At 43.2% G+C, this 218,155-nt stretch overlaps 10 protein-coding genes across 34 annotated transcripts in view; 3 read left to right on the top strand and 7 right to left on the bottom strand.

Annotated features, from left to right (window-relative positions):
- Positions 1–425: 425 nt before the first annotated feature.
- dst (dystonin) lies at positions 426–136,777 on the bottom strand. 19 transcript variants are annotated; one of them, XM_048269229.1, is made up of 105 exons: positions 136,484–136,777; positions 136,103–136,134; positions 135,580–135,768; positions 133,496–133,709; positions 112,042–112,103; positions 107,424–107,513; positions 103,085–103,120; positions 100,654–100,731; positions 98,791–98,883; positions 91,026–91,192; positions 88,838–88,950; positions 88,602–88,708; positions 86,709–86,828; positions 86,082–86,177; positions 85,798–85,925; positions 83,878–83,971; positions 83,550–83,704; positions 82,836–83,307; positions 82,269–82,397; positions 82,106–82,183; positions 81,703–81,864; positions 81,267–81,371; positions 80,543–80,638; positions 80,278–80,403; positions 79,849–80,001; positions 79,399–79,553; positions 79,097–79,223; positions 78,452–78,635; positions 77,557–77,714; positions 77,205–77,377; positions 76,696–76,834; positions 76,404–76,597; positions 75,897–76,059; positions 75,577–75,660; positions 75,265–75,372; positions 74,992–75,090; positions 68,137–68,277; positions 65,996–66,084; positions 65,425–65,542; positions 58,272–64,541; positions 57,984–58,130; positions 57,418–57,633; positions 57,057–57,206; positions 56,613–56,849; positions 55,608–55,769; positions 54,429–54,662; positions 53,693–53,959; positions 52,011–52,559; positions 51,515–51,691; positions 50,232–50,355; positions 49,668–49,876; positions 48,969–49,286; positions 48,591–48,757; positions 48,117–48,273; positions 46,943–47,069; positions 46,665–46,721; positions 45,914–46,152; positions 45,389–45,518; positions 44,714–44,913; positions 43,818–44,313; positions 41,729–43,197; positions 34,355–34,516; positions 33,877–34,047; positions 33,481–33,647; positions 32,221–32,380; positions 31,617–31,943; positions 31,337–31,421; positions 30,970–31,211; positions 30,351–30,557; positions 29,567–29,686; positions 29,183–29,290; positions 28,366–28,584; positions 27,657–27,860; positions 24,918–25,149; positions 24,295–24,521; positions 23,539–23,661; positions 23,185–23,286; positions 22,238–22,339; positions 21,514–21,687; positions 21,112–21,267; positions 20,586–20,783; positions 19,518–19,646; positions 18,689–18,859; positions 17,740–17,895; positions 17,086–17,292; positions 16,559–16,678; positions 15,463–15,632; positions 14,664–14,823; positions 13,291–13,485; positions 12,702–12,830; positions 11,571–11,714; positions 10,892–11,080; positions 10,474–10,606; positions 10,099–10,262; positions 9,508–9,670; positions 9,165–9,319; positions 8,980–9,054; positions 8,021–8,038; positions 6,699–6,815; positions 5,287–5,404; positions 4,763–4,870; positions 3,292–3,482; positions 2,915–3,022; positions 1,854–1,977; positions 426–1,573 (listed from the first exon to the last, which is right to left on the bottom strand). In XM_048269229.1, the coding sequence occupies exons 1-105, from the start codon at positions 136,662–136,664 to the stop codon at positions 1,314–1,316; spliced, it is 24,300 nt and encodes an 8,099-aa protein (XP_048125186.1). In that variant the 5' UTR covers positions 136,665–136,777; the 3' UTR covers positions 426–1,313. The 19 variants fall into 19 exon arrangements, with proteins under 19 accessions (XP_048125186.1, XP_048125188.1, XP_048125191.1 ...); XM_048269231.1 differs by having other exon boundaries at positions 4,805–4,870; XM_048269234.1 differs by lacking the exon at positions 2,915–3,022.
- On the bottom strand, positions 68,273–72,742 carry LOC125311319 (plectin-like). Of its 2 annotated transcripts, XM_048269249.1 has the most exons (2): positions 70,936–72,741; positions 68,273–70,688 (listed from the first exon to the last, which is right to left on the bottom strand). In XM_048269249.1, the coding sequence occupies exons 1-2, from the start codon at positions 72,595–72,597 to the stop codon at positions 68,640–68,642; spliced, it is 3,711 nt and encodes a 1,236-aa protein (XP_048125206.1). In that variant the 5' UTR covers positions 72,598–72,741; the 3' UTR covers positions 68,273–68,639. The 2 variants fall into 2 exon arrangements, with proteins under 2 accessions (XP_048125206.1, XP_048125207.1); XM_048269250.1 differs by having other exon boundaries at positions 70,597–72,742.
- Positions 136,778–140,630: 3,853 nt separating the features above from the next.
- Positions 140,631–148,721, top strand: pcgf6 (polycomb group ring finger 6). Its single transcript, XM_048270574.1, has 10 exons — positions 140,631–140,951; positions 141,462–141,561; positions 141,754–141,850; positions 142,026–142,081; positions 142,190–142,249; positions 142,351–142,468; positions 143,507–143,534; positions 143,761–143,859; positions 146,170–146,256; positions 147,822–148,721. Exons 1-10 carry the CDS (start codon positions 140,850–140,852, stop codon positions 147,864–147,866), a joined length of 792 nt encoding a protein of 263 aa, XP_048126531.1. The 5' UTR covers positions 140,631–140,849; the 3' UTR covers positions 147,867–148,721.
- Positions 148,722–149,943: 1,222 nt separating this feature from the next.
- On the bottom strand, positions 149,944–153,191 carry inaa (internexin neuronal intermediate filament protein, alpha a). The gene is made up of 3 exons (XM_048270625.1): positions 151,910–153,191; positions 151,206–151,330; positions 149,944–150,714 (listed from the first exon to the last, which is right to left on the bottom strand). The coding sequence occupies exons 1-3, from the start codon at positions 152,939–152,941 to the stop codon at positions 150,450–150,452; spliced, it is 1,422 nt and encodes a 473-aa protein (XP_048126582.1). The 5' UTR covers positions 152,942–153,191; the 3' UTR covers positions 149,944–150,449.
- A 1,042-nt stretch (positions 153,192–154,233) lies between these two features.
- nt5c2a (5'-nucleotidase, cytosolic IIa) lies at positions 154,234–175,274 on the top strand. 3 transcript variants are annotated; one of them, XM_048269471.1, is made up of 19 exons: positions 154,234–154,298; positions 156,135–156,271; positions 157,927–157,965; positions 160,067–160,140; positions 162,366–162,483; positions 163,041–163,136; positions 163,286–163,377; positions 163,501–163,558; positions 163,691–163,784; positions 164,270–164,323; positions 164,474–164,557; positions 164,671–164,712; positions 167,408–167,515; positions 168,522–168,588; positions 169,251–169,421; positions 170,764–170,815; positions 171,269–171,329; positions 171,682–171,858; positions 172,672–175,274. In XM_048269471.1, the coding sequence occupies exons 2-19, from the start codon at positions 156,171–156,173 to the stop codon at positions 172,906–172,908; spliced, it is 1,725 nt and encodes a 574-aa protein (XP_048125428.1). In that variant the 5' UTR covers positions 154,234–154,298; positions 156,135–156,170; the 3' UTR covers positions 172,909–175,274. The 3 variants fall into 3 exon arrangements, with proteins under 3 accessions (XP_048125428.1, XP_048125430.1, XP_048125429.1); XM_048269472.1 differs by lacking the exon at positions 154,234–154,298 and adding an exon at positions 155,068–155,108; XM_048269473.1 differs by lacking the exon at positions 157,927–157,965 and having other exon boundaries at positions 154,235–154,298.
- LOC125311427 (microfibril-associated glycoprotein 4-like) lies at positions 161,139–162,333 on the bottom strand. The gene has a single exon (XM_048269480.1). The coding sequence runs from the start codon at positions 162,056–162,058 to the stop codon at positions 161,237–161,239; it is 822 nt and encodes a 273-aa protein (XP_048125437.1). The 5' UTR covers positions 162,059–162,333; the 3' UTR covers positions 161,139–161,236.
- A 750-nt stretch (positions 175,275–176,024) lies between the features above and the next one.
- On the bottom strand, positions 176,025–200,759 carry cnnm2a (cyclin and CBS domain divalent metal cation transport mediator 2a). Its single transcript, XM_048269470.1, has 8 exons — positions 198,982–200,759; positions 189,379–189,522; positions 188,968–189,105; positions 183,209–183,378; positions 181,973–182,066; positions 181,657–181,719; positions 179,840–180,018; positions 176,025–179,646 (listed from the first exon to the last, which is right to left on the bottom strand). Exons 1-8 carry the CDS (start codon positions 200,480–200,482, stop codon positions 179,389–179,391), a joined length of 2,547 nt encoding a protein of 848 aa, XP_048125427.1. The 5' UTR covers positions 200,483–200,759; the 3' UTR covers positions 176,025–179,388.
- On the top strand, positions 197,539–208,466 carry LOC125311425 (steroid 17-alpha-hydroxylase/17,20 lyase). Of its 3 annotated transcripts, none has more exons than XM_048269477.1 (9): positions 197,539–197,642; positions 205,365–205,610; positions 205,705–205,843; positions 206,001–206,230; positions 206,439–206,525; positions 206,701–206,910; positions 207,177–207,346; positions 207,684–207,787; positions 207,954–208,464. In XM_048269477.1, exons 2-9 carry the CDS (start codon positions 205,512–205,514, stop codon positions 208,235–208,237), a joined length of 1,323 nt encoding a protein of 440 aa, XP_048125434.1. In that variant the 5' UTR covers positions 197,539–197,642; positions 205,365–205,511; the 3' UTR covers positions 208,238–208,464. The 3 variants fall into 3 exon arrangements, with proteins under 3 accessions (XP_048125434.1, XP_048125432.1, XP_048125431.1); XM_048269475.1 differs by lacking the exon at positions 197,539–197,642 and adding an exon at positions 200,891–200,944 and having other exon boundaries at positions 207,954–208,466; XM_048269474.1 differs by lacking the exon at positions 197,539–197,642 and having other exon boundaries at positions 205,190–205,610; positions 207,954–208,465.
- Positions 203,094–204,812, bottom strand: borcs7 (BLOC-1 related complex subunit 7). Its single transcript, XM_048269481.1, has 5 exons — positions 204,658–204,812; positions 204,162–204,224; positions 203,910–203,953; positions 203,751–203,771; positions 203,094–203,637 (listed from the first exon to the last, which is right to left on the bottom strand). The coding sequence occupies exons 1-5, from the start codon at positions 204,787–204,789 to the stop codon at positions 203,586–203,588; spliced, it is 312 nt and encodes a 103-aa protein (XP_048125438.1). The 5' UTR covers positions 204,790–204,812; the 3' UTR covers positions 203,094–203,585.
- A 1,574-nt stretch (positions 208,467–210,040) lies between the features above and the next one.
- wbp1la (WW domain binding protein 1-like a) overlaps positions 210,041–218,155 on the bottom strand; it is a 13,081-nt gene continuing 4,966 nt past the window's right edge. The window contains exons 1-4 of one of the 2 annotated variants that reach the window (XM_048269479.1): positions 217,039–217,281; positions 216,687–216,786; positions 212,875–213,036; positions 210,041–212,530 (exon numbers count right to left, since the gene is read on the bottom strand). In XM_048269479.1, coding sequence (XP_048125436.1) covers positions 211,596–212,530; positions 212,875–213,036; positions 216,687–216,786; positions 217,039–217,065 — 1,224 coding nt within the window. In that variant the 5' untranslated portion in view covers positions 217,066–217,281 and the 3' untranslated portion in view covers positions 210,041–211,595. Of the gene's footprint in view, positions 212,531–212,874; positions 213,037–216,686; positions 216,787–217,038; positions 217,282–218,155 lie in introns of those variants that run through there. The other variant, XM_048269478.1, reaches the window with a different exon arrangement.

The following is a 218,155-nucleotide window of genomic DNA, read 5'->3' as shown; positions in this document are numbered from 1 at the left end:
TCATTCTCTGACATTAATCCATAAGGCAGTAAATCCCATCTGTCCCCTCCCTCTAATGCGCCATGCCTGCAGCGCTGTGGAATGCACTTCTCGTCACACCCCACAAACCCTCTCCTTTAATGCAAGGCTGTCACGTACGTACACGATTCCATACTCATCCCTTTAAATATACAACTACCAGATCTGACTTATTCGGGAATGTCTCAAACCGCATACTTCCGCCATTAGCCTGCTAGTGTGGACTGAGCGCTTACTTGCGTTGTGCCCACTTTCTGATGGTTAGTAGTATCCCAATTATCTGCACTATATTAAAGTAAGTATTTGAGGTGTGCAAGTAGGCAGCATAGTGGTCCCACAGAAATGCTTGGTGTGGATCTGTGCTGTGTGAATGAATGGAAAGGGACATTGGGCAGTTGACCCTCATATACCACTTTGGCTTTCTCCAAGCAGATTTATTTATTACAAAAACAAGGTTTAAGGGTAATCCTTTCCACTCAGGCAAAATGAACCACAGTACACCAACATGAATGCACTTATGAATGTCTACTTTCCAGAGTCTCAGGAGACCCCTGTCCAGAGGTTCATAGCACACACACACACACACACATACACACTGCGGTAAGTTAATCAAAACAAAATGTTAACTGCAGGTGCACAGAGTGAGTATGACAGAGAGTAAAGGCCATAAGTTCAGGGTTACTGCTGTGTTTAGTAGCTTGCAGTTTGCATTATTTTTTTTTTTACGTTTTCAGAGTGTATTTGCTGTGGTTATGATTTTTTTTGTACATTACATTAAGTATTGCCCTTTATATGTGTATCGGCAGCACTTCATTGCACTTTTAAATAGATGAATAAATAATAGTGTTGCCTTAGCAGAGTACAGTGACACACTGTCTGTCCCGCGCATGTCAGCTTGAAAAAAAAATTACAGTACATTCAGCATCTCTTTCAGAGCACAACTCGTGTAAAATTGTTAGTTTAACTCACAATGTACAGTTTTTCTGTTCATTTTTTGCCCCACCTTTACAGGAAAAGCATCAATAAAATAATAACAATCAACATAATAACACAATAATCTGACAGGACATTATTCACATGAAATAAAATACAGTCAAATACACAAGGCCATAGGCATTCCATTCACGCTCGACATGAAACCACATTCTTTTCTCCCATTGGAATATTTTACATCTTGCTACACTTTTTTTAAGTTACTAACTAGTACAGAGTCCTTTTTAAGTGTCAGTCTATGTGTCTCCAGTCTTGATGCTGAGTGAGTGTGTGTGGGGATTTGGGGGGCACTCAGCTCCTGACTATCTCTTGGAGGTCTTGGCCAGTTTGCTCGTGGTGGGGGTGGACCTCCGTGGCGTGGGGATTTTGGAGGGCTTGCCCCCGTGCGCTCGGGGGGCTGACCGTGGCGTGGCCTGCCGGCTGGAGTCTGGCACGGATTCGGACGCGTCCGAGCACACCGACTGGATGTCGGAGATGTCGAAGTCCGATGCGTCGCTCCCTCGGCGGCTGCTGCCACGGCTACCGGCTTTACTTCCGGGTCGGCTGAAGACCTTTTTGGAATCTGAAGAGACGACATAAGTTACAAATGCTATAAACACATATAATAGAATTACTTACTACAAAGGAGTTATAGACAATGCTACAAATAAAAATTACACGTTACAGAGAAATTACATTACACACAAGAGATTACATTTCCAAGTAAATCACATACAGTAGTATACAGTAAGCATTATTCTCACTTTCTCAAAAGTCTAATTCTACACGAACAAGAGAGTCGTGTGAATAAGAGCAGTGTCAGTGGATTGTGATTTAATGGTCACTGACTACTGTACACTCACCAAATCCCTGACCCCTTGCTTTCAGTACTGCAGCAGATATCAGGGTGCCTTCCTCTCCGGACTGAAAGCCCTTTCCTGAAAGGTACCCTGGGAGTCGGAGTTTGCTGCCCTGGATGGGAGTACCCTGTAGAAGTGATAAGTACATGTATGAACAAAGAGCATTTTTGAAAGCGCACACAGAAAAAGATACAAGTGAGATCAGGCTCAACATTGAGACAATTCCTGTATACTTTATTACAAAGACTTCCACCGGGTACAAGGGTTCAGGATGAATGTCAAAAGGAGCTGATAATATATGACTATACATTATAGCTTGATGTTTATTATAGTATGTTAATTGTGAGTGGAAAAATTATTTTTATATCATATAGTGACGTGCACCAGTTGATGCCATAATTAATTCAAAACCTAGAGTCCTGAGAGCAGATTTGATTGAACAAGATAAAATATTTGTTAGTGAAAGGACATATTAGGAAAGAAAGGAGAGCTGGCTGTAATCACCGTCTAGTTGTTTAAAAGTAGACTGGAACATTGAAAGAGGGCAGTATGGCTTAGAGTTGTTAGTTTTCCACAAAGATACTGTCACACACACACACACACACACACACACACACACACACACACACACACACAACACACACAAACATACACAAACCATGTGGTTAGTGTGTAGTATTCTGAGGCTCAATACCCAACTGAAATCAGGGAACACAGTCTGGGACTGCATTGTGTAAGCAGTAATCTTCTGTATAGACCCTTTCAAGAGAGTTCCATTATCAGCATCATAGTTGGCCCCACAAGACTTCCTTTTTAACATTCCATATGTTATCTTAATGCAGAGAAAGTAGATTGGGAACCAAATAGAATGTTCAAGCATTGTTTTTGTTTTTATTGTTGAAAGGGTCTATATGTGAAGTATACACAGTAACATCAACAGTGACAACTACCGATAGGGCATTTAAGAGTGTGACAACAGCACTGATTTCAGTTGGAGAGCATTCAGCTGGTTAGTTTGGCGTCACTAAATCAGGCTCTTCCCCACGCTTGCTTATGCACTATACCTCTGAGGACGACCCCTGGCTTTCAAAGGAGTCGGATGATTTAAGAGGGGTGGAGGGTTTGCTGTTTGTCAGCCAGGGTTTATCATAATTGCGGGTTATGTGTTGGGTCTGTGAGGAACAATGGCAAATCAAAAGAAGACACAGGCATGGAGAGATCAAAGATACTATGGGGTGACACAGGAACACAAAAAACATAAACTGAAGTAAGGCTACTTGAGGAACAGCAGGAACAGGTAACAAAATGACAAAAAAAACTACAGAAATGGCATAAATAAAGAAGACCGTTTCATGTCATGATGCACTTGGTTGGAATGGGTAGAGGAGACAGACAGTACCAGAGAGAAGCCTGCTTAACAAACATGGCCACGGTCACTCACCTTAGGGGTACTGGTCTGCGGTGGGTTGTGCTGTGCAGGACAACTGTGGCTGGAGTTGGACCGGTTAGGGGACGCAGCCCTGGACGACGGCCGTGATCTCCGGCCCCGGTAGCGGAAGCTGGCCATCACCTGAGTGGTGCCCTCTGGGAGGATGAACTTCTCCCGAAGCTCCACGTTCGTCCTGCCTTTCGCTACGGGACGAGATGCAGAAAATGAGCCCAGAGCAGGAGGAGAACAGAGGGAAATCAAATGAAATATTTTGGGAATATATAATGGAATTCATTTCTAGTGATTGAAAAATGAATTCAATTCAGGTCAATAATACCAATGAAATCAAGTCAAACACAGTGATGGGTGGTGTGGTAATGTGTGGTTCACATGAATAACATGCAGATGGTTCACATAACTGGTGCACAGCTGGCTTAAAAATGCACACGACAAACCAGCAAATAAATATAATTAATTCACAGAATGTAAACTAAGATTTGCAAAAATCACCTTTAATACGTCATGGTGGAAACTATGAACACTGATGCCACTGCAAGCTAAATGCAATTCATGATTGTAATGCATTTTGACTGCTTTGGAACATTGACTTTGACAGAAGCTTGGCATTATGATGCAATAGAAAAAAACATGGTTGATACTGGGGAAAAAGGTTGTAAATTCTGCCCCTATCCACCCATTTCACTATACTACAAGTCTTGTGTCTGTGCCGATCCCAAAAGTGTACCTGATTATAGCTAGTGTCATTATAAAGCTGTCCATTTGCCCAATCAGATGTGTCGAGCTCAGCTTCATCAAGAGGGGTGCTGATGAGGTAGCTGAGGTACAGTAGGTAGACTTAAAGGGAAACTCAATTTCCACAATCACATAGATCTCTGTTTCTCTAGAAGCTAGAGCAGTGCTGCCTAGCTGTTGGCAGAAGCGACTCAAGCTAGGTAGCACCGATTTTTTTAGCTTCGTTTTTTTCTTTCCCTATCAACAATACTCGGTGACCTGGAGAAACAGACATCTATGTGAGTTCTCCTTTAAGTAGATACTGTACAGGTGAAAGATACTGAGGGTGTCCCTTTGATTGTAGTTATGTAGTTACACTTTCTAGCCCCCCTAACTACTGATATCTGCATATCTAAAGAGATTGTCAAGCAACACTTCACTGCACTGTAAGAGTAACAAAGAGGCGCTCTAGCTCCATGGTTTAAGAGAACCTGAGAGACCCTGGCCTATAGCACACAGAAAGGTAAGCTGGCAGCAGAAAGTGAAGAGAAAACGGCATGCCAACAAAAGAAAAAAAGACCAGATACTGAGAGTGAGAATGCCAACATGACAGGAGGGGGTGATATGTTTGGTTAGGAGGGTACCATTCAGCATTGACACTCCAGTGCAGGTCCACCACACACACACACAGACACACACGCATACACACATGTGCACGCGCAAGCACACGGAGATGCAGACTCACACATACCACTGGGATGGACCAAGGAGAGAAATTGTGAGAGGTGCCAACCTATAGGAGACTGAGTAATTGACGAGTTTGATTCCGAGCGCAACATTTTACTCCCGTGGTGATGAACTAGAAGAAACGACAGAGGGGGTCAGGTGACAGAGGAAGCAGGAGGAAATATTAAGCAGGAGACAGCGCCGAAAAAACAAGGAAGAGAGAGACACACGCACACACACAGAGCTGTCCAGGGTAGTACAGGAATACAAGCACTCAGAAACAGCCAATAGAAAGTGCAGAGAAGAACATTACGCTTATGACAGCAGAGACAGAACCAGACATTCATCTAATCGAAGTTTCTATTTCATATCTGTTGCCTCTAAATGTAGGACTGACCAAAGGCTAGAAGTTCTAATACATCTAGCAAGAAAAGAAAAATAATGGAAAAAGAAGTCATATTTACAATGAAGCAGTTTAAGAAAGACAGCTTTAGACCAACAGCAACAATTGAAAAAGGGAATAGGCAAGTTTGTTGACCGAGTTTGTACCTCGACAAGGGTCGTTCTTGACCAGGAACTCGTCCAGCGCCATCCAGCCGCCTCCCACCCGGACCATGACAGTGCTGCGGAGGATTCGGACCAGTCGGAGCTGCTGGGAATCCCCAAACTGAGTGGAGGGGGGAGGGGGGAGAGAGAGACCATGAGGATTCCAGGGTGTAAGACAGGACATCAGAATCAGAACAGCAACCAGCCCAAGGCCAAAAACTGAGCTACCCGAGAATCCAGAATTCTTAGAACTGCAAGTATTACTGCAGTCTGTGAAATTAGACTATAACTAAGTTGTATATATAATTATAACCTATTTAAATAAGTTTTTTTGTTTTGCCAATTTCAGCCAGATTGAGTGAGGAAATGTGTCTGTCACATGTATTATGTTCAAGTCTGGATATTGGATGTATAATTTGAGTGTTGACATTTTCTGGTTTCTCTTTCCTGGCACTCAGCTAAGACCACTGACTAAGGCAGAGCGACAATGCATTCAGCGAATGCTTCATTCCCATGAACACAAGCAAAGTGAATGGTCAATCCAACTGGTTGAACCACATGTGAGCAAGTGTTTTCATTTGAGTTAAGTGCCTAGCAAAAGTGATTTCACTTATCTCATTGCTCTGATTAAGCGTGTGATTAATCAGTTGTGAGAGGTAATCAAAAACATCTGTTGAAGATTTTTTGCTTCTACATTGTAACTTATAATTAGACAGTGTCAGACCACTAGAGTGTGCTACAACATAGCCTGGTCCAATGCAGAGCCAGGCTGTAGGCTACCACTACATAGAAGTGTACCACTACACATTAGTAAAGCTGGTGTCCACTAATTGTGTGAGACTATGGCTTGCCAGTTGGATATGGCCATGTGGCACTAAGTTCACGAAACAACATTTAAGGCCTCATGCTCACTGTAATAATAAAAAATAAAAATGGGTCAATAAAAACAACAGAAAGAAAAAGCAGACACACACATATAATATGCCACAAACCAACAATACAGAAAACAGTCGCACTCCTCTAGATCTACGGTCAAAGTGCACGCCACCAGATTTACAGAAGGATGTGTGGACACTGATGCAAACCAATGCAGCTACAGCTCACAGCTCATTTGCACACACTAGGGGCAAGGGCAGGAGCAGGGGTACACGTGGGCTGGGGGTGGGGTGGGGGAATGATTGGTATCCACTCTCAAGATGACCAGAAGACTAAGAGTCCTCTGAATAGACATCTTTTCTTTTTTTTTTTTTAAGTGTAGCTCATCCATTCAAACATAGCTCTGAATGATATCCCATATAATGATTCAATGCCACTGGTGAATTTGGTGATCAGGTACAGTTAAAAAACAGACATGATTTTTGAAGAATGATCAGGATAAAAAAGTGACAACAAATGGCTTAAGAATGACCATTTACCAGGATACAGCTTTCCAACACTGCAACGTGTAGTTGGGAGTTTAGATTTTGATAGTCCCTGTTTGTTAAAGTCTCATCGGCGGAATAGGTGTCATGTAAGCATTGAACCAGACCAAACTGTTAAAAGAAGTGTTTCAGTTGATGTGTAATAGCAAGCTGAGCACAGACTGACGCACAGGACAAAAGAAGCTTGAGTTAATAAAGAAATAAAAAAGAAAGGAAGGAAGAATTTAAAAAAATAAAATAAAAAAAAACCTTTTTAAACATGGATTTCTTTACAAACTCAGTCAGGCATGAGCGAATTGTACATTTTTTATGAACAAAAAAAAATGAGCATCAGAAATCATCTCACAGCCCATGAGATCATGTGACTTAATGACACCTGAAATGTGACTCATACGTTTCATTTCAAGCCAGACACAAAAAAGATCAAATAAAAAAAGCTCATCCCACTGTCACAGCCAACCAAAACGAACTGAAAGGAAGAAGAAGATAAACACATTCAACAGAAACCTTTAGCCGCGTTTAAGCGAGGGGCTAACTGAGAAAGGGGATGGGTCGAGGGTGCACAAGCCGTAGTTAAGTCATTCCAAGATAAGTTAGGGAGAGTCAAAAAAAGGGGGAGCACATAAATCAGCATGGTGTGCACAAAAGCTGAGCCCACACCACTATATGGAAATGCTATCATTAGGGAGGGGAAAGGTAAAGGAACTCAAAAGCAGATACGCCATTCCTGCACTAATGGCGTGTTGCTGTAGATCTCCTCCTGATCAACTCCTTCTACCACTGCATTTAACTAAAGTATCCCGTGACAGTTATCTAACCACATTCCCCGGAATTCAATATATCTCCCTTCTTTCCAACCCCCTTCATGTTGCAGCCACATAGGGACCCTATTAGCCTATAGCACATACAGTAAGTGCTTGAAAACTGGGGGAAATGCCAGTATAATGACTAATGTGGCTGTATTCACAATGAACACTTTCTCCACTACATGAAAGAGAAGACTGTGGACCGGAGAGGGTGACAGTCATCCATAACACATTCCCCCACCATAGTCTCTCTGCCCTGCCCTGAGCACTTTCCCACACCATTCAGACTGAGGCTGCTCTTTCCTGCATGGTGCGTACAAGGTTAGAACTCTAGTCCCCAAGTACTGACTGACTCTGCCTGTCCCAGTGTTACTACGGATCTTTCCTCTAGCCAATCCGCTTCTGAGCTCGAGATCAGGGTTAACTATTAGAGGATCTGAAAAACGGGATTAAGTTAAAAGGCATAAACAGAAAATCACAGAGTGCAGTGTTGAGAGAGTGTGTATATACCTGATTTCCAAGGTAGAACTGATGAGGGGAACAAAAAGAAAAAAAAAGAAAATTAGTCATTTGCTATAATAGGCACTCAAGACAGCACTTGACATTTCAAGCTATGTACAATAGGCCTGGAGAACAACAAACATGCAAACATGTTTAAACAATAATATGTTCACAGTGAATTCAATAAACTCATATATCATGATCACTAAATCCAATTGTATGGCAACAATATTAAAGTGCTCAATGGCTTGTTTGGAGTTCACCACATGTTGTACTGTATTGTTAACTTTCCTCTGGAACTACTGATACCAGTAAGAATGGCCTCTAGGATGAACTCAAAACAGCGTAGTAAAAAAAAATGTACTTTTTAATCACGATTAAGGTTTAATGCCAGAATTGAAGAGCAAATAACTCGGTTAAAGTTCATGTATTTCATTTTTCAGAGGCTATACAAGGTCCTCTTCTGACAAATCTCCCCTATCCTATTTCTAAAAGGATGAAAAAAAAATCAAAGCCCACATTCAGTTGTGCTGAAGTCACTGTTTTGGCAGCCTTTTCCGTGTGGGGGCATACAGGTCCTGCTTCGTGAGATGGTTAACAGGGGTCAGTGGAAAAGCGCCAATTTTCCACACTTAGGGTTTGCCTTCCCGCTTTCACTAAAAAACAACCCTCTTTTCATCACCGTACGAGTCCGCGTGAGACACTGCATGGTGTTTGTGCTAGCCTCCCCCTGACACCCTGAATAAGGCAGGCACCGCATCCACCCCACGGGATTATGGCACTTCTCTTTGTAAAAAAAAAAAAAAAAGAGCTGCAAGATCTCATTTTGTGCTTTGCTGTTTGGCACTGACTTGTCTCTATTCTGGTAAACTCAGGTTGCAGAGGTTGAAAGCATTGTTGCTACGAGATCAAAACATAACTGAAATGCGAACCATGAGGTCATGACAGGTGTTTAGCAAGACACGTACCCGGTACTTGTTCGCTCCGATTTGCTCCACTTGGAATCGTTTAGGGCATTTACATTTCGCCACTTGGCGAGTCACCTGCGCAAATTGAAGAGCAGAAACCACAGTGAAAAACAAATTCACTTGAAACAGGTAAATGACGAGTCACTCAATTTTGGCACTTGGCTGTGAAAGAAATCAGAACATACTTCGTCTTCTATTTTATCTGCGTCTGTGAGGGGTTTGTAGGCATCTTTATTTGGATGAAGGGCAGCCACAAACTCATAATAGTCAATGTAGCCATCGCCGTCCCGGTCAAAGATGTCTGCAACGGCACTCATCTCCAAGCGGCTGGTAGGAAATTCTGAAAGATTTGGAAAGCAGTTTTAGTCATTCAGTGGCTTTAGGAAAACCTACTCGTTTGATTAACCTCTGCTGGCAACACCCTTAGCAAGGGATTTTCAGCTGAAAGCTGCTGTGTTGGAACCATTTTTACAGAAAGGGTCAGGGAGTTCACCTTCCACTGCGTGCAGTGAGGCTTCACAGACTTACTGGAGGAGAGGATGCCTTCGATGAACTCCTGCCGGGTGACTTTGCCGTCCTGGTCTTTGTCGATGCGGCGGAAGAAATCCATCACCCGCGACTTCTTGTGGTTCATCCACCTCATGTAGCGTTTCCGCCACACATCAAAGTCAAAGTTGGCAAACTCCTTCAGCTGAATGGAAAGCAGGAGAGAAATAGTCAGCTTTACAGACCATACATCACTAAGGCCTTACTCACGACTACTCACCCCTTACACACTGTTAGCCACCACAATAAGAACTTTAGAACTTGTATATAACGTGCAAATACAGAAAATATTGTGTAGACAACAACACCCAGTTTACATAGTTAAAGCCTAACCTAAGCACCCAATATGCACATGACATGTATACTATTATACAATATTAGGTCCTGTCAAACTATTTATTCATTTCTGATCGGACAAGAGGCATTCCATGAGTGGCAATACAGCATCTCCAGACATGGCCACAGCCATGCTGATACCTACTACGACAGCCACTGTCACTCCTGCATTACTGCTTAAATAGTGTACTCTAAGTTGCAGAGGATGAAAAGGTCCGATTGATGAGGCTCACTGACCTCCTCCAGCCGGTCCAGAGCATCATTGAGTTTCCTCCTCCTGTCCAGGGCCAGGAGCCACACCTGCTGCCACTTGCTGACCAGCAGGTTGACCCGTGGGTTCTTGGTCTCCACCTGCGTCTGGGTCACCGCAGTGTACATGGTTTGGGTGGGAGAGCGTTTCCCTAGAGAGAGAGAAAAAAACAATAAACATCAAATCCCCATCAACATACAACGTACAGTATCCACAGTAGAAATAAAACCTCCAAAGGACTTTCTCTCTGAAGCATACAGTAGCTAATATGGATAGGTCAGTGAATCACTTATATATGCTGCGGACATTGTGTACTAAATCTACATGCAGAAGTATCAGGATAGTACGAAGGGTAAACTTACTTCCTGGAGTGCGCCCTTTCTCCAGGACAGGTATGTGGGACTGTATGGCTGTCTCCGCTGTTGGCTTTCTCTTGTGGGTTTTGGTGACTTTATCCACATCAGGTTGCTTCCTGGTCATTTCCTCCATGAAGGCCTAAACATGGGGCAACATTGGAGTTTTTACTTCATGTATTCTCTTGATAACAACCTTCCAGATAGCAAGTGTTACTGTCAGAACTCAGATCAGTGCCAAAACTCAGGGTTAATCCCAGATCTGAATTAGTTGCAGTCTGAAGAACCAGTCAGTGTGAAGAACCGTACTCTGCATATTCTGCAGGTTTCACAACTAATGCAATCAACACCAACTGATGCAGTTTTCATTGTGGACCCCATCTGAAAGGTTCTTTGGCTCCACCAACGGAGAACCGTCCCAGTGTACCTGATGTTCGGCGATGAGAGCTTTGACCTCCTCGATCTCCTGGGGCATGGGCTCCTTGTCCTTGGTGTTGAGGGTGGTCTCGGCCCACTGGAGCCAACCCAGCAAGTTCTCCACCAGCTCCTGGGTGCTCTGCAGCTCGCTGAGGGCCGCCGCCAGCCTCTGCTGGTGCTGCCGTGCCCAGGCCTGCACCTGGAGCACGAGGCAGAGCAACAGAACAGGTCAACATTGACACACGCTGACACAACCGAAAACTGAAAGGGCTAAAGAGACTTAATCGCGCAAACCAACCAACCAGTCAACCATCACAGTGATTTTGCATTCACAGAATGCACCTCTGTTGGCTGAACTCTATGCACTTGAACAGACTTGAAAATGAAAATGAAAATGAACAAATTTACTGTGGGGATCTCAACACAGTCTACTGTAGCTGATCAGCTAGGTGCAACAATATTTCTACTTTCATCCAGGTGAACAGTGAATAGATTAAAAGCCATGACAAATACATATTTTTGTCTCGCATCATATTTTTGGACGTGAGACAAAAGTGGGCAGCAGTTCCAGCAAACTATGGCTACGCGCAAATCCGCGAACTGATCTGACCGCTACAGGTGCGGCCGCACCGGAAACCATATGCCCAGCAGACAGCATCACGGGCACGAGTCCCCGAGCGTGCACTGACCTCCTCGAACCGGGCTTTTATGATGGTGTTCCAGTGTTTGATGGTGGTGATGGAGTCTGGATGGCAGATGGACAGGATGGCCTCCCCCATAGTCGTGGCTTTGGTCAGGGCGACACGCTTCTCCTCTTGCTTCTTCATGAACTCCTGCAGGGGAAAGGAAAAGAAACAAAGAGGGGAATGGTCTCCATTAGTCCTCTGGCAATACATACGGTGGAGAGGAGGGGAGGGGGGGGGGGGGGTTGAGTTACGCTCATCAGCCAGCAGGCTTTACTTCTGTCCGGCCCAATTACCCACACAGAGCAAAAACATACAATGTGCGATGACTAGTATGTGCAAAGCCGTGGCCGACTGGTTTTGATTCAAAATATGAGATCGTGCTTTGTGGAATGTAACATCTCGAAGTCCTGCTTTTGGCAGGCAATAGTTAATAAGCCTCGAGTCGGAGAGCCATGTATGGCATTTCAACTCGACTGGCAGGCAGGAGAGAAAGAAAGAGAGAGAGAAAGAGATGGAGGCTGTCAGAATGTCTGCAGTTCATTCTGCATGGTTCTAATCTCAAAAGAATGACACTCAGGGTAAACCATACACACATATTCTCTACACGCACTATTTATGTGAAGGAAAAGAATTGCATGGTACAAAAAGATACCTACTTTTATCATACTTGTGTCTTGGACAATGATGCAATAACAGTAAAATATATTATGCAGTACAAGATAAATGAAAGCTAAACATAGTCTTAACAGCATATAAATTATCATGACAGGAGCAGCAAACATAAGGTTAAATATACTATCTTGATTGCTTGTGATAGACTACATTTCCCCAAAGGGAGCATATCGTTTTTTTAAATAGAAAAAAATATAGAAGCTGACACCAGCTCATGAGTGCATGTCATCAGAAAGATAGCACGGGATCAGCTTGGCTTCACAACCCACTGACCGCTAAGTTCACTGAGGTTGCACCCTCACTCTGTTAGCCTCGCTGAAGGCCTCTCCCTGAGGAGAGCGCTTTTCTGGAATCTTCTCCTGGCTGCTGCAACTACAGTGTTTCCCCAGCACCCCCCCTTGTCTCCAGCCTATTCTCTCCCTCCCTCTCTAGCCGTGGAGAGTCATGGACGATTGCCCTTGCCTTGTGCTGCTCGATGAGAGCTTGCAGAGCCTCCTCGTCGTCGGGCAGGCTGCCATGGAAACGCAGACTCTGCTCGGCCTCGGCCAGCCACTCCAGCAGGATGTGGACACTGGAGTGGAACTCCTCGGCCTGTGGGGGAGGCGCGCGCACACACACACACACACACACACACACACACACACACACACACACACACACACACACACACACACACACGCATTACTACACACACACACACACACACACACACACACACACACACACACACAGACGCAAATGTTTGAGATGAAAAAGGGTCGACTTCAACAGAAGAAATGAACTATCTTGGCTAAACAAGAAAGTTTGAATAAATACACAGAAATTGTGTATACAATAATACAGAAATTGTGAATAGATCAAAGACAACAGTAAACCAGGACAGTACTACTAAACACACTGCATATGCAAGCACACACACACACACACACACACCAGCTGACATACTCGTACTTATACTTATATATTTATATAATATATATAAAACTCTGAAGTGACCCATCTTTTGTTGCCATGTCTGGCCAGTATTGATGTTGAGGGAGAAGGGTTTTACCTGACAGAGAGCCTGCTCCAGGCGGGTCTGTTTAGACACGGAGAGGGCGCACACCGTGTCCCAGCGCGTGCCCAGCTCCTGCATTTGAACTTTGACCCAGGACGAGTCATCAGTGCTGCTCTCGATGAGATCCCGGGCCGAGCGCTTCAGGGCCTGCACACTGCCCGTCCTTTTGCCCAGCTCCTTCTGAAAGACCTGCACACACGTGTGGACACACATGATATTACAAATGAGCTCACAAGATCTCACAAGCTGGCTCACAAGATATTCACTCACAATGATTCCTGTTATAGTCCTGGACAGTTTATGAGTCTGTGATAATAGCTGAGGCCAGAAAGTTCCTTGTAAAAGAACTGCAGACAATTGATGTCATTACTGCAGTTGTGCAGTTAATCAAATGGCGACGAAGCGAGAAAGCCCTCCAAGAATCACATTCAGCTAGTTTCAGTACCGAGGACTATATTCTGGCACGGGAGTAGAAAAATGGCCTAAATCAACATTGATAGTAAAGAATTTGCATTAATAAGCTCAGACAGGCTGGAACATGTTCCCCCTGAACCTCCAGCACAAAGCCCAACCCCCCCCCCCATCCCTGGGGGGGATGAGTTATGATCCAACATGAAGTCATCCTCACAGCTCAGCGAGGCTCAAGTGCCGGGTGACTAAAACGAGGTCTGGTTTCGGCCGGTGACTAAGACATCCTGCCAGCTCGACAAACACCTCTCCTCTCTCCTCTCCCCCCTCTAATTGAAACCAGCATGTTTGTCACACTATCCACTTTCTATCTCTCTAACAGCCGGGGGGGAGCAAATGACCAATCTGGACGATCTGTTTTTAGACCCAGTCACTTACAGTAGCGACTGTTTTTCATGTTTGCTTTCCTCTTGCCTACGGACATGTATGGCAGAACACAATGAAACTACATGGCTAGCAGTATAGGTCTGTTGGTGTGTATGGGGAAGTGTTGCAAGGGGAAAATGCTTCCTGAGAGGGGCTGACCGGAACAGACATGAGCCTGATCTGGCGTTAGGTGGCCCTGAAGTGGCCCTGAAGCGGCCTTGACCTGCTCCGTGGACAGCTGCTATCTGGCCATCCTGTCTGTCCATCCTGTGTCCTGTCTGCTTTGTATGGCAGTTGTCATGGAAACGCACACGATGTTCTATTTTATAGTCAGGATGGGATTGTTTGCGCAGGAAGTCACATCAACATAAACAGTATTCTCAGAGGTACTGGGCTCCATCAGTGCGGTCAGCTGTGCTCTGCGCTGTGTTCAACTGGACCACAGAGACCTGAGCTGCCAAGTCCAACCATCAGTCCACTATACAAGCTAATGTGACTGGAGATTCTGGATTCCTGGCCTTGCCCCACTGTACCTTGTGGCTGTCGATGAGATTCAGGACCAGGTCTATGTCTCCGTGCACTGGCTGGTCTTCAGCAAGCTGGGGCTCCACTTTGTAGAGCCAGTCGATTAGAGCCTGCAGGGCATCCGTGAACTGACCAGAAAACAGCAATGCCTCCTCCAGCTTGTTTTGTCTGGAAGACAAGGGAACACAGCATTAAGCCAATGGGGCTCCCACAGCAGTAATGAGATTTGAGAGAATGTCTTCTAGCGCCACCACACTTGAATCTCATCTCAAGACAAAATACATTCATATGTAGATTTGTTAATCTGGGATCAGATTGACCATACAGCCTGTGGTGAATTAGGTTAGGGAGAGTAATGAGAGATGCCTGAACAACACCCTGCAGATCAGCACTCGGGCTGCGAGCTCATGTATTAATGTGGGTCAAATCACACTCGTGTGCAGGGTGCAGCTCAGTTTGGTCTGGTAAACAATGCCAAGTGTCAACTGGCAATCCTGATGAAGGCCATCAGTGTACACATTGGTGTGTATGTAGTTTAAAGAGAAAGGAATGTGCAACTCTTCATTAGTAAACAGTGGCAAGACACCAGAGCAAAGCTGCTGTGGAGCACAACTGCATCATGTGTAATTGTAATTTACTACTGAGTAAGGCCTACATATGCAAGAGATGGTAGGGGGGGAGTTATTTCACTCAGGTCCGTAGTGATTCATTAAGATTCACAAACAGGAACAAATGTAGCCAGGATCTGAGACAGGTCTGCCAAACGCGGTAAATGGACCAGATCCGCTCCAACAGCCGCCTCCTCACCTCTCCACGGATTTGCCGCACACAGTGTCCCATTTGTCCCGGAGCTCGCTCAGCATGTCGTCCAGTTTGGTGAGGTCGTCCTGCTGGGTCGTCTTGTCCTTGAGGGCACGGCCCGTGCGGGTGGTGGTATCATACACAGAGTGCTTGCTGCCCAGGGCTTTCTGGAACTCCTGTGGAAAAAGCAAGATGGTCAGTCAGTTCACATAGAAGATGGTCATTTTATCTTTTCAATGCAAGTGACAACAGAGACGCAAACCACATTTTGTAACTGCACAGGGGAAACAAGAAATCCATGCGTGTCATTAAAAGTTCATGTCAGTTTCCTGCTGCCCTTGGATTCATATTCTAATTTCTGGGATAGCTCTATTCCTTTGTGTTAGAGGAGAACATTCCAGAGGACAAAAGCAGAGATACATTTCAGAGATTTGTTGATGGAGTCACGAGTGAAAACCGTGGGGGGTATAACGTTTCACCATCATCTCTAATCTGCCCGGATTAGAGGTATCCGAAATCGGAAACGTCCATTACTCACTCTATACATGCAAGGGATTACAATAAGGATTAGTGAAAGCGCCTTGCCAAGTGCTGAGACATCATTAGAGAAACACACTCACTGCAGTCTTAAACATCACAAACACTGAACAGAGTGTTGCAGGCCCTAGCGGCCGTCCCAGCAGAGTAGGGATATAACCGAGGGCACCTGCTTTATAAATCAAACGCCAGCGAAAAAATCCCGAACGGCGTGCTCTCAGACAGCTGCTGCAGTCGTGATTCACAGCTCTGACAAATGATGGTGCTACGCGCAGCTGTCTTTCACATGCTCGCAAGGAGCTGCTGAGTCCTGCACATGAGCCAGCTTTCATCAGGACCTCAGGAGTCTGGATTTTATTTATCACCTTGGATGGGTTGTGTGTATGTGTGTGTGTGTGTACATGTAAGCATGTGTGTGTGTGTGTGTGTGTGTGTGTGTGTGTAAGCATGTGTGTGTGTGTGTGTGTGTGTGTGTGTGTAACCGTGTGTGTGTGTGCATATTTATATAAGCGCGTGTGTGTGTGTATTTTGGGGGATACGGATCTAATTGGGTGGCTTGGGTCACCTTGTGTTGGGCCAACTGCGTCTTGATCTTATCGGGATCATTGGCGATCTCTAGTTCCGAGTCCAGATTCTTCTCCGACTCCTCCAGCCACTCCGTCAGTTTGTTCCAGTTTTCATGGAACTAGAAGGGAAAAGGAAATGAGACTGTCAGTTTTATTTATTAACCGCTGCATTACGTGGTATTCTGCTCTTTTTTGGCATATATACCGAGCTCCATGAAAGCTTCTTTTATTTTCTCTTTTTTTTAAATAACCCACAAGACTCAGCCTCCACGATTCTGATGAAATACCTTTAGCAAATCCCTGTCACTCAACACAACAAATAACAGCTGAGAAAAATATTTCAGATTTTTACTGGCAATGAACTGGGTGTAACACAAAACCCACAGCTAGCGGAGGACACAGTCTCCACGGTCCATTTGAGAAGATTTGTAGATCGATGGTGACCTTTGACCCCCCTCCCCTAAACTGCCCTGACGTCCCAATGCGCCCCACGTTGCCAATTCCACCACTATGCCCTCTACTCCACCTGTTTGGCGCGCTTCCTGGCATCGTCCAGCAGGCGTCCGCGCTCCACGGAACGCTGGACCACCTTCTCCCAGCGGCCCTGGACGCTTAGCAGAAGGTTCTTGATCAGCACCACGTCCTGCTTCTGGCTGAAGTACTTCAGGTGTGTGCCTGTCTTGTCCAGCTCGATGATCTGCTCGCGGTGGGAGTTCACCTCAGTCACAAACACCTGATGGAAGACACGGGTGTGGTTGGCTATTGAGCAGCCCACAGTGCAATTTGCCATTTAATCTAAATAAATCCCTGACCAATTAGTTTAATACACAACAAACTAAGAAATGGTCGTCATGGCGGCCAATTGATGTGGCAGAGATGGACAGCAAGCAAATGGTGCGTGAGTGCTACTCATCAGGAATGGAAAAAACTAATTCAATACTAAATGCCTCTGGAATATGATGAGGTCATTTACAGTTGCAGATTGCAAACCAAATTACCTTACATAATGCAATCAAACAAGATAAACTGCTAAGGGAACAAATCTGTCCAACCCTGCAGTGCTTGCAGGATTGTATGATTAACACTGGTGCTGTATAGTTCTTATATATCTCTTTTTTTCCAGTTTTTCCTTCTTAGCTCCTACATATGATGCATGTGCATGTCAGAGGCATATAAATACTTTGTGCTCGTCGATCTGGAACATGATGGTCTCCAGGATGAGGGAGGCGGGGGAGGCCATGGTGAGGGTCTGCTCGGCCTGCGTCAGCCAGTTGATGAAGTCCTGCAGGGAGTTATGGAAGTCCGTGGCCATGACCAGAGCCTCCTCCAGTTTCATCTGCAATGAGAGAGAGGGATAGAGAGAAAGAGAGAGAGAGACAGAGTCAAAGAAGAGGGAGAGAAGAGAGAGAGAGAACCATCATCGTCTGGGCAAGGCTTGCCGCCACACGCTAGTGCTAACGTCTGCCCGTCTGCTGACCCCGTGGCTCTGGCAGGGAGCGGCGCGTCTGCTCCGTCCAGGCCCAACGCATCCGTGGACGGGAACGAGGGGGAGTGATGCGTTGCAAGGGCACATCCCGTGCAGCTGCCATAATTGGATCTCGGTGCTTTGATTCAATATGTGAAACTGTAACTCATTCTCGTTTCGCGGGCCGTTGTCGGGGTAACAACGCAGGGTTCGCTTGGAGCGCGAACCGAAAAGAAGGGGATTGCGTAGTAATCCCATCATTTTTAACTGACAAGGAAGGGAAAAAAAGTCTCGGTGAAAGATGCAATCCAACATAAGCACTGTGCTGATGTATTTAGCCGACTCTAGGATTAGGTTTGGAGTGGGTCCCAAACCTCGGTAAGTACATGTTTTCCTTTACGTGCGGCGTCAAGTTCTCCTTCTAGGCCGGCCTGCTGTGGCGGACTCCAGGGTGGCCATTCGAAAGCGCACTGATTCACATTCCAGCACCCCCCCCAGTCCCAGGCCTTCAACTGAGCACTAATCCCCAGGGTAAACACGTAAGTGACATCACCCCCTCAGAGAGAGGCTGCATTAATAGCACTGTGAATGTGAAGTGACTGTGAAGTCACTTTTCCTTTTGGACCTACACAGGCGTGACCCACACCCTCTGGCCACTCCTCACCTTTTTCTCGGCCACTTTGGCCTGCACGGACTCCCACTTGTCCTGCAGGTTGCGGAGGTCCTGTTCCGTGTTGCTGTCTTGGCCCTCGGGCGCCATGGCGACCAGCTGTTTGCCTTTCAGCATGAGCTGCTGATAGACGTCTTCTTTGCCCTCCAAAGTGCTGCAGAGCTCCTATGATAAGATGATAAGAGCAAAACCCTGATTAGGTCGGACCGGCCTTTGTGTAAACCAAACATTTTCATCTCAGTCAAATCAGCGCTTGTAAACATGGGCACTGGACGTTGGACAGAATCGCTGTCCAACACTGATGCTGCAATTTAAACAGTGATATCAGCACTAAAATAAATAATTTCTGCTCTGTGGCTGGACCTTGATGTATTGTGTTTCAGCACATAACACAAGAGAGGACGTGCCCGGAGTACTAACACAGGCAGGCTTGTCCACCCACACACACGCAAACTGGGACTGTGAGACTTCCAATTCTGAGATAGCTGCTGCACTTTGTCCATAATTGGTGTTAAAATGGAATCTACCCATGACTGTCTTATATTACTGAGACTATAGCGTGGGTGGAGGTGTAAACACTGCAGTGTGCCAAGAAAATTTAACACCGAAAAGTTTAGCTCTAATCATCCATATCCGTGACATTTTTTTTTACTTGTTTATTTTTTTTTACTCCTGACAGACTCATTAACGGGACCTGCTTTTTGTTTGTGTGGTCAGTCATCACCACCCACAAACACAAACACAAACATAAACACAAACACGGAGAGGCGGCGGCTGCGTCTGCCATCTGCATGCCATCTTTCATATTCCTTAAAACCCGCACCAGATGGGCAGTAAGCTGCTCCCGCGCCGTGTCTGGTAAGCCTCCCACCGCCTTTGATGCTAACAGCTGACGTTCTGTGTCTTTCAGCCACTGCTGCATGTCTTCAATCTCTCCATGGAAACCCTGGGCCTGTAACACAGAGGGGGAGGGGGGTGTCAGTGAGGATGGGGGTGGTGAGTCACAACAATGGGCTTCGGTCTCTCGTTGTGCAGCCATGAGGGATGATGAAAAGACTCCGCTCTTAAAAAAATGATGTATGTCTGAGGTGTTGGCTCTGCAAGTCGAAGTTAAGGCCTAAAAAGGTTGGATATGTCTGAGTGGTGTTACATTAAACAATAAAGTCTGCTTGAGACTGTTTTCAATCAGAAAATGCACTCAAATTGCAAATGCTATATGGCAGCATGCATGACAATGTTCTATTTTAACCTGGGCTGGTTGTATTATTGAATTATTGTTTTCATTGAGAAACTATTTATGTTGCAACATTCTCCATCAAATGCACTACAGGACATTTAAAAATGTGTCTGCAACTTGTAAATCATCTTCTGACTCAGTAATTATATATTTTTGGCAAACTCGCCAGATAGATCAACATCCCAACAAGGTTTTGATACTTCGATTTGGACTCTTATATGCTGTCAAGCTGTCTTGTTTTTCTGGCCATAAAAAATAATAGCAGCACATTCTTGATAACAATCCCCTTTTAAGTTTTTTTTTTTTCAAACAGAAAGTGTGAAAAAATAGCTAATATCGCTCATCAAGTTTACATCAAAAGCATTCCATTTATTGTCAAGGTAGTGAATCAACAGTAAGGATGAGGTGTCGGGGTACTGAGGAGAAAAAATAGCCTGAGGCAAACTCCTCTTTTCCCCCTAAGTATTCTTCATCATTTTGAGACACCCAAATTCTTTCACTCCTGTGGTGAACAGCATCAATCACAGCTCGGTGAGTGTAAGTAAAAGCCATGCTGTCAGATTCCTCATGGTTTGCCAGCAATGTGTACAGTGTGTGTGTGTGTGTGTATAAGTGCAAGATGGATGCCTGTGGGCTCATGGGAAGTTCACTGACCTGAAGTAGGGCACTGTCCAAGAGGTGCCTCCTCTGCTCTGTCTTTTCTAGAATGTTCTTCCAACGCTGGTCGAGGTTATCCAGTTTGCTCTGCAGTCCGCGGGCTTCCTCACCTTCGCTGGAGGCCACGAGGTCGTTGCCAGCTTTGTTGACCGCCTCCACCGTGCTCTGGTGGGCCAGGACATCATTCTGCAACACCTGGGAGCAAGTATGACAAAGGCGTCAATACAAACATCCACAATGCCACAACCTCCATGACTTTAGCACTGTACATTAAAGTCATATGCAGTAATTGGACACTTTTTTACAAAGTAATGACTGAAGATGATGACAGAAGCCATACATAATTGGTCTCAATTCATCCCTCCGGGAGATCGTGCTATTAGCTGCTAAATTAAAGCCAACCACTCGGAGCCCAAACCCCAACTGTCTGTGAGCAGTAACAACATAATTGCCCGAGCGACATGAGGACAGATAAGCTGAAGGTGATGGATGAGTGGTTGTGATGGCAGAGACGGCTGCTTACGTGGTGCTTGGCGAGCTCGATCTCGATGGCCTTGGGGTCTCCGCTAGCCTGCCGCTGCTCATTCAGCAGGCCCTCGGTCTGTGTCATCCAGGCCAACAGCTCGTCCAGTGCATGCTGGAACTGCCCCAGCGCCAACAGCGCCCCCTCCAGTTTGTGCTGCAGAACAGAAAAGGGACCAATAAACGTACGCTTTAAATCATAGGGTTTGGTTTGATTTATCTAAAACTATTTGAAAAACTAGTTAATGTTATGCTATGTTTTATACGTAAATATAATAACAACATGTAAAATGCATTAAGCACAGTGATAGCTAAGACATGTGATCTTCATCTATAACTATCATTTTTTTAAAAACAAGACATGTTTCTGGGACATATTTGGTTTGAGGGACTGGGTGCTGACCTGGCGGTTGATGGCCTTTTTGTCCAGGTTCTCCCAGAGCATCTTGAGCTCGCCCATGGGCTCCTGGATGGCACTGCGATCTGCCTCCTCCACCACCTTCTTCAGGAGCAGACCCGCCTGGTGGTTCAGCCGCTCCATCTCAATCTGGAGCTGGTACGTTTCTGATTTGAACTCCTGCGACACACACACACACACACACACACACACACACACACACACACACACACACACACACACACACACAGCACAGAGAAACACCCACACAGATGTACATACACAGATCAATTGTCATGCCAACATAATGATTGCAGACCACAAGGCTACGACCAGGTGGTAATGTGTTCCGTGCAACCTGCACACTGTTGGTAAGAGGCTCTTTTAAGCGACGCACAATAGCCTTCCCTCTACAGACATCAAAGGGCACAATATAAATGCATCTGCCTTTTATCGTTTTCCAAAAGGGTTCTGACACAGCCGCCCTGTTACGAGACCTTTCTGATATTCATCAGGTGGAGAACATGAATTGGTTCTCCTTCATATAAACACAGCCCACTTTTCATAACCAAACTGTGCATTTAAGCTCACTCAATCTATGTCCTGTCATACTGGACCAAATAACTCCAAAGTCCTCATGACATACTGGTCAAGAATTACTGTGCAAAGGCATAGGTTCATCATGTATTCAGTAAACACACACAATGACACAAGAATGATAATGATGTACCTTGAGCTCATCAATCTGCTGTTTCACCGTCTCCAGGTCAGTGCCCACTGGTGACATACTGTCCAGTTTGTTCTCCAGGATGTCCACCCAGTCAAACATGCCCTGTGGAGGAAGTCAGAGGGGGGAGAGGAGATGAGGAAAATAGAACACCGACTTTAAAAACACAGACTTGTGCTCTTTATGACCCCCAGTGCACACCTGTATGGCTAACAATGGAGGACACACAGAACTGAGACACACCTTACGCTGTTTACACAATCAAATTGGTACTGGTGTTCCAATGGAGCCTTATAGTATTTACTTTAGGCTTTTGTATGAATATGGTCAGCAAACAGAAGGCGATAAAAAAGAACTGAGCATGAGGGGAAAAGCCTGACTAAGTAATAGGAAGCATTCACTTGCAGTATATATATATATATATATATATATATATAAAAGCATCACATCACATAACAACCACATTTGGGAGTGCCAGTCTAACAGGGTGCGCCCTCTCTCCGATCAAAAGGCCCATTCTGAATTCTGACGACGTGTCTGTGACATTACAATATGAATGACATCAGTAGCCCAGTGGGGGGTTAAAGCTTACAAAGAGACACACGTGCGTCCTGTCCCTAAAGGCCCCCATTTGTTCACATTATAAAAATGCAGACAAATTAGTAGCCATTTCCCTTTTCCGGTGACTAAGCCTGAGTCAGGACACTCTGACTAGGAGAAGTCAGCCAACATTACACCGTGGAACGTAAATATCACTGTCATATAACACCATGAGTGCTGACACAAACACACACACACACACACACACACACACACACACACACACACACACACACACACACACACACACACACACAGTAGCACTAATGGTGAAGAAACACCCCTCATCATGTCTGCTAATGGGATCTAAATGTCTTCTGGATGACTGTGGGCAGGGGGGTGGGCCGTACCTGAAGACCGTCCTGGAACTGCACTGCAGCCTGCATGGCCTCCTCCAGCCGCTCCATATGCTCTCTCCACGTCTTATTTAGAGTCTCCCACGCAGAGTTGACCTAGCACAAACGCACACTCGTTAACTGATTCACTGATAATTGACTAGAGAGCTTTCAGTGACATACGACTGAACGCTTGCATTGACTCGAAAATGATTAGAAAATGTGATATACCAGTGACGTTTCAAATACAATAGATACAAATACAAATACAAACCTTCTGCATAATGGTATGATTATAAGAATATCTGGGTTCTATTTTAAAGTCATTTTCTTATGTCCTTTCCCAATTTCATTCCCAAAGATCATTACCTCATCAATGCTCTTCTTGATCACAGGCTTGTCCGGTTCCCCACAAGCAGACATAAGTTCTGCCCCGAGGTTCCGAACAACATCAAGTTCTTCCTGCAGTGCATCAATTTCCTCTCTGAAACCCTGTGCACGCACACACACACACACACACACACACACACACACACACACACACACACACACACACACACACACACACACACACACACACACAATACCATGAATGTAAGAAATAACAGTATCATATCATATCAGTAAGTACAGATTTTTATATTGTATACAACTGTATTGTTACATTCTGTACTTTAAAGTAAGAACATATTATGAGCCTATTAACTAGTCACTAGGAACTATGGACTTGTCATCTAATCCATTTTTTGATTACACAAATATTGCATAAAACATGCATATGGTTGGAAATAAACATCTGCAAGATAAGTGGCACTGCTCAACAGTGGGAAAAAAATACTACAAAGAGTGACCAGGTGTGACTGAACACTGAGTAAGTGAGGTGTAACCAGCCGTGGCCTACTGGGTTTCGGACTTGTAACCGGAGGGTTGCCGGTTTGAACCCCGACCAGTAGCAACAGCTGAAGTGCCCTTGAGCAAAGCTCACTGCGTGTGGTGCAGCTCACACAGTGAGGTGAAACACATTAGTGTGTGCTTCACCTCACTCTGTGTTCACTGTGTGCTGAGTGTGTTTCACTAATTCACGGATTGGGATCAAAAGAGTATATATACTTATTCTTTTCCTACCTCCACTGACTCCTGTTGCTGTTTGACGATGGAAGGGTCGACCCCTGGCTCCTCCTGCTCCCGCAGCAGGTCCTGGGTGTCCTTGATGGTGACGATGAGGGCGCAGTGGTCACACCAGAACTTCTCGGCCAAGTCCATGACATCCAGGAGCTTGGCCTCCCTCTCCTCCACCAGGGCTTGGATGTCGTTCCAAAGGAACACCATCTGGTCCAGCTTGTCTTGCACGGCTTCAAAAGGCGACCACAAAACCACAAGCATTTCACTCCCGAGCTCACGTTTGGGGACACATAATCGGTGAAATTGAATTTAGTCCCTTCTCCTATTACATATCATTTGATCTGGGTCTGTGATTAGGCCAGAGCCAAGACACCGAATGAATGAAAGGAACCCAAATTACGTTTACAGACTAATATCAATGAACACTAGCTGCCGAGTTAAGGTGATTTTATCCAGAAGGGAGTATACTGTACATTTCATCAGCTCTACCGTTCCCTAAGAATCAAAGCCAAGGCCCCAGCACTTTCTACAAATGATCTCAATAAGCCGGCCAGACAGAATCCACACACACAGAGTAAGTTGTTGTGACACATTTTGTACGGGGCAGCAAACACGCTCGGACGTACCTTTGGCGGAGATGTCCTTGTCGGCTCCCTCAGAGCGAGCGATCATCTCCTCGCCGCGCTCCTTGAGAGTGTCGTAGGACGGCTGCAACTTCTCCAGGTCCACCGTCAGCGCCTTGTTCTCGCCGATCTGCTCGCGGATCTTCTCCACCTCCACCGAGATGGACGGCGGTTGGCGGAGGCGCTCGGCGATGCGCTGCAGTGACTCCAGCATGGGGTCGATCTTGTCGTGGAACTGGGGGACAAGCAAGGACAACACGTCGCAGGTCAGCAGACGGCAAGAAACAGGAAAGTGGATGGGAGATAACGCAGTCAGTTTCACATGCATTTTTACATTTTATATTTTATATTTTTATATTTTATATGCATTATGTTAACAGGCAACATGTCTCTACAGGCTAAGGTTTGTCTTTCATAACAAGGCAGATATCTGCATGTATTTAACATGCTTTCACAAACACAAAATAGCAAAGGGCAATTCCATGCAAAGGTCATCCTTACCATGGAAAAAAAAAGTTGTGCATACGCAAATAGAACTGTTGTTAAAATCTTCATTTAGGTCTATATTTTATTGTTTGTAACTGATCTGATTGAATTTGATGGAGAATTACACTCTTTTTACATCATAAATACGGTGTGCAACCATACAGAAACAACATTTTTCACATGGTAATATTATACATATTTAAAAAGTGGATTATTGGACCCAATGTTCAAACAAATTGTGTCATTTGACAAATTCCAGATTGACAAGGGAATGGTAGAGCAATGTCTATGCTCAGCTTGCCTTTAAGAGCACAACTTACATTTGTAAGGCTTTTGTTTTTAAGTCAGCAAGTTCCATGGCCATGTCACATCCATAACGTTTTATAGGAAAAGTTTATGCTACACATACAGTGTTGATGCGACAATGTCCATAGTGCCTGTACAAAGCTGATTTATATCAATGTAAAGTGTGATGACCAAATTGTGCCCCTTTCTTACTTTTAAAACCTTTAATGGTGCGTTATGGATGTGACGTTATGGATGTTACATAATGTGAATTTACAAGACTGGAGACTTTATTATACCTCAAAGCTGATAAAATGTCTGTTCTGGTGGCATGTCAGTTTGAACACATTTCACCTTAGTGTTTACAATTGACATTTCAAAGATTATTAGGTTGATCAAAACCACAGGGAGGCCTTGCCTAACCATTAGCAAAACAAACATAATTTTAAAATACCTCCAGTGATTAGCCTAGCCATAGCCTATTTTCAAGTGGCCTAATAACGAAAATCTGAGCGATTATCTTCCTGTAACTGTCATACTGTTGTTGTACAGTAACTGGATTATCGTGTTAGCTGGTGAAGATGGCTGACTTTGCAGCTGGAGTTAACATAGCAACCTCCTTCTGTTGCAGATCTGTTCAGCCTGCCGTTCACGTCTGCTTAACACAGTTTAATTTTAAATGTGACGCATTTATATGCCAGCATTTGAAGTGTCAGGTCCTCTGTAGCTAATACCCACAGAGTAACATAAGTAAAGGCAGCAATCAACTAGATGTACCGCATAGCGGTGCAAAATATGACCGTTCAGTCCTGCATATTCTCTTCGCAAAAATAAATCACGCTTGTCAATTTGTCTCCATTTCCTACTCCTGCAACTCATGTGCATGTAAATGAGTGTGTGCATATGTGAGTTTGCTTTTGTTTATAAGTCATACTGTATATAAGTATAATCTCTCACAAAAGTGTGTCCATTTCATGTCACATCCATAACGCTGATAAAATGCCTTGTATTCTTAGGATGAAATTGATTATATGAAATTTGAGGATTTCTCAGTATTCAGAGGACAGAGGTTGCATTAAAAGTATATATATATAATTCACTGATACTAATTTTGCCCCCACTCTAAGGCATTTTGTTTACCAATATGAGTCCAATTGTCACATCCATAACGCTGGAACTGCCCCAAAGCAAGCACTAAACAATCACCTAATTTGTACAATTCATTCAAACACACCATGACCATAAAGATTTAACTGATCATATTATGTAGACAGGAAATATAAATCATTTTTCGGTGTGAGTCTATAGTCTACAGACTATAAAGCTTCACTGCTCTACTGGGTTAGGCTATTTTTCAGAACCCAAGAGCAACTTGGAGCGAAACCTACAAAGTTGGCATGCACTGCAGAAGTCTAGGGTTTTTCTTCACTCTTTTCAAAGGAAGGATATGACAGATATTTCCTTTTTGCACTCAAGCAAGAATCTGAGAGTCAATGGTCTATGATAAGGACACTCCATCAGGGTTTTTTTTGGCAGCGGTTATCACAAGGTGTTGTCATTATGTTGGGTGGTCATCAAACAATCCCACAAAAAACTTGAATGGAAACTTTTTAACTTCACTCAGCTGTCCTACGATAAAGCACATGGCCCTTGATAAGAATCCATGAACACACCGCATGCCAGAGACAAGACTAAACAGCTCTCTAGCCAAATGCCCAATCTCACCTGTTTGGTCTTACGTTGGACATTAATCCCAAACAAATTTACAGAAGATAGACAAAAAAAGAATAATAGTCAGATGACAAAAGCCAAATATATAGCCAAATAAAACATATGTAATGAGAAAAGATCACTCCATCAACAATCACTCCTACAATGAACTCAAAAGTAAAATGGATGTGACCGCAGTTAAGTTAAAGTTAAAGTTACGTTAAGGATCATTTAAGGACAGGTTGGCAGAAGTGTGGTCACCTGTGTGGACTTGGAGATGGCCTCGTCCAAGGCTCCGGCCCTGTGCTTGACGTCGGCCTTCAGCTGGGCGTACAGCTTGTCGGTGGCCGTGTACTTCTCCCTGATTGGCACGCCCTCCACTGGGCTGAGCTCCAACAGCTGAGGCCCTGTCTTGTTCATCTTGTCGATGTGAGGCTTGTGCTCAGCGATCAGCTCACGCATTTGCTGAGGAGGAGGTGACCATCATTATCATCTTCATTACCGTCATCACCATAACCACTCACATTGTCATCAACATTATCACAAACACTGGCTTTTCACCCACACACCCTAAACATTCAAACACACAATGGCACACAAATTACTGTACCACACAACCATTACCTGCAATAACATTAATTATTCCTGTCTTCTTATTTTTCCTTTATACCTCTATAATGCTCAGTGTACACACTATAATTGTTCTGTCCATACTGACAAATAGAAAAACATTTATCTGTATGTAGATCTGATGTTCATCAAAAAAAGTCTGTTTGCTCATGAGTGCCCTGAGTTTCTTTCACTCCCAGCACCACTTGTTCACTATCCTGTACCGTATCATTAAATTCAAGTGTTACCCTAGTGTCTAATGTCCACCTTCATATACAGTCTGCATGCTATTCTCAACCCTGGCTTGCTTCCCTCTGTGTTTAAGCCTGAGGCTCTTGACCCCTCTGGCGAGTTCTCTTACCCTCAGCTCCTCCTGCTGCTGCCGCAGGGCCTCGTACTCGATGGCCGGCACGGGCAACTGGGTGAAGCTGGCGCGGGTCTCCTGGAGCCATGGCCACAGCTCCTCGTAGGTCTCCCAGAACTGGCTGGCCAGCGACTGGGCACGCTCCAGCTGTAGACACCTCTCCGAGTTCAGCTGGCTCACCGCGCTGTACTTGTCCAGCAGCGTCTGGATTTTGGCCTGTCGGGACAGCGGACAGGAAGACCATGGCTGGACCAGCATAATTTTTCACATTTTTTATGCTCTTCGTAAAGAGCCGAGGCAGGAAATGGAGCGCAGTGCAGACCTCATAAAAGCCCCCAGACTACTGTTATACTGTACACTCTGAAACCTTAAGCATCTGTTTGGATCCATAGGTTAAACGGTGGACAAAGGAGCTTTGTCTACACATAATTGAGTTGGTGAATAAAATACACAATAGAAACTGCAGACCTGGGAGGGGTGTGTATGTATTGTATGTTTTTGAGTTTCATCCTTAGTGTACTACAAACACACCTTCCTTGTGGAACCTTTCATGTGCAGTCTTTGTAAAAAGTTCCCAGACAACTGTCTGTATGTGTATGAATATGCATATGAACAGTTTTTATGTTCTGGAACCTTTTCTGTCTGACCGGATCTACTCTCACTTTGTCTTTATATAACCAAGCAGGTGAATATGTGAGGTATAATCTGTGAAGCCTAAAGTCTAAACTGAAACAGCTCTCTACAGGCTGTTAGCTGAGAAGAGTAGACTTTTATTCTCAGACTTTCTCTGTTTATGTGACAGGGTGAAGCATACCTCCAGGGCTTGCTTTTCCATCTCATCTTTGCTGCTCATAATGGCCTCTCCTGTTTTGACAATGTCGTCCACGGAATCTTTGTGTCTCATGATATCCATGGAAAAACCCTGGAGAATTGGAGAAGGGAGATCAGACGAGTGAGTGAAAAGTGGATCGGGGGGAAAAGAGAGAGAGAGAGAGAGAGAGAGAGAGAGAGAGAAAAGAAGATGGAGAGACTGTGTTTCAGATCCATCAGCCGCGCGCAGACCACACACATCTGCGGCTCACGCTTATTTACTGCCTGCTTGTTTGTGCTTGCAGCAGAGCTGGTGACATGTCAGAGAAGACGCACAGAGCCCGTGTGGGGTACTGCAGGGCAACGCGGCGCGGCGCGGCGGACTGACCTTCTGTGCCTGCAGCTGCGCTGTGGTCTGGTCCTGTTCCAGCCGGATCTCGCCCAGAGACAGCAGCTTCTTCTCCGCCTCGCTCAGCCAGGTGAGCTCACTCTCCGCAGCCTGCTCAAACTACAACCCAGGTAACCCGTCAGGGAAGGGAGGGAGGAATATGATACTTACACACAGCTAAATTAAATAGGCTTGACAGCCTGAGTAGAATTTGCGTAACAACATCCAAACAGCAAATGAAAAAAAAGAATAGGGGCCTTGCAAAGACTTCTATAGTTCTCTTATTTTATATAGCAAACCGCTAATCTGAACTTTCAACCTTAACCCAAATTCTACACTGTGCCATTTATACACTTTGTCACTGTGTGCAAACACTGTTTCTGTATATGCACATACATTAACTCATACACAAAGGCTGCTTCACAAAGGACCCAAATTAAGCCCTAGAGAGTGAATAATGCCATGCAAATTCAGTTTCGCTTTGCACTGAACTGTGTCCCATACGCAAACTCACTAGAGAAAGCTCTCAGACACTGCACTCCCCCACCCTGTGTGTCATTAACAGCTAAACTACAGCTAGCTCCCAGGGGGGCTAACCAGGCACAGCACTCCTCAAAAGCAGATGAAATTATCATCATAATAGCTCCTATTACCCACAACAGCAATTAGCATGTTGCTCCGAGGACCCCCTTTGTTTGGTGCTTGTGAATGAATGCTGGTGCCATTTTGTTTGGGAAGCCTATGTTTATATCAGTGGCCAAATAGGGGCTACATGAGAACTTACCTGCTGGGACTTCAATATGGCGGCACCAATGGCCTCAACATGCTGAGTGATAGTGTCGCCGGCCGACTTGTAGCGCTCGTTGACCTCAGTGACCATCTTGTCCAGGCCCTCGCGAGCGCGCCAGGGCACAAGCTCCAGCAGCGAGCTGCTCACCTCATTCAAGCTCTCCAGCTGGGGCTTGTGGTCTAGGATCTCCTTCAGCAGACCCTGGGAGAAGAGAGGGGGAGAGAGAGAAAGGGAAGTCATTAGGTTCTGGCAGCTTTCAACATCATTGTTTATGATGAGACAATTTCCTCAGCTCGCTGTAGATTGTTGTTGGTGATTACTGATTGCACTATCTCTGCTAATTGAGTATAGCTTTCAGTTATTGTCATGTAATGACTGCGTTGCTTTATCATGAAAAGCGATTTCACAGAAGTTGTTTTTGGCGTAGATATGGACTAAATGAGAAGTTTAGGCCACAGGATGTGATGCACATGTGTGAACAATCCCCTTGCGAAATGTTTTAGACCTTCTAGTCACACCCGCCTGTGCAAGTCACATATATCTGATGGATGCGACATGAAAAAGCTTGCTGTGTTGTGGTCTAAATCAAATGACAGGGTCACTGCAGACTTACTTTTCTGATCTCTTGAACCTGAGTCAGCTGCTCTCCTACTGGCTCCTGGGTCCCAAAGACCTCCAGTTCTGCCTCCACCTTATCCAGCCAGTTTGTGAGATCCTCGTGAGTGTGTTCCAGTTTGGAGGCCAGAGAGAGAGCCTGCTCCAGAGTTTTCGTCACGTTGTTACTCATGGTGTTAATCTCTGCGTATCTTGTTTTAATTCCATCCAGCTTGCCTTGGATGACAACCACCTCATCCCCTGTAGCAAAAATATTTATCTCTGTTAAGACTTCTCGAGTGATGATTCATTCAGTTGACGCAACTGTAATGTGTTTGCATACATACCCCATAAATAGATTCTAGATTTTTCATTGGATGCCTTACCTGTGGTCTGTTTCAGAAGTTCCATGCCATTGGAAATTGCCTGATCAACATTCTGCTTCCTAAGTTGGATGTCTTCATGAAGAGCCTAATGATGAAGCGAATCTCAGTACAAGCATTTGAAAACAGCTCCAACAACTGTCCATTATCAGTACAGATCTCAAAGATGAACAAACAAACCAACGGATAAATAGACAATGAAATAAGATGTGTAAGCAAACTCAAGTTCAAATGGAATAACTGAATGGGGGTGGGGATAGGGGAGCGGTAGCAGCCACTCTACCAGCTGTTCGTCGTGCTGAGTCTGGAGCACTTCTGCGCTGCTGTCCTGCACGGCGACCTCGCTTAGCCGGCCGTGCACCTCGCTCAGCCAGTTCATGAGCGCCACCTCGTCCTCGCCGAAGAGCTGCGCGTTGGCCAGGGCCTGCTGCAGGAGCTGGGCCTTTCGCCGGCAGCGTTCCTGCAGCTCGATGAAGCCCGTCTGCGTGGCGTCCAGCCGCGCCTGCACCAGCTCCTTGTCGTCCATGCTGCTGACCGCACGCAGGCTCTGGCCTAGGCTGATGGCCTGGTATAGGTCTTTACTATGACCCATGACGTCCTCCTCCAGGGTCTGAGTGCCCAGGGTGGACAGGGGAGGGTCCAGAAACAAGGAGGAGTGGAGAGGTGGTGGTGGGGGGGGAGTATCAAATAAAAACAACAACAAAAATAAACGTAAACTAAAAATGAATGATGATCAAGGCATGAATCGAAATAATATGAAATCATAAGAAGGCAACAACACAAGGAGACGTAACTTACTAAAATTCAACATAAAAAAACGAGTGAAAGACAATATCACATGATGGGGTTGAGGGGAGAGTGAGTGGTGTTCTCCTGTACCCCTGTACCTTATGCTGGGAGATCTGCTCCTCCAGTTTGGTTGTCTGGGTACCAATGGGCTCGGAGTTGGCCAGGCGCTTCTCTGTGGCGGTCAGCCACTCAGACAAGGGCTCCAGCGTCTCGTGGAATTGTTGAGCCACCACCAGGATGCTCTCCAGCTGCTTGTGTCTGTATGGGGGGAAAAGAAAAACAGAACAACAAAACAAACAACGTTTACCTGTAGCATATGTAACAAACATACTTGTATAGCAGGGTTGTGCAAAATTCAGAATTGAATTGAGAATGACTCCTGAATTCCAATTGAATTTTTGAATTTGAATTTGAATTGAGGTCAAAAACAGGATCTAGAATTACAATCCAAATTTGAATTAAATTCAATGAAATTAAAAGAAATTCACATACTGTACTGTATAATTTAAGTGTAGTGTTTAACAATGAAGCTTTAAAGTATATGTCAGATATGATTTTTACACATTTATAAAGGGTAACATATAACAGTTACTAATTACATTTCCAAAATTACCCTCCACAACACTGAATGTATGAGATTCAACAAATTCTCTCTGTTGTGTGACTGTGTGGAATTTCCATGAATTTAAATCCACTTCCTGTCATTCCAACTCAAATTCAAATTCAACTTCCTGTAGGGCGGAGCCAATTAAATTAAAATTCCAATTCTAGAATTGAATGGAGGCCAATTCTAAAATTTTGAATTTTGCTTGATGTATAGCCAATGTGTGGTTCTAAGTCATTTCATTAATGATTTACATCTGTCAATAAATAAATAATGTAAAGTATCTATATGTGTTCAACTTTCTGTTTCTCTATGAGAAATGTAAATAACCTTCATATACGTATGTATGTATATGTAAGTGATAATGGATGCCACCACGTTCAGGTATCAGAAGACAATGCATGTTCGAAGTGGTAATGCGGCCACCACACAAAGTGGAATAATTGACGTTCTAAACAGCGTATCACAACAGATAATTCAACCAAGTAGTGGTAAAAATACATGCATATATTGTATATTTATCATATGTACATTTATTAGTGATAGTGTACAGTAACTTCCTGTGTATTAGCCGCATTGTGTATAAGCCGCAGGACAGTGTTTTATGCAAGTTAAAAAACAAAACCATATTAATACCATATTAACTGTCCCCGTGTATTAACCTCATAGCTGAAGAAAATCAGCAAAATCAATGTATAAGCCTATATCTGTATAAAACGTCTGTTTCTGAAGACCAGAGTGAGTGTATTGTTACCTGCTCTCGGCCTTCCTCAGGAGGCTGTCCCACCTCTGCCCCAGGCCCTCCACCTCCCGGCTGACCTTCTCCTTGTCCTCCGTCTCAGCCAGCTCCGTCACCTTCCCCGCCTCCTTCTTAATCAATTCCACCGTGGGCCTACGATCGTCCAGCAGCCTCTGCAAGAGCTGACCCGGGAAAAAAATCACACAGATATTCAGCGATGTTGCCCAATGCACATTTCATACACTGTCATGTCAACTGTATGTGAGTTAAAATAAACAATCACGCAATGTAAACAGGTTGTCAACAGTTCGAGGACAAAAAAACAGATGTCTATACAATTCACAACTATACAAATTAATGGGCTTATGTTGTATGTACTGTACACTTTGAAAACAACATTTAAACACTCACTTTCTGCTCTTGTATTTGGGCCTTGACAACTTTGAATTCGGCAGATGGAGGCTTCTGGTTGGCCACCAGCTCCTCAGTGTCTGTCAGCCAGCTGAGAAGAGACTCCAGGGCATCCTGGAACCTCCCACAGTGCAACAGAGCCTCGTGCAGCTGGGCCGAGCGCTCCGCCACCTGAAAACCAGTTTGTACGCTCAGATTTTTTCCTTTCACTAACACGACTAATACTTCACTGACCAAAAAGCTGCAGCAACACCTGTCTCAATTGTGCTTCAGGTAGAACGGCTGCTCAAGATAGAATGAGACAATTCAATGACCAGAGGTAAGAAAAATGTAGTTGAATATAAAAGTTGAATATAAATCAAAAAGCGATGAAAATTGCAATGAAAATTGTCTTGACAAGTCGTTCCAAAAACCTTAATCTGTATTTGGACTGTGATGTCCATCCAAGTAATCAGTGGAAAGGTTAATCATATCTCACCTTCTTGTTAAGCGAGTTCCATCTGGTGTTGACATCCTCTAGGTCATGCTCCAAGGCCTTAGTACTGGTCCCTTTGGCAGTGTTTTGAATAAGTCCCTGGCCAATCCAGTTCAGGTCTTGTAACTGGGCCTGTAATGTCTCAATTGCATCTTTCTGGAATACCTGCAATTAACAAACATCACTTTCATTCATATATGCAGATAAACAAAAGAATAACTGGCTTAGGACTGAATGTTCAGATCAGCTTGAAGTAATGCCTATGGGCCAACTGTCTGGTTTTATGTTTAAAAAAGGAATAATTTGCCTTCAACCAATATTTTCCCTACACCCACATCCACGCCAAGAAGTATCATGTAATAAATAATACGCAAAGTAGAACAAAACAGAAATGCCATTTCATAAACAACTCGCCCACTTCCCTTCCATTAGATAAGGCTTTCCTTGTTGGTTATGGAACTGTTTGTATTTGCCAGTATGTCTCCTGCTTATAAAACATGTTAAGATCTTCATACCCTTTTAACCATTCAAATGGCATATCTCATCAAAAATGACTCCCTTGTCTAGTATTACAAATGGTCCCTATACTACTCCCTGTTTAAAAGACTATGTGGCCACTGCTGGTCTACAGTCCTCTGTTATTTTCACCCTTGCCTAAATATAGCCCATTGTCATTACACCATGTTAGTGTGTGGCCATAACAAGCGGTATATCACAGGTCAGCAGAATCCAGGCGGAGAAACAGAACACAGCTGCACAGGATCACTGAGTCAGAGACCGGCAAGTGGCCCAAACCCAATTCAGCCATCTGATAATCTGATCTAGGCGGGCCACCGGAGCCCCCTCTCCCAGGAAGCACTAATCAGAAGTGCCACATCTATCCAGAGAAATGTGTTATTGGTGCTGTCAGGGGCGGCTGTCCTCCCGATGCTATTTATGGATACCTGTGGGGGACAGAGGCTTGTGAGGTCCAACTGGGACGTATCCATGGCAGCAATGGCAGCCAGCATGCTGCCGATCTCCTCCTCCCCCATGCATTTGTAAATGGGGTGGACACCATTGGCCAATGCCAACAGGAAGTCCTCGATGTCGGCGATGTTGTACTCCAGTGAACTTTGTTCAATGTCACACGAATTCTCATCTGGTTCTGTAAGCCCACCGTCCGTACACATCTCCGGTTGTGTCACAAGGACACTGGTCAACTCGCACTCGTCCTGAGGTGAAGTGTCCTCCAGTAGTTCTGCGGTGGGTAACTCCTCATAACCCGCAAACGTCCGCGAGCGCCTCTCCTTACGCATCCTTCTGGACGACCCAGATCCCGACCCGGACCCTGAGGGCAGCGAAGGTATGGAAGGTATTGATCCCTTTGAGTCTGTGCGGTCCCCATTGGTTAGCCCATGCTCCACTCCACTAAGATCAACAACACACGAATCCCTGGCCTGGGCGTCCGGCAGTGGACTGTTGCTATAGAGGCGCGACGCTGGCAATGGCTCCTTGATGGGCGAGAAGGGGAACTCCTCTTGGCCAGAGCTGAGGGACCTCCCTGGTCTGAGGTCGCTGGACACATGCACGGCCTCCGTGGAGGAGAGGCTGCGGGTCCCGGGGCCGGCCCTACGCTGGGCGCGCTGCCTCCGCTTCTCCCTCTCAACCGTCGGGCTGCACAGGCCCGAGTCGTCCTCGGAGGTCAGCGAGTTGGCCATGCTGCGGCCCCTGCCGTCGTGGTTCTGCAGGCAGCGGGGGTCGCGCCGGTCACCGCTCCCGCCGCCATCGGTGGACAGCGTGCCGCTGCGGCTGGCGTACTCGTTCAGGTGCGTGGGCGCGAACGTCCTCCAGGAGCGCCGGTGTTGCGGCTGCTCCTTGCCCCCGCGCTCGCCCGACGCACGGCTCTTGGGCACCATGGTGCCCGCTCCCCGGATCACATCACCGTTCAGCTTCAGCCCGTCAAACACCGCACGCTCGTCGAAACGGCCCGCCTCCCTGGCCCGGAGCTCGAAGGCGCTGGACGATGCCAGGACGCCATTCCCACACAGAGTGCTCAGATCCAGCGTCCGGTGGGTGTAGGGCAAGGTGCCCACAAAGTGCCTCGAACTCAAGCTGCCCTTGGAGCCTGAGTCTATCTGCTCGTTCAGTCGCACAGTGTCATAAATTGACCTCTGAGGGACGTAGCAGTCGTCGATGTTTAGATCTTCCTCGTCGCCCTTGCCCACGCAGGATGGGTTCTGGCGCAAACAGTCCGGTCTGCTCAGAGGCTTGCCCATCCTAACAAGTCCAATCTAACTCAACTAAACGCTAAGGTTTAAATCTGATCAATTATTTGTACAAAAATAAGTACATGAGGTATCAATTTTCAGTGCATACTTATTCAGTAATACTCAGTAAAAAGAAAAAAAGAATAACTTTAAGGTGCTTATAAGAATTTAGTATTTAGACATTTATTATAACATGCTATGCTTTTGATAACTTATTCAAAACAAAAAGTAACAGTATGAAAATAAATACAGCAAAAATACTTTATAACACTTAGTCACAAAAATGGTTTAACACTTAAGAAAATATACTCAGTAGAAAAAATAAGCTAGACCACAAAAACAATATTTCCATATATAGCAAAAGCACAGCTGACTTATTCTCTTACTGCCACTATGCTTGTGAACAACAGCATGATATTCCTCTGAGCAGCACGTCCACATGGAGAGCCAGACTTAGTCCATTCCCATTTGGTCCCATTGTCACAACTTGCTCATTGTTGCTTGTTCCGCCGGCAGCAGGTCCCACATTTCCAACATCCCGTAGACAGAAAAATAACAGCAATAAAAAAAGTGCTTCGGTCTTCCAAATCCCTGAATCCTCACAGAGGCCGACAAACTCCTTCAGTGCAAAAGAGGCATATCCTGAAACAAATCCACTGATCCACCAAAAACAAAAGGCAATCAAAGAGAGAGTCGGCGCTCCTAGATGAACAAAAAGCCTCTGCTGCCTCTCTCTCTTTCTCTCTCTCTCTGTCTCTCTTTCACGCTCTCCTCTCTCTCTCTCTCTCTCTCTCTTGTGGCAATGACAGACACCCTCCTGGCAGTGGACTAATGGCCCCGCCCCCCTCTGCTCATTATTCAGGCAACATCTGCCACGGCTCTGTGTGCGTGGAGCCGCTCCAGCACATGTTGATTGGTGGACGCTTGACCCTTTTCTCTCTCTCTCTCTCTCTCTCTAATTCTCCCCTTCTGTCTCTATGGGCCACATGACTTAACTTCTTAGTCATCCATTGCGATCCAGCACTATTAGTTCTCCCTAACTAGGGGCAAGTACCCCCAAAAAAAAGAGAAAAACACACACACACGCACACACACGCATTTCCAAAAGCTCCAAATGTTATGACATCACATAGGGCAGAAATAGATTCTCTCTCTTCATCTCTCTCACTCTCCCTTTCTCTCTCTCCCTCATTCTCTCTCTCTCTCACACTTCTTTCTCTGTCCGCTGTTTTGAGTACTAGGTTGTTGCGGACCCTGCTGATCTTCCTAATTGGAGAGGAATTCTGAGGGAGGCACGGGTCCCAGGAAATTCAACACCGGCAACTCTGCCACTATTATGCAGGGACTTTTTTTTCTCCCCTTCCTTTTGTTCACCCTTTTTGATGATATCAAGAGAAACAGCAGGAGAAGAATGGCGTAGGGGAGAGACATGATGAAAAAAAAAAGTAATCTGTGCTCTGTAACAGTTCGCGTTGTGATAACACAGAGAGAGTTCAGACACGCACTGGCATCCTTCTCACCCCCTCAGTTGAGAGACAGGGCAGAAGCAAGCAAAGAGGAATACGCAGTTAAAGAGATCTCTTGGATTTATTTCAGATATTTTATATCTGAGTCTCTCTGACTTTCTGGCATAATCCAGGCATTGCATTAAAGAGAAGTTGGATATTTGTCTACTTTCACCCCAGGACACAGGCTCCCAGTTCAAGATGTCTTATGACTTAAGAATTAACTCATTTGTTATACAACATTTGTTGGACAAAACAGGCATAAACAAGTTCAAACACTACAAACAACTAATGAACTCCAACGAAAAACAACTTAGTGTTTAGTGAAATGAAGACTGCAATAACTCAGAAAGTCTTTTCAAACTACAAGGGTGTGTCGTGGTTAGGCCACCAACTAAATGCCTGCTTGAGGCTCACACATACACTCACACACAGATGACACCACTTGGTTTCAATTGAGAGAAAAGAAATCTCCTCATTGTAATGCACCAGGGGCTTTCACAGCTCTGGGTCATTCACCTAGGCTCTCCGCTTCACCCTGAGATCGCACGCAACCTGAGCAGTGGTGAAATGTTAACTGCGTCACCACACAATACCGCGTCAGCTCAGAAGTTTTAGGGCCGGTGGTTTCACGTGTCCCTTTTCTTTGCGGTGTGAACAGCTCGGAGAGGAGACCGTGAGTAAGCGCCACTCTGGGGCCTACCTATAAAATGCAGACTGTTTTCCAACCCCCCCACCCCAATCATCAGAGGACAGGACTCACACTGACTCACGGAGCGGAAATGTCGTAAGCATCATGGGAGGCATTGATGTAAGGTCGCACTACGCCCCCTACACACACACACACACACACACACACAAAATGACTGCACCACCCATATCTCCATCCACCCAGAGGTCCCTGCTTCTTATGTGGCCTATAATGCCAGCCGCTGTGTTAGCAAGAGCCCTCAGAAGTGGCAAAGGCGTGACTGCCAGAATGAAGACAGTGTGGCAGAAGCATGGCAGAACCCAAGACAGGAGCGGGGGCACTTCAAAGGGGGAGTTCATTTTCACCACACCGAGCCGACGCCACTCTGCCAGGGCTGTAATGAACCTCGCTGCGGCAAGACAATGAGAAGCTGTAAATGTGATTAGCGATGCTGGCTTCATGAGCTCCACTGATAAGCACTTAAGAATCATGGGACTGAACCAAAAATCCATTTCAACAAAACCAAAAAAAAAAAAAAAAAAGAGACATTCTCGGTCTGACGCCTTAAACACACACACAAAAAAAATTCCCTTGGCACAAAAGGGGAAGAAAAATCCAATGCCACAAAATCAAGAGGCACAAAAGGCTCTTTTTAATGGGTAAATGATCAGGGTGATTCTCTTGAGGAGAATAGAGTCCCCCACGAGAACAATGGTGATCTGTTTCACTGCAGCTGAGGTAGGAACAAGGGCCCTGCCTATCTGGCCCTCGTGGGGCCCAGAGACAATGACAGCAAGACGAGCCAGTATGGGGGCCCAGCGCTCAGTCACAGATGAGGCCTTTCAACACCAGAGATGAATGCCTTTCAATCCCCCTCTCTGACAAGACTGGCACCGATAAAAAAAACAGAAGAAATAAATGTTGAAACAGCACTGATTCCATTTGTAGGAATTTGAAATCTGTTGTTGAGTCCCTTTTATCGGCTCATTGTGACTGAATAGGCTCTGCCCTTTGTTGTGCGAGTGGCATAAATAAAGCATTTTAATATCCCAAAACCAGAAATAGGTTAAGCCTCTTTCATCAACTCCAAAGGCATTTAAAGGCTTTTAAAGCATTTTTTATCCCAGTATATTGTAAGTCTTGATCATGGTTATCCTCCTTTTATCTGGTAATGATATAGTAAACAATAGATTTAGTCTCTGCTGTACCCCATTTTATAGCAAGCATAGTGCACAGTGCTGTCCGAACAAGCATAGTGTTTGTCTTTTAAGAGTTCCTTCAGTGAGACTGGAGGTGTTATACAAGAGGCTGTGCTCAAATCACACAGCCAGATCAACTCTGAGAACACTTACATGATTCAATATCAGCCTAACATGACTTCATGACAAGGGATTTAGAGTTCAGAGGGCCAGAGGCAGATGTGCCTGTCTCTGTCCTTTAGTAGAGCAGAGAGCTATGCTGCATCAACTTTTCCACACAGGCAGAGTGGGAGGGGCCAGGCTTCTCACTGCTGACCGCAGCACCCTCTCGCCCTGAAGGCCCTACACGGGCAGCAGTGTGGGCATGGACAGGTGGTTGTGCTGTTTACTGATGTGAAGGGAATTAAAGCAACCATAACCCCGCTGTGACCAGCAATATGGCAATAAGGCAGCCGGTGGCAGAGTGGCGTTCTGACGTTCACTGTGGCTCGTTCATTTTGCCGGTTCTCTCATTTTAGATAATTTAGTTTTGGCTGATTCAGTTACAGCCAAATTAAAATGCTGCACAAAAGGTGTGGCCCTGTGCAATTAAGGATGCAAGATGTGATGTTTGAGGCTAGTTTTTCTACAATTGCTTAACTATAAGAGGCTTTCTTAACATGCTTATTCATATTTTATCTCTTACTTTTAGAACATGTATTGCATTTAAGCTTTTTCTTCACAAATGCACAAACAAAACAGAAATAACTCTGTGAAGAGCTTTGCTTAACTTTTGACTTTTCATTTGTCTATGAACATTATAGCTGTTGGTCTAGGAGTATTTTTATTTTTTAACAACACAAACTATATATTGTATCTCAAAAAACAAAACAAAAAACAATAACACTTTGGCAGTTTATATAAACAACACCAAAAATAACTGACTTTCATTGGCTTTCAATAAGCAAAAATGCTATTAAAACTTTCTCTTTAAAAGCACTGGGGTTGAAAGAAGCTCTCAAGGAGATAACAAGAACAGATGCTTTGGGCAGCCACCAAATTAGCTGGTGGGTTAAATAATGAAACAGTCAGCTTTTTCACCCCTCAGAGCACTGCGGGCAGACGGACTGCCATACCCCAGTGGCCTTCAACACAGGGCCAGGCAGGAACCCTGCCCCTCCCCAGCACCCCCAACCTTTCACAGGGGTGGGCGGGCGGAACACACGACACCCCGCTGGCCCCCAGCTGGCTTCTTGGTCACCCACAACAAAGGGCTCATGGGCCGGCCCTCTTTTCTTAACACCAGCTGCTCTCCAAAGCAACACGCCCAACATGCAATCCCCCAACCACACACACACACACATACTGGGCAATATTCTGCTGAGTAATTTTAGAGGGGTCAAAGTGACATAATCACAGAAAAAAGGAAATATGGGGTGTGGAAACACATTACTTTTTGAAAGCAAAACATGTGAAGCTGAGACTTATAAGGAATTCATTATACTTGTACACTTATAAGGAATGAAAAAAACTTTTTACTTTTTTACTATAAATATACACTACTGTCTGTATTTAAAGACTCAATAAAAGCCAAAACTTTTGAGAGTTTGAGAGTGCATATTTTCCCATCCATTTCATAATGGCAGCTTGCCTATTATACTTTATCCCCTTAATAACACAACACTGAACTTTCCCAGTAGTCTGGCATGCCCATGCTCTTTCACCAGAAGACCTTGTACTCTTAGCCATCTTACCTTGAATGACTCCAGCTGCTGGTTAATGACGTCCATTTCCATGCCAACGGGCCCCTGGGACTCGTCCTGCTCCTCCGCCTTCTTGAGGCCAGCAGTGAAGTCCTGCAGCTTCTGGTAGAGTTCCTCCATGCGGCCCAAGGTGCCGTCCACCTGCTCCTGCCTGCTACGGGCGCGGTCCATCAGCTTGCCACTCTGCTTGGCCAGTGCCTCCAGGTCCCTCTTGGCTCCCAGCAGGTCCGGCGAGGCCTCGGTCTCCAGCATCTTCCTGCAGGTCTCCTTGGCGTTGGCCGCGTTGGCCGTTAGCTCAGTCAGTCTGTCCACGAAGCCCCGGATGGCGTCTTTCTGGGCTCGGATCGCCTCCGTGTCACGGGCCACCGGCGGCATGCCGTCCAGCTCGTCGTCCAGGTCAGCGAAGCTGGCAAACATCTCGCGGATGCTGCTCTGGAACTGACCGATGCCCTGCAGCTTGCCCTCGAGGGCCGAGCAGACGCCCTCCACCTCCTTTCTGACAGCGCCGTGCTCTTTCTCCAGGCTGTCGGCTTGGAGCAGGAGGTCGGTGACGCCGTCTGCCTCTGGCATGTCCACCACCAGGCCCTGGGCGAGGCTGGTCAGCTGCTGGACCTGCTGCTCCACCTCGGCCAGTGTCTTCTGCTGGGCCTTCATGCCGCTCAGGTTCTTGTTGCTGTAGGCCTGGATGCCCAGAGCCGAGTGGCTGTCCAGCTGTTTCCTGGCCCCGTCCAGCTTGTCCTTGGCTTGTTTCTGGGTGTCGCTGAACTCCTTCAGCTTCTGCGCCAGCTTCTCCAGCGACTCCTTCTTGCTCTGCAGCCCCTCGCCCAGCTTCTCCATGCCCTTCTCGATGGCTGCCCGCTCCTCCCTGACCGCCTCGCCGTCTGCCGTGCTTGCCTCTAGGAGGCTGTCGGCGGCCGTCTTGAGCAGCTCCACCTGCCCGCGGTGCTTGTCCACGTCCTTCTGGATGGCCTTGACCTGTGCCAGGGAGCTCTCCACCTCCACTGGACTCGCGCTGACCTTCACGCCGCCGCTGCAGACCTCGCTCTCCTGCAGCCAGGCGGTCAGCTTGTCCGCCTGCTCGCCGTAGCGCTGCGCCAGATGCAGCGCCCCCTGGAGCTTCTCGCCGCGCTCAGCCGCCGCCCGCTTCACGTCCTCCCAGTTGGACTTGAGGGCGGACAGCTGACCCTGTAGGGCCACCTTCTCCGCGCCCTCGGTGCGCTGCAGCAGAGCCTCGCCCTCACGTACGATGGTGCCGTAGGACTCCTCCTGCTCGGTCAGCGCCTTCTGCACGGTGCCGTGCTCGCTGAGGCTCTGCCGCAAGACTTCGGCCTTGGCCGAGACAGGCTGTGGCCCCGACTGTTCCAGAAGCTTCTCGTCCAGCCAGTCCTGGAAGTCTTTGGATGTCTGGTGGAACTGCTGCGAGCTGGCAAAGGCCGAGTTGAGCTGCTGAATACGTTTCCCTAGACAAAATAAGTTGAGAATAATAAAAAAAAATTGCCATTGTTAGTTTAACTCAAATAAAACTGCTACAATTAAAGTATCAGTTTGGAAGTTATGAGATTACAGTATACGTATACAGCTTTGAGACATACATAGACAGCTTTGAGAAGAGAACCATTCATAAAGGAACACAAATTTAGACAAAGGCATATACAACTGATATACAAAAAGCTACTACATAGTACAGCATTTGGAAGCTTTCAAGCCACGTGCATAACATGTCAATCTAAACTTACTAGACATGGAAAATCATTCAGACGTGCACAGACAATGAAGCATATGCTTCTGTGCGCTTAAAAGCAAATGTCATTACTATCATAACAATTATGGCATTAACCACTGACAGTGAGGTAAAAAAGCATACACTGTGACAGAATATTAATGACTATTTGACCTGGGGGCTTTTTAACATAACTGAGCTCTATTGTTTACATGTCTGGAATCTATCAGTGAAAACTAAATAATGTTTTGATCACTCCAAAACGAGGGTGTCTAGTCACTAACACTTCCTTGGAAGAAGTCCAAAAAAATGTGTGGGGATAAGCTCGGCAGAGTTGAGATGAGGTGAGTGTAGACTCACCTGCGTTGTCCTCCAACACCTTGAACGGCTTGGTGACGGCGTCCAGCTGCTTGGTGAGGTCAGCGCGGAGGTACTCCTCGGTCACGAGGGCCGACAGCTCGCCGCAGATTGCCTCCGCCTCCTTGAGCCTCTTCCTCTCGTCCCTCAGTTGGGCCAGGATGGCGTTGGTGGCCTCCAGCTGTTTCTTGACAGCGTCGGGCTGTGAACTCAAGGCCTGCTGACCCTCCAGCTGGGCCTCCAGGGCGGCCGAGCTCTCTGCGAGGCCGTGCAGCAACTCCTGGAACTGGGCCGTCTTGCCCGCTGCCTGGTCGATGAGGCCGGCCCGCTGGCCCAGCTGCCCAGTCAGGTCCTGCCATTTCTGGGTGATGGACACCAGCTGCTCCTTCGCTGCCCCGGCCGATGGGTCCTGTGCACCCGACGAACTCAAGATGGCCGTCGCAGCCTCGTTCAGCTGGTCATACTGGGGTTTGCGGCTATCAAACTCCTTAAGGAGAATCTAAAGCAACACAGAATGGAATATTCAGAACCTTGCATGCTTGATCACAAAAGTGAGGCACACCAGAACAACATCTTTGATTTTGACAGAAAGCTTAAAAGTATGAACATGCTAAGCTTCAATTTTTCATACAATTATTATACATCATGTTTATTATATAATGGCTTCTGATTTTAACTTTGAAATTAGGACTGGTATCAAGAAGCCTTTGCGTCAGACTCATACTCATTGCTTAAAAAGCTTAGCATAGATTCTGTGGCATTAATATTAAGGGTTATGGCATAAATGGCATTAATATTAAGGGTTATGGTGGATATTTGTAACCAACAAAGTAGCTATGCTGGTATCCCATTTCTATCTAAATTCTTTACATCCATCGGTCATCTCAGCCGATCATCACCTGGACTTGCTGCTTCTGCATCTTGAGCATGTTGGGATCCACAGACAGGGGCCCCAGCACGCCGGCCATCAGCTCCTTCTCCTGCAGCCACTGGCGCAGCTGCGGCTCGGCCGTCTGGAAGAGCTCCAGCATGCGGGACGACGCCTCCAGGTGCTGCTTCCTGTCCTCCACCGAGCCGTTCACCTCTTCCCACGCTGCATCTGGAGTGTCGGAAACACAATAAACACCTCTCAGTAACACTCTCTCTCTCTCTCTCTCTCTCTCTCTCAGCACAATCAGCGGGGTGGGAGAGTGGGGGAGAGAGCTAACCTCAAAAATAACAATACTGAAACACTCATATAACACCTCAGTATATCAAAACAGCGTCAGTGGTGCACTGTGCCAAAACACCAATAAGGATGTGTTGTGGAGTTTTGCTTGTGGCTGAGCCTAGTAAATGTCTTCATTTGTAACACCCACCATTTTCCCATGAGTGCTTAGATAAGACTGACACTTAGGAAGACGCACAGCATCAGACAGGCCTGGAGGAGGGTTGACCCCTTAGACACTCCGGTCAATCTTGCCATGTCGTGTCCTCCCGATTTCCTCGGGAGTTCAGCACCGACGGCGGAGGGATATCTATGAGCTGGTAGTGCCTGACAGCTGATGAGGGAGTGGGAGATGAGCAGCACATACCTATCTCAGCCAGCATCTGTTTCCACTTGGCCACTTCGGGTGAGTCGGGGTTCTGCTCGATCAGCTGACGAAGCTTCTCTCTCAGCTGCTGGAGCTCGGCATGCTTTTGTTTCAAGCTGTCTTCAAAGGCCTGAAGGATGAGAAGCGCACTCCAAAAATCAGGGATGCGTAGCGCAGTAGTGTTTGTCTCTTTTTGAGTTGTTTTCAACTTTGATTGAATTGGGTCATATAGGGGACACTGACTGCACACTCGCTCAAGGAGCAATAATTATTGTATATGGATAATTAACCTTTCTATTAATCACCTTAAGGGCAATGGACATGCATAAACAGCACTATTAATTTAGCTGTGGGCTTACTTATTAGGGAGGCTTATATAATCTACTTGGACAGTATGTTTGAGAGCTGATGTGCTACAGTATGTAGGTGTATATTACTGTCGAGTTACAGTAGGAGTGTGTACATCCTGTGTGTGTTCTCCATATCTGTAAATTTATACTGTATCTGCCTATATTGCGTGTGTACCTTCTGTTGTTCCATCTGTGCTTTGACAGAGTCTTTCCCAGCAGCCCCGGCGGCGCTCCAAGACGCCGCCGTCTTCTTCATGTCTGCCAGCCACGTCTTCATGGCTCCGCCCTGCTCGCGTGCCTCCTTCATGTCTCCGCGCCGGCGGCTCAGCTCGGCCTCCCGAGCCCTCAGCAGCTCCCCCAGGGTCCCGTAGCCCTCGTCCACCTGGGCCATGCTCTGTTGCACCACCATCAGCTCTGTGGGTGGTTTCAGTCAGACACCAGACAGGAGCCCATCAAACATCTCCAAACCTTAAACTCACACCCGCAGCCACTGTGGAGATCTCTGCTGTAAACAGCTGGCCCAGCCGGTGGTGGTGGGGTCCAAACACTCTGTATGTAAACCTCCTGCTGGTTTACATCTCACTGAGGCTTACAGAGAGTGGGGGGATGGCTACAGCGGGGCAGAGACAGAGAGGAAAGCCACAGAACCCCCACACATCTATGCACCATGCTGACAACACTTCAGGATGGTGAGTAGATCTTATCAGCAGCATACCAAAAAACGTTGTGCATTAGCTATAATCATTTAGCTCACTAAATGATTTATCAATTTATCTTATTTTAAAGAAACCTACTTCACAGCAAACCACCAAAACATGGACTCCATGGGTGTGTGTGTGATCCCCGAGAATGGAGCCCATGATCTTGGTGGTGTTGCTTTGCCAGCTGTGAGAGCCGAATGTGTCGCTCCAAAAGAATGCATTTACCTTTATTGGTTAAATAAGCATGCGATCCCGGTCCGGAGCCATTAGTAACAGCTGACCCTAGAGAGGACAAAACAAAACCAGAGCAGCCCAGGCCTCCACCATGAGAAGAGAAGCAGACACGTCAACACCAAAAAGCTGTATTAGACATCTACACACTCCCCAAGGTGCTGGCAACCCACAAAAAGCTCTAGGAGACCACTGCAGACCAGGTCATAAAAGCATGTACAAGACTGCTATTCAAAAGCATTCAAGCTATTTCAAATACACGTTGGCAGTACCTGATTTGGGATGGATTTTGGCCTTGGCAGGGGATGTCAAAACACTGATTAGGCTACACAGAGCAGAGCCTTTGCTATTTATATCCTGGACCATGGGAGATTTGGAAGTCCATTCTTCTAGCAGTGCCTGAGAAGGGAATAATGAGTGTTATAAAACACTTTACACAAAAAAAACCTATGTCTGAAATATGTGTGCTACGTTGATAACTGAGAAGCGGTTCAACAGAGAGGGCTTGGATGGCAGTGTGTAAGAGTAATAGCCAACAACAGCTCAGCGTGCGTAGAACAGAATTCTTGGAGATCAGACTCTGGCCCGGAAAAAAAAAATTAGAGCAATTTCAGATTCTTTTGAAAGCACTATTTAAATAACTTACAGTATGATTCCAACAGGGTACTGAAAGCAATCACAAATATTTTTTGCATATTTCTCAATATGCCAATTGGCCTCTAGAGAGAGCGAGAGCAAGAGAGAGAGAGAGCGAGAGAGAGAGTGAGAGAGAGAGAGAGAGAGAGGGAGGCTCTTCCGCCTATCTTTGATATACGACCTAGATATTTTTGGTTCATTACTACAATGCCTTTAATCTTCTTGCGTTTTGGGGTCATGTAACAGTTCATCATCGTGTGGGGAATTCTGAAGGTTGGGAGTAGCTGCTATTTTGTCCTCCCCCCTCCCCCCTCCCCGATGGAAAACACCTTTTCTCATTTTGTTGGCACGAGACCTCTAAACAACCACAACCATAAGGTTACCTACTGTATGTCTCTAGACTATCTGCTGAGGTAGACATACAGAGATTATTCCAGAAAATCCAACATCAAACACATCAGTTAAAAAAATGGCTAGGCCAAAATGTATGCTGGGCTGTCTTTTCTAATGAATGAGTGAGCGAGTGAGTGAGTGAGTGAGTGAGTGAGTGAGGAAGCGAGTGAATGAATGGATGAATGAATGCAAATGTGTATCTATATATTACTACATTATCTGTTTTTTTTATACTTTGAATAAAAAATACTATATGTGATTGTGTATACTTTGCTTTGCATGAATTGCATGAATCTCTCTCTCTCTCTCTCTCTATCTCTATCTCTCTGTCTCTCTCTCTTGAGAGGGACTAGCAACTCTGGCGTGTCCGAAAGGCCCTGTGTGCAGACTGGACATAAGTCTCCCTGCTCCACTCACATTGACCGTATGCAGGGCCTTTCCCAGGCTCTTCTCGCCGCAGTTGGCCTGTACCACTGGCACTTTCCTTGTCATCTCCTCCAGCCACTTCATCAGGGCCCCTGCTGCTGCTTTGAACTCTCCCAGCTGGTCTTGGCATGACGTAACCTCCTCCCTCCTGCACATAGAAATGGTATTTACTGCCACATACAGTATAGTACACACACAGACACACACACACACACACACACACACACACACACACACACACACACACACACATAATGGCATGGTCTGCGCCTCAGACTCCAAACAAACCAACACTTTTCAACCCAAAGGGCTATCTGAGGTCAGCAGGCAGACGTCTGAAATTACACACTGCTGTCCTTTACGACAGAAATTCAGTCAAAAAGAGAACATTTTGGCAACACTGAAGTTTGTTTTTCACCCGTTTCAACTGTACATCAACTTGCACTCCATACTCTTGCCACTTACTTTTCTCTCACTGTGTCTTTGAAGGCGTTAAAGGTGTTAGACAGAGTGTCCATCTTGCCCTGGATCTGGGCTTTACTGGCCTCTGGGCTCAGCTGGGACAGTTCCTTTGAGAGTCTCTGTAAAGTCTCCACATCCTTGGCATGTTCTGCTAACTCCTCATTGGTGTCCTGACAGACAATATAATATAATATAATATAATATAATATAATATAATATAATATAATATAATATAATATAATATAATTGCAGCAATCACTATGAAAAGTTCTGATTCAATCAAACTTAAAAAAAAATACTACTTGAAATATGATATTTATCAAATATGAAATTGTAAATGATAACATATTAAAAAGACATTGCTGTTGCAGTCTATCGCACCTGCACCAGCTGGGAGAGCTCGTTGACGTTCTTGCCCGGCCCATCCGTCTCTGACAGCTCCTGAGACCTCTTCAGCACAAACTGCTGCACCTTCTCAGACGTCTTCTCAAACTCCTCCACCTTGTCCTTCAGCTGCTCCAGATCAGACACTTTCTGCTTGTGCTTGTTGCAGGCATCGCTGAAGCGCTGTGAGAGGGCGGCCATTTTGGACTGCAGCTGGGTGGCAGCGGCCGGCTCAGCGGTCTCTGCAAACTTCTTCACTTTGGCCTGCATCGCTGAGATGCTGCTCTGACGACCTGACATGTCCTGCTCCAAAGCCTTCAGACCAAGATAAAACAATGTACAGTTAATCAATACTGCATTAATCAATAAGTCACAGTTAATCAATTAATGTCATTATAAAAACTAATGTTTTTTTAATTTAAGAAATATATTTATCACACAAGTCAATTATCATTTTAAACACTAATCAATGTCTTCCAAAACTCTTCAATCAATCCAGCAGCTTGACCCAAGATACAATTAAGACATTGTGTTGTTTAGAACATGGATTAAACTTTTTCCATCACTAGTGAACAAACTACTAGCCTAGCTAAGCTGAACAACCCATCTACAATAACACATTCACTAAAAGCAAACAGCTCTGCAATACTATGCAGTGGGCCTTGTATAAATGGTCCATGTAGAATGGTGACGTACTGCCTCTTTGCTGAGGGCGTCTCCGATGCTGGCCGAGTCCAGGGACACTTGATCTTTCTTCCCCAGGGTCTCTTCCACCCGCCCCATCCAGCCCACCATCTCCTCCAGGCCGTCCTGCACACTGAGCGAGCGCGTCAGCGTCACCTGGAGCTTCTCGTTGCGGTCACTGACCGACTTGGACAGGTTGTCATATCTCTCCACGATGTCATCTGAGGGGGGTGACAAGGATACATGGAAAGGGAGGGAGACAAGGAAAGGACATGGTTAATTACAAGCCTGTCCAGATTTAGTCATGATTTCAGGAGGGAATTGATTCTAGATTTATACTGAGTATTCCACTTCAGAAATGAAAAAGCTGAAAAAAACATTATGGCCTGGGACACATTATTGAGTAGCAAAGAATCATTTGACTTGTTTGTGTCAATTACGATTCAGTTAAGCTTCAGCAACATTCTATATAGACACTAGTTTACGATATAGTTGAGTTTCATTTCATTTCAGCATTTTGGCTTTTCTGGGATTCAGTAGTTGGCTCCTGACTGGAAAGGTGACTGTCCCACTCACCCACTGTTTCTTGGATCTCATCCTGATTCGTCAGCAGGTCTCCCTCGGCTGTGATAAGGGCATCAGCTGTTTTGCGCAGCGTTTCCACGGCAGCCTGTCGCCCGGTCGTCTGACCTTGCAGAGCCTGTGGAATTACAAAGACCAATGACATCACCGTCTCTGGGGTGACCCGACTTACCAAAGCCTGTTAGCTTTATAGAATATCAGGGACTTTTGAAACTTCAATTTATTCACAATCAATCCAATTCAGTCCAGAAGGAGTACAGATAAACAGATTATGTTTATATTATTTATGTTGGAAAACAAATTACAAAATGTCACATTTTTGTAACAGTAAAGACAACATGACAAGACACAGAAAGAATGTAAACTCGTATGTATGTTTACAATAGGACTAAATGAGAATGCAGCTACTGTACACTCTTGCTTCACCAAGCTGCCAAGGGAATTTCTGTGGGTCCGAGGCGCCCCTAATCTTTCAGTATCTGAAAGCCCTCAGTGTAGCCAGCAGCCTCCACACACGTAAGACACCATGAATGCATTTACCCCCTTGGGGGGCAAAACCGAGAGACAAGTGGGGCCAAACCGAACTGCGATATATCACAGAGATGTAATCTATTTAGGGCAGAACAGAGGCGGGTGTTGCGCCTCTGACAGAATTTGCCTCTCCCTCTCTCAGCCACACAGCAAATGTCATTAAATCTCCACAAAGCTATTTGTGCCTTGGAACGGCGGCGTGTTTTGAAACGAGGAGCTATAAATAGCTGTGTTGTTTTAAACTGAGTGGAAACTCTGTATATGGAGAAGGCTGAGATCGGGCTTGATGACCTCTCAACTTGTTCGGTGCCAAGAGAGGCATGAACGCGCTGGAAAATGGCATCTCGTTATAGCCTCTCAAGCACCTAGAATGAGCAGACACTTCTGTTAAGTGTGTAATTTCATGTTTTCCCAGAGATGAGAAAGTTGTTTAAGATTTGCTCATGGTACTTGTTTATCTCTATTAAACTGTATACATTCCCATTCCACTCAGTACCAGGCAATTGAACATAGTCAGGTCACCATTATCGGTGCCAGCTGACAGGTCTCAATTAAACATGTTATCAATTTATTTCTACAAATTCAGCCAATGAATGACCGATAAAGGTGAAATGATAGTGTTGAACCATGGGGCGGCCAAATGTCTATCATTACTGAAAGGACAAAGTATTTGCTATGTGCTGGCCTTTATGACAAGTTTCTGTCACTGTGGGGTGTGTTTCATTTGTGTTAGTAGTGACCGGCACCTTGGTGTCTTCCAGCTGTTTCTGTAGGGTCTGTGGGTCAGCAGCTATGGGCTCCGACTGCTGCTTGCGAGCCTCCTCCTCTGAGGTGTCCAGCCACTTCTGCAGCCCACCGCTGGCCTCCTCGTACTTCTTAAACTTCTCCACCACGTCTTTGAGGTTGCTGCCCAACTGATTGCACTGGAATGCATAAATATACATGCACTCAACTACTTTCATAGTGTTCAACTTACTGGGGACAATTCATGTTATTGTGATTTTGATAAACTCAATGTTTTTGTATGTATGTTTTTTTGTTAAATATGGGCGACATATTTCATGTGAAAATGCTGTATATATTTTCTTCAAGAATTACTGCGATAAACTAAACCTACAGTGTGCAGTCCCATTTTCAAGCAGAGAGCTGATTTTGAAATAGAAATGGCCCCACCATGTGGTAGAAATCAGGCATCACAGGCTTTACTAATCCGTTTCTTCCCCTCATTGAGTGTGCACATACCTGAGAGTGCAGAGCCTTGTAGTCACTAGCGGCAGCATCCAGCTTCTCCTGCACTTCTGCACAGGTTCCCGACATGTCCACCTCCGGAGGCGCGTTCTTGTTTCCATGGTCGCTGTGGCTGCAGGCCTTGGCCGCGTCCAGCACCTTCTGCCCGGAGATGGTGATGAAGCGCAGGTCCCCTTTACGCGAGATGACGTCCTCGGCAAAGCCGCACTGCCTCTGGAGCTTGTCATCCAGCACGTCCAGTTGGCCAGCCGGCTCCCCCAGTTCCTCGACCTCCCCCTGGGCCTGCCCCAGCCAGGCCTGGAAGTCGGCGCAGTCGCCCTGGAACTTGGCCAGCTCCTCCTGGACGGCCTGCACCTGCTTCATCTGCTGCTCGGCCTGCGTCAGCGAGGCCTCGTAACGGCCACGCAACTCCTGAATGTCCTGCTGGAGCTTGTCCTTCTCGGCCGCCGACAGCACGTGGGCCTGCTTGTCCAGCAGCGCCTGAGCAGACTGGGTGGCGATGATCAGGTCCTGCTGCTGGGATAGGATCTCTTGATGATGGGCCTAGGGCACAAACGAATGGCCTTTCATTCTATTCATGTCATAATAATATGTCTATAAAATTACTGCTCACCTGCTCACCACCATCTAACATTCATTTTATCATTCATTTGTATCATTGTTTTATCTTTCTATCCATCTGCGCATTATATTATGTATTCTTTCATCGTATCGTGTTTGCCCCCGTCTGCTCTATTTCATTATGTCCGTGTGAAGTATTCTGTTTGGTACAAATCAAAGGGGCTATTGAAAAAGATGTTTCATCCTCATTCCTTCATTATACAGTAATATAAGCAGGAGCAATGAAAACAAACGAACAATGCAGAGGTATCAGAGCAACCCAGATTCTATTCATTGTTCTGTTGAAACATACCAGGCCTCATTAGTGCATTCCATTGTTTTGTTCATTTGTTTGCTTGTGGACGAAACTCATTCATTCATGACAAGACACTTTTAGTTCACTTGTGATATGCAGTGTTGGGTGGGTAGACTGGCCAGGGTGAATGCTGCAGTCATTTGCTACAGGAGCTGAGGACTAACACTAGCGTGGGACATTGGGGGTCACAGATGGCTCTGGGCTACTAGGGTGCATACCACAACTGAGTGTTTTTACCGGGAAGAAGGACATATCTCTAAACAGAACTTTTACAAATGCTACAGAGGGCGCTGTTTCTACATAGTCAATGGCCTTTACAACAGCCACCTACTTTAATACAACAACTTTGGGAGAAATCAGCTGTCTACCCTTAAGTTAGAGAAGAGGATACATACCTTTCTCTTCCCTGTGCATGCAATAACCCAGTCTAACAATGTTAGCATAGTATAATTCACAGGAAGTGGGTTACACCAGCTAGCCTATAGCTAGCCTATGGCTAAAAGGGAGCTAAAAGGAAGGAAAGGGATAAAGCTAAAAGGAATCCCTAAAAGATTTAACTTTTTCTCTTCTGATATTGAGGAACACATACAGTATATACCTGACCAACTGATTCCTGCTGGTACGAACCTCATGGTTCAGTTACAAGATAAAAGACAGCGATTATTAAAACACAGAGTTGGGGTAAAAACTTGTGATTCTACAAGTTTAAATATAAAAAATACACTTAAACTGTTTTTGTCATGTCCTTTGCCTTATTTACCTTCACTTTGTCAAACTGCCTGTCCAAATCTGAACTACTGGGGTCCCTCTCTTTGCTGGAGATAATGGGCAGGCTGTCAGTTGTGTCTACTGCATTTCCATTGGCATCGTCCGCTGCGGTTTCCATGGGCATGTTGCCATTCTCTGTGCTGGTCTGCTCCTTCTGTGTGCTGTCCCCAGCCCCCTTCTCCTTCCCTACATGTGAGATCCAGTCCAGCAGGCCCTCGATTTTGGTTTTGCTCTCCTCAAGTTGCTCCACAGCAGCAACCTACCCATGAGCGCGCACACACACACACACACACACACACACACACACACACACACACACACACAGAGAGAGAGAGAGAGAGAGAGAGAGAGGTGATATAATACAAATATACAAATATATACAAATAAATACATAGAGAGAGGAGATATAATACAAACATATATAATTTTTATGAGAAAATAACAATAGATAAAAATCACTTTTACAAAAACTAACAAAGAGCACAGATAATCATTTACAGTTTTAATATTACGAGCAGAACTAAAAAGCGTTTTGAAACATTCTATAAACAATGAACTCATGATAAGAAAGAAATTATCTATTTCAACAAAACCTATTATATACTATCTCTTCTTATGAAAGAACGCAGACCAGCTCTGCAGTCAGTCAATATCAGGGAGAAAATATTTACAACCGTTTAATACCACTTTTATCAGTCCCAAATGGCTTTTACAGAATGTGCTCCAACCTTTTCTGTTTCCTGTTTGATTGCTGTGGTCACAACCTTTTCCAGGTCTTTCCTGGACTCCTCGGCTTTTTCGTTGAGCATGTTGGCCTTGCTCTTGGCCTCCTCCAGTTTGTTCTCAACATCAGCTATCTGCTCTGGCGAGAGTTTGCTGCGATTTTCCTCTAGGAACTTCTTAGAACTGCTTATGACTTCATTTAACGCTCTGGCATTTGTCTGAATCTCTTTTTGCAGCGCCTGTTGGATTAAGACACCAAGAGAGAAAAGACAATTACACTTTTTATTGATTTGCCTTTAATCTACACACAAAAACAACCCTAAATCACTGCATGCAAAAAAAACTTGATCTCTTTCATAATCTGGTTGGAATGGGAAGCATAACACACTGATCCTTACTTGAACCAAACAGCTATGCACAATCTTCTACTCTGCTTGTGATCATGTATACAAACTGTGACAGCCTATTTCACCAAAATTGTACAAATCAATGTCATAGTTCTCTGATTCACAGCTCTACTTATTCTTATAAGCCCACTCTATAGCCAACAAGTCAATGTATAGCCACTTTACATTGAATGCTGGCTACTATCTCCATGTAACCACTAACAATCTTGTGAGTGCCCTCCTTCTCGCTCCTTCCTTCCTTCCCTTCTGCCTCTACTTTTTATCCTCCATCTGCTCTGGAGAGCCATGTAGACTGACTATTTCAATTCTTTTTTTTATATATATATTATATATATTTTGGGGCTTTTTATGCCTTTAATGAGACAGGACAGTGGAGAATGACAGGAAGCGAGTGGGACAGAGAGTCGGGGATGGGCTCCGGAAAAGACCAAGGGGCGGGAATCGAACCAGGGTCGCCGGTGTACGGTACAGGTGCCCCAGCCAGTTGTGCCACGGCTGGGGCCAACTATTTCAATTCTTGAAGTTTTCACACATATATTCACATTACACCTTTCTAATTGATCAATATGCATATTTTGCACCCCAGACACAAGAAGTGGAGTTCTTTGCCTCTGCCTCATGCATTAATTCTGTATATTATCAGGACACCTTGCTGACCGTTGTTGCTTATTATAGAGAGGAGGCATTTGATTATTATTTTCCTAGGAATTCATTCCTTAAAAAATAAAGAAGCTGTGAAACAAACTTTTTTATAGTTAAAAAAATAAATAACTCGACCTGCTGTTCTTGTCGGTACTGCTGCAGGTCCACCATGTTGTTGGTGGCAATAGTCTGCGTCTGCTGATGGTGCCCGATGAGCCGGTTCTCTGTCTGGGTGAGGTTATCACAAAGATCCTGCAGCTTCCCCGAAAACTCCATCTGCTTGTCCACCACATCCTTCTAGAGAGTTCAAAGGACAGTCATATGTACAATGTTCTATGGACAACACAGGTCAAGAACACACACATCCAAGCACACAATGCAACTAGTTCCTTCCTACTCTGAACTTCTACAACGGTTGAGTATGCCGTAAACATGCCAGCCATTGAAAGGATTTCAGGGTTTGAACATTTCGACGGAGGAAGTTTGATGGTTAGTTAGGTACATTCAGGACTTTTAGTGTTGACATTTGTGTGGCATAAAAAGTCAAAGGTGGAGAAGTCATTGGTCTACCAGAGGTTACTGCAGTGCAGTAGACGAGTGCTGTCTTGAAACCTGTAATAGGACCATGAGAGATGTTAGTTGATTGCCAGTGAACAAGCCATGGACTCTCTACAGGTGGTGATGTTATAGACATGCCATGCTTTCATGTTTGATCATTTCAGTGCTTTTCAGGTAAAAAATACACTCTGTTGCACCTCAAAAACACTTGCACATGTCAACAAAAACAATTCAGCAGAAGTGGTAGAACGAGCCACCCACTGTTGTTATGAGATGTGCTACTTTATAAAAAACAAAGCAGTGTGTGTACATTTCACAACAACACAGGGATGGAAATTAGCACCGGCCACCAGACAAATGCTGGTAAAATATGAAAATGGCTGGTGAATTTAGCCACTTATTTGCCAGTGGCTGGTAGATGTTCACAAATGCTGGTAAAATATGAAAATGGCTGGTGAATTTAGCCACTTATTTGCCAGTGGCTGGTAGATGTTCACATTTTAATTCACAAGATAATTTCCACCCCTGTAAGTAAAACTGGCATGGTGAAAACGCAAGCTGTCCACGTCCATCCTCCCGAACCTCCTGCTGCTGACTCTCGTCCTCTCGGACCTCCAGCTGAAGGTCCAGCGTGCGTCGCTGGGCGGCGAGCTTGTCCTGCAGCTCTCGGTACGCCCTCTGAGCAACGCTGAGGCTCTTCAGCAGCCTCCTGCTCTGCGCCGGGCTCAGGAACTGAGCGTGTTCGGAGATAAAGTGATGAGTGCTAAAAGTGGCCTCCTCCAGCTCCCGCTGAGTGGCTGCCAAGCTCTGCTCCATATTCTGGGAGATGAAGGATAGATGTTTGATCAACCACTCGTATTACTAGCTGCAATAATGATGTAAGATTTCTTTTAGAAAGTTTAAGATAAAAAAAAAATCTTTCTCACTGAACTAATAAGGTCTGCATATTATTGCTGTATTGCATCACCATACAAATCTTAAATGTTTCTTCAAGACATGATTGCAGGAATGGAAATAGATAAATACCTTATTTTGCTGAATACTGTTTTTTATTGCCTCCAAGTTATCTATATCCATGATGTCTAGTTCGCAGATGACCTCACAGTTGTCATGAATACTCCCTGATAGCTTTTCCAGGGATGAAAGGAGGTCCTTGTAAGATGTGGCTAATTGGGACTGCAGAGAAGGGGAGTGAAGGGTTATCTTAGGGTCCAATTTCAATAGGAAGAGTACAAATAGCAAATGTTTTATTTAAGATGAATACTATTCACTGAGACATTTAAATTATCAATAAATCAAAATGTATTATCTTTGTTCCCTTAGGGTTTTTTTGTTGACAAAAACCGCAATGGCCCTCCACACTAAATCACACACAAACTTTACTGACCTTCTCTGTCTCAATTGCTTGCAATATAAGACTACTCCTTTCTGCAGATATTTGGCAGATGTCTGCGAAAGCAGGCTGTAAATATGTGAAGGCCGAAGCCAAATCTTGTTGGAATTGTGTGGGAACGTGTCCGTTAGCAGAATTGAGCAGCTGTGCAGCTATCTCCAGGTCTGCTGTTAGAATGCCAGCGAGAGCAGCAAGCTGCGACTCCAGAGACTAGAGAGAGAGAGGGTGGGCTGAATTAAGGGAGCTGAGGGGACCAGTGGGATCAAGAAAGATCTAGACATGCTGACAGATTCCCATCATGCAAAGGGTGAGGCTTTGAGGGAAAGGGTGCATATAACATGTGTGGGCTAGATTTCAGAGACAGAAAAAAGGGAAGAAATTAATTAATAAGGTGTTGCTCAGAAAGTGAAAAGAGAAATGTGGAAAGTGGTGATTAAAAGAAATTGGACTGATAATAGAAGGTGAACTAGTTTAAAAACAGACGGGGTTGAAGATCACTGTGGGCTTCCCGTAGCCTGCCTTTATTCATGTGTACGGAATGCAGAGTAGTGCAAACCCACCTGAGACTCTTCCAGCTGGGAGTGCAAGCCATCAATGGTGCCGCTGAGAGGCCCTTGTGCCTCAAAGTCACTTTTAATGTCCTCCAGGACATCAACGTGGTCCTGAAGTCTTCCAATAGACTCCAAGTAACTCTGAATTGAGTATCTCTGTAGTGCCCAAAAAAAAAAACGTTTGGTCACTCTCAAATCAAAAATCAAATCGATAAAAAGCAAACAAGGTGGTGTTTTTAGCCGTTGGCTCTATCAGTTGAGATACATCAACAATGAAATCTGCAAACTGCAACTCACCCTACATTTGATCTGTTCATCCAAGTCTGCGCCTTGGTCAACTTTTGCCCATGAATGAGAGCCAAGATCATCTGAGTGTGGAGTCATATCAGTCTCGGCCTTACTCTCATCTATGGAGCAAGCTGGTGGCTTTTCCCTACTGGTACCAGCATTTTGGCTCTGCTTCTCCTCAGCACTGTTTCCCACAAGCATGTGTAAATCTCCTCGGACATCCTCCAGTGTAGTGGCTTCTTTGTTCGATGACACATCTTTAACAATCTGCCACGGCTGGCTTTCAAGCTTCGCAACATCAAGAGGAAGCTGCTCTGCACTCTCACCACCACCCTCTTCCCTCTCCAGGTCTTTGCCCTTAGACAACTCCGGACGGCGATCAGGGATGGCAGCCTGTCTCTCAGTATCCTGAAGGTCGCCTGGGGTCAGTTTCTGAATTATCTCAAGGATATCATTAACGGTTTGGCTTTCAGCCTTCTCTGACTCATCAGCATCCACACCCTCCGCCCGCTGTTTGACGAGCTCATTCAAAGACGACCTCAGGGCACTAAGGAGGCCTGACTGAGGAGGCATGACCGTCCCTGTGGACACAGGGTGTGGTTGGGCAGCAGATGCCCGCTGTTCACTCTCCTCAGGCAACATGCCAGGAGGCAGAGAACATTCAGTACGACTGTCCGCTGTGGCAGGTGGCGATTTCTCAGTCAGCAACATGGATTGTGAACAATACCTGTCATCGTTGTTGCTGTCTAGCTCAACATTGGCAGGCATTGGTGCAATTGTAGAATCTGTTTTAACAGAGGAATGTGTAGCACCATCTGCCTGTACTGTCTCTTGCCCTGAGTGTTTGACAGCAACTGATTCATGTTGATTGATATCACTGATTGTATGACTGTCTGGCCTTTGTTCAAATGTCTGTGAGGCATCTGCAGATGTCTCTGCAGTGGATCCTGGCAATGCATTTCCAAACAGACTATTGGTACTTGTTGACATGTTTTGAGAATCACATTCCGGTGCCGACTGAGATCCTGAGGCACTTGAGGCCTTCTGGGCCGTGTGCTCCAGGGGACCTTCATTTCCACCACCATAAAGGAGCGCCTGCATTTCTCCTGCACAGCGTTCTGAGTCACTTTCATGTTTATCTTCTGTTGAACCTCTGACACTCCCTGATTGTTGCTTCAGGGATTGCATTATTTTGGAGTCAACAGACTTTACCGCCTCTACACACATGTCTCCAGGTTTTCCACTTGATTTGTCAAACATAGATGAGGGCAAGACAGACTGATCCTTTTTACCTTTCTGACCATCACTTTGCACATGACACTGACTTGTCTGAAAAGGCAAAGATCTGTTGGCATAATCTGTTTTCATTTGCAAACCAGTTGGGTCTGTGGTTTTATGTAATTTGGCATTTTCCTCAGAGGTCATGGCTGCTGATTCTGAATGATTGGACAGCCCTTTAGGTGAAGATGAGCTCAGCTCAGTGTCTTGACACTGACGTTTGTGAAAAGGCAAAGACCTGTTGGCATCATCAGTATTTTTCTCCACATCAGTTGAGTTTGTGTTTTTATGTGATTTGCCATTTTCCTGAGAGGTCATGGCTGCTAATTCTGAATAATTGGACAGCCCTTTAGGTGAGGATGAGCTCAAATCAGCATCTTGCAACCCCTTCACTGACTCTGAATGATCAGATAGCCCTTTAGGTGAAGTTGAGATTAGCTCAGCGTCTTGACACTGACGTGTCTGAAAAGGCCTGTTGTCATCATCTGTATTTATTCCAACATCAGTCGGGTCTGTGGTTTTATGTGATTTGGCATTATCCTGAGCTGTCATGACCCCTGATTGTGAATGATAGGACAGCCCTTTAGGTGAAGATGAGCTAAGATCAGCATCTTCCGACCCCTTCACTAATTCTGAATCATTGGACAGCCCTTTAGGTGAAGATAAGCTCAGCTCAGTGTCTTGACACTGACGTGTCTGAAACGGCAAAGGCCTGTTGGCATTATCAGTATTTATTTCCACTTCAGTCGGGTCTGTGGCTTTATTTAATTTGCCATTTTCCTGTGGTGTCATGACCGCTGATTGTGAATGATCTGCCAGCCCTTTAGGTGAAGATGAGATTAGCTCAGCGTCTTGACACTGACGAGTCTGAAACAGCAAATGCCTGTTGGCATTATCAGTATTTATTTCCACATCAGTCGAGTCTGTAGTTTTATGTGATTTGACATTTTCCTGAGGAGTCATAGCTGCTGACTGTGAATGATAGCACAGCCCTTTAGGTGAAGATGACCTAAGATCAGCATCTTGCAACCCTTTGGCTGATTCTGAATGATCGGACAGCCCTTTAGGTGAAGATGAGCTCAGCTCAGCGTCTTGCGACTCCTCTCTGACAGTACTGCACTGCTGGTCAGCACTCTGAAGGCTGTCTGTCTTCTTGTCATCCACACAGACATCACTCTGGGATGAACACGATATGCCTGAATCGCTCTGAACGGGACTCACTGTCAGATTCATTGCAATTTCATGGTATTGCAGCTGCCTTGCACTTGTAATCAAGTGGACCGCTTCAGAAGGCTGATCAGCATTGTTGTTCTGTGGGCCTCTGTCATCTTCTGCAGCATCATTCTCTACCTCAAATGAATCCCTGTCACTCTTGTTCTGACTACGTAACATGCTTTGAGGGCAGCTGTTATTTCTGGAGAAGCATGGAAATCCAGTCTCCTCAGAAAGATTGTGTGGTAAATCGTCTTTCTTTGAAACATGATTTTGGGGGCTTTGACAGAGTGGATATTTCTCTATTGTCTGAGTTACAGGAAGAGGTGAGTTTCTGAGATGTGATATAACAGTAATCTTAGCCCTGTCTTTGGGAAGTAAAGCCTCACAAGGAGGACTTCTCTTTCCAGAGCGTTGAACAGATTCCTCCATTCTGCTGTTCATTTTTTCAGGACCTACATCATGACAGTGCTCATCGGAAAGGTCTAACATCAAAATGGCCACATTCTTCTTCTCATCTTTTTGGTCTAACTTATTTTCTGCTTCCTCCTCATCTCGCATACCCATAGCCTGTGCATCAGAAACACTGTGGAGACAGCTGCCATCTGGATCAATGATGGCTTTCTGGATAGGTTGTGAGTGAAGTATTTTATGGGCCATGTCATCCGTTATCATGTCATTTTCAAGAGCCTCACATATACTGATGGTGTGATGGGATTCCGAGTCGTAGAAACCTCCCAGAAGGTTCTGTTGCTCCATGATCTGCAGAGACACTTGGGAGGATATGAGGCCCTGTGAAACAGCCTCTTGTAAGGTCGACATGGTTCCTGACGGATTCCCGGCAACCCTGCCTTTACAAAACTGCAAAGCCAGGACTTCCAGAACAGTCTCCTCATCAACAATGCCCTTGTCTAGAGCAGCATCCAGGTCATACCGCTTGCCTGATGTGACATCTAAAATGCCTCCTTCCTCCACCTGAGCTCTCAGAAGATGGACCGCAAACTCCCTCTCATTCTTTTCATCCCAGGCAAGATCTGTGTAAGGGCACTCCGTGATCATGTCCATTGATTTGGTCAACTCACTGGTAAACGCAGGGCTATCTGAGGCATCATCCTCTTGTATTTGCAAAATGGATGTTTCTGTGATGTGCAACACATCTTTGTCAGTATCGATGTCAGTCTTAGAACAGGAAATCCCCTTTGAAGAATTGGATGCATGAATGCTAGTGTGAGTAGTTGCACTAGATAATTCTCTAACTTCACAAAGATCATCTTCATCATCTTCCATTTCATCTCCTTCCTCTAGTGATTCTGATTCACCACTCTCTTCAATTATCCTGTCTAAAGTTCTGTTGATGAATGACCCATCTGAAATCTCTGAATATGAAAATAGTTGTGTAGTCAAGCGTGCACCATCATTGTCTTTTGTTTGGCTTTCTTCACCTTCATATGCAGATTTGGACACCATTTTGATGGACATCTGGGCAGTTTGAGAGGTCTCTTTGAATTGTTTGCATATACCATCCATCTTTTCCTCAGCCTCACCTGAGTCAAAGCCTATGTTTGCTAAAACTTTTGAATCCATATTGCATGGTCCCTTTGAAATTTCTGGGATAGTACCACTTGAGCTTTTGGAATCTGTACACTGCATTTTATCTTCATCATTCAAAGTGATATCAATACATTTTGATGATCCCCAAGATCCAGCAGAATTTTCCATGAACACTTTGGCCATTTTGTTCAGTTGCCCATCAAACACTAGTAGCGTCTGCCCTGTTTTGGGGTCCATGTAGCTATTCATCATTAGATAGGAGATGAATAACTGGCGGGCCTCTGCAGGAGACGGCATATTCATGTTCTTCTCATCCACTCCTGAATCCTGAGAAGATCCATGAACTCCTTCCAGCTGCAGCTTACGCCAAACCAACCAAGATGAGAACCTCTTGTTGAGGTCATCGATGTCAAGAAACGAGTCTGGTAGCTCCACTGTTTTTAATATCTCTGCAGTGTACTCATCAATAAGGCCATGTTTGGTGGCAGAGTCAATGTCAACTACCTCAGAACTCTCTGGTATGTAAAAAGCAGCAATTTTTTCTCGGTTGCAGAGCAGTTTGGCTGCTAGGTGATCGTTAATAATTTCATGCTCTAGGGATGTTGTAACAGTCAGGATTTCACCAGAGTCTGAGTCAAAGCCTTTGTCTGCTAAAACTTTTGAATTCCTATCGTATGGTCTCTTTGAAATTTCTGGGAACGCACCACGTGAGCTGTTTGCATCTGTACACTGCATCTCATCTTCATCATCCAAGACAATGTCAGTAAATTTTGATGATGACACGTGGATCTTCTTCTCAGATCTCCCAGATCCAGCAGAATTTTCCATGAACACTTTGGCCATTTTGTTCAGTTGCCCATCAAACACTAGTAGCCTCTGCCCTGTTTTGGGGTCCATGTAGCTATTCATCATTAGATAGGAGATGAATAACTGGCATGCCTCTGCAGGAGACGGCGTATTCATGTTCTTCTCATCCACTCCTGAATCCTGAGAAGATCCATGAACTCCTTCCAGCTGCAGCTTACGCCAAACCAGCCAAGATGAGAACCTCTTGTTGAGGTCATCGATGTCAGGAAACGAGTCTGGTAGCTCCACTGTTTTTAATATCTCTGCAGTGTACTCATCAATAAGGCCATGTTTAGTGGCAGAGTCAATGTCAACTACCTCAGAACTCTCTGGTATGTAAAAAGCAGCAATTTTTTCTCGGTTGCAGAGCAGTTTGGATGCTAGGTGATCGTTAATAATTTCATGCTCTAGGGATGTTGTAACAGTCAGGATTTCACCAGAGTGAGGCCACAGAAGGCCCATAAAACCCTTTTGTTTCTCCAATACTAAAAGTGCACTTGTAGAGCTCATTAAATTGCACTGGACAGCCTCATCGACTGTTAGTTTTTTACCATTATGAGGGTCAACAATGCCACCATTTTGGACCTGAAGGTTAAGCACTGCACTAGCAGTCTCTTGATCAATTAGGCCTTCTGATAAAGCTTCTTCTACTGTGAGTTTAGACCCTGTTTTGGGATCCACAATGCCCCCAGCACACAACTGAGACCCCAATAGGCGAATCATGGTCTCTTGATCGATGGCCCCCTCATGGACAGCCCTCAGAATACCAAATTCTTTTCCTGATTTAAGCCAGATGTTTCCATCTGTTCTGGGTTTCACTGGTAACAGACGCAGGCCAGTCTTTTCATGAACAACACTCCTCTGCATGAGCTGATTGAGAGAGACTTTCTCAGATGTGTTAGGGTCAATCAGGAGCTTTGAGATGCTTTGATCTTCACCAAGTTTGCTGAGGAGATCTGCAGGGATCAAGCCATGCTGGACTGCTCTATCAAGATTGAAGACCTCCCTAGAGGAGGTTGTTCTGAGCCCCCCAGTAGCCAGTTGAATCTCCAAAATCTTTATTGCAAGGTTCTCAGAGACAGCTCCCTCCTTCAGTGCAGCTATAACAGGGAGGGGTTCAGAGGTGTAACTGGGCCTTGATAGGCGCTTGTTAGCTTCGTTCAAATCTTGCAGTTGCCTGTGGGTGGATTCGTTGATAAGTTCTTGCTTAAGAGCGTTCTCCAAGTCCAGGCACATCCTGACGTCAGGAGAAATGAGTCCAGATGTTATCAGCTGTGCCTCCAGGAGACTCAGCCCAGTGGTGTGGTCAATCAGGCCCCTCTGCATGGAGCAGCAGACGGACAACACCGCCCCACTTCCCATCACCAGAATCCCTCCAATGGTCTGAATCCTCTGTAATAAAAAAAAGAAACAATTGCAGTTCAATAGGTTGCTTTTTTTACTTAAGATGCCAAATGGGGTCTGTGTTGTTTATATCAAAAAAGGATATTTTTTGTGCTATTATAGAAAAAAAGTGTCTGTGCGTGTAAGAAAAAAGCCATGAAGACATCTACTCACCCGTAACATGTCTATGAATGCTATCAGTGCATGTGCAACAGTGAAAGTCAGTATTTCAACAGCAAGAGGAGGCACACTGAAACACACTGAAAGCTGGCATGCATCTGTGGATAGAATATTTGGTATCTTGCACAACAAGAGAGTTGGTTAGAGACAACACAGAGGTGGATACCTGTATGGAGGGAAAGAGAGGTCTCCTGGGTTGGCTGTGAAAAGAAGCTGTGAAGCTGGGTGACATTAAACACTTCATGCTGGGGCATGTTTACAGGATACTCACTCCACACTCTTAGCGTGGTGACACATCAGGCATTTTGGGCAGCACCTTGGGGAATTTGCCAACAGAACTTCACAAAGGGCATCTAGAATTACTCACTAATATCTGAATACATTTGGATGGTTAAATGATGTTGTTCGGTTCTCTGTGTCCAAATGGTGTTGCCCAAAATATTACCCTGTATGTCAGTACACTTAGGTGTCAACTGTTTGAACTAACACCTGTCTACAACCCTATCCAAGCACACTCACACAGCATTGGATCTTTTAATCGCAAGGGATGTGATTTAGAAAATTTAGCAAAGTGGTGACACCTAAAGATGCCATTACCATGCTGTGGATATGGTGAATAGAAACAATGGTTAGTCATGCAGTCTGGGACAGCAGTGCATTTTCACATAGGGGAACTGATCTTCCTCTGTAAAGGTTGCAGAGGATCCAGTACCTTTGCCTTGTCAGTAGAGGGCGCCTGTGCGCCAGTGCACTGCTGGGAGAGATCATTGTAGGCCTGCTGCAGAGCCTTCAGTTGCTCCTCAGTCTCCTGCTTCTCCTCTTCAGTCATCCTAAAGGGAGGAGTGCAGTAAAGTTAAACACATGATTATCGTTATGGGCACAGATAGATCGGTACAGCCCTATTTATTTGAACGGGCTTGTTTCATACCCTCAATAAAATGTCCACGCATTATACAACATACGAGGACGGATAATGTGACAGAAATAGTAGCAAACCACTCCACAGATAGACAACAGACTTGAAAATAGCAGTACTGGTTAATTCAAACATAGTATTGGGCAGCTCATAAAACCTGTGATCATAACAGCAGATTTCATTTTGGATTCCTCTGAGCATGAATTCACTTCAATTCAAATGTTTTTATACGTTACGTTAATAGTTCTTAACAGCTGCTTTTGTCCAAAGTGACTTACAATGAATGATATCAATAAGCATTACATCAACATTAAAATGAATAGTTTAAAGTAAAGTCATATACAGCACAAAATGTATCAAGGCGTACTTGTCACTGTGTTTGGTGAGCATCAGCTGTGTCATCCTCAGTGCTTCTGCAATCTGTTCCTTCTTTGTCACCATTTCCTCCATAGACGCCTATAAATATCACAGAATGGAGACCAGTGAACACACATCATTTTCTGGACATATTGTGTCAAACACCAAAATGTACAGAAGGGTGAAAACTATGTTCATGAAAGAGAACATTTTTTAAAGACGATAAAGTGACTCATTTCAAACAACAGGGGTCCAAAAAGGACTTCCCGTAGACCTTTTCTTTCATTTTATAAATGTAACCTCTATTCTCTATCTTTTTCATTATTTTTGACAGCACTTATTTCATGTCAAGATACAGTGATGGGAGAAAGAGCAACATTTCATCAATGACTGAACTATTAATTATGTACTGTGCCAAGACATTCTGCATCTGAATGTCAGATTATCTATTACATCTAGCAGCACAGAATATATTCTAAATAGTATTTATATCTACAAATGTGTTTAAGGACCTGCTATATTATAAAATGTATATGTGATGACGTTCCTATTGGAAGTTTGGTGGGGACATAGCAGTGTTAGCATACAGCAGTGGCATGGTTTACTACTGGCACAAGCTGTGGCATGTTGTGGACAATAATGGGACAGGTGTTTAGTGAATGGATGTCACGTGTATGTGGGTGTTACAGAGATCCACGGCTGTAAAATTAAAGCTACTGGTAACTTTTATGGATGTGAAGATTATATACAGTATTTTATTTGAGGGTTATATACGACTTTGAATCTAAACAAACAAATATGTGAGCTCAATCTGCGATACTTAATGTTATGTTATGTTCCGATGGGACACCATGATGATAGTGCCATTTTAATTAGATTCCGGTATTCTAAATTATCATTTGACTTTATAAACCAAAACAACCTATATCTGCCCTGCCACCAAGGACTGACAATCCAAGTAGAACCGTGCTCATAATATGTAGTGTATGTGAGTGAAGAGCTCATTTGCAAAAGAGATTTCCTCCATTTTCATGAATTTTCACAGATCTTTTTTTAAATTGTGAATTCCACATACCGGTAATACAAATCAAAATAAAGTTGTGTAGATGTTTTTACTTATTTAATCTTGTTATTTAATCAAAACAACCCAACTGCAGTTTGACTAATAGGACCTGGAATGCATAATAAAATGTCATGTTTTATAATAATAATAATGTAATAATAGATATATCTGTTTTTGCAAATGATTATTTGTGTACTTATTTAGACCTTTGCAGTGTTCATTCAGTCATTGTGTGTGTGTGTGTGGGGGGGGGGGGAGGAGGAGGATGGATAATGTCTTTATGGGGAATGGGGGTTTAGGGGTTTTCTTGTGCTTGTGTACTTATTGCAGCCCTACCGAAAAAGAACCATAGGAATCTTACAGTATTTTGGGACAAAATATTACAGTTATCTTATAGAAATACTACAGATATTATAGGAATCTTATTATATTATGGGGCATATTATAGAAGTACTATGACTGTACTATAGGAACACTATAGAGGACAAGTATACTATAGAGAATATAATAGAAATATTATACACTATGATAGAAATACTATAGATATCTTATAGTAATACTATAGTTCTTTTTCATAAGGGAGTGCATAAATCCCCCCATGAACTCCACATATAAAATATGTGTCTCCAAACTTCATCCCTATAATGAGAAACGTATGGTGTGTAAAGCTTTATACTAGATTATTACCTTAAATAGTCTTTCTGTCAAATGTATTGTGTGAAATGTCTAGGGCTGGGTTTTAAATGACTGACTTACAGACTTACTTATGTGATTACAGATTGTGATTACATGTTTATAGACAGAGTATGGCAAAAGGGAAAGAAAGCAAAGTGTGGTCTCATTTTTATTGAGAACAAAATGTATAAAATACACCATTATCCTATATAAAACAGTCATGCTGTGTCACATTATTTACTCGGCAATTAACCATCATAATAACTGTGCTACGACATCAAGGTGATTCATTATCTGCCTTATTAATTCCGTGTAACCAGCACAGTTGGCAATCTTGAGTGCAACCTATAAAAACAATTCAAAGGTCAGCAATTAATGAAGAAGACGTTTACGATGCTTATTACAGTATTTACCTTGGGCATACTAGAGCTCTCTGAGATGGCTTTACCATCTTTTCCAACTTTCTCATCTTTGCTCGAGTTCACACTGGACACCCAGTTTAAAAGTTTGCTAACTTTATCACCATGCTCTTTTTTCTCCACCTCAACAGTTTTCTGGAATTCAGGGACAGAAATGAACAAGAGTGATTAAGCAACAATACAACTGGTTACTAGACATTCATGGTTCATGATAAAGGTTCATGGTATAATTTTACGGTAAATAAAATAGAGGTACTGTTTCTTTATATTAAGTAATTCAAGAATAGCATAATAGCATAATCTACCCATTGAAAACCAATGAGATTTATAAAATATTTACATAACATGAAAAAACACATTGCTTATATGAAAAGACACAGGTTGAACAGGAAGGTTAATAAAGAAGGCACAACACATTCTGAATGACAAAGTTGAAGATGTTTTGATAATAAAAGCAGAAGATGGCTGTTATGTTCTTTGTGGCACTAAAAAATAAGTTACATATGTCGATAGGTCCAGATGTACTGGAATGTCCCTGTGGCCCCCATGCTTTGAGGTTTGGTAGCTTCAAGTAGCATGAAACCGGTGTGGCCATCAAAGACACCTTTTTCCAGGGATTCACTGAAAGAAATCCTCTTCTTGGTCTTTGGGCAGGTAAGGGATTTGGAAAAGGACCTTTCATCTTTGAGCTGGGAAGCTGTAGCCTTGTCTATCAAGCAGCCCAGGAGAGCCTCATCCACCGTCATCCTCTCATGGGTTTCTGGGTTGATCAGTCCTCCAGTAAAGAGTTGGTATTCCAAACATCTCATCCCAACGTCTTTCAATAACAGGTTTTCTTGCATGGCTTGGGCCACTGAAAGGGTCTTTCCTGTTTGGGGATGTGCGAGACCATTGTAAGCTTGTTCAAACTGCTTGAGTAGATGTTCAAAACTGTCATTTAGTAGACCTTTTTGAGTTGCCTCAGCAATCCCAACACGCTCCCCCAGTGCTGGGTCACAGATGCCTCCAGTGCAAGCTTGAGCTTCTAAGAGCCGAAGGGCGGTCAATCTGTCCACAAGGTTCAGTTGGTGACCTTTAAAGACAGAAAGTCTCTTCCTGGAAGCAACGTCCCACAGTCCAGCAACGGGGCAATGCGTGATTCTGAAAACAACCTTTCTGGAGTTCAAGAGATCTGCGAGCTCGTATATACTAAGGAGGCCACTCCGGTATTTGGCAAGTTCGGACGATTCGAGGATTCGAAGTCTAAGAGCCGTTTCAATGCAAAGCTGTCGACCACTTCTAAGGTCTGTTAGTATGTGCATGAGGCTTCCGTTAGAGTCTGTGACAGTTTCCTGCCATTCAGTTTCTTGCTGAGACAGGAAGAGGTATGTTTTCTTATCAATATGGTTGCCTTTGAAGGCTTCATATGCTGGCATCTCAACTCCATTTGAGGTGTTGATAACAGACTTTCTGCCTTGCACACTGTCAGGGGTAGGGTTAGCTTCCTGCTTACCACCTATTGGCAAAAGATACACACCACTCACCGTGTCAAAAACACACATTTTCAACAGCTCACAATAATAATCTCTCTGGCCAGTCTCAGGGTTGTAAAAGCCCTTGGGATTGCTGACTGGATCATAGATGGTCTGATAGGTGAACTGGTTCAAGAGGCCATTTTCAAGAGCAAAGCTAAGAGGCACCCTGACACCAATCACTGGATGAATGAGGCCACCTGTAGCTATCTGAACTTCGATCGTCTTCTTTCCCCTGTGTCTGTCAAGTATTCTTTCTTCCATGGCCTGAAAGACCGAAAGTATTTTCCCTGCATGAGCATAACCACACACTGCTTTTTCAGCTTCTACAAGCTTCTCCTTGAGGTCCTCTCTTATGATTCCATTTTCAAACGCATCCTCTGCAGAGTAGGTTTCCCCTGTTGATGGATCAATAATACACCCAGTAGCCGCTTGTGCTTCAAGGAAGTCAACAGCGTAAGTCTTTGTAATGATCCCTTTCTCTGAGGCCTCAGTGAAGGACATCTTCTTCTTGCTAGACTGATCGTAAACTCCAGCGATTGATGGTGGCTTGCTAACAAACTGAGCGATGCATGCTTGTACTTCTTCCATAGACATCTGCCCTGTCTCTAACTTCAGGGCAGTGTCATTATCCAGCAATTTCACTTTGATCAATTTCTTGATACTGATACGTCCTCTAAGGCCTTGAACTTTGCGTGATAGAATAGAGGGGGAACCTGTGACTTTGCTAGTGACTCCAGATGCATCTGAGTTGGAGATGTTAAATGTAACAGACTGCCCTTTGCCAGACTTGCCTTTCTCAGACAGAGAGCTTTTGCGCATGGTGGCTGTCTGCTCTGTTGTGATATTTTGGCTGTTAACGTTAGACTCTGTCTCTTTTGTATGTGTCTGTAACACAGTTGAATTATACAGTGAAACTGAATTGGTCATTGTCTTCATGATATTTTCCTGAGATTTGTTTTGATAAACTTCCATTTTTTCTTGTTTCATTATTCTCAGCTCCGCCAGAACTTTATCCTTCTCCAGAGTTGCTATCTGTTGACATGAGATTATTGATACTATTAAATGAAATATTTTGATATAAAAATAAAATTTGTTCATTAAAAATGTATTATTGTCTCTGTATAAATACATACTCATACAAGTTAACCAAGAAAAATAATCATCAATAGCAAATTGCAGATATGAATACTAATAGTGTTCATTATACAAGACTATTACATTCATTCAAAATAAATTAAATATTAAATTAGTATCTACAGAAATATGTAGTCATTTGTACCTCTGAGGAAACTTTCATCTTCTTGAGCTCGTCCTCCAAACTTCGCTTTGCCTCCTCATATGATGATACAATATTCTTTGTTAATCGCAGCTCTGTCTGTAGCTTTGCAATTTCATGGTCTTTGAGACACTGATGATTTGACATTGATGGTTTATCTGATTCCAGTTCCTTAACTCTCTTGTTCTCAGAGTTGACTTCCACCTCAAGCTTCAAGACCTTTTCTTGAAGGTTTTTCACTTCCTCCATGTAGGTAACAACTTTTTGTTTGAGGGACTTTACCTCCCTCTCTGAAGCCTGTAGCTTCCGTTCTGATTCGCCCAATGTCTGCTTGAGCCGTGGAACCTCTTTAGAATTTTCTTTGCGAAGGTTGTCCAGTTGACTTATGCTGGACGCCAGCTTGATTTTTTCATTGTCCAGATCAGATATCTTGGATTTTGCTTTAAGCACTTCGACTTCCATGGCTCCTTTGTCCTTCACTGCTTGCTCCAGTTCAATACGAAGAGAGTCTAGCTGTTGTTGAGTCTCTTGCTTTGAAATCTGGGAGTTGTGAAGCAACACTCTGAGCTTTTCAATCTCTTGTTGGAGATGTTTGTGGTCCCTTTCGGCTGCCTCTATGTTCTGGGAGCGCTCTGTGGATTTTTTCTCCAACTCCACCTTCATGCGAGATTCTCTCACAATGAATTTCTGCTCCATCTCGGTATGGACTAACTGCAGTTGTTTTTCATAGCCAGACTTCTGTTTCTCCAGTTTATCCTTCAATTGATCCAACATGCCTTTGCAGCTTTCAAGTTGGGCTTCCAGAAGTTTGGACCTCACCTGGGCATCAGAAGCTTCTTTTTGCTTCTTTGTAATGTCCTGTTGGGCTTGCTCTAACTGTATTTTCAATTGAGAGAGCTCCAAACTCAGAGCCTGGGCACTGAATGATTGTGTCTGACTCTTCTTGATGCTTTCTTGGGCTTGCTCCAGCTGCATTTTCACTTGAGAGAGCTCCACACTCAGAGCCTGGGCACTGGATGTTTCTGTCTGACTCTTCTTGATGGTCTCTTGAGTTTGCTGTAATTGCATTTTCACTTGAGACATCTGCAAATTCAAATTCTGATTCTTTTCAAGCACCATGTTTCTGTCCTTTTGAAGAGTGGACATTTCTGATGTCATTTGGTGTATTTTCTCATGCGCTGTGGTTTTCTCTTTCTGAAGAACCATAATTTCCTGTTTGAGGTTCAGTGTGTCTTTGTCTACAGTGGAGCTCATGTCTTTAATGACCACTCTGCTTTTCTGGAGCTCCTCTTCAAGGTTCTTCACTTTAGACTGACTGATGTTTGCTTCCTGGGTTACCTTAATAAGTTCATCTTTGGTTCTTCTCAACGTGGTACTCAGATTATCAAACTCACCCTTGAGTGTCAACAGTTTCTGGTCAACCATTTGCTTTTCCTTTTGCATAGAAAGGATGTCCTGTTTAAGATTTATTGTGATCTTTTCAGAGTTTCCAGTTATTCCTTTCATGGACTGTTTGCACTTCAAAAGTTCATTTTCAAGCTCATTCACTTTGGTAGCATATTTTTGCACCTCACCATTTTCCTTCTGCAGCTCTCCCATGGTTTTCTTCAAGCTCAGATTCAACTCATTGATTTCCATCTTCTGTTCCTGGACTCTCTGTTTCATGGTGTTTCTCTCATTGGAAATGGAGTTCAGCTCAGATTTTAGCGTTCTGATGTCTTTTTCATACGTGGCTATGTTTGCTGACAGGGTTTTGTTTTTTCAGCTCCAATTCAGCCGTTTTCTTGACCTCGTCATTGTAACCCCTTAGTTTCACCTGGAACTCGTGTGCTGTTTGAGTTGCCTTGAGCAGTTCCTCCTCAATGATCTTTACCTGGCCTTTTGTGCTCTCTGCTTGGGTCTTGTAAATGCTGATCTGCTGATCCTTGCTGCCCAGCTCAATATTCACTTTGTCCAGCTCTCCCCTCACACTCTTCAGGGAGTGCTCTGTCTCCATGTTCATTTTCTTGAGCTCCTCAACCTTTTTGGTCAGTTGGGTAACGTGCTGCCCACTTTTCTGCAGCTCCAGCTCAAGGTTTCTGGCTTTGAGGTGAATTTCCTTCTCAGACCTCGACTGTGAGGACATATTCTCTTTAGCCTTCTGTAGGTGTTCCTTGAAAGTGTCGGCTTCAGTCTTCAGTGCTTTGAGCCTCTGTTCGGCAAAAGTTTTCTCTTGCTGAAGTGATTCAATACATACCTTGAGATTTCTTACATCATTTTCTAAAGAACTATTTACTCGTGTGATTTCATTTATCTGATACTTAAGCTGGTCGCCTCCTAGCTGTGATGTGCTCAACTCGTCTTCTAAGCATCTCATTTTGTGCATGAATTCCTGTTCTATTGAGTTCTTCTGAAGAAGTTTCTCTTGGCTTATTTTCAGTTGTTCTTTTATGCCGTCCACCTCTGTCTTGTGGAAAATGGCTCTCTGTTCCAGGGTGGTTTTGTCTCGCTGCAATGACTTGACTTGTTCTTGGTGAACGTAGATAGACTTTTTCAGTTCAGAGCTTTCCTGTCTTATTTCATCTAGTTTCTGCCTCACACCATTTCTGTCTGCTTCCATGTCCGCCTGAAGTTTTATGAGCCTGTTATTTGAGTCATCCAGTAGCTCTTTGAACCGTTGCGCTTTCTCCTCTGACATATTCTTCTGCATCAGCATGCCATTCAACTCTGACTTCAGAGTCTTGATCTCTGATTCGGCTCTCTTCTTGTCCATCGTGAGCTCCTCCATCTTGTGCTGCATGACCTCAACCTCAACCTCAGCTTGGATTTTCTGGATGCTGCTCGACAAAGTGGATGACTTCTGCACTTTGGTGACCGTCACATGCGACTCATTCTGTTGCCCCTTGGTAACCGACTTGGCCAGGTCCAACTCCATACTGCGGACATGACTCAGGAGTTCAGCCTCTGCCCCCTCTTTGGTCTTCAGCGCCCGTTCCAGGTCCTGCACATCACTCTCCCTTCGTTTCAGGTGCTCTTCCAGAGACCGGCGAGCAGTAGTGCTCTCCTCAATGTTCCTCCTCAGCACCTGGAGGCTTTCCTCCAGGGAGGATCGCCTGGCCTCGGCCTGCTGAATGAGCAGCTGTGCCTGACTCAGCTCTTGCTCCATAGCTGCTTTGGCCTTCACCACACCCTCCAGTTCCACATGGAACTGTCGTGCATCAGTTTCAGCCTTTGTTTTCTGCTCAGTGACTTCCTCTATGGTTGTTTTCTGCATCTCAAGCTCTCGGCCTAAGATCTCCAGCTGCTGTTCTCTGTCAGACAGAGAGGCCTCCAGCTCCTGTACCTGTCGCTGTAGCCGGGAGATCTCCCCCTGGCTTGTCTCTTTCTGCAATTCTATGGTCTCCGTCCAGGTGATGTACTCAGCTCTCTCTGAGGCCTTCCTCCTCTACAACGAAAAACAGGATCATCCACTTGAGGAAGAGAGTTGGACAGTGTAGCATTCCAAGAATTGCCCACTTACCAGAATGAAGACAGATGAAGCTTGACAGAGATGTCCCCAACAGCAGCACTCAATAATGACAGCCGAAATGTGGAGCCAGAGTAAAAGGAAATGTTCTCACCAAAGATCATTGCCAAGAATGATACAAAAGAGTGCTTCTTTTGCATCGATTTGAGCTTGCATGCTGCTCGCAATAGCTTTATGTACGTAGAAATGTAGATTTTATTGATACTTCAAAATAACATCCTTTCATGACAGGGTAAGAACAGAAGAGCATAAATCTGCAGACACATTTTCACCAAGAACCGGACTATAAATGACCACAGGAAAATGCACAGGCATCAGACAGTTCAAGACAGCTGATATATAACAGCTGTATAAATCACAGTAAAATCATAATTTTATGAACCATACTTTGTATAATGAAAATTAACTATTATGTTAAGATATTAATATGCATTATAGAATGTATAGAATGTTAAATGGTTATGATCAATAAAAAATATTTTCAGACTTTTTCTGTTCATTACTATTCATTAGGTCCCAGATCATAATTTTTTACTCCTTCATCATGTTCTTACCTCTTCTTCCTCTGTCCTTTTCAGTGTCTCACTGGCAAACTTCACATACTGCGTCATCATCGTCACCAGTGTGGTGTAGCGTGTACGTAGATCCATGAACTGAAGACAAACCAATGTTTCAGTCAGTGGCATAGAATGTTCCATACAGCACTGTGAATTCTAGATTCGTAAAGCATGGCAATGTCAAATCTATACTAGATCACAAAAGTTTGTCACCTAAATGAGAATGTAATGTGGGTATAGGCACACTGTGTGAGCTTTGGAATAACTAACCTCCTGCAGGATAGTATCCGAGGAGCTCTGCATTCTTCTCCGTTTAACAGGAGACTTGTGTTGGGAGTCCACCATCGCTCTGTAGGTCATCATCTGTAGCTCATAGTCCTTAAAAAACAAAGCAATAACATCAGTATGATAATAACCACCTTTGGACCAAATGTATACAAACACCAAATCTCCAAAACTCCGATTAATTGCATCTTATAACTATACAACATACACCAATGTATTGCCACTCCATCCAAATTAAAACATGGAGTGTTTGAACAACACTGTCCATGAACACTATGAGAGAAAGTAATAGCTTACCTTAACTCCAGTGGAGTATTGTTCGGAGTATTTCTGACATTCATCAATCTTACTCTGTTTCTGCTCCATTTCAGACACAAGCAACTGGAAAACATTCAAACAAAATACTTTTCATGCCACACTTCCAATAAAAAAGTAGTAGAAAATGTACAAAATAGATTTACATTTAAAAAGCTTGTAAATGCTGCATCCTAAACTATAAAAAGGTGCATACATTCAAAATGTTCTCCTGTATATTATTTAGTTAATGTATTACCCTGTGGCAATGACTGGTATATTTTGTAAGGCTTATGATGTGTGAAGTGAGGGGCATAGTTTACCTTCTGTTTGTTTAGCAGCTCAGCCAGGGCTTTGCTATCCTCTGGCTGGTTCTCCTGCATCTTCATCTGAACAGTCTCCAGTTCAGTGGCCCACTCATCCAAACTGCCGTACGCATCTTTGTAGTACTTCAGAGACTTGCTAATACCCTCCAAGTCGCGGAGCCTATGAGGCAATCCATGAATATTGAATTGTCATTGAATATAAGTATAAAATTACATCCTAACATACTACCTATAACAACACATTTGCTTTACTATAGTTTTTAATGCTACCCAAGGATCTGCTCTCTACTGCCCAAACAATAAACTAACCGGCTTTTTATGTGTGTATGGACATGTGGTAAATAAACAAATATTAGAATAACAAACAAACAAATATTAGAATAAACAAAGATTACTCACATCTGACGTAATATGTAAAATATGTGTTAGCACATATTGTGCTAACATAATGTAGTTATGCCACAGCTTTTAATACTACTTAAAAAATGGTCAGGTCAAACCAACCTGCTCTCGATCTGTGAATGGACACTACTCCATCTCTCTCCCAGCTGGTCGGCTTTTTCCTTATGCCAGTCGAGGTCAAAGTCTCGTTCATTATGTGTTTTGAACATGCGGTCACTTATGACACGGGCTTTCTGTAGCTCGTCCTCAAGGTCATGGAAAACTTCTCTCTTTTCATCAATTTCTGAGCGCCACAGCTAAAAAAAATAAAATATTTTGGATTCATAGAGAAAACCAAAAAACATAAAATGCAGTCTGAAACCTGATATTGTGGGAGAATGGGAGTCTACACTACCTTCAGAGTGCTCACTATGTTTTCAATGGACTTCATGTCTGCGTTGAGTGCATCTTCCTCACTCAGTTTGGCCTCGTAAAGTTTCACTAACGACTCAGCATTCTGGCTGTGCTTCACCACCAGACTGATAGACTTCAGCCTGCAAGGTAAACAAAAACAACTCTTAGGTTATACCCAACCAACAATAACTTGCATTTATATAGCACCCTATCAAGGCCCATGGAAAGCCCAGGAAATCCAGTTGATTTTTATTGAGTTATCCAGTTGACTGATTACTGACAAATTGGGATCTTCTATTTAGTGCAGTCAATACTACTTGTCAAATCTGACAAACTTTTGCCTAATAGCTGTACATACTGTGAAGTGTACAGGGATAAAGTCAGTGGGATAAATTCACTCAGTTCAGTTTAGCTCAACACTCAAGCAAGACTCTTATTCTAGGTGCTAAACAAGCAGGGACACTTAATTAACTTGCAGGCATATGGCACAGTCCTGAGGGCTGAACATACTTCTCCAGGTAGATGCAGCACATGGAGTGGACGAGGCCAGTGGCCTGGACAAGGTTCTGCAGCTCCGCGGAGAGAGAGGGAGGGGAGGAGGTGGCCTGTCTGAGGAACAGCTCACATTTCTCCCTCATCACCTCGATTTCCTCCTTCAGCTGGTCCAGGTCCGCTTTCTTCTTCTGAGACAGAAAGAAAGTGGAAGAAAGAGTAAGACAACAACAAGTGACAGGGCAGGTTTATCTTCAATTATGTGGAAGAAAAGTACTAAAAAGCCATTTTGACTTTGATTCTCCAGAATTGTTTATTTAAAACAATAAGATACAGGCTATAGTTGTGTGTTTCTTATAGTCAGAGATACCTCTTGCTCAGTGATGCGCATGATGCTCTGCTGCAGGTCGTCTCTGTCCAGAGGCGTGCGGATCTGACGGATGAGTTGCTCCTCCTGGCCCTCCAGACGCATGCGGAAGTTGCGGATCTCTGAGATGAAGGTGTTGTACACAGACTCCTCGTGTTCCTCTGTAAACCACAGGGAGGAAGCAGTGAGCCACATGACGTATGGGTCAGTGAGAGTTACAGGGAGGATACTGGAGGAAGGGTAGGTTTTATTTTGTTCTTAGCACAAACTATCATAGACGCTTAACTGATACATTCACAGCAAATCAATGGCCTAAACTGGGTGTGAAAATTCTGTGTATCGGTAATCTCTTTTCATATGCATTAATCCACTGCTTGCCTCTAATTGCCGAATTGTTTGTAAACAAATAGATTATATATAAATAAATTCCTCCAGCAAACAGATTATCAACATCCCCAAATAAGTCAAATCTATGATAAACCCGACGTTCTCAGTAGTTCCTCAGATCAACCCTAATCTGCTGACTCAGGGACTTTAATGGGGCACCTTTAGAGTGGGATGGGGTGTGATATAAAACAGCTTGTGAAGCAAGGAATAAAACACAGACTCTTTCATGTAACCTAATCTAGTCACACCCACATCCTCACATACACATACACACACACACACACACACACACCCTGTCTTACCCACCACAGATATTCATGCCCTGGCACAATTGAGTATAATTCCAAAAAGTATTAACTTTCTGTCTAATAGGGTTAAGGAAGCATGTGTTTGCCTCGAGGTGTGGGTCCCGTCCCACTCTATCCCGCCCAACAAGAGGGGAAAAAGGAGAAGAAGGAGAAGAGGAAGAAAGCATTAAGCTCAAGCTCTTAAGAGCCAAGCTGAGCCTTGCCTCTCTCCGCAGACTTGAGCAGCTCCTCGTAGTACTCCTTGCAGGCCAGGACATCTCGCTCCAGCTGAGTCCGGTCAGCCATGGTGAAGACTTCGGACTCCTCGCTGTCCTCCAGGAACTCCTCAAAGTGAGCCTGGAGGCTGCTCAGCACCTGCTGATGTTCCCCTGGTAGCATGGTCTTAATCTGGGAGTCAGAGACAGCAACACGGTCACAGCTAAATACACTCATTACAGATCATTATAAATGTATAAAAGGATTTACACAGGGTGAATATGGTCGAAATGACCACATCGGTCTACCAAGAGATTTGTCAGTAGCCATATAAATATTTTGTATAAATGTATATGTAATGATATACTGAGACATAGTTTATTAATACAAAAGTAAAACTCTGGTACCACTAGTAGTTCCAGCCCATACGATTTGCTGTTTCTAGAATTCTGTATTTTTGGATGATTTATATTTCCATTGCAATGACTGACTGAATGTCTGAGGTAAATGCTGAGCTTCAGCTCTTAGGCACAACCATGACAGACAGATGCCACTGACTGCCAGTTTTCCTTGGGGTCCTCCTCCTACACTTTAAAGAACTATCCCTCTGCCAAAGACTTTCAGACATGTGGATCCAAAGACCAGGAGCATACCGAGGCAACATTGCTGTTCCGGATGGCATGGATGTCTGCCATCAGGTAGTGCCAGGACACCACACTCTTCATGTTGATATGGGACCGGTGCCAGAGTGCTAGAACATTCTGATATGTCTGCTCAATCCTAGGGAACAAAATAAAAACAAGATTAATATTAAACCTGCAATTTCAAATGCCATTTTAAACACCCTTGTTTGAACATGTTCTTTATTACATACAGTAGCTTTTTGTTTAGCATTTTACATAATCCACTTGCTAATAAACTACACCTCCCAGAATGCCTGTGGTGGTTGGCTCACCTGCTGGCCATGTCCGTCGCCTCCTTATTGGGCGGGGGGATGGTGAAGCACACAGAGGGCACCATCGCCTCATTTCCTGCTGGACTGATCACCTTCCACTTTGCCCGGTGAGTGTTACTGGCCAGCACACACTCGTCATCTTTATAGATGGTGATCTGTAAACATGTCATCAAAACACACGAAAGAATGTTAATGACCAGATATAAACAGGGCAAAATCTAACTTTATGACTGTGGTTAATCATTTTAATGGGCTTAATAGGTTAATACATCACTTTTATACACTAGAACTACATCTTTGATCATATGATGTGTATCTGATCATAACTATTCCTACAATCATAAGCAGTCTAACTAGAAGCTGTCCCATGCAGGCTAAGGCCCCGTGAGTCCTATAAAAAGCCGGAGTGTGGTGGCCAGCAGCTGTGAGTGAGTGCGGTGTAAGTGATACCTCTATCTGGCGGTAGTCACAGATGGCTTTGACAGGCAGGGACGTTCGGATGGGGCTGTCGGGGCTGCGCGGCTTCAGCTGGATCACGTCCTTGGCCCTCCGCACCAGGCCCGCCACTGTGCTGCGGTACTGCAGGAGCTGCTCCTTCTCATCCTGGGGGGGGGGAGAGAGAGAGAGAGAGAGAGAGAGGGATAAAGAAGGAAAGAATGTTTTAATCAGTATAAGAACACTTGATTTATTTTTTTCTCTCTATCCATTTTTCTCTCTTTCTGTCTATCTACCTATCAGCAAGATATCTGAGACTTCTCTGTCACCATAACGTTTACTGTCCAAATATAGGCTGCCAAACAGACAGATACAGTATCTGCTACAATACCCTCACTGAGAGATTATCATAATAAATGAGGGTAAAGAGAGGCATGCTCTCACCATGGACTCCTGGATTAGATCTTCAAGCCTGTGCAGGCTGCTTGTCCGATCACACCCATATTTCCTTTGAATGGCATCCTGCAGGCCCTTCAGGTAGTCAAGGGACTCTTTGGCTTCGCTGAAAAACTGTTGGAGGGCATACAATTTGGTTATGTCACAGCCGGAGTCGGGTTTTTTGTTTCAACACATATTTCATGTTACATAACAGCTAGAGATCCACCTGGAGGCCACTGTTTCAACTAGAAGCGAAATGAGATTTATTCACCTCGAAATAGACGCTATTCTCCTTCAGATGCTCCTCCACACACGAGCACAGCTGGAGGATCCAACTCCACTGGGTCTGCATGGCAGCCTTATACGCCTACACACACCCAACACACACACATTATACACATTAGAGAAATACCACTACACCAATTTTATACCGCTACTACAGGAAAAAACTAGAAAAAAATAATAATTGTAATTGTAGAATAAAATATTTAAGAAACATTGATTGACTCTGTATATCATTGATTGACTCTGTGTGTGGGTGTGACTAGATTAGGTTACATGAAAGAGACTATGAATAGCTCTTCCCTTTTGTCTGACTGTAAAGCTCTTTGTGTTTTTAAATTTACTGTACTATAGATATAAAAATAATTTGACTTGATTAATATACACTGCTCAAAAAAATTAAGGGAACACTTACAATTTTCCACAATTGTTAAAACACATTTTTTTGAAACCTTCCACCCTCTTCTCCATTCTCAAACTACATTCACAGAATGTCTGACAGTTCTTGCACACACTCGCCTCAAAAGTTTTACTTGTGGTCAGAACCAAACAGTGTCAAGAGTATCGATCCAGTGTATGATTGAAGTGTTCCCGTAATCTTTTTGAGCAGTATATGTTGCATGTGCTGGCTTTTGGTGAGTATGAAGTGTTTAAGGCAAGTCACTGATGGCAACGAAGTCTACTGATTGGCAAGGTCGCTGTGTGTCTCTTACTTCAATGGTGAGTCTTGCAGGATGGTTTTCAGCCAGAAGCGTTTCAGCTTTGTCCTGCACAAACTTGATCAACTCCTCCTTCTCGTCAAGTTCTCTCATCAGATCCTGCAAAAGGAAGCAAGCAACACTTGATACATCCCATACCACTTACTCATGTCACATAACCACAGTGACATTAACACCATGCAGGTGTTAACATGCAGATAGAAAGTGCTTGTCTCTGCATCCTGAAAGAGAACCTCATCTTATGTAATATGTCGACTTGACAGAGCAACACGCATGTGGTTCCTGTTTGGTTCCTGAGTCAATTGAACACTCTAAAACTATGAGTACTGTGAAAAATGCTTTTGACGTAAAGTTGAACTCCAAGAGTATATAACAGCATATTTGGATTGTCATGAGTTTGTGTATAAATGAGCAGGAAGCAGGAACTCACAGCATGGTATTCCTTCTTTTTGTTGATGTTGCTGTTGCGGTCACTCCAATCGAAGGCCACTTCCTCTTCCTCCTTCTCATTGAGCCAGATGAGCTCCTGGGTCGACCGGGAGACAAAGTCACGGAGACTCTCCAGGTGCTTCTTTCTCTCCCGCGAACAGTTCTGATGAACAATAGCAAGGTCACAACAAGGTCACTTTTAATTGTGTCTTCAATTTAAACTGAAGCTTGTTCTCATGTTTTTACATGTTTTGCTTAGTTAATGTTTTGTAAAACAAACTAATTTTGTTATAAGTCTGGGCTGCATTTATTTTCAGTTCCAAAATTAGGTATCTTTTAAAGGTCACCATTCATAAAATATAGTGATAGAATACACCAATGAAGAATGAATGGAAATGGCTTACCAGCAATTTCCCATACTGGTTCTCCAATATGCCCAGTTTCTCAGAGTAACTGGCTTTAAATGGCTGGTTCATCTGGATCTGTGGAAGACACATTTTAATTCACACATCTTAAATCACTCAAAGAGATTTAGAAGAGAAGGAGACACGTTGCTCCATGTTGTACCTCGCTAAGTTTGGCTTCCTTTAGGCTCATCTGAAATTCCTCTATCACTTGGTGAACACTCTTGTGATTTTCCAGATGTGATTCAACACTTGGTAGGTCGGATCCCCATTCTGCTTTATCCAGTTGGACCTTCAGAGAAAAAACCAAAGAGGATATTGCAAAAAAAATGCAAGGAGGATATTAATAATAATAGAGGATTATAGAGGATAATAATAATAATTGAAGAATATAATAAATCATATTTGAAGAAGCAATCCCATTTATTTATAATTAAATATACACTGTGTGTGTCCTATAGAACATCAACAAAATTTGAAAGTTGAATATTTGATCTGAAGAATTAAGATGCAGAATATTGAATTAACAACATATTAAACCTTTTAGTATGTAGAGGCCTTTACTGTAACTATGCACAAAAGCAAAGTAGAAGTAAACTACAGACTACAGAAATAATAAGAGCACAGATAAGAACAGGATGGATCAAAGGTTTGCAAAGAAGAGGTCTGCATATATCCCACGACATACTCCCTCATTATTCCTACTGTATATGAGCAGCCATCTCCGTACCTGCATCTCCTCCACCCAGTTGATGAGGTCCTGCACATAGCTCATGTTGACCTCCTCCTCGCTTAGGTTGGGGTCAGCGGACTTCACGAGGGGCTTGCGGATCTGCATCTGTTTGAGGTGCTGAAGAGTCCCCATGCCCATCCCTCCAACACCAAGACCACCACCACCGCCACCGCCTCCTCCACTAACGTAGGTCTGCAGGCCTGGGGTCATTGCCGGGGTCATGGCGGGGGTCATGGCGGGGGTTAGGCACGGCGTCAGGCCAGAGGCGAGGCTCCCGGGGGTGAGGGTGGCGGGGGTGAGCGCGGGGGTGAGTCCAGCGCTGAGGTTGGGAGAGAAACCTGAGTTTAAGCTCTGCGTGATCCCCGAGATCATCATCTTGGTCTGCTCCGTGGTGAGTGTGCGGCCTTGACTGTAGACCGACGAACACTCCGACCTGAGGGTCAGCAGGTCATCCCGAAGCTTGGAGACCCTGAAAAACATCAGAGACATTTCAAGTCAAATATTTACTAAATCTATCTAAAACGCACACCCAAAGTATAAAAAATGTGTAACATGTTTTGTGTATTAGTGAATAGAATACACTAATATATCCAATATACAATCTAATCTCTTGTGCTTGTTAATATAATGTAATAAGAATGCTGTTGCACCAAATTTCAATCAAAAGCTATTAATCAATAAAGGTAGCAAAAATTGAGTTGGAGTATGAACCTTTGAACAAGTTGATCAGCCAAGTAAAATTTGCCATCCAGGAGAATCTGGATGTCCACCACCTGCTGCCGCAGAAGGTTCTCACACTCCAGGAGATACCCCGCAATCTCCGCCTCATTCTGGAACTGGATCCCCGATTCCAACCGCTTGGCATCCTGTGAAACATGTGAATCATCAGAACACATCAGAAACCTAAACACTCACGATTCCTCACACAGTGTGAATGAGCATGTCAAATGAGCACCAGTTCAAGCCAAAAGCTTCAACTTCATCAGAGACAGGGATATGGAGTTTTACTGATAAGTGCATGTAATTGTGTGTTACTTACAGACTGCAGAGCTGTGCGTGCTAATGCTAGCTTGTCTTCACCGGCCACACAGTCCCGCTGCACTCTGTTTGCAATCTGTTGCAACATCTCAAGTCTGAAAAACACAATAAAATCAACATAATATGCATTAGGGTTATGTATTTAAAAACTGTGACACATACTTAAGCTAGCCTCACAATATTCGCCATTAGAGCAGTGTCCTTCACAGGTGTATTGGGACCCGTGACCTCACCTGGGCCCGTACACAGAGTCGTTGTTGAGATAAACGGGGGTGCTCGTATGAGCCTCCAGTGTCCCACACAGCAGGTTCTCCGAAGAGCCTATGCTGGCCAACGTGCTATTGCTCACGGACGTGATGCTCCCACAGTACACCAGGTTGCTGCTCATGGTAGCCGACCGCGGTACCTAAACGGAACGTGTGTGCCCTAACACTGACAAATCACCCGTGCCAGCACCTCCATCCGACACCGGCGCACCTGAACAGTACGTCCCCACGGTAACGCGAATCCAGGCGCCTATGGTGGCGAGCTCCAGCAGCACCTCTCCTTTATAGGCTCACTCCCCCTCAGACATGTCCAAACCGAAGCTCCCGCAGGAGCAAATGCATCTAGGTCCAACCCACTCTCACACACACACACACACACACACACACACACACACACACACACACACGCTACCTAAGAAAGCTTGCCTTAGGGTGATGCCGTTATGTCGCCTTTTTTGAAGATAATTCCCTACAGGTCGGGGCATTTACAGTCTGTGCAGGAGGGCCCTAGAAACTGTCATTCATCACTGCCAGCCCAGCTGGTATTTAACCCCTTTTCTGGGACAACGCCTACATTAATGGTGATTATAGATAGTTATACAAACAGTAAAAATATTAGGTGATTTCCAGACATAGTAAAGTCCCAAAATCTGTCACAACATCCATCCATGTGCACTTTCTGTATGTAGACAGCATTTAAATGCCGGCACCTACATGCTACTTGGGAACTTAATCACTTAATGGCAATTGCTAAGAAACTGATGATGTCTTTAGCTATTCCTCAACAATCTTTGTGTTTTAAGGCATGACAAATCCCAATCAATCAGCTGAATATACAATAAGTAGCAGTGTTCAGACATTATTTTGCTTGCTGTGTGTCAAAAATTGTCTACATTAAATACAACTTTTTCAAATAACCTTTCCAAAGGAAAATAAAATGCAATAGGTACAGTGTAAATTAGTGCAATAAATTAGTACAACAGGTTACAGTGACAGAATCTGAGGCTTTTCTCTAGTTTGAAAACAATCTGGTAGGTTACCAACCAAAGACTAAACAATACAGTAACTTCAACTAATCCACAAGTCCAATAGGATATAGTCTACTTAGGTGCAATAACACAGTCAAAATGACATACCGTAATTTCCCAACTATTAGCCGCGGCTTATACATTGATTTTGTACAATTTCTTCAGCTATGAGGTTAATACACAGGGACAGTTAATATGGTATTAATGTGGTTTTGCTTCTTTTAACTTGCATAAAACACTGTCCTGCGTCTTATACACAATGCGGCTAATACACAGGAAATTACTAGTCTCAGGAACATTCCAGAAGCATCCAAATACCACCACCTCTGCCCCATCAATCATATTAATGTCCAAGCACCACAAAGACTTGATTTTTATAAGCATGGAAATATACGAACCCCACAAAAATCACATTAGCAGGACAAAAATGATCATTCCGACCGGCGATCTTACAGTACCAGGTGCTTCACCACCAAAACAGCTGCCGAATCTGTATTTCTAATCAACGCAGACTTAAGGCTGGGGGGTTGTGGGGACGGATAGCGCTGCTGCAAGTCATAAATCAGACTGTACGAAATGGGCAGACACCAGCGACGGCGCCCGCAGGAGGAGCGGAGCGCTTCATACCTGTCCACTTCTGGCCTCAGGCTCTTCTCCCGCTCAAGCATGGCCACGATCAGCTTCCCCCACTCCTTCTCCACGTCGTTGGGATGGTAGCCTTGGGGAAGGTGGATACGACCAAATTCAATCCACACCTGTCACAAAGAAGAGGGAGTGAGAGAGAGAAAGAGGGAGAGAGAGTTTGAGAGCAGCTGGTCTACAGAAATGCTCTTACTTTGAAGCTATGAAGAGAAAAGCTCTAGAAAGCTCTCTTCAGCGAAAAGCTCTAGAAAAACTTGTTTTCTACCCACCTCTAACATTTTATACAGATGCTTGATCCTTGACTTCTCATTCTCCTTTAGTGGGATTTCACTCTCCTTAAACTGCAGATACTGTGTATAAAGTGCCTGGAAAATATTTTAAGAAATCAATGATTAGATTGACACTCCAAATTCACTAAAAATCTTTACTTTAAAAGCATACAGTACTCACACAATTATGATTCTCTGTTCATGTAGTGAATCTTAACAGACTAAGAGACTGTAGAGACACTAGCGCACCAACACAACTGCAATAATCCTGAAGTAGACACTCTTATATCTTCTAATTTTATGGACAGCGTTTAGACCCTGGCAAGTCTGCCTTCTAATTTTATGGATAGCATGTAGACCCAAGCAAGTCTGGGCAAACTGATATTCAACATGTATTCAATAGATACAGATCAGATTTAAATTTAGGGTCTAAGGCGCTAATTAATATCACTGAAATTTTAACATATACATCCACATTTAAACTCTATTCAACTTTCATTCTGAAATAAAAGTAAGAAAATTACTAAGATCACCAGATGATGGTTATTTGCAATGTTGCCATGTCACTGCATCTGCATATTAAACTTGAATGCATATCTAAGATGCATCTAACTGCTCTTCTCTCACCTTGAGCTCCACAGGGTTGTTGGGAAACGTTCTGTCAGACATGACAGCCACGTGATGTTTGATCCATTGGCTGAGGTAATTCACCATGTTCTGGTATTCCACCCATTTAATGTCGACATCCTGTTTTGAGGTGAAAACAAAACAGAAAAATAATTGTGAAAGAAACACACATCTTGAACGACGGAAGGAGGTATGGCTGTAAAGCAGCAACTATTCGGAGAGATGACAGCTCCATAATAAAATGTGATTTATGCAGGCTTGTTGGAATAGACCACCCTGTGCTTTTATAGACAATAAGAACAATGTAAACGTTACCATAACATTATATCACATATCATTACAGATAATCAGAAATTTGTGTGAAGTTTTCATTGCTATCAAAACAGACACATTCCTTGGCATTCCTAAACACGATTCATTTGCATCTCCCTCATGTGCTACACAGCTGAACCATGACAGTGTACCTTCAGGAAACATTGTTGGCAGTGTTCTAGGATTGAGTCCAAAAAAACAAACGCAACCTTTAAAAACTACACCTCTTCCCAACGAAACTACTGTTTGCCAAAAATGCCAGCCAACATCCACAAGGGATTCATTCTCCATTGGCCACATAATGGTGCAATGAAGTAAGCAAATAACAGCGTGCACATGGTGTTATTATGACCGCCGCGCAGCGAAGCGGCGGTCATATAGGTTTAGTCAGATTTTTTTTTTCTTTTTTTTTTTCTTTTTCGCATGCCCAAATTTCCGTCAAGGATTCCCGGGACACTGAAAGACCGGGGTACCGCGAAACTTGGTGGGCATGTAACCCCACATGGATAGCATGGAACCATCGTTTTTCGTTTTGATCTGTAGCCCCCCCGCTGGACTGGACCCCCCGAAAGGAGGGTAGGGCAGACACAGTTCTCTGTGAATATCTTGAGAACTGTAGGGCCTAGGATGACCATTTTTTTCCGTATCTTTGCCTCCAGGGGACATGTTAACCCATTTCATGTGCACACATGTGCACAAACAGATACACACACACATACTTTCACAGTAATCATACGTATGACACATACTCACATAGTAGACATATGTACGCATGCATGCACAGGCACATACGCAGGCACACACACAAGCGCACACACACACACACACACACACACACACACACACACACACACACACACACACACACACACACACACATTACATAAACATGTTCATGCACACATGCACACAATTCTAGAATTTCGAACAGGCAAGATGGAGGTGGGGTTGTTTAAAATGAATTTTACATGTGAAATCTATGAACTAATCATGTTTTGGTTTTGTTGTCTAGCAGATACCAGTGAGAATTGAGTGTGAATAATGGAATTTAGTGAGACAGTTAGAATTATATAGGCCTTTCAGCGTGATTTATTTTTGGGGAAAAAATGTGCTGGACTGGGCGGCGGTCATATTTTGTACCGCTCTGCGGTACATCTAGTTTGAAAACAGTCCGTTGGACTTCACAGCATATCACACGCAATGGTGCTTCTGATCATATCACGGATCACTGCTGAGAAAGCTGTAAAGACTAGCTAGTGTTCCGCTAGCTCTTTCACAGGCAGCTTCACTCCATGAAGACTGTGGTTTACATCTTCACACAGCACCTCATAAAAGTTAGACTTATCAGCTTGTTCCCTCGGCTACTGACTAAACAGCAGAGCTCAGAGCAGCCAGACCACATGTCTCCTACCATTCTTCCACCAAAGTCAGTGTAAACAGTCTTTTCTCATGACCAGTAAACCACATGATTATAGTTGCATTCCAGCTGAAAATTGTGGTCTTAAAACAGTCCATGAAGTTCATTATTCTGTAAACGTGTGATATAGTCAAATGGTCTTTAAAAGAAATCTTTGTACTTACATTTGCACTGACACCTTCAGCCCCCTCAGGTACTTTTGGGAAGACATCATACAGTGTTGAAACGTAGGTAATGACAGATTTCTCGTCTGGAGTTTGTACATCCACATCTGAAAGACACACCAACAGACACACACAGAGTTTTACCCAAACTTCTAGAAGTTTCTATTGAGAGAGTATTTGAATATAGTCATGCAATCAATTCTTGGCATTGGTGAGTTATTCCCAATGCCACTTACCCTCTGGGTCCAGTAATCTGGCAACACCGAGCTGCTCGGCCACACCGAACGCTTGTTCCAGATTCGACCTGCTGGTCTGCACTGACACTCTGCTTATGTCAATCAGGTCAGGCCTAACACAAGAGAGATAAATAAGTCATCTTGTTACTGAGGGTCCACAACAAACAAAGCACTGGAATTTTAGCATCATCACAGGAACATCACAAAAACACAGTGGTGCTAGAGAGCATGAACAGAACAACTTGAAATGTGATCCAATATTTATCTAGATATGACAAAATATATGGCAGATTTTCAGAAACATCTCGTAAGGAGCTCATACATTTTCTAAATCCATAGCACCTCCTAGAATCATAACACTACAGCCTACCATATGTATATAATAAGTGATTTTTTTTCCCAATGATGCACTGCAGTGCATAGCAGCTGTGCATGATTCATCTATAATAATAATACACTGCTATATGCACCATTAATACCATTCTGATTATGGTTATGTATGCTTTCTCATCTAGAACAGCCACTCCACATGACTGACTGAAACATCACGTCACCCTTCATTTGTCTATAGTCGTTTTTAATTCTCACACACCATTGTCACAAAGACGAACGAAAAAAAATTGGGACAAGGAAATAATGACAAGGCACTCCAGGGGACAGTAAACACACAGAGGAAATGCCTGATGTGTTCCTGATGCCCCAGCCAGGTCGAGTCAATGTGTGTTTGCTTTGGAGGTCAGCTAGCCCGACTCCGACAACAGGGTTTAAGGGTCAGTGGAAACTTTCCACACCAAACCCTAAGCTGTTTGCAGACTAAAGCGGTTGCTTATGCATCCTTGAGATTATGTGTCGGCATAATAACACAGCCTCCTAAAGAGAATCAGCACAGATTGTGCAGAAAGAGAGAGAGAGAGAGAGAAAGAGAGAAAGAGAGAGAGAGAGAGAGAAAGAGAGAGAGATGTCCAACAGCAAGGAACAGAAGGCCTAATTTTTCGTCTCTGGTTTCTAGGGTAGCTGAGACAAAGTCATTTCCAATGACATCGAAGCTAAACCCAAACTACTGCTCACAACACTCCTGGTACAGTACAGAGTGACATTAAAATGAGGTACAAGGGGCAATGTGACGAATCACAAATAGAGCAGCAAAAATGAGGGCACGCAAAACTCACTTACAGTACACCTTCCTTCATCCCCCATTATACAACATAACCATGTGATTAACTTGAGATAGTGGGGGCGGACCATACATAGCCATAGCCCATAGCCATATTCCAATAGCTTTAGCTGACATGACAGTTATTATAGAATGACATAGAAATGTATCATTACCTACATCTGTAATTATAGTTATTGCTGAAATGACATATGTTGAAATGAGATATATGTTGAAATGAGATATGTTAAAACCGTTAGTAATGATACATTCATCATAAACTGTCATTGCATTGTGTGTATGTGGTGTGTGTGGGGGGCATACAGACAAGATAAAGTGAACATGAAGTTAATACATCTACAAACACACTTATTACCAAAATTCCTTCAGTATTGCTATCTGTGAGCCAGACAGAGTGGCTTGTTGGCCAACATAACATGGCTCAGGATATAACAGATATACCATAGGCCTAACCATAGTGTTGATAAGGCAGAAATGTATAAATAACCAATAATAACAAATACATTCATATTTGCTGACTACTGATTGTGGGATGATTAACTTTTGCTGGTAAAAGCCAACTATCTTCCAAAGCAAAGCAAACCATGCCAATAACTGAAATTAAGTTTGTGTAACTACTGGTAAATGCACTTCATTTTCACATGACTTGATAAATGATTGATGCTCTACTAACCACTTAGCACACATCGCTACACACCCTCACATGTCACGTTAATCATTCTCCTTGTGTGTTGTTGTTCTGTGTGTATGCATAAGCCACCTGCAATTGTGAATTTTGGATTATACCAATAGCCCTAAGGGCTGGAAAGGGCTGGAGCATGGTGTGTGACTTCTGAGGAATGGTTTATGACTATAAAATAATAATAAGAATGCGAATGATTACCAATCTGAACTTTAATAAAAAAAAATAGGCCTAATCAAAAAAGATCAAGATAGGCTATCAAACATTAGACAAAGGCCACCGGCCCCCTCATCTTGTGGCATCATGTTGCTGCCTCTGGCCATGACAGTTACCTGTATTTGTGAATGATGGCGTTGAACAGTCTTCCATCCCTCCAAGAGGTAGTGAAGTTGTCACAGCGGACGCCCACATAGCCCTCTGTCATCTGCTGAGACCAGAGCAGCAGACGCTCCTTGGCTGTCATGTCCTCGGACTCTCCCGTCACATGGATGTCCGAGATCTGTGGAGGGGACAAGACAAGAATACACTTAATGATTGATGTGGAATCAGTGGGGGACAACGATATGAAGATAACATAAGATAAGATAAGAAGAATTTCAGATATACACGTGCTATAGGCAGCGGCTAATCGACAACCAAGCCTATTTACCATCACAAACAAAATCACCAACAAAGCAACCTTTATGGGCAAAAAACATCACCAACAGTACAGCCTTCAAGACCTTTTCACTGGGATCATTAAGAAGGCACCTTCCTTCATCAGTGCTTCATTGAATTAGGCCCCCGACACCTCCAGAAGGCTCAACAGTGGTATCCGGCATCCCAGACCACCCCCCTCCACACTTATGATGAGTTCTCTACTAACAAATACCGACACATTTTTCGGTCAAGAGGAAGAACAGGCATAGTTTTGTAGTTTTGCTGTCTTGGTAATAAAGGCATGATGAGGTCAAATGAGGCTGACATGCCAGAGAGAGTACCGATTCTATGCAAACCTGTTGGCAAGCTTCATTTACTCATTTATTCAGTCAGTCAGTCAATCCATTTTAAGCTCATCGCCAACTCATTTGAAAAAAAAAAAAACCCTCTGCGAGTGGTTTTCATAATATGCATAACTATGTCAAAAATGAATGCTGCTTCAGTCCAACAAAAACAGGAAAATGGGCCATGCAACGCCCTGCATGACAGACAAACAAAAAATAGAAGCAACAAAAAAAAACTCAACTTCTTAGCCTACTTTTTCCACTGATCAAGGTCACTGAGTGCATTGCACTGGGTGTTTTTCCTTTCAAAGATGCTTCATCACTCCACTAAAGAAACTCTCTTGGCCCCCCATCTATCAGAGCTGAGGCAGGGAAAATGCAACTCGTCAGACCTGAACCCTCCAAACCAGAGAAAATATCACATTTCACAGGGATTGTTGAGCATCAAACAAACACGATCATGCAGAAGTCTTTGGCGGATGTCATGACACTCATCACGTTCATTGCAGGACCCATATGAGGGCATAAGGATTTCATTACATTTCTATCACCAGACACTGGGAGGACAACGCTCACGGCTGCCACTAGGAAGCAACCATCCGAGGGCAAATTGCTCAAATTAGCTGTGCGACTAACAAAATGCTGGCCAAGCAGATTTGGTGGGGAAATAACCGCTTAACCTAATGCCTTTTCCATTCCACTCTAGTCTGTAGCATCAGAGGCCTGGTCTACACCACATTTAAAGAAACAGCACAGATCCAGGTGACGTCATTCATCTACAAAAAATAAATAATTTTACTGTAATTACAAACCTTAGAGAGATAATTACTGTGCTGTGGTAAGCCGGCCTTTAAAATGAACATCTGACAATAAGAACTTTTTCAACACTCCCTGTGTTATTAGGCTGCAAACTGAGCTACCATTTGACTGGATCTAAACCCAGCTCTGTTTGCAATTATAGAAGGCCTTTCCTTTAGTATGGTTTCAGGGAAAGCTGGGCAATTGAGACAATAGACGTGGAAAGAAGGTACCGTGCAGCCAAGACAGAAGCAGATCAACACTTTATGACCCCAAAACGGAACTCATTCCTCATTCAAATACATGAGGAATAGAATAGAAACTGCCTGGCTATATTCTCACTTTCATTTGTCAAGATGTGACTGCTATTTCACTGCTTACAGAGTAGTCCAACGATAGCACAGCAAGCTTATAATGCACATCAATGATTAGAAATTCTAGACGTGTAGTTATGCACTAACCAGGTCCTGATGCTGAACATATGGACGCCTGGTGCTTACATTACCTCAGAGGGTTTGACGGTCATGTACTTGACTGGTTTTTGGATGCCGTCCAGGGAACCCTGGGAAACGGAAGCATCTGAGCATGTGTGTGCCCTCCTCCGCTTCCTGTGAACTTGCGTGCTCCACATGAGTCTGCGGAGACCCTTCACGTCCTCTAGCATGCGGTCCTCTGCGTCCCGCTGACCGGCCCGCAGCGTCCGTAGCATGTGCTCAACAGCCCCGAAACTGACCGCCCGCCGCAACTGCCTCTGCAGGAGCCGGCGCTCCAGCAGGCTGTCCTTGGGGGCCACGCGCCGCGAGGTCCGGGTCACGCCGTGAAGGTTTCGCTCCACGGCAGCGTCCGGTTGACCGTCCACATCGTCGCCGGCATCGCTCGACCGGCGCGCTCCGTGCGCTAACGCAAGCTTTTTCCGACACGTGGCTGAAGCTCCTCCGCGGGATTTGGAGACCACGGGAACCTCTCCAACATAAACTCCCTCGCTGAGGCTGCCCAGTTTGGGCCTTGCCGCCTCCGTCTCGCGGGACCCAGCGGCCCTCTCATGGCTCTCGGGAGCCTGGCCCAGGGGAGGGTCCTGCTGGGCTTCGCTCTGGACGCTCTCCCCTCCGCGGCTCTTCAGAGAGTCTCCGGGCTGGAAGTCGCCCGACTTGCGCTTCTTCCTCCTCTGGAAGTAGCGGCGGCCGCCGCGCAGCTCCTTGACGCCCGGCGTGAGCGGGGCCTTGTTGGGGTCGACGTAGCACTCCTCCTTCGGCCCACGCACGCAGCCGCACATGTTCCCCATGGCGGACTCCTCTCACATGTCCCGCGTTCCCACCAAACAAACAGCCAGCACCGTTCTCAGCCAGTGGAACTCCGATCTCGCACTGCCCACCCGCCACTCAGTTTCTCCGGTTCTCAGCGCACACAGACTTCTTATTCCACAGGGAGATGGACATTTTTCCCTCTCCTCAGTCAGTGAGTCAGTGAAAGAGAGTCAGTGAAAGAGAAAGAGAGAGGGGGAGAGAGAGAAAGAGAAAGAGGAAGGGAGAGGTGGCAGCCAGCCCGGTCAACCTCACCGCCCAGCACACTCTCGTCAGAGCTGGCGTCCCTTCTGGCTGAAGCTCCGTGTGCTAACTCCCTCTGGAAGAGCTCTTGAGGCGCCCCAGGCAAGCCCCCTGTGCCCTCTCTCTTTTCCTCTTTATGCCCTTTCTCTCTCACTCTTTCACTATGTTTGTCTCTTTCACTCTCTCTTTCCTCTCTTCGCGTCAAACTCCACTGCGACTGCTCTGCCTCTCAGACTGCCCAGCTCAGACTGCCCCCTCAGCCGGCAGTCTGGAATCTCAGCTGACCTTTGAAACTATTCCCTTTGCCCTGCTAATCCAAAGCTAACGTCATAAACATGGGCCGGCGAAAAAAGAAATCAAGTTAGAGGGAGCGTTGCCGAAAGAGCCTAGTCCACGCCTTTCGCTTCACCGGGCTTTGCTTCTCTGACGGAAAACAAAATTGCAACCAAGCCGGTCGGTGTTCTTCAGTTATAGCATAAACAGGCGCACTCCTGTGCCGCGGCTGGTGTTGGGTTTCCCCTGAATGTGCGTGTCTGTAACTAAACAGTCTGAAGCATGAAAGAGAACAGACAGGAAAAGAGAGGGATGAGAGGGGGGGGCTGGGGCAGTAATGCTCTCTCTCGCTTTCTCTCTCTCTCTCTCTCCCTGCCGCCCACTGTCCGATCGCTACGGTTCAGCGTGTGTGAAACCTTTGCTCAGCAAGTTCAGGGGACGGGGGACGGGGGACAGGGCGATATGGGACGTGCCAGTCACAGACGACTGTGGCCTATCATGGGCTCTTTAAAAATAACAGGAGCTAGCGTGGGCCGTGTAAGCATGTCACAGGTTACAGCGCCCCAGCCAAAGGCGCCTCTAATCAGGAATAATGCAACCCACAAGGCACAGTGCAGGGCTCAAGTCCGGAGGTTTAAACTAAACAAACACAGATTATCATCAAGCACCATTGACTTTCATCAGAAGCCAGTGACGCACTTGACCCTTCCCAGAAATAAACATGCACAATATCACCCGGCCTTATCATGATCTACTGTATGTCTACAATAAAATTTATAACACAATAAAAAAGGATCAATTTCATGAGGTTGTATTCAATAAACTTTGGATGAAGCATATCACATGCTCAGCAAATGATGGTATCTTGTATGTTGCATTCATTGGAAAATCTCTTCCCAATATGCCAATTGCAAGAGCCTCAGATGAACCTATAGTTTTGTATCAGCTGTGGAAGGACTGGTTATTGAAGGTGTAGAAATTACTTCACTGCGTAGCCAGGCTATAAATAACCCCTGTCACAGGGCTGTGCTACTATTCTGAAGCCGGTGACATTTCCTCTGAAGGTTACCAGCTACAGGAGCGTCCAGTTCAATACTACCTGGTGCCCGCCACAATACAGAGAGGGGGAAAGAACCGAGTGAAGTACGCAAGGAGGGCTGCTGAGGGAGTGGTGGCAAGAGACGGATTCTCTAATGACTTCATGTGGCCAGCATGGCAGATGTAATAACCGAGAAATGAAATCCTCATATGCCTGTCACATTCGGTCAAGATGACGTTTGCAATAATGTCTCGACATGGTGGCAATATCAAATCAGACAATGTGCCGCATCGTTTCTCCAGGTTCGCAGCTCCTGGCAGACATGACATAACAGCATTCCGCAGGTGTACAGGAGTAAGAAAAGAGTGAGACATAAAACCAATCACTCAAAACTACTGTTACCGTGGTACAGACTTTCTCCGTTTTCTTATCAAGGCCTGTTTATTGCTCATTGGTCCATCGCATGCTAACATCTAAATCTAAAATTAGGTTAAAATTCTTGAAACAGCAATTGATGTTGCATCTTTATAGCATAAATGACAACAAACATGAAACTTCACACTTGACAGTTACCACTGCATATGGCTGCAGCTACAGTAAAAGGCCACGCCCCTTCCTCAGTCTTTAGCTTGTGTACATAAAACAATATGATACCAACCCTGTCAAGGAATTATTTTGACTTGTGTTCGACAGCCTACCATTTTCTTGACCCAACTGAAACAAATTCACTAAAGTTGCAAAGTAAGTAAACCAATAAAATCCAGAAGTTTAACTCTAGCCTTTTACACAATAAGCACACAGTTCATTTAGACAGGGCTGCACTACACAAACACGAATTAGCCATTAGCCTCTACAAATCACATCCATATTCACAAAGTGTGTTACTAGAATATGGGACCAGAAAAAGGGTCATCACTGAGTCAACCATTTGTCAAAAAATGGCCTTAAAAATGTGTTTCTCCTGGCGCTGGAAGAATGCCAGAGTGGGAGCAAAACAACTCCCAGAGTGCCCTGCAACCCTGAGTGAGTCAAGAGGCAACAGGCCCCCCCTCTCTCTCTGTGCTCATGCCCGACGGCTTGCGTGAGTGACAGGGGCAGGTGCTGGCAAACGTCACCCAAGCTACCTGTCAATCTGTTTTATGAGCCCATGCATTATAAAACATACTTTCTCCTCACTCTCTCTGGTTTTCACTCTCTCTCTCTCTGTCTCTTTTTTTTTTTTTTTCTTTTGTCCTGCAGCATCAAATTCTTTATGCCATGATTGCCATCGTTTCTGGGTTTTTTTTCTTGCTTGCTTGCTTTATCGAGGACAGTGTGGGGAGAGTGGGTCGTTCCAGTGTCACAGCAGATGCCTGAGGAGGAGTTGAGACATGCTGCTTGGACAAACTCCCTGCATTCCTGACCACTCAATGGGCGTTGCAGGGCCTCGCACCCTGTCTCTCAATAAGGCACTATTCGCTCAAACAGCACTGATATCACCCCACCCCAGCCTCTCCTCTCCTCTCAGGGTCCCAGCAGCAGTAAGCTGAGAGTTTTAAAGCGCTACTGCAAGCATTCTTGCCTCATAGTGCAACATGAAGTGAAGCCTGCAGACAGAACCAATGATATTAATAATCCATTGCGGAGAGATGGGGGGACGCAGTGTGTGTGTGTACGACGTGTGTGTGTGTATGTGTGTGTGCGCATGTGTTTGCAGAGGGAGTCAGAGTACAGGCATGCAACGCTAGTATGTTAGAGGGAATGATGCTTCTCTGAAGCTCAGGCCATCCAAAGATAATGTGGGTTTGCCTGGGATTAGGGAGAAGAGTGGTGACATTGTCACAAAAATGCAGACTTGTATCAAGATAGAATTGCAACTGCAGCAACACAATAAGCACTGCATGCCTGTGTGTGTGTGTGTGTGTGTGTGTGTGTGTGTGTGTGTGTGTGTGTGTGTGTGTGTGTGTGTGTGTGTGTGTGTGTGTGTGTGTGTGTGTGTGTGTGGAAATGAGCCAGACAGACTGTGTGTACGTGGCACAACAACAGCAGAAATGGTTACATTTCATTGCAGACAGTTAAAACATGGCTAATGGATGACAGCATAGACTCAAAAATAGACTCACTGCAGCAAAAAAGACAAAAAACAGCTGTCTGCATCAGTTCTGAGAGCTAACTATTCACATTAAGTATGTAGCAGACTGAATGTGTTTTCAAACCACATATGCCTGATAAGGCAAAATCAGAATCAGCTGGTTTCTCCTTGAATAAAGGTCCAATCAAGGCTCCAATCAAGATATCAAAACATACTAGCCATAAAAATAACAGATGTGTGCATGCTACACAGTTTCAATTGAAATGTACACACACTAAGTATCAAAATGATCTTTCACTCATTTCACTTCTTACGTTCTTGTCAGTTGGACACTACTGTGGTAGCATTGACTTGAGCCAGACAATAAATTAACAGTTAATGTTCAAAACTGGCAAGTGTGGCCTAATAATCACTCCCAGCTCCTTTGCTTCACCTTAGTCATCATTCTCAACCCTTCCGGTTCCACCCTTCCATCCTTCTGCAGTGTCCTTCTGAGCCAGACACACCCTAATCAAACCCCAGCATTTGGACATACTTAATTACAGGGCTATTATAAACTACAGTTACATGATGATCTAAGGTGTTTCTGCCAGCCACCACATCAAAGCTAAAACCACAAAATGGACAACACCCAGACGATTTATCTTATTCATTCACAGGGCACACAGTCAAGCTGATATAATAGCATTGATTTCCATGGAACTTGAAAGAGCAATAGTGTTATAAAACCATTACTTCTAACACTCCTTTCTCTATCATTAAGATATTTAATTGCGTGACTCTGTTCATGACACCTATGTAATGTTTCTACATGAAGATTTAGGCATGGAGTGTTATTGTCCATCCCCCCACCCCCCCAGCAGCAGGGGCTCTCTATTGGATTACTCTGACCTCTTGTGGTGGGAGGATGAAATGCAGTTGATTTTTTTTTTTATCAAGTGCCCCGCAGTGTAATACAGGCTAATCCTGATTCACAAGCAGCTTAAGCCACACGCAAGCTTTCCAGGCCTGCCAGCACAGCAGAACCAAGCAGTGCCACACTAAAAAATCATGTCATTCACTTGTCTATAGGCCAAGCACTGTCAAGATTTCACTTTCTCCACCTTCAAAAGTCAGCCCATCTTTTTCGGTGAGCAACCACGATACAAATCATACAATCAATTAAAAAAAATGTTAACAGTTAAATATATCATTAATATCATCACTTCTTCATCCATAGCCATATATACATGCAAGCAGATAAACAGAAAGATATATAAATGTTAACTTATAGATAGTCAAATATTTCATTACAATTTTTATAATATGACTCCTCAAGAAACAATTTGCCTCTTTTCTCTTGTCTCTTAAAACACCAGCCATAGAAAATGTGTCATAATCCTGACCTACCTGAAAGTGCAGAATTATGGTCCATATTAACCCCAACGTCAGTTTGGGATTTCCGTCTGTGATGTCATCATTCCTGATGTTCACCAGTTTCACCTGGGTCAGCAAAAGAGCATGTGTGAGAAGGACTTGACCATTCAACACCACTTGCATAACCAAGACCTTGAGAATATGCTCTTTCTATAGTGTTTCTATACTGTGCAATATAATAATGAGCAATTTAAAGATTACTAGGCCTCAAGACAAGCCACACATATAAAGCATCAGTATATTAAAATATCACATCACATTGATATGATATTTAGTAATAGCAGTTTCATGGATATTTTAATTATTTGGGCTCTCTGAACTCTTTAATCAATGTCTGCCTAAGATCACTTGATAGCAACATTGTTTAAATTGTCTATGTTCTACCACAAGGGGGCAGTAAAAGACAGCTCAATAAGTCAAGTCAGAATATTGTCAAATGCATCTGAGAGGAGAGGAGACTGTTGTCCTTTTACTGACATAACTAAATTTCCGTAAAGGAAAAACAACTATAAAAGAGACATACTGCAAAGCATCCATTTCTCAGCACATAAGTGGTTAAAGAACATCCTGTAATCTAAACATGACTTTGTCAAACATGATTGTTAAAACATCTACAGTTGTTTACGCGGAGACGCAGGATACAATCTGTCAGTGTTGAAATCAAGATCAAGTTTTGTGCTAATAGGCCAAGTGTTAATTGTCGAACACTAATGCAGATCAAACTCCGCTGAAAGAATGACACCGAGTGTTAACAGTGTGTCTTTGTGCACTCACACCCATTCTCTGGCTCTGCATGGACTTGGCAAAAACGCTAATGTCCCTTTTGCCCCGTCATGTGACCATTCAGAGCCGTTCACTATCAGCAAGTGAAAAAGAAAGTGAAAGTGCTGTCCAGTTGGTTAATGAATATGAATGGCCCCGGTGAACTGCCAGCAACGCTACAAAAGGAGCAGGCAACAATGAGATAAATGGGCGGTTTGTATTGGAATGTGAGAATCCTTTGTCTGCGGGCAGGGACCACTGTCAGTGATGTAATCTCTCAGAGGGCCTGCCTGCCTGCCTGCATACAGAGGCGAGGCCACGGACTGCATTTCCCATCATTCTCTGATTAAACTGCCGGGAAGTCTGACTGGGGGAAAAAAACACTCGGAAGGATTGGTGACTACTGTACATCATAGCAATATTCTGTTGCAATTATCCCCCAGCTCTCAGCTCTTAGCAGTGAGGAAATGAGCGCCTCACTGACATCTGATCTGCCTACTGCCTACTGCATTCATGATTCAGCCAATACATCACAAAGGTATCTGGCAGGAGTGCAATATATGTTTCACTGAAACCTCTCAGGAAAGGTGAGGCAAACATTTTGGTTAAAACATGTATGGCCTTGTTGTGGGACAAAAAGCGATCAGACGGATTTAGAGGGTTTTGCATCTGAACTCTTCACACATGTGTGAAGAGTTCAGATGCAAAACCCTCTAAATCCGTCTGATCGCTTTTTTATCAGGCTCCTACAAGTATACGTTTTTGCCTACAAATCAATATTTCAGACCAGGAAGAGACTGGTATTAAGCGGGTTTTGAAGTGAAATGATCATTTTTGACAGAGGTGGCACTTAGAGGGTTTTGCATCCCTTTATATATAACTCACAATATATTGCATTAGTTAGCCTACATTAGCTAAAATGCAACATAGACAGAGTGCTCAGTACTATGCGTAATCTATATTTATACTGAAGTGCTCTGTCTGAAATGCATTGTAATGTAGTAGCTACCTTATCATTGTCCATGGCTGATAGTCAAACAAGCCCCCTGATTGGTGTGCAGCGGCTGGTCTTACCTGTCTCCTTTTTAAGTAGTCCAGTGCTATCTGTACATTCTGGAGTCTGTGGAAGCGCATTCGGCCTTTCTCCCGAGGCTGTGGGAAGAGACAGAGAAGAGGCCAGGAGGCGTCAGACTGCATGTGATGATGAAGAAAGCAACAAAAACCTCTCCTTATCACTGGTCCCTTACCAGAAGGATTGAAGACGCACCACATCACGTGTGTGTGTGTGTGTGTGTGTGTGTGTGTGTGTGGTGGTGGTGGGGGGGGGGGGTAGAAGGGAGCCTGCACACCTTGAGAGGTTGCAGGTGCAAGTGCAGCTTCGGCTATTTCACAAGGAGCTGAAGAGCAAGAAAAAGTAAAGCACAACACTGCATACTCAACAGATCAACCAACGTTTCGGTCAGTCAGGCCTTCATCAACAGAGTTGGACTTTTCTTTTTCTTGCTCTTTTTATCCATTCCATACCAAAAGCAGAGTGAGAGGAATAAGGTCCCAATTAAGTGTGCATGAGGCGCATCCTCGACTTCTAGTGCCCTCTAGTGTCAGTCCTCCAAAATAATGTGATCATTTTAGGCTATGTTATCCTACACAATACACAATCAGTGGTGGCATAGCAACAAAACAAAATCAGTTGTGTTAAGCTCACCAAGTGGAATCCTACAGCCCTGCAGCTTTGAACTCTACAGGTGAGGAGGGAGGGAGGGGAAGCTCTGGTGGCAGGAAGGCTGAACACCACATGAGCTAAAGGGAGAACCGTGATGCCTTGAGGAAGCAGAGAGGCAGCCGAGCCAACGGAGACAGGAAAATAAAAAAATAAAAACACGTGGACAATGCTTGTGCCCGAGTGTGAGGCAGTGAGATGGAAAAATGGCATGGCAGCCCACTGACTGGCTGACTGGTTGGCTGGCTGGCTGGCAGGCAGGCGACGGGATACAAGCCTCCGAGCGGGAAGCACTTCACTGAGGAAAACCCTCCACTCAGTCACAACCCCCTCCACCACCCTCAGGGAGGAGACCTTTCCTACCCCTACTTCATAGCTCTGTGAGATCACTCTAGACAACTGAGAGTCATACCAGCACTTCTGCATGTGAGCACATTTACTGTACATTGTGATGATAGAGATGACTGGTGAATTGTGAAGCCATTACATAAAGAGGTCCTCATACACCATCAGAGCGTGGATGTGAGGTTGCGTGCATATCTGTGTGAGTGTGTGTGTGTGTGTGTGTGTGTGTGTGTGTGTGTGTGTGTGTGTGTGTGTGTGTGTGTGTGTGAGTGTGTGCGTGTGTGCGTGTGTGGCTGCATGATGCAACAAGCGCTTACGAGTGGAAATAAAGGCCAAGGCTTAACTCCCAAGCAGCAAGTGCCAGTTGACTTCTGAGCCTCCATGCAAACAATAATGAGAAAAATGGTTGATTCACTTGTTCATCGATAAGCACTTTCTTGTTTCTGCTTTTATTTCAGAAATAAATGAAATGTTTCAAAAAATTAAAAAAATAAAAGCAAAATCAGACCTGCAGGTGTCATTCGAACCTGCGAACTGACTTGGCTTAGATAGCAAAAGCTCATTGGGAGTACAGTACAAAAACAAACCACTCCCAGCCTGCAGTGTGAAGCACCAGCATGATCCAGGCTGTGACTCTCCCTCACGGTCATGATGCTCTAATGCTCATGGGCATCAGCCTATTCTGGTAAAGGTGGCCACTGCTGGGAATGACTAACCTAATTACTGAACATCACCAGAGGATGAGGGGGAGGAGGAGGAAGAGGAGGAGAAGGAGGAAGAAGAAAAACACGATAAAATGGAGGGGGAGAAAGATGAAACAGAAGAGGAAGAAGAAGTGGAGGAGGAAGAGGAGGAGGGAAAACAAAATGAAATGAGAAAGAAGAAGATGAAGAAGAAGAAGTGAAGGAGGAAGAAGAGCAAGAGGAAGAAAAACAAGATAAAATGGAGGAGGAGAAAGAAGAGGCAGAAGAAGAGAGGAACAAGAAGAAGGGGAGGAGGAAGAGGAGGAGGAAGAAAAATAAGTGGAGGAGGAGAAGAAGGAGGAAGAGAAACAAGATGAAATGAGAAAGAAAAGGCTGAAGAAGAGGAGAAAGAACGGGAGGAGGAGGAGAGGAAAAATAAGTGGAGGAGAAAGAAGAAGAAAAACCAAAAAGAAATAGAGGAGGATGAGAAAGAAGAGGCAGAAGAAGGAGAGGAGTGCATCCAGTCAGGAAGTGACCTTGGAGTGGGCCAGGGCCAGATCATTTTCAGCATCAGCTGCTTTGAATGTTTGTTTGTTTGTCACTCTGGTTAAATGCCACGACACTCAGCTACACATTAGTGGTGTTAGGGAGGGGGTGGAGGGCAGGCGCCGGGGCCCACACCTACCCCCTTGTCTTCATCATCAACCTCTCGCGCATCCCCATGCTGCAAAACTGCGCATGCGTCAGCCGCACTCACCAACCGCAACGTCTTCAGAAAATCACGCTCCCGCGGCTTACCCCAGTAAACGTGAGCACGGGGGAGAGACAGCACACACACAAACACACACACACATACACGTCAGACATAAGGGGGCATGGGGACACCAACACAGGCATACAGATGAGGAAGATGAGGAGGAGGAGGAAGAGTGAACAGGATAATAGAGAGGAGAAATAAAGAAGGAGAGAAAAAGTCCTTACAAAGTGTTCTACTTCTACTATTCAAGTCAATAAATTCATCAAGGCAGTTCTCATTGTGCTTTATTACATTTCACACCATGTCTGAGACCTTACAGGAAATGGACTGAAATTACAGTCAACATAGCAAAGTTAACACTACAATGAAGTGGGTGTACCCACTCACTGATCTCACTGACTCCCTGGAAACCAGTAGCTAGCAGTACATATATATCTCTAGAATTATCCCATTATTCACAGCTCACTGAGCTCCCTCATGACTATAATCATTTGTTCAATAAAACTCTTCAGCAAGAACAAAGAGAACAATACACTACACAAAGGCATCTATTGCGTAATCTCAAACTGCTGCTATACCCCCAGAAAGTCACATTTCTACATGCTATGCCCACTTCCTCATAGGGAATTTCACATGCATTTTTCCCAAATATCTGAAAGCAGTGCAGTGCAAACTTAGCTACACACTAGCCTTTCAGCAGAAACCTATCAGAATTAATTGTGTTACTGGGCGTACGAGTAGTACATTAAGGATTAATAACACCTGGCCATTTTACTTAGCTACTTAGCTACTTGCCATACCAATGCAAACCCAAAAATAACACAAGTGTTATGACTCGACAGAGCAACTTACCAGGCTAACTAAAAGAGCTCTAGTTTAACCCTTTGCAGACGGCCCATTCTAATTTCGGTACCCCAGTACCGATGACGTTCAGTCTAATAACTCCGCCATACCCCAACCAATTTTATCACTGAAAACTTCCTCAAAAACGTCACATCATAGGCTTTCTGGCGATATGATTGGTTAAAGGATTTGTGGCGCTTAATTTCTTTTTACCACGTGAAGGAAAAATCAAGAGTTGACGCCTCCTCCACTAGAGGAAAAACAGCAGGAAGCACTATGCATCGCTGATCTTGACGCCGCCTAAAGGAGAAACTACTGGATCATCTGAGGTAAAAACAAGTCTTTTTATGTTATTATTACTTGTTATCCATGTTATTACTTCAAAATCGTTTTTTAAAAGTTATTTTTGCTGGTAATTACACCTTGTATGCATGGTCGTAACATAATGCGTGTGTGTGTTCACTTCAGCTGATGACAGCTGGTATTTTAGCACACAGTAATCTTTAGTAAACTCATCATTTTCAGTAATTTTTGGGGGGCTACTATATGTCAACCAAGATTACAGACCTACTAAGACTGAAACTTTAACGATTTGTTCTATTTTGAACGATGTTGCTTGCTTGTCATCTGATAGAAAACTAGCTAAGTTAGGTAACGTTAGCATCAGGAGAGGCTGCAACATGTCCTTGACGCCAGAAGTCGCTGATAAAGTTCACTCCGTGGCTTCATGACTGCCAACTTTATGTCAAGTAGACCTAATCGGTATTTTATTGTCAAATAAACCTTTCATTCCTTCGTAATATGTATAGCACAATTTACAGTTGTTTGTAGCCAAGTTAGATAGAAACATCTGACATGAATGACAACGTTAATGTTACGTTACCGACGTGAAGACTGTGTTGATCACCGATGGTGTAACGTAAGGATTTTATTCATTGACTGCTGTTTTCATGAATACATGACTGAAGATTTGTTATAAATGTGTTTTAGTATTGTTTAGCTTTTAGGCTGTAAGGTTGGCTGCTACGATTATGAGGTTTTTTTGGGTGGCTAACTATGATGGGGAGCTCATACACCCAAGCCTACTGTCAACACATTATTTTCTAAGGGGTGTTTTGTCTTTACGCAACTGCAGTAGCCTATGCACGGTGTGTATGTGTATGCATATGCTATTTAGATGTTTTCTGTCATATCTCCTGACTCATGTTAATAAATCAATTTTTACTTGTAAGCTGGTATGCTATGTATGGTTTAGCCAAGGCAATAACACTTACTGTAGTGAGCTCTGAGACTAATGTTACCTCTCCAAGCAATATTGGAGTCCTCCAGTGACAATAATACTTTTAGTGAAAAGAGTCATGGTTGGTGGTGATTAAGATTATGTGGAAGTAATGTAAAATAAAACTAAACAACCTATTCACTATCAGACCTGTGATTTGTTATTTTAGATGGAGGGAGAGAAGTACGTGCAACTGGGGTGAAAGCAGCCGACTGCTGATGGCCAATATGACCCCAAGGACCACGATGGCATGGACATGGGACATGGATGGGTAGCTTCTGGATGAAGAAGAAGACAATTATGTGCTACAGGAGGAGATAATCTTCCATCATCCTGAGCTGGGTAAGCATGTTTGTGTGTGTGTGTGTGTCCCATCTGGGCGCAAGCACATTTCTGGTTGTGATAAGAGTGTTGCTTATAACAATAATGAGAGGGACTATAGTGATAATAGTTTGGTTAGATTTGTAATTCAATTTCTATATTTCTTATCTGACAATTTCTTTATTTTGAGTTTGGTCAAGTCCCATGTCAGGTAGAAAGCATACACTTTGCCTATCCTTCCAACACAGACAGAGACACCAACTCCAATAGCATTTACACCCCATCGTCTGCTAGGCTTAGATGGACACACACACGCATGCACACACACACACACACACACACACAACCATGCCACAGCTGTGACAATGCACACACCACGGATCTGGTGTGAATGTGGCGTTAGTGTATCACCTTATGTGTGGGGCAAATGATATGGATAATTATATATTGTATCGAATTATATGCTGTATGGTTGTTAAATGTATTGAATTTCTTCTAACGTTTTAATTGTTTATATATATGTGTGTGAATGTTAGTATGAATTGATGTTTTGTTCACCATGTAAGATTTGTTGATCTTTGTTATACTGTTGTCTTGTCATTCTTGTAGTTCTAATAGTTACTGCATGTTTGTAAACATATGTTTATGTTATTTACCTGAAGTTGTTGTTCCTGGTTATTTAATCACATTGTTTAAGACTTTTCTAAATAAAATGATTTATTTCCCCTTTCGTAAACCTAACACATGTGCCAGTGTCTCTATATTCTTGTTTTCATAGTAGAATGAAGCACAATGGAGAAGCAGTTACAATCAGCTAGTCTGTCTTTCAGCCTTTATCTGTCCTCCCCACAATTGATTTAGTCTCTTCAGAGTACAGTAAGACATCCCATATTGAGCTTGTTTTGATGGTAAAACAGCTTATTTTTTTTTTGACCATTATATCTGTATTTTTAGGTCAGATGCCAAACCGGGAAATGAAAACATTCTACTCTTTAAAAATTCTACTTGTTACTGTTATGAGTAAATTAATCATAACTTCTGAACCAAAGGTGATAAATTGATTCTGTTTTTTTTCACTGAGGAGAACACAACACTGGCTATCCTTTGCACACTATATCTACAACAGACATTAGGTGAAAAGAAAGATTCATCTTGACAAATTGATATTTTCACGTTTTTTGATGTTGAATTTTGAAGGTTTTGTTTAAAAACAATGTGTGTTACCCTCAAACTTATTAACTATGATATGTACCATTTTAAAGGGCTAGTTCTCCTGATTACAATGGTGGGTATATCTTATCTCTGTCATGTAGCATGGCCACACAATAAGCCTTTTTGTCTCACAAGGGCATCAAGTATGAAAAAAACGGAATGTTTCGTGCGTCAGCCTGCAAAGGTCTAATAAATTTATCATAACTTTTGAACAAAAGGTGACACATTGATTCTGTTTTTATCACTGAGTAGAGGACAAAATTGTGAATCTCCCATACACTCTATGTTTTTCTCTATCTACAATAGAAATTGGGAGAAAAATTAGATTAATCTTGACAAACTGATATTTTCGTGTTTTTTGGGGTTGAATTTCAAAGATATTTTTTAAAAATTATGTATGTTCTCCTCAAACTTATTAGATTATTATTATTATATTTTATACCATTTGAAAGGGCTATTTCTCCTGATTAGAGTGGTGGGTATATTGTATCTTTGTCATGTAGCATAATCATACAATAAGCCTTTTTGTGCCATAAGGCCATCGAGTATGAAAAAATGGAATGTTCGGCACAGTCTGCAAAGGGTTAAACTGCGATACAATCAGACACCAGATAAAAAGGGAGAGGAGGGCCGCACATGTCACAACACACACAGGATAGAGACTAGAGAAAGAACGCTACTCACCAGTGATTCTCCAGACAACACCTCCAACAACGAGATCAGGTTATGTCCATCTCTCAGGTCTTCGTATAAGTCATTTACATGTTTCCGTACCTGTAAAGAAGAGAGAGACAGATTCAGTTAGATGCAGAGCAAAACAACCTTTGACCAAACTTAGATCTGTACCCTGAGCCTTGTGTGTACTAGTTATTCCTAATCATAACCGAAACTCATCATTCAATCAGTTGGCACTGTTCGCTTGTACAGCATACATTTCCTGGGACAATATTATTGTTTTGATAAATATGAATTACATCTATTCAAATAAATCTATTAAAAAAGGATTCACTAACAACTAACACTAACACTGAAAATCTTATCCAAAAACAAAACCATATGACCATAATTCCCACTGTGCAATGCAAAGAAAAACCACGGTTACACTTTACTTGAAGGTATCTACATAAGAGTGACATGATACTGTCATAACCCTAACCCTAACTTGTCATGACAAAAACTAAATGATACTTATGTCATTCGGTTTTCGGACAAAAACTGAATGACACGTTTATGACTTGTTTACAATGTTTATGACACATTCATGACAGTGTCATGTCACTCTTATGTAGATACCTTCAAGTAAAGTGTTACCAAAACCACAACTGGTAGGCCTGTCATAACAATTAACCTACTTCAGACAAGAACCACAATTACAGTAAACAAAACCTGCAAATGAATCATCAGACCTAAATTAAAGAGAAACTATGCAGTTTTGGCAATTTCTTCGCTGTTTTCTCACTTTTTGCTTACAGGTTTCTCTGCAGAGCTCCCCCTACAGCTTCAGAGTATATATATTATGACACTCCTCAATCTGTCAGTCTGCAAGAATTTCTGTCTCTGAGGCTGTCGGCCCGCCGGCCCAAAGTTGCAAGGGTGATTTTTCCACTCACGGATGCTAGATGGCCACCATTTACCCACGAAAAAAGTCATATAACCATTTCAATGACTCCAAAGCTGTTCAGTTAAGGTAAGTTAAGCTAAAAAAAACTGCATAGTCCCCTTTAAGGCAACCAGTTATACTACTCCCAACATTCATCTGTCTCCTTAAATGCCAGTAGGAGTCTGAAACAACTGCATTAGTCTACTTTGATGTGGTCAACACCAAGAAGCTGACTGCTAACTACACTAATTACATGGGAGTCCCTAGCAGGAGTCAGAGAAGAGACCTGACACTAAACCATTAGTGGCTCTAAAACGTGAGGAGGAGCATTGGGGACCACAGAAACGCCTCCAAACTTTGCTTTCCTCCTCTGCAAATGTATCGTGACTCCTTAAGCATTTCCTCCCTGTCAAAAACAATGGATAGGCGTCCCTCCCCTTTGGCCTGTTCAAACACAGTCTGATGTTTCAGATATGGCTCTGCCTGTGCTTGTAAAGCCTGCAAGACAGGGCCCTGTCACTAATGTGGAGTAATGAGTTTCTCAGAGCAGAGCAGTTAGTCACTAGCTTTATGCCTATACAGTACATGTATAGTCTCCAACGGCCATGTGAGATAGGGGGTATCATCTTTCCTAATGACTGTTTTAAAGTTTTCTTTACATTAGCCTCCTTCTGTATAGAACTTCTCATTAAACTTTGAGAACTAATGTTGTAGCGGTGTGCAAGATATATATCAATATATACCTTTCAATATCAATACCTTTGCTGCCCACGGCACAACCAGCACCATCACACACACTCAATTAAAAAATGACTCCTATACAGCTAAACATGTACAAGGAGACATCAAATAAGTGTCTTTGCAATGACCTATAGACTCATCACTCAGTGAGGTGATCGCTATACACCATGAGGTCATATTATGTGCACTGGAGGTGCTGACAAAGAGATTAAAAAACTGCTTGTGTAAGCATCTATTTAATGCATTTACTTGAGCATGTTATACACACACACAAAAAAAAACAAAGAAGGCGAAGGCCAGCGGGTGCTCCTGTATTGTATCTTGTTGAGTTAAAACAAGTATTATGCTGCTTATGTCTGCTAATTTTCTTGTAGAGAAAGTTTTTTGATGTGTGTGGTATGGTTTATACAGTATGAGCTACGTCTAGGGGCAGCCGTGGCTTACTGGTTAGTGCTTCGGACTTGTAACGGAGGGTTGCCAGTAGGCACGGCTGAAGTGCCCTTGAGCAAGGCACCTAACCCCTCACTGCTCCCCGAGCGCCGCTGTTGTTGCAGGCAGCTCACTGCGCCGGGATTACTGTGTGATTCACTAATTCACGGATTGGGATAAATGCAGAGACCAAATTTCCCTCACAGGATCAAAAGAGTATATATACTTATATATACATTTTTTTCCCACAATGCCTTTCTGCTCTGTTTACCTTCCACAGAGTGCTCCGTGGGCCATGCAAGTGCACCATCGCCTTAAACCTGTCTCTCTCATTCTATTACCGCACCTCCCAGCTCCTCTCGCTCTCCCTCTCCATCTCGGGTTTTGTGCACTTGGCGAGCCCTGGTGCAGGCTTATCTAACCAACCGTCATCACCCCCATCCCCCAACCTGACACTCTGCAGCCTCGCAGCCAGAGCCCTGTGCAGGCGCTGTGCACTTCCCATTCGCGCCGCTGCCCTGAATACCAGCCTGCTTAAATCACCCCTCTGCCTCAGTGACCTGCTTTTACCCAGACTCCTACCCGCCATAATCCCAGCACCACACAGCTGCGGAGCCGAAATAGACTGCTGCCCAACGACCGGCTGGCCGGGACCCCCCCCCTCTTTCTGGGTCACACAGATACCCCCTCCAAGTCTTTACTCAGCACCTTTGCTTCCCCTGACACTAGCTGGGGTTATGGTGACCCAGACATTAAAGGGGGTGGTATATAGGGTGGGTGAAGGGGAGGGCGGGGGTTGGTACTGAGCGGGTAAAGGGGGGTGATGGTGGGGTTGGTCCAGGGTAGGTGAAGGGGGAGGGGGGGTTGCTTGGTCAGTCATATGACAGCATGGCAGCAGCTTGCATTCAAATGGAAGGAGAGAAATGGAGGAAAGGCAGAGGGGCAGAGGGCCGTTAGGGGCCGTTATCTGAGATCTGGCAGCTAGCAACGTCCCAGTAAATTAAACAGTGAGTTCAGATAGTTAAACAGTGTTTAGGCCGAGTTGCACACGGCAGCTATAACAAAGCTCCCTTGAGGTTTATGCGTGGTTCCTACAGGCTGCAGTGACTTCTTCTGAACTAAGTCGAAATACGGCTAGTTGCGCCAGATAGCCACTTAATTGTTGATACCAAATCTCCTAACACTGTGTCAAAACTAGGATTATGACCCCTTCTGTAAGCTCATTAAACGATAAAAATAAAGGCATGACAAGCTATTCCTTCTAGGTCCTTCAGTCGCTCTGACCCATCCTGCATGCTGATGGCATACTTGATACACAAGTAGCAACATGTTCACACTAATGGGTCGCTGCTGGTATCAGGAATGGCTTATAAAAACACTCTTGCTGAAGATGGGAATCACCCTGAGTAAATACTGGCAGCTTCTGCTCAATATCCATCACAATTGGCCAAGATTAAAGCTGGCAAAGCGTGCATGTCGCTGCCAAATCTGTCAGGAGCTAGTTCATTCCAGCAGTTATATTTTAATTGTCTTGGAAACTGTTGGGGGTAAAAAGCTGCCCGTCATTCCACAGCGGATTTGCGCTGAATGGGATTTGTTGATGGGCTGAGATAAAACAAAAGAGAATTTTAGACTTGTCTGGAGTTAAAAAGTCCCAGCAACTTAGTAAACAGGCCAACATTTCACTGAGTGCCATGAATGACTGAGAAGTGTGACTAGGCATGCAGTTTCTGCTTCTGTTGCTTCTTAAGACAGAGCTCTGCAGTATGACAGCTGTGAGTGTAACTTGTGACTTCACCCAGAGATTAGAGGTGCTGACAGTCCCCCAGCAGAATGGGCTATGCAGCAAAAAAGAATAGCATATAAAAAAGTAATATACAGGGAAACAGCACATTCAAATTAATTAATTAATTAATTAATTAATTAATTAATTAATTAATATTTTCTTTGTGCTGAATAAGCTGGATAGGAGTCAGTAAATGCATTTTGGTATTTTGGCCCTCAGGTCTTTGCATTCAATGGATAGGAAAGCAAAATGGTGGGGTGGTACCTAATCAACAGTGTTTGTGTTTGTGTCTCTAGGAGAATGTCATGCTGACAGACTGAAAACAAAACTGTATCTAGACACTTTTTCCAGCTTGGATTAATATGAATGTGCAAGACTCCCATGGCAACATCTACGTGACACAACACTAAAATACACCATGGTCCTACAGGACTCTCACATCAAGCATAAGTAAATTGAGTGGGTGGTGGTAGTGTAGTGGTTAAGGAGCTAGGCTAAAGTGCAGCCTGAACGTTGTGGGTTCCATTCTCAGCTTCCACCGTTGTACCCTTGAGCAAGGCACTTAACCCCAAGTTGCTCCATTGACAATGTAATCCCTTGCAATATAGCTGACATATGGTATGTAAGTCATTTTGGATACAAAAAAAAGTGTCTGCTAAATGAATAAATGTAAATGTAAATTCTTTATTTAGAGTGGACATCTAAGCAGTAAGCAAAGAAAATGTGAAAAAAGAGATGCAACATACCTTTAATAGATGCTGGTTTATCCATTTAGTAAATGTCTTTTTCTGCACTCTGTCTCTTTCATCTGTAAGATAAGGAGATGTAGACAACGTCAAAACACAAATATACCAAAGCTGAAGCAACAAAGAGTTATTTTTGCTTTGTTTGGATTCCAATTATTCCTTTCTAGCAGTCTTTCAGATGAGGAAGGTAGATTGAGGGGCTTTGAATTAAAGTATATTGTGCTCAAGCACAAAACATGCAAACAAGAAGAGTACTGACACTTGTACTTCTCACTGATTCCAAGGACGACCTGACCTAAGTGATCCTTCTGGTGGTGAAAAATGTTTTGTCTTTCAAAACTTAAGGCCACCTAGCCACCTACAATGCATCAGTGCAGTAAAAATCCACATCAGACAATTTTATGTTTTAACAGGATGAGCCTTTCTATATGAGGCCTCTTAAAATAACACATTTGATGATTTTCTTGCAAGGTGACAATTAGCTGGTATTTCAAGAAGACAAAATGCCACATTTGATGATTTTCTTGCAAGGTGACAATTAGGTGGTATTTTAAGAAGACAAAATGCCACGTTGATGTCAGGGGAAACCTAAACATAACAGATACATCACTATGAAACATGTATTCACAACATGTAGTCTAGTTGAAAAGCTGTCTCAAACACAGTTGGAATTTCACCCTAAAAATCAAAGGTGCTCACTGACAGACTTCAGTAGTGTGCCGCTATATCCAGTTGTGTATTTTGACGTGTACAGGAGGGAAAGGAGATGGTATTTTTAGACTCTTAATTTGAAAAGTCAGAGCATAGCTTCCATTACTCAGAGCTCCTTGCTGTGAGCTGAGCCGAGCTGAGCTGACCACAGTATTTTTTGTTTTCAATAGCCATGGCAACATGCTCAACCGGACCATTCAGACAGTTTCCCGATGATGTTACAAGGACGTACCATGAAAAGCAAACACGTGTATGCTGTTAAGAAATAAGATGAAGATTTAGATGAACAACTATGACCACTACAAATAATAACTATAAACGATCACAAGAAATTAAAAAATAAAACACAATTGTGCAGCAAATGGCACAGTGCGTTCCATGGAACTTTCAAATCTGCTTCAATGTTTTGATTGTTCCCATTTGTCATTATCCTTTTATAGAGCAATTCAAAGCTCATAGTCAGACACAGTCAGCCACTCAATGAATGACAAAAGTGCCCTCTCTGCATTATTTTGGACTTTGGTACCTCAAACACAGTAAAACCCCACTTTCTAAACAATGTTACACAATCAGCTTTGTTCACGGCAGGATTTTCTCAAATCTGTTACAGTAAACACAGTGGGGCAGGATGGCACGGAAAAGAAATAAAATCAACTTTCAAAAAAGTAGTAGCTCTGTTTAATGGTAAGGAGAAAAGAAGAGAAGGCACAGCAGCTGTTGGCAGTGGAGGACAGAGAAGAAGGAAGGAAGCTGAGGAGACCTACTGACCCATGCAGCACATCAGTGACACCAGGTGAGCGCTGCGCTCGCTGCCGCTCCCAAGAAGCAGCAACATGGCCCCCCCTGACAGACGGACTCCACGTGAGAGAGAGAGAGAGAGGATCGGCACCTCACAGTCAGCTAGCGCGTTTGTCAACTCCAGCTGCCTAAACCCACTGAGGGAGTGACTTCAGTGGTACTGTTGGTCAGCCTCTTCTCTCTTGCTCACTCTCTCTCTCTTACTCACTCTCAGCCCTTCACTTTCTCTCTCTTTCTATCTCTCTCTCTCTGTCTTACTGTATTTCCCTTTCCTCCTCCTCTCTCACTCTCTCTTTCACTATCTTTCTGTCTCTCTGCCTTGCCTAAAGGGCAGCAGACACCTCCTAGCTCGTGGATTCAAAACGAGTTCAGTCAGGTTTTCTAAAGACGCACGCTGACTACAAAGCTCCCTCTTATTCTCAGTTCTGTACTGAAGGGCAGCACCACTCCAACCAGTGGGCTGCTGGGACTCGACTGGTGCTGGACATCAGCCTTGGGTAGGTGAGCCCTCAGCAGGAAGCGTCATTGAATGGCTGACCCTATTAAGTCTTCCAAAGGCAATGATTAAACAACTATTGTGATCATAGGGAAACACCTCTACAATGTCTCCTACATTGACCCATGGTAAAGTAATCAAATGATAAAGTGATCAACAGAGTCGTGTGATTAGTCATACCTTTGATCATGTCATTAAAAAAGCAACTGGATGGGGCAGCAGTCAAAAGAGTGCTTTGTATTTTACTACTGTGTCAATACACAGTGCCGATAGTGTGGTATCTATTTCTGAAAGTCATCTGGTTATTTAACGCAATATGATCTTTGTATTCAATATTAAAATCAGGAATGTGACATTAAATCACAAGCTGTGCATCTCAACACTAAGGGTGCAGTAGACGTACACACCTAACTGGTTTGATCAGACTACTGTATGTCTGTATGTCATTATAGCAGTTCACGCTCAGCCTACACACAATGAGAAACATTAGCCTGAACAGAGTTCTTTGTAAACATTGGTTATGGTAATCACATATAAATACAATCACTGTGCTGCCCACCCAACCGGTTTCAGTCTAAGTATAGACTGCCTTTGAATGGCAATGCCAGTTAAGACATCCTAAGAAGCCTGTGCACTTCTAGCATCTCCAGCAGACGTGCTGCACCTGTTAGCATGAAGCATCTTGGCACGATAATGCATAACAACATGCATGCATGTTAGGTCTATCATTCCAGCTGGTGGCGACTCATGCACCAGGTGGAAGCTACACAGATGGGTAGCTCAACGTCACAGCGCAACACAAACATTTGTCAGGGACATTTGCCTAAACACTCGTAGAGGGGGGCCAGCGGTGCTGCATTGCAGTCATTTGTCTCCTTCTAACCTTGTCCCCTTCACGCTCTCCAACGGCTATAACTCTGTGACTGCAGTGAGAGATGACCTCCAGGAAGTGCTCAGTTCACGGCCACATATTGAATAAGTCATGAATATCCTTTGTGAAAAGGGGGAACGTTACTGCAGGCAACCTTGACTGATGCTAAGAGAACATGTTAATCTATTGAGGCTTCAATCAGAGACAAATCCATGGCCTGAATTATCTTGATGCATGGCTGGTAGTGTTACCATCAAACATTTTTTACAACGCTGTCCATATATCTGACATTATGATGAAGACACTAAAGGCAACAAAGTAGGTCAAAAAGGCATTGGGTTCTTGAAAGGTCGAGGGAAGGTTAGCTTTGTAGATGTGCCACACAGTTACTAGTGCTGCATGGAACCTTGATAAATTAAAAACAAAACACTACACGTTTGTATTCATCTATTAATCTAAATTAAATTAAATTAAAATCTGGCAAACAATTTTCCATTCAGCTGTCCGTCTGTTGACAAGGTGAGCTGACAAGGCTCATCATTTTGGGACGGCAGTGGCTCAGGAGGCGGAGTCACCTGTAGGTTGCCAGTTGGAGCCCGGCCCCTCCTGACCCTGTCAAAGTGGGCTTGAGCAAGACACTGAACCCCAAACTGCTCCCGATGTGGTTGGTGCTCTTGCATGGCAAGTTGGTGTATGAATGCTTTGAGTGAATGGGTGAATGTAAGGCATGAAATTGTAAAGCTCTTTGAGTGCTTGGAGGAGTGGAAAAGAGCTACATAAATGCAGTCCATTTATACCATTAAGGAGTACAAGTGCTGAGACAGCCGCCAAATCTGAAACCTAACTGGCCCTGCTCTGTTCAGGTCAGCTCATCAAGCCTACATGGTTGTACATCTACTGTTATAAAACGGATAGTTCCGGTTCTTGATTATGATTGGTTGAATCGTGTTCAATGCCGTTGTATATTTTCCCGATGTAGCATGGCTGAGACCGCATTTCATTCTATATTAATGCGATTAGAATGCATAACGGTTAAAATTGCTGAGCAACAATTCCGATAAGAATCTACTAGCAGTGGAACTATTCTATGGGGACTTTGCGGAAGAATGGACATTTGTAGATTAAATAACTTTTAAATTTCATGATTATTTGTTTATTTTGTATCAATTTTTAATGTCCTATATGTGGTAGCCGTTTTATAATGCTTAAGTGAGACACTCACGTTTGGAATGGGAGCTATGCTCCCAGGTGTCGGAAGTGAAGAGAGTGGTGCCCTCTTGAGGAGTAACCTGGTGAGCACTCAGACCCACAGTGCTCACACACTCAACACGTTTAATAAGCCATGGGTCACAAGAGCTAATAAATGACTATCAGAAGTGTGTACAGAGTAATTCATTAGTCTAGTAAAAGTAAATTAAGTTTTAATGATAAAGAGTGGAGTTCTGCTGACACAGATTTATTAGGGGGAAATGGAAGGTTTGAGGAGAACGGAGTAGAAGATTTCCTTCCACAGTATAAATCATGGAAAATTATTTCATGTGTTAGGCTGAACACAGGAAATAATGGCTTATCTTGGCATGGTCTAAAGGCCACTCTACTTACAAACACATTATGGCCCATAAAAATCAAAGACCCGTACATCATGTGGGATCCAATGCTTATCTAAGGGTTCCTTTACACTCCTGTCTTCTCTGACTTCTGCTTATAAAAATTGTCATAAAAGCTATAAACTTTGAATTGCTGTATGTCATCACCACGCAAGGAGCAAGTGTTTCCTGTTGTTGCTGAAGTGCTCCCATACAGAGCCTACGACTATATACACAGCCTACCTGTGTTCCCTGACACAGCAGAAAAGTGCACACTGAGTATGCTGTGCATGTTGCTTATGGAGACCTGCCTTTTACTTCCCTGCAATTTCATGAAAAAAAGACACAGCTTCATAAAAATGGTCCAAGCCTGAACCACGGTTCTTTCAAATTATAGCTCAGTGTGTGTACTTAGTGATTTTGTTTCTTTGAAACAAGTCAGAATTTTGTCTTAAAATGTACAAAAACGACTAGGCTAAAATATAGCCAATTGAACTTGATGGAACCACAACTTACATACAATTACAATTTACAACTTGTATACACTTTCCATCCACTTACCAACCAAGAGCATTCATTAACATCTCCACAACTAACTACACACCCTCCAGTAGCACTACACTAAAACCAATGGACTGACCATTACAAAATACCAGCACCCTGTTTATTTCCTATTAACAGCTTGGAGTTAACACTGTAACTGCTGAGGGGTCCTGCCTCACTCAGGCCCACTGGGGGAGATATGAGGGTGCTAGTCACCAGTCCTTGACCTATGGCTGTGCTAAGCTGCTGTCTGAATTATCATTGACATGTCTGCACAGATCTCTTGCTTTTGCCAAGGGCCGGAACAAAAGGACAGGCAGGCAGTCTCTCTCTCTCTCACTCTCTCTCTCTCTCTCTCTCTCTCTCTCTCTCTCTCTCTCTCTCTCTCTCTCTCTCTCTCTCTCTCTCACTCTCTCTCGCTTTGCATACAGTATATTCACAACTAGACATAGCCATTTTAGATGCCAAACAGCTTTAGCTGTAGTTCAGCACGCTCGCTGTGTGCTTTATTTTCAAATGACCAAAACTTGTGTGACCAATGCATACAGTATCAAAGGCTTACCCTGGAGAGCCGAGAAACATGATCTAAAGCACTGACTGTAAACAGCTCAGTTAAGATGATTTGCTTGACCACCAAATGCCCTTAGTTAAGAGTGGCACATTCAAAGGTTATTCCCATGTACAGATTGTATATATGTTTTGATGAAACACGAGTTCAGCTTTTCCTTTTTGTTTGAAAGGAAAAACCACTGCTTTCAGCCACGTTAATTCCAAACAGAGATTACTGAAGCTGGTATAAGGGCTACTCAGGTGACTCAGGACTACTGTGTGTGTGTGTGTGTGTGTGTGTGTGTGTGTACAAAAACAGCACTTTAAGGGGAAAGAATGCTATCAGTAAACAGCAATGGCACCGCTACAAGCACACCCCATGATTCTGCGACCTGTTATAGCCTGTGTCCGAACAGAGACTATTGCGTCACCATCATCATCAGATGGCAAGCACTACAGTGGGGTGTGTTCCTAGTGCCTCCTCGTGAATGTGAAAAAATGTGCTCATGGAGCAAATACAGAGATCCATGCTGCCTATAGGCGACGGCGTGCCTCAAAACAGCACGGCCTATCCCTGTCTCTGTGACTCCACCATGAAGGGTCTGCTGACTCATTCTGCAAATACCGGATATGAATTAACCAAATGAACTGCGAAGAGCCAGATAAACGTACAGTATTCCCCAACTGAGCTTACACAAGCGCAGATAAAGACCTCGGTAGCCTGGCCAGCATCTGACAGTCAGGCTGAATCCAGCACTACAGGAGATGTAAGGGAAATATTTGTTGACTTGTGTTGGTCTAGTGCAGTGTTTCTCAAACTTTTTCAGATGAAGGACCACTTAACCAATAAAAAAGAAACGCACGGACCACCTAGCTAAAAAAAAATGGACCTACTTCAACAGTATATTAGCCTACACAATAGGCCTACTCACTAAACCACCTTGCTTATTGTCTTAGCACTTTGCTTATTGTGTCAGAGGATTCATATCATTTTAATTGGCATATCTTACATAGACAGCGTTGCAGAACTGTTTGGATTTAAATACAAGTTGGTTTAATATTGCAAACAATTCATCTATATTATATTTTACCACGTCTGCTTGTGGACCACTTGGGATAGCTTGCGGACCACACTTTAAGAAACACTGGTCTAGTGCCTCCGGATTAATATGTAACTCTATGGAAAGAAAAGTTTCTTTAAGCATTGCACATTAATGGCGATATTTCCTTCCCTCAACGGAGAACAGCTGAGGAGTAAAATAACTAACTCGGGGGTAGCATGATCATTGAGGACAGTATGACTTTTCCAGATGAGACAGTGACATAGACCATGGGTCAGTAGTTGTGTCCCCATTGACTGTAGGTCACTGTACATCACTGTGTAAAAATAGCAAGCGGAGAAAGATCAACATGTGTCCCTTACAGAGACACCAGGCTTATCTGATTATCGGTCTACTGTGAGAATCAGACAAAATGTTCAGAGTGATGATCTCTCCGAATACATCTCTCCATTCCCTCATAATAACACTACGTAGCAGGTCTACAGCAGGAGAAAAGACCACAAGGCCCAACATTAAAAAAAAACATATGGTTTCAAACAAATGAACGATGAAACAAAATCAAATCCACAGTAACGGGGCAGGTTACACACCAGTGCTTTTCTAAGACAGGTAGAAAGACATTATTTCACGCAGGCATTATTATCCGTTAACTTAGTGTGGGAAAAGCAAGCAAAGCCTGGTTTATGTCTAACGCCGGCCCCAACGCTCCTGCTCTACTTTCTGACCTTTCTGCCCAGCACGGGGAAGTGGGTAAATGCCAGCCGAGCGTTTCCTATGCACTCAGCCTGGCATGCTCTCAAGCTCGGCGCCCAGGCCTGGCATCCACTAACACGCGGCCTCGCCCCGAACATAAATCAGTCTCACTCTCCGCAGTGCTGCAGACAACCCCCAGACAAGAACCGCAGCAGGTACGGGCCGCATCGGGGACAGACCCAGTCAGGCCCCGTTCACATATACAGCGATTCACTCATCACCTTAAAAGTTAAAATTATTTCAACTTTGTTGGGTCGCCAGTGGTTATTTCACCTGTACTCACTAAATTACATTAACATTACAGAGTCTCTTGTAGCTAGTGTAAATAGGGTTTCAGTTCTCCGATCTGGACCGTCGCCAGTTTCTCCCCAGGGTAACATAGGTACTGTATGTATGTGTCGATGATCAGTCATCTCCCCTCAAGAGCAGGCAAAGCCGGTATGAGCTCACAGCCGTCAGACGTGTTGTCAGAAAGGGAGTACTCTCATAGCTTGATGATGAAAACGCTGTCGCAATACTGGGAGTGATTCACAAACAAGCGCTTTGTTGTTTAGGGGTAAGTGTGAGCTGACGTGTTACGCACACCGGACATGCTATCAGTCACCTGCGTGAGGGGAAGAAAAACCTGAATTTGAAAATAAGGTGGAGGGGACCAGCACATAAAAAGAGAGACACAGAGGGGAAAACAAAACACTTGAGGTGACATTCCTGCCGTTCTTCCTGTCTGAGGCAGCCATTTTTTCTCCTTAGGGAAGGGCAGGATCTGAAATATGTGCCCACAACAGTCACAGAGCCTGGAGCATGGACTTCAAAGGAGCATAAACAGATACCCCTGCTTTTAGCCTGCAGGTTCAATCCTAACCTACTGGCATAATGGTCTGGTGTGTGTGTGTGTGTGTGTGTGTGTGTGTGTGTGTGTGTGTTTGTTTGTCTGTCTCTGTCTGTGTGTGTGTGTGTGTTTCTGAGTGTGTGTGTGTGTGTGTGTGTGTGTGTGTGTGTGTGTGTGTGTGTGTGTGTCTGTGTGTGTGTGTGTGTCTGTGTGTGTGTGTTCTCAACTATGAGTAAAAAATTACTTTAGCTGTGGCATCCCTTCAGACTCTTTACAGACGAAAGGCAGAATCTGGAATAGATTTCTCCACTTAAGCAAAGTCCTTTTAGGCAAGTCCCTCCACTCGGCGGCCATATAGCAACGCTTTTTGGGCACTCGTCGGGCATCCTATTCAGCAGAAATGCGCGTGCGCAAGGCTTCACGACATCAATCTTGCTCCAGCGGCGAGTTCACAACACATGATTGGGAAGATGTCTTCACAACACAACATATGATTGGCTCAATGTATTCACATCACACCACATGATTGGCTCAATGTATTCACATGTCGATGTTTTGCCGAGGAACGGGTGGGATATGTGTACGGCCATATTGGCGTTACAAACTAACCCCATGCATTTCTATGGAGGATTTTTTGAGTGTTGTGTCTCCTCATTAGAAAGCCTCTGACTTACTCTAATGGCACTAATGCAAAACAAGTATCACACTAAACAAATACGTTCATCATTGGCCTATTCAGCACATTGCATTCCAGACATTGTGAAGAAAACAGAAGAGCCTTATATGAGAGCTCAGCTAAAATCAATACAGACAAACAGATTTTTACAAATACAAACGGAGCCATCCAAGCAAGCCAGTGAAGCCACTGTCACTGAAAAAATGTCAGGAGGGTCTGGAGAGGCGCTGGCTAATGTAACGAGTGTTTGGTGGGTCGTCCCCTAACACCCACCTGCGTAAGGTCAGCAGCAGCTGCCAGGGTTACCGGGGTGACCGCCGCCACATGCCTGCGCAGGCACAGGGTAATCAGAGCCACGGCAGCGGACAGTCAGAAAGCCCCTCTCAACCCCATCCCCAACCCCGTCCACACACAAACACACACACACACACACACACATACAGTCAGCTGCTCAAGAGCACACAGTCCTTATCAGGACGGACATCTGACTGGGAAGGACAGAGCTACTGGGCCTCAGAGTCTTAAAGGTGCATGCCTACCTACCAAAAAGGTTGACTGGAGTGTTCTAGTGCTATGCTAGGCTGTGTAATACCTTATTATATGGCTCTTCACAATGTAAGTAGAATGCTCCATTGACTTGAATGGGATTTCCCAAAGTTCTACCAGTCATTATTTTCGTCTAAGGACCTCTACATAATGACCGCTGTCAATGGCAACAGATTTTCATTCAAAAGTGAAGGCAGACGATTGATCAGCAAATCAATCGCCTGTGTTGCGAACTATTTGTTTCTCAGCAAAAGCCACAACGAAACGGTAACAAATAAATGTAAAGAGACATATCGTGGAGTTTGTTTTTTTCATTTTGGCAAGTAGCCGTATAATAAGCGGGATAATGTATAGAAAGCCGCTGGCGTGTCGGGGTCCGGTTCGCCCTGTCGGGACTTATTTTCCCAATAATGACCGGCGCTCTATACATTATCCCTTACTAATTAGGTCAGGTACTACATCAAACTAGCTGCACTTAGAAAGAATACAACACGTCACACCACTGTGTGATTACAATTTGAAGATCCAGCCTGTGGTCAACACTACTGTGCTGCTCTACTTTACTTGTCCTTTTAAGAGTGGGGCCAGCAGCATGCAGAGTGGACCCTGATGGGTATTGATTTGAAGTTAGTCATTTTTAAGTAAACCATTACTGTTCAGCCACTTAGGATTATAAATGTGCACAGCTGTGTGGAGGGGGGTTGACCCACACCGCCTGTTCTCTTGGCACAGTGCAGAGGTTTTAGTCATAGAGAAAGCGCCAGATAGACTGGCATCTGCCATCACAAGGGGACTCTGACCGGTCCATGGAGCCCTGAACTAAGGAATGTGTCCATTAAATTAGTGCTCATCCCTAGGTTTCCCATCATTTTTTATGCCATGGATTGAGCCACATGGTCTGATGAACCGCAACCTACACAAGGTTGCTGATTCTTATCATATAAAAACAAGAAAGTATGTGCATTATCTCATAGCTAGCGCCTTATCTTATCTGACTTGAAAATAAATATACAAGGGCCTTGGTGTGACAGCATCCGTAGTACTTTCCAATAAAACCTGTTTTGTTATATCTGGATAAAAGCCTGCAAAGTTCACACAACCATGCCAAAGACACGTCTGTGCAACGCTAACTCACTGAAGGTTTCTCTGAACGGTTATCTTAACAGCAGGTTTGCTTTGGCTAACAGTGAGAGATAAGCTACCACGTCGCTTAGAAAAATGATGAAAGCTTCCAGCATCCAGCTGACAGTGTCACTTACACCTTACTACCAAGGAGCCTCATCTCAAAAATGTGTTTTGGAAGTTAATAAACAAACATAGGGTAGTATGTATAGATATAGAATTACACCTAATATAAACATTCTAGAAAGCGAATATATGAGGCCTTAATTGTTAATACTACCCTTTATAATGTATTATGTACATGTATTCTCTCTCTTTCTCTCTTGCTCTCTCTCTCTCTCTCTATATATATATATATATATATATATATATATATATATATACACATAATACACTGTTGTCAGAGGAATGGGACTGTGACTGTAATTGCAGACTCAGTTACTAGTTTAATTTGGTCACTGGCTGACTTTATCCCATATCTACAGTGAAACACTGAATAAGTGGTTTCGATTGGGTAACTGGGACCATCATTTCCCAACCGCTATCTCCTCATCCCCCCAGGACCCTGAAGGAAACAGGATCAAATCAATACAATGCAGCTGAGCAGGGCGTGTTTCCCACAATTCTTTGCATCTTTTCGGTGGTGGTGGTGTTTCTGTGGGGTAGGAGGGAAAGCAACCATTTGATTGAACCAATGACTGCCTAGCATTTTGCTAGAGGAGGAGGGCTTGTGAGTCACTGCATGACCTCATGTAATCTGGACCGGGAAGACAGACAGCTCAGGGAACGGACGACCCGCACACTTGGCCTGAGTCACCATGACAACTCCCTAATACATGAGCTCATTGGTGGCCCCCCCTCGGCCCACTCCCCTTTCCACTGGACACACAGCGCGTCTGTAGCACTGAATGATGCATAGAATCAGATTAGTAACACTTTCTTTCTTTATCCTCTATCTGCATATCTCTCTATCAATCCCCCCATGCCTCTTTCACTTCCTTTCTCTCTCTCTCTCTCTCTCCCTCTCTATCTCTCTCCCTTTCTCTCTCTTCTCCCCCTACCCCTGCCTGTCTCTACTCCTCTCTACCACATGCACATATTTCCAAAAAGATACAACAGGCTTTTTTTGCGATACAATAGCCGTTGTTTCCGTGGACACAGAGTATCACTAAGAGGGAGAAGGCCATCTGGGGCTACCATGATCCAACACATTCCTTTCATATTGCAGCTGTTTTCCGTGCATCACAAACAGCTGAGGCGTGCTGCAGGAGTTCCATACCAAACCAAGTGAATGCTCTCAAACCAGGTCTGACTGTTCACTGAGTAACAGAGCCTTTGTTCCCGCACTCAGGGGTTTCCCGTTAACGGCCATATCCTTTAGAAGGTGCTTGGAGTGTGAATTCAGCTTACCATACATAGTCTTGACAGCATGTGAGCTTACGGCTGACCCCACAAATAATCAATGCATCTGTGCAATCCCACTCATCCTACTCTGTGCTACGCATTGCATAGCTCCAGTTCCGAGATCCACATGCCACAACTACCCGGCACAGATTCACTAACTCTGCTATTAAAAAATTTTTACTAAAAAGCTGTGGACAAAATCATTCTCCTGGTAACACAGAGAAAGGAAAATATACTGTACAGTATCATGAGATGAGGAAAAGTCCAAAGTGCTCAGGAATTTCTCAGGTCTTTGGTGTATGGAATATAAGTATAAGTATATATACTTTTTTGATCCCGTGAGGGAAATTTGGTCTCTGCATTTAACCCAATCGGTGAATTAGTGAAACACACAGTAATCCCACAGTGCACAGTAAGCACACAGTGAACACACAGTGAGGTGAAGCACACACTAATCCCGGCACAGTGAGCTACCTGCTACAACGGCGACGCTCGGGGAGCAGTGAGGGGTTAGGTGCCTTGCTCAAGGGCACTTCAGCCGTGGCCAACTGGTCGGGGCTCAAACCGGCAACCCTCCGGTTACAAGTCCAGAGTGCTAACCAGTGGGCCACGGCTGCCCACATAAGATGTCGCGGGCGATTGGCGACGCGATGACCAGAGGGCGGGCGTCGCGTAAAACAACGCGAGACCGCGGAAACGGCCGTCGGATTCGAACCGGCGACGCAATTCTTAAAGTGCTATATAGCACAGCGCTGCCTTTTCTATGTGTGCCACGGAGACACGGATACAAGCGTCATTTGAAAAAGGAGGAAATCCAAGGCACTCTTCGTATCCAAAAATGTATAAAAAGCCTTTATTTTACATGGCTTTGTCACATTTAAAAAACATAAACTGGGCAGAGACCCATGCGTAGCGGCACAGATAGCCATCTTCAGGGTGATGTAAAATAAAGTCTTTTTATACATTTTATACTCTGGTGTATTTGAACAAACTCTCCTCACAGCACCCCAAGACTGTGTTTAACAACTATGGGGGCCAGCTGAGGTCACACTACCAAACAGCAAGTCATTAAACAGTCACTGTAACTGAACTTGCAATGTGAAGCTTGAACTCCTTCTGTCATCTAGTTGCAGAGACTAAAGGTCAACAGCTGATTACATTACAAATGTTTCCAGGTGGATCACCTTGTTTCTTGGTTCTTATTGTATGGGTTTGTTAATTACATGCATATAACTAAACTCTTTACTTTGGTATATAGATGGTTCAACTGAATTTAAACCAAAAAATGACCAGCAATGTGGCCAGGAAAGACATACAGTAACATTTGAGTTCATATAAATGTCAATTAAGCAGGGACTGGGGGGTGGCGGCTTCATGATGAATACCAGCACAGCAGTGCGACGATCAGATTAGATTACTTTGACATGACTACACATTAAAATCCCCACCACCACCATGCATCAAGGCAGCAGCTCTGTAAAGCAATTAAACCAATCCCTTAAATCGACCTTTTGGAACAGTGAGAGGTCACTCAAGGTTTTAAAGCCAGCTGCTGCCACTATTGAGCTGATCTGCTAAAGGGTTGCCTCTCTCCGTCCACTCTGCGTGTCCAAACAGGACAGTGCAGTCAGTGTTGTTATGTCTCTCTGCGGCCAGTCACCTCCAGTTTGGCCCGCACTTCCACAACAGAGCCAGAAAAGCATGTAGGGCAGGGATTTATTAGACCAGAGCCCTGAACAAGCACTGGGTTCAGGTTTCCAGTGGGTGTGCCACACACACACACACACACACACACACACACACACACACACACACACACACATGGTTAAAGCAGCCTCCCCTCCTCTGACACTGCCCCAAATGGCCCCTGCCTCTCGTTTCATCCTTGTCCCCTGTCGGCCCGGGTGGTCGGCTGACGAATAGAGACCCCCTACCCTCAGCAAGCGGAGCAACTCGCACACAAAAACGTGGCACACAGACAAAGTCTCCAGCGGCTCAGGGGGGGATCTAGCGCATTGGGGCCACAAAGCGCCTTTTGTACAGTAGCAGACAGATAGCGCGGCGTGAGGGCGCTTGGGCACTGTGTGCGGCCAGCCATTTCAGTGTGACGCAAGGACTGCGTGGAGAGAGGACAGGGAGAGGAGGAGAAGGAGAGGAGGAGGAGGAGGAAGAGGAGGAGGGAGAGGACGGGCGGGGCTCGGGGGAGGAAGAGCACAAAGACGGTGACTGTGCAAAAATGACTGCTGCTCTATTCTCCTTTGATAAGCAGAAAATACAGTATTGCATATGGTACTGTCTGGGATCTATATAACATATCTATATAACATATTATAACATATGTCAATATGATTTTCTTGGTAATAATTATTATTGGCAAGTTATGGTTAATGTTTTTTTAATGGTTTTTTTTTTTTTCATTTTCCATGATGTTTTGTATATTCCACATTCTGAGCATTCTGTTGCATTTTATTAGAACCTACTCTGTCACTGACATGATCTAATCAAAGATCCTTGATTACTAGCTCCGCTTTAACCCTCTCTGATCTAATGTCATTCAAAATTCTACTAGGGCATTTTTAACATTGCACATTAACATATGTCCCAGACAGGCTAGGCATGTGAGCAAGAGAATCAACAGATAACACAAACGAAAATAAAGCCCAAAATAAAACTGTCCTGAAAAATCACCCGTGTGGGCAGGGAGGAGTGAAAGAACGGCTATTCTAGAGTAAGAATCCACATGGAAAGAAATAATGTCCTGAAATGCCTGACCACACCCCAGGAAGAGCCCAGACAGACCACAACAGCGCCGGCACATCCTCTTAGCACAGCCATGTTCTACATGCAACGTGAAACAGGCTAACCCCTGATCTTAAGAGACATCTGACCAGTCACTTTCTCAAATATCGACAACAGATACAATCATGGATGGAGCAGTACAGTACTAATGGCAGATTCAACCCTAATGGGCATTAGATACACTATTGGCAGGCTGGGCAGCCGTGTGTTTGCTAATAGAGCCAGTAGACAGCGCTAATGGTAAGGGATAATTCCAAAGGGGAGGAGGACAATGTGGTCATAACAAAGCACAGACAGTCTGGATGATAAGAGAAGGCCCTGTAGATAAATAGATGCAACATGCATTGTTTAGTATAAAATGCACATATTTAATTATTAAATTAAATGCAGGTGTTGACACACAGGTGATTGAAAAAAAAATAGAATTTTAAATTCAGAATACCACTTTGGATTAAAAACTTTATTAGTATCAGACTAGCAGGGAGGAGATAGGAACAGGAAATTAAAAAAGAAATTTGCTGATCATCAACTACGATGACACCTGTGCTCCCACAGTAGCTTAGCAACCTATAAACAATAACAAACCTTTAAAAACAACTAAAGGAGGGCCTATCCCTTCCTTAGCCTTGGAAAACAAGTCAGCAAAATATTACATAAACCTGTGGGCATAGGTCATGTGAATGATCAGCTACGGTCCAGCTTTCTGCTCTGGTGTCTTGACGTACACCAACAGAGCCATGCTAGCCTAGAACTGCTTGGCCCATCGCTGGTTTGCAATTACAAGTTCTATTTGTAGGATATTACGGCAGCGTTTATGCCCAGTTAAAAACAGCAGCTTCTACATCTACCCAAGGAAAATAAAGAAAACAACCAAAAACAACAAGATAATATAGGGGTGCGATTTTGAAATAGCCTATTCTTTTTTTTACTAAGCTGAATACAGCGTTTTCCTTGGAAAGCAGCCCCAAATCCCTGGTTGCATCACAATACTTGGTTCTGAAGTCGAGTTGTCTGGATGTCAAGTCTGGTGTCTGCTTTGGGCAAATACTGGAGCCTTTCCATTCACTTTCAAAAGTAAGGATTGACACCATTAAGATCACATATAGCAAATATTGAAATTTCAATAAAACTATCACTGCTGACTGAGAGAATATCCCAATTCTACAAACTGATAGACTATGGTTGGTTCCCATTTTATTGACAAGATGCCCTAAAACCCACACTGAACTAATCAACTGAATTATTGTGGAATCAGTGCTGTTGCTGACTTGCATACTAGGCATTTTCAGGCCCCCATTAGTCAGAAAAATATTTGAAATAGCAATGCAGTGAGATTAAGATAATCTTTCCCAGGGAAAAACAATAAACAACGTTCTTTTCACAAACACCACACAAACTGATAGCAGTGAGCTAGCACAGCTAGACTGACCCTTGGAGCTAAGGTGAAGACCCTGAGTTCAACATACCATCCCTGTAACACATGCAAATAATAGTCATTTGTCCTATTTTGTTAGCCTCCAGATCCCCAAAGTAGCCAGCCCCTGGGCACACTTGATGTTTTACTACACAATGGTTGGAATTCAGTACAAAAAAAACCCCTCTTGACATAGTAGAAAGGACAGCCAATCAATCCACTGAGAAAAATGAGACACACACACACCTCTAATAAATCTTATGGCTTTCTCAGCAACCGTAGGGGATCTACTGTTTGAAAAACCACAAAGCCTTACATAATTTATCCCCTTGGCCTGTCAAGAAGCTTTTCTAGAACAATGTGGTCCCATACATCCCGCGTCCTGCGCAGTGCCCGTTGTGTATGTGTGGAGAGCTCAAATTTACCAACTAATTGTGTAGTAGGGTATACCTCAGTCTAGTTCAAAGCAACAGGATTAACGCTTTTTTTTAACAGAAACTGGTTTAGGCCTTAGAAATGTTTGGAACAGCTGAACATGAACACACTGCCCCATAGCCAACTCTGGTTGCTTGTGTGTAATTAGTGGTAACACCTAATTAGTTGGGTATTGTTGACATTCTTGCATCTGGAGGAGGGTAGGGAATATGAGTGGAGTGGAGTGGGGCTAAGAAAATTCTCATGTACTCTAGATTATGTGTGTGCTTCCTTGTACCCTCAAACCTGATAGTGTCTACAAAGCCATGTATTCTTAGCCACTGAACTGACCGTTTTCCAGTGTTTTAAAAAAAAAAAAAAAAAAAACTGTAGGTAAGTATTCCTGTGACCTGTAGGGTGACAATTTATGCCCAATATCCACCATGAGTGGAACACACAGTGGCAACAGGTTGATCATTCTTGGTGACAGTGACAATGCTGTGGTAGTGATCACCAACCTTTTATCAGTTACAGATTGACCACAGCTTTGTGCAACACCAGACGATCAGGAAGCCTGTCTCTGTTTGTTAAAACAGAATGTTTCCTCTCGAAGGCAAAGGGCCGGTCTAAGGATGGTTCCGTGAGTCTGGCCCTTTGTCCAGGGCCTTAAGTTCTGATAGCCCTCGGCTTCCCAAGCTTCCTCCGCTGCTATGGGCCTGGTGGGCTGACAGACCCTGTCCTTTCAGCGGACGGAGAAACCGTTATGGACAGTAAATGCTGGACGCCTACTCTAAAGAGCTTTTGTTGGGAGAACAGCGTCTGTACTGTCTCAGCAGTACTGAAAATCACTTTCAGGAATGCTTCATGACAAAGATATTAATTCTTTTTCTTCTGTTTTGCTCAGATTTTTTCCAAAGTCTCAAGGTCTCTTTGGGTAGTTTCAAACAGTAGGGGAAGGTCCGGGGAATTTAGACTATACACATCCTTCATCTGACACATGTAAATCTGCAACCAGAACACCAAATAAGTCTAGAAATCGAGACAGAGAGATGGTGTCAAGATCTTACTTACCCCGTACCCAGCACTGGAATGTGGATGTCGTCACAAGAAGGTCACCTAACCTCGCACACACCAATGCTAGCACCACACCTGTGCTGTTTCAACATACAGTGTGTTTAAGTAGAGGGAGGTTCACTGGCCTTACATTGCTGATGCTTCGGTGTGGTATAACAGAGCACACAAGAAAATAATCAGTTCTCAGTTACTGGGCCTTTTTGTGTCTGTTTACCTTAAAGTGTCTATTCAAAACAACCAACGCTTTTTCATCAATGAAAAAAGATACAATCAGACATCATTTGAAAAACGATGTTGTATGACTCTGTGATTAATAATTGAATAACGGTGACACAATAACAGTTCCAAACCCAGACAATGGCATATTGCACTACATGAATATTTAACGCAAACTCAAGATCACATGACCATGATGCCCCTCTCCATGGACACAGTGAATATTTTCATGGATCATAACGTGACAAAAATCATGACTATCTTCTTTATGAAGAAAAGATCCAATCTTTTTCTTATCCAATAAAATTAAGTAAAACCCTTCATTGTGATTTATTGCTGGTTTATTAGTGTTTTTTCTTCTTAACTACATAAACAATAATACAAAAAATATTTTCCATTCGCAATGACAGTGACTTCATGTCACAAGGACAGCATCAGTTAGCAACACATTGGCCTCTCTATGATGAACAACAGATCCTACAGACTGCTGAGCAGTTCCCGATTTGGGGCCAACATTAGCTTGCCCTACAGCATAGTTTTTAAGTATGAAAGAATCCTTTTCATTACTTTCAAAACAACCAGCCTACCTCAAAGCTTGGGGGCTAAAGATGTGACTTCCCCACGCGGAGCACACCATATATTTTTTAACTAATAACATGTCTATAGCATATCCAGAAATCCAGAAATCCCAAATATTCTAAACTAAAATGAAGTTATCATAAAATGATGAATGTAGATAGGCAGCATCAGAGATCATTGGTAGTGAATATGGAGAGTAAGACAAATAATTATCGGGAAGAACAATGCCATGAATTCTAACCAATAACCCAAATATATAAAACCTTTTGTGATTCAGTGTCTGGAGGTCACAGCTTCCAAGTGACACTACATCATGTGATCCCAGTGGATTTTTGTCCACGGTGGAGCGCCTGGCCGCAGCTGACAGCCCCTTATTTATGATGCTCAGCAGCTGGATGAAAATCTAATTTTGTGCTCTTGCTGAAGACAATGTAAAAAGAGAGAGTAACACTAGCCAAGCATTTTTCCCCAACAGTACTTGAGCAATGGCATGTTACAGGGCAGGGGCAACAACCCCTCCGTCCCCTCTACCTCTGTCATCCATTCTCATTAACCATTTACCAGTAAGCAGAAACAACCCAGTCTTGGAGATTAAGTAGAACAACAAAATGAATTTCACATCATATGCCACGGTTTGATTTTCAGACACGTCTGCTCGGACACTGATTGATTAAAATACATTGTCAGTGCTGAGGAGATGATGAAAAATGGCTTCTGCAGTCTCCCCTGTAATAAATTAGCTGGCAGTAAGCCATTTAACTGGAAGACAGGATGGGCATAGTGCACAGAAGAGGATACTCCAGGGATTGATGTAAATTGAAGCTGATCCTTTGGAGGAGTAATATGGAGCCCTTGTGCCTTACTGTAAGGCTGCCTGTCAAATAAAGACAATATCACTGTTCATCTGCAAGAACTATGGTCCACCATTATGGAAACCATTCTATTGTCCCATGTAGGCTATCTTATGAAAGTGTAAAGGTTGTGATATTATGCTACACTAAACTGAAATAATGGATCAGATCAAAGATCAAATTAGAGGACCCCAAATTACAACAATGCTAGAATACAGTTCAGATGATGATGTCACCATGTCATCCCCTGGCAGCCTACGGCCTGCGCCTCCACAAACGAAGAGCCACAGACAGAACGTTACACAGCTGTACAACAGTTACAGTCCTTCATACACTAGCGACCTACACATCCCATGGTATGCTATGGTTGACAGTAGCTGTCAGGCGAATTAAACAAGTGAGACGGTTACACCCAAGCGAGTAACATTGCGACCTCCTCACTCTCCCTTGTGTTTCCACCACACGCTGTTGCTGTCAAACATTCTGTTGCTGGAATGACAGAGCTATTTAGGGCAAGTCAGATAGCCAAATATTCACTTAGCAGAACTAGAATTCATAAAACCCAGTGTGGGTGCAAATTCGGTTACCTTTGTACTTCTCGAGGACATCCTCATAAGCTTGGAGATATTCCTTTTCGTCAACTAGCACATACCCCGCCGGTGTGTAGTGAGCCATGACCGGGGCGGTGGAGGTTGGTCACTCCGTAGCAGCATATAGGCGAGCCTCAAGTGGTGGCCGACAGAGCCGGAGTGATTTGCGCTGTTGTTCCACGAAAGGAAACGCCCAAACGTCGCTACCCCCCTCCCATGTCAAGCGCACATCCAATGGGCGAGACTTCCTCTCCGGTTTCATGAGAAAATCTCGGCTGTGCGCTCGGTCTGGGAGGAACAACCGACCACCTAATGAATACCATCCCATATCGAGCGGTTGGGTCCGAGTACTCACACCCCTCCCAGTGTCCGTTTCTTTAAGTGAATACATAATTATGTCTTCGATTAGCCTACCATGATGCCAACACAACCAAAGTATACATATAATTTATTTTAGGGTAGCCTACCCTCGTCAAATGTACAGACCACCACGAAAAGTCACTGATGAAGTGCTAGAGTTTTTATTTTCCAAAATAACTGAATGAAACAATTCCAGTTGCCATCATAAAAAAGAACTACTGGTAATAAACATGAAGGGGTTTCTAAATGTGGGTGCGTAATGATTCGGTCGTCTACTCGCATTCAACAATTTAAAAGCACTTATTGTTCAACCTAGTCTCAATGCCCAGTGATGTTAGAAACGTTAAAAAAAGAAAGTAATCGTTTTTATTTCCAATAATTGCTTGTCAATGAATTTGCCGGCTACCCACGTGCCAAAGCACACCAGCAGGGTTTCTGCTCGTGTCCTAAAACTAGACCGTTTCTATTCAATTCCGAACCGCGATGGCGCTGTAGTGCACAACTGGGGCAACAATGCATAACAAAAAAAAACAGAAGGCCAGAGGAAAGCGAAATGTCTATTCTTCTAGGCAATATGCGTGGGTTATGCCTATATCAGACATAGTGTGGATATAGTTTAATTGATAAGTTAAAAAAAATCCGACATAGCTACAGTAGGCTATATTATGAGCCAACTGAAATCTGGCGAGTAATGACTAATACTGACACGACCCTTAATGTCATTATGGCTTAATGGCACAACACATGGCTTTAACGTGCGCGGTATATTTTCAAAACAGAAAACCCTGGATAACTGGAGCCACACATGTCACAATAAGGCATTGGTTCCAGAGGCTGTGCCATAGCTTAACATTTAAACATGCCTTGACATTAAGACCATATCCTAAAATAACACCAGATACATGCTGTTTTTCTGATGTTTACAGAATGGCCAACAAAACGCGTTCTTTGCACACGAAGAGAATCAAAACAAAAACGTTACCAACACAACTGGTGGCATCGCTCCACCATAGACAGGCGTGATGCTGCTTGGTCCACAATGGGTGGACAAATATGCTGGGTGTTAGCCTACAGCCTATAATGCATCTGGATTTCTCCTTCCAGCAAAATGGGATGCCTTTTGTGTCTGCATCACATAGTTGACATAATATTACACCCGTATAATGGTGGTAGGTTAAATTACGCAATAAATAACAAAAAATGCTTTCTTACCAGCAATCCGGAGCACCGCTCTTTCGGCTGGATCCAGTATGGATCCTCCCTGAATTTTTCGCTTAGAGCGTTCATGTCTGGGTAAATTCCACGGTAAAGTGTCCCCGGGTGCTGGTGAGACAGACCCAGACTTCAGACTGTAATCATCATCATCCGAAAAATCCGCCGATGAAGACATAGAACAACGAAACGATGCGTTCCCCGAACCGGAGCTCTGTAAAACAATGGGCGAGACAGTGTTATACACCTACCGTTCTGTGATGATCAAAACATGGGAGCAGTCATGAATGAAGGCAACAATATAGGTGACAATAAGGCAGTTTTTCTTACATGGCACATAGGCTAAACACGGCTAGGGCTACGTTTCGTAAGATAATGGAAAACAGGACACCAGTCGTGACACTTGAGCAACACGATCAACACACAAGCCCAAAATGATCTCTAATTTACAATAAAAAAGGCTGAACCTGCGATGCCATGGGCGCATAAAGCAATTGCATCTGGCTCCCCCGCCAGGACATAAAACACTTACCGCTGTATACATGGTCCCGAGCAGACACACAGAAATCCTTGTTTTCCTTTGCTATTTACATATAGCGTTGCGATGTCATTTTAACAGAACCACACCCTTCTGACGGTATAGCCTACTGCCCTGATCTTGGGTATCACAGTGTGATTCCTGATGCCTTGAATGATGTCAAACCCCAAGAGAAAGTGAACAGATTGGATCAGAGAGAGCGCCCTACGATGTGGGGGCAGTGGCATGGTACCGCGTCATCTTCCCTGGGATAGCGAAATGAAAGCCGGACGGAAACCGAAGCTCTGTAGTCTGGAAATCGCTATCAAAACCTCAGACAGGCGGTGTTACAGCGCCATCATGGTGGCCACATGCGAATGCGCCTCGTTCCAGCTAGGTATCTTTTGTTACCAGTCATCGGCACAGGCAATGTGAGTGCAAAGGTATATCCAGCCTATTGAATTAGAAACCCGAGTCTGGTATGCTAGCCTACTATAATTAAGAATACCAGAAATGGTAATTTCATGCATGCTATTTAAGAGATGATGAGAGGTGTGGTGAGGCCGGATGAAGTTTGCATGTAACACTTTAACCAGTTACAGAAAATATTACATTGTAGCCAAAAAAGTCAAGGCCACACAGACATTGGTACATTTTAAAAAGGAGTGGAGCAGACTAAATGTTTTTTTTTATCAATCCAGTCGAGTTGCAATACCACTGAGACACTAAATGCATCATTTGTATCAGTTGTATGACTCAAGTTTGTGTAGAAGTAGGCTACAGACCTTGAAACACTCAAAGGTATGAGATATTTGTCGAGTTAACAGAACAGCTAATGTGGAACTTTTAGTTCATCTGAATCCAGTATGTAACACTAAGATCAAAACTGACACCTGATTTGTGTTATATGTTATATGTTATATGTGTAAGTTCATGACAAATAGGCTATATTTAATAAATGAGTGTTGGCATTTTGGATTTAGGTTTTGGATTTATAATGTGCATTATGTAAGACATCAAGCCCTCAACAAAGTGCTGAAAACAACTTCCTGAGCTTAAAGGCCATGTGGTCTTACAATGGTCTAAATCTTAAGAGCTGACCATAGCGGATGAGGACACACCCAAATCCACACAACACACACAATTAGGCCTACCTTCCCTACATCCTGTTTTTTCATTTTCATGTTCAAACATTTGCTAACTTTTCATCAGTGTATCAAATTCTCTAATTCACTGGAAAGTGGAATACATAACCAAGGCTATACATCTCAAAGTCAAGTAGCCTTGGCCTATACTCACATTTTAGATTTTTTAATTCCATCCTCTATTTAAAAAGTAAGAGCTGTGTAGCCATACATATTATGTGCGTGCTTCCTGAAAGTTAATTAATTATCATTATTTAATTACCACGTTTTTTCCATGTAATATTGATAAGTGATTTTTAAATTATGTATGCAGTGGTTTCCCCCTTTAATAGGACTACTAATGATGTGATTGTCATTTATGTTTTATGTTCATATGGTATACCCAAAGTTTATTTCAGACGTATGATAGAGAGAATACCTACGGGCTTACGTGTTGGAGTGACCTGAATAGACTGATAAAATTCAGGCTGGACTCTTTTCTTCACTTTACGTTTTCTCAATGTAGGAGTTGAGTCTGGCTCACTCTCGACTATGTCAACAAGAGGCTTGGTCTCTTCCGACACACGCGCTCTGGCATTCCGCCTGGCATGACGTGGGCTATGCCGAAAGCCCTGTATCCGATGAGGCGGCGGGAGGGGCATGGTGAATTTGTGAAGAAAAACAAAACAATACTTCAGTCACAAGAATAGACACATTTTTTCTGGGTCATTCAAAGTTGTTTTAAGTACATGTCATGATTTAACACTTTTGCATGATACACAATTAAAAACTGATCATACCTGCGCAATGCGTAATTCACAGTGCCCAAAGAAGTCAAAGAATGGCGTAACAATGTAACTACAATGCGCTAAGTTAAAAAAGGGCCATTAATGACTCCCCAAAACGCCACAACTCATGCAAAAGAAATTACTTACAATGACCTTGACGGATAAGAGATGGATTTACCTCAGATCGAAAATGATGTGTTCGGAAACCAGCTGCCAGAATGAATGACATATGTTGTAATATTTAATATGTAGGGAAAGCAACAGCACAAAAGTATTCTGTATATTACGAAAATGCTAATAGAGGGTGAGGCGTGTCACTTACATGTATTACAATTGATAAAAGAGTAATCTGACACTTGTCATCATAGCTAGCCTACATTCTTCATGGTCCATATGGCCAGAAAGATGGATACGCAGCTAAAATTGCCACTGATAGTAACAATGATTACGCATGTTTCCAGCCCAAAAATATAGGCTACATATGTTAGCATATGTTAACATTGAAATGATATTTCCCCTGAGGATTAAAGCAGGATTAGATGAGGTGTCGACTACTTACCACGACTCCTTGAGCGCCCTGAAAGCACAGATTTTATAGGATGCTTTCCGCTACGAAGCCTGCGATGCCAGCAGCAGAAGAACAAGATTGTCGCGACGGTTCCCAGTAAAAGCAGCAGTAATATCAAGACACATTGGATGCTTAATGGTCTCAGTAAAACTAGAAAAGCCGCAGCGATCATCGCGATGCAGACCAGCCCCACCTGCACTCATTCGCGCACACGTCTCCGTTTTGACCTAAATGCTAAAATATATCATGCTAGCGGGGGATTTGTAGCAGATGAGTTCCCTACATGCAGCCTAGCTGAAGCTATATTGATTTCAACAATGTGAGGAAACAACCCATGACTCAGCAAGACACCCGTTTTACAGCACATGCAGGGGGGGTGGGGGGCGAGCATCTGCAACTAAGCAAGACAGCAGCGAGAGGAGACAGTATTTAAAGGTGTCGGAACACAACCAAGAACCAACTAAGAGGCATTAGTCTCTAGATTCCACATATCTCTCTATACGTTCTGCGTGGCTAATGAGTCCATAGCGCAATCAGTGCTCTAGGCTTGAATAATTTAGTCTGGAGACAAACATCCTCTTTCTTGCTCTCTCTACCTCTTTCTATCTCTCTCTCTCACGCTCTCTCTCTCTCTCACACACACACACTCTATTCCTCCAGTGACTCTCTGTCTACCTCTAAAAAAGTTCACCTATGCTACTGGAGGTAGGATCCCCTTGGGGATCAATAAAGTATCTATCTATCTATCTATCTATCTATCTAAAGCCTAAATGCCCAGGCAAGATATAACTGGTAGCAGTGTAACTGTGAGGTGAGGAATGCATGAATGTAAAATGTGCCAGAACAATATAGCATCCCACTTTATCATTATGACATTTAAAGCAACGTGTAGAAGGTCACAATTTTAACACAAGTGCCACCATGCAGTTGATACTTCACATCACAACCACCTCATATGGCTGGCTGTGGATCAACACTGACTGGGTGGTTACATAACACTTCGTCATCAGAGATTCTGAATAGTGATGACAATGATACGGGTGGTGGCAATCTGCTAATAAAGAATAGGAAGCAATGTTTGCCTAAGGTAAGGGTCCCCACTAACAACATGAAATACATTAGACCTTAAACTCAGGCTTCTCTGCTTTCATCATTCATGCTTCACTTAAGGGAAGAGGATAGATAGACTTCTCCAAATAGTCTGTCTGCCTCTCCACCCTCTCCATGTTTGGGTACTGTTTGGGTACTGTCTGTCCACTAGACACTTTTTACCACTGTCTTACTGCCTCACTGTTTGCGTGCTATATTAGCACATATGCATAACCCCTCCCTCCCTCCCACAGCCGGATTGTGCCACACTTATACCTTTTCTTAATATAGTTTTATATATATAAAATTATATATTTTTTATATATTACCTTGCCTACTCTCTTATATGTCCATATTTATTTTATGCTGGTCTCTAGACTTTATTCTTGCACTGTTGCACTGTTGGACTTACTCATTTGCACCATCACCATGACACTCACTCACACAGAGCACCTTACCTTACTATGCACAGAGAATTACAGGCTCAGTCCCTGCCTCAGTCATTGCAAGCACCTCATGATTAATCACCCACTATGTGGATACTGTTTTTAGACTTTAGATTTTGTGTTATTTAGTATAATTTGTATTTTAGTATATTCTTTATCTTCTACTGTCCTTATTGCTTAGCAGTGTTTTTTTTATATTATATACTTTTAATTACTTTTTTCTGCTGTTAGTGAATGTGTGTGTGATGTCTGTATGCTACTGAGACCTTGAATTTCCCCTTGGGGATCAATAAAGTATCTATCTATCTATCTATCTATCTATCTATCTATCTATCTATCTATCTATCTATCTATCATCAGGCCTGAGCAGTCTATAATGTGAAATTCAAGGAGAAATGGCTGGGTACCGGGTGTGAGGATGTAACAGGTTCTAAACTGTATTCAAGGTTCTTGAAAACCAGTGAAGATTATTCCTGCTTTGCATTGTTGACCTTCAGAATCAGAATCGACTTTATTGGTCAGGTTTGCGTAAACAAACAAGGAATTTGACTCCGACTCTTTGCTCTCAAAGTACAACACACTTAACATATAAGAATAAAAATAAAAACTATAAAAAGAGTAAAAGAATAAAAATAGAACAGTAAGAATAGAACGATGGGCAGTAGAATGTGGCTATAAGAATAAATACAGTATGTACATTTGCAAATAAATAAATAGACACTATGGGTGATATAGGGTAACGCAATGTGCCTGTCAAGGTTGCCAAGTCGTGGACACCTCAACAGACACAGGCAAGATGCAATATACAGTTGAAAAGAGGGTGGGAATAGTGCAATATCAGTATAGACTGAGGTTTAAGATTAAATATACTGTAAATATAGTGCAAGGCAGTTCAGTGCAATGATAATGTATTAATAACAATACTGTAACTGTAAGGTTGAAGTACACATGAGGTAGATGAGCAGAACAGTTTTGAGTGACTTTGTTTAGTGTAAGGGTTGGGGCTGTTTCTGAGTTTCAGTCTACACTTTAGAGAAACAGGGATTTATTTGTAGTGATACTCTTTTTTCTGATAAAAGACCATCTTGTGACATGAAAAAAATATGGACCCTTTCAAGAGAGTTCCATTATCAGCATCATAGTTGGCCCCACAAGACTTCCTTTTTAACATTCCATATGTTATCTTAATGCAGAGGAAGTAGATTGGGGCCCAAATAGAACGTTCAAGCATTGTTTTTGTTTTTTATTGTTGAAAGGGTCTATTGTATGGTGCCTTGAGGAACTCAAAATAGATGAGAAATGTAAAAAATATAAGACATTTTGATGACATTGTGTTTCATAGTAAAGTTTCATAGATTCTAACTGCCCTATTCTGTCATGGATTTTGCATGACATGGGAACATTGGACAATTTTTAATGTACTCCATGTTGGCAACTGACAAATATCTTATTTGCAGACGACACTGGACTCATCCATGATGGTGGTGGGCTGATGCAGGAAGAACATCTATGAAATGAACAAAATTGGATTTTTGGAGACACTCTTCAGCACTGCTCCTCCTCACAGTGCCCAACACCCCAGTTTTAACCACAGGGACTTTAAGGTTTTTAAGAAATTAGCATTTTCTAAGACCTTAAATGGGAGTCTGACATCGACTCCATCCTCCATTTACCTTCTGCAACTGCTGACGTAGTAGTTTATAACTGGAGCTGCTGATTCCAGTTCTTCTAATCTAGTGTGCACTGAGCTCCTCCATTTCAGTCTAGTTCGGGGTAACCATGAATCAAGACAGAAACAGACTGTAACACACAGTTAAAACTGACTGAGGCTTCCCTACACTCCTCAAGAACTAGGACGAACGCAGGGACGATCATCAACGACTCCCACACATCCTGGATACAACCTGGACAGGCGTTAAAACCTCATATGCCAATTAAGACAACAAGACGCAGCTTCTGTCCTATCACCATCACCCTCATAAACAGCTGACCATATTGACACTAGTGTCGTCACAGAGTTACCACATTCAGCATCACATCTACAATTACTGTATTGCACATATAGTCCCTCATCACATTTCAGCCCCTTTCACGATGCACAATATTATTATTTGCACTCCTATGGCACTTTTAAGTAGTTTTTTTCTTTTAGAAAGCAATCTATTTCTTGCTTGTTGTGTTTGCCCGTAGGGTATAGGTTATGCTATTGTCTTGTCTACATTGTCTAATTAGACTACTGTGTGTGTGTGTGTGTGTGTGTGTGTGTGTGTGTGTGTGTGTGTGTGTGTGAACATAGGCCTAGCATTATGGTAGATAAAAACCGATACTGATTCTGATATACTGGGACCACAATGTAGCCTAAAATCCGCGAAACTCGTTCTAAAAAGAGGTTGTCTTACAGCCAAATTACCAGACTTTCACCAATAGCCTATGTCAATAACATGTCAATAAAAACTCTGGGGCAAACATCCATCCTTTGAGAGGATTCTTTTTTTAGATTGCTGGTGTGCCTACATACGTCTGACCTGCAGGAGGCGGTATTAACACGTGAAATCATGGAAGTGTTCTGAAACAGTGAAACTAATCGAAGAAGTAGGAAAACAAGGAACGTGAGCGCGCCGAAAAGACAGCAGCTGTTTTGAGGACCCAAACGACTTATTTTGCAGTGTGGATTATGGTGCTGATCTTTTAGAGAAAGTATTGTATTATTTGTAATAACACAAGTAATTAGAAGAACAGCTTACGACACGGTAGAAGGCTTATAAAAAGCAACCGGGAACCTAGTTCTGCGAACAAAATAGGAAGTCAAGTTAAGATAAGATATGGAAGACGGTTTAGAGAATGCAAATGACCACATTTCTAAAACTAACGTTTCTGACAGCAACATGATGGGTCCATCAGATGAAGATACCACTGACGACGAGGTTTGTCAGCACACTGGTTTCTTTCCCAGTGGTTCTTTTTACACTTTCTCGCATAAAGTCGAGGGTAGTGTTAACCCAATGTTGGCGCTCTACAACAGGTATACTAACGTTACATCGCTACAGTCAACGTTAGCTAGTTCGTCAACGTTAGCTAACGTATCTGATGTGGACAGTAACATTAATTCACTGTCATTCAATGCTTTTTTGCAAGTCGTATAACGTTACTCAACCTAATTTCTTTATTGTGAAAACGTGTGTCGTGCACCTCACAACCAGTGATGACAACCGACTACTGTAACGTGTTAAAATCAGTTTAAAAGTTGCTTGGACACAAGCAAAATTAGTAACGTCGACGTTAGCAACGTTAACGTTAGCTGGCTTACTGGTATGGCCACTACCGCACGTACATGTAGCTATTTAGCCTAGCTGAAGCGGACGCTTGTAAGTCGATGGCATTAGTTTATAGTGTGTTCCTATCCATAATGTGTGTGTTTTATGCTTTCCTTCTAGCGTGCATTACCCCTCAGGGACTTCTATCCCTATATTCGTTGTTCCCTTTGCAACGGTTTCCTCATCGATGCCACTACCATAACAGAATGTTTACACACATGTGAGTTTCTTACAGTCTTTCACACAAATAATGTTTAGGTGTGGATTAAGAAATCAGAATAAGAATCCTTAACAATGATTATTGTAAGAACTCAATTGCACCGGATTGTATTAGGGATACATTACAATATATAATGTAAGTGTTGAATCGTTGATGTTTATACTCTTGTTGTGACAATTTATGTCTTTTCAGTTTGCAAGAGTTGCATTGTGAAATACTTCTTCTACAGCAACAGATGTCCAAATTGTGCCATTGTTGTACATCAGACACAGCCATTGTATAATATCAGGTATTCATTTTCATGTGCATGCTGCTAGTACATGATGACAACCTTGATACTATTGATCATCAGTTGAAATGCACATAATGCTGGTGCATGTTTGTTTGTGACTGTAATTGATGTAATATCCATAACCCATGCTGCTTTTCTGACATCATTCTTGTTTTCCTCTGCATTCCCTCAGGCCAGACAGACAGCTGCAAGATATTGTTTACAAGATGGTTCCCCATCTGGAAGAACGTATGTTTCTATCATTAGAATAAAGAACATTGCAAATTATTTCTGCACATCATGTTTTTATTCATTGTATTTCCAATTGATGTGATATTGTTTAATTTCATGTGTCAGAGGAAAGAAAACGGATGGTTGCATTCTACAAAGAAAGAGGACTGGAAATTCCTAAGACATGTAAGGCGGTTGATGTTTTGTTATTTTTATTTTTAAAATCATTTTGGGTAAATTATAGCTTTAAATAGCTTTAAATTCTGGATGTGTAATCAATCCTGTAGTTGCAGTCCAATCTGCAGCCCAAGCCAAGGTGCAGAAAGCTCAGAAAGACCCTATGCCCCATCCTGTGTTTACCATCCCGCCTGAACTGGATGTCTCGCTGGTGCTGGAGTTTGTGGGGTGAGTGCAATTCCTTTGTATGATGTGTTTCGACCATAGGCTGTATAAAGAAGGTTCCGACTCTGTGTGTTGTGTATTGAGATGTATTGTCATCTTGGTGTAAGTTATTCTAGTAACTCAATAATGGGTAGCACAGACTTCACTAGTCGTAGAATCGCTGTAATGTTCAGATTGCGTTACTTGCTTTCTTGTGATCAGGAGTCTTAACGTTGTTTGTGTTCAAACTATACAACTGATCTGCGAAAGGGGTGTACATATTACACAATCTCAGTAAAAATCCCAGACAACTCTGTCTTCTCATCAAGCTACTGTACATTTGTCACAGGAAAGCACCTGTGCAAAAAGTGTCCTGGTGAATGGCACCCAGTGACCCAGTGTTGTGGGGGAATGAAACATATTTTGGTAGTGGTAGGGCTATGGTTGAATGTGAATTCCATTTAACCAGGGTTACAGTTTTAACCTTTTCAAGTCCACAATTTTGCTAGTGGCAAAATGGAAATAGTCCGATATTGAGGTAGAATTGCAAATCATTTTGCTCATTCAAAGATGTAACATCTTACTAAGCTTTGTCATAACACACAAATCTTTGCTGACCTGATCATTGTAGTGATTCTTCTATTCAGATACATTAAAATATCCATCAGCCAGAGACGGTTAAGCTTTATCAACAGTCTCTGGCTTAGGTTGGTGATAACAGGTGAACTGGTAATGCAAACAAGTTATCAAGAATTTCCTTGCAGATTGTTTTTGTTCAGAAGATGGGAAGGATAGTGGTTATAAAGTTTCAGTGGAGTTCTGGTGTAGAATTAATTTAATTTAATTTAATTTAGTTTAGCTCAGTTTATCTATACTATATTCATATTAGTACCTGATATATAGTAATATTTTCCCCACTGGGTGGTCTTTCATAGTATTCAACATTGCACACCATGTAATAATTTAGTATTATTGTAATAGAATGAAAATGACAAAATTGATAATGTAATCATATTCCTATGCATGTAGTGAAATAATTGCCTGGGTGGTGTTTTTTTACAGGGCAGAGGAAGGCATTGGGGATTACAAGGTAAATCCAGAGGGATTTATTCACATGGGTATTTCTGGGACTAGTTTTTGAATTAATGTCATTCATGACAGAAATAGTTTAAAGTGAATTATTGGCTCATTAAACTGTATCATGGTGACTAAAATTTGTCAAATAGTTAATTTTACAATATGTGCCAGACATGACAGTTTCCCATGAGCATGTATATGCAGTTGTGCAGTGCTGATGAGTGCTATGTTGTTCCCAGCCCCTGGAGAGGAAGTATGTGCGCGTGTCGGGGGAAGCCACTATCCGCCACGTAGAACTCTTCATCAGGCGGAAGATGGAGCTGACACCGAGCTGCCAGGTAGAGTCCACACACACACACGCATGCACACATACACACACATACTGTATACACACGCACACACACACATACACACACACGCTTCCAAATACACTTACCTTGATAGGAGTCCACTCACTGACATAAACACGGCTTGGATTAGTTATCAGAGACCCCAGGCAGTAGTTCTCTCTCAAGATAAAGATACCGGTAGTTCAATTGTGATGTGTGCCTGTGTGTGGAAAACGTTAAAGGAAGAATATTTTGATTTGATTTTTTATTTTTCGTGCTGAAATGGAGAATGGCAACTGGTGACTGTGTCTGGTGTCTCTTAAACAATAACATAACTGCCTTTGTTTTCCTCTATGAAATGAGCAGTCCTTCAAGGTTTGTCTTCTCTCCCCACAACATTGTTCACTAGCTGACTCCACCTGAATTCCACTGGGCTGTGAACCAGCTGATGCAAGATCATTCTCCTGGGTAGAGAGAGAGAGAGAGAGAGAATAGGGGGCTTGTGACTGTTTACAGCTTTGTTTTGCTCACATTGCTTTAGACTGCTGTGATTGGACAACAGGATCTCAGGGTATTCTTGCGGTCTGTTTTTCTCTATGTGACCTGAAAAACATGCATGGTTTTTCTGCTATTAGATAGACAGGTGGGGTCTTTGACTATGCCAGCCACATTCCTGCTTCCAATGATTATAATGATAATCATACTCATAATCATAACTATAGGCATAACTGTAGTTGTTGTTTATCCAGGAGCGGATGTCACACAGGTGTTGAGAGTTTAAATTGGGTTGACCGGGTTGGGTTGCGTTTTAATGTAGACCTGAATGTCAGTAAAAATCGATGCTATGTTGTCTGATTATATGTCAAAGTGGGAGCATACTTATATATGGGCCTGAGCACTGACCCCTGTGGGACACAGCATGTTACTTTGCTCTCATCGGATCTTGAGCGCCCCAATGGCACGGCTTCTCCATGCAGCCTGAATGGTCTGCTGGCTTTTTGATGACTGCCAGTGCTAAATCTGACTGAAAGCCTACAGCCTTAGCCTGAGAACCTAAACTTCAATGAAATGAAGGCTACCATACACAGGCGTCTTATGTTTTGGTTGATATTTTGAATTAAGTGCTCTTAAAATAATGATATGATCCCGGAAAATTGTCAGCGTGGGCTCATTGCGTGTTTCCTTGTTAGATGGTCAAACTTGGATTAGAGGCTTAAGCTAATTTCCCCCCTCTCTTTCTTTCTGTCTGTGTGTCTGTCGCTCACCAGTCTTTAGTGAGGGCTGATCTGAGAGTGCCACACGCAAAATGTCGGATTGCCAGACAAGAGGGAAGGGGAGGGGTTGAGAAGGGAGGGGAGCAGCCATGAGTCAGCAAAGGAGAAGGGCAAGGCCGGTGGGGGCGACGGGGGCATGGAGTGTCCGGATGATGAGAGGTGACAAGCAAAAACGAGTGAGCAAGAAAGGGGAAAGTGTTGTAGTTAATGCCTGAAGAGTATTTTGTCTGTGTGTGTGCGCAAGTGTGCCAGTGGGAGGAATATGTATGGAGACTGACTGGGCATTACGCTTTTGTGTGTGTGTGTGTGTGTGTGTGTGTGCGTGCGTGTGTGCGTGTTTGTCTGTTGAAGCGAGCTGGGTGTGTCTATGCAGTGGGAATAAGGGGATGCTCAAATAGTCACGCAGTAGAAACCCAGAAGGTACACAATTTAAAAAATTTTTTCTTTCTTTTTTTCTTTCTGCTTGAGTGACTAGCTGTGTGCTAGTTATCACTTTATTGTTAAACAAATGAGGAAGCATGATTACAGTGTTTTTGCTTACTTTTCATCATTCATTTGCCCATTTTCATCTGACAGCATCAACATAACTTTTAACTAATGCCCCCCATTCAAGCTTTACTCAAAAGACTACAATCTTTCAAGAATCTTTCCCAAATCTTGTCAAAGTTGTTTGGTGTAAGGAGGCCATTAGGTGCTCAGAGGAGTTGATTAAAGCGCTATATAAATGCAGTCCATTTACCATTTGACTTGCTCTGCCACAGCTCCTGGCTGCTGAGCCATGCTAAAGAGCACAGCTCGCTAGCTCGCTCTCTGTAACCATTTTAGCTTGAGCCCGTCACTGCTTCACCCTTGGCCTAATTAAAGATTAAGGATAGCACAGCAGTGCATTAGAGAGAGGAGGCTATTATGTCTGACCACCTGGGAAATCTTTGAGTATATCTCAGCATATAAATTATATGAGTACTTTTGTTTGATTTGTTTTTATGTTTTTGTGTGTGTGCGTGCATGTCTAAAAAGCTCTGCTATCATGTGTATCTCCCTGCAGGTGGACGTGGTGTGTGGAGAGCAGCTCCTGGAACGCTGTCGATCTCTCAGGGAAGTGCGCAGCAGTGTGGGACAGGACGCCCTGCAGGTGTATAAATACACACACACACACACACACACACACACACACATGCACACAGGGACTCAAGAGCACTCCAGGTTTTCCACTAGTGCTGAAATGAGACGATAAACCACAATAAAACTACCGTATTGTACTGTAAGACGCACCAGTCAAAGAATGTGTCATGAAGAGGAAAAAAACATATATATATATATATATAAATATATATATATTGCACCGGAGTCGCAGGACCAGCCAAACTAGGAAAAAAAGTGACTTATAGTCCAGAATGGTAGAGAACGCAAGAGCTGTTATCTTAATTTTGATGTGGAATAAGATCACAGAGGGAAATGGCAACCTCTGAAACACTCTCATACCTGCCACGTGAACAGCTTTTTAACACAAGGACAGAAAATAAAATCTCTTGACATCAGCTGTCAAACATGATTCTATTTTTTAAAAAGTCTAATGTTTCAGTGCATTGCATTCAAGAATGTGGGAATATGTACCAAAGAGAGAGAGAGAGAGAGAGAGACTCCCTACGAAGCAATTTTCTAGGAACGGAAGTGCAGGTAGCCTTTGTTCCTTTAGGTTGGTCCCTTGAGCATCTTAATTCAGATGGAAATTGACAATGGCTCTGCAGCCTATGACTCAGCTCCTCTGGGTTGGATGGGATTTTCCAGTCCACTGCCTGTCTCTCCGTTCACATTATCAAGCCGCCGGGCTTTACTGGTACCCAATTTCATGTTCAGCCACTATTCCTCTCCCCTTTCGTCTTTGGATTAGTGTGAGTGGCTTTTTGAGGATTGTGTGGTGTTCTATTTGGTCACGGTGGCTGACCGATAGTTCAGTTCTTTCAGAGTGGTTCAGAGTCTTTTGTTTAGAGTGTACATTTTTTTTTATGCCCAGTGTACTCCGGCTGTCCCAGCCATGACGTCAGCGTTACTCCTGTGGGAGAGACAGAGGTCTGGCTCAGAGGTGTGTTTCCTAGCGACAAAAGGGAGTCAACCCCTCTGCTTCTGAATCACATTCAGTTCCTTTGTGTCGGATCTGAGATTAGGGACTGAACCCAAAAGGAGCTTTTTTGGCTCCAGACATGATGCATGAGAATACAGACGTGGAATGTGGTTAGTTTGCGTCTTATTCTTGTTTTTACACCACCAAACATTTACTGAAGCCTGTTAAAGGCTGGTTTTAAGAGACACGGTTCTATCCTTGCATCGTGTGGGCCAGGCATTTTGAAGAAACCAGTTGATTGGGATCAAAGGTCGACAGTGACCGGCAGGGCCTCTGTCTGTCTGCAAGCTGATTAGTGATTCCTGTGGGTCAGTTCGAGGGATAGGACATTCAGGGAGATCCCACATGTTGGCTCTCACAAAAGACATTCTCTGGGATAGAGATGGTGTATGAGGTGATGCACACTGCTGTATACAGAGACTACATGGGGTTTATTTTGACTGTGTATATATATAATAGTTGCGAATCATGTACCCACTTAACTAGAAATGAACCCCGAATTGAGTGAAGTATGTACTGTATATGACAATCTACAGAACCTAACCCTCTTGTTTTCCTCCATTTGTTCCACAAAGGACGGCTTGCTGGTTCTTCACTTTGGAATCGTGCTATCAGACTAAATGGAGGATGAAGCGGCCATACCCTGCGGTCACTGTGAAACTCAGCTAACCTCGGAAATGAAATCTGTGACACAGAGACTCAGGACACAAAGCCTCTGCAGTTCTATGCAATGCCTTATTGGGGTTCGTTTAAGTAAACTTCCTCTCTTTCAATGCCAGCCTGTATGCTCTTGCACAAACCCCTATTACTGTAATGGAAGGGCTTTCAGCCAGGTCTGGTTTGTGTTGCTGTTTTTTTTTTTGTAAACTAAAGGGCTCATATCCACAAATCCAGTACCTCTGTGCACAAAGGAAACAAGGGCTTAAAGTCTGAAATGACTTTTCTTCCTGCTGTTGCCATGATTTGTTTTGTAAAGGTGACTTGTCTGCAAGAATAATTTTGGTGAAGGGTTGCTGCTTATCTCTTATGAAGGGCTCTGATATTAATCAACATTTTCTGTGAGAGTGGAAGGATAAAGTTAAGTTTAAGTTAGCTGTTTGCTCTCTGGGGTTGCTGTGGTGTGTGTGTGTGTGTGTGTGTGTGTGTGTGTGTGTGTGTGTGTGTGTATTAGGAACCTCATAAGAAATGGTTTTGCTTTTAACAACCAGCTTTACGTCTCGTCATTAACTGCTGTTATTATTTCTAAAATTGAATGCTCCTTTGTCCTCTGAGTTTGGTTTTCAATCAACTGCTGTGAGTCTATCTTAACCCTCAAATATGAAACCAAAAATAAGTCTAATTTGTGACATTTCACATGCATAACAGAGATATCATAATTTTTCAATTGTGTGATCTTTTGTATTTACACTGTGATATATTCCACTACCAGATGTCACTTTGTACACTGGTAACAGCATTAAAAAACCTGTTTTTCACCTCGAGATGTCATTTAATTTGTTGCGAACCCTATCGCTTTTTCTGTGATTTGGATGGACACTGGGTTAAATGATCATTTGAGGGCTATTGATCATGAATGGCTTCTTTAGCATGTTCAACTTCAATCTCTGTGTGAATGCCCACTGGCACGTTCTCCTTGTGAGTAATTACCCTATTTAGTGTATGGAGGGTTATCCTCTTAAGAGCAAGGCTGGTGGATGAGTCACTTCAAGAGATATTTCTATCTTAAGGCCGGTAAGAGTTGGACCGGAATCCGTCTGAACCAACGTCTCGCCATCACGGGACGACAAAAGTGTGAAAACAGGGTAGAAAAGGAGCTGTGAAGAGAGGTGAAGCATGACTGAAGAGGGGGAGACAGAGAAGGACAGATTCAGACAGCAGATCCGGAACCACTGAGGATTTTGCCTGTGGATGAAAAGGGTATCCACGGTAACGGCCGCACAGTCCCAGGAGATTGCTTATCTGCAGAGCTAAAATTAACAGTCCCTTTGACTGACGTTCGCTTCGTCGACTCAGTAGTGACCGTTTCTTCCAGCAGTGCTGTGGCTTTTTTTTTTCATACAGACCTTCCACCTCATACAGGAATAATGAAAGTACAGGAATGTGCTATGAATTGGCAGATATGAAGATCACATTTTTGTTATCGCTTTAAAATTCAGTGAGCATATTGACCTGATGAAGTGGTCATTTCCTCTCCCTTCACACGTCTCAGCGTTTCTGTATCTTGGGCAAATGATTGTACCTGATTCCTCCTGATGCAGGAACATGACAGATATTCCTACAATAAAACTCACAGCTGCTGTTGAGCTAGTTGGGCCATTTTGCAATTAATGATTTCACCTTTAAAGGTCAGTTGAGACAGGGTCGATGGCAGACCCTTCAGCTCCTGCCTGGATCTGCATTGGTCAGCTGTGTAGAACGAAGCAGGAATCAATCATATCTTTTGCAATCTTATCAGCTGTCTAGAGAGATTGCTGACAGAGGGCCATGGCTTGCAGGGGGCTTCATTAGAATAAAAAAGTCCCCCTCTCACTGGAACGAGGATCATTTCAAATCCAGGAGTTTAACCATTCAGAACAGCGGGGATTTTTTGACTGAAGTTCAGTGAAATAAAGCTGAACTGTGAAAGGGTGAATACATCTATTGTCAAGGTACACTACCACAACCAAAACAGGATATCTAAAACAAAGACAAATGGTATCTAGTATCTTTTCTTTTTTATTATTATTGTGTAAGTAATAGCTCAGAGGTCAGTGAAAATTAAGAATTTTCTGTTGGACTGATATGAACAACCTAGGCTTAAATCTCCTGATTTAATCAGTCTGAAAATAGCCTTATATATGCCATGTTTACATTGTGAATCCTATGAGGCAACACTGAAAAACAAATGTCAGTTTTGGATTAGACAATAGATTGAATGTATAGATCTAAGACTTATACTCACACAGAATTACAAACACATTTAGACATAAAAGTCATCTTTCCTTAGCACTGAAATGTCATTCAAAGTGATAAAATCACTCATTGTAAACATAATTGACAACAGCTACTGGCAGTGTATTGTATAATACATAACATGTTTACATTCAAAGCAGTATACAGTCACTGTGATGACATTACGGGTGGACTACTTTATAGGCTATGTAATTATGGACAGATATGGGAAACAGAACAGTTTCACTCCATTGAATAAGGACACTGCTGGTCTAGTTGGAGTTTAAATCAACCAGGTCACTCTTTTCTACCTTCTTGGTCACAATGGTCTCCTCGATGATCTCCTCAAACATCTCCCGCTGCTGTGCAGCCATTTTGGACTTGCCCTGACTCTCCTCTTCCTTCTCTCTCTTGGGGTTTTGGTTGGAGCTGGTGTAAGTGCGGGTCTGGTAGCCATAGCTTTGGCTGGGCACATGGTTAGGAACGGGGTACATCATGCCTGTGCCAAAGTGTGTCTCTTCACCTTCCAGAAGTTTCCTTTGTTTTTTTTTTTAAAGGGAAGGAACAAGTACAAGACACTTTAGTGAGAATGTAGCCTACATGAAGTAATACTCAGGGTGGTTTAAGGATGCTCCTTTTTGTACTTTTGTAAAGTAAGTGTGTATTTTTGTTGGGGTTTGACCTGAGCCTCAATATTATCAGCACATGGTCAGTTTTGTTTTGTGCATATGTACTATATTGCTTTGAGCAAAACGTCCAGACATTTTAAAGACTAGTAATTCTACATGTTTACAGTCTTTCCAGACCTGTAAAAAACACCCTGAACATTTTACTTCCCCTTTGTCCAAGTGTGTTTAAGGCAAACATAAACACACAGCATTTCCATAGCTCCTTGAAAGTCATTGCATAACTAAACTGTTATTTTTTTAATTGCATGCTATAACTTGTAACACTGGTACCATTTTTACTAACATTTACCGCAAGAAAGTGAAAAACGCTGTTGAAATCAGCACAGTTTGGTGAGATACCTGTATGCTGTGATTTCAATGTCCAGAGCCATCTTAACATTCAGCAGGTCTTGATATTCCCTAAGGTGACGCGTCATCTCGCTCTTTGTACTTCTAAGCTCATTTTCAAGATGTCCAATCGATTCCTGTTGAGAACAACCAGGCGTTTTAATCAGCCTTCACTTCATACAATGTGACATGACCACCATGACAGAAACACAACAGCCAGCCATGCTTTAAGTATCTCTGTCTGAACACCAAGTGGGATGTAGGTTAATCAGATTAATAGTCATAGCATGATGTTCAAACTACAAAAGAGTATGCTTTATCACACCACTTGACAATATGCCATTTTATCTGCAAATCATTGGCTACAGCCATTATCCCACGTGGTAATACTCTAAAATAAATAACTTTCATATGAGTGCAATGCTACTGAGACCACGACCTTGATAATTGCCTTTAAGCAATCCTCTTTCTACAATCAGTCGCGTGGGTGGAATAAGCCACCCCGGGTCGAGTGTTCCGAGTTCAGCACCATGGACAAGGCGCTAACTCTCGTGTGTGGGGTTTTCCCAAACATTAGTTTGTATAATTTTACACTTAGGCCTATGCATTATAATAGTTTTAAAGCACATGTGTTTCATGGTAGTTTGTCATGGAAGAAAAACAGATTGATTTATCATAGAGGCTTTGGTTAAAATGAAGCACATTAGTTGCCTGACCTGATAGCCTGCTATGTCCATATTGTGTGCGTCGTCCATCTCGCGAATCTGGCGTTCCAGTGATTCGTTGGTTCCTCTCAGAGTTTCAATTTCAATAGTCTTGGACTGTAATTGTCTTCTGTAATCACCTATCTCCTCTTTGCTGGCTCGTATAGCCTCGTTGGTTCTTGCGGCCTGCTCATTTAGATTAGCAAACTTTGTCTTGTACCATTCTTCTGCAGACTGAAGATTCTTTGAAGCCAGCGACTCATATTGACCTCGTATTTCCTTCAGGGCAGCGGTGAGATCGGGTTTAGATACTTCGACCTCGACAGATACCTGGGCTGCGTGCATCATACTCGTTAGTTCCGTCACCTCCTCGTCGTGTACCTTTCTCAGGAAATTGATTTCATCTAGTAGAGACTCAACTTTCCTCTCCAGGTCCAAGCGAACCAGGGTTGCATCGTCCACGTCTTTCTTGTACGACCGGAGCGCCTGTTCAGCCTCTTCTCTTGCCCTTATCTCGTCTTCATATTTGATTCGCAGCTTTTGCAGATCATCTTCTATATTGTCCCTTTCTATGAGAATCTGAGACTTTTCGGTGTTGAGCTCGTCTATCTGGCTGCGCAGCTCCCGCATCTCTTGCTGATACAGATCAGTCAGGCGGGATGGTTCGCTGTGCCTCTGGCGCAGAGTGACCAACTCCGTCTCCAACACCTTGTTTTGCTGCTCCAGGGTACGCACTTTATCGATGAACATTGCAAATCGGTCGTTAAGACCCTGTAGTTGCTCTTTCTCATTTGTTCGTATGATTTTAAATTCATTGGTGATCACTGAGGTCTGAGTTAGATCGACGCAGTCGCTGGGAACCGGAGAGAAAGAAGATGCGCGCCCCGACCTTCTGTGTCCCAGTGAGGACGCACGAGAGCCAGGCTGCGACCTAAAGCCGCTGGAGGACATGGAACTTCTTGAGGTAGAGGCTGAAAAACGGGCCACATCTCCGAATATTTTTCTATACGATGAAGAAAGGTAGTGATCAGATCCGTAATTCATTTCGGCGACTATTCAGGAGCTCTAAAATCGGTTCTGCCAACGTTTATATAGCCCGAGCGGGACCAGTTGGACTGTTCCAAACAATAATCTCATTAGCATAGTTTCTGACATAAATAACTGCTATAGAGAACCATGACGTTAGTTCTCAGTGTAGGCTATGTATACAGGTTGCCTTTATTTTCAAAAGAAACTTCAACTTACCTGATAGCCTATAGGCTAAGTATAAAGTTTGACTAGATAAACCCGAATGGAACTGTCCATTTGATGTAGGCTTAGGCCTACTCTCAACATCAGCCTTCCCTGACTCCGGGGAAAATGAGTTATGTTAATAAGAAAAAAACTATTTAGATTAATAGGTTATACATAATAACTACAATTATAGCCTACCCTGGCTATAATTTCCGGGGGGGGGGTCAGTGTTTGCATATTTAATACGTTTCATACACGTGTCGTTGCTTTTACCTTACCTTACGCATGCCAGTTATGTATCCACCAGCTGCCTACCTGCAACAATTTCACAACAGCTAGTTCTGGAGGGCCACTCAACCAGCCCGCCTGCTTACGACGAGCCTCAGGCTGCGCAGTCGGCACCCGCTTCCTTATTTGGGTTGCCAGGTTTTAGCCTATGACAAAACGGTTGAAATTGAAACTAAGTAATCGTGTATGTGTAGGGTGTATTTCATACACAATCTGGCAGCCTGGCAGATGTCAGACTAATAGAAAAAATGCATGGATCAATGATTTTAAAATGAAGTTTGGTGGCCATGCAAATTACGAGTTTTCCGGGAGAAATAACAAAACGGGAGGGTGCCTGGAGATGACCTTGAAATACGGGAGAACCCGGGAAAAACGGGAGTGTTGACAGGTATGGGTTTGCCCCAGTATGTAGCCTAATAAGTCTCGGTGTAGAAGAAATTGGTTGTTACCATTTATAACCAGGAGATGGAGCTATTTACTAAAGCAATAATGGTGTTTGACAAAAGTGCCTCCATTCAGCTTCTCTAATATTTTCCCAATACTAATTACTCGATTATACATATATACATATATATGTATATATTATATATATATATATATATATATATATACAAATTTGCCTTAATTCTAAATGTGACTCGGACCAAGCAGTCCTAACATAGCCCTATATTGCATGAGGAAAAGTGCATTAATAACTTTAATAGATCCACCGGCATAGCCTTAGTCTTAAGACTGAGCATTATGAAAATGAAGTAAAGCATAGCCCACCAGCTGTCAGCATGTCTTGTCTGTTATATGTGTAGCATTCCTCCACAGTCTACGCACGAAAGCGCATGCGTGTCGGCGCAATTGATTTGGTGCAGTTGTTGCTTCCTCGGAGGTGAGTAGCAAGTGTAGCACGGTTATCCTTCAACGAAAATTATGTTTTACAAGAGCAGTGTGTCAGTAGTAGCAGTCAACAGTCACGAAAAGAGGCACATTATTGCACTCATATAACATCTACATAAACAATTTTGGAGTACCACTCAGAAATAGGTAGCGTTAGCTAAATTAAATACGATTAGGCTACTTGAAGTCATCGTTAGCTCCGCGTACTTTGCAGCTTACAATGACACGGAACTACCTTGCCATGCTAACTTAGCAGCTAGATTTTTGATAGATGAAGTGTAATGTTATATCAGTGCACAGGACGATTTTGCGTTCTAGCTAGCTATCGTCCTAAACGTGCAGTTGGACGTTTTCACTTTCAGTAATGTGAACTTAGCCAATGCATGAACTGAAGTCTAGTTTAGTTCTTTGTAAGTTAAAGATAACGGCTGTCAGATTTATTTTGATAACGTTATAACTCGGCACATGTAATATTATCGTAACACCCCCAATTATCACCACTTTTGTTCAGAAATTATAAAATAACGATGTTTTTTAACACTTCAAAATAACATTTACTAAATGAACCTTACATTTTTCAGTAGCCATAGATGTGGAGATTTGAACAAAATCTGGTTTGGTAGCATTTACTGCCTGAAATATCCGATTTTGTTTACCACGTTTGGAGTTATAGTGCTGGCCTGATGGGTCGCCTATTTACACCGTTTCAACGGCACATGAACGGTTAGACCGAGAATTCTCGTCATCCAAGCAGTTGTGTACACGCAGCCTTACAACACCGTTTACAGCTCTTCGAGTCACGGTAAAATGTCATTTTTGGTACATAGCTAATGTACAAACACCTGTGGTATGGGTGGTTGCGTTTCTTTAGGAGTCCGCTGTCTTGGTTTGTTTAGAAATGGATATTAAGTGACATACACGCAAGACGGTGGAAATACGGGACCGACGGTAGTTCCTATACGTTAACTAGGTGTGAGGAAACTGTAAATTCGGCTTGATGTTAACGTTGGCTTATAACCTTAATGTAACAGTTAGCTTTTTTAAATAAATATCCCTTTACAATAGCTTCTAGGCTACGCATTTCACTCTTTGCTGAAATGTGCAGTAACATTGATGGCTATCTGTTAACCTCAATGGGCTGAATTGCCTCTTTTTTTTTAAGCTGTTGACTAACGTCAACACTTTACTAACACTAATGTCAATGTGCTAATATAGAATAGTTCTGAGCTAATGTAATGGCACTTAAAAATACGAATACAAAGTGGACGACTTTATAAAATGCAAAATTTGCTTATTCCAGAGATATTTCTGTTCCGAAGAAGACTGTATTTGAACTAGTTTCTCAAGTTTAGTGTTGAGGAAGTAACGTCAACGTTATGGTGGCTGTAAAAATCATCATGGAAAATTACTACGAAATGTTAAGTGAATTCGTACAAAAATTAACTGCACCATGTTGACACTTGCATAAAAAATGGGCCTGTGTGGTTATTCATTCTTTCTAGGTGTTTTCGACCAGGATGTGTTTGTGTAATAGGATGAACATAATATGAAATACAACTGACAGGCTCTGTTGAGACTTCCGTTTGTGTTGAGGCATATGCCCTCGTCTCAGTTTCCTTTGTCCTGAATCCACTGGAACTGGACTTTTAGGCAACAACCAAGCAGACAGTCTCCAGAGTTAGAAATTCCACTACTGTCGGGCATTCTGATTGACTGACCTCCTGCTCCATAAGTTGTGCAGTTTTGTATACATACTTGAGGTGAGACTGACCTTTATTGGTCAATATTATGTGTTAACTGTATTGAATTTATCTTTTTCTGTTTCCAGGTGCTCTATAGTTTTTGTTTAACCTAACAATTCAAGATGACGACATCATGGAGCGACAGACTCCAGAACTATGCAGATGTTCCAGCCAACATGGATGGAATGTCCATGAAGAAATACAGACGAGAAGCTCATCACAGGTACCATTGTGTCTGCGTGGAACAGTTTGCACAGAACATTTACTTTTCACTGCCCGTGGTTGTTGTAGCCTTGAAAATGGTAGATGTAAAAAGTAAGTTCCAGTTTCAATCCAAGGATTGTGGGTTTGTGTGTTCTGCTGGAAAGTTAAATGGTAAATAGCAGCCTTTTTTACTGCCAACAACAATTCTGAACAACATTATATATTCAATGACAGGTGGTAGTGTTCGAGTACAGTAGAACTTTATCAAGGTTGGTGCCAGTGGTTAATGAGATACTGTGGAAAGGGATTTGCATGTCTGGAACATATTTTTGTGGTTGGTGGTTATACATTTGCTTACAATTATTTGTAAGCTGATATTTATCATTTATTTGTTTATTGGAGTTGACCAATAACGGATCCAGTGCATTATTATAGTAGAAAATAAGTAGCAATGTTAATGATCTAATCACGTTCAGAATTTCAGAGGACGAGGATGTGTTTGCTGAGAGGATTTTTAAGGGTCTTTTACAAATGCATTTGACCTTTAAGTTCAAAGGAAATGACTCAATAAATGTGGGTGGGAAAACAAGTGATGTGTTAATAGAATGTCTCATTTATCTTTTTTTTACAATCTATTTCTCTCTTTCTAAATGAGTTATTTATCCTGAGGCCTGAAATTGCCAAAAGAGATATGAGTTAATTCAGTGTTCATTGTTTATTTATTTGAGCAAAAAACATTTTGTGAAGCAGACTAGTGCAATTTCTTTTGACAAGAATATTCCATTTTAATACTATAAAAAATGACAGATTAAATAATTATTGAGATAATGTGCTTGTCTAAATTTGGCCTATACAAGTTCAGTCACCATCTTCTGAGAAGAAGGAGCTTGATTACCTCTGCAGCACAGCGAAGCAGAACGGACTGGCCATTTTTTATGTTTTCTTAAACTCAACTTATAAATACTGGTGAAGGTATGATACACTTAGCCTATATGAGAAGACTTGAGTTAAAATACTGCAAAACACTGTTATGCAGTACATGCATTTTTTTGTATTTTACCTCATTACTTGCAGTGCATGTTTTTAGGCTGTTTTGAAGGATACCTGGACTTCAAGAACAAGTTCTTGAAATTGTATCAATCCATCTTTTAAGTCTCACATTTTTGTTTTTCATTCACATACAATTTGTTTTCCAGTTGTAGATTCATTTTCTATTCGTGGAACAACAGCTTGGTGATTCATTTTTATTCAACTGTGTCTTGCAGGGTATAACTAATGACAATCAACATCCTCTTAAAATATTTTGTATTTCTTTATTAAAAAAAAAAACAATTGTACACTTCTGATTGTGTAAAATGTCCTCCAGTAACATTAAGATGAACTCATTAGCATATGTCTTGTGAACGTGGTAGCCTACTTTTTACCTAATCACATATCATAGAAATCTTTTAGTTGTTTTGTGTAAAGTAATAAAAGAAATTAAAAAAAGCAAAATAACAGAATAAATAAAAAATACTGAGGAACTGGAAATCAATACTCCTGTTTGGCCTTTGTGTGTGTGTGTGTGTGTGTGTGTGAGAGAGTTCAATGTCATACTGTGTGCTTGGAGAGTGACACGAGCTCATGAGTGTGACCCATGGTAATGTGTAGCACATGTATTCCTTTATCACAAAGCTGTCCACGGGAACTGGCCCAGTGTCACCCAGCAATGAGGTATGATGAAGTTTTGTTTCAAACTGCAAGAATGACTTGAATGTTTGTTTTTAAAAAAATCCTTTGTTGTTTTTTGTTTGAAATATGGTGTATATTATTCATTTGAAACATCATGCCATTTTTTGTAAATGAATAAAAAAACAAAAACATCCATACTTATTTTGCTGTATGGTGTGGAAGTGGAAGTGCTTAGTAGGCTTTCCCTGTAGGACTGATGGAAGCCGCTTAAACCATGGGTAGTGCTCCTCTCCTTCATCCTCCTCCTCTGACTGCATCTCTCTCTCTCCATTGTTTGGACCCCTAACGCATCACTCCCTCAATGTAACAGCTCCGCCCTCAGTCTGTATTAAGTCAATATAATTGAATCACATCTGAATGTCAACTTCAGGTTGGAGAAGGTCACATTTTGTTTAGCTTGTAGTTTCCTCACAGGCTATTGTGCTAGCAATATTCAGGTTCTGCTGTCAAAATGGTAGGTTTGTAGACCTACAGTAGGGTTTCACACTATGTGTGTACATTCTGTGCTTGTTTCTTTCAAGTCAGGTGTGTATTTGCCTTTGTTTACATTTTCCAGGGCCTGAAAATGTGAGTAAATATAACAAACTGCCTGAATTGGTTACAAGATGTGTACAATTTACAAAATAGTGGACTATCTTTCTGGACTTGTCATGAATCGCATGGTTAATTTTGGGTGCTTTTCAGTTGGCTTAATGTCACTGTGGATGTGAATTGTTGAATAGTAATTTTTTGTACAGTGTAGCTAGCTTGCTTTTGACGAAAGAGAGCTTTTGCCTTGTGATGTCACTGTACGGTAAAAGCTGTTGATTTTGTACTGATTCTTTTCTTTCCAGCGTAAAGTTTATGTTAAAATTCAATTGATTCTCTTGTGTTGTTATACTTTGTGGAAATTGGTCATTATGTATGCTCTTTGCCAGTTGCTTTGTGAGTTATTTATGTTTAAAAGAAACGTAAGAACTCACAATTTAACATCATTATACCATTCAATTGTGCTAATATCAGCTATGATAAAAACAAACGGTACAATTATAATTCAATTTACTACTTAAATTATCTTCTATTTTTTATCGTGTGGAGAAGGACTAGCCATAAGCCTACTTCATTCAGGTCACTATCAAGTGAGGAGTTCTGGTTTGAATGGTATGAAAAGGCTGTTGAAGTTCAAATTTCAGATGTGCTTAGCGGAGTTTTGTGGTCAATGTAATCTAGAGAAACCTTGCATGCAGTCATCGTTGTGGTTGTGGTGTATTGTGCTACTGCTGTGAATAGTAAGTGGGCAGTTGGTGATGTATCTCATTCAAACACACTGACCTCTGATATTTAATAACATACTTATTTTTCAGGTTTTCATTCATTGTGATTGACCTTGACTTCAAGTTATTTGTTCATCCTTTTATGAATTCAGAACAGATCCCTCTTAACTGCCTTGATTTGCTTTCAAATCAAGATTTTGTTCTCTGCTTTAATTCTATTCTTCTAATTCTTTTAAACTAAATATGTCCTTTTTACAGATTATGCATTATGTATAATACAATGAGACTAGACACCATGAAAAGCTCCCCTGAATGTACCAGAGAAGAAAAAGTCTCTTAGACACATTACTGGATGAAGCAATATTCCATTTTGTTGGCCTTGACTGAACATCATAACAAACCTTTTAACTTATTTACTGGACTTGCCCTTTCTAACTACACGAATGTTACCATATACTTACATCTGAATACGTACATAAGATGGAGAAAAAAAAGTAAGCCTTTTTCATAACTTCGAACTTGGCTTTCGTATCCAGGAAATTATCTTGAAAAAACACTGTGCAGTGCAACTTTGGGTTAAGTGGGCTCGATTAAAATAATGATCTGTCAGGCAATAGTTCCAGAATTGTTGAAATGGAGGTAGTAATACAGTCAATAGCATAATGAAATATTGTCAAACCCAATACCTAATGTCCCAGTTTGTGGTAATCGATGTGCAAGTCATTTGATTGTAAAAAAAAGTGAAATGGAATCGCTTATCATCATTGTGTTCATTCACTGACTAGTCCACAAGACCAATGCCTGATGACAATAATTGTTTACTTCCTCAGGGTTTTTGTGAACAGAAGTTTGGCGATGGAGAAGATCAAGTCCTTTGGCTTTGATATGGATTACACTTTGGCAGGTAAGAGGCACCACTTTCTGACTTTTGGAGGGCCCTGGGGCAAAAAAACAAATTCAGACAGAAAGGAAAAAAGCCTTACTAAATTCTGTCTGGAATGCCAATATGTCTGATTGTAATTCTCACTGATAGTGAGACCTGTACAATGTAGTTTACTGCATTAACTCTGCTCTTATGGAGATATTTTATCACAGTGCACCGGTAGTTGGCAGTTGTGGGAGAATTAGTGACGTGACTGCTACCACATACCGCCGCGAATATGGATACATACTATTTCCTTATTTTCAAGTTTCTTCATGTTTTCAGATCATCATGGCCATTCAGTTCTAGAGTGAATTACTGAATGAAATCTGAATGTTGGGACCCAGTTTTCTTGCCTCACTGTGTGTTTCATGAAGGAATGCAACCCTGGCAAGGAGTAGTGTATCTGTAAATAGCGCTGCTCTCCTCTCCCAGAAAGTGTGTCAAGTCCATGTAGGACACCAGAAGGGGGGTGCATCACTTATCTGTATCAGCAAGACCTGTATCCCAACCTCTGCCCGCACCCCCCCATTCCATTTGGTATGGACTCCTCCTCCGTGAGTTCTACCCAAAGGCTGACGGTGGAAAGTTAGCAGAGTCTGCATCTGTCTGTTTGTCGGGCTTAAAGCCATAAACAAGTGTTAATGTTTACCAGAAGAGTCTGAAATTTCACCCTGGTTGTCAGACAAACACACATCCAAGACCTCAGGGGAAAACTGGCTCATACGTGGCCCCGGCAGCGTAGCCAAACAAGCAATAGGTGCTCCGTTTATAGTCATTACAGGATGCAGGTCATGTCGTCATGATTAGCCTATTTTTGAAACTCGTTTGTTATTTTACCATGTTGTGGATGTTGAGTAAATTTGGGAAATGTAAGGCGAATGCCAATATTGCCTGCAAAGATTCTGAGGGGAATTGAGAGATGAGTAGGAGGACAGCTGATGTGGTCTGAACTATGAAGTATAAAACGCGGGTGATGATTTACACACATACAACACATTTGTTTTTATGTTTAAAAAAAGTTTCACAAATCGTGTCATGACAGTTATAAATCAACAGGTATGATACAGGCCAACCTTTAAAAATCAGTTGTGTGAGAACAGTGAGATACGGGTCTCATCATCATGGAGATGCTTTTCAAAGAGTATCCGTTCCCTTTCCAGGTTTGCCAGCTGTTGTACACTGATCCATATGGTGAATTGGATTTTGGTATATATAATCCATTAGGGTTTGCTGTGTGGCAGCTGTTGTACCAGAATGCGCCCATGTAATTGGCGGCACAGTTCTTCTCCCAGCGGTCCTGGTCCTTGTCAAAGGTCGTGAACTTCATGCCATTATGGCCCTTCATAGCGTCCCCTGCCTCCCCGTCCATAAAGTGCCCCAGGGACAGCTCGTAGCCGGCCGCTTCAGGCTCGAGGGAGAAGGTGGCGTAGTGGGCGTGCGCCCGGTTCCCCGCCCAGTCCTCCATGTCGACGCGCAGCTCGTTCTGTGTCCGCATGGTCAGCAGCAACACGTTTTCCAGGCCTAGCCAGAATTCGCCGTCGGCGCTGCCGAACCCGGCCCGGTAGGTGTCCCAGGGCCGGAGGAAATTGACCGAGCCGTCGAGTCGGCGCTGGAACACTGTCCAGCCCCCACCACCGCTTTCCATGTCACAGTAGACGCGCAGCGGGGACAAGGGCCCTGCCGGGTAGGTGGTGTACACGCCGCTGGGGTTGCTGGTGTTACGCTTGTGGATGGCGGCGCAGTCCAGAGGAAGGAAGTGCTTGGCCCGGGCGGTCAAGGCGAGCAGTGGAAGAAGCAGCAGCAGGGGGGCCTCATGCTGGCAGTCAGTGGGTGAAGAGCCTGGGCTCTGCCAGCCGGACTTATAAGGGTCTCGGGCAGGAACTTCCACAAGTTGCATAATTTGACCTTGTTTTGTAAGAGTTCAGGGGATTGCACAACTGGGTAATTCCAACAAGCAGTGGGCCTTTCCAATTTGCCCACAATATTGAATTTTCTTTGTGCAAATACCATGCTCATTACAGTTTAGAGAATTTTTTTGTGCACCTTTGTGTATTTATTCAAGGACGTGTATCCCATGTTTGTCCATGTATAGATGCATGTCTTGCGTATGCATTATAAATGAGTTCTTTTTACTTTTTATACTCTGTTTAAGATGGTTTATACGCCTGCAGGTGGTCAGAGCCCCTCTGTTTGTTTTCCTCTAGTGTACAAGTCTCCAGAGTATGAGTCACTGGGCTTCGACTTGACTGTGGAGAGGCTGGTCTCTATCGGTTACCCTCAGGAGTTGCTCAACTTTGTCTATGATCCAGCATTCCCCACAAGGTAGAGTATGTTTGCATTTCTCTTGCTGTTAAAACCTACTCTGTTGTTTGTCAACAGCTGTATAACAATCAGTCAAATCTAAAAATAGCTACATGTATTTTACTACACAAAATAACTACTAGGGGTGTAATTGTACACAAAAATCAGGGTACGGTGACTACCTCGGTTTTGGAGTTGCGGTTTGGTTAATGTTCGGTATGGTAAGCCTGTAGGTACTGCTAGTCTAAAATTCACTGACAATATTGGTGATGCGCAAAAGGGAATAGTATTTTAAAAAAGGTGTCAAATGTTTTTTGACGTTAATAGACTAAACTGACATGATCCACCACTTAATTTGTTTGTATGGGAACTCAAATTTGAAACACAAGGTCCGCATGTAAAAAAAGCCTACTGTTGATTACTGTTTAAGACTGCATTCGGTAGACGTCTGTATAACTACATGTTGTTATTTTAAGCCTGAATTGGTAACAGTTTTTTTTTTTATAGCTTCTGATTGAAAGGTAGATTCTTATTAGTTAGTGTGGAGCTGAGTAGATCTAATGGCCTGTTTATTGTAGGGGTCTAGTGTTTGATACCACCTACGGAAACCTCTTGAAGGTTGATGCCTATGGCAACATTTTGGTGTGTGCACATGGATTCAACTTCATGCGTGGGTGAGTGACCAATACTTGTGTTGTGGAAATATTTGAGAAGTGAGAATATTCATAATTTGGATATGTGCCAGAGTTGCAGATAGCTCAGTAGTGAAATTAGTGAAAGGAGTAATAGGCAGCACAATTTGTTGTGTGTTTGTGTTTGTCAGGCCTGAGACCAGGGAACAGTATCCAAACAAATTCATCCAGCGTGGAGACACTGACCGCTTCTACATTTTGAACACACTCTTCAATCTGCCAGGTAAGAGTAAAGCCAGTCTGGTGCTTATCTCCTGATGGAAACCAGTGCCTAAAAGCATCCATGTTGTGTAAGTCTTGTATTTTCTTCTGGTCTGATAATTATTATGGTTGCTTTTTCCCTTAGAAACCTACCTATTTGCCTGCCTGGTAGATTTCTTCACTAACTGCTCAAGATACACAAGGTGAGTCTTCAGTGAGCATTATTAGAGTCTATGTATCACCCCCTGTAATCTTAAGAGACCAAAAGAGGGTGCAGATTATCCTTTTCTTCACTTGTGCTCTGATTTCTAATGTGTGCCATCATTCTTTTAAAGCTGTGAAACAGGCTTTAAAGATGGGGACCTGTTTATGTCCTACAAGAGCATGTTCCAGGATGTCCGAGATGCGGTGGACTGGGTCCATTTCAAGGTGAACAACATTTGTGTCTAGACAAACTTTATGCATGACGCCTAAGTGACATGAAACCATTAAATCACTTTAGGGGAACAGCAGCAACAGTGTTTCTGGGTATCTTTAATACTTTTCAACCAATGTTGGTTTCAGGGAACAACATTGGTCTTTTAACCATGCACCTGTACCAAGGATCTGGATGTACCAAGTTGGATGTGCGTGCACTTTCTGCTACACATTTAGAATAAAGAAATGTCTCTCTATTCTCTCGTTAGTAACGTCTCTCTCTCGGTAGTAACATTTTGTGCCTTGTCATGCAGTGTAGTGCCCAGTCAGTAAAATACGAGCACTTGTTTGGAATATTTGTGCTATTTGAGACTATTTACATATTCAGTTTGTTATCCTAATTTCTGTTATTGCTTAATTTCTGCTTCTGTTATTGCTTCTTTCTCATATTATTTTGACTTAAACCTGTCCTCCTCTCACTTGTTAATCTCTATCAGGGATCACTGAAGGTGAAGACTGTTGAGAACCTTGAGAAGTATGTGGTGAAAGACGTGAGTACCTCGATTAACATGTGTTTGCTTTCCACGGGGTGCTGTTTTGTCTTAAACATGGTGTCTGTGACTAGGGGATTCATGAGCTCACCTGCCGTGACTCCTAATTGCCATGCTGTGCTAATTGCTCTGCTGTGTCTCCCAAACCAGTCCAAATTGCCTCTCTTGTTGAGCCGAATGAATGAAGTTTCAAAGGTGTTCCTGGTCACAAACAGTGACTACAAGTACACTGATGTAAGTTGCTATTTCTGTACTTAATTTATTTAGACTTGTAATGGGAGTGTATGACATCCAAGTGAGTACCAACGCCTTCAGGGTATTAATAGTGCCTAATTTCCCCTCTTTAGAAAATCATGACGTACCTGTTTGACCTTCCCCACGGCCCACAAGTGAGTCTGGTATTTATTTTTACTTTTGCCCTCTGTGCTCTGTTCTCTCCGAGTCAGACCAGACACAGCTGTGCATTGTGGCAAATTCCCATAGCAAACATAAAATCAGTTATGAGAAAAGCATTCTGCTTCTGTGTATGCAGAGAACATCTGTTGGTGTGTTTTAGTGGGTGTAGATTTGTCATGACATTTCTGATGTATGCACAGATTTGGAACATTTCAGGTGTGTGTGTGTGTGTGTGTGTTTTATTGAGTTTAAAATGGATTATTTTGGATTATTCCCTGGCAAATAGTTGGGCAGTTCCAGCGTTATGGATGTGACAATTGGACTCATATTGGTAAACAAAATGCCTTAGAGTGGGGGCAAAATTAGTATCAGTGAATTAATTTGCATAACTTTTAATGCAACCTCTGTCCTCTGAATACTGAGAAATCCTCAAATTTCATATAATCAATTTCATCCTAAGAATACAAGGCATTTTATCAGCGTTATGGATGTGACATGAAATGGACACACTTTTGTGAGAGATTACAGGTTTTCTACAAACTCTACAAACTGCCGAAACTATGATATATGTACCATGAAGGAGACTTGAATGAACACAAAAAGTGTGTTTTTGAAACTATGCGTCATTTTCGTAATGCATTATGTAGCAAAAACTGGCGTTATGGATGTGACTGTTTCATGTCATGGATGTGACGTGTCTGAACCAGTCCTCGACAATAATTAAGTAGTGAATTGAAATGGTAATCATGAAAAACTAGTGATGAAATTATTGCTTCCTCAGTGCCCACTAAGAGACACAGGAAGAATCAGGACAACAAGTAATTTAAAATATAAAAAAGAAATGTATTTTTTTCTTTTACCGTCATCAATTTTGGTCAGTGATTCCCTGGTTACTGAAACACCAGGGAACATGAAACTTGGTGGCCACTCCCCTAAATAACTAGCCCTACCTGAACCGTTGACCCAAGATGACAGAATATTTATGGTATGTTAGTCTCAAGAGCCCGCATGAACCTAACCCATACCCACTCATTTGTGATTTGCACACATAAAGTACATGCACGTGCATACACGCACATGCACACACACGCACATGCACACGCACGCACGCACAGTCGCACACATACAGACAGGCAAGCAAGCACACACACACACACACACACATGCACAAACACCCACCCACATGAATGCAGACACATAAACACACACACACAGGCACGCATACGCACGTGGGCATGCAAACACATACGCACACACACACACACACACACACACACACACACACATACACATAAACACACAAACACAGGCACGCATACGCACATGCACGCACACACACACACACACACACACACACACTCTTATAAACAAAAGCAAACTCACATATGCACACACTCATTTACATGCACATGAGTTGCAGGAGTAAGAGATGGAGACAAATTGACAAGCGTGATTTATTTTTCATAAGAGAATATGCAGGACTGAGAGGCGGTTATATTTTGTACCGCCATGCGGTACATCTAGTTTATTGCTGCCCTTACTCATGTTACTCTGTGGGTATTAGCTACAGAGGACCTGACACTTCAAATGCTGTCATATCGCGTCACATTTAAAATTAAACTGTGTTAAGCAGACAATCGGAAGATAATCGCTCAGATTTTCGTTATTAGGCCACTTGAAAATAGGCTATGGCTAGGCTAATCACTGGAGGTATTTTAATATTATGTTTGTTTTGCCAATGGTTAGGCAAGGCCTCCCTGTGGTTTTAAACAACCTAATAATCTTTGAAATGTCAGTTGTAAACACTAAGTTGAAATGCGTTGAAACTGACATGCCACCAGAACAGACGTTCTATCGGCTTTAAGGTATAATAAAGTCCCCAGTCTTGTAAATTCACATTATGTAACATCCATAACGCACCATTAAAGGTTTTAAAAGTAAGAAAGGGGCACAATTTGGTCATCACACTTTACATTGATATAAATCAGCTTTGCACAGACACTATGGACATTGTCGCATCAACACTGTATATGTAGTATAAACTTTTCCTATAAAACGTTATGGATGTGACATGGCCATGGAACTTGCTGACTTAAAAACAAAAGCCTTACAAATGTAAGGAGTTGTGCTCTTAAAGGCAAGCTGAGCATAGACATTGCTCTACCATTCCCTTGTCAATCTGGAATTTGTCAAATGACACAATTTGTTTGAACATTGGGTCCATTTATCCACTTTTGAAATATGTATAATATTACCATGTAAAAAAAGTTGTTTCTGTATGGTTGCACACCATATTTATGATGTAAAAAGAGTGTCATTCTCCATCAAATTCAATCAGATCAGTTACAAACAATAAAATATAGAACTAAATGAAGATTTTAACAACAGTTCTATTTGCGTATGCACAACTTTTTTTTTTCCATGGTAAGGTTGACCTTTGCATGGAATTGCCCAGTTATTAGATGTGATCAAAATCAACTTTGGAAATGACCCACAAATCTGTAACCTTTACATGTGAAGAAACTGTTACAACTGTTTACCAGTTCTCCAGCAGTAATGGATGGGTGTGGTGTTGGGCTGGGTAGGGGTGTGTGTCTCTTATTGTGGTGGTGCCTCTGTTTTTCCCCCCCATTGTCATTCATCCATCCATCCATTCAACCAACGACTGATCTTGTGGTGCCTGTGTAGACTGGAAGTCCTCATCGGCCCTGGCAGTCTTACTTCGACCTGATCCTGGTGGACGCCCGCAAGCCGCTGTTCTTTGGTGAAGGCACGGTGCTGCGACAGGTGGACACGGTGAGAGACCCTCCGCCCCAAACACGGTCCAGAAATTATCCGAAATGTCAGAGCAGCAGTCTGAGGGGTCAGACTCCCGATGGAGATGATGCCGTCTGGGTGGCATTTACTTCAAATTGTTTGGCAAGCAGAGACGTTTGGCAAGCTGTCATGCTTCTTGAAGGGAAAGAAGAATTAGGAACTGGCAGCGAGTCTTGACACTTGCCAAACAGCAGAGCGAACTGAGCTTTTTACCGTATTGAGGAAAGTTCATTCATTAGCAAGACAAACAAATGCTCGTCATTTTTATATTAGCCTAAATAGCAAAGCACAAACTGCTCCAGGTTGTGCATTTAAAGTAGTACCTCTAGTTCCTCTCCTGAGGCCTGTTCCATTTCTGTCTCTGTATTGTTGGCCAAAGATCTGTTCTTGTCGATGTCTAGTTCTAATTTAGAATGTACTGTGTAGACCTCAATGTACAGTACTAGTACTAGTACAATATAAGTATACTGAAAGTTATTGGGTCAACTCATAGTCAAAATTGATTGTTATGATATTTCATGTGGTAAATAACAATGTTTCCCTTTTGTGGTGTAGTCCATGTAACCTGTTCTTGAGCAGATCCAATAGCAGCATCTCTGGCAACCAGGCCTTTTTCAAGATAGATTTAATTTGGCAGCACTTCAACTTTGTGTTGTGTCCACTCCTAAACCCACTGGCATAGCTCACTGATTGGCCTGGAAGAGAACTAATCAGTTCTATTATCAAGGGATTCCCTACTACATTCTCAGTGAAACCCGAAGGGACTGGAGTGCCACAAACACCACAAATCCTAGATTAACTCAAACAGATCTCCAATCCAAGATGAACCCCAACACAATTGCCTAAAAAAACCCAATCCAAGTGGTGTAAATTCACGATATACAGTATGACAATAAAAAGGAGCTCAGGTTGTACTTGTGATAACCCAGCTGCTGTTGCGAAGCTGGAGGGGTTGTGCTCACTGTCCTGTGACGGTTTCTTGCAGACCACTGGGCGTCTGAAGATCGGCACGTACACGGGACCTCTGCAGCATGGCATAGTGTACTCTGGAGGTAAGAGCTTTAACCGTTCAGCAGAGGAGTTTTGAACATTCTAACAAAAGAGTCTGTTCAGCAACAATTTAAGGTTTTAAAATTCCATGTTGAATTCAATGAACCCAGATATTCTTTAGAACGTTCATTTTCCAACATTTTCATCACACTAGTGTGACGCATAGCCCTAGAAGGCTCTGGTGTGATGGTACCGGCTCATGTGTTTACTTATGACTACAGTAAAGCTAAAGGGACATTAAAATGACAGATGGGCTTTTATTCCGACTTTTGTTCCGACTTTTATTCAAATCTATATTCAGGTTTTATTTGATTCATGCTGTTTGTATGAATCTTTGTTTGTGAGCTTCTTAGCATTTTTTATATATTTACATCTCGGAAGACCTCTTACGACGTGTCTTAACTGAGTGCGATGCGAGCATTAGTGACAGTCAGTTTAATTACATTGTTTTCAATTGGACTGTCCTAACGTTTTGAGCTGAACTTTTGTTGGACGCCAGGTTACTAATTTTTTGTCTGCTTGTGGTGTTGCTATTTTGATCGAGAAATAAGAAGCAAAAGAAGGGCATATTTAAGGGATTCGGTGTGGACAGAGTGCATTCAATGCAGCTTACCTTTTCCTTCCTAGTCAGCACTGACAAGAATGCCATGTTTTTCCTCCCCAGGCTCATCTGACATTGTGTGCGACCTGCTGGGCGCCAAAGGAAAGGACATCCTGTACATCGGAGACCACATCTTTGGCGACATCCTAAAGTCCAAGAAACGCCAGGGCTGGAGGACCTTCCTGGTGATCCCCGAGCTAGCCCAGGAGCTACATGTGTGGACAGACAAGAGTGGTCAGTCCCAGCCACCACACCACCTGACCCTGTCAGGACCTTCATGAATCACAATTTTTTCCTGCATAGATGGGCTCAACGACATGGGATGTTTGGAATTTTCAGCCCTAACTTCCACTGTTGTTGCTGCTATTGCTAATGATGAGATTAATTCATGGGCAACTATTGAGCACATAGCCAAGATGATTGTCTTAGCAGTTTCATCATGACCATTATCAGAGCCATTTAGGGCAGGGGTGGGCAAACTGCGGCCCGCCAAGCACTTTCATCCGGCCCGCCGAGCATTTAATTTGGTTATCAGGCTGCTCGCTATTTTTTCCTGCGATAGAGACGAGGTTGGTTAGCGTTACTGCAAACTGCTTTTCACTTTTCTTAGAGAACGTTTACAATGTCAATGTCAAAACATCATGTTACATAGAGATGATAGGCCTACTCTTTGTTATCTCCTTTGCAGCTGGTCTAACGTGAACGTTATGCGATCCATTTCATTGTGAACGCGTCTGCACTCACGAGAGGGATAGAGCGGCAGGTTCCAGCTGGCTTGTCATTGTTGATAATTGATATCTCCTTCGTATAAGAAACTTTTAAAAGGAAATCATGAAGGCAACAGTAGTTCCCACTACTGACCATTTAAAAACTGTGAGAGGGCACAGCTAGGTACAGCACTAGCCATAGCGGAGCAGGCAGAAGATCATTGAGAAATAAACGTGAATTAAAGCGACTGTGCACAATTTATTCATTTGTTAAACAGCATCAAATTAGCAGTATTTTTTAAGCAATTTATATTTTAAAACAAATACTTTTCATACTAAATTATACGCTATAAAAAAATGTTTTTTTTTTTTTTTTTTTTTTATGTGTGTGTCGGGTGCCCGCCGGCCAATTTTCAAAACCCAATGTGGCCCTTGAGCCAAAAAGTTTGCCCACCCCTGATTTAGGGAAATGATCGTTTAGACATGTAAGGACTTTTCACTGTGATTTCATTCTATAATTGGATGACCTGAATTAAAAAGGGAGGGAGAAATTGAAATTGTTCCTCATTAGGGCACAAACCTGTCTGGTCTGGTGATGGCAATGGCTATTTTCTTTCAAAACCTCAGTAGACTGAAATGGTTGCTAGTTGGTTGGAGGGTGGCCCTAGGAACATGTTAGTCCTGGATGTCAACATAGTTACAACGGCGATATGCCAAGGCATTGGGACTGAAATAGATTGGACAGGAAAAGGATATGTTACAGTATCCAAGGACCGATCACTCACTTCTGCCCTCTTTCTGTCTCTTTTTCTCCCCCTCTCTTTCTCTCCCTCTGTCTGTCGATGGTTCTCTCTCTTTCTCTTTTACAGCCCTGTTTGAGGAGTTACAGAGCCTGGACATATTCCTAGCTGAGCTGTACAAGTGAGTAAGACCGCAGACTATCCTCCAATTAGTCACGTATACCATGGTCATGTCATGTTCTCATATACTGTAATGTATGTGTGTACGAATGTGGGCGACAGGGTCAGAGAGGCAGTTTACCCTATTGCCTTCACTCTAAGGCCATTTGTCAGACAGATAAGAGTGAAACACATTCCGTGCTATTTATAACAGCTCATGTCACCCCTTCTTCTCCCCTCCTAATGTTTTTGCCCCCTACCCTACATCTGGCTCTCTTCTCTTCCCCTCTTGCCTTCTTACTCTTCTGTATGTCTCTCCCTCTCTCCCTTGCACACCCATACTCTTCCCCAAAACTGGGCCCCCCTCTCTCTCCCCCCTCCCCCCTCTTTCTAATCTCTATCTCTTTATTGCCCCCCATACTGTCACTTATTATCATTCATTCCACTCACTCTCTCTCTCTCTCTCTCTCCCCAGACATTTGGACAGCAGTAGCAATGAGAGGCCGGATATCAGCTCCCTCCAGAGGAGGATTAAGGTAAAACACACACAAGTACAGGAATAAAACAAGACGAGGTAAATATATGAACACACTCAGCTCACATATTCACAACAAAGCAAAGTCAAACACCAACCAGCCATAAGTAGACAGTAAGAAGTTGGGCTGCCCGCAGATGCGCCTGACTGTTAATCGGTCTAATATACTCGGAGATCGGCCTATACCAATTAATTTAAAAATGCCCAAAATCGTCCGGCCAATCAATCGGTCGACCTCTTGCTAAATCTGGTACAAAACATCTCTTCTCTTTTTGTGATTCATGCATTTTTTTAAATAAATAAATGAAACTAAACCAAACCAAACCCTGATGTCCTTTTCTCCTCCCTGGCAGAAAGTCACCCATGACATGGACATGTGCTATGGAATGATGGGAAGCCTGTTCCGCAGTGGCTCACGGCAGACGCTGTTTGCCTCGCAGGTGATGCGCTATGCTGACCTGTACGCCGCCTCCTTTATCAACATGCTCTACTACCCGTTCAGCTACCTGTTTCGAGCCGCCCATGTGCTGGTGAGTACCCCCCTCCCTACTCTCCACTAGTGCCCACTTGTCTCCTTATTCATCTACTACTACTACAACAAGGCTTGTGACACTTTTAAGTCGCTGCTGTTTGATGCCAGTTCATGTTCATTTCCACACACACGCAATCACACAAGCACACACAGTTGTATGATCCTAAAATGTGCACTAAATTACTGAGAAACACACACTCACACAGATACAGTATGCATGTATTAACCAAAGACATGTACCTGCTGAGAGATGGCTAATTAGCTCCTGTCAATGTCCAAGAAGCCAACAAACCTTGGTTATTTTAGCATTGTATACCGATCTCTCTCTACACCTTTGTGCCCTTTGAGCTTTAACAAGATTATTGATATACTTAAAGGAGAATTCCAGTTTCTCAAGGTCACCGAACATGCCCCCAGAGTGTAGCACTGTAGCTGCCTGGCAACTCTAGCTGTTGGCTGCAGCAACTCGAGCTTGATGGAACCAATTGTTTTTTTTGTACTGACAATACTCGGTGACCACAAGAAACAGAGATCTGTGTGAGAAATTTGCTGGAATTCTCCTTTAACCCCTCCTTCCTCTCCTTTAACCCTTCCCCCTCTCCTTTAACCCCTCCCTCTCTTTTAACCCCTCCTTCCTCTCGTTCACATATCCTCTCTTTTCCTTTCATCTTTGTTTCTCACTTGTGTGCTCTCTTTTGTTCTCCCTGACACAAACACATACACATGCTCTCCATCTCCATCCCTATTTCTGTTGCACACACACACACACACACACACACACACACACACACACACACACACACACACACAGATGCCCCACGAGTCCACAGTGGAGCACACAAACATGAACATCAACGATACCGAGTCGCCCATGGCCACACGTAACCGCCACGCGCTGGACTTCCGCGACCACGAGTGCAAACGGCACCAGCTCACCCGGTCCATCAGCGAGATCCAGCCACCACACCTCTTCCCCACGACCCCCCAGGAGATCACGCACTGCCACGATGAAGATGATGATGAAGAGGAGGAAGAAGAAGAAGAGTAAAAAAGGCATTTGGTTCCGCTTACTGGTCCGTAACTGGACTTTTACTCAAAGGTTTGAGGAAGGGAAAAGTGTAGCCTCTTTAGGCTTGCAGGATGTATTTGGCAATCAATGTTTTCCCCTGGATTTCTTTTTTGGAGAGATGTTTTTCTTTAGTATTTTCATCATTATGTGTTGTGTTCTCTGTCGGTATGAATAGTTTGGGATTAGGTCAACTGTAGATTTTTTTTTTTTTAGGAGAACACTGTTTATTTTTATTTATTTATATTTACTGTTTTTTTATTTATTGTAAATGGGAGACCCATTTACAAGGACTGTTTCACTGACCAAACTCCTCTTCCTGCCTGCTTGTGATGAAGACGGAGATGGACCTGAGACTTTTTACTTTTCTCTTTCTTTTTCTCCTTGTCTCTTATCGAATCATTTGGTTAATGTCAAGTCGAAAGGATTTTTTTTTTGTCATATTGTGTTGTGGCCAAGGCCATACTAATTGCTGTTAGTTCTGAGGGAACACAAGTTGAAGTTGATGGGGATCCAAATGGTGCATCCAAAAATGTGCATGCTTGGGTGTTATGAATCTGCTTTAGGTTTCTGAGTGGTTTATTATGCTGTAGCCATATGGACATGCAATATACTGTCAGCAGCTTTAAATCTGCATGGGAGCAGACCAAATGATGCAGTTTGGTCGACGCAATCGCAGCATCCTTTTTCATTGACTACATCTACATCTAACCAAAGTGTCAAGACACGTTCAGTGTCATTCAGAACAGTTTGTGTATGCTCAAACTATCATAAGCACAACTTAGCATAAGCATAACTTTGTGGCTGAGGGAAAAATAAACAGTTTTGGAATAAGACAATGGAGCAAAAATTCAGACCTTACCTATGCCTTCACATTTATCGTCCAAAATGACAACAGAACAAAGACGTAGACATGAAAACATCTGTGTGATATAGGTGAGCTGACAGGGCTTGTGGATGAAGGGGATGTGCTTGTGCAATCAAAGAGGCAAAGGATACTGGGAATGTTACCTATTTCTGTTACTGGGAAACACTTGAGGTTCTATTCACTGAGCAGCTGATTTGAGCTGGAGCTGCCTTGATGCATTGCTCAACAGATACACACAGGGCTAAACATGCCTTGTTGTTGGGCCCTCCAACCATCTCTGATAATTATAGACAGTTCTAGATGTACTGCAGAGCTAGCCAGTGCTGAGATTATTTGCACTTGTGCCAGAGTGGAGTAGGGATTTGTTTTCTTATTTCATTTATATTTTATTTGCTCCTTGTAAATGCTGGATTTTTGTTCTGATTTAATACAAAGACCAGTATTTGTTTGAATGTGTGTGTGTTTATGTTTTATTAACTGAAAGGTTGTTATTATTATTCCTCTATTGTGAGGCAGATGGGACCCTGTCCAATGGCACTCAGTAGTTTTTAAAAGGGATTACTTTGACATGTAGCAGATTTCTATGACTATGACTAACTTTTGTCAGCAAGTATGGTTACACAAATGGAACGGAAAGAGAGCAAGTGGACCAAAATGGCCAAATTCTGCTCCATTGCTTGTTCCTTCATGCAGGCTTGACGTTTTGTGTATAACACAGACTCGTTGCCCGTTTTAAATTATACAATTACGATCCCAATTCTGTATAATGTTAATGGTTTGAGATCGTAATACAGACAAATGTCTCTTTGCAAGGAACTGTAATGCATCCAAGACCACTGTTAGGTGGGGGATGTTGTCTCTTTCCAGAACATTCTCTGGACGATACCCATAGTCAGCTTTGTCAAGGTAAATGATGTGATTTGAACGGATCTGTATTACATAATTAATTGAGCGCAAAATATGGAACTTTGCCTTTTGGAGTGTGTGAATGTGTGTGAGCTATCACTGTAGCACTGTAGCTGGGCATATGAGTGAACATTATGAAGGGACTCGAGTTGCCTTAACTCCATATGTCCTTTGCTCTTTATTTTTGATGGTCCATGTGGGATTGTTACGGTTGTGCGAAATGGTTGAATTTACTGGTTGAATTTACTGCCATAAGTATATTTTTCTTTGCCTTTGTCATGATAATCTTTATCTTACTATGACCGAACACTCCTGTTCATTAAGTTGTTTAAATGGGAATGCAAATACTGCTATAATGTCAGTTGCCTGCTGTTTAGAATTTTCCGGTTATTTTGTTGTTATTGTTTTCTTACTTTGTTTTCTTCTTTCTTTTTTTTTTAAAATTTTATGTCATCAAGTGTTGGTTGTGCATGTTCTTGCTTTCGATTCAAAATCCAAATAATTGAAATATTTTTTTTCCCCTCCTTTATGTTCTAAAACAAGCGAAAATAAAGTTCTACAAGGTTCTTTCGCGTGATTGTGTCAGAGTTCAGTTTTTTTTTCACTGTTCCACACAGTCTACATCCTAGCTTCATGACTCAGATGGACACCAGCGATAGGGCAACAGATGACAACATGAGGGCTTTTACAACGTCACAGTGTAAACTCACAGTAAAGTGAGTGTCCCATCACCCATGAATCTATTTGACTGTCTCTTGGCATGTAGACAAAATATGAAAAAAAAGGGGGCATAAGTCCCAGGCATCCTTATAAGAATGGATAAGAAATGCGTCGTTTGCTCCTAATATTAGACCAGTGTGCGGTGATGGTCTCTATTTTTTAAACCTTAGGCATCCTTAGCTTGTTTGTGTGCTCAGAAGCACTTTTAGTTGGTATGCCCATCTACTGTATCTCCTCACTTGTTTGTGACTGCAACCATGGAGTCAACATGTTGCAGATGATGAGTACTGGTTTATTTTTGAACCATGCTCGTTTAGTCGACAGGTGTCCCACAGCCTGCCCCCAGAGACTGCCTGTCAGTCACACAACCAGCGGAGGAGCGCTCTGCCTTCTGCTGGCTGTGGTGGGGATCTGCTAACCACAAGAGGGACTGGATGAGTACTTCCAGACTGGAGCCAATATTAGCTCAGAGTCCTCCCCTGACCTCTCCCATGGCCGGTTTGTTCTCATCAGGTGAACCGGACTCTTCCCACATCCTAATGACTGCCTGTGGCCTCACACATGGGAATATATTTTACTAGAAATGACTGAGATGACAATATGCCAAAATGTCACTTTTTTTATTGTATCAACATCATTAAGCAGTATATATATACACTGTATATAGATATCTGTTATACTATTTTCTCTTCTGGTTGACATATAAGTATGCATTTAAAAGCTTTCTACATTTGAAATGTCTATGTTTACACATTCAAGAATGGAAATAGCAGCAATCAGTAATGGACTCAAATCAAATGTTGGAGCACCATTTCTGTTGAACAAAACCTTAGATGTCACAAGTAGCTTGTGTCTTTCTCCCATCACCCATGGAGGAATTACAGAAAATGAATGTACAACGTGGAAAAGCTCAAACCGTCTTTCCACATTTGTTCCCAGATATGGGGAGTCTATCCAACTAGACACCCAGAAAGAGGACGCTGTCTTTATTTTGTGACAACCAGATGTCCTACACTTAAAACCACCCTTGAAGATTCACCACTCATATACTCTATTTGTGATTAACAACTACAACAGGCTATCTCCCCACCTTAACTTGCTTTCAATGTAAATAATTAGTTCCTTTTAATCTGTGAGCTTTGGACACATCTGGCAATGTGATGTAGACTACTACTTTTCTCCCAATCGCCATGTGTCCTTCCATGAATACAAATGTGGGTAAAACGAGATTAATCCTGGACACGATTGTCCCTGCATAATTTTAACTTCTATTGCACTGAATCTTTGCTACATAAAACCATGTGGAAACAAGGCTGTTGATATTCCTCCATCTCTATCCTCATTATAAGACACATCAAGACAAACCCAAAGTCCAAAGTGGCTTCAGAGAATTGATGTCAAACCGTTAGTTCCAACGTCTAAACAATTAATTTAAAATGTCCTTGAAGATATACTGTATTGTATGAGCCTATGGCCTCCTTCCTTCTTAAAACAAGGGACTATGAGAGACAGCAATGTTTATCTGTTCCTCTGAGAAAATAAATCACCACAATGGTTATCACCTGGTGTGCTCCTTTTGTGACTTGTCACCATATAAATGCCCTCAGTGCTGATACACTAAACATAATAGGGGGTCAGGGGCATAAGACATTTTACCCACTCTGAGGAATCAAAACCGTTCGAGTAAGTAGTGATCAGGCACCATGGAAACCACAGAGTTTAAACACGAGAGAAACAGTTGGCATCCTCGGTTCACAGAGCGTGCTCAGAATCTGAGCAGTCATTTGCCCTTTATCATCACCAAGAAACGAGGAGATAGTGCTACTGGGCATTTAGGGAAACGATTGGCTGGTCATCAGAAGCTCTACTTATAGTGCTTCAAGGTGCTATCTTGTAGTACCTTTCAGGGATTCTTCACTGAAGATGAGCCAAAGAATCTTTTGATATCCCCAAAGAGTGCAATGCACAGCACTTTGTCCATATTTTAACACTATACTAGCTTTTCTAGTGTCCCAAGTTTCCTTAAATAGCTCTCTGTACACCTCTACACAGTGTCTGATAAACTAGTTGATGTGATGCATGAGTGTAGGAGTCATGTGGCATTTGATCATTTCGGGACATTTCCACAATACTTCAACAGTCTGGTAAGAGTTGAGAATTTCAATGTCTGAGCCTTAACACCATTGTCATAGCTAACTATAAGTTAAAAAATATACATCCACTTTGTTACAATCATGTCAACATAAGGGCATATGTAGCTACTCTAAAATAAAAGATGGTCTTTAAGACTAGTGATTAAAACAGACAGCTTATCAGAACAGTGTAAAAAAAAATTCTGTACCTTGAGATTTTTTCTTCTTCATATAACCAAAGTAAAAAAAGAAAAAAAAATACTATCTACTTAAATATACAAATGAAAAGGCGCTTGCATGTAAACATACACCGACTGCCTTTGTACTGTAAGTGTACAATACATGTATTCACCAGCGCGCTTGTGCGCACGCACACACACATGAATACACACCGTTACTTTCAGCAGGGAAATAAATACCATGTGTAGCCACCAAAAGACATTTCTTTGTTTCTTTTTGGCACAGTCAAAATTCTCCATGCCCCCTCCCTTCCCCTGGTGAATGCATTTGTTTTTTGCCGTCTCCATTGTCCAGTGTCTTTGGTCAAGCAGTTCAAACGCGCTTCCTCTTGCTCTGGCGCCCATGTGGACTCTCTCTCACACACACACACACACACACACACACACACACACACACACACACACTCTCTCCAGTGGAACGGCCCAACTCATTGGACTGACTGACTGAATGAATGTACGAACGAATGAATGGAGTGCCCTGTGGGATTAAAGACTTTTCGTTGAAGTTACAATGACCGTTTGAATCCAAGGCTTTAGGATAAGAATCCTCCTCCTTCAAGAGTGTTCCTCTTGGGCCCACAGCAGACGAGGACTGCTGGCTCGTCTCTGTGAGCCACCGCTGCCCTATGTGTGGGGGTGGGGAAGTGGATGGAGGGTCCGGAGCCTGTACCTGTGAGACGTCCTATTCAAGCATAGCTTAAAATGAGTGTGTGTGAGTGTTGAAGTTCACCAGTGCAGGGGTGAGCTACTCAACAAAGAGTAGCGGTGTGTAAGACTTCTCTGTGTAGAGCCTGAGGACAGTTGTCCATGTTAAGGTCTATTTTTCTCAATCTCTGTGTACATGCGTATGTATGTGTGCGTGTGTGTTTTTCTGTGTGTGTGTGCATGCGTCGCTAGTATGTCGCTATTTATGATCCTTCACACGGCACTTCCTCAGCTTGTTCACTGTCCTGGTCATGCAGAGCACCGTAAACAGTGACCTGAGTTCGACGTGAGGCTGCAAGGGGCCCATCTGGCTGGGCCTTGGGCCTCTCTGAGGTGCCCTCGCTGAGGGGGTGGGGTGGGGGAGGGAAGGGGAAGGTGCCGCCTCTAGGCTCCCTCCTGAAAAGGATCCCCAGGTCCCTGCGGCACCCTGGCAGCGCCCCTGTGTAAGCTGTCTGTGGTCCGTTGTTGTCAGGTTGGCCTCTACTCCAGGTGGTCACCTGGGGGTAAATTATGGGATAAATCCCTGCCCTCAGCTCTGCCCCATGCAGAGGCCTGCCGGTAGCTCTGGTGGTCCAGTGTGGGTGGGGTGCGAGTGAGGCTCGGCGTGGCTCGGCGCGGCGTTGATGCCGGACTGGTCTGTCGGTCTGTCTGCCCCTGTCTCCTGTGGATTGTGGATTGTATTTTCTTGTGACCTTCTCGTGATGGTAAAAACCTGTCTTTTTCTCTCTGTCTGTGTGTGTCTCTCTCTCTCACTCTCACTCTCACTCGATTTCTTTCTCTGTCTCTCACCCCCACTCCCACCTCCACTCTCTGGGGTGTGTGTGTGTGTGTGTCGAGTGCGTGTGTGTGTGTGAGGGAGTGTGTGAGCGAGTGTGTGTGTGTGTGGAGACGCTTAGATGGCGCCTTCGTTGTGGCCCGTGTGGTTTGACTGTGAGTGTGTGTTTGTGTGTGAGTGCGCATTGCAGTTGGAGTTGCCATGCACGTGCACATTGTTGGGCTGGGGTAGAAGCGGGCTGACTGAGTCGTCCACAGCGCCGGTCGACCGCTCGGGGAGGGTCAGCTCGATCTTGGTAAACTCCCCGTCGGTAGACTGGGGTGTCTTATCCATTCGGGAAGCGGTCAGGGCGTTCTGATACTGCTGCCTCGTGACCTGTGACCGATGGAAAGCGGGGGATGAGTACGGTAGAGAAGAGGAGCAATGGAACAGGAGAGATGAGGAAGAGAAGAAAAGGATATATAGAAGAGGGAGGACAGGACAACATTGTAACTAAGCAACGTGAATTACAAGGGACAGCATTGACAAAACAATATTAAACCATTTCTCTGATAGTGTCAATGCTGACCTTGATGTAGAGGAGATCCGATGTGGCTCTGACGGAATAGTCTGGAACATAGATCTGCAGGAAGGCATTGAGCTGGTTGTTGCTGCTAGCCAGAGTTGGTGTGACTGCGTCAAGGCGGTCCGATCGATTGAGAGAGTCAGAGTGGTTCAGACCAAAAGGCCGTGGGGGTGATTTGTTCTCTTTAGGGGGTAAAGAAACAGAGGATAGTTACATTTGTGCACAAAAATGCAGATGATGGTCGCATCTACATAGAAGCAGCAACATTTGTACACACACAAGATAGTATTATGGTGATGAGTTCATATAAAGTTTAGAAATGTAGACATGTAAGATAAGAAACATTATTATATACTTGACTTGTAACCTAAAGTGTGATATAAAAACACTATCTACAGAAAATCTCCTGACCACAAAATGTGACTATATTATTGTATAATTATTATATGATAACTTTAACCTATTGAAATTATTTAATTTTACATGATTCAAACAGGCATTTCTTATTGGAAAGATATAAAACCATGCCACTGGGTGGCGATACTAGACAATAACATCAGCATTTCACAGACTCTGCTACAAACTTAATGATATGGAAAATGCGAAGGCATGCTGTGTTCTGATTAACTGTGAAAACCGAGAAAGAGGCAGAATACTAAAACATACAAGTGTGAGGGAAAGAGAACCAAACAGAGAGAGAGAGCGAGAGAGCATCAGAGAGAAGAAGGAAACAACCCTTATACATATATATATATATATATATATATGTACATATATACATACAGACTACGTGAAACAAACTTGGTTTGAAAAAGTCACAATATTTCCCAAACAGCTCTTTTCCAATTAAAGTGAGATTAGGTCCTCTGGTCCTTAAAGAATCAGTTCAAAGAGTGTCCCCAGGGTAGAATTACTGCAGTCATGTGAAAGGAATGCACTGTATATAATCCGGCCTTCTTTAACGTCCAGGCAAATGTGCATATATTTTCAGAATTCAAAAGAGAGGCTCAAACTGGACTCAACGTATGCATATTTCTCAAGTGAAGCACTTCATTGGCTTAAGGTATGGATATAACTTTGAAGAACTACAGGGTTTCTGCAGGGGCAATGTCAGATACTTCTCAGATTTGCTTGGACACCAAACACAAGAGGAACTTTTTCAATGACTTCTAATGTTTTTATGTTTGGGTTTTTTGCCTTGATTTTTCTATTTAAAAAGGTCAACCCCCACAGATTTAATGCATGCGCTAGATTACACGTTTTTCCTACCCCTCATTTACTGTATGTATTACTCTCTTCATCTTTTGAATTGGTGTTAACAGATAAGACATATTTGTAGGGAGAAGGATGAAGTCTCTGTAACTGCTATTTGCACACCAAGTCAACATGACATTAATTTGGCACTACATTAATGGTCACATCACCGACTTCTTTACATTGCCGAGAGTGGTACTCATGTCATAGTGTCTTACAGTCTGCCCCAAAGAAAGAGACTCACATGATTATGTACATATACCGTAATTTCCCAACTATTAGCCGTAGCTTATACATTGATTTAGCAAAATTTCTTCAGCTATGAGGTTAATACACGGGGGCAGTTAATATGGTATTAATATGTTTTTTGTTTCTTTTAACTTGCATAAAACACTATCCTGCGGCTTATCCACAATGTGGCTAATACACAGGAAATTACTGTAGAGTGAAACGATAGTGAAAGACACTTTGACTTTGACAGAAAGAAAGAGAGAAGAAGAAGGGAGGGAGGGTGAGAGGAAGAGTCATTAAAGAGGAGACTGGTGGGCGGGATTAGGGTTTGGTACCTGGGGATCCAGCTAAAGACTCCGCCCTACTGACCACGAAGGTTCGAGACAGGGAGAGAGGAACTGGAGAGGAGAGCATGAGACCCAGAGACACAGGGGGAGAGAGAAGAATTGATCAGAGACACCAGAGCTTAATCACGAGAGCACACCAGAAGTAAAGTGTCTCACTCCACACTCAAAACAAGAGTTAAGAGCAAAGCAGGGAATATAGTAAATTCTACAAGGCCCTTCAAGGCACAGGCAAATCATTGTATCTTTGTGTTGGTGTATTTGTGTGTGTGTGTGTGTGTGTGTGTGTGTTTGTTTACTACTATACCTGGGGAGGAGGTCAAGGCTAGCATTCCGTAATAAGAAAAGGGCCCCGCTTCAAACTTCATTCCCTCCTTGCCTGCTTCAACTTCCACTTTACCCTGCCAAACACCACGGAACACCTCATACATATGAGTTTGCAATTCAACACATAACAAGTCATCCTCAAGAATCCATTTCAATGGCACAGTGTCCCAGATGACGCTGATCCACTGTTGGATCATTAACAGCATCTGCTGCTGATTCTAGCATTCCAAGTGTTTTAAAACAACATTACAACAAATCTCTCACAAAACCAATTCACACAGACTAACACATTAACATATTAATCATTCTTCACTCAGTTTGTATGTGACAGTCAGCCCTTAAAGGTGCAAAAAGTACCCTTTGTTGTCAGATATAACTAATATAATAATGATGATGTATGCAGAATAAATGAATGTGGTAAGGCTGAAGTATGTATAGTAAGGCTGTTTATCTGCTTCAGCTATATCTATATTTTTCTTTGCATGTCCAAGCCCTCTGATTTGGCCACAGATGTGTAAAAACATCTCAAAGCATAACAGAAGCCACAAAGACAGCGGTTGTCATTATTAAAGGTATTAAACCGTTAAGTTTTCCCCCGCACAATACATACTTCAATCTGTCCTACACGTTTCTTAAAAACGATGTTTTGTGACATAGTGTAATTTAGGGTGGAGAAAGTAGATAGCTAGCATCACATCACTCCTAAAGCCAGGGTTCCCACTCTAAGTCAAATGTAAAACTCCATGACTTTTCCCTGACAAAAAACCTGAATTTCCATGACTTACTAATGAATAGTACAATCTAGCGAACAATGATTTCAGAGCACCCGTGTAGCGGTCAAGAATCTTTTACTTTTTTAGAGCAGGAGATGAATAAATAGGCATTGAATAAACTCAGTTGGGCTACTCAAGCAGAAAAGCTAATAAGCAGATATATACAAATTCTGCGTAGAAATATATTTGTATTAGTGTATTTTGGCAAGAAAATTTTAAACTGCTACAACATAATTCCCTGATATTCCATGACTTTACCCAAAAATGATCCCTGACTTTCCATGTCTGGAATAGACTTTATAAAATTCCATGATATTCCAGAAATTCCATGACCTGTGGGAACCTTGTACAGCATAGTGTCCACCTCCACGGTGAAAATACTGCGTGGACAGGGAAGATGGCAGAAGAGTGTGAAGGGGGATGAGGCGGGGTCTGGCGCACACCTGTAGGATGAGAATGAAGTGGTCGACAGGCTTGTTGCGGTGGAAGAGATAGTGCTCGGGCTGCTTCTTGTTCTTGTCGTCGTACTTGAGCTCTTGAATGACGTGAGGATGCTTCAGGAGACGCAGCAGAATCTTCTCCGACATCTGAGCTGGACCAAAGGGCTCCACCTCTACAGGAGAGGGAGAGAGAAAGCGAGAGGACAGTGCAATGGAGCGGGAATGGAGAGGAGATAGTATAGACCAGGGATTCCCAAACTGTGGTACTGTCACTAGGGGGTACGCGAGATGAAAAGGGCAATGTCGGAAAGGTGTTTAAAATGATTCATTAATTAATAAATAATACATTTCGAATCCGGTTATAATGATATGGAAATTTTCTTTAAAGGAAATAATTTGTAAACTCTAGGCTATAGTAGGCTATGTTTTCATTAAAAAATAAGCTACCCACAATGCACGTGATTTCCTGCGGGCAGCCAGAATATCTGGCGCGTTAGTTTCGTGGAAGTATGGGTAGAAGGCTATGCAAACATGGAAAACTGGCTAAAAAGAGGGACATTGTCCAAAAGGCCTAATTAAATCGGTCGAAGAAGAGAAGTGAGAGAAACAGAGCAGGAGACAGGTAACGATGGGATGGGGGAAAGAATGAAACAGAAAAGGCTGCGCGGAGTAAACAAAAGTATGACGAGGCGTATAGCCTAGACAGACTCCACAAAGCCACAGTGCGTGGTTTGCAGTGAAGTGCTACCTAACCAGTCTAATGTTGTTCTTATAGACCTCATAGACCAGTTGCACATTTTGATTTTGTTATTTGTTATCATGTAGGGTGGCTAATTAAACATGATGCCTGGAATGCGTCAATAGAATGTGTTCCGTTTTTATGTGTCGGATGGTGGGGGTACGCGAGCCGAGTCAGGATGTAAAAGGTGGTCCGCGGCAAAAAAAAGTTTGGAAACCGCTAGTATAGACCAAAGATTATAGAAAAGAGCTCTGTTCTAGAATCTTTGGTAGACCCTTTCAAGAGAGTTCCATTATCAGCATCATAGTTGGCCCCACAAGGCTTCCATTTTAACATTCCATATGTTATCTTAATGCAGAGGAAGTAGATTGGGTACCAAATAGAACGTTCAAGCATTGTTTTTGTTTTTATTGTTGAAAGGGTCTATAAGTAGGGGTGGGCGATATGGACAAAAAATAATATCTCGATATTTTTTATTTTTTTATAACGATAATTAGTCGATATTCTTTAAAAAAAACTTTTTAACCAAACCAATGCATTGTCACTCTGACACTTTTCCAGTTCTGCCCCCACTTGTGTGTGTGGCAATGACATGGTCTAGCCAGCCACATTTCAGAGGATGGATAGGCCTGACAGTTTCCCAAGAGAAAGTCTGAAGCTGAAGTTCCTTTCAAACCTGTTTCACTGTAAAACTAAGCAGACCTTACAGAATAGAAACTAATGCATTAGCTTATGGCTAATGTATATGAGAAATCCCATAGAGATGCTAACGGTTAGCATAATCGATAAAAGTTGATATTTAGAGCGAACTTCAGTCCATTTACAAAAGGGTAACATAAGAAGATTTATTTGTTTACAACTGACTATTAAAACACTCCAAAGCTAGCCTAATGATTACATGTAATACCGTGACTTTAACTCATCAATGCCACTTGAACCAAGTAGCCGCACAAAATAAACATTAGGCGTGCGTGTGACAACGTGGACCACTAGCAATCACGTGACTTGCTCTGCTGCAGCCAGGGGCTTCTCTGCATTAGGGGTTTGCACCGACGTCACATTCTGGCCGGTCACTATGGTAACCCAACACGCGTGGCCATATAGAGCTGCACAGTCCCGCCCACAGCCGATGCCGGATGTAAAAATTCAATGCAATTTCTCCATTGACCTCTCCAGAATAAGTCCCGCCTCCGTAACTTCCGTATCCATCCAACTTCCGGGCGTGGATTGTCTATGGGAAATAACATGGCGTTTCGAAATATCATACCGGTAAAACATCTGTAGGTAGCGAAGTTGAAAAAGCTGGTGGGCAGATTGGCCTACACACTTCTGCCACCTAGTTTCCACTGTATTTTTTTTATTGTTGGTACCGTTTAAGTAGTATACTATAGACTATACTACTTAAACGGCACTGAAAATCAAAAAATCCAGTGGAAACTACATGGCAGAAGTGTGTAGGCCAATCTGCCCAGCAGCTTTTTCTACTTTGTCACCTACAGAGTTTGACAGGTACGATCTTTCAAAACGCATGTTATTTCCATTAGACATTTGACTACCGAAGGTTGGATGGATACGGAAGTTAGGAGGCGGGACTTATTCTGGAGAGGTCTATAGACAATTGCGGTATAAGCCATAAAAACTTAACTGCACGTGGTAGACTTAAAACCAGCTACGGCTGTACTAAGCGACTGTATATGCTCCTATAGACACCAAGAGTTCATGGGGCACTAACCTTGTTTTGAGATAAATGCCTATTATTCGCGATCTCTTGGATAAGTACTTCATTACCCACAATCCTGAACAATCCCACAATCCCACAGTGATGCCTCTGATTGGTGGAAAGGCCGTTGGTCATAGTTTGAAACTTTCACAGCGAAAAATATTGACAAAGATGGCAGAGTCTTTTACTGCCTATGGCGAAAATCTTAATGTGATTAAAAACTTTCTTGACGAATATTGGTACTTGTATCAACAAGGATTGGGGTTTATACATCACACGAACTTAGTCAGGGCCAATACACTATCAAATAGACCACTGTAAATGTTAGTTTAAAACACTCAAATGTTCCAGGTAGCCGACAGGCTAACCTTTAGCATTTCCGACATGTATTTACATAATGCAGCTAACATTAGCCTACATGCTGCAACACAGGTGTGAAATATATTATGTTTTAGTGAGTGTCCAAAGGGGTGAAAGCCACTTTAAATCGGGTCACATTATTGACTGTTGTGTGTCCGAGAGTCAGTTTGTGGGTTTTGTAAGGGCCAGCATGAGGGACAAGACCTACAAAGTTGTGGTGAGTTAAGCAGGGAGGTTGGTAACGTTAATGCTGCTAGCAGTGCTAGTTAACATTAGCTAGGCTACTATAGCCTTCATACTGTATGATTCATATCGATCATTAACCTAGGAATACTTCGTGCATTTAATGAACATTTTGTGTAATAATTCACGGCAAATTAATAAACTGAATATGGTGGTCCAAGAGCAGACCATGCATCAGCCCGACTGAGCAGTGATGACAGCATAGGATGAGTCAGGTAACGTTACGAAGCACTGCCGTTAACATTAACCGCGTTCACACACACACGATATAAAATACACGATGATAAATATACAATTCAATATCAAAACACTATTATTTACACGATTACTCATGAAATAACTGCTATTAACTGCACATTCACTATATAAAAATCACTGTTTGGAGGAAAGGGTTCAAAGCTGTCGCCCGGTTGGAAATGGCGAAAATAAATCGCTACCGATTTTGCCTATATTATTCAGTGAGGCGGTGGTTTATGGGATGAGTAGTTCCTTCGCCGAAATGAAAATATGTACACAGTCTTGTACCTTTGACTTTTTGGATTTTCTCCTCGTTTTCACTTTCGAAATGATATGTTGTATGCTTATGAGTTATGCCGTAGCTGGTTAGCCTAAGACATGCTGTAAAACTCTTTAGATACTGGATTTTTCAATGGGACAAATGAATGGGAATCTTACATCCGGCACCTAACCGCATTTTGGCTGTGGGCGGGACTGTGCAGCTCTATTGGCGATACCAGAGAATGTCTAATAAGGGGAGAACCTTCACTCTCGGAACTCTTCCGGTGTGGTACTGCATCTAGGGATGCCAAGGGAGAGTCCAGAATGAATGGAGGTCTATGGAGCAGTACCCCTCAAAATCCACTTTTTCTCGATATAATTTTTTTTTCAAGTAATTTGAATATTGTATTCGAAAGGGGAGGCAAAGACAACACACTTGGTTGAGCATTGTATTTTTTAAAGTCACTTAATTGTTCTTAAAAGCCTTTTAAACGTGTCAATGACGTCATTCATTAGCATGATCATAGCATAGCATAGCATCAATGCTAGTGTGTTATGGGCAACAACGACCCAACCTGTAAGAAAAACGAAAGGACATGACTCGGATTATTTCACTTTTGATTGATAATCCATATCCATTTTGCGAAAAAATAAAATAAAATCTGAGGGTTTCATTTGTTAAATAGGTGAAAACAATAAATTTAGCCATGTAGCTCCATAGGACCCCATGTATTTTGGACTCGCCAGCTGCTCGCCATCTAGGTGAACTCTGGTGAACTGCAGCCAAATTCGGTTTGTATGGGATTAATAGAGATTGGGGAGGCTCTCCGTGAGATCGGCTCTGGCGATACTCAGTGAATCAAGTACAATGGAGTATTATGCACTTTGGATATCTTACGTGATTGTAGCCGTGTCAAACAACAGAAAAGCTCATCAAAATGCGTCTAAGATGCAAAGGCATATAGGGCAGGACTTGGACCACAAGAAAAGGCGGATATTTCGAGAAATTACGGATTATTGGCAGCCAAAGATCCATATGAGTTGGGTGAGGGAGACGAAGTAGCTGCTACCAAGTTCAACAACAAGCGCCCCCCTTCCTCTGATAAGTTCTGGCATTATTGTCCCTTCTCCCTGTTTTTTTTTTTAATAACTTTTGGAAGTCGATACCTACACCAGATGTTTTTCTCAGTCTGACCTATTGGTACAACCTAAAACACGGCAATAATTAACCATTTTCCTTGACGATGTTAGGGATTTATTTCAGTGCCTAATGCTTTCTAATGAGACTATCTCCAATATGGCGATGTCCAGATCTGATGACACGCCGTGCAAACCCCTAATACACCTCCTGGCTTAGTGAATGTATGGGGGTTCAATGTGTGATTTGGAGTGTTTTCCCCCTAAGTAATTTAAATAATCGATAATGTCAATTTGCACATCGTTATAACAGCAATCACGATATTATCGCAGACGATATATATCGCCCACCCCTATCTATAAGTATAAGTATACTCTTTTGATCCCGTGCGGGAAATTTGGTCTCTGCATTTATCCCAATCCGTGAATTAGTGAAAGCACACAGTGATCACACAGTGAGGTGAAGCACACACTAATCCCGGCGCAGTGAGCTGCCTGCAACAACAGCGGTGCTCGGGGAGCAGTGAGGGGTTCGGTGCCTTGCTCAAGGGCACTTCAGCCGTGCCTACTGGTCGGAGTTCGAACCGGCAGCCCTGCGGTTACAAGTCCGATGCGCTAACCAGTAGGCCACGGCTGCCCTTGCTCCCTAGGAGATACCAAGAGAAAGAATGATAGAAAGTGGGAAGGAGTGCAGGATAGAAAGAGCACGGAACATTATTTGAGGAGTTAAAGGGCCAAGGGGAGACACAAACCTAGAGCACAAAGGTTATAAGTTAGAGTTTTGGAGGGATATTCTGTGATTTGGAGGAAGGGATCGGAGGGATATTATGTGATTTGGACAAAGGGATCCTGTTCTGTTTGGGTGTTGACAAAAAGTGGAATGATTTATTAAAACCAATGCTTTAAAAGGCGAGAAAATAGAGCCATTCACAGCCATTCAGACGGGATTAACAAGAGAGGGAGAGAGGCAACTGATCCAGACTGAGACTTCACACTTGGGAGTGACTGGCATCACAATTTCACACGCAACCAGCAGACAGCCAGGTAGACCGGCGGCAGACATACCTGTTGCTAGGAAACGCAGGGTGGCAAGCAGGAGCTGAGGGGAGACTTTGATCTTCAGCTCGCTCTCCACGGGCTTGAAGGCGGAGAAGTCCTGCTTGCGTTCGCGGTGGACTATCCTCTTTTTTGTTTTGTTGTCGGCTACACCATGAAAAAAATAAGCATCTCCATCAGAAAGTTTGTTTGTGCTGCTGATGCGTGTTAGTGTTAGTTAGTATGTAGCAACATACAGATTTATGTCATACTGATTTTGTAGGGTAACAGAATGTACTTGGTTGTGCATGGTTGGCTAGGGTGCCACACAAAATTTATGGACAAATGCAAACAGGACATTTTGTGTTACACAATGTTTTCCTTTGCTGTGAAGAAAGGTACAAAGCAAAAGGAGATTTATATTGCTAACGAAATACTCACTGTATAGGTCTGTCTCGTCCAGGATCTCTGACTTGATGATCTCCTCGATTACGTCCTCCAAGGTGACGATGCCCAAAACCTCATAGAAGGGGTCACCCTCACCCTCATTATTGACCCGCTGTACGATAGCCAAGTGAGACTTCCCTGTGACAGAAAACACAAATATACACACACACACAAATCTCAGTTCAGGACTCAAATCAAGAACAGCAAGCATGAGCTCAAACGGAAATCTCATAATCATCCACAATTAAGACCTGTTCTTTTTAAAACATACTGCAGTGTAGTACTTCATATACTCTAATAGTCCAGGCAAAGTAACTCATTTTGGAGCCAAAAATAGAACTAATTGTAAAACAATTTTTTTTCAGCATAGATAATTTCTATGAGGTGTCCAGAGCAACATACTAAAAGTCCTAAGAAATCCTAATTGAGGAAATATGTTTAATTCTCATCAATCCAAGATGTGTGCCAGTATAAGGCCAGACAACAATACACCCCTATGGGACTATTTTCTCCCTTTACGTCTATCAAAATAAAACTTTACACAATGAAAGTATCCATGAAAAGTAATTTTTTTTGTATTACAAGTTTCTTTGAAAATGTATTTGAATATGCAAATGAGCTACATACTAATGGCATATGCCCAAAATACACCCTAATGGGCTTATTTTTTCTTTTAAAATTTGAATATGCAAATGAGCTCAACACTTGGCGTAATTGACTTATGGCCAAGAAGTCACAAGTAGAAAAAACAGGGACCAAATAACTAACATATCTTGTCCATTCAGGAAGTTAATGTATGCATAAACGTGATAACTTTGAAGTCACTTGCCACAAAAAGACTTTTTTGAATTAATTGACCTTAAGAATTGATTGCACAATCTTACCAGTTGCTTTCTAAATTCTTTTTTATTATTATTTGCGAACAAGCCTTACCTAATGACATTCCCCCACAGATAACATCAGAAAAAAGTCAGAATAGCCATCTTAGTCATTACAAACTCACAGTTGCCTGATTTATCAGATGAATATGACCCAGAGGGGAAGAACTAAGCAAAGAACAAACCAGGAACTGAGGGGGTGCCAGAACCAAGAGCCACAGAGAAGGGGTCCAGGAACCAGGCTGGATTTTAAAAAGAAATATATTTTTAAAAAAAACTTTAAAAAGAAAAACTAAAAAAAAGAAAACTCCCCTGTTGTTGCTACCTTGTCGTGGTGGGGAGGCTTGTGTGTGTGCCTCAGTGACCCTGAAGACTATACTGGCGGGGGATATACCCCTGGCAGGTACTACCAAACCAGGCAGTTTTCAGGTTAGAGGCCAGTCTAAAAGCAGCATTGCCATCACCCATTGGCAGTAGGATGATTGGGCCTATGTATTTGTCATACAAATAGTCTATGGGCTAGGAGGGGTCCACATGTGTTATGCATGGGCAGCATACTAATGAGGAGGATGGGACATGTTTCATGTCATGTTAGATCACATCCTGAGGGTATAAGCTTTCAGAAAATATATGGTTTATATGGTTGAAACAGTTTTTCCTAAATGGCACAGACCCAAAGGTATGAGCCATATACCCGATTTACTCATACCCTATGTATTATGAACGGGCAGCAAAGTAAAGGGGTGGGTGAGAAAGGTCAAAACCTATGTTAGATCACATCCTTTCAGAAAATATATGGTTTATATAGGTAAACCAGTTTTCCCTTCATGGTACAGACCAAAATGTATTATGCATACACTCTCTTCACTTAAATCCATAACATCCCATTCATTTCAATGGGAAATGTACTTAGTGGTCTACCAGGTACAGTGGAAATGAGTTTATTTCTTGTTAACATGTTTTTTCTTAAACTCTGGGACCAGGGCTACAAGAAAATACCACTTAAGTCTAGTAGTGGGGGGTGCATGTGGACCCCACCTAGCCCAAAGACTAATATGAATGGTGTTTCTGCCTATGCAAATTAGGACATTAGGACACATAATTTTCAAAGAAACTAATACAAAGAAATGTACTTTTCATAGGTACTTTCATTGTGTAAAGTTTAATTTTGATAGGAGTAAAGGGAGAAAATAGCCCCATTGGGGGTGTACTGGCCTTCTTGGCACACATCTTGGATTGATGAGAATTTAACATATTTCCTCAACTAGGATTTCTTAGGACTTTTAGTATGTTGTTCTGGACACCTCATAGAAATGATCTAAGCTGCAAAAATTTATTTTACAATTAGTCTGTCGTAAAACGGTACTTTGCCTGGACTATTAGGACACATGGGAGATGAGTGAGACACTGATAAAGCACTGCATAGTACTGTTTTCTAACCTTATCTCAAGTCTGTAATGAGCATAAAACTGCCCAAAGACTAGTCGACGTAAGTTACTGAGAGCAGAAATCTTGCCGCGTTTTCTTTACAAATCTCCCATGCTTCCACAACTGGGTTCCCAGGACCCCCTCGATAAGCAGCTTTGGGAAAAAAAAGGGAAAAGGGAAGAAGAAAAAAAAAGATTCCTGCCCGGCACTGTCAACCCAAAACGTTAAAGAAAATTCTTTTCCTGTTTCTCAGCTAGTGATCATTTCAAAGGAATTTTCCAGAGCATAGGGCTAATATTAGCCCCAAAATGAAGTTTCCATTGCGTTCCGGCTGCAGCTCTCACCGAAGTGACAGCGGTGTGACCTGCTGTCCTCTGAGTCTCACTCACTAAGAACCATCCGCAAGGAAACAAACTCATGTTGACAAGCTCAGTAAATCATGGCCAACCTCACTGCGCAAAAGACTACACACTGTATGTGATCATGTCTCCACTATGAATCCGCTTCATACATTATATACATTAACATTTATATATTTAGCTGATGCTTTCATACAAAGCGATGTGCAGAGGTATTTTTTCCCACTATTTGTGCAACCCAAATGTTGGACCTTGGAGTTATTAACCCCTGGTCCTACAATCTGCGTAACAAAAACACTATGCTATGCATTGTATCTAAGAAGCACATCTGTGCGTACAATGAGCATGCTTTCTGTATTTTTGTGAGTGGTAGAACAGGTTCAAAATGGTTCTTTACATCAGGCTCAAACTTTGTCTGCTAAAAACATGGAAACCTTGACAGTTCACTACATACAAAGGCCTTTTTGTTAGATCTGCTACACTAGTCCTTTATTTTTGTATTGGTGTTGTAACAGGTCCTTTTCTCCGTTTCCCTGTTGGCCCCAGCCATTCTTCCACTTGTATTCACATCAAAGTTCCCATTGACATGAGGAAAACGCAAGGTGCTGGCCAGAGGCAATGCCCACGTTTACAGAATGTTCGGTAGAAATGGCGCAGGCCAAATGTGGGCAACAGCATGGCACCAAGTTCCAAGTTCCCGGCCCAAGAAGTCGGTCACTGTGTGATCTGGGATCCTGGAGAACGCCCACGCTGTGTCAAAGGTTTTCCATGCCTCAGTATGTTCTTATGAATGACACACACACACTACACACACACACACACACACTTTTCCTCTCTCTCTCACACACACACACATTCTTGAATGGTAGAAGACTTATGACTTTGTGACAGCTGTGTAAACACCTTTTTGAACCCTACGTGAAGACAGATGTTTACGTCAACAGCAGTCTGAGGCCCGTGCGTAGTCTCCAGCATGCTCTGGTGGACCCCAACATGACTAAAGAATGACCAATGACTAGGTCAGTCATACTTTCATAGTTTCCCACAAAAGTATCTTTCAAGAAACATAGAAGGAATGCCAACGATTAAGGAAAACATACAATGTCCATTCATACTTCCTTGACCGGCACAGCAAGACGGCCATTTAGTATGTTTGCTTAGACTCTCAATCTGGCACTAAGGCTGTCTGAAATACAACACATATTTTCAAACAAATTCTTCTGGGTTAACTGTAGTGTGTGAGTGAGTTTGTGTGTGTGTGTGTGTGTGGGGGGGTTGAATGTCATGCTCTTAAGGCATTTTCCACCGATAGAGAACCCGTTCTTGAACCAGTTCCATTCAGAATTCGTTGAACTTGGGTGCTATTTAGTGAACCAGCCCGCATTTCCACCAGTTTAGAAAAAAACCCAGGGTACATTATCAACAATGGGTGTTGCATGCAAAACAAAAGTTTAATGAGATGCATGAATGGGAGAATGATATGACAGTTGTCCTGTAAAAATGGCAGAAATGCGCTGTGTAAAATGCTAGTTAACGTCTGCAGTCTAGTGCTAGTTGACTAGTTTTGTTTACTCATGGCAACAGTTGATAAGGAGGGAAAATGCATGGTTTAAGCCTTCTCCCTTCTGAACGGTTCTCCCCTCTGAAGTGACACGCCCACTCCGGTTCACAGGAAAAAACAACTATTTTCTTGTTCAAGCTCTGAAACAAAGTGCCAGGTTCCGAACCGTTTTGTTTGATTGAAATGCCCCGACCGGTTCAAATGTTGATTCACAAACAGGAACAGAGCTGGTTCTGTCGGTGGAAAAAGGCTATTAGTGGTGAGGTTGGGAGGATGTGGGATTGAGTTGAAGAAGATGGATAATCAGACGTACTGTGCACAGAAGACCTGAACAATGACATTTGACTGTGAGCTGGAGACAGAATTTATACCTTACTAGAGAACACTATAGTGTTGATTCCAACACAGCACAGGCTCTTGCTCCAAAAAAAAAAAAACGTTAGATACTCGGTTGCCGCTCAAACATCCACTGACACACATGCAAACACTCTTCCTCTCCCTCTCTCTCACACACACTCAAACAAACACAATGTGCCTCACAGAACTGCTCTCTCAATTCCCATTTATTTATGGAATGGGGTTTTTTTTTCTAAGATTTTTTCCATAATGGAATTTCTCTAAAAATAGTCCCTGAGACTGTGGGTGGCTACTCAATGATGCTCTCCATGAATATTTTTCAATGCAATGAATATATATGGGAAATGTGTCTGGTCCTTTTCAAACAAGGCATCCCAAGGTCTCTAAAGGGTTGATCTTGATGACATTTGATCCCAAGTTAAGTATGGGATACTTCAAAATGGTCATGTCTGAGTAGTCTGGAAAGATTAAATCTACAGTTGTGCAACAAAGGTTAAATGCACTGAGCATGTTGAATCTGTGTGGTCCAGTCAGCAACCAAGCAATGTATTCCAAAGAAACTAGACAATGGGTTAAACAAACAATTGAAAAGGGCTATAATTTGAATTTGGAGAGATATGAACACTGAGTTCCTTATGCATATTAAGAAAAGCAGCTGCAGAAAACCCTTCCCATGCACAAACATCTCCAAGCAATTCTGTAATTCAGTGTGTGATACACCTGCACCTGATTAAAATATGGTGCTCTGTAAAACTGCATGCTTAAGTGCAGCGATGTGCTTCCATTCATGACAGACAGAACCAAACAACATGGTCCCATAGCAGCCTATGTGACTACTGATCCAAAAATGTGCTTTACAATGATTCTGTTGATTATTTCATACACTGATCCGGTTACACATGTGCTTTCTGAGAGAGAGAGAAAGAGATAGGTGCAACTAAACCTCACCACATTTTCCCTTATGAAGCAAACATCCATCAGACCTCCCTACACTCCCACACATGATTCCCAGGGCACGGCCACCCTCCACAACTCCCAGTGATGCTGGCAAATCAATCCAATCCCACGCTAATAGCCCCACCTTAAAAAGAAAAGAAAAAAACTAGGAATCAGCGTATTTGAGCAACTGAAGTGTGCCAATGGCAATTAGCAGCCTGGAAACATGAACACGTCTGGCCCTGGCTATTGAAAGCTGTGCAAATCCTTATTAATACCTAAATGAAAACAATTAGCTGTGACACAAAGCCTCAAAGGCACAACAAGTTAAGTCCCCACTGAAAGTGGCCAAGCCTGGTGTGACCGCACGCCGTGAGAGTCGCAGGAATCCAAGTCCTACTGCTGTTCCCAGCACATACACAGAGGGTTGTTGACGTGTCTGGGTTTCAATTAAGCCAGAGCAGGAAGTCATAGACAAATGTATATGTGTATATAAATATTATCTGTGATGCATATCTCTAAGCTTAAATACTGATGCACATATCACCATTTGAAGAACATAATACAAAGTGGATTTGCACATGTTGCAGTGTTCCTCAGCCAAATACATCACCTCCTAGCCCATTTACAACATGTCATAATATGTCTAGCGACATGTATGTATATATTATTTTGAGGTGACCAAAAACACAATTACTAATCCCTTCCCCTAAAAGCACAGTGGCTTGACAGGAAAACAGCCTGTAGTTTGTGCAATGACGTGACTCAATGTCAATATGGGCTAATGACCTGGCTCTCGCCACACAAACGCCTATTAACCCTGTGAAGCCCAGGGCTCGCTTAAAGGATTAGGGCATTCCGAGCCCACATGAATACCTCTCATTCCTAGGGGGGAACATCGCTTCATAAACACAAGGGAAAGCCAAAATATGGGGCTGGCTGCCTTAGTGATCACCCGTTTACATAACAAGTGATAACACACCCATCACAAAACATCAGAGGTGATAACAACCCTCCCCTTTCCCCCAAACAAAACATCATCAAACTTGGATGTGTGTGTCCTGTAAACTGTGTGTGTCTGTACTGGATGTGTGTGTTGTGTGTGATGTGCTTGTTAAATTATCTACCACATTAATAATATTGTTATTATCTCCTGTTCTGGAGTGGTGGTTCACAGCCAATTATGAGAACCCTCTAAAAACTGGAGCTATCCAAGGTAACGGTGCAATGCAATGTTTACTGTTGCCAGGCAAAAGACTGTGCCTCTAATCGTGCAGCGGAAAAGCCAGAGGTAGTCTGTTTTTATGCTTCCTTGTGTCGTTTTTAAATTACTATGAAAAATTACCAATGGAAAGAAACAAGAATTGAATAGGAATCCTTAACTATATGTCAGCATTATTACTGCGGGTGCAAATAGACAACAGAGAACTTTTTTTTTCACTTTGTAGGTTTCATTTAAAAGGTGGTTTGTTTGCAGTAAACACCTCTGACATAACCACACGGTATCAGCGGCCCCTTTCAGAGGTCGATTGGGGGATTCTAAGACAGGCTTTGTTGATGGACTCGAGCCTCGTGCGGTAAAACGGTCGCATATCAATTGTTGTCCAAATCTGTTTTAAGTCCATTTCCTGTTGTGCCACAGCTGGTGGAATGTTGGCCTGTTTAAAAAGCTAAGCGTTTACCGGCAGGGCCTTCATACTGGGCACTCAGTGGACTGGGCCAAACTGGGCATCAACAAACTGTGAGGAAAACATGATATATACATCAACGATAGAGACTATGAGGTATAAAATGTAGTTGTTTTTATAGAATCCATAGAATCCAAGATTTGAATGGTACTAAATGAGACAATTTTACTTACGTTATCAGACAGCAACTTACTTAACTTGATGATAGTCTGTTTTATCACAAACACGGCATCCCTTCTACATGTTACTCTGAGAAACTAAAGCAGGCTTCACTGCCCTTCCAGTTTGACCGCGACAGTTTTTTTGTTTGTTTTATTGATGTTTATTGTGAGGTGCAGAATTATTTGTATACTAGTACTTGATTACGCCATGACTGTTTTATGATTTTCTTTGAACTTCAATGAATAGATCACTAATCACTACTGATATTCTTAGCATCACACGGTTGCTCTACAGCAATGAGCTACTGATACTACACAGTCCAGGTAACAGTCCAGTGAACACCGGTGATTATGTAACTATGCCAAAGACCCAAGTATTCTCAAAAGGATTTACCTCTCACGGTTAAGGACTCTTACAGACGTACAAACTAATTCTGGGAAGGCCCTCTGCATGCCTTCCAAATATGACTGTGACTACTACAGGATCATGAATAGAGTGGTTTTATGGAGCTATTTAGATGACTCATGCATTACATTAATACAGAAGTAATCATAATATGTGGTGTTGGTTCAGGAAAGTCATGCTGGTACATTCATAGGGAACACACACACAGACAGAGACCAGTAGACAGACACCACTGAGGAGCGTCCTCTGTAAACATTAACAAGAGAGATGACCTGGCCTGGCTATTAGACTGGAGGCAGATGGCAATGCAAGGGAACTGAGACACAGTACACTGCGTAATGGGAAGTGACAACCACTGCTTTATGTATTTGTATTCCAGAGTGCCAACCAGAGTGCCTGTGTGACTGGTCCTGCAGTGTCACTTTATACGTTTAGAATGAGAAGCATAAAATGATGGCTGCGTCAGGACGATATTACTCAGCAGGTATGTGGGCACACACACAAACACACACACACACACAATATAGTGTTTGAGAGAGCCTAGAGAGGCCCTTTATCTACATTAAAGAGATCTGTGGCTGCTGGAGGGCAGATATGGTGGGTGGCAGGTGAGGGAATGGCCAAGCTGTAAACATCTGTGTACCTGTTGTCTCAGATGCACAACGCCTTCAGGTGACATCGCTCTGTCATCCTATCAATCTTGAGCCCCCGAAAAAGCCACTGTTGAGCACACAGTACTTACAGTAGGTGTTTTAATCACAACTTTGCAGTGCAGTTTAAGGCAGAGACCACTGTGTAAGTCTGCTATCACTACTACCATTGTGGTAGGGGCTCAAGTGGATCAGTGCATGCACTGTGTGCTGAAGAATTCCATTACCTCGCCGCTGCTAGATAATTTGGGCCCTATGACAGACAATAATTCTGGGCCCAAGCATTAATAGAAACGTAGATGTCTGTTAATTAAATACGGATGTTCTGATGTATTCAAGCTTACAAGTGGAAATAACTAGGGTCATCTTGGCTGACGGGATCACAAGGGATAACCACCAAGATGTATTGTGATGCGATTACTCAAGTTACTTGCTGAGGTGGTTCGGTATGCATTTGACCACATATCTTTTGTAGTGTAAACACTAATGTGTCCAGATTCACCTCAAACAAGGTGACTTCCAGTGGAGGTGAACAGTGTTCCTAATGAAATAGGAACACAAGTGGTCAACAACATCTCTGGATATACAAGTTGGGCACAGGTGTAAACAGTGATGCACCTCAGCTGTTCACTTTTGATCTGGTTGCCCTAAGCACATTTGAAAGACCCAAGTGTAAACAGGACCTGGTTAAACCCCCAGGTAAATATTCAGCATCAGCACAAACCTGGACCAAATCCTGCCTGTATTCAACGGATGGGCCGGGACTAGTCCTGTTTATGCGTGAAGTGGACTGATATTCTAAGGCAGATCCAAGGGAGGGAAAGAGATGAGGTCAAAGCACAAGTATTGGTGTCACCTAAAACTATTATTTAAGCCCTTGATACTACCGTATGCACTCACTGAACTATAGTAATTACAGGATCATAAACTATATGGCTTTATTGAGTACACTGAGTAACATGTCTGACAGCAATCTTTCGGCAATAATCTTTCTATGAATCTCACATAGGGTGACTGAGGGCGTTAAGTTATGAACTTAGAACACTTAAAAGATTAAAAGAAAGATTAGGTGTGCAGTGCCATAGGCTACATAATGCAAAAAAGAATGTCTACTCTTCTAGGTAGGGTACACCACTGGGTGCATGACAGATCAGAAAACGTTCCTAACCTTACCCTTCTTAAATTCCTCAAGCATAGCATCCAACTTTGTGTCATTGAAGACAAAGTGTAGCGGGTGGCTGTAGAACTTGGTGATGGTCTTCAGCGGCGTGCAGTCATCCGGATCCACGAAGGCCAGGTCTTTAACAAACAGCAGGTCTACGATGTTGGACCTCTCCCCTTCAAACACAGGGATGCGGGTATATCCGCTTCCCATAATTTCAGACATGGTGTTAAAATCAAGGATGGCTTCTGAAGTGATCATGAAACAATCCCTCAAGGGGGTCATCACATCCTCCACCGTTTTGGTCCTGAGTTCCAGAGCACCCTGAATGATGTTCAGCTCCTCTTTCACCAAGTCATTGTAGGGATCCGTCACCCTAAGCATCTCTAACAGTTTCTCTCTGTTGTACACAGTGCCAATCTCTTGTCCAAGTACATGGTCCAAAAGTTTACTCACCGGGTATGAAGCAGGGAAGGTGAGGATCATGAAAAATTTCGTCAGAAAAATTGTGTTTGCACCCACCGCCAGTCCGTGCCGTGAGCAGATAGCTTGAGGTACAATCTCGCCAAAAATGACAATGCCAATAGTGGACACTACCACGGCTATCAAACCCGACCCAGCAATGTCGTCCAGCAAAATAGTCAGTGTTGTGTTTACTAGGACGTTTCCTAATAGAAGAGAGCACAATAAATAGTTACCTTGACTTCGCACAGGTTCGATCTTCTTTGCATATTTCCTTTCTTTCTCTGTCCCACAATTTTGAACTATCCTCAGTTCCATGGGGTCAAGGGCCATAAGTCCTAAGTTTAGCCCACTGAACATCCCCGAGAGGCAGAGCAGCATCCCGATGAAGATCACCTGGAGCCAGAACGGTAGGAGGAACTTTTTCTCCTCCACCACAAGCACTTTGGTGTCTAGGCCATCGTGGTAAATCCAGGTGTTCTCAGGCCACCCGTCCGATGTACCTGGTGGGCCGGCAGATGCCGTGGCAATGCAAAGGTAGTAAGCTTTACTCTTCTCTGTTTTCCGTAGAGGTTTCACGTCTATTTCAATCAAGCCCGATGTTTTTCGGTCCACTATCACATGGGGAAGAATAATTATATCAGAGGAGCGGATGCTGCATGTCTCTCCCGAATACGCATCGCCATGGTTCTGCAGGTTCAAGTCTGACGGGCTATCCGCGTCCTTCGGGACACTTGTTTGCCTGTGCTCAGTGAAGGCAATCTTGGACCACGACTCGTTGTTAATGTTTTGCCCATAGACCCTCAACTTGACACGCGAGCGCTCGCTAACGCGCAAAAAGCCTCCATCCATGTAGGATATTTCGTCCGAATTCTCCAGCCTAATACCTATGATGACAGTTTCCTCTGTCCCCTCCTTTCCATTTGTAGAGCTTACCAGATAGCCGCTGACAATTAAGAAAATAACAGTCAATGATCTAGCCGGGCTAAGTGCCGCCATATTAGGAGAGGGCACTGCAGTCGACTGCTCTGCCATGTTGACAGTGGGCATGTTTTACTGAATTAAAAAAGGGTGCATGAAGTCAGAGTGAATCGGAGTCCGCTTTCATCTTCGCAACGGCCTGTCTCACGTCAAACATTAAAACTGCCATAACTCACCCTCTCCCGTGGCCTGCAGGCTACACGGTAGCGCGGACTATGTGAATACTCGTGTTATTCCAGATGTACAGTGATGGACAGTCCTAAAATCCAATGATGTGGTGTATACACAGAAGGGTGGGTCTTATGGTTTCCTTGGACAAATGGCAACTCAAAATAAACATGCAAAGGAACGCCACATCCTCGTGAATGGTGCGGCTGATTTATTGGACGACCAATCCATGGTTAAGGTGGGAGGTCTTGGGAAGTAGGAGTGGTGTCTGGCATCCAATCTAAACACTCTAATGACCGAACAGCTGTCAGAGGTTAAAGACAGATGTTCCATACAGCGGTGACTGGCATTTTAATTTGGATGGTGAGTAGTTGGTTTCATAGACAATTTCACCAGGCTCACAGGCTGAATTTCTACTTTCCAAGGACAAACGATCTTAATGTATTTCTACTTTCCAAGGACAAACGATCTTAATGTATTTGGTTTCTACGCAATTCGCGTTCACAGTGCCTCTTCGTCTGGCTTGGTGATCTTGATGACTCTTTATAGGCTATGTTATGGCCACATTGGTGCGAACACTGTCGTGTCATTTAAAGGTGGATTTGTGTAGGTTATTCATAATTATTTTTCTCTTCCGAACGTAGCCTACTCCAGACCATTAAAGAAAAACTATTAGCATAAATTAATTTCAATACGAGTGGAAGGTAGTTTAATAAACCAAAACCTTGTCGGAATGAACAATTTGATATATGTTTTGATGAATAAACCACCGGATGGATCCTGTACCCTTATGCTTCTGCAGGGGGAGCCAGACGCCACCTCATGACACACCCAAATGTGCCTGTATTGGACACCTAATCCTTGGAAATGTCTTTTGTTTGATCGCGTGTTTAATCAAGTAGTCATGTAGACCTAGGAGTTACACTTGTCCATTCCGATTGTTTAGGTGCAAATACCGAGTGATGCATTGATTAAAACTGCCTTTAAATAGCCTAATTTAAACCTTGGTGACATGACCCAAATCAGTTGCTTATTTAAATGATGGCTGACCAAAACTGGCCTAGAAACCAAGGCTACATGTCGTTCTACTAGTATGTCAGTATCTTTAATATATTTCTATCTTAGAGCACCTCAATTGCATTGCGTTTAAGTGTGCTATATAAATAAACATGACTTGACTTTTATATAACAGGGGTTAATGTCAAAATCCCACCAAAAAATCCTTGGATAAATATGGTAGACACTGATAAACACAAAAGATATACACCCAGAACTGCCTGGTGGTAAGTCAAACCCCTATCATGTCCAAACCTAGAGCTAATAAAGGTACAAGTAATTTGAGAATATATCATCAATGCTAAAGCGAAAATTATAATTAAGTAGCAAATTGTGTTTTTATACTACTCATTTGATGTGGTGCCATAAGCCATGAAATTACTTATTGTCATTGTAATTTTTTTGTCATGTCTTCATTATGTTCTTAGGATTTTCTATGGTGCCCACAATTATGATATTATTCATGCAAGAAGTAGCCTGTTGCATGTAGTCTGGACAAAACTTTTATATTCTTTGATATGGATATATTGATGAACTGTTTGGCTCTTCCTTGTACCCAGTTCAGCTGATTTCATTTTAAAAGTTTCTGCCGAGGGGTTAACTATTCTCTTCAGGAGGCCTTGTCGACTGATAAGCTGGAATTTCAAGGTTTTCGAGAGGAACATTTTCTTCACCTCAAGGTTTTGAAACATGCCTTCTTTGCACCATGCAGTTGCACGTTTGAAGTTGCATTCCAGAATAATCCAAATGTAATACAAATGTGAGTTAGAGTACAAGTACATCTGTACAAGTACAAGAAACTGACCTACGTCTGCACTGATTCATTTACTTGACCTCTTTGGGTATTTTCTGATACAAATGAAGAAATACGGACCTTAACTGGTTGTTTTGTAGGAATGAGACGTGCCCTAATTAAAGTATCAAGATGCATCAAAAGCAGGAGAACCTAATGCACATTGTGTTTACCTGAAAGTGTCTTATTTAATGGAAAGCACACACAAGATCTTTGGGGACCATTCATTAATAATAATGTATCCAAATCGAATCAGATGTACTTGTGTTGGACAAAGTGTTATGTGATAGAAAACATCATTCAAACACTGGGATATTGTTTCACTCTTTGCTATTGACTCAACCGGAACCAACACGGGCAAGCACTCAATTCTGCATTATTGCATTACTTTCTTGGAGAAGACATGTGAATATATGTGTTAGAGCACTTGATGCAAAACCCTGCCGCGGTAAACTTGCACTCAGGCAATTCAAAGTCGGTGTCTGGCCAAGGCTGCAGCCTAGGACAGACATCTGCTTGGCCTTGCCTAGGATGCATTTTCTTTTTGGTGCAGGTGGCCCCTTAAACACCTCCACACAGAGTGTAGGAGTGAACTGGACACATGTGCCTTAGATATGACACATTAATATCATCAAAGCAAATATCATGTAAATACAACAGCAATGTATTTTATTTTATTTTATTTCAATTATAGCTCAGTATTGACATTTGCAACGGTCAATAACTGGCTGAAATGAAAATGAATACTTTAAAAGGCAAATGCTAAAACTTAGAAATAAATATTGTGGGAAAAGCAAGATATTACTCCTCACATATAATTGGGAAACAAGATCATATTTACACCCTGGAAATTCAAGTCATGAATTGTGTAAACATTTGGCGGTAATGATAATGATAAATACAAATCGAATGGCAAGAAAGTACCTGTAATGACTTCCCAGGGAAGGGCTTATGATCTGACAAGGCAAACTTCATACATCTCAATGTCTCAGGGTAAACAGTATACATACAAAGCCATCATTGTTGTCAAAACACAAGTGTAAGTGTAGGCTGGCCTGCAGTGCAAAAGGTGTATGCAGCAACACATACATAATTCTCATAGCTGAATAGGACATTCCCAACAGTGTAAAAGACATTTTCTTTTAGTTTCCAAGTTCATTTTAATAGGTGTTTGAGTTGGTCCTGGAGATTTCTTGAGTTTTCCACACTGTCAGCAACACAAAAAGAGATTTTTCGTCACAGAATGTTTGGGCTTTGAATCGAAGGTGATGGTACAATACCATAATCATATGATGTAAAAGGGAATTTATTATGACTTACTTTTTCTGAATGGCCTCCTGTCTGAAGGGTAACATAAATAAATTAGACAACTACACAAGGAGGTTAAAATCACTCATCTCCTATCTACAGCATGCTCAAACTATTTTCAGTTGAGTTAACATAATTCTATGCATTCTTACAAAAAACAAAGGCACTTACTGGTACTGTAGGTGAGTGGTTATGATGGACATCTTTCTAAGACTCTGTACATATCGACATAAAATACATTATGATCAACGAACATGACAGACATGTGCCCTACTTTACTCATTTTAGACAAATAATCCAGTTATATGTCATTCATGTATTTACCCGTTTGCCATTGAAAACTGTACTCAGGTGCGTAGGCTACATCTATGATGCCTTAGATTACGAATTATGAAGAATTATGGTAATGCTGAGGTTACTTACATCTTCCGAATGCAGAATTGCATCCTCTTGAATGACCATATTTCTAGCCGCTTGGCTGAGAAGCTGAAATTTATTTTTTACACTGAGATAGGGATATATTTTGGTGACACTTTTATGCTACATTTTATAATGAATAATACTATAAAAACAATGTCAACAAATACAGTAAAATTACGGGTTTATGCAAACTAGATAACGTTAGTTAGAGACATTATTTGCTAACAGAGAAGTAACTTTAACATTACACCTCTCTTTCTGTCCACGAGTTAACATGGTGTAAATATATATCGAACCACTCGTTTTACAACAGTGTGACATTTTGACAGTTTGTAAATATGTTTTCACTGAAAAACACGCCTAGTAATTAAATAGCAAGTAACCCTTTCCCTAGCTAGCTAGCTAGCAAGCCAGCCAGTCAGCTACTAACCAAAACACTGCCTTGACAGCGCCTATTTCCAGAACATATATCAATTTCGTTCCCGTATTTCTAAATCACCTCTTGACTGCGTGATCCCTTCAAAACCTGACGAGTGAGGGCGATAACATCTCCACTGCAAGACCCTACTTTATCCGATAAAAGGCCTTTAACGGATTGACCAAAGCGGGGTTGAGAATCTGAGGACGCCATGACTGATCTACAGCTACGGCGTAGCAAGAAGGACAAACGAACATCATTGACAGGCAAAAGTCACAGTGGAAATAGCACAACCTGTAGAATAAAAACTGTCTAATGAGTAATTGTAGTTCTTTATTTTAACGTCCACTCTATAGCTATTCCTATTATAACCCAACAATAATAAATAACTAGAAATGGAAATAAAAAAATATGTTAAGGACATTGAGGCTTTACACTTATTTAAATGATTTAGCTTCCTGAACCAGCTCAGGCCCATCTACATTTGTTGCAGTTGACTTGCAGTTGTGTCACATGCAGATAGCTAAAATGGTTAAAATATTTGGGGTCAAGGGGATGACATTGAGGAGCATGGATAAAAACCCTTTGCCACCACCTACACTCTCAGTCTGGCGGCGACCATGCAGAGCAGAGCCCCTGGCAGTAGTGGAAGCTGAAGTCAACATTCAACATCTACCATATAAAAACAAACAAACTTACAAACAGCTCCACTGAAAACTGACATGATGGCTTGGCTCATTTGCACTTTTTTGTTTCCGGCATTTGTGGTGATTCTATATTTTCTGAAGAGGAGATTTGGCGCATCCCAAAACCAGAGTCCTCCAGCTCTGCCTTCCCTTCCCATCATTGGGAGCCTCCTCAGCTTGAAGACTGATCGACCACCACACATCTTCTTCCAGGAGCTGCAGAAGAAGTATGGGGATACATACTCTTTCATGATGGGCTCACACAATGTCATCATAGTCAACAACCACCAACATGCAAAAGAGGTCCTCATGAGGAAAGGAAAAACATTTGCTGGAAGACCACGGACTGTGAGTATATAAAGGATTGTGATTGAAAGATAGTGTTATTTGACAGAACACAAGTGCCTTTTTGTTTATAATAAACAGTTAATGTCTCTTTAAGGTCACTACAGACATCTTAACACGCGATGGCAAAGACATAGCTTTTGCAGACTACAGTCCCACTTGGAAGTTTCATCGCAAGATGGTGCATGGGGCTCTCTGCATGTTTGGAGAGGGGACTGCTTCGATTGAGAAAATCAGTGAGTCAGTGAATCAGTGAATCAGAAATGCATTTAAGATATCGAAAGCATCCATCAAAGCCTACATCTGTACTGATTTCTATCTTTGTACTTCCTTTCCCCCTGCCTTCTTCTGTCTTTCCTCACATGCTTTATCTCTCTACCATTCTGTCTTCAGTCTGCAGGGAGGCCGATTCCATGTGTAAGACTATGGGCGAGATGCAGAGCTTGGCTGTGGACTTGGCTCCGGAGCTGACCCGCGCGGTCACTAACGTGGTCTGTTCCCTGTGCTTCAGCTCCTCTTACAAGCGGGGAGACCAAGAGTTTGAGGCCATGCTTGAGTACAGTCAGGGAATAGTGGACACAGTTGCCAAAGACAGCCTGGTGGATATATTTCCATGGCTACAGGTAAACTTCCACATGTGGTAATTAAGTTACAGGAATGATCACTCCTTTTTTTGTGATCAACTTTTTTATCAGCACCATTTATACCATTCAGACATGTAAAATAAGAGTCTGCAACATACATCAGACAGATATTATCAAATGGCGAAGAATGATCATTTCTTGAATTCGAAATGTCACTATACATCAACAATGTTTTTCTTTTTGAAAGATTTTCCCAAACAAAGACCTGAAAATCCTCAGGGACTGTGTGTCTATCAGAGACAAGCTGCTTCAGAAGAAATATGAGGAACATAAGGTACACAAGACAGTATCTTGAGGGCAAGACTGTTTGGATAGCCTTGTCTGTTTAGTTATGGAGGCTGATGTAATTTTGGTGCAATCACATTATTCTTTGTGTGGCCTTTCAGAGCCAAGTGCAATGACGGCATCTTTGACTAACTGGTTAAAACCATCTTTGTCGCCCCCTGCAGACCAACTACAGTGATAACATCCAGGGGGATTTGCTAGATGCCTTGCTGCGGGCCAAGCGCAGCGCGGAGAACAACAACACAAGCACCCAGGATGTGGGCCTGACCGATGACCACGTCCTCATGACCGTTGGCGATATTTTTGGGGCAGGGGTGGAGACAACCACGACTGTTCTGAAATGGACAATCGCATATCTAATACATCATCCACAGGTAGGGAGGAACTGGTATTCAAGTCTGACAGGTCAACAGAAATGGTTCTGACTGTGTATTAAATTAATTTAGATAAAGATAATAATAACAATAATAATAATAATAATAATAATGAAACTCCATTAATATACCATAACCACTATTGGACTTAACTATTTAATTGAACCTTTGACCTTAAATTCATTATTATTATGTCCAGTGTTGAACTGGAAACAAGAACTTACGAGTGAAATGACCAGTTTTTTAATGCTACTGCTTGTGTTCAGGTGCAGACCAAGATTCAGGCCGAACTGGACAGAAAGATTGGAAGGGACCGGCACCCTCAGCTCAGTGACCGGGGCAACCTCCCCTACCTGGAGGCCACCATCAGAGAGGTGCTCCGCATCCGGCCCGTCTCCCCCCTACTCATTCCCCACGTAGCCACAACTGATGCCAGGTACGCGCACCCTCTCCACCTCCCTTTAATGACAAAGGAAGTCTGACCAACATCCTTTTTGCAGTTACGACTAAATTAAATGAGGTAACTGGGACAGCACTGAATGTGTGTGATTTCTTGCCATCTCAGTTTTACTATTCTGTAAGCACCACATAGACATTTATATTCCTACATGGAGGTGACTGGTTTTTGTAAAATGTAGGTGATTAACACAGTATGATTCAGTATTCAGTGTATAATTTAGCAAATATCAGTTACACATGGCCATTTATGAGGAAGAGAGAATTTTTTCTTGGCCTGAGGTGATTCCTAATGTGTGATTTCCTGTCCTTTCCAGTATTGGGGATTACAATGTTAAAAGAGGAACTCGAGTTATTGTCAACCTCTGGTCTCTGCACCACGACCAAAAAGAATGGAAAAACCCAGACCTCTTTGACCCTGGTGAGAACAGACACAGTAAAAACAAACACAAATGCGCTCCTACAAAACAACAAAATCCATAAAAGGGTATCATGCTTCAAATATTGAGATAGGCTAAACAAAGTGCCATCTTGTGACCTCTCTCTCACTCACCCCACCCCACCCCACCCCCTGTGCTTCGCCTCAGGCCGGTTCCTGGACAAGGAGGGCGGCGGTCTGTGCTGTCCGTCAGCCAGCTACCTGCCGTTTGGCGCCGGGGTGCGGGTGTGCCTGGGGGAGGCCCTGGCCAAGATGGAGCTCTTCCTCTTCCTGTCGTGGATCCTGCAGCGCTTCAGCCTGGAGGTGCCTGCCGGACACCCGCTGCCTTCGCTAGAGGGCAAATTCGGCGTGGTCCTGCAGCCACAGAAATACAACGTCCTCGCACGCCTCAGGGAGGGCTGGGAGAAAGGCCAAGCCCTTTCCACGGAGTAGAGCTGCCGGCCAGATTAAGATGGCCAAGTCAAAAAAGAGGGGAAAAAAGAAAAAAAAAATCCTTCACATTATTGTGTTCCCATAGAGCTGATTTTTAAAATACTGTAGTCTCATTCTGTGCTGAACATGTTTTGTCATGCTTTGTCTTGATCTGTGCATGTTGCTGATACTAGTGTCTTGTTTTATAAGTAATATAATAAATGACATTAAAAGCAAAGACCTTGGTATGACCTGCCGTTTTCTTCAGGGAAACATGCTAGGAAGAATGTGTTTCATTGCTGACTGTCAAGAGAGTCTCACCTGCATGTAAGAAGGAGAAAGTGTGACTTCATACAGGTCCAACCAGTCATTCAGGCACATATACAATCATTTCTGCAATGTCAATAAAACAAGATACAGGTGGGTTTTTTTTACTTTACAAATGTTCTTTATTTACACGTAATAGTCTTTAGTATTCACTCATTTGGCTGACTTAAACCAAGACAGAAAAGGCTATGGTTTCTAAAACAGATATAGTACCTGGACTCATATGGAAAGCTATGGCTCCCGCTGCCTTTATGTCATATCAGACATCGCAAACAAACCCACTATGTTGCTTAAGAAGTTGCAGTTAAAACAGTGCAATGACACCTTATTCAGGCAAAAGAAACAATAGAAAACAAACAAAACATTTTTATAAGAGTCCATTTGACTTCTTTCCAAAACATTCTTATTTGGTCGCAAGACATGAAAGCTGATGAGGATATCTAGTAACAACTGGGAAGAGCACCGTGGATTGGACAGCTGGCTTGTTTATTCATTCATTCACTCACCATAACTGTATGACAGAAAATTCCATTAGGGTTAAAACACGAAAGCAAAGATGGAAAAAAGGCTGTTAGTCAAACCCCCGAGGTGGCTAGCCAACATGTGTTTATAAATCTTATGCAGGGTAGATTGTTTGTAGAACCAGTGTGTCAGCCCCAAGAACCTGAGGAACTACACTGTCTGAGGGCTATTATTTTCCTTAGAGGGTTGGCCTCTGTTTGCATGCAGGCACCCCACCTAGTACTATCTTCAGGGCTGATGGCCAATCAGTGGCCTCTGAACTGTGGCGGATCTAAATGTCCTCTGTAACGGCCTGCCACTCAGGTACTCCACATGACGGCTCAGATACACAATCCCCACAGAGAAGTAGAGTCCATTTGGACAGGGGAGACAGTCTATAGCCAACAAGCCAATGTATTGAAACTCACACACACACACACACACATCCAAAGCTTTCCTTGTTCGACCGACCACACACACACACACACATTTCTTCGTCCACCGGCAGACACAACACACACACACAAATACAAACACAAATATATATTCTTCCCACAGGGATTTTACTGTGGTATCTTAGTCTAGTCTACCAATAATACCAAAATCAGCCAACTACAGGAGCTCCATGCTGTAAACTGTAGACACAGTTTTCAATGCCCAACATACCACAATATGTCTGCATGCTCTAGATCTGATGGGAGATTAAGAAAGAAATCTACTGATAAGACTACTCAGAGAACTACACAATCTACCGCTTGTGACTGCTAGTGGTATTAACATTCCCTTATAGTGCTATCACATTAAATCCTTCCACTCTAAGACCAAATAGTACACCATCAGCTGGACAAGCCACATTGTAAGGACACAAATAGCTGTTCCAAACTTTTTTGAAGGGCTTGTCTATCAAAAACTACTACAACCGGTCAGACCAGACACCCTAGAACAGGACAAAACAGAGACGGTTAAAAAAAGCATTTAATCTCTTTCATACTGGCCTTGGCTTTGACTCGCTGTCTTGAGGCTCCCACACATTTGATAAGGCAACTGATGGGAACGATACAATGACGGCGACAACCAAAACCAAAATAAAAAAGGCACCATATTAGTTAAGTGTGCTTTCTGAAGTCATAACATGCTAATGCAAGGTTCTACGACTTTCGCAGCACAGAAAGACTTAAGAAGACTGCGAATAGGGGAAAGATCCTATTCGTTTTCTTTAACAGCTAAACAAGATATGATGTGTGATTACAGTAGGCGACATGGGTAGGCACTGCTTATGAGAGGGGCACAACTCCAGTCAGCCACCTTTGGGTTAAACTGTCCATCAAACGGACGCTGAGCGAAAAGTCTGACTGAAGACCATACACACGCACACAGACAGACACACACACAGGAAACATGTGCTTGAATGTTAGTCCGACTCAATCAATCATGACATTCACTTATGTTCCACAAAGTTCAGTGGCTTTCATTTTCAATCTTGAATTTTGAGGCCTTAAATGCTTCTGTAGAAAGGCATGACAACAAACTTGTCATTTCAGGAGAGACAAACCAGGTCTTCACGCGTTTCAGGTTTTTGACCTTTTCCTGTTGTGATTTGACTTAAAGGAGTTTCCCTTTTTTACAGTTCTTCCGTATTCATTTGCCAGGTTTGTTCTCATTTTTGGCCCTTTCTCAGATTGACCTAACCTGCGATAAGGGTTGGGCTCTGCAAAACAAAACATACTGCTGTGCACATATGCTTGAGAGCATTTGAGAGCTGTTCATGGAAATTCTAAATTCATGAGAATACACAAAACAATTAAGGGCTCTTGTACCTCTGAATTAGACACAAATACATCTATGAGCTTCTTACAGTGTGACATAGGCTATACAAACACCGCTAAATGTACCAATACAATATGATTCCCCTAAGCACTATATACCTCTTACTGAGGAGGTAGGGATGTCTGTTAGGATACAGGCTACTATTGAATGTGGCTACACAGGGTACTGTAAGTCTTAACTAATAAAGTTTGCCCTAAAGTCCCACTGGACAGCACATACAGGACTGGGCAGAGAGGCTGAGGCAATGCAGCCCTCTTTTGATATTTGCTTGCATTGCGTTATCCTGTCCCACACATGGGGATGAGGTGTTCTAATGACCAGCACTAAAGCTGACGAACCATGCTGCTGACCGGGAGCCCAGTTCTCTCCAGGGTTCGTCTCTGGACACACACAGACAGACAGACAGACACAGGCGGAACATGGTCCCCTCCACTATCCCACAAGGCACAGGTCTAGTCTTTCACTGACTATGGTACATACACGCACACTCACATCAGCACTGGTGGGTAGGGGGGGGGATGCCAATCAGTTCAGCAGAGGCAATTATTTGCCGGTTTCTCCCGCAACTCCATGACTTCACAAAACAGAAATTCACTAACATACCACTCACTCACACATACACACTCACAGACACATACTATGAAAGTACAGTGGGGGAGTAAAGGGATGTCGCCCAGACGGAGAGAGACTCTGGGTCTCGGCTAGCGCCGCTAACTGTAAGTGCTCAGCTCTGGCTCTCCGTGCTGCCCTGGCCGTGGGAGCCGTCCTGTTCGTTGATGGTGTGCAAGAGCAGACAGACGGGGGAGCGTGGCAGCGACGCCTGGCTGATCCCCTGCTCCGGCTGCTGCTGATGAGGATGACGATGGTGTTGGTGAGGAGGATTATGATGATGATGATGATGATGATGATTATGATGATGGACCTGTTCCAGGCCGTCGGAGTGTCCAAGCTCCTCGTCCGCTGGCCCCATGGGGTCCTGGCGCTGCCCGTGGTGGACCACGCCACCAGGAGGGTGGCAACTGTCGCAGAAATCGCGTGGGTGTAGAGCTTCCTCTTCCTCCTCTGCGTCTATCAGTCTCTCTAGCTCCTTCATGTGCTCTTCATCATCATTGTCATCGTCCTCCTCCTCGTCCTCCTCCACGCCTCGGCTGCACACGCACACCTCGATGCCCGAATCGCCCGTGAAGCGCCGGTGGCGCCCAGGTGTGCGGTCCTTGTCGTCGAGGGGTGAGGGGCAGCCCAAGGGCTCGCCGCCCGGCTCCTTGCAACAGTCTCTGGCCTTGCTGCCCCGCGCCGGAGGGGCCTCCCCAGCCAGTAGCGACACCTGCAGCGAAGGATGCTGCTGCCGGCCCTCAGACAAGGGGGCCCCCGGGAGCGCCTTGCCGTCGTCCACCACCCCGCGGGGGCCAGAGAGGCTGGACACGGGCAGGTGGAGCTGTTGCTGCTGCTCGGGGCTGGGTGTGGAGGTGGCCGATGGAGCCCCAGGCCCCGAGAGGCTGACTGGGCCCTGAGGACAGTGGGATTCAGGTTGGTCAGTTTGTGTGGGGCTGCCGCCCACCTCCGTCACCACCGTTTGGGCCGGACTGTAGGGGGGTGGGGGTGTCGGTGGCCTGTTGACCACCTCTTCATATGCAGGCAGCAGGTAACTGGGTAGGAACCCTGGAAAAACACAGAGGAGAAATATGAGAGGGATATAAGAAGGTGATGAAACAAAGGGGACACGTTTTGAGCCATGCTGCCACTCCCGGCAATGTTTCTGGCACATGTTGTGTTTCGTTCATGTACTTTCATGCAACCATTGACACTAGCCAATAACTTTTTTTATCTGGTGACCTTTAATCGTGAGTGGGGACATTTTCACAAGCATGCATATCGAGTATTACGAACTGGGCATGTGTTTGCCTGGCAAAGCACAACAAGTTGCCCCTAGAAAGAAAGAAAGAAAGAAAGAAAGAAAGAAAGAAAGAAAGAAAGAAAGAAAGAAAGGGTGTGTGGAGCCTTACTGAGGTAAAAGGGCAGTGATGTGTAGTTGTGGGCCTCGCGGTAGGCGATGAGGTTGATTTCGTGCTGCCGCTGCTGCTGCTGGAGCCGGTGTTTGGTGCGGCGGTGGTGACACACACAGCAGCAGATGAGGATGATGATGATGGTCCACACCAACCAGAACCCTGAGGAGGAGCGCAAAATGTCACGGCAACCAGTCACAACAACAAAACTCTCCATCAATCAACCTCCCCATGTTGGCAGAAATGGAAATGGGGGCTATGTGCCCCTGGGCATTTGTACCCTTTCCCCTCCATCTAGGCTTTTTTGGGCAGTGTATCATTTTTGTAGAACAAAGACATACTAATAAAAGAGTGCCTGCTAAATGTTGTGGTGACACTGTTTGAGGACCACTGTGTGAGGGGAGGAAAATACAATGCTGTCTTCAGTGAGTAGCTTCCACTGATCAAATCTAGGCTACATCTAAGGCTGACAATCTAATCTGCAGTGAGACTCCGTGTCAGTGAGAAAAGGTTAATTCAGCTAATCAGTCATCTGAGGCCAGAGAAAAGTTAGAGATGACGGAACACAATTAAGTGTTCAGGGTTGGAATGCACACCTGCTGCCAACACAATGGCCCTTCGTGGATAATTCACCCACCAGTGCCAAAATCTCTTCATCAACAAGACCCTGAAATCTCAACCTGAGCGTTGGGACTAGTACACGCGACAGGCACGGCTGCAAAACACTACACATAAACTCAGACTGAAAAAGAGTCATTCATCTCCAGCAAGCAGAATTACTGGGCATGTCCTACTGCTCACCTTAATGCTTGAGCATTTGGCGCATGTTTGAATGAGACGTTGATGCATTATTTTTCCGCACTTAGCAGTGGCACTGGGGAGGTGTGCTTGAGAGTGTGCAGGGAGCCCACAAGGTCACAAGGTCACCTCTATACGAGTACCCAAATGAGCTTACCTTGGACAGACACTTAACCTTTTCTGACTATCTACAAATATGCTCACGATTAAACGCCCATCAAAAGTTACATCAGTCATGCAACTGCTTTTTTTATGCACTATCCTAATTACCGGTATACAGTTTTGTGAAAAGAAAATTGTGTTACACAACTTGACACTTTACAAGCTGGTTACCCTTAACAGGCAGGCAGCACATGTCCAGGCAGTAGAATACGGACTCCATCTGGGGGGATGGACTGGGGTGGGGGTGAGAGGCTGGGGGGCCTTTTATTGGCCTTTGGGCTGCATGGAACCCTCAGGACGCCTGTGAGGGTCTGCATGCTAAATATACCTAATTACTTTTGATTAATTGATGTGGAATAAGTCTAAATCGGTCTGGAATGCCCTCTCTAGGCAGCTGCATGAGGCTACATGGGCCTGGCTGGCGCTTATCAGGGTCCTCAATTAGCCCTGTGTGGACAGTCCTGCACCAAGGACACATTCCACTGGCAAAGTGGTTGGCATTTTTGCACTGGGAGGGGTTGTTGGAAAGCGCAGCTGACTGGGCCTAAGCCAAACAGCGGGTTCAGCGCGGCGTGGAAAGGCTTCTGCTCCACCCAAACAGACCCATCTAGCTGCTTGGAGGGGGGCAACGAGTGGCAATTTCCTCGTCTGTTTCAATTCCAGACGCTCAGGCACGCTCGGACAAACAGCAGCACGCACGGGGGGGACCGAGCGCCCAGCGGGTCATGGAAAACAGCTGTGGAGAGGTCGGACCATCAAGTGAGAACGAAGCGGGATGGCGAAACTTCATCCTTAGATAATGCCGTAGCGTAGCCAACCTTGGAGGGAAGAAGAAAGCAACACACCAGTGAAACGAGATGCAGAAATAAAGAAAAGAAGCCAAACAGGAAGTGAGAGAGAGGGAGAGAGAAGAGAGAGAGAGAGAGAGAGAGAGAGGAGGGAAAGGTTTGCCTTCCCAAATGAAGAAACCCAAGGCAGCTGTTTACAGGAGCGGAGGTGATCGGGTTACGCTGGCAGCGGTGTCTGTCTGTGGGGTGTTATGCGCTGGCCCGATATGAAAAGGGGCCGCGAGAGCAGAGGCCTTGACTCAGCAGCTAACGTGCCACAGCGCGGGCCAGCCGCCCTGAGAGCTGGGCTCGCCCTGGGCCCGGGCCCACGTTATTAAAATAGACAGAGCGCCCGGAGAGAGCGGATGTAACCCGAGCACAACGTCTCCGTCAGGAGGGAGCACCAGCGCAACTTTCCCAACAAGACGCTTGTTTTGTCCAGGGCATGTTTCCCACCCTGGGGTGACCGGTCGCTGACCATCTTCAGGACAGCAAATGGAAAATGTCAGCAGAATCCAAACGTCTAGTGAAATATCAGGACCTTATCAACTTAGCCTGCTTAGTTTGCTCTTTGGTCTAAACCTGATATGAAATAGAAGTGCTAGGCAGATAATATAAAAATGATGACATTTAAGACATAATTACTGTGACCTCATCCACCATTGTGTAATAATATTTTCATGATTCACAACAATAACATTGATAATATATTGCTAAATGTGATAATAATTATATAAACAGAAGTCTTACATTTAAGTAGGACGACTATCGTGGCTGGCCAAGATCTGACGTGTTACCTAACTCCCCTTCAGTGGGACCCAGAAAAAGCAGCAGAGCCTGCTTTATGTAAGCGCTCAGGTTCTCATGGTGTTAAACCAGAGGGGAAGAAAACAAAGCAGAACACAGAGGTGTTTTCATCTCCCACTACAGGGGTGTGGAGGCACTCAAAGGCAGGAGACACAGAGAGAGAGAGAGAAAGAACCAGAAAAACACTTTTCATCCCACCCTGGAACCATCCAATGAGAAGGCAGGGCTTTGGGGATGTATGCAATGTCGGTCCAATGGGAGAGCAAGGTCTTCCCTCCTGTTAAGAGGTGTTCTAAGCAAACCAGATGTGTTTTTCACTTGTCAGAGCATCCAGTATGAAATACAGCTACACTGTTATCTTCTCATGTGCACCTGACCTGACCATGGATTTGATGAGATGCAACACAGACTAAACACACCAAGACAGTGTTGGCGTCAACTGCCTTGTTTAAATATAGAGTTGTCACTGCTCACTATGGTGTGACTGAACTGACATCACAGCATGACATCAGCAAAAACGTGCGCAAATTTGTTGATAACCAGTTAATAGCTTTAACCTTTATGCAACATAATCATCGTGGGTGGGAGGGTTAGAATGGAGGTTCTAGAATGGTTCTTAAAGAATGAGAGCCAGTGATGTCACTAGACAGCTTTACAGCAGACAAACTTGTTTAGTAGATTAAATCAAATATAAACACAACTGCACGGATTCCACAAACAATCAAAAACAACATGCTTTATACAACCACTTAGTAAGAGTGTACTGTAGAAAAGGACATTTTCACATTGGCTTGCCACTTTTAATGTGTGGAAAAGCACTGTCGCTGAGATTTTGGTTGAGAAAAGGTGACAACTAAACCAGAAAGAAAGGAATGCAGCCAACAATTATGTGGGGGGTGGCATCCACGCAATCTCTCTACCCGTCTCTGTCTTTCTGACATCTCTCCTGGTGGTGATATTTTTAACGTGCGTTACATAACAGCATATGCATGTAGCCTAGATGATACTATGTCAACCCATAAGGTCCAACGCGATCAGCTGGGCATTTAGTCAAGCTCCTTTTCTGTGCTGCAGTGGAGTTGTGGGATAGGGGTGGTTAAAAAGAGCCTCATCCCAAACATGCTCTCTGTGTTCACTACAAGCTGGCCTGGCGCACAGAGACTGGAGACTGGATGCGAGGGTGGAGAGGGCAGGTGGAGGGAAGGCTGTACTACTTACACCACAGCTCGTAGTAATGGCTGCAACACTGGGACTCGCAGCAGTAGCCCGATTCACAGACGTAGCTCTGGTTCTTTGGCCCGTGGCATAACAGCTTGCTCTGTAACACACAAACAAACAACATTGGTGTATTGCTTTCAGTAATGATGAACCACAGCTGTATTTGTGCACTACACACAACACTTGCCACCAGCAGAAACATAAAGATGACAGTTTGAAGATGAAGAGAAACACCAAAAAAAAAAAAAAAAACTATGAAACCCCAGGATTTCAAAGAGGTCCACTTATTAATAAGTATCTGACAGGAAAACAAAAACAATATAACATGTCCACCCAAAAGTTAGCCTATTACCTGTCTAATCCAGATTAAAAAAGCCATGATGGTCAACCAATCCAAATGAACGAGCACAAATGTTGTCGCTCTCGGTCTTTCTCTCTTTCAGGTGCGAGGGGGGGGGGGGATCTCAAGCAAACACCGCAAAAAGCATCACGGCTAGCAGGAGAGAGACACAGTGTCCAGAGCTGTGCTGTGGAATCCCCCAGTGATAGCCATGAGTGGCATGGCACAGTCAGTGATCAGGAGTGTTTGTGTCTGTGAAATGGTCCAACGGGTGGCTGGGGGTCTGGATTTAAACACAGCTCAGCCCCCCCCCCCCACTTCTCTCACACACACACACACACAGACAGTTTTAAGAGCCGCATGGTGCAGTGCCAGGGAATGCGGTTAAACAGCCCAACGTTCCATAGGCAAGAGCTGGACCCAGCCTACCTCTCTCTATTACACACATACCCAGGCCCTCGACTGATATGCATGCACTGGACACAACTTGACCGACAATTGGTAGGGTAAATGTTTACAGCATGAAGTACTCACAGCGGACTGTTCTGAGGGGGCCAGGACACCGCATGATTGTTCTGTCTAGTGCCCACTCGAGATGAAACTGCAATAGCATTGCCTTGAGGTGTAGCCATTACAAACGACACAGGGAGTAGCCCACTGAAATCATGAAATATTGATTTTGTGGAAAGAATTTGATGTCTCCGTTATGTTTTAATATAGTTATTTTCATTAGGCTATTGATTGAATTGACATTGTCGTTTATTATTGCTTTTCTCATTAATGTAGTACTACCAACTTTTAAATTGTTTACTTTTAAATGTAACTATTGTATTGTTGTTATTTGTATGCCGCTTTGGACAAAAGCGTGTGCTAAATACCAATACCATAGCCATTCAGGTCAAATAACAAGTTCCTAATGAAAAGATGGGTTGGTCTCTCAAAAAGAGCTCCATGAACAAAACTAGGTGCAGCTAGGGGTGTAAAAGTACAGGTATTCGTACCGAACCGTTTAGGTACAGGTTTAGGTCTAAGTCTAGGCAGTCTTTAACAGTAATCAGCAGTAGGCATCTTTGCTGGTGGACCATGTTTTAAATTTAGGTTCCGACACAAACATATTAAGTAGTGCACC

Source organism: Alosa alosa, chromosome 18 (genome assembly GCF_017589495.1).
Source record: "Alosa alosa isolate M-15738 ecotype Scorff River chromosome 18, AALO_Geno_1.1, whole genome shotgun sequence".
NCBI classification, from domain to species: Eukaryota; Metazoa; Chordata; class Actinopteri; order Clupeiformes; family Clupeidae; genus Alosa; species Alosa alosa.
This window is presented reverse-complemented; position numbering and strand designations above follow the sequence as displayed.

What these genes read in the sequence shown, in the direction of transcription:
- dst (XM_048269229.1), bottom strand. Translation starts at nt 136,664, where the DNA reads ATGATCGCTGCGGCTTTTCTAGTTTTACTGAGACCATTAAGCATCCAA. An exon ending in CACAGATGGAACAACAGAAG is followed by an intron (nt 45,519 to 45,913) that starts GTACACACGCAA and finishes CTCATCCTTCAG; the next exon opens with GCCTTTGAAGACAGCTTGAA. An exon ending in ACTTCTGAAACAGACCACAG is followed by an intron (nt 31,212 to 31,336) that starts GTAAGGCATCCA and finishes TTTTTGCTACAG; the next exon opens with GGGATGAGGTGGTTGTCATC.
- LOC125311427 (XM_048269480.1), bottom strand. Translation starts at nt 162,058, where the DNA reads ATGCAACTTGTGGAAGTTCCTGCCCGAGACCCTTATAAGTCCGGCTGG.
- cnnm2a (XM_048269470.1), bottom strand. Translation starts at nt 200,482, where the DNA reads ATGCCCACTGTCAACATGGCAGAGCAGTCGACTGCAGTGCCCTCTCCT. An exon ending in CCTGCGTTTCCTAGCAACAG is followed by an intron (nt 183,379 to 188,967) that starts GTATGTCTGCCG and finishes CCTCTCCTGTAG; the next exon opens with AGGTGGAGCCCTTTGGTCCA. An exon ending in AGCCTTGACCTCCTCCCCAG is followed by an intron (nt 181,720 to 181,972) that starts GTATAGTAGTAA and finishes TCTCCTCTCCAG; the next exon opens with TTCCTCTCTCCCTGTCTCGA.
- LOC125311425 (XM_048269474.1), top strand. Translation starts at nt 205,299, where the DNA reads ATGATGGCTTGGCTCATTTGCACTTTTTTGTTTCCGGCATTTGTGGTG. An exon ending in TTGCTGGAAGACCACGGACT is followed by an intron (nt 205,611 to 205,704) that starts GTGAGTATATAA and finishes TGTCTCTTTAAG; the next exon opens with GTCACTACAGACATCTTAAC. An exon ending in TGCTTCGATTGAGAAAATCA is followed by an intron (nt 205,844 to 206,000) that starts GTGAGTCAGTGA and finishes TTCTGTCTTCAG; the next exon opens with TCTGCAGGGAGGCCGATTCC.
- pcgf6 (XM_048270574.1), top strand. Translation starts at nt 140,850, where the DNA reads ATGGAAGACGGTTTAGAGAATGCAAATGACCACATTTCTAAAACTAAC. An exon ending in CAGCCATTGTATAATATCAG is followed by an intron (nt 141,851 to 142,025) that starts GTATTCATTTTC and finishes GCATTCCCTCAG; the next exon opens with GCCAGACAGACAGCTGCAAG. An exon ending in CTGGTGCTGGAGTTTGTGGG is followed by an intron (nt 142,469 to 143,506) that starts GTGAGTGCAATT and finishes GTTTTTTTACAG; the next exon opens with GGCAGAGGAAGGCATTGGGG.
- nt5c2a (XM_048269471.1), top strand. Translation starts at nt 156,171, where the DNA reads ATGACGACATCATGGAGCGACAGACTCCAGAACTATGCAGATGTTCCA. An exon ending in GGATTCAACTTCATGCGTGG is followed by an intron (nt 163,137 to 163,285) that starts GTGAGTGACCAA and finishes TGTGTTTGTCAG; the next exon opens with GCCTGAGACCAGGGAACAGT. An exon ending in CACACTCTTCAATCTGCCAG is followed by an intron (nt 163,378 to 163,500) that starts GTAAGAGTAAAG and finishes TTTTTCCCTTAG; the next exon opens with AAACCTACCTATTTGCCTGC.
- LOC125311319 (XM_048269249.1), bottom strand. Translation starts at nt 72,597, where the DNA reads ATGAAACAGAGAGTCCAGGAACAGAAGATGGAAATCAATGAGTTGAAT. An exon ending in AGATGAAAGTTTCCTCAGAG is followed by an intron (nt 70,689 to 70,935) that starts GTACAAATGACT and finishes TCATGTCAACAG; the next exon opens with ATAGCAACTCTGGAGAAGGA.
- inaa (XM_048270625.1), bottom strand. Translation starts at nt 152,941, where the DNA reads ATGAATTACGGATCTGATCACTACCTTTCTTCATCGTATAGAAAAATA. An exon ending in TGGACATAGCAGGCTATCAG is followed by an intron (nt 151,331 to 151,909) that starts GTCAGGCAACTA and finishes TGTTCTCAACAG; the next exon opens with GAATCGATTGGACATCTTGA. An exon ending in ATTGAAATCACAGCATACAG is followed by an intron (nt 150,715 to 151,205) that starts GTATCTCACCAA and finishes AAAAAAACAAAG; the next exon opens with GAAACTTCTGGAAGGTGAAG.
- borcs7 (XM_048269481.1), bottom strand. Translation starts at nt 204,789, where the DNA reads ATGGCGTCCTCAGATTCTCAACCCCGCTTTGGTCAATCCGTTAAAGGC. An exon ending in ACCACTCACCTACAGTACCA is followed by an intron (nt 203,772 to 203,909) that starts GTAAGTGCCTTT and finishes GTTACCCTTCAG; the next exon opens with ACAGGAGGCCATTCAGAAAA. An exon ending in CAGGAGGCCATTCAGAAAAA is followed by an intron (nt 203,638 to 203,750) that starts GTAAGTCATAAT and finishes TGTTGCTGACAG; the next exon opens with TGTGGAAAACTCAAGAAATC.